Genomic DNA, 284,810 nt, shown 5'->3' on the forward strand with positions numbered 1-284,810 from the left:
GGATTGTGTACAGAACATATTTCCGTGGTTCATTTAACCAATGGCGTACCTACTACAAGTTCTCAGCTGATGCTGACTTGGCAGTCTCCCATGTCGGATGCTGACATAGACACTGTTTATCACCGTAACACGGAACACAACTGAATCTCTTGAACACATCTTAAAAAAAAAAAAAAAAAAAAAAAAGGAACGAATATGTATTGCCGATTCCCTGTTAAGGGGTCAGACCTTGAGCATTGTTTGGGAAACTCTGAGATTGTCGATACACCTGTATTCGTTTTGTTTCATAAACGGTAGCATAACACATATACAGAAATATAAAACTCAAAGGTTTACCTGTGGAGAGTCTGTCACACAAGTAAACAAAATTGTAGACAATGTAAAAAGACATGTACAAAGAAAAAATGAATGTAAAATCTTATTAAAACTATAACTCCATTAAGCCTTGTTTCCATGATTATGAAAAACTAAATATGCTGACCAAGGCAGTAATTTATTTTATTAAAAACATAAACTAACGTAACGTTTCAACCTTCTAGCAAGGTCTTCTTCAGACTCTGTATCAAGTACAAAAGTTTTTGTACTTGATACAGAGTCTGAAGAAGACCTTGCTAGAAGGTTGAAACGTTACGTTAGTTTTACTTATTAAAACGTTTTACAAGTCTATCTAAGCCATGAAACTGCGAAGGCATCTTGAAACTTAACACAAAGAACACATCACAAAGAGCATTTACTTTTTTTTAGAAGTAAGGAGCAGAAGTTTCAAAAAGGTAAAAAAAAAAATTGATATGTTTTAAAGTATGGCATGAGGGACGAAATATATTTTTTTCACAATTTTTGGTGATGACATGTTTTGAGATATTCAAGATCAAAGGTCAAGGCCATGTGACAAAATTATATTTTTATCCAAAGGTAGGCTTGTTATATAATCACTGGAAAGCTTGTTCAATTCCCTGTACAATAAGCTTTATGTGAGCTTCCTAGGCAAAATAGGGCCGTAGTTACAGCAGATTTAGTATAGCTAAGCTGGCTCAAAAAGGGCAATTTTGCTAACTTTGGCCTTGAATAATATAGCAATTACAATTCATAGTTACTAAGTTCGATTCATAGTTTCAACTCCCCAAATTTCGTGAATATCGTAGTTGGTCAGGTTGTGGGCTATGTTGATTTCATATGGAATGATTCCTATATACTATATAGACAAAAGTCACTGGACACCAAAGTGAACGTGGTGGTAGTGTCACGGTGTGGGGCTGTTTTTCCTGGTTTTGGCTGGGGCCATTAGTTTTGGTCAATGGCAACATGAACAGTGGTGTTTATGAGGAAATTTTAGATAATAGCATGCTGCTCATACTGTGGCAACAGTTTGGAATTGGCCCTTTCCTCTATCAGTATGATAATGCCCCTGCCCATATAGCAGGGTCCATTGTATCATGGTTTGAGGACAATCAGGTGGATGTGCTTAGCTGGCCTCCTCAAAGCCCCAACTGGAACCCCATAGAACATCTTTGGGATGAACTAGAGCGTCGGTTGCATGCCAGACCCACTCAACTAAAAACCACTTATGAACTATTCACGAGGCTACAGAATGAATGGAAATAAAATCCACCAGCAATATTCCATAAGTTAGTGGAAAGCCTGCCCTGAAGAGAATGCTGTAATAATAGTGACGGTAGGTCCGACGTCTTATTAGTTACCTGGCTGGTATCTTTGGAATGAACAGCACTGGGTGTCTGATGACTTTTGGTTATAGTGTACACTCACAGATATTAAAAAAGGTACTATTTTAGGGAATTGTTTAAAGCATAGTAAACACTCATTTTTTGGACTTTGAGGTGGGTTGGAATCCAGCCCAAGATTCAGTAGTGTGTGGCTCACTTTCGCCTACTAATACTATAGTCCAGGAAACAATTACAAAAAATATGGTGTTGTCGGTGCCCCCTGAACATTCAATATGTAGTGTTTCAGGATATCATGCATATCTCTGAAATTAGTGGACATATTGTGACATTCTTTTTTTAATTTCAGTGCTAACATTACTCTCTACAAATTTAGTCTTCTTCATGATTTAAATATTCCCAATGGTTTTTGAGTAATTTTAAGACAAAGTGAAAAAAAATGTAAATTTTTATACTTACTTTTTTTTTGGCACAATATTTCCGTTACGAATGATAATATTGGAAAATTATCCAAACAAAAGTTGTAGAGCATTAAATTATCTGTAGTATTATATGGATGTGAAACTTGGTCCCTTACATTGAAAGAGGAACATAAATTGAGAGTATTTGAAAATAAGATCCTTAGGAAAATCTTTGGACCTAAAAGAAATGAGGAGACAGGTGAGTGGCGAAGGTTACATAATTTAGAACTACATAATTTGTATTCATGTCCAGATATTATTAGAATAATTAAATCAAGAAGACTTAGGTGGGCAGGCCATGTGGCACGAATGGGAGAGGAAAGAGGAGTTTACAGGATTCTTGTTGGGAAACCTGATGGTAAGAGACCTGTAGGAAGGCCAAGATGAAGATGGAGGGACAACGTTGAGATGGACCTAAGGGAAATCGGTAGGGATGGAAAAGAGTACATAGAACTTGCTCAAGATAGGGACAGATGGAAGGCCTGTGTTGCTGCAGCCATGAACCTTCGGGTTTAAGAAGGCTAGGGAGTTAGTTAGTTAGTATTAAATTATCTTTCATTTGATACAAATAACGACAACCTTGCTACTAAAATTTGCGTTGTAGCGAATAAAGTTTGAATGTGCACTCGAGAGCTTTCACTCACTATGTGCGTTCCCTTACTCTCGCTGCCCCCTGCAAAAATTGAGTTACTTAGTGTACTGAATGGGCATTTTTGATGTTTTTTTGTTCATGTGTGCTACATTTAATCAATATTTTTAATATTTTGTAACATTTCAAAGTAGCCCATGTGCTGTAGATAGATAGAATATACAATTTTAATTGTCTTATTTTGAAAATATTAAAAATTGCATGTATGCAAATATTTGTATTACTTATCCCAGAAAAATTACATTCTTGTCTGTCATTCTCAAATTGTTGAACTTGACACATGGTTGTTTCAAGTACTTTTTCGTAGCCTAGTTACACTCTGTACCGGGAATCTGTGGAGCAGCAGCGTGCACAATGGTGGAAAAGGGAAGGGACAGAAGGGATAGGTTTGTTTCACCTACGCTACAAACTGTTGCATTGTGGCTTTAAGCAGCCATGATTGCAGCCAGTTCTTGTAAGCGTACAGAATTCAAGTGGGTGGGTGGAAGAAACTAACACAGATATTCATGATTTAAAACAAATGTGCAGTTGGTGCAGATGTAACGAACGCTATGTAATGGATATTTCCTTGCAAACGACAAATAAAATTGGCCACAAACATGGCGGCTGTGCACATCATGACGTCACATGAAACCCACCTATAGAACGGTTGTGGATTGTATTGGTCACTGTTGATAATAATAATCAAAGTTATCCAATAGATGGTCCATATATTAATTCACTTTACTAGAATCAATAAGGTTTGTAGGAGATGGACTAGAGCCTGAAACTCTTAAAGCCTTTACGAAGATAGCAAAGAAGAAAATTGGTTATGACTCTGTACAGATTAATCTAGGGAAAGGATTTTAAGGTCCAAAATTATGGTAGGGAAAGGAAGAAAAGGTTCTGAAAATGTTTTTGAAAAGTTGCTGATAAAATGCCTCTATTAGGTGTAAACAGTTACCTAGATGTAGCTGGCATACTTGGACATTGTAGAAATTTTATGTACTTACTCTTCTCCGCTGAATCCGATGAAAAGGAAACCTAGCATTCAAGAAATGTGGCTAATAAAAAGAACAGTAGGTTGTGCATCCCACACCATCTTCATTGTCATTGAAGCAGTGTGTGTTATTGTTCACATTGTTATTGTTCACACATGTGTTATTGTATAATGTGGGATGTAGAAATATAGTTTTATTGTTTATGAAATGGGAACGTATTATGTGCAGACAAAAATACTTGGAAATGTTATGCTTTATTTTATTTTTTTTTCAAATATGGAAGATATAATGATAAAATAACAAATATTTGCTCACTCGCTCTCTCTCGCTCGTCTAAGTAGTGTTTTATTTAAATAAATAAAAAAAACGGGTAAGCTAAACGGTCATAAATACGAATGTATTTATTTGGGCCAAAGAACGTGCGTTCTTATTGTTGTTGGTTTGGTTTATTTTACTTCGATTTTTTGCCACATTTGGTTATCGCGAAGATGAAGAAGATTGATGATGTGATAAAATTGATGAAGGAACTTCACAAAGAACGCCCAGGCCAGGATTCGAATCCGTGAAGAATGCGCATTCCTGTTCGATGTGCTGTACTCTGCAGTCGTGCAATGAAAAATGAAATAATTTGGAATGAATTATGTATCCCAGAGCTCAAAGAGCCAAATAAATAGTATTGATCAGTGGCGTATGCTGAGACCAAGATCAGGGCTATCTCCAAATATAGTAGTGTTTCAATTTTAAATGAAAATGTATCCGGCAAAAAAGAGGGGGGGGGGGCTCTTCCTCATTCATTTTGGATTTTTTTTGTTTACATCGATATCTTGCCATTAAAAACAACAATAGTAGGCAATGGACATAAACTATTTCATGCTTATTTATAAAGAGGAGCGGTCTATAACATGCAATATGTAGGACCTACATGCGAGTATGAAATAATAATTAACTTCTTACCTTACTTGAAGATAAACTCCATTCTTCTCTCCTTTTCCGTGAATTTTTTTTTGTCACTTTATCGAAGAATGTGTCCTCACATGAATTTCTGATGTTGATTAGAACCTCTATCTCAATAGACATTATAGCTAAATTGCTAAGCCGCGCTTGTCCCTGTGTTGCTCATTGTGGCCCCTAAATGCACATTCTTGCTTCCCCAGAAATGCTATTGCATCAATTAATCTTCTTATAATAATTCTGTTTTCCTTCACTTTTTCATTATGCAAACTGTCAGCAATCTTCTTTTGCAAATTCAAGGAATGATCAATTCTTTGAGAACCGAATGTCTGTAAGTTACTGAACGCATGTATATGACTAAGTGATTTTTGGTGTTTATCGCAAGCAGTTACCAAATAGTTTAAATTACTAAATCCTGTTGTATTCTAAGGACTTTTGTCGGTAGAAAAAAGCAAACATGCCCAGCAATACAACTTATTAAGTGCACTCGACCCAGTCAACCAAAGATATTTTTGGCAGCTGGTCTCGTGAAAACGCCTAATATATACCTTATTTTTGTCTTTCTGCACGACTGTAAGGTCAGGAAGAGGTGGAAGAGGCCTACCTGTCTATTATTTGCATCCTATCCTCGTAAGGAAGCCGTGAGAATGGCGTCTTTGAGACAAGTTCGGTGATTAAATCCATTTTCACACGCCCACGGAACAAAAACACAGAACAATACACACAACAAAAGGGCCTCGATCACTGATTTTTTTTTTAAAAAAGGATTCCCATCCATGAACACGATACGCGGGCGACACAAAGAACTCGGATCTCGGACACAACAAGTTTGACCATATATCCCTTCCTTTTGCGGAAACTACCACCGACCCGCGTGGTTGAAAACACGTGCGTGAATGGTTGCTATGACAACATGGATTGTTTATGTTGCCAAACGTATTTCATTGGGATGACTCGGGCCGAAACCCCCACCGCCGCGAGGGCGAAGGTTTTGACATTTTGACAGCGGGGGGAGGTGGGAGGTGGGAGGGGGTTGCTTGAAACAGAAGTAAACAGGATGGCAACATGGCTGACGTCATCAGAATGTCCCATATAGCTGCGACCGGCTGCGACCACAGTCGAATTTCATGGAGAAGCAAAGTGCCACCTTCAGGGGAAAATCACTAAATTTGGCGGATTTATAATGCTTGTATGTGACGAAATTCATGGAACTGGAAGAGAGACGGGCAATGCTCGAAGGGATGGAGGGGGGGGGGAGGTGATGTAATTTTCATGAGGCATCCCCTAGCTTGAATAATTTGCATTGACACACCCGCCTATAATTTCTTTTCCAGCGATCTAGCGAATTTCGTATTTCCATTGTTGGCAACACTACAATATCGCCAGGATGCAGCGAAGTCTTCACTCTCCAGCGCTTGGGGTTGGAAGCCAGCACCAGGGACCACCAAGGTTGTCCCTGCCAGCACAAATACGTCATAGGTTGAAAGCACCGCCTGCTGGTTCAAAGACTTTATCCTCAGAAGAAGAAGCCTGGCGATAAATAAAGACGACCTTACACTAGCGCTTTCCCCCTTGGTCGTAACTTGAGAGTGAAGCATCGGTTAAATTTGCTACTCGATTATTTCCTGTATTTTAATATGGGCTTCGGCGATAGCCTAGGTAGCCTAGAATATACGCGCCTGGTATTGATTGATTGATTTGGTGTTTTAATTCCGCTTTATGCACAGTAAGGTTAATCCGGACTGGACCTACAGTTTAAAGTACGGATCCGAACTGCTATATGCCTCCACTGGGTATCGAACCCGCGACATCTTCATTACAAGGCGACGACGCTACCACTGCGCCATCGGGGAGGCCCTGAATATTATTGAAGAAAGTACACAAAGTGTCTATAATTACCAGTTCATCCGCCTTTTACTATGTTGAATGTTTGCCACCTTCCATCACTTTTTCTAGCTGTATAGATTAAATTGCCATAATAAGTAGCTAATGAGCTTTTGGAAGTCATGAGGGACATTCATAAATAGAGAGCTCTTGACTCCTGATTTCGTAGTGCCTTGCAAATGCACTGGAAGGAAATAATTTGTATTTTTGTTATTTAGCGTTGCTCTTTCATCACCTAATCTTTGCTATGACGATGAACGTTGATTAAATTAAACGGGTGAAGAGTGGTTACAAGAAACACTGATGCACAGGCCAGGCTTCGAGCCTGGATCTTTCAGTAACGAGATCTTGCGATTGTGAAATTAGGGAAATCAAGAAATAAACATTATTTCAAAAAACACGAATCATATGCAAAAATTGTGTTTAAAAAATCCATTTGAAAAATACAACAGCGGAAAAGTGCAGTTTGCTTTTCCGATACAACCGTATCCGATTAGTTAGAGCTTTCCTCCCGTTTCTTTTGTTTGGCCAACCTCCCTGGGGAAGTGGTTATCACAGCGCACTACGACACCAGGGGTCCTGGTTTCAAACCCCGACCTGGGTATGCGTGTTCTTTGTGAGTATCCCTTCATCAATGTCATCATACCATCGCCCATCCTCTACCCCGAGATTAATCAAATGTGGCAAAAAGCTACGCCAAACAACAAAAATCAAATCGTTCATTGATTGCTTGATATGCTTTATTCTATTTCACTTGTCTGCCACTTTTGGGTAATCGCGAAGATGATACGATAAAATTGATGAAGGGACACACACAAAGAACACCAATGCCCGGGCCGGGATTCGAACCCGTATGTCTATCTTCGTAGTCAAATCAAATCGTCTTTGTTGTCATCTGTAATAGGTTCGGTTCCTAATGGGGACCCCAAAGTGTGTGAGAGCTACTTAAGAATACGTATTGGATCCGGTTTCAGAAAAATGCGCGATGGGATTCGATGCGTTGTCTACGCGATGCCCCCCCCTCTCTCCTCGCACTTTTTTCTTTATTTTTTAAAAAAAGGCCCTTGGTTGGCATTAGGTCTCAAAGGACCCTTGTTTTCCTAGCTGCATAGACACCGAAGCGCTAGCAACCACTCCCCTCCCCTTCTCCTCGTTTCCTGCCAAGAAACAAGTGTCCCTCGGAGATATCACTGGACAAGAGAGGCGAGAGATGCCGCAGTTTACAAGTATCATAAAAAAAAGGTTGCCAACTATTAGACTTTTTGCAAAACTACAGAATTTATGGAATCACCCTCCGGATAGTGTATAAACTTGCATAATACAATTCTGCGCAATGCATCTAGCAATCCAGTAAAATAAACGTATGTTATTCGAAAATTTTATTGCGCCAATACTTGAATTGGATTTTAAAACTAATTAATATTTCTCTCGTGTTTCAGTGGGATAGAAGAACTGAAATCAGACAACGATGGCAACGATGTCTCGTGACCCTTGGTGAAAATAGGGTACGGGGGTTAGTTAAAATAGTTGCTTCCGTTCCGAGCTGTGAGTGTAGACGTGAGTGCTATTGCGATTCGCGAAGGTTTTCACAGTGCGTTTTTAAGCAAAGAAAAGTTCGTTGTGTGGTTGTGCGTGTGTAGTGTGTGTGCCTGCGTGTGCGTTTGTGTGTAACAAATCAAATGTCCGAAGAAAATCAAGATCTTGTGGCCAACATTCTTCAGAGACCATTTGCTTGCAGGACATTTGAAGAAAAGGCGGCACTGATCAAGAAAGGTCGACCAACTCCACCTCTTCAAAGATCGCAACAGAAGAAGAATTACACGCGCCATTTCTTACCGTCTAATTACGATAAGACTTACTGGTTGACAGGTAGTACAACAAATAAGAATCTGTATTGCTGGAATTGCCTACTTTTCAGCACGGACAGAAATTCGTCTTGGACGAAATTAGGTTTCTGTAATTTAGGGGGGTTACCAAGGCTGTAAAAGTTCACGAAACATCCCTAACACATATTAAAGCGTCTCTTGCCTTATCTACGTTTGGCAATGTGAGAATCGAGACTCAACTTAGTGAGCAGGTTAGAAAGGAGAGGTTGCTGCATAATGAAACCGTAAAAACAAACAGGGAACTTTTGAAACGCCTGATAAACGCAGCTTGCTTTTTAGGCCAACAAGAACTCGCATTTCGTGGTGACGATGAAACAGAAAATTCAGTGAATCGGGGCAACTATGTAGAACTTCTTAATTACACCGCCCAATATGACAGTTTACTAAAAAATCATCTTCAAAGTGCAACAGTTTTCAAGGGTGTTTCGAACAGAATCCAAAACGACTTGATTGAATCTATTGGATGTGCTCTTTACAGCAAAATTCAGAATGAAATTACATCATCGAAATTTGTTGCAATCATGGCTGATGAGACAACTGATGTCACGAATAAATCTCAGTTGTCAATGGTATATCGGTACATTAAAGATGGCCACGTGGTTGAGAGATTTGTTGGTCTTTGTGACGTTAGTGCTAACAAAAGAGCCCAAGCTGTTGCTGAAGTCATTGTCGCAAATGTAGTAAATATGGGCTGTTGCGACAAAGTTATAGCACAAACTTACGATGGAGCTGCTGTAATGGCTTCGGGCCTGAATGGAGTGCAAGCAATCGTCAAGGAATCCTTTCCTGGAGCGGTTTTTGTTCATTGCTACGCACACGTTTTAAATCTAGTACTGTCACAAAGTGCGTCAAATATTTCAGAATGTCGTATTTTTTTTTTGCCACCTTAGGTGGATTGGCAGAATTTTTTTCTCGGTCGCCAAAACGTGCAAAATATTTAGAAGAGTTCCTGAAACGCCGTCTCCCAAGTGTCTGTCCAACCAGGTGGAACTATTCATCGCGTCTGGTAAACACTGTGCAAGAAAAGAAAGAAAGCCTACGCGAAGTGTTTTGTGTCATGATCGACCACAACAATGAACTTGAAAGAGATGTTTTGGAATCTGTAGAGGGTCACTTAGCAAACATGGAAAATTTTCAATTTTGTTTCCTTCTTGCTGTTTTCCACCGAATATTCATGCACACAGATGTTCTCTTTTCCTATCTTCAGAAGCAAGCTTTGGACATTGTGTACTGCAGACATAAGGTGTCGGAAACTTTAATGGCGATTCAGTCTCAAAGAAATTCTTTTGATGAAATTTATGATGAAATTGTCACTGATGTGGGGCCACCACGTAGAAGACCACGTAGTTCCGATGCTTCGTTAGATCCGAAGTTAAATTTCAAGCGTTTGTTCATTGAAATATTAGATAATATACAGCAACAGATTCAGACCAGATTTCAGGACTACAATAGCATTTCATTTTTGAGTCTTTTGGACACATCCAAATTTCAGACATATAAACATCAATTTCCTTCGGAACACTTCAAGAACCTAATTGCAAGTTACGGTCGTTTCTTTGATGAAGTTCTGTTGAAAAATGAGTTGGTCGTAGCCTATTCTTCTGCTGAATTTGCAGACAAATCTCCTCACCAGCTGCTACTTTATCTGAGCGCAACGCCTGTTGGGAAGGCAATGCCACAGCTTCTCATACTAGCCTCCTTGATCTCTACAATACCGGTAACGACAGCCACCGTGGAACGATCGTTTTCAGCAATGAAAAAGATTAAGAACTACGCGAGAAACAGATGCGGACAAATTCGTCTTTCTAATCTTGCGCTTATATCAATTGAATCAAGACTGCTGAGTGAACTAAAGGAACAAGATACATTTTGAGTCTGTAATTGACCAGTTCGCTACAGCTGAGCGTCGAATGGACTTCACATACAAATAGGTAAGTCTTTGGATTTGTCTTGCATTCTATGTTGTACAGTCACAGACACTTCTGGGCTGTAAGAACCCCATTAACTCTCAATGTAATCGTTACATTCCAGAAGTGTCCGTGACTGGATGTTTTGAATGGATTTGATGTTGTTATATCTATTTTATTTTTCGTTGTTTATTTGAGACGAAGAACATAATTACGGGCGCATCCAGAGAGGACAACGAGGAGCATTAGCACCCTCTCCCCAAAAATTGCCCAAAATTTTGTGATGGCAAACGTTTTAATATTGGTTCAGCGATATTGCTCAAACATTAAAATTGTAGTTGTTCATCTGCCTGAATAAAATATACATTTTCAAATTTGTAAATATTAAAAAATATCTTAATGTTGTTTTCCCCCGCGGGAGAAAGTTTGTTTCCCTGGAAAAATCTCTGGGTACGTCCATGAACATACTAGAAAGTACAGATCGATGTAGTCTGACAATATAATTTGATTTGTCGCTTGTATTATCGTCTTCGTGCTATACACATATCGACTAACCAAATTGTTTGACTACAATGTGAGATTTTCAGGATACCTAAGCATATACCTAAAGTTTGTGTATTCTCATATCTCGCTTTATCCATAATTTTGATGATGAGGTTGTGACGATTATGATCAATCTTCAATACTACATATTGTTGCAAGTCAAGCTCTTCATATTTAGCTATACTTGTCCTAAAGGAAAGGGGGGGGGGTTGACACCACCAACCCTGCTTTGGCACTCCACTGATTGCTACCCCAAGTGTCGATGTCACCGCACGTCACTGGTCTCGACGTAATAAATATTCAGCAAAACAAACTCCTAGAATAAATAGATGAAAACAGGAAAAGGTTACTTACTACCTATGAAAACTGTCATACTGCTTGGACGTCAGAGGTTCACAGGGATGACGGAAAACTCTCCGAATATGAAACTAAAGGTGTACTTTGCAATGAAGGCAATTTCCGTGAATTTTTTGCGATTTCGTACTGATCTTCTAGCTTCTGTATCTGCCCCGATATAATCAGGTAGAATACATATTTTATTCTTGTTAAAATAATTTTAACTCTAAACGTATGTTTTGATATATTATAATTATTAGTAGCATGGAGGAAGTGTATTTGATATTTACATTTTAAGTTATGAAGTAGTTCTGTCTCACTGCATTGTAGTCCGAAAGAATATCGTAGTCTGCCAAGGTAACAATATTTCCTCAGGAAGATGGTTAAAGCATCCTGTATGCTTCAGGTGCATGTAATGAGTGACAGCAATGTTTGTCATCAGTTTATTTACAGATATACGATGCATATTTTTTATGTGTGTGTCGCGAAGTTGGCATTAATTACGATAATTATTAAAAAAAAAAAAAAAAAAAAAAAAAAAAAAACTGGTCTAGAATTGGAATTCTCAAACTCTTGTTTCGAACGCTACCGACGAGACTTCAGGCGACAACTCAGCTTCTCTTTGAAGCAGCATTGTTTACATAACCATTGAAAACGCAGACCCGTACCCCCTGTAAAAAATACAGAATACATTTCTACCTGGACCGGACCCTGTGGCCGAGTGGTTAGCACATCGCGCTGCGACGCCAAGGGTCCCGGGTTCGAATCCCGATCGGGCTTGGTTGTTTGTGAATGTCCATTCATCTATTTCATCAATCATCCCCATCTTCGCAAATTAGCCAAGAGGCACAAAACGCGAAGTAAAATAAACTAAATCAATCAATCAATCAATCGACATTTCTACCTGGAATTCTCACTAATCTTTACATTATATCCTGTATTAATCTAGCAACATAACAAAGACATTTATTGATTTTGTGATTTATGAAGGTGTGGGGGATTCCGTATAATGTGGGATCAGGATTGGGGGAAAAAATTCTCTACCAGATTCAAACTTCGGGAAATGATTTCGCAATTTTCAGTATCTAGAACAGTTGTGACATTTGAGTAGTCTTGTATTAAAGGTGCCTAATGTACTCGTATTTGGATGTTTTTCTTGGATGTGTTGCTATGAAGTTTGGAAGGCATTTTCTTTGTTTCCCAAGTCTACCTTTTGGTAATAGCGATTCATGTGATAGAGAGAGGGAGTGGATATTTGATTTTTGTAACTTAGCGTTGCTTTTCTGCCACATCGTGAAAATGAGTGATGACGTGAAATTGATGAAAAGACACTCACAAACAGTGCTGCAACCAAAGGGGGCAGGGGCATTATCCCCCCAACCTTTGACGGAAAACCAATCTAGGGGGGGGGCAAACATTGAAGTAAAGAAACATGACTAGCAGAATCTAAGAATAGTAGGACAGTGGATACTCAAGGTGGAATTAGTTTTCAAGTGTTTCTTGCATTTTTCTTCCAGACGGCTAAGGGCACTTGCAGGGGGCACAGAGGGGCAATTGCACCCTCGATTTCAAATTTTATACAAATAAAAGTACATTTCGTAAAATTTTCTTGCTCGCTTCGCTCGCAAGCGCAATATATGCTATTCTTACAGTCCAAATTCAGAGCCACAGCTAGGCGGCGAAGGGAGTCAGCCCTGGGAGCCAAAACGATCTAAATGAAAAAAAAAAAAAAAAAAAAAAAAAAATTAAAGAGAATGCCATGGCGCCCCTTGATTTTTTTTTGCACCCTATTAAATCAATATTGTTTTCAGTTTGCAAATATTTTGTTCTAAAGATTTTTCTGCTCGCTTCGATCTCAATATCATTATTTTCTGTAATGCATTCTAAATTACCCCAGAGAGAGGTAAGGCCAGATATATACTTCAGAACTCATATCTTGCGTGTGTGCGAATTACTCACTTAGTAGAATATTAGGTATTTAAAAAGAAATATTTAAAAATACCAAAAAATAGTTTACTTACAGTTTGTAAGTATGTACAGTATGCCAAACTACGTTTCGGGAGTCAACTTCAGTTGAATGCAGTATTTTTAAATACTTAATATTATATACTTCAGATTGTTGCTGCTTAAATGCATGTACAATTCTTTTGAGGAAAATGAGCGTGCACATTTGAGAGACAATTTGGGGGATGAATTGATCATGTAATATATTTAAATAATATATATATATATATATATATATATATATTAAAGAAACTTTGAATACGTACACAATTTAGCGTTAACATGTTGCATATGTATTTTCTTATTTTATGTCGCTCCATGTTGCATATGTTTAAAATTTATGTTGTATACATGAAAGTTATATGTGTCATATGTACAAAAAAAATGTTCGTCATGCATATTCTGTCTTTGAAAAATACACTTTGTGTGATTGTTTTCCATTATTAGCTAATATGAAATTGAACGTGTTGCAAAACTATTTCAAATCATTTGTTCAAACACAAATGCTTTAGCACCGACTTCTAGCCCCTTTTGCATGATTTACGACGATAATAACGTCTTGTAATGCTATTATTACTACCACTACCACCACTATATTACTATTATTATTATTGGCACGTTTGTCCTGGTACTTGACCCCCTCTCCAGATAAAAATTTGTGGTTTCGCCTCTGCTCACAAAGAACACTCATGCCCAGGCTTGAACCTGGGACCCCTAGCTTCATAGTGTGTTATGTAACCATCCCACCATGGAGGTCGGCTAGTGAAAGATGTAGGACAGCTTACTGGCTCAAATTATTATCAAACGCGATGAAAATGTGATAGTGTTTCACATTTATTATTTCGGTTAGAAAGCGATAAAATTTGTAGTTTGATACGGGTTACACTAAGCATCTTATGGAGTGTAAATATCAATTTCAAATCTTATGAATCATTTCTCTATGCAAACGCATCAAATATGATAAGCAACATAGGTGTGTGTTATGATATCCATTTTATAAAGGAAAAGTTAAGTTTTAACCCTGACTGTTTGCATGATATAGTTTCCATAGCATGTTATATATTGCTCTCAGAATTTTAAACGGCCGTAAAAATAAATGACATTTCTAACTGTGAAGCTTACAATTAAGGACAGAAGATGCCATATTTTGATTGCTTGTAACATCGAAAGAAGAATTAGACGAGCAAATAGTGACTGAGAAAAGTTGCTTGCCTTGATGTCCTGTACACACTGTGAAAGTTATCGGTGTTATCAGGCGGCACCTTATGAATATAGGTTCAAGAAAATGACAAGTAGAAAAAAGCTGCAGTGAAATAAATACGATTGAAAATCTCGCAAATTATTGTCACGGTATCTAGTGACATGTGAAACGCAGTTCGATATAAATTATTTTTGTTTATTGATTCATTTTATGTTCAAATATAAAAGTGTGAGGTTCTTTATTTTGTGGATAAATTTGTATCCGAGGCAGACGTCTGGAGTTGGGAGACGGGTTTTTCTTGAGTGACAGCCGAACTGTCATTTCGGCTTAGAACATGACATATTTGCACCAACACCGAGAAAAGGAAAGATTATTTTCGTCGAGACCGGGCTTCAAGTCGCGGCGGGCGGTCGAACCCATGTTCACGGATGACCAGGAAAACCAGCTGGAGCCCAAGCCTGCAAGGATCGAAGACGCGCTGCCGACCGCGTTTCAAGACAATGGACACAGGTCATTCGCATCTCCTCCGAAAGCGAAGCCAAGCTACTTGAGCGTGCTTTTCAACGGACGAATTTGAATCGCTTATAAATATGCGGTACTACCATTCCAGACACAGTTTTTACCCGGAGTTCATAGAGAGAGCATCTCCGCGCTACACTCTCGCGTGATTATTGTTTTGTGTCCGTGAACTTTGTTTCCTTACGTACCGTGAGCGAATTGCAGATAGAGAGTTACCAGTGTGCGCCTTATTTTGGTGAAGATTACGCGGTGATTTGTTTTTGCCAAGCGTGGACTACATAATGATGGAGGGCTAAAGAAGATAGAGAAGGGGGCCGTCGCTTCCCCTGACGCCTGCAACGATGCAGAAGCCAGCCAGACGACGCCAAAACCAACCACTGCTCAAAGCCCGAAGGACGTTTCCAGATCGACGTTCCAACCAAAGCGCGAAGGACGTTTCCAGATCGACGTTCCAACTGAAGCCCGTTACCAGAGAGAGAGAGAGAGAAGGACGACTCCAGAACGACGCCCAATCGAAGCCCGTTACCAGAGAGAGATGATTGCAGATCGACGCCCAATTGATGCCCGACACTAGAGAGATTCCGGACCGGCGCGTGACCACGTGCACCCGACGCTAGTGACAAGAGGAACGCCCGAAGTACTGAGGAGTTGCAAGTACACCATATCGTCGCAATTATTCTTCGTCGCGATCGACCTCGGAGAACAATTTCGCCACAAAGGAACCGTGTGCAAGTCCCGCGTCCAGGAGAGATGAATGACCACGCAATGTAGCAGAGTCCTGTAGAGTATACTTCTGAGGGTCTATGTCCATGTAAACGTGCATTGTTAGTATCAACACCGTACTGTTAACGCCGAAGTCTCACTTATTTGCAAAGTTACTCAGGAAACCCCAAACCTAACTTCCGTGTCTGATAATTTTTGGTATTGTTGTAAAAAAGGGTTATTTCATGTTCAGATGTTCTAATTTAATTGTCTGCATTCAGCGTTAGAAGCTCCATTTCATTTCTTTAATATTTAGTGTAAATTGTCAAAGTGTGCTCCATTTTTTGTGTAACCGACCGCCCCGTCGCGCCATTTAACTTGTCAATAGTTGACTGATGAGTCCTTTTTAATTGTGGAAAGCGTAATTTTTATTGCAAGGTCGTGCGCATGAAGGAGTATTATTTGTTGCATAGTGGTTTTTGATGTAATTTTTGCTCGCGCCGACGATTGATTTGTGTATTTCCGGCAGCTGGAGCCAATTAAGTTTTTGCATCCCTATGTAATTGTGTAGTTGTTCTCATTGGACGAGAGAGGCTTATGTGTATTACCCCCGTCCGAGAAACTTGTATAATGTGGTGCTTACGACTGGATGCATACGTTCATTCGAACGAAAGATTTAACCACGCCGACCCAATTGTCTTAGTTAACCGCTTTCCGAGGGCTGGCACTTAAGTTAATTTAAACGAGCACAGAAGCTGGCAGACAAATGCCCTAAATTCACATAAAGGTTTAAAAATTAAAAGGAATGATATGTTAATGAGATCCATGATTTGTATCTATACTTCACATGTAAAAATACCTCAGAGGTGTGAAAGAGAGAAAGAGTGAATGAGTGAGCGTTTGAGGAGGCTTTGTAAAGAGTTGTTGATTGCAATATTTTTTGTTGTTGTTACAATATATATTCACTTTTTACCGTTCGTCAGTGTTGTTATTTGACGTTTTTCAGGTACCGGATATTATGCTATTAGTGTTTTATGATTGTTCGAATCTACATATCAAAGATAAACAAAACAGTGTAACATTTCAAGGTATTAATCTCCGCCTCGCAATAGTAGGACAATAAACGACCGTCTCAGTACCGAACTTGAAAACCTGAACCGTGAGAGTCACGACCGGTTTCCCGTACACATAACGACGTTTGGCCCCGTGCCGGGGTATGATTGACACGTCATTTCGGGGACCGTGAGCTACTCGTTACATTATATTCTATTTATTTTCTTATATTTATAATATTACACTGTCTCTAGCAGACGTTGTCTGTTAAAGTACTTCAGATCACAACCTATTTTTTTTTTTGGCAAATAATTAATTATGTCGACTCTTCTGCTATGGGGTGGATTCTCCTAATTTTATTCATATATCTTAAGCCATTGTGTGAATGGCAGAAATCAGTATCAGCATAAAAAAAACCTGATATTTGGGGTTTGTACGCTTCTGCTCAAAAAGTGGTAGATAAGCGGCCCAGAGACCTCGTGCCGCGGAAATAGGGTAAGGCGAAGGAGGCCTATAGGGGCTATCCACAAGTAAACAAAAACATATCCAACGGCACAATCGATTGCACAACAACTTCCGGTTCACGGCGACCGGGTAATTCAAGCGCGTACTTGTGTCCTTTCTTCTCGTTTTGTATATCGGATGAAATGGATCATATAAAAGCACTTGACGACGAGGAGAATAAGAGATATCAGGGCAAAGTAGAGGTCTTTGCATATCAATTGGATGAGCAACTAGGAAGTAATACGGCATTATTGCAGGATGAGATCCATTTGCTGATCGTAAGTAATTTTTCCTACAGAGCGAGAGCGCTTAAAGCATGTAAATCTTTGGATGAATTCATTTATGTTTTAAGTGAAAAAGTGCGAGATATACGGACATATAAAAAAAGGGAAAAGGAGCTTCTTTTCTTCTTTCTTCAGTCAGGGCTAGTCAGAGGGATGCGGTAATGCACACTTGCTGGTTTCGTTCCCGTTTGAACGCAGAAATACAAAACGCTCATTGTTATTTTAAGTTAATTTTCTGCTATTTGTGTTAAACATGACGATGAAGATGAATAATAAACTGGAAAAATTAATGATGGGACAAACACAATGACACACCATTGCCTGACCATGTTGTTCAAACCTAGGACCTTTTCTCTATCAATGTTCAAAAGATTTCCATTGCAAAGACGAAAATTAATAATAGTACCCGCACTTAATTTTCTGGTTACACAAAAAAATATTTCCTCTGGTTGCACAAAAATGTATTTCCTCTGGTTGGAAAAAAAATTATTTCCTCTGGTTACACACACACAAAAGAAAATCTGGTTACACAAAAATTTAATACAGTTCGTGTGTACTTCAAGAACGTAACGTGTAACCTATCTGACTGTGACCGAGCATCTTTCGAAAGAAAAAGTAATATTTTTGCTCATGTCACTAGAACAGAGAGAAAAATCGAAATTTGAATGATTTCTCTTCTACCTTTAATGAAGTGCAAGGGGTGCGGGTCGCAAAATTTTTGGTTGGGAAGGAAACAGGACGGGGTATTTTTGAAGTCCTGACGTTCAAAACGGGAAAAATAATGTTATTTCCCGACTAAATTGGGAGATTATAGGAGCGGAAAATATTCAACATTACCCGATACTAAAATAAATGTTAATTATACACACAATTTCACCCTCGGGTAATGATTTATTTTGCATTTCTGGAATAAAAACTGCTAATTTCAATAAATTTCGGACATTTAGTACAAAAATAAAATATGTAGGGAATAAACTACTTTTAAACTCTATCATTTTTTCCTAAGTCTGGATCGGAACGGGATTTTTTTTCAGGTCCCGACTTTTTAGGTTCCTGCACATCCGTTGTCATTACTGCGGAGTGTACTCCTGCTAATGGGCTTCCAAATTTCACGCCTGACAGCTTGAATGCAATAATTTTGACGCCTAGATCTCGACGAAATGGATGAAGAAAGATCCGTGAAAGATTATTTAGCCCTGATCGTAGTTTACATCCTCCTCGTACACACCCATTCGTTCCTTTCATACATGACACAATCTCAGCTCCCTTTAGCGCATAGACATACTCGTGCTCGTTTTGCAATATTTATATAAATGTCTGCATATGTCCATAAAAATAAGCGGGCATTTCAGGCCGCAAATGTCGGCATCTCCGTCAGCGCCGCCCGCCACGCTTCTCCCGATCTCTCGGCTGCAGATCGAAATGGACGCACGTTACTACAAGATGTTACAGCTGCGGGTTAAAAATGGTTGACAGTATGGCTACAGCGCCTAGAATAACGTAGTGTGGAAAACGGCATGGTTTTGCTCTCTCTCGCTGGTTCCACTCGAAAATGAAATCCGCTACAGGCGCTGGTGTTCACACCGGGGTACAGCGCTCGACTGCTTATAATGGAAGTAAATGGGGTTTTTGCTGCAACGTCTGATTCTTTGTAACATTTCTTTGCATCAGAAAATTGTTATGATATTTGGTACAGTAGTCGCGAAAATATTAAAGAATATTATGAACCGTCTATCATGACCTGTCCTTGAGTTTTTTATTAACAATACGGAAGAAAACATAGGTATGGATTGTAACACGTAACATGACAATTGCTGCGAGAATTAGTATTGTGTATGCATTATCCTGAAAGGTTCATTAATATTGTCATTGTCACAAATATTATTTTTATGGAAATTCACACAGACAATACTCGTTTATTTTAATTAATTAATTAATTTTATTATTAATTAATTTGCGGTTTATTTTCATCAAGTACAAGGTAGACATTTTACAGCCAAGTCACGAGTAAAAATGCACAGTCCTTAACACCAAAGTTCTACTTACCAATCGACACGAATGTAAAGCAATTTGTTGATAGAGATGACAAGGTACATCGTAATCGGCTATTTCAACTCCATGGAATATGAAATTAAATTCTTTCGAATATCTGCATTTCGGGAAAATGACTTCATAATATGTACGCCACGAAACATTTTTTCCCCTTCATGACACTATTTCAATTTTATTAGTATACAAAAATAAACTTGTGTACACAATCCAACGTTTGACGTCCAGCCTCACATGCGATATGTTGATGCTCGTGTTGCGTTGCACATAAAACGTATTTATGTTACTTTTCTGTGTAAATTAATACCATTTCGTGACTGCAAATCACTCCACAAATATAACTGTTTCCATCAATTCACTTACCGCCTTTCTAGAGAAACAAATCTACACAATATATTCCAAAAACTAACTAAGCCGCATTACTTTCATAACAAAATTAGCCGCTGTGTCGATCGCACTGCCATCTACTTGTCACGCTGGTCTAGTGAACGTCACTTCCGGCGCTGTTGCCATAGCAACAGTATACCTGGCAATATACAACGCGTTGTCCGTACTTTCCCCATGCAGTTATAATTGGAAACGGACCGCAAGGGATATCTTTTGGTCTTAGTGACAGGGTTTTTCAACGAACATGGTAATATGTATCTTACACCATTGTAAAGATGAGATTCAGAAGAATACGTACATAAAATGCAGGTTGCTTACAGGTGACAAGTTAAAGAAAAAATGGAAGAACAAAAGCAGGCACTTTCCATGAAAGTGACCGGCAACTTACGATTTCTTCGGTTTCCGCTACACAGGCTTGTTGATGGGAAAATAAACGTAAGTCGCATGGTTCTTTGTCTGTGGTCAGATATGTCTTATTGCTATGCGTATGATTACAATCATTGTGCACATTAGGCATATTTCGTGCCTTTGCACTAATGGGTATTCAAAAAGTACAATGCATTTTCTCGATCGGAAGAATACATATGTGTAGTACATAGTCATGGACGTCGAAAGGAATTCTTGTAGGGGTAGTCAGGCCATTGACATATTCTAATAGTAGTAGTAGTAATATTTAGAGTGTCTAAAGCGATTTCAGTCAATAGCCGGAACAGCAACCACAAATGAATAGGGACGAGTATTGCTACTACTAATATCAACAACAATAATACTTGCATATGAAGATAACAATGGTTTATTATTATTATTATTGATTGGTTGATTTGGTGTTTAAGTCCAGTTTATGCACAGCAAGGCTAATCGGGACTGGACCTACAGTTTACATTGTAATCCGAACCACTATGTGCCTCCACCGTATTATTATTATTATTGCATCCAAAGTAAATGTGTAAACTCAAGGTGTATCACGTCTGTTATTTTAGGAAATTAGGTTCGCATTTACATCTTAAACGAATGTCACTTTCCAAAATATATTATGTTCTTGAATTTCCAGAAATTCTGAATAATCGTAACTCCTAAATAAGCGATTTCTAACCGAAAATATTTTACTCCCAATTATAGATTATGAGGAATTGAGATAATACGAAAGAAATCTTTCCCGCTTCTTGGAAATTCAAACCTTTTTCGAGTTATGCATATCGCTGTGTGCATTAAGGACTATTGAACGAAAGATTGAACATGTGATAAATGCAGTGGCGTAAATAACACCCCCGCGGTGCGCGGGTGGGGTCGCAGTAAGAATGATAAACTAAGAAAGACCGATAGTTCACTTTCGGCGTTAAAATATATTTTCAACCGAACATATTATATTTTATGCCCCTAACTGCAAACAGAAAATGTTAATCACAAGTAGAAAGTGGATTACCAGATTAGAAAACAAAACTTTATTAGCTGAATGGTTTACGTAGCCGAAAGGTAGACGACAGGCAAGAGTACACACTGGCAACGCTAAGCAACGTCAAGCAGACGACTTGACCAGCGTATTCAAGGCGCTGTAGCCCTGCTTTAGCGGCATGTTGTGACCCTACGAACCGGAAGTTGTTGTGCTACAAGTATGGCGTCCGAGCGAAGACACTTCCTTCCAGTGGATAGCCCCTATATCTTCCTCGACGAAATGATTTTCCAAGTTAAAATTCATCAAAAATTACTTGAGAAGCACAATGTCAGGAGTGAGAGCGATCGAGCTCGAAAACTAGCAAACAAGAATTTGCTTCCATGAAAAAATGCAGAGGACTGCTTATGATCATTTGATAATATCGTAATTTTTGTAATAACAGTCTGTTTTCATATATAATTATCATATATAATTTTTTACAGCTTCTCTGTTGTCTTAACCTTTCGTATCAGTTTTTACATTGATTCAAATTACATGTATGCATTTTCATGTTCTTATATACCTAATATAAATGTGAGCGTGAATTAATATTTTAGAAAAGAAATATATTTGTATATTTTTAGACGAGTATGGGGGCACAACTGAAAGTTGCACGGGGAGGGGGGGGGGGGCGCAGAGCATGTTAGTTACGCTACTGGATACATTCCTGGCGCCTGGAGCCTACTGATCGACCTGAAGGTGTTTTCAGCTTGGCAGCCCATTATTAATTACAACAAATTGTTTTCATTCTAATATTTTTGCATAAAAGAACATGATAAAGTGATAAGTTGAAAGAATAACAAGATAATGATGGACAGAGGAAAGGGCACATGTTGTGTTCAACTCTTTTGTCCACGTAATAGGCTCGTAACAAAGAAATATAGAGGCTACATTGGTTATGTAAAATATTTAATCTGGTTTACGTAAATATAAAGAAAGCAGCGGCGGCGATTGGGTTCCAAAACCGGGGGGGGGGGGGGGCAAGGTGTCATAACTGGGAGGCAAAAACAGTATATTTCCCTTTGTAGATAAGATTTAACATAGAGAGGGGGCAGAAGTGGGCGATAAAGTGGGGGAATTGCCCCCTCGCTCCCCCTAATTGCCGCCACTGAAAGAAAGATAATAAACATCTCTTCGCACATACACAAAGCTATTGCAAAATTTTCGAAGAAGTGCTAGTCACAACACGTGCGACATCTAAGTATCGCTTTTCTTAACATCATATTCTTTCCTTCATGCTTGCTTTCACCCTTACTTTGACGACTCCTTCTTATCTTGTGTATCTGAAACTACGAAAGTGGTTCTCCTTACATGCTAACCCTCCCTCCTTCATTGTTTCCGGCTCATCTTTCCAAAACCTCAGCAAAGCTCTATAGCCAACTCCATGTTACCGACCTTAGCAACGACCGTAGCAACCGGTTGTTTATTGCCAATATGGCCGCACCCATGCGCGGGACCAGCAGACGACTTGACCAGCGTATTCAAGGCGCTGTAGCCCTGCTTTAGCGGCATGTTGTGACCCTACGAACCGGAAGTTGTTGTGCTACAAGTATGGCGTCCGAGCGAAGACACTTCCTTCCAGTGGATAGCCCCTATATCGTTCCGTTTCGTACCATAGTCATTAAGGAAGGTATTTTTCATAATGTAAAGAGGATACAGCATTTCCCTCTATAAAACTTGATATGAAATATTAATGATGACACTGTAATCCAAGAAGTAGTTGATCAATCAAGGGATTCCTATTTGTTTGTCGGGTGGCAAAAACATGTATTTCAACAATACAATATTTTGCAAAATGGTTAACGTAAGCAGTAGGCAAAGATTGTCTGAAGTGATGCAAGAGTATTTCATTTGAAGCAAATAGAATCCGTGGTGGAGTAAGGGGGACTCATGTTTTAATGTTTTAGCAAGTAGGCCTACAAAAAATATATTACAATTTTTTACACAATTCATCAAAGTGTAGATAATATGTAACCATTATTATTTAATTAATTCGATTTTCCTTGCATAACACAACACAATGGTGTTCTTGGATCCTCGTTAGATTCCTTTGTGCGTAAAAATCTTGCATACTGGAAACTAGAGGGAATCATTATGAAGCATGATTTATAAAGGTCTTCCTTAATCAGTTCTGCAGAGAAGGCCAAAGCTGTTGGTCAGTGGCGGAGCGTGAGCTTTCCAACAGTGTAAGCCTAGCATGATGAAGGCTATTTCCCGTTGTGCTTATTTTGGGGCTGGCATATTGACCCCCCCCCCCCTTTTCCATTTTTCAGTTCCCTAGAATTGTTCAGAAAAGCCTAATTTTTGCACCAAATTTAACCTTACACCCCTTAAAAACAAAGTGACGCTACACCAGATTAAAAGTTCTGGAAACATCCATGAGCGTGGTGTTTTCATTGCTAGGCTGCGTTCTTCTACATTGAGAGGAATGGTTGGTTGATTTGGTGTTTTAAGTCAACTTTATGCACATTAAGGCTAATCGGGATTGGACCTACAGTTTAAAGTGGGATCCGAACCACTATGTGCCTCCACCAGGTATCGAATACATTGAGAGGAGAACTAATAATTACGTCAGTCTTATTCCTATCACTATGAGTAACCTAACAATAAAAAAAAACGCAAAGTTAGATAAAATATAGAACGAAAATAGTTCGATTCAGAACCTCTTATCTAAATGAATTTTAAAATAAACATACCTCTTACATGGTACTGTTCCATTACAACTTGTAGTTCAAATCCAGGCGGCGATTTTTTTCGGCAAAGATGTCAATCACAGCATCATGGAAGGTAGGGCTCTTCTTTAAATCCTTCAAGAGAGTTCTCTCTATTGCCATCAGCGATAGCTTAGTAAGTCTCTCCTGGGTCTGTGTGCTGCGCAGGTAGGTGTGTATCCTCTTCAAGGCAGAGAATGTTCTTTCAACAGATGCACTAGTTGCAGGTATGGTTAAAATTAAGGCAGAAAGCTTTGTTGTTTCAGGAAGAGCATTGCACAGGTTTGTTGAAATTAAATATTTATGGAGGTCTAACACTGAAGGTTTCAAAAACTCCTGCGACGAATAAATAGCAGTAAGTTCGGTTTTCAAAATTAGAGGATCAAAATATCGTCCATATGATTTCAATAATGATTCGTAAGCATTTATTGGAAATTTCAGAGAATAATTTTGAAAATTATCAAAATCTAGCAAGGAGAGCAATTCTAGTTTCTGGATATCGGAGAATCTGTTGGCTAATTGGACTTTCATTGTGTCGATAATTTCATAGTAAAGTCTTCGATAAGCTTTCCTCTCATTACTGATGAGAACAATTATCTGTCTTTTGCTTGGCACCTTTAAGTGTTCTTCTCCCAACCTGGCACTGTCTCTTTCGGACCACACTTTTTCAAAATCTTCCCTCTTAGTACTCAAGAAACTTTGATATTCTTGTACTTTTCGAGTACAGTAGCCGATGTCATTCACTCTGGTTTGCAAAATTTCGAAAAGTATTTTAGCTGGTGGAAGAATGGCCGAAAATACAATTAACATAAAATTGAAATCAAAATCATGGAGAGTAGCAAAATATCCACGAGAAGAGAGACGCGTTTCTCCATCCCACTGCTCTTGGTTCTGTATCACTGATTCAAAGAAATTAATTAGATCTGTTTTCAACTGGGAAACAACTTCAACCAATCTCTCTGCATAGAGCCATCGAGTAGGAGCAACTGATGGCAGACGTCTGCTTACCATTTTGTCCAGCGCTGCTTTCCTCTTTGAAGATTTAGAAAAGAATGCTGCAAAAGCCGACAAAGTTTCAAAAAATACTTTACATTCTTTGATGCCCTCCACAGATTGTTTGAGAACTAAGTTTAACTTGTGAGCATAGCAATGGACAAACAGCGCTGTCTTATACCTGTCTCTTATCAACTTTTGCAAACCATTGTGTTCTCCAGCCATGACAGCTGCTGCATCATAGGTTTGAGCGACTAATTTCTCGCCACACTGGAAGTCATTTATTACACCAAAAACATGGTCTGCCAGGGCAGCAGCCGTGCGATCCCCACTGACATCCTTAAAACCTATGAACCGCTCCTCTACGTTACCATTTGAAGTTACATAACGTAGCACCGATGAAAGTTGGGATTTCTGAGAGGCGTCTACTGTTTCATCTTCGATGACAGACACAAATAATGCTTCTTTCACTTCACTTTTTATTTTGTTCATCATCAAAGCTGCAATTGCATCAATCAACTCATTTTGGATATCGTGAGAAGTGCCAGCAAAAACTGTAGATGATTCCAAATGATGACGTAGTTTTTCATCATAGCTTGCCCTATAATTAAGCATTTCTACGTAATTACCTCTATTGTTTGAATCTGAACCCTCCAAATGACCTCTGAAAGGGAGTTCTTGTTCCGCCAAAAAACAAGCAGTGTCGATTAAACAACCAACGATGTATCTGTTTGCTTTGACTTTTTCGTTGTGTTTCTCTCGGTTTAATTTGAAGGCAAGGTTTAAACAATCTTCAATTCGCGTAGTTCCAAATTTCAACAACGCAATCTTTGAATTTACGTGTGCTACGGAGATCTCATGTCTTTTCTTTAATAAATGATAATTATTAGCGTCGCCGACACCTTTTGTTGTCCAAGCAGTTTTTTCTGTTGAAAAGAGAAGGCAGGGCCAACAGAAAAGTGCTGAATACTTTTTACAACCACATAACCAAGTATCAGCTTCGTACCATGAGTCACAAAACCGGCGCACTTTATTTTTTGTTTCCGTTACCATGCCTGCTAGAGAAGGAGTGGACCTACCTACATCCACAAGTTTCTTCTTTGCAGCAAAATCCTTGCTGGAAAACGGCGTCTTCAACAAGTTCTCCACCACACAATCACACTCATTTTCTTCCATAATGCACTTCGTATCACACCACAGTACAGGGACAACTGCACCACACCGCCCACTTTTCAATAGATGGAATTCGCAAAAAAAAAAAAAAAAAAAGCACGAGAAGTTAACGATGCACACAACAAGAAAGGGGAGAAAGGGGAAACAAACCAAACCCAAAAGCAGCCACTGCCCAAAGCAGTGATATTCCGGAGTCAGAGTGAAATATCCCTTTTGGAAATAAATAAATTCCCTCTCTGGCCTTAAAATTCCCTATAATTCGTAAAGTGAGAAAGAAAAAATAAATTCAAAAATAAAATATAAAATAAATGCTCACTAATTGTAGAAGTTTATCCAGAAATTTCTATCAAAGGAGATGTAAGTGATTTCTAAGGGGAGTGTAAAAGAGAGACAGACCATAAATAAGCTTTCCGTGCATTTTCGGAGAGTGTTTAAATTACGGACTATGTAATTAATGAATGATATTTCGTTCACATTTGATATGATAATTTGTAAAACTGGTTCAATCTTAAGTTTTCATCAAACATTTAACTTAAAGAAAAACAACTTTTTGCACTATTTAGCTCAATTACTACAAGCAGAATTCAAATTAAAATCAGAGATCTTAATATTTCCCATGTATATACTAATCCTACAAGCAAAAACAAGCGTTAAGCACATTAATGTATATATCATTATATTTTATCATTTTCTCGTTTTTTGCTCATTTTAGGTGTTTCTCTTTTTCCCATTCCTGTTAATTTCTTTGCTTCAAAATTCCCTTTTCCTGTAAAAAAAACCTCCTTGAAACACCACCGTCTCAAATTTCCTTTGCAACCACCTCTTCATACATAGTTGCCAGATGCTGCAGATGCTGCAGTTACGATAGAGACTTAGAAAGTCGTCTGCTACACTTTGACTGAGTGCACTGCATACAGTTCTTGAAGTGAGGAGAGGAGGTGGTGCGGTGTTGCTAGCTTTCTGATCTTTCCTTCAGGGGGATGTGCTTATTGGTCTTTGTCAAGTGTGGTCTTGAACAATGTAAGTTGCTAAAACGCCATCAATATCAAGATCGCCTTACTACAGAATGCACATCTGGCCAGTTTCCACTGTTTCCTGGCTAAAACCCGACAACGCTGTGGCTCCCTCCTCTTGCGGGGCAATCGGTGTCTCGCTGGACCGTATTCACGGTTAGCCAGTGATGCCACCCAAGCATAATGGTGCTAAATCTCGCACAAGTTTAAGAAGTCGTTGGACAGTCGGAGATATAATAAAACAAGAGGGCCGCTGTTCGTGGGGGTTGAATTTTCTCAATCTTTTCACGTTAACGTCGAACCCATCCCGTTGGTTGAACCATTCTAATTTATATTATACGGAAGAAATTCCATATTTTACTTAACTATAGTATGTAGCTAATTAATAATGCAATTTTAAAACTCTAAAATAGATGCATAAATTGAACTTGAAACTAGTCTTAGGAAAATAATAAATTATTGTTTTCTATATAAATTAATATAAATAATATATAGAGCCTAGAACAATATAGTAGCATGTAGCATAATTTCAGAGTACAAACGTCACAATCGATGTTCGGTAAGGGTAAGGAGGGGAGGCCCTTCCTGGAATTAACAAATTATGTTAATTATTGTAAGGGCATTGCAGAAAAATGTTAAACTTCAAATTGAATTAGTATATTTTAAGGAGGCATCTCTATTAAGGGGGAAAATGCCTAGTTTACTCCCACCCCCTGGAACAAATACGGGTGGAAAGAAATACTGCGGACGTCCCTGAACAACATTTTTTCTAAACATGAGGTTTGCAACGCTGCTGTAAGCCTCTGACCGAAGGTTTACAGACCTAGGGTTCTGGCCCGCTCTTCTCCACGCAGATAGGGTAGGCAGAGAGAAGGAGGGTAGGCACTGCTCGCTCGCGGTCAGCAACTTGTAAGGCAAAATTCAGAAGGCTTACAGCTTCCCACCGGCAAAAGGCGGGAGTTCCCATGTGCTGTGCCTCCTAGTGCTGAAGTGTTGCAATCTCTAACAAACAGGATCTTGAACACTGGTGTCGACCCAAGTTGAACTTACGAATTTTGCCACATAATTACATACATTTTACTGGATGTATTAAACTGTAAGCCCGGCTTACATGGCTTACATGGACGCTCCGCGCCTGCTGTTGGTACATATTAATCGTCTATTAACATTAGACTATTGACATGTAAATATAAAGTAGATACAGTCTCGATTAGCCTATTTATGTTAAACTTTATCTTTGTATTCTTTGGTAGTCCGGAAAAGTCATTATCGAAATTGTTATTAGATGTTGCTCGAACTTTTTTTTTGTTCGTTGGAGTTTCAAGATACCATCCCTTTCCTGATACTTATCACTTTTGGAGGAGGGGGGCAAGTGCCCTCTGTACCCTGCTATATCTGCCAATGCAACACAATATATTAAAAATTTTCCCCTTCTAGGATTGACTTCGCCCCCCCTACTAAGAATTCCTGGCTACGGGCCTGGTTTGAAGTCCAAACTAATTGCTTATCTTTCCTCGAAAAATTTTAATGGGGAAAAATTTTAATAGAACAAGATTGTTGGTGGGAAGTTGGGAGATCCCCCTTCCGCCATGGGAATTCGTACCCTGAATGTGAGCACCAAACGCTATGGAATTATCCTTATAATGAAGAACATGTCTGAATGTGAATTAACCACAAAAAGAGGACATTTTCTCATCAAGACTGCAGTTCGAAAACAGTCAAAACAGGGAGTAAATATGGTGAACTGTCCCGACCAAACTGGAACATTTAGTAGCTTAGGATAAATGGTTATAAAACTAAAATTACTAAATATAGTAGACTGCAGACTTCTGGAGTCTGTATCTTTCCAGAGACAACCCTTTCATTTATACAAAAAGAAAATCTAAATTCTTGCAAAATCTTAAAAATTATCCATGTTATTTTTGTAGGTTTGCATTTAAATTATTAATGATCCCCCTGGGTACGGGCCTGCCTTAGAACATAGGTCATTAAATCTTATTTAATACATTTATGACGTAATTTAGAAACAGTGTATTTACATTCTAAGATAACGCAACCTCGTACACAAAAGATCTATCGAACTAATAACAACGAAAACTTATCCAAATTTCCAATGCCAGGTTCAAAATGAATGTCCGTTTAATAACCTACAAGTTTCTTGCGAACACTTGAATACATATTCGGTGAGGTTGGTCAGTTGCAGAATGGTGTTCTTCTTTAATCCACAAGCCTGCATACTTTTCGGCATGGAAATCTTTGATGAGTATATAATTTGAGGACACGAATGATTTTTCTGTTGTGCTAGTTACAGTTAAGAAAAGATATACTTTCAAGGGAGGATTAAGGGAGGGCGGAGGGGGCGTCGTGGGGGACTTCCACCAAGGACCTATTTTATTTTTTCACATATTGATAAATAATATACACAGTTGGAATGAAATGTATGACACGTAGTGTCAATTAAGAAACATACAAGAGTGGAAAAAGGGGGACGGAGGGGCGACAGACCCTTAAGGATCTCATTTTATTTCTTCAATATGGCAAATATTGTGGTATTTTACGAACAATTACCAAGCTTAACGGCGAGTGTAACGAGTAGCTAAAATAGGGGTGACGAATGATAAGGGGCGAACAAAGATAAGAGTGACGAAAGATAGGGGTGACGAATGATAAGGGGGCAAGGTGAGACAGGGGGCGAACAAAGATAAGAACGACGAAGGATGGGGCGGTAAGAGATAGGGGGCCGGGGCGAACAAAGATATGAATGAACAAAGATAGGGGCGACGAGAGACAGGAGGCGAACAAAGATAGGGGCGACGAATTATAAAGGAGCAACGAGAGACAGGGGACGAACAAAGATAAGAATTGAGAAGGATGGGTGTGATGAAAGATGGCAGCCGACAAAAGATTAGAGGGAGATGACAGATAGGAGGCGAAGAGGGGGAATAAAGGTAAGGATGACGAAGGAAGGGGGAGGGACGACGAAAGATAAGGACGAAATGAACTTAAAATGAAGAAGGTACTAGGGTTGATCAAATGAGTCGTGAGGTGACCAGTCCTTCACAGAGGATCTAGAAAATATTCCCGGTACCTTTGCCTCTTCACTCATATTTCCATGCAGTCACTGTGGAAAAGCCATAGCCAGGGAGAGAGAACAGCTGACATATACCAGCGCTACTAGGGTGACAAGGAAACAATTTAGGCGAACTACAACTATCAATCTTCTTGCTGCAAGGGCGAATTAAAGGCTTGAGGGGGCGATCACTCTTCTACTGCGCCTCTCACAAGAGTTTTATTTATTCATTTATTGATTGAAAAATTCACAAAGTTGGAACGAAATGTATCAAACATTATGGCATTTTATGAGATACCCAAGAGGTAAGAATGAGCAACCATGGAAGGTGACACAGCAGTGCTCTTCTTGTCTTTTTGGGGCAAGACATTGGTTAAACTGCTCCACTGTTCCCGACAGTTACATGGAATCAAAAATCAATGTATTTTGATTTTTGAGAAATCTAATTAGTCTTTATTTTATTCAAGTTAAACAACTTAGAATGATTGGCGTGCTACACAGTGGCGTAACCACAGGGGAGGCAGAGGGCATTGCTCCTTTCCCCAACCTTGGACCGGGGGGTGGCAAACATTGACGGCCAAGGGCACCCGAAGGGGGATTTACCCCCACCCCCGGGTTTCAAATTTTATGGAAATGGAAATACATTTCTTAAAATGTTCTTGCTCGCTTCGCTTGCAATACCTAGTTTTCTTAGTCTCGTCAAGTTCAGAACCGTAGCTAGGGGTCGGCGGGAGTCAGCCCTGGGTGCCGAACAATCTAAATGAAAAAAAATTGTAAAATAGAGAATGCCATAGCGCCCCGTGAAATTATTTGCGCCTTATGAAATCAATTTTGTTTTCAGTTTGCAAGAAAATGCATCTAAAAATGTTCTTCCTCGCTTCACTCGCAATGTATTTTGTTTTCTGTAACGCACTGTAATTTACTGGTCGAAAATGTCGGCATCTCCGCTAGCGTCGCCCTCAACACTTCGCCGTAATGCATGCCCGCCCCCTCGGAGAGAACCTCTTTAATCCGCCACTGTATACTTTATGCATTAAATTCTGCTTTCCTTGAGGGGGATAAAAACATCCCTGGCAGGGAAAAAAAATATTTTCTATTGCCGGGGATGAAATGTTTTGTGTGGTGGAAATCACCGGCAACCCCCCCCCCCCCCGTTAAATCGCACACACATGCAAAGTTGCCGGCCTCCTCTGCCTGAGCTAACTCTGGCTCCAACATTCTTCTTTAATTGAATTTTTACACATGGGTGACATTGTGTGTTTAATTTATCTGATTATACAAAATTTGGAGCACGTAGAAAACATTGCAGGGCCCCTACACACGAAACCCGTGTGCGGGAGCCGCTGCTACGCCACTGCAATCACTTCAAAATGCCTCCAGTAGAAGGCAGTACCCATCGTGCTTGATTAGTGGTGTCCTCAAGTGGACGTTTCAGTCTCCAATTTTGACGCGATGTAAGATGGCAGCATCTGTCGTTTATAGCCCGTTCGTAGTCAGCTGGAGGTCAGTGGTCTTACAGCTGATGTGGTGTAATTAATGTCATCGTTGTGTACAAGTCGAATTTTTATAATTTGTGTGTAAACACTGTGTACATATCGAAACCAGTGCGAACTTTTGAGCTGCTGTAGTGAATAATTGTAGCAACGTGAACTAAAAGGTAGGAATACATTTGGAAAGGTTACTTAAGTGCTTTTTTGCACATCGGACATGACATTTATTACTGTTATGGATCAAATAGTGTATTTGTGCTTTAATATTAGAGTGTAATGTTAAGACTTCAGTAGGGGAAATTTATAAACGAATTGTTGGTAAGACGATAAAATTTGATAGCTATACCTGCAAGCCCTACTTTTTAATGGCCGCAGGACTTTTATGAGCGAAGTTTTATTTAAATATTGTTGGTATTTGTAGAACGGATCACAAATGTTAATAATTATGTCGTATGAAAAAAAAGATAAATTTCCTTTTCTGTTTTATAAACATATTTTACAAGTGAAAATAATATCAGTACATTATATGTTCCGCACCTCCCTTCTGCAGGTGGGTAATTTAAAAACCAGTTCTAAAATTGTTGAATGAATTTCCTTACTGCCAGCCAGAAGTATAGGGGAGTTTATTCAGTAGCACATTTGTTTTTTAAAAAAATCGTCTTAAAACTACACACACACACACACACACAATTCCGCGATAGACAAGATTTGAGAATTGAAAATAAGATACAGAATCAGTGCATTTGAAATATTCGTTCAACCGAAGGGTAGTGGATTTAGGGGGAGATGCATTTTCCCTTATTAATCAAGCAACTATAAGATACACTTCTATAAAATGTATACTTGTCTCAGGAAACAAAGGGACTTTTGAATTTCGTCTAACATCGCGTATAGCCAAAACACGCAGGCTTAGGATTTTACAGAAAATGCAATGCAATAATGTATGAATATATATATATATATATATTCCTAGTATAATAGATGGTTCAGACTTAAATTTTCAAGTGAGTTTTCAATTATACTGTTGTGTGCAGAGATTATACAAGGTGACCTGTAATTAGACAGTGATCGGAACGCTACATTTTAAAAGTAGCTTCGCTACAACTACAGCTACTCTTCCAAAATGTAGCTTCGCTACAGCTACAGCTACATTTACCAAAAAGTAGCTCGCTACGCTACTCCTGTTCGCTACTTCGCTACTTTTTGCGCTACTTCTGCATAAAAAAAACAACTTAAAAACAACGATATGGGTATTAAAAAAATCCCCTACTACTGGTAAATAGATTCTGTTACTCATTATAATGATTCCAGTCATTTGATAATTTTGATAGCAATGTTACTTCAGTTACTTATTTTTACTATAGTTTTTGAGAATACCATACCTATGCAAGTGGCATATCAATTCAAATTTGATATATGAATATTGCAATTAGGGTGTTACCCAAATTACATAATTATTACAATTATACACAAATAAAATTTGGTAGAATTAAGTATTTATGTTCACATCAACATATTTTTCTTGAGAATAAATATTTCATTATCATTCTTCCTCGTTCTCACAATTAGCCGAAAGTGGCAGAAAGCAACTATAGATAAGAGAATAATTAAATAAACCATTTATCCTCATTGTCATGATTGAGAGAAGTGGAAGAATAGATGAGGAGGTAAACAAAGGAGGACAAATGAATGGTGGTGGACTATATCAAAGCGTTCGAAGATTAATATGGAATAGGGATGTACCTATGAAATGCAAGAAGGTAATATGTAACACATACTATGTGCCAATAATTACGTATGGAGCAGAGACTTGGACAATGACATAGAGAGACAAAGAAAAGATGCAGGCAGTGGAGATTAATTTTTTAAGGAGTCTTGAGGAAGACTAGAAGGGATAGAATGAGAAATGAGGAGATTTGACAGACAGTGGGTGTAGTGAAGCTTCAGGACAGAATAGATCAGGCACAGATGAGATGGTTCGGACACATGAAGAGGATGGATGCAGAAAGACTACCAGTAAGAGCTTACAATGCACAAGGAGTGGGAATAAGGCCAAGGGGGAGACCAAGATGTCGGTGGAAAGAGCGGTTAGTGGAGAGTGTTAGGAGACAAGATTGGAACACCTTGGAAAGAGAGGAGTTGTGAAAGACCAGGAAAAAAATGGAGAGGCTTGACTTCTATGCCGACCCAGCCAGAGGCAGGAAACAGCAAAGGATGATGATGATGATGTCATGATTAGCAAAAGTTACAGAAAAGTGACGCAAAAGTAGGAGAAATACATAAATTTGAAAACTATGTATATTAACTAAAGAAAATTGTCGTTTCTGCAGGAAAGTCAATAACTTGTACATACTTTTTGCAATATGATAAAATTATTGAGGAAACTGTCGTGTAAACCTGAGTGTTCTAAACATATTGTAATTTTAAAATTTGTGAACAAATACTATCTCGAAAAAGTGCGTACAACCAAATTACTTGCAAAAAATATATGACTTGAAAGTTAGTTGCTTTGCATGTTATCAAATGTTGTAAAGTAAGATATAAATATATATATATTGCTAATCATAACCAGTTTACCGAGGTCTCCCAAGTGCAATTCAAGCCTTTGACAGGGTTTCCACACACCTGGAAATCTCAGGGAATTTTTAAAACAATAAAAATCTCAGGGAAAATCATCGAAGTGATCAATGAGTAGAGGCATGCATATTTCGTTTTTGACGAAAATGCGATATGTGAAATAACACATTCTAATGTTAATTTTTCATGTTTCTGAAAGGTGTGAGGTGCATTTTCCCAGCCTGTTTTGTCACGAAATGATGCGAAATGAATTGCAAAATGCGAAATAGACTCTTAAAGACGAAATTTACCATTTATACACAGACATGACACTTTCTGAAGTCTGAAGTATCCTCTGAGTTATGCAATTCACGGAAAATTGATTAATTCTGCTGTAAATATTTGAGAAGCAAAAATGGACTCCATTATGCAGGAATAAATTTAATATTCTGATAATGATTTAATGTGCTAATAGAAGGGTTATGTTTATTTTGTGTAATAGTGCAGTTTTTAAATCAGATTTTGGATTATATTCACATCTTTTGAAACCAAAATGTCATTTTATATGGTGCTTTTTCACCGCTATAACAGCGAAATTTTATTTTATTTACCATTTTTGAACCCGAATTTGACTCGGTTTTCGTACCAAAATTTTGCTTTTTTATTTACCAAAAATATGTGCCTCTATCAATGAGTCCCAATAAAGTACATCTGAAGGACTAGAATTTGATCTGCCTGTTGATAATGTTAATTACAACTCCACTAACTTGCTTTGTACAAACACACTACTCTGAAAATATGCTAGGTTTGAGTTATATATTGTTTTGCATTATAGATTAATTAATATTGTGTCAATTTGTAAACTTCTGTATACCAATAAACTACAGATACAAAATGTAGTGATACTGATAACCAATATTCTACTATTACAATATAAAAATTGGAAATGTTGCTTGAAGAACATGAATAGTTCATTTGTGTACTTAATTCATGCATATAACTAATTTGATGGGAAAGCTATACCTCCTCTTTGGAGGAGGCCATTGCAAATTTAATTAAAATAGTCATGTACTGTGTATTGAGTACTCTGGGAAAATAACTTTAGGGTTCATGTGAGAACCCTGTTTGAGGTTGACTTTGCTTCACACCCCTGGCATCTTGAATTTTATCCTGCACTTTAGGCTTTTCATATTATACAAATCAGCTGCAAAATTTGTAGTTCGGAGAACATTGTTAATGCCCAAGTTCCTTTTGTTTTATTGACATTTCATCAAGCTACGAATGCAATTTTTACATGGTCCGATTTCGATTTAAGAGGGACGTTCATTAAAGATTTCCCCTGACCCAGTTCTAGTTAATGTAGAATACTGAAATTTTATATGTGTAATGATACGTATGTGCATAGGTCATGAGGTAATTTGAAATTCTGAACTACTCTTAGTTTTTGTCTTACAAGTACTAAATTGGGACAAGGTGTAGTGATGGGTCCAGTGGAATACCAAGGAGTCATCAAGTTTCTTTGCTTGGGTGGAAGCACACCAAAGGGAACTTTTGATGAGATGAAAGTGGCCTATGAAGAGGATGCCCCATCATATGACGTATTGAGGCACTGGCATCATCAGTTCAAGTGTGGTCGGACTTCAGTAGAAACTGCCCCCTTTTTTGGGCGACCCCAGTCAGCCATTGACGAACACACCATGTGGGGTCTGTCGAAAAAATCATCCATGACCATTTGCACATGCGGAAGGTGTCTGCCCGATGGGTTCCTCGGCTACTCATACCTTTCCAAATGCAGGAATGAGTCATGTGCTCCCAGGCTAATTTGACCATGTGCCAGGAAAACCAGGAGGAATTTTTTGACAGACTAATCACCCAGGGGTAAACGTAGGTCCATCACTATGACCCAGAGACCAAGGTCCACTCAAGGTAATGGAAGCATCCTGACTCACCACCACCAAAGAAGGCCCGTATCCAACCCTCAGTGGGCAAAGTGATGTTCATGGTTTTTTGGGACCAGCATGGAGTAGTTATGATGGATTTCCTGGCGAAGGGTACCACAATTACCAGGACATACTACACTTCACTGCTGCAGAAATTGCGGAAGGCCATCAAAACCAAGAGGCATGGCATTCTGACCAAAGGTGTCTGCATCCTGCAAGACATTGCTCCAGTTCTCAACTCACATGTTGCCCAGACAGAAGCACGGTCCTGCAGATATGAAATCCTTCCTTATCCCCCATACTCTCCAGACCTTGCACCATCAGACTTTCACTCTTCCCAACCATGAAGTCATTTCTGAAGGGAACGCATTTCCACGACGATGAAACGTTGATTTCTGAGGTCAAGCCATGGCTTCTGGAGCAACCTTCAGACTTCTACAAACAAGGTCTCCCTTCACGGGTACATAGAACGATGGGAAAAGTGTGTGGCCATTGGTGGTTCCTATGTAGAGAAGGACTAATGTCTGTACCAATTTTCGTTTATCTCCGTCCATGGGAACTGGTTCAGGGGAAATCTTTAATGAACGTCCCTCGTACATCTGTTAAAACACATACTGCAGAGTTTTAGCGATTACATAAGATTTTGTTCAATATATGCTTTCGTGGTTGGGTTAGGCAGGTCAGGTTTGCTTCTCTTAGCATTAAAATAAATGCATTCTACTAAGGTTCTGATTTACTTCTACATTCATTCCCACTAGTCTAAGATATTTACTGTCGTTTGTCAATGGAGAATACCTTGTCCATGGAAAATGTGCATGCTTGCGTAAGGTAATTTTTAAGTTGTTTTTTTAATCCAAACAGTGCTCATTACTTCAAGGAAGGTTCAAATTTCGTGTGACATAGGAGAATTTGAAAAAAAATCATAAAACAATCTGAACTGTTACCCATTGTTAACCCTGTAAGTAGAAAAGATTTTTTTTTAAATGTAATTCAGCAGTTGAACAATATTATGGTACTACTGATTTGGAGGTTGTGTTTATGACTGCAACCTTTTTCGACACATTGTTTAGGGAAGTGTGCAAAACCCACAACCGTATTTGCATTTATTTTCTGTGCAGAACCACTAAATACTCTTGGCTTGAATTGTCGCAAAATGTGTGATTTTGATAATTTTTTTCAACACATTGTTAACTGTAAATTGCAATATTTCGGCAATTAGTGCCCTATAGAAATGATTCAGATGACATTGAAAAGGTCTTGAAGAACTCTTTCGCACAAGATATTACGTGCCTATGTCAGTGTAAAAACAATTGAAGGTGATATAACCAAAATTTAGGTAGCAATTTTCTTCAAAAGGTATCATCTCGTTCATCTCAATAACTATAAAATTTTAAAATGAGGTACCATGTTATCCGGAGATATGTTAGATTAGGGAATGCATGATATATATTTGGTAGATAAATTATTATACCAGGTGTTTCATAAATAATTGAGGGGTTGCAAAAATTTATTGCAAGTAAACTATTGAACTTACTTCATGATGAATGCGGTAAACGTGGTTTAAGAATCAATAATATTGAAATTATGTTAATGAAATCAGTCCAGAACAATCGAGGAATGCAAACAGTTTGTGCATGTATATTTTGTTAAGCTGAGAGTTCATATCTCTGCCGCTAGGTGAGACTCAAACCACTCACATCATTCACAGTGTTTTTGGCAATGTTTTGGTCCCAAAGATCACCGGACCTTACACCGTGTGGCTTCTTTCTGTGGGGTTTCATCAAAGACAGAGTATTGTTCTCACCCATGCCGTGTGATATCACAGCCCTAAGGTAGTGTGTCACCACAGCGATATACACTATAGACAGGTCCATGTTGATGCAAGTGTGGCAAAAAGTGACACCCATGGTGCACATTGAATATTTGTAGGTGTACAAAATAACTGTTTTGAGTTCCTTGTTCATTCTGAACTGGTTTCTTTAATGTAAGTTCAATATACTTTACTTGCAATATTTTTTTGTAACCCCTCAATTATTTATGAAACACCCGGTATTTCAAAAGTATAACAGAAATGAAAACACAATATTGTTTGAATTAACGCACATGAAGCTGACATTTACATTGCCAGTTCTTAGAAATACAGGGTAATTCAAAGGTCCAGTGTCATAGGTAACTCTATTAGTGCGCATAGTGAAAAATGGAAAGAGGGGAAAGTTGTTGGAAATATGTAAGTTTCAATCTAATGTGCTTGAATTTTTAACATAGTATGCACCATTGAAGCTGTACACTGGAACGAGCCTCAATGGTAGCCAGAAATGCCATGTAGCCAGTAGCCACATGCTTCTCCCTGCGTCACAATACCATCATAGAGTACTGGAAAAATGATGAAACTTACAATGATAATTACAGACAGCAGATTAAAAAACGTATATATGTGACATGTGTATCCCTCACTTCCAGACCACTAGAAAAGGATCTAATGGAGCTCCAGGTTGTTTACGTTGAGAGTACCAAACATTTATAAGACAAGATCCATGAAAAAACTTATTTCCATTTTTCACTATGTGCACTAATAACTGAGTTGCCTGTGACACCAGACCTTCGAATTACCCTGTATTTCTAAGAACTGGAATGTAAATGTCATCTCTATTGTTGTAAAGTATCGGACTAATTATCCATGTAGCGTCGATGAGTGTCAGAATCCAAAAGAGAGCGAGCTCCGGGACGGAGCTTGCTTTTATCATTCTAGGCGTCGAAAGGTTGTTAAACCTTTCAAACGCGGTAGATCCTGTTTAGACCCACGTGTTTGCCTTTCCAGTTCCTTGTTTTACGGAAGTTACAAGTTAGCGCATTCTTGGGATCACTCGCTGGTCGGACAAGTTCAGGAAATAAACAAGTGTGAATATTAACATGACGAGGTTTTCTCGGCTTAATGGTCTCCATATCTCTACACTATGTATGTTAAATTCAAATAATATTGTGTTTATATCCACTCCACTGGATCCATCACTACACCTTGTCTCAAATCAGTACTTGTAAGAGAAAAAACTAAGAGGAGTTCAGAATTGCAAATTACCTCATGACAGTGATTTATCCACACACCCCTAACGCCCCCCCAACACCCTCCCAAATTTTGACCAACACCCCCCAAGCAGAAAAGTGGAACACCCCCCTATAGGGAGGTGTAAGTGTGGATTTTTATATCAACAATAGAATAACAATACTTCAACATAAAGGAACCATTTGCAGCTCTACAAGAAGCGTAGTCCAATGGACCTTTGTGTCAAAGAAGGAGGGTGGAATTTTCAGCATGGTTATTTCCTGGAAACACCAGCTTCCTTGACAAGGCTTTGGAAGGAACACTGCCATCTGGAAAATGTCAAACTGACCTCTCGCCCTCCTTCCAGGGAGCACACAGTGTTGACAGTTCAGTGTTTGAATACCTAAATAAATATTTCTTAAATACGTTACAGATTTGTAAATTGAACCCCTGAGTCAATGAAATTTATATTGCGTTGCATTTTCCTTTCGATTCTTTCATATGAAAAATGTACGATAAAAGTAAGGGAAGATATTCAAAGATACAGGTTTGAGTGAATTGTGGTACTATGGTTAGCAACACTATTTTCTATAACTTGGGCGAGATGGATGATTTTGGAGTGGTAGAGAAGAGAATGGTCAAATGCCTTAGGCCTTAGGTCAGAATCTTAGTGTAGCATCTCAGTTTGTGTGTTGTCGTTCTGCTTAGTGTAACAATGCCTGAAACTTTATTGCAAAAGTGGTTAAAGAAGATACAGAATTTTGAAAAAGAGAATGGAATCAGACAGAAAGAAACTGAAAGGGGTGAGTAGAGAAGCAGTGACACTATGTGTAGGTATAATTTTTCCCAACGGATTCATACAGTACCAATATAAAATTTACTGACTGAGTATTCGCTATAAAACTGCAAGTAATTCATGAAGAACCGAAGTGTTTCATTCACGTCTATAGTTGATGTATGTGACCATTTTTGTGGCTCTAAGATTTTTTACCTTTGTAAATGAAATTATATATTAGAAAGAGAGTTGTAAAAGGGAGGGGGGGGTTCGCAGGAGGTGGTTGCCTTGGAGCTAAGGACAAATGGGGTGTCGAACAAGCAAGAAGGATAAACATAGAAAAGCGTTAATGTCCTGGTGTCCTGTGAAATTACTGGCATTCTATTAAATTAAAGTTATTGTCAGTTTGCAAAGATATAGATTTAGTAAAAATTGTCTTCCTCTTTTTATGTAGTCGGTTCCCTGACATAATGACATATTTAATTTTTTGCAACATTTAAGAATAAGCAAGGGAAGTATGAGGAATTAAACATAAAAATAAATTTAATTTACATTAAGTCCCAAATTTATATCTGACCATAGGCGCACCAGTGGGGGCACGATGGCGCTTGCCACTCACTGCCTGCTGGAAAACGTGGAGATAAAAAATTTGTTTGGTTCATTGTGTTCCTTGTGCTGGAAAGTGAAATAAATGCTATTCAATTTTTAAATAATTGAAAATAAAACATTACCTCAATTTAGAAGTGAAAATTCCTTGCCTTCCCTTTGCAGCTAACATGCCATATGTTTATTTGCACATGTTTTTTTCATTTTCTTTTAAGGCAAAGATACACATGACTCCTAAGTCCATAGTGTCTCTCGTCCAGTATTTGAAAGATAAACTCTCAACAGCGTGAATAGTATTTTCCAAAGTTTTGTAAGGGTATAGGACTTCAATATGAAATTCCTTGACCGATTTCGTTCAAAAGCAATACCAGGCATCTATCAACTTGCATCCCAACTTCCCACTAATTTTAAAGTCTTCATAACCATGCTCTAAATATATAGTTTCATTTCTTTATTTCAGTTTGTGAATCATTGTTTAAATAGAGATTTGAAAACAACAGCAGTATTTGTAACTCACTCGCAACATAGAACTATTAAAATTATGCATATTTTCTAACTGAAGCTAGAACAGGAGGGGGCAGGGTGCATGTGCTTAGGTAAAGAGGACACCGAACGAGCAAAGCAAGATTGTAAAGAGTAAACATCGTGGGATACTGTGAAATAAAAGTATTGACGCTATGTTTAATTAATAATATGCATTATCAGTTTGCAAAGAAATGGTTCTAAAAATTATCTTGATCGCTTCGCTCGCAGTGTATTAATTTATTTAGGTCATATTATATCTGTATTCAAATATGCAAGCCGGCGCACACCCAATGCATTCTCACTGATATTTCATCAATGAAGTGGCCACCCTCTAAGATGAACTCCGACTTACACCTATGACAAGAACCATACAAATACAGTTTGAGAATATTGCGCAAGTGTTCCTAATTTCTTTATAACTAGCTTAAGAATTGCATGAAATGATTTCTGGTAATAATGTGTTTAAATTTTGTGTTTTTCAATGTCATCTCGTGTCTTTTGTCTAACGATTGATTAAATCAAGTAGTGAACATTATCGGAAAGTAATACTCGAAATGTTAGACTGAAATGTTAACATTATCACAAAAATCTATTTCCCATCTTTTCCTGCATTTGACATATCTTTTTTACTGAAATGTTACGTGAAGGGAAGGGGGGTAGGGGGTTAATCTCTGGAAACATCTATGAACAAATTGAATTAGAAACTGTCCAAAATATTCACTTAACATCTCCATACTTACACCCCCCAAAAGTTTCCAACACCCCCCCAAGAGAAAAATCCTGGATAAACCCCTGCCTCATGACCTATGCACATATGTATCATTACACATATAAAATTTCAGTATTCTACATTAACTAGAACTGGGTCAGGGGAAATCTTTAACGAACGTCCCTCGTATGTTGCATGAGCTATTATTTGGTAGGTCTATCAATCTATCAAATTATGTTTTAATGAATCGTGCAGTTTCGGAGATACTAATAGTTGAAACTGACAGACGAACGGACACGATTAGTATCTTAAGCAAAGTAGGATACAGTCTGTGTAAAATTTGCAAAGTGATATCCTCCGCTATTTAGACCCACTCCGTTGCCGGATATACATGTGTGTTTTTTTCTATAGGTACTAAAGGAATTTGAGCCCCAGTCTAAAGGTGTAGCACACGAAAATGCAAGGTGAGCTTGTGACTTCACAACGGGCTAATATTTTCAGTGGAAAAAAAAGAACACTTTCAAGGGTTAGGTGGCAGAGCAGCCCTTGGCGAACCTCGCCCGCTTAATAAAGAAAATTTACCTCGATAATTATAAATAGGAAAGAATGGTAGTCGAGTTGCTCGATTTGCGCTCGACTATATTTATCATGCGTCATTTTCTTGTACCCCCGGATATCTCCCTAGGCGATGAGAGCACCATTTGCCTCACCCAATGAGTTTTTATGAAGTGTTGTTGAATGCGTAATTTGTTCTCTTTTATGAAATTATCAGACTGTTGGAGACTCACCCTGTATATGACGTCCAAAATGTCCATGGTGACGATGTATTTATTTCCTGAAAATAAATCATCGTAATGAGTTTGCCATTTTCAATCCTCTTGTCTGGTTAGATTACATTTATGGATGAAACAGGAATTGTAGGGGATATCACTTGGTCTATAATTTAATAAGATAATTCATTTGAATAAAGCGCGTATTTAAGGAAGGTCAGGTGGGGTCCAAAGTGTCAGCTTGCAATTTCCGATCACAATAAATATCGTAAATTTAGAGCTTTTTAGATTTTATATATATATAGCTGCTACCTACCTTGAATGGCTTGTGGGGTATTGTATCGAAATCAGTGATGGCGTTTTAGCATAACTTTAAGTGCTCGTATTGGTAAATACCCTTGGCAGTGTTGATGCATGGAAGATGTAGTTTAGTGTGCAGTGAGCATCGCCATTGCAATGTTGTTGCTGTGTTTCATTGCTGATGTACTTGTTAGGTCTCATAATTGGGCGGTAGTTCTTCTAAGGTCAGCGGGGGTGATCCTGGTCAACAAAGCAGAGAAGGTTGTTTCTGGAAACCGAACGTGTTTCCCGATGCATTGCACAAAGGAATGGAAATGCGTTGACGTTAACGAGCCACCGTTGACACAGATCTTCGTGCTTGAGAAGCAATGTGGATCGTGTGACGAGGAAAAATGGAGCGAGAGTTCCAGTCTTGAATAATTACGTTGCTTAAAGAGCGGAAATGACTGACTCGGATTGCCGTTTATGTCTCTTGTTTCGTGTTGTATTCGAAATTCATTAACCCACACAGCTCTGCCGATCGTTGCTGCCTAATGGTGTCGTCGCTTCCGCGGGCACGTATATGTTCTATCCGCAGAGAATTTCTTGCGTGGGAACTGCCCCGAGGCTTGTAATTGATTGTTGCGACTTTCTTCGTCGAGATTCTCACCCAGAAATTTCGGAAGAGAATCCTTCGAAATGTACATAGACACAGGTGTCTGGAACCCCCTCGCTGTAGTTTTGTACAGTCTCGGACAGTTCTGCATTGTAACGTCCTTATTGAAAGAGTACTGAAGCAAGCCCTCGATGTCTGACCACAAAGCGCCTTATGTATGGACAACCCAACCAACATCGAAGTTCTGCGGCTTGTATACCAATCACGGATATACAGGGTGAGCACAAAAACACTCCCTGGTTTTGAAAGGATATAACTTTAATACCAAAAGTAGTATTCTACAGAAATGTTCACAGTAGTTGTAAAAACTCATAAAGTTTTCGTGGTGTTCATTGGAATTACAAATGCGCTCCAACCACACCTTCTCAAGCGTATCAGGTGTGATGAAGTTGACAGCTGTACTGATGCGTTCCTGAAGATGATTCAAGGTTGTGGGTAGTGGAGGTACATAGACCTGGTCCTTCACGAACCTCCAAAGGAAAAAAATCACAAACTTTCATGTCCGGTGATCGTGGGGGCCACTTGCATAGATTTTGACCATTGGGTCCAGCTCGTCCTATCCAACGGTGTGGTAGGTTTTCATTCAGAAAGCTGCGTACAGATTGATGCCAGTGTGGGGGCGCACCATCTTGTTGTAGAATGTAGTCAACTCTCTCTGCAGCAAGTTGAGGAATTACCAGTCACGTAGCATTGTTAAGTAGCTTTCACCTGTGATTGTTGGCCCCTCAAAGAAGAACGGACCGTACACGCGACGCTCTGACACTGCACAAAAAACATTCACCCTGGGTGAGTCACGTTCCACATCAAGAGTGGCATGCGGATGCTCGCTCCCCCAGATCCTAACATTATGCCTGTTCACTTTTCCACTCAAGTGGAAGGTCGCCTCATCACTAAAAATGATCTTTGTCAGAAAGGTTTCATCGTCCTCCATTAAAGTGTGGATAGTCTCGCAAAACTCACGTCGCTTTACCTTGTCTTTTGGATACAACTTTTGAACCAATTGCAGCCGGTACGGGTGCAAACGCTTCCGTAAAATCTTGCTTACGGTAGTTTGTGGCACCTGCAACTGCCTGCTGGCTTGACATGTTGATTTTCTGGGACTGCGTACAAAGGCTTCTCGCACACGCTCCACAATTTCCTCAGAGATGGACGGTCGGCCAGAATGTTCTTTTCTTTGATCACAAATGCATCCTCTCTCAACAAATGTTGTATGCCACTGCAGAATGGATTTGTGTGTAGGTGGATCAACATTAAACTTCCGTTTAAATGCACTCTCACAACACTGCTTGTTTTGGCAAATTCTAAAACGCACCAGCTTCTTTGCTGCGGAGTGAACGCCATTTTCGATGTTACTGCCCTCTAGCTACCGAATTCACAACTAGCGATTCTGAAAAGAAAGATGTTAAAATATTTTGAGTTAACTGAGCTTTGGATATCAATTTTATCAAAATATTCAAGTAACTATTAATTTTATGACATCTTGAAACCAGGGAGTGTTTTTGTGCTCACGCTGTACATCTCAGTAAATTGAGCAGATGCCAAAGAGAAATACGATATGAACATTGCGGACGTAATATCTCACGTTCTCGAGATGGAATAATAGCTCTGTCCAGGTTTCGTCAGCGAGACCTAGATTCGATCCCGAAAATTTTTCTTCTTTCCTTTTTTTTTTTTATTTAATGATGATGCATGAGAACGAACCTGACGGTCTTGATCTATATTTTCGCACCCTGCATTATTGCAGATTCTAAGTTTCACAATTATGTTAATGCATTCAACGAAAATCCAACACACGTACACACCCCTTTCCTCTCACAAACGCACGTGAAAACAAACACACAAAGCTAAGTTTTCACTTCCAAGTGAATGTCCAAATAACATTAAATGGAAAAGCACAGAAAGAATGCATCTATTTTTCTCGCTTTCGTCAGCGAGACCTAGATTCGATCCCGAAAATTTTTCTTCTTTCCTATCAGTAAAGAAGTGTGTAATATTGATTTACAGGCATTTTGACGAAAGGACACACATCAGATTTGATCTTTTAATCTTTAATTTCTTCTAATAGGTCCTCTATCACAAGAGGTTATACGGGTTCTCTATCGAAGTGAGGGATATCATCTCAGTGGTTCCGTAGCCACAATTCTCCTCTCCCTTCCACTTGTCTGATTGATTTACTTTGTCTGTTCAAACTAACTCACGAAATACCATGCATCTAACAAGAACACACAGATATAGTATGAACAAGAAACACACCTAGCACCGAAGGCTCCAGGCTCGGGTTCTGCCTTTTTTGCGAGGGTGTTTATTTTTGTGTGTGTATTCATCATCTTCATCTATACCCTGTCCCAGTTAACTCTGGAGCAAGGACGCGCATAGCGTCAGAGAAGGGGAGGAAATCGAGTGCGCAGACCGAAGCAGTACACGCTGCTCGAAGGCTGGTAGTGGTAACTGCAGTCGCTCCTCCCCCCCCCCTCTACCCATGGTGGAGCCGTCTCGCGTCACTACTTGCACAGAGACTTCTTTTCGTTCGCCTGCTTCAGAGATAATTGAGACAGGGTATAAACAACATCCCTCATCATTGTCGTGATTAACCTAGGGACCAAAGTGACTCAAATAACAAATAAAGACGGCCTGTGTGATCCGGATGTTGGCCCAAATGCCTCCTTCCCCACCCCCGGTGATCAGATTCGTATGCTTGCAGTACAGGCGTAATTGCGGACGCCTAGACACAGCGTTACTTATTATACAGTTACTATTATTATTTGCGCTGTGACGCAACTATAACGTCGTTGTGTTTATTGTCCACCGAAGATTTCAAGCATCAGGCCCAATTTCGTCTTAATCCAGCCCTGCCTATTACATCAATTTTGTTTTCAATTGCAATAATTGGATCTAAAAATGTTAATGCTCGCTTCGCTCGCATTACAATTGTTCTCTGTAATGTAATGTATTTAAATAATATGTGGTGTATATATGTATTGAATAAACTTTGAATACTTACACAATTAATGTTGCATATGTATTTTCTTATTTTATGTCGCTCCATGTTGCATATGTGTAAAACATATGTTGTAAATGTAAGTTATACATGTTATATGTACAAAAATAATTATCTTCGGAGTGCATTTATCGTTCATTTTTTGCCATTCAAAAATACAGTTTGTGTCCTTGTTTTCCATTATTAGCAAATGTGAAATTGACGGGGTTGAAAAAATATTTCAAATAGTTTGTTCCAAACAAATGCTTTAGTACAGACTTTAGTAATTTATGATGATGATAACGTTTCTGATACTATTACTACTACCACTAGTAGTATGTTATGATTGTTTATTATTATTATTGTTGTTGTTGGTACGTTTATCCCCCCCCAGACAAATATTCGTGGTTGCGCCTCTAAAGAACGATCACCCTCTTGACGTCATATTTATAATCTTCTGCATGCATTTGTTTAAAATGCAGCCGTTAATGTTATTGAAGTATTTAATTTTAGGCCTTTTATTATTCAACTTATATGCTTTTTTTTTTAATGTGTGCCTTTCTTCCACATTTTTGATACCTTTTCTGCCTACATATTTAGGCAGTTTTTAGTGCCTGGAAACTTGGGCTCCAGTGATAATTCACCCTTTTAATACTTTAATTAGTGTTAAATACCCAAGTGACCACAATGGATTTGCTATGAAAACCAAACTGCGTTTTTAGACATGATTTTAATCAAGACATAGGATTTGTATCTAAAAAGAATATTATAATACTCACAAAATGAAGGGATTTTGTATAGAGTTGCAGGCTATTTATGGATATATGCGATCGGTTATCGACAATTTTACAGGCACATCAATATCCGTATGTCGGCCGATACACAGTGCCTCTCGGTTAATTTCTACTATCTTGTTTAGGGGTATTTAGACTACCGTAAGAGATCCTTCTCAGCAATAGCCCATTTTATTACATTGGATGTGGGTCCTATGTGAACACTCAGGGTGTCTACCAGTCTGGAAATCCTGAAAAGTCGACATTTTTGTACTAGTAGTAAGTTTTTGAACAAAGAAAGAGGACAAGATAGAAATTTTAAATTTGTTGTGGACCAAATATACTTCAGTTTGCTATAGTGAGTATATCTGATACTGATAGTTACAGTAGAAATTGCATTTTAACCTATTTTCAAGTAAGAATCTACTACAGAATATGGCTATTTACCAGTTTCTTGTTGCAATATTTGGGTTATCGTTGGTTGATATGAGTATTAGAGTATTAATACATATATTACTAAATTTTACTATGATTTTGTTTTATTAGTGCTATAGAATGTTGTCTTTGTAAAAAAAAAAGAATTCTTTGTTTATCATTAAGTCAATACGTGGCATCTATTATGTAAAAAGCTCATTCCTGATGTCCAACAGTTATTTTTTATTCAGTTTCCCTTCATGCTATTACTTTTAACTTAGTTAAGTGGGATTCTAAGGGTGATGTTTCCCTAAAATGTAGTGACTTTCTTACATACATGTAAATACATGAATTGCCCCAATGCCTTGGTCTGGTAATGTTATTTTTACGAAACCCGTTCTAACGATTCCATCGACTTTCTTTGACATCGTTACAACCCAGGAGTGTCCATGACTGTACATTCTTTATAGCGAGTGATTTATTTGGGATTTGTTATTTGTGAAGTCGTTCATTTCCAACAAAAAGCCAATTCTCCTTAGGTTTGGAGGAAACAGACATCCAACCGTTAATTAAACAAGTTTTACCACAAATGTGTATATTACACGTGAAAATACAGGAGACGGGAAACTGTTCTACGTCCGTCGGCGACGTTACTTTGTTGATCGGGTATTTTCCTAATGTGGATTCCAGGAACCTGATTGTAGAAGGAAGTTCTTGGGTTTCGATTGTTCCGCAGTCGTTTTCAAAGTGAAGGTGAATGCAAACAAAAGACCTTGTTTCGTATTGCATTGCTCACATTCACAGTCACTGACGTCAACGCGTTGCTGCCAACGATCATGCATGTTTGGTCAAGGAATATAGAGGATGTTTGGTAACCGTTGTATTCTCGAATGTGATAATGCTGCATGGAAACTACTAGTTTGCATCGTGCCGTTTTTGAGAAGCGAAGCACGACTACTTATATTCCGTTCTGCCGTGTATCAAATGGTCGTAAAACATACATAATGCGCGTTCCGAATTATGCGAAATTACTCTCCCGTTCCTCCTTTCACGTAAGGGTATGGCGTTGCAATACCTTCCTTCCCTTCTATTAACTGCTCAAGGCCACTCTAGCAATAAAGTGTGCTCTTGCATTTCTTGTCTTCATGATTCCCGTGAACTATACTTGCCTCGTGGAGAAAGTTATCCGAGTTAACTACGTAGATGGAAGTTGTATATCCTAGAAGGGAGATGGAATGGAATGTCTATGAGATTCTCGAGCTAAGGAGATAGTTGGGAATGCTTTACTACACAACTTAGCTGTCTGCAATTTTTTTTTTATTTGAGGAAACCATAATACAAGTATAATATATGTCATTAGCAGTTGAAGATATGAGGTTGTTAGAGAAGGATTGCAGATTCTGTCCACAGTCAAATCAAACTATTGTTTCGGATGACCAACGTTCATGTAAAGATGAATGAGGTTTACATGCAGATTCTAACGTCTATTTTTCCATGTTAACTGTTAACATGTTATTTCGTGGCCAGTTTTTGGACATTAGAAACTTACTTCCTTTATCGTCATTGCCTATATGTAAGCCCTAATTTATATATGTGAGGTTCCCCATATGTTTAATTTCAGCTGAAAAATTTTAGGAGAAGTTTCGTCAGATGGTTAGCACATAGGTAAGGTAAAGTTCCCTGTGCATATAGCACCGTTCCATGAAGGCACATTTAGGGGACGTACGGTGTAGGATTCCACACGTTCCCGATCTCTGCCATTTTGGAGGTGATCTCCACGCTCCGGTCGTCTTTAACCTCCCCCCAGGATTGCCCTCAGGTACACCCATTGATTTGAGGTTGGGTGACCCCCAGAGCCGCTTTATGCGGGGCAAGGATGGAAAATTCGAGACCATCGAACCTGGGTCTCCCACGTAGCAGTCAGACGCTCTACAGATTAGGCAAACCTTCGTTATTCAGATGGTTAATACAAATATTTTTTATCGCATTTCAAATATCTCTGCTCTTTTCAAAGAATTTTTTTGCATTGGAGACTCCTTCGTAGACGAAGAGTCGGGGCGGAGCCCCCACTCATAAATCCTGGCCTACCCTAGAATAATGTTATCTTTACTACCACCACTGACATTGCAACGATCTTGAAAATCACGTGGGTATTCTCGTTATTACTTTGTTGTTGTTTTGCGGAACCTGAATCTAACATCATAATGTACAATACGCGTTAGTATCTTCAACTATGGTCGTAAACTGTTTTCCATGAAACCGCCGAATAGTGTGTGTGTGGGGAGAAACCTTTGCTAATTCAATGCTAGATCGCAGCCTCCAGAAATCTTGTGTTGCTTCGAAACGTGAAACGAGGCCTTGATCTGATCTAAAGGATTTGTATTCGAGTCAGGATGGCATTGTTTTCTTATCAGCGTAAACCGTGTTCTTTGCTTTTCTAGCGATAATAGCTGATATCCAAAATCGCCTTGAGATTACACCGAGTCATCCGCAGCTAAGCCTCGTGTTCGTACTGGGTACTGAGTAAGTACACTGTATTGTATACGCACCCGTGATAGAAAGTTCTAGATTGCCTCAGTAGACAGCGACGTGAGTATTCCAGTTCTCTGTGTTGTTTCCCGATTTGATGTGTCAGAGACTTGGAAACTGTAAGATAAAACACTATTACAGTAAAACCTCGTTAATCCGGACTAATGGAGGGATAAGTTGACCGGTTTAAATAAAGTCCGGATTAACTGAAATATAAAGTGCATTAAAACTCCGTTTATAGCAACAAAACACGTTTATTATGGTGTATTTAAGGAGCCTAGGCCTAAATACACTATACAGTACAGTAAAATGTAAAGCAATACTGTACATACAATGCAGTACGTACGACGAATGCGATTGTTGACTTCTAGCGACATTTAAAACTTTGCATTCTGTTTTTTTTTTTGCCTTTTGTCTGTCCGGATTAAGCGAAGTCCGGCTTATCGTCAGGGTCTAGATTAACGAGGTTTTACTGTACTTGGCGTATTTAATCTAGTCTTACGATATCAAATAGGGTGTTCACAAGTTGCTATGCATAAATTCTCATATTTTCATTGTATATTTTTTTATTACATTTGTTTGATGTTTGATAAGTGTTTTAATCTTTTTTGCAGTTAATCTTTCTCCCAGATAGAAACACATAGTTTGGCGGGATGAAACCCCGTTCACGTCTGTAACGTAACAAACTAATGGAATAACTTGTGCCATAACTGCACCACCCTCTCATGTATAGATATCGCTTACTGGTTCACGCAAGTTTTATGATTAACTTCAGGTATCTCGACGAGACTGATAGCTTAATTCCAGATTTCACAGGAAGGGACGTCGGTTTTTATAGAAGTCAAAGGTGCGATTGCCATATCTCAATGTAAATTTGCAGATCGGTTATTTTTATACACCGGAGACGTGCATCGCATTTTTTTTATAGAAGTCAAAGGTGCGATTGCCATATCTCAATGTAAATTTGCAGATCGGTTATTTTTATACACCAGAGACGTGCATCGCATTTTTACAGCCACAAGGAGTGGGCGATCACCATTTGCTCTTGTATGAATTGATTATTTATTGTTACTTTTAGATATGTCAAGGAGAGTCTGTTATGTCAATTGTCGATTTAATGTTGCTTTCAGATGTCTTGGTGTGTTCACTTAATTTTAAGCATGAGGGGCACATTCACCGTTTTAAACTGCGATTGCCATTTACCATTATTTTAATTTATGGATTATTGTTAGTTTTAGATATCTCCACCCCACCCTCTTCTAACCGCTTGTGTTTTTACTAACATAGAAACCGCACTTACGGCGCAGTGGTAACGTTGTCGCCTTATAATCAAGGGGTTCCGGGATCGATATACGGTTGAGGCACATTCGGTTCGGGCCCTACTTTAAGTTGTAGGCCCAGTTCCGATTAGCCTATCGGTCGATAAAGTGCACTTAAAACAAAATTTTAAAGAAACCACATTTACGAAATAGCTCGCCAATGCATCGATTTACTCGATACCTCGCTTTTGGCGCTGCACAGTCGCACTACGTTGTTTCATATCCAATCTGCAAGCGTTCAAGTGAGGCAGCTTTCCATGCTTGCGGTGATTTTTTGAATAAAGAAAATGAAGATTCTTGGAAGTGCAACGCTCCTTATTCAAGGTTTTCGTCGAAGCATAACACAACTGTTGTACTCCAACTCAATATTATCCTGGTTTGGCACCTGCAGGTTTCTTTGTTTCCGAGAGGATGAAATTTACGAGAAAGGACGCCGTCTTCAGACAATAGAAGAGATTAAAGGAAAATTCGCTACGGCTCTCAGGCATTTCCAAAAAACGCTCACCAGAACATATTCCACCAGTGGAGAAAGTTCTGGGACCCGTGTATTAACAGTGAATGGAATATTTTGAAAGATGTCGGTTTATTTTTGGACAGACCTTGTATATGCTCACATTATTCTAACCTAGTTGCTACTTATCCTATTCAACTACGAGTTCGTATTCATGAAGCCGCAGACTCAAATCCTGCAATAGATCATTCGTTATTTCGTGTGTTTTCCTCTGTGTCTCAAGCCAATAGTTGGATGATACATGTAACGAAGGCCACAGGCATTTCTTCCCACTCTCTCTCCCTCGCTCGCCAAACTTTCTTTCGTTTCAAGTAGCATTTTGTATGTCAATAAATCAATCTAGCAGTCAAATGCAGATACGGAACAGGTATAGTAGTCAGTTTGCATACGACAGCTGAATCGAACCATTATACGTCCATAGCACGCCTTTCCATGAAATACATACGAGGTGCATTCAAATTCTAAGGTTCTGAAAAATATACTCACTTCAGAAAGCTGAAACTGTCGTCAATTTTCAACATAATCTCCCTCTAGACGTACACATCTTTCACAATGCTGGCGACACGATAGCATGTCCTTTGCGAACGCTTCTTTAGGAGTCTGTTTTGTATTCTTAAAAATCGCTGATTGTAAGAGCGGAACGGCTTGAAAATGTGTGACCATGGAGACTGTCCTTGTGTGCAGGAAAGACCCAAAATCGCTAGGTGCGAGGTCAGGTGAGTATGGACGGAGCATGTGGAATCACTTAAATTTGTTTTCCGTGAAAAACGTGTGAACAATGGCCGCCCGATGAGGAGGTGCGTTGTCCTGATGAAAGAACACAGCTGCAGCCTTTTCCGGCCGTTTCTCTCGAAGTGCTGGAAGCAACTTGGTTCTCAAAAAAGCTTCATAGCCTGTACCCATCACTGTGCTATCCTTAGCATAACGATGTGTGAGTATAAAGACTTTCCTGTCCTCAAACATCATTTTCTCAGCAATGGCGGTAACTGGTTGCTGGTTTGTGGCCTAGGCTCTTGTTTTGTTTTCGCATGGAGTTCGGCCTTCTTTGAAATGTAGCACCTACAAACACACATTTTTAACATTCCCATGACACCACCACAGCATGTCTTGGTCAATTGAAGATGAATATCGATGGGTGCTTCTTCATGCAGGTGAAGAAAATGGATAACAACATGCTGTTCTTCCAATGTAAACGGTGCCATTTTCAGTATCAAAAAAACACCTGTCGCTAGACAGCGCCACTAGCTTCCTATGAGGTAGACAGAAGATGCTGCCATCTGGCCTCATCAATCTTCAAGAAAGGATGTTTCATCTCAAACAACTCTCCCGTTTTCATGAAAAAAAATAAGAGAACTTAGAACTTGAATGCACCTCGTATATTGAAGAAATTCTATATCAAAGTGAGTATTTTTTTTTATTCATAAATGTTAGTCTTGCTGGTGTATCCCCTCCGGAGCATTGTGGGTTGCATAATTGAGTTTGCATGCTTCCTTGAAATCATGGTTGCCAACTCTAGGGAATCCTAATTATTTTTGTCGCACCCATTTAGACAGGTGTAATCTTCCGTGCGCACATGAAGCATTGCACGATGCGAGGTAATGTGCTTAATCTGTGCTCACGGTGACAAGTGCATCGGTCGGTCATCTTTCACCATTCTCTCCATTTTGACTGTCGAGTGTGACAGTTTCTTCTCTCTCATTTCGGTATGACGGAGTACTCAAATGAGAATTATAGAATCAGTCGAGGGTAATGTTAGATTCTTTGTGGTGAGTATTGAGCACCTCCGTTGAGTAAATAAGGCAAGGTGAAATTGCATGATGTTTTCAGGCAAGTAAGAAGGTAAAGTAAGAAGGGAGGGGGGAGAGTAGCAGAAGGGGACGCTACACAAAGTTCACAATTTCGAAATTCAATCTAGAATATTTTAAATAGTGATAATTGTCATTATACATATATTGATAGGAGAAATGTATTTTCCAAAAACTGAACGGACTACTGACTGCACTATCCTCTCTGTCGCATCGCCTCTGGAATCGAGGGAGTTCCAAAATGTTGATTCGGACAATCGTGGAGCTACTTGAAGGCATTAGTAGTGAATTCTGATCTCGTAACAGCGGCGATGGGTCTCGATGTCCTGACCACCTGTTACCCAGTGAAAAGCCGCTTGGCAGGGCGGCTGTTGCCCCCAGGAGTTCAGTTCCTATTCTTGAGTCTTTCTCATTCTCCCGTTCGTGCCTTTCTTACAGCTACAGGTGTTGTAGCTGAGGGCGTGAGATGTTCATTAGTGCTTGAAGATCAACAGCATGCGTGACCACATGTGCCAACTGGGCACGATCTCGCCGTGGACATTCCTGGCCTATAAAATCCGGTCCGACTGGGTGCACATGTGGATGCATAGCACTGGTTCATTCGACCTTGCTTCGGGCAGTGTTGGCAGGTTGTACTATAATTCATTGAGAGCACGATAATTGCGATTTGCCTAGGCATGTTGATTGGCTTGTACGTACAGGTAACCAGAAATGTTCTTTTCGCGGAGTCGTATTTTTGTACAATCGGCCGATGAGATAAGGGTATGCAAGTTGCCAGTCTCTATTTGGTTCTCTTGTTATTCTACATCCTACGGTTTATGGAATTGGACTGGTGGAGGTATTTCCGATTCCATGCTGACGTAGTTATTTGAATTCATGAGTTGTACACTGCGGAAAACAGTGAATTAACACGGTGTTTCATAGTTCACCTTTGCTGTTCGCTGTATGATGTTTCACCACAGTGCTGATCGCGGTTGTAGACAGAAGTGGTGAGATCAGCACAGTCTCAGAGTTTCCTGTCGAGAGACTGATTTACCCACAAAATCACAACTTGGGAGTTGAACCTTTTGTCGACTCTTTGCTAGTCTGAATTTCTTGCAGCTTGGAACACACTTATACCGTGCGTTCATTTCGATCTGCAGCCGAGAAATCGGGAGAAGCGTGGCGGGCGGCGCTGACGGAGATGCCGTCATTTGCGGCCTGTAATGCCCGCTTATTTTTATAGACATATGCAGACATTTATATAAATATTGCAAAACGATCACTAACCTGTGTTATAACACGCAAAAGTTCTTCTGTAATTCATTCAAGTTCTGCTCTTATATACACAAAAAATACGCTTTAGAAACGATGTTAAGAGCCACAGATAATAAAACATTTTAATCATAGTTTTGACCAGTAACGTCCTGCTTAAGTTTATATCCTTGAAAGAGTTTTGTGCCGATGGGTATCGTTTGGAGGTTTTGAATGTGCAATACTGTATCAAGATTACGCTGTAGAAGAAACCGTAAAGTCAATAGTGTCCGTGAGCTTCCTTGCAATCCGAAATCTCCCAGCTCGAGTTTTTTGTTCCTTCGCGACTAGATAAAGACAGAGTTGTAAATATAGTGGCGAGCAATGTAAACCAAGAGCGTGTTAATTTCGTACTGTGCGCAAGAGTGTTATTCTTGGTTACTTGCAGTTACTTGTTTGTGTTATTGTAGTGTGTATGTGTGACGTGTCAGTAAGACGATTGGAATGCCAGCCGCAAGATTCACGTTAGAACAAAGATTTTTTTATGTATGACACGTACCTACGTGAAAACAAACTCGTGTCGAGACGTGTGTAGGTAATTTGTATAGAAATTCCCATGCGTTTCAACTCCACACAGAGATACGGTTAGACATCTTGTCCTTAAATTACGAGAAACTGGATCGTTAAATTTTAAAACACCTAAGCAAAAACGACGGATTCTAACCGAAGCAAAACTCGATGATATTGGTGCAGCGTTAGAACGTTCTCCAAACAAACCTCTACGCCGTGTTTCACAAGAGGTGGGCGTGTCAAAATCATCGGCACATACAGTCACTAAGCTACTAAAATTAAATCCATACTCTTATAACACAGGTTAGTGCTCGTTTTGCAATATTTATATAAATGTCTGCATATGTCCATAAAAATAAGCGGGCATTTCAGGCCGCAAATGTCGGCATCTCCGTCAGTGCCGCCCGCCACGCTTCTCCCGATCTCTCGGCTGCAGATCGAAATGGACGCACGGTAGTTTCAGGTTTGAGCTGAACATTTTTACATCATTAACGGAATGATCCAGTGTAGAGCAGAGACGCGTCGAGTATCTGAGCGCTCAGCGAGCAACGTGATCAACTGCTTGGCGACCAAATAAGCGGTGCTCACTTGCTCGCTGATCGAACTTGAACCTTGCTCGCCACAGAATAGTTTTTGTGTTTCGAGTATTTGTGATTGACTACTTGTGATATGGTGTAATTACAGAGGAAGTACAAGTAACAACAGAAGGTAACACTTGTGTTAAAATGAAAGTGTTGTTTATTCCAAATGTACACCGTAGTTTTGGAAAGTTGTGCAAGTGTGTGAAGAAGAAAATTTCGAATAACGTTTCGTTTTCGTGAAAAATGTTTGGTTTTGTTCTCATTCATAAGCAGCCGGTTATTGTTTTGAGAAGCTATAATTATAATATTAGTTTTGCACTAAATTAGAACTATTGTCTTGTCTTGTGCGCAACTATATTTTGACGTCGACGATTGATATTTTGATCAGTGAGCCCATACCGTCAAGTAAATATTCTGTGTGCTCAACGAGCGAAAATCTTGCTCACCGAGCATCGCTCAAATACTCGGCGCGCCCCCAGTGATCATCATAGCTGAGTAGGTGATCTGATCATGCGTCAATTTGAAACTCCAGCCCTGTTCATTCTTTACATACATTTGTCTCGTTTGACGATTCATATTCGCCTTTATGTTAGGCATCGAAACACGAAGCGTATTTAAGAAACAACACTTTTAAATAATTTATTTCAAAGAACGAAATTCTAACAAAAATTAACAAATTCGCTAGATTGATATGTGGATGGCTCGTTTGGGGGCACGCTGTGAGAAATAAAAGTATCCATGTTCGACCGTAGTACCCGTCCGTGTCAACAATTGGCGCCTACCTCCATGGTAAAGTGGTTAACACAACGCTCTACGGCGCCAGGGTTGAGAATCTTGTCTACAACATTTTTCCGGCCTGGGCATGTGTGAATGTTCCTTCATCATATCATCACTCAACCTCATCTTCGCGATTAGGCAAAAGTGGCGAAAAGCGAAGTAAAGTAAACCAAATCCATCAATTAACAATTGTTATCTTTGAAAGTTATACCAGAGATACAACCACATGGAAACTGGAACTGTTCAAAACTATTCGTCAGTTCATTTTTCATGGATAATCCATGACTCTTGACAATGGTATATATCCCAAATATCAATATTTATCTATAGGTTTATCGGTTTCGTGGAAGAATCTATTTTATTCTCGTCCTAGTGATTGAAAAAAATATATGATTTGTCCTATACGCCAGTACACTCCGTCGTGTATAAAACAAAATAAGAATGCCTATTACGAATATGCTATTGCTGCCTACTATTTTGTGCTGTGAAGTGCAGAGAGTTGTGGAACATCTTGCTTATGACTGTGTGTTTCTGCTGAATGCTGTAAATACATTCTATAGAGAGTTAACTACGTTTAATTTATGTAAATGAGAATTGGTTTCAATATATTTTTATTAGTTTTCTATGTTTATTGAAATATTGAAACCATAATTATGTTTTCATTTCTATATTTTCCATTTTTAATCTACTTCCCCCCATTTCAATTGAATCGTCTTTTCATTTAAAATTACTGTAACCTGGACAACATATTTTTGCATTAGACCTGTCAACACTGTTGGAAAGTATTGCGATTGTATGTCAGCAATGTCAAGTCATTGTTTTCGTGTTTGAACTTCCGTGCTTTACAACAGATGTCGCGGTTTTCTGGTCCGCCTGAATAAGCGCTTGCGAATGAAAATGGATTTCGAGCATGGGTACCCAGAGAGGTTGTGTAACATTTTTGGCGGGAGTGCCACAGAAATAGACTCGTAACCTTTCGCCCAGCTTTTAGTACAGTAAAACCTCGTTAATTCGGACTAATGGGGGGGATAAGTTGACCGGTTTAACGAAAGTCCGGATTAACTGAAATAGAAAGTGCAGTAAAACTCCGTTTATAGCAACAAAACTCATTTATTATGGTGTATTTAAAGGGCGTAGGCCTAAATACATTACACAGTACAGTAAAATGTAAAGCAATACTGTGCATACAATGCAGTACGCACGTACGCGAAACCAATATTATGATGATGTGCCCGACGGACCTGGCTCTGCATCACACTTTCTTTTTTGTCCTTTGCCTGTCCGGATTATCGGGGTCCGGATTAACGAGGCTTTAATGTAATCTGAATCCAGACGCATGTGGTACGAATTATTCAGTTTTTTTTAACTCACTCTTTTATTTTCTCCGCTCACAATGTAGCGAGAAATGTGAAATGAGATTCGTAAACTAACTTTAAAACATGAAAATCTCGCATGGAGAAAGAAAAGTGCAAAGACTGATCTCGGACTACTCAAGAAGCTCGCTAAGTGAAGCGGCAGTAAAGAATTTGGAAACGGTCACCGAGTGATTCCTCTCCAATGTTGCAAAGGTTTCCTACTTTTATTGAGCATCATTTGTTGTCTTCATTGACTGCAATGAAATCCGTACGGGTACATCAGGTCTTGGGTTATCTTCCAGATTGTGTGTGTGTGTAGTAAATTAGTTATTGGGGTGCCTGTCTCTTCTCGTGTGTGAGAAAATCTGTCTCTCTTTTCGAATCTTGAAATACATAATATAAGCAACATATGTAGCATGTAACAGCACAAACGTTTGCAGCCTATAGATTTGATTGTGGTAATCAACTTTTGACTATGAAACCTCGTAGAGCAGCATTTAATCCTGAATGTATGCAACCACAGTTGCCACTAATGATTTCGCTTTGCAGTTGCTACGAGCAAAATGATGATCTATATAGTACAGATAATGATGTCGTTATCCTTCCGGCGTGTCTGAATAAGTCGCATCGTAAATTAATTTTGATTTTCAAATTTCATACATTATAGTTTACCAGTGTCTCGAAGATGGTAGCGTCGTCGCCTTGTAATCAAGGGGTCCCGGGTTCGATACACGGTGGAGGCACTTAGCTCTTTTAAGCTGTAGGTCCAGTCCAGATTAGCCTTGCTGTGCATAAAGTAGACTTAAAAGACATCAAATCAATCAGACTGTCGAACACTCGATTTTGGAGAGGCCTGTGGCATTCTCCGTTTCACCTCGAGAAGTCTCGATAGATCTAGTCTCGATTTTTGAAAGGCGTTCTCGGTCTCGAATGGAGATTTTGTTTTTAGTAATTTGAAAGAAATGTACATTACTTGTATTTGCTAAAACAGCAAAATTGTGGGCAAACAGAATTGATTGCAGCGTTTAATGTGCTGTCTAGAAGGTGACCGTGCACGTGTGGCAAAGAACTCAGACATCGCTTTATATCATAACTGTATGCATTTTCCCAACTTTTGTTGATCTTTAGTATCGCACTTGTCCGTGCAAAATAGCAATGACTGGACGAACCTTTTGCTATTTGCGTAAGGTGATTGTTCCTCGTTCCTTAGGTAATGGCGTGATGCTGTTTCATCCTGCCTAAACGTGTTTACCCTGACCCACATTTATGGTCCGTGGCCTTCAGTGCTTGAGCGAGACCTAATCGCCGCAAAGGAGGACTGGGCATGAATGGCACTTGCATTGTGCGGAATAATCTACTGTGGATGACTCGGATTTTTCTCCTAGTTAATATTTATTATATTTGTGAGGAACAGCTGCAAGAGTTGTTCCAGTAATATTAAACCGAATGTTTTAGCAGAGTTAATGCCCGTAGATTGCTATCGAAGCATGCTAGTTTCAGTGGCGTTCTCTGGAATGTCGAGTGTTGGCATCAGGGTTGGCAAGGTAATTTACTCGTTACGTTTTTTACGTAAATGAAGCGTAATTTACTAGTAATTTACTTCGCGTAGAAAACCAGTTTTTTACGCAGATGTAAAAAACTAATTTTCTTTCATAAATTAGTAATATAAAAACTATTTTTAATTACATTCCAAACTTAATTTTCTTACGTATTTCAGCACAAAATCATTATTTTCTGAATATTTTTTTTATTCAGCCACCTCACGCCCTCATTATCACTAATTTCAAAGTTTTAGTAACAGCTTCAAATTCTTTTTTCATACGTATTATACACTTGCATAGGCTAATTATGATGTGAATGTGAATTTGTCAGTTCGTAAAATTCCTCGTAAGAGCACATTCAAATTCGGAAGGAAAGTTTGCAAAGCCAACTGCGATGCTACGTTTTGTACGTATTTTATGAGTTTTATACGCGTAATTTACGTGTGGTAATTGCACAACCCTGGTTGGCATAAAATTCTAAGATGTGTTGTGGTATATTTTTTATATTTCCGATTTTCTGTTGTTTTAGGAAATCCAGGTCATAGAAGGTGTTATAACTTTATGTAATTACATTTTTTGTGGTGTCATTAAAACCTAAAATATCAACTAATTTTAGTAATCAGAAACACTTACGCGTATAAAGTTTTGTTTTTCTTGTTTTAATAAATTCTTCATATTTGTTCCAATTGTACAAGCAAATACATATTTTGCTTTTTTTTCAAACGAAAGTAGTGTATTTCATCAATAACTTGCGTGAGATAAGCCTGAGACTCAAGGAACATGTGACGTAGAAATTAGTGCAATGTCAGCTTAATTTGGAGTAAAAAGTAAAATGCATAAATGTTAAAGGAGAGAAGAGGCCGAATGAAGCGTGCATGCCGTAACCATGACACCCCTGAGACTGAATACTAATTGAAAATAAAACTGTTTTCAGCAATAACGAAAGCAAACCTCTTTGTTCGTTTCATCCTTTCTGGAATGGTATGGATGGAACCAGTAGGCCTGAAAGTAAAGCACTTGTTGTTCGCATTTATGTGTTCTGAGAATTGGCACGTTTACCTACGTATGTCGATTTCTATTTTGTTAGCAGTTCTCATGTTTTCTGGCTCGTTGCATTATATTCTCAGTCTGTTCAGCATTTTCAATTCGCTCTCAGAGTTTTCTTGTGAGCAATTCGGCACTTTTCGGATTTCTATATTTAATGCAACTTCATGCATGAGAAATCATTGCATTTATTTATTTATTTATTCCTTGTTTTGGATGGCGAAGTTAAGGCACAAGCCTTTCTTCCAGTTAACCATAAAGTTACCTCTTTTGTAGGGAGATTATTTTTCATTGATCCATCCTGAGTTAGGCATGGTTGATGTAAGTGTTCATATATGCTCCCCACTAATAACAGTAACCGTTGTTTTTGCGGAAGTTACGACATTGGGAAGTAGAAAAAGAAATGGCCAATTTCTTGGTTATTGAGGACTTGCACGTAACATTGTGCAGGACTTTCGCATTTCTTGTTGACTTCCTGGTCGGCATTGGCTCGATTTATGTATCATGGACGGTTTCTTGGAACGGTGCCTCATGAGGTGAAATGTGGAATATGCAGGTGGGTGCAAGGAATGCAAAGTGTACTTCGGATTTTATACACCCTTGAATGGTTACTCACCAAGCGACTTCCTTTCCCCACTTCTACACCATGTTATTAATTTAGGTGTAAAAACTAATGCGTCGTACTTTTACCTTAATCATCGTTGCGCCGGGACTTTCTCTTCTGACACAATGCTTACATTCAAGTTTTGTGCACTTTGTGAACGTACCGGTATTTTGTCGGAGTCGTTAACGGCGACGACACCGAGACCGCACGAATTTTGCACGTGCACCGATAAAATCGGACTTCTCGCCCATACCTTGGTGGGGCGCAAGAAGTTGTGGACAAAGTCTGAGCGAAGATGGCTTCTGCCTGAAATAGAGTATTTTATCTTTGTGTTTGTTGCATGTTGGACGTAAATACAGTCGCGATAGAAATAAAAGAAGTTACTGGGTGCATTCCAGAATGCGAGAACATTGAAATAATCGCAGCAAGATCCCTGGAAGGCAGTTGCTCTTTTCTCTTCATTTGGTGGTGAAAAGTAGGTTCCAAGAAAGCAAGAGCTCAATTCCAGTCGTCTTGCTTTTTTCATGCGACCGACCTTCCAAAGAATCACTAGCTTTGTCCCGAAGAGGTGGAGGTGGGGGGTATATTAACAACACAACTTCTTCCTTGACACAGCTGAAATTTATGACTGGGGGTCTTTGTCGTTGCAAATTGTCGTCTTTTCGGTCTGACTGCCGATTTGTCGAGGGGACCTCCGGCTGCATACCGACACTTGAGTGGTCGTCGGGAAAATACAAGGTGCCCGACCATGTGTGCATCTGTGCCATTAACCCCCGTTGATTTCTAGTGCTGGCCATGTCGATTTCAGAGACTATACCGATTTAATCGGTGCGTGTGCAAACGCTCTCTCTCGAGGTTGCCCCTCCTGGTAAATTATGTATCATGTCTATATCCATTACACTTCTTTTCCTGACATGCCCAGTGAAGACATAGGAGTTCTGATCCCAATTTCAACTGTAGGTCCAATCTCCCAATTAGCCACTAGGTGCATAAAAGTACACTTAAACCAAACTCAAATTTCTTTTCCTATCAGAACACCATACATAATGACTTTGCAGAAACGACAAACTGGTGCGTCGTCACTGATGCTATATTCACAATTCTTATAATACCCCTTAATAAAAACAAAACTAATTTAAGTCAGTTACAAGAACAAACACTGGAACTAGAACAAATATTATGCAGCTTAACTCTGTCAGCATCTCTCAACTAATATCACTCCACTCTGAAGTGGCACGCAGAAGCACAAGACAATACACAATGCAGAGGATTATGCTGGCTACTGGTTCACGCCAGAGCCTCGCTTGCCTGTAGGAATGCAGTTTCCAGGGTGCATACATTAAAGATAATTGGCATTTAAATGCGTTCCGAGAAGGTCCTCCTCTTATATTTTCCCCATGAAACATGAGGTTTGGTAGCCTCCTCTTACTACAATAACAGGGATTTAGTGTGTATGTGTGTGTGTGTGTGTGAGAGAGAGAGAGAGAGAGAAAGAAAGAAAGAGTCAGCGAGAGTACCTTGCATATCACTGTTTGATATCCCATGTCTTTCTGTGTTTGCGTCCTCGTGAATTAAGCTATTTAGTATCAAAACTAGCAACAGGCAGAAGTTCTCAGCACCGTAGGCGAACTGGGACTAACGTTTGTTTTTGCCAACTTCCTTTTAAACCATCATTGAGAAATGTAGAAATCATGCCAGAAACATTTGACAGAAATTGATAAAAATAATCACAAGTTTGCTTCTTCGATGTCTCGAAAAAAGAAAAAAAGAAATAAAAAAAATAGACACATTTTTTTGCAGCATATTCCAGTCTCTTTTTGTGTGTGCGGGCGACACTTCAAAATGAAAAACATTCACGCTATGTAGATGGGTATTGAATTTAGAAAGTTTGAAATAGTGAAATAAACTCCCCACGGTAATTATTTCTTTTTATGTGGGTCTTCGGGATGCTGAAGAACCCTTGAAATCAAAGATTGGTCCTTTGTGTAGAATACGGGGAAATTCCAGTTTCCTTCTCGCTTAAAAAGATGTACCATTTTTGACTGGAGAGCACACCAGGGGTTGTATTGTGATGCGGGGGCTTTTTGTATCTTGTCAGCGCCAAACGACGGTGGATCAATAGCAACAAGATGTGGAAACGTTCGTCAGCCCCGTCACGCGCATCGTTTGGTTTCGTCCTTCCAGAAAGATATTGCCCCGGATTTTCACCCTGCAAAACGCTGACAGCTGGATTTTTTTTTCCCGAGCGTGCATGACTAGGTGTTATTCGAGTTTCATATGTCGGACAAACGCAATTAATGTTTTTTTAAAGAAAGAAAAAAATGGAAAGAAGGAATGGTGCTTATGAATCCCGCAAACAACTAGCTTAGTAGTCTAGTGAAGTTATGGAATCTTTTTGGCCATCTGAAGAACCATTTGCAACAAAAATGAGTGTAGGTTTGGCGTCACCTTGGGGATAACCAAAGGACTCACAAAATGACCTTGAAAAAGAAAAAACTAATATCTAGAAAAACGCAACAATATATATATATATATATATATATATATATAAATTATGTACTTTACGCCATACCACAGAGAACTTACAGCTCATGATTTTCTCTACAGAATAGTTTTTGTTTTTGTAATTGTCTGTAGTTGTGATCGGTTCAGGAGATAGGTAATTTTAAACCTAAAATATTCCCTTGAAATTTCCGTTGTAGTAGAATCTGTTAGTGAAAAATTCGTTACACACAGAATTAAAGCACCAAACTTTGCACATTGGATATTCATCACTCATGTGCGCCTAAGGCAGTGACGCGACTGCGACAGTGTGTTGTTTTATTGCTTGGGAATCGGACTATTTAATCGGTTGTTAACATATCCAGCAATTGTCTGATAAAATAATGAACTAACTTTCCACACAGTTCAACAGTTATATGTCGGATGTACAGTACTACAACTTTCCCATATCAAAAGAAGAAATGTATTTTTGGAATTTCATAATTTTCATATTCATAAATATTGAATGTGTTTAGTTCTTTTTATTTACCGCAGGTAATCCTGTAAATGAAAATCTGGGGTAATTTTTTTCCCCTTGCCGAATGCACACGTATCACCAACACGATGAACACGCGTAGTCCGCCAGACTTTTCTGTCGTCGTCCCCAGTTCCCTTCCCCAAGCGCGAGGCAAGATAGTCCCTACAAGAGAAAGTGATTTTTAAGTGCAAATATCAAGGTCACGTTACTCCACGTGTAACAAAACAATATGAAAGAAAGTAGAAAGCTGTTCTCTTTCGCAACGTTTTACAGCGTTTATCTCTTCTTCTATTTTGCAGTTGACCGTGTCACATGAAACATTAGGTACATGTTGCAACGGAAAGCGTGATAAGTACCTTTACAAATGATGAAAAAGATGGATGCTGCACACTATTTGATGATGGTGTTTCCTCAGTTATAGCCTGATGAAGGATTTTGGCGAAAATGGAAGGAAAACTTATGAACTTGAGCATTGTGAAATTTCAACAATTAAAAGGATGTCATACAGCAAATCAGGACTACGGGAGTCCAGTCTACTGCCACACGGTAGACCCGGGTTCGATTCACAGGTGGAAAATGTTCATTTAAGGGGATGAATGCATAAGGAACACGTTTATTTCCATTCTTACAAAATATGCGCGAGCATTAGAGAAAATATTATGTTATTCTTATTATTATTACAGAGTATTATAAAAAGAGCGTGGAATACCGAGATTTATGTGTATGTGTGCGTGTATATATATATATATATATATATATATATATATATATATTAGTGTAAGTATATGTATGCTAATATACACAAAATATAGAATGTGAAACACGACAATAACATATTACGAAATAATATAATTTATAATTATAATACTTTAATATAGATTATTTAGGAGCCTTATTAGTGATCCTTTAGAAGTAGTTATTTTTAAAAGCAGTAGTTGTGCACCGTGTAATTCCGTCTGGATCTACAGTTTGGACATCCCCATCCAAAATCGAAGAACATCTCTTTATCACACACCCTTTACTATTTTGTGATTAAAAAATTATGAAAATGTATCGTTAAAAGAACAATAGTAAGGAAAGGATTTATTTCTTTTAATGACTCCATGCTTCTTATAGCATTGGCACAATATCCAGACGTTCCATTTTCTCAGGTGTCTTTATGCATGTTAATCGGCCATTTGTAGCACTTGGCTCACGACAGTCGCAGCCCTGCATTTTGGGAAAAAAATTCGGATGATTTCAAATCAATAGGTGATTCTGGAAGTATTTTGAATGCTGATCTCGGAAATGACATCCATTTTTTCCCACCATGTCAGGATTTTTTCACAATTTCACCATCAAAATTCTCATATTCTCCATTACATTACATCTATTACCTAATGCATCAAAAGAAATTTATGCAAGACAAATTTAGCTTGTTTCCAAATCAATAAGTGATTCTGAAAGCATTTTGAGTGCTGATCACAGAAATGACATCCATTTTTTCCCACCATAACAGGGTTTATTCACAATTTGACAATCAAAATTCTCATATTCGACATTCCATTAAACCTATTGCTGAACACAACAAAATAAATTTAAGTCTAGGGAAATTTCGGTTGTTTACAAGCCAATAGGTGATTCTGGAAATATTTTGAATGCTGATCACGCACATGACATCCATTTCCCCCCATCACATCAGGATTTTTTCACAATCAAAATTCACAAATTCACCATTCTATTCCACCTATTACAGAAAGCAACAAAATAAATTTAAAGAAGGTAAATTTCGGTTGTTTTCAAACCAATGGGTGACTCTGGAAGTATTTTGAATGCTGATGACGCACATGACACCCAGTTTCCCCCATCACTTCACTATATTTCACAATCAAAATTCTCATATTCACCATTCTATTCCACCTATTACAGAAAGCAACAAAATAAATTTAAACAAGGTAAATTTCGGTTGTTTACAAACCAATAGGTGATTCTGGAACTATTTTGAATGCTGATGACGTATATGACAAATTTCTTCCCATCACATCAAGATTTTCCCCTAGATCAGGATTTTTCTCCACGTCATTAAGTTCAATCAACCCACTACATTATAACATTGAGTTTTGGACATTTTGTGAAGGGAGAGATTTCCAAAATGAAACTTTACGTAATCAAAGTTTACTATGTTCATGTCAATGTGTCTTGAGAAGATATAAGGTGGATTAAATGGTTACTATTCTATGTGCATTTATAGTTCAAAATTGGAGGATTTGTATTGTAGAAAACTAATATTTTACCATCTAAACAGAGCCATCTATTAAGGAAATGATGGAACTACACATTTTTTTGTGAAGTTAAGGCAGTTAATATATATTTCTATTTTCTGAAGAAACGACGTGATGGGTAAATTTGGATTTCATCTTTGGAATCGGCATACTGAAATTATTAAGAGACAACAGTCATCTGCGAGTCATCTGAACCCATGCAGGCCGATGGATTCTTTTTTTTTATTATTTAATTTGGACCTAAAAGAGATGAAAGAAGAACTAGAGAGCGGAAAAGGCCACACTATTGTGCGTGAACTGCATAAACTGACATTCACCCCCTGGTATTATTAGAATAATTAAATCAAGAACACTTCGGTGGGCAGGCAATATAGGAGTAGATAGAAGAGCCGAAGCCAGACCAAGACCATGATGAAATGGCAGTAGATAAATGGACCTGATGAACATTTATAGGGCTAGTCAAAAATTGGTTTATCTTGCCCGTAATATGGATAAAATGAAGAATTATGTTGATGTGAAAATCAACCTTCGAATTTTAAAATGGCAGAGAGCTGATGATATTGGTTTAAATTTCAAGACAAAATCATGCCTCAATATAACAATAATAAAACACTGCGTTAGCTTATGTACTGCAGTGTAAATGTTATCGTTTGGACAGAAATCCACATCAAGTGAAATTATAAATATAAAATAAATGTAGTATTTCATTCATAGATTCAAGGATTTTTGAACACCACATCAACTTATCCTATTGGGCTGAAATTGTACAGGCTTTCATCATTCTGGATTGCTTTTCAAGAGATCCAGATCCCGACTTGAAAAAATAAATCCTAAATATTCTCCCGCCGAGTTCGATTTTTATGTCAATTTTTCGTTTTTATTGCTACAAGACGAAAATGCCACTATTTTGTACCTGAAAGGTTGCACAACATGCATCTGTGCTTTATTACTGAAGTAGGTATAGTTGCGTAATCGTGTACGTACACTAGTTGCAAAAACGTAAAGTGCTCCATGGAGGTCGAATACCAATGCTAAGGATGGTTTTATTGCCTCGTTAGGAATCTACACTTTTCTTGTCATTGCAGTTATGTAATTGTTGAGACTTCAAGTGTTGTTCGGTGCTTAATCTTTTTTATCGCAGCGTCAGAAGACCGGTTCCATATCCAATGCCCACATGCTATCTTGTTTTCAAGGTAAGCTCCTTGTGCAGGAGTTTTCCGGATCCTGTTCTCTTACTGTGTACTCATTCATCCGAAGTGTGGTTGCAGAAAGAGCATTTCGCCCTCCAAACACTCCTTCAATTAGTAGATAGCTATCGTTTGATTGTTTGAATTGTTGTTTTAAGTCCACTTTATGCACAGAGAGACTAATCGGGACTGGACCTACAGTTTAAAGTGGGATCCGAACCACTGTGCCATGTGCCTCCAACGGGTATCGAACCCGGGACATAGAAGCTATAGTGTTTCTGCAACGATCTCTACCAGTCTTAATGTAATTATCAGTCCTTTATAATAATTGACATAAATTACTATGACGAACGAAATTATATGCGTGAAACATGTCATTTTAGACTGACATTCACCCCACTGGGCGCTCATGGTCGAGGAGTTTCTAAATTGTGAGTTCTTATTTATTAACATAAATTTGTCTATAATAAGCCACATATTTAAATCTTACTCGCTTCGTATTTTACAGCATACGTGAGAAATTCACGTATCGTTGCTTCCAGCATTTGACGCCTTGAGATTGTGTCCGTGTTTTACCTTGTCATTTTTATCTCAATCTCATATTTCTCTCTTCTTGCGTGGAATGTCGCGTGTCCTTGACTGTCGGCCTTGGCGTATGAACAAGAAGAAAGCTAACTAAACGAACCGTTATTTGTTTCGGCGTCCACTGCACAGTTTTTAAACACTTGGCCAACGACCTATAAATGAAGCAACTGTACGTTCTTTCCGTAACTTGCTGGTCGTTTTCGAAAATTCACTTCTTTTGTAGGGGACAGGTAAAAACACATTTCAGCACCAGGACCAGGCCCCCTCATCTTTAGTTTTAGTATATTTCAATGAATTGTTTAATTTAGAAACGTTTGGTTATTTTCCCCTGCTTCTACAAATTATACACTGTGCGTTAATTTTGAGCCTCGTCCTCTCGGTTCGCTCAGAGGTCCTGGCCACTGGAAACCGACAGGATGACCAATCGTTGTGATTCTTCTTCGTTCTTGCCCTTGACTGTGCGCAACTTATTCATGCAATTTATAAGTGTTTCAATATATATTTTCTTGTGACTTGAGTAAATGTCCCAAACCGTGTTTAGTGTACTCCAGCGGTTTTTTAACCTGTGGTCGGCGGACCACCAGCCATACCCTTCTAGAGATCCGCGAAGGTTTGATGAAACTTTACGAACTTTACTTGCTGCAAGTTTTTATTACTATCAGATTGCTTATGTAATACGAAGCTTCATAATATAAAATATTACACCATTATTTACTGTTCCGTATTATTATTACAATAAAATGAGTATTATAGCAAGTTGTATAATTGCAATAACACATTGATGAGTAAGCCCGACCCTGTGGCCCGAGTGGTTAGCACATCGCGCTGCGACGCCAAGGGTCCCGGGTTCGAATCCAGGTCGGGGTTGGTTGTTTGTGAATGTCCATTCATCAATTTCATCATTTCATCACTCATCCCCATCTTCGCAAATTAGCCAAGAGGCACAAAACGCGAAGTAAAATAAACTAAATCAAATCAAATCAACATTGATGAGTAAGCTGAAATAAACGCTTGCTGCATGTTAAGACTTCCAACATTAGTCATGTGTGTCCACAACAAAATGTATTTAAACGGCGAATGGGAGGTCCGTGGTCTAACGTATTATCTTTCCCGCGGTTGCCGAATGTTACCTTTTTTGCGGAAACCACATGAGGCTGTCGCTACAGACTGAATCAACCCGACGTTGGAGAAGAAAAGAGCTGCGAATAAGCTACGCAGGAAGGCACGTCCCAAGTTTTTCTATGGCGTTTTTTTCCCTTCCATGCGCCGTTCATCTACTATCTCAATTCCGTAATAAATACTGTAGGATAAACGACCCGCTTCAAGTCTGTTGTTCGAAATTTGCCTTTCACGCTAACTGCAGCTAATCTAGGAAATACCAGAAGATCTGAACGAAAATAGTCAACTAAGTGTGTGAGATACACACCATGCCGTTCATTTCCCTAAATTTGAAACCGCATCGTGTTGCATGTGTAAAAGAACTGAAAGAATTATCGTATTGGACCACATAGTCGTCGCACCCTGTTTTTTTTAGTTCAAAAATTGATTTATAACTTTTCATCGCGTAATCGTCGCATCAGATAACGAAACCAATGATAGCGGGGCAGAATCTTCAGACACAGATTATATGTGTGTAATTTTGTACTTCGCAACACTGTAGTAAATTTTCTCAAGTGGAATATTTCGACTACAATGCACAAATCAATAACAAGCAATGTATTAACTTTTTTATTATTCTGACCGGGAAAATGTTGTTTAAACTGTCACTAAGAAATTATGTGAATTATTCATTTTAACATACATTCATGAGTAGTCCGTGCATCTTAATCTTGGCATCAAAGGTAGTTTAGTCAAATTGATTTTTAAGTACAGGTAACACCAGCATATATTTTTTTTAAGGAAAAATCTTCACATGATGGTCACACCGCACATTAAGAATAATGAACGATGATTAGATCAAGTTGATGTAGGAGCACTGAACGCTGCCCATATCTGGAATCCGGAACCTTCTCTGGCGAAATCATGAGTCGATCGGTAAACGCGCTCGGCCACCGGGTCGACGTGTACAGTCACGGACACTTCTGGATTGTAACATTCCCATCGAAAGTCCATGATGTTACAACCCAGAAATGTATCTGACTGTACGCGCGCGTGTGTGTGTGTTTATACACATGGCAGCTGTATGATGTTTTTTTTTTTTTTGAAGTTTCAGAGCGATGCAGGATGCGCGTGTATCATCGAAGAGGAAAACATAAACTAGAACTTTTGAATAAACACGCAGGAAATACTTGCGTGCGACTCTCGCATGTTAATTCAGCGATCACCAATAGATGGCTGAGGATGCGGGACTCGAGAGGAAATTAACAAGTGAGACGTCGTGATAAGATTGCACGCAATTTCCCACGAGAGAAATAAACAGGTTATGCTTAAATAGGTTTATTCCTTCTATTAACTTTGCCATTCTCGTTATCACGTGCTTTAGATTTGTTATATTTTTTTTGTTGCGTGTTGTCATTTTAAACTTTCCATATGTACACCCATAGGCGAATCTAGATTTTTTTTCTTGGAGGGACACATAACATACACACACATACACACTAACTATTCAGAAGACAATGACCAGGGTTCGTTTTATGTTCATTTGCGATCAGATAATCTGATCGAGACTAGACCTTCAAAGTAAAATTCGAATCGCTTCAAATTTTACCTGAACCCTTTGATTATAAGCATTAGTACCTTTTTGTGAAATTGAAGTAGTTCTACTTTATTTGTATTAACAGTGGTTACAGAAAGGAATAAGCTTGAGAATTCATTTCCTCTGGAAATATTTGATCTAGAATACTCTCGCTTTCTGCTCATTAGTTAATGGCCCGACCCTGTGACCGAGTGGTTAGCACATCGCGCTGCGACGCCAAGGGTCCCGGGTTCGAATCCCGGTCGGGTATGGTTGTTTGTGAATGTCCATTCATCAATTTCATCATTTCATCACTCATCCCAATCTTCGCAAATTAGCCAAGAGGCACAAAACGCGAAGTAAAATAAACTAAATCAATAAACAATAATCATTAGTTAATGTTATTGCCTTGTAACCATCAAGTCCCGGATTCTATTTCCGGTATCAACTTATTTAAGTGTCTAGAAAATCTAGTCCCGATTAATATATTTGTGCTAATCATTGTTTTATTATTTTACTCTGGAAAATGATTGCTAGAACATTTGTTGTTCGTTGTAAGAAAAATCTATCAATACTTTTTATAACACTTATACCTCCCTTTTGGGAGGGGTACGTGCCCACCGTGCCTCTCCCCTAAATCCGCCAATGTATACACCTTATACTCTAAATTGTTGTTCTGAATAAAATTGCCGCAGAACATTCACGATAATCTAAATACTGACCGCTTATGTTATTACTCAGTTTTCTGTACAAACATATTTCTATACAAGTGTCTAAATAACAGAATACAAAGTTTTTTTTCGACTCAAGAATTTAGAGACAGGTACGACATCCAGTAGAACCTTAAAACTTTAAGCAATTGGCTTCTAAACTCAATAAATTGAAAGTTTTGTTGTTTTGCTTGCGTAGATTTGCTTATTTCGAGAATTTATTGTTGTGGAAAGATAAGATCCCACTACCTACATTGTATCCTAGGGTAAAAAAAGTGTGTCTTGTATCATCCAAAATTCTCTTGTATTCAAATAAATGAAGAGATGGAGGCCAGATGGACATATCCGTTATTATATGTGTGTGTATATGAACACACGCACATAATTTACACTCATATAGTCAGTGACGTGCAGTCTAGCAGAGATAAATCAATCGATCTCACATCTCTAATTATTTTCAAATAACAATATTTATTGTCTTGTTGAAGCCACGCGCTTCTCGCGATCTGCGGGCAAGGCTGGAAGGAGCTACTCTAAACCCTGTACCAGCTAACTGTAGAGCAAGGCGAACGAGATGAAGTCTTTGCGCAAGTAGTGACGCGAGACGGCTTCGCCAATGAACAGCGAGAGGAACGGAATTGCGTAATAGGCGACTGGAGTTACCCGCTTTCCCTGCTTCCCTATGGCAGCGTTGCAAACTTTTCAAAACGATAAAATCGTACGCACATGGCAAACGGACTGTATTTTTGTATCCAGGTCCGTACGCGAATTTCTTAGGGAAATATTTATCCCTCTCTCCCTTCACACGCACTTATATATATATACCGTGCGTCCATTTCGATCTTCAGCCGAGAGATCGGGAGAAGCGTGGCGGGCGGCGCTGGCGGAGATGCCGACATTTGCGGCCTGTAATGCCCGCTTATTTTTATGGACATATGCAGACATTTATATAAATAATGCAAAACGAGCACTAACCTGTGTTATGAGAGTTGTTCAAACTGATATCCACCAAGTGCCAAGTGTGTAGACTTTCGGGGAGAATACGTTGAATAGCCTGAAACTTTCGTGCCTGTAGCTAAAGTCCTTCTGGATCGGGCCGAGAACTTATCAGCCCCCCTCGTAACGTGAACCTTGCGGCTGGCATTCCAATCCTCTCACTGACACAACACACATATGCAATAACACAAACAAGTAACGGCAAGTAACCAAGAATAACACTCTTGCGCACAGTATGAAATTAACACGCTCTTGGTCTACATCTGCTCGCCACTATATTCACAGCTCTGTCGCGAAGAAACAAAAAACTCGAGCTCTGAGATTTCGGATTGCAAAGAAGCTCACGAACACCATTGACTTTTAACGGTTTCGTCTGCAGCGTAATCTTGATACAGTGTTGCACATTCGAAACCTCCAAACGATCCCCATCGGCACAAAACTCTTTCAAGGATATAAACTTAAGCTGGACGTTACTGGTCAAAACTATGATTAAAATGTTTTATTATCTGTGGCTCTTAACATTTTTCTAAAGCGTATTTTTTTGTGTATATAAGGGCAGAATTTGGATGAATTACAGATGATAAATTATAACACAGGTTAGTGCTCGTTTTGCAATATTTATATAAATGTCTGCATATGTCCATAAAAATAAGCGGGCATTACAGGCCGCAAATGTCGGCATCTCCGCCAGCGCCGCCCGCCACGCTTCTCCCGATCTCTCGGCTGAAGATCGAAATGGACGCACTGTATATATATATATATATATATATATATACACACACACACACACGCGCGCGCCTATTTTTCAAGGTTCATTATTTCTTTTATAATTAAATTAATGGCTTGCTTGGCTAGCTTTTATATGCTAGAGCTAGATAATCTCGAAGGAAAAATGATTCAGAAATGTTGACAAACTGCATCCAAATAAAGTAACAGACTAGTGGCGTATTTTAGATGGGAGTAATCGAAGTTGAGATCACCTAAATGTCCTCGAATCGGGTAATTTGTGGTTGTATGACTTAGAATTTTTAATTTGGCGCATGCTGATCTTAGATAATGAATGAGGCACGTCTGCGAACAATCGTATCTGAACATTTTTTTAAAAAAATACAAGAAATTAGCACTCAGAGTGAAATGGTAAATATAGCTAAGCTACCTGTACGGTGGCTTGTCTGCCAAAGTAAACTCTCCTTGCGATCCCAGTTTTGGCACCAAACATAGCCGCTACTGCCTCTGTAAACAACAACACAAAAGGAAAAAGATCGAGACACCAAGCATTAGCAATCAAATCTGATGGCAGTTCTCTTGATTTGTAGAGGTAACGTCGTCACCTTGTAATCAAGGGGTCCCCGTTTCGATACCCGGTGGAGGTACATGGCACCCTTTCTGTGTATAACATGAACTTAAAACAACAAATTAAAGTCATGCATGTACAATCACTGTTGATAAACTGAGTAGCAGCATACATGGTCGATGTAGATAGAAGGTTCCTGTTCTTCAACTTTATCAGATTTGTTGTACTGTAAATACGTTCACAGTCAACATTTGAATGTAGGAGGGAAAAAAAAGCAGGAAGTGCAAATTTTGACAAGCCGAATATTTAGCGTACGGACCAAGGTCTGGACCGTACGTCCTTACATGCCATGAAATTTCCGTACATGTAAGGTCAGAACCGTACGGTTGGCAACGCTGCGCTTTCACTACTCGATTTCCCTCCTCCTTCTCTACCGCTATGCGCGGACCTGCTCCGCAGTTAGCTGATACCGGGTATAGCTGGCTTTACCTCCGCCTCACCAGTTCCAGGAACAGCCGCCGGAAGGGAAAGATTTCTGCCTCTACCTCCCTGGCCCGCTCGCCCCCCGCTGCAATGGTTGAAAGGTCGTTGTTTCAAGTGCTCCAGTCTATCTCCTATAGGAACAGATAGGGGATTGGATTCCCCATGATTCTATTGTAAATGCTGTAAAGAACTCGGGGTAAAAAATTCTGCAGTACTTATGTTCTCTGTATTTACACCACAACTGTTTACACGTTTTACAATATGTATGTATAGTATGGGATGTAGTTTTATTATTTATGAAATGGGAACGTATTATGTGCTAACAAAAAAGTTAGTTTTTTTACAAATATGGAATATAGGGTATAATGATTAAATAACAAATTACTTGCTCACGCTCTCTCTCTCTCTCTCTCTCTCTCTCGTTTTAGTAGTGTTTTATTTAAATATACTATATGTATATGTATTTATTTGGGCAAGAGAATGCGTGTTCTTATTGTTGGTGTTGGTTTGGTTTATTTTACTTCCCTTTTCTGGCACATTTGGTTATCGCGAAAATGCGGATGACTGATGATATAATGAAATTGATGAAGGGACCTTACAAAGAATAATCCAGACCGGGATTCGAACCCGTGACGAGCGAACTTTCTGTGTTGTACTCTCCAGTGAATAATGAAATAATTTGGAATGAAAAAATTATTACAGAAGTCAAAATACCAAATATAGTATTATTGAAGAAACTACAAAAAAGTGTGTTTTGTAATCTGTTTATTCCCTTTAATATATTGGATTTCTGCCACCTCCCATCGCTTTTTCTAACTGTATAGATTTAATCGCGATAAGTAGCTAATGAGCTTATGGAAGTCATGAGGGTCAATCATAAACATAGAACTCTGGACTCCTGATATCACAGTGCCCTGCAGATGCACTGGGAGGATTTTTTTCCCCGTTCCTCTTCCATCACTTTACCTAACTTCTGCCATGACGATGAACGTTGATTAAAATAGACGAGTGACGCGTGGTTACAAAGAGACACTCATGCACAGGTCAGGGCTCGAGCCCGAATCCTTCAGTAATGAGATCGTGAGATGGAGAAATTTGGGAAATCAAGCAATGCAAAATTTTTGAAAAAACGTTTATCATATACAGAGATGTTTTCAAAAATCCAATTTAAAAATTACCACTGAGAAAAAATGCAGTTTGCTTTACCGATACACACGTATCCGAATGGTTAGCGCTTTCCTCTCGTCCTTGTTGTCGGCTGACCTCCGTGGGGGAGTTCAAGTGGTCCCGGATCGGTACCCGGTGAAGGCACATACTGGTTCGGATCCCACGTTAAACTGTAGGTCCAGTCCCGATTAGCCTTTCTGTGCAGAATGTGGACTTAAAACGCCAAATCAACCAACCGTGGGGAGTGGTTATGACAGCTCGTTCCTGGTTCGAACCCCGACCTGGGCATGGGTGTTCTTTGTGTTTGTCCCTTCATTAATTTTATCGTATCATTTTCGCGATTAACCAAATGTGACAAAAGCGACGCTAAGTAACAAGAATCAAATCAAATCATTGATTGTTTGATTTGGTTTATTTTACTTCGCTTTTCCGCCACTTTTGGCTAATCGCGAAGATGATACGATAAAATTGAAGGTACACACAAAGAACACCCATGACCAAGCCGGGATTTGAACCCTTGGATCTCTGGCTTAGTAGTCAAATCAAATCGTTCTTGATTTTCGAAAGGGTTTGGGAGTTACGTGTACTTTTTTTAGTAGTCATTTCTCATTTTGCAATCTTTTCCTGTCTTTGATGTTCTTTTGTAGAAATACTGAGTGCTAAAGCAGGATTGATTGCTACCCCAAATGTCGACGTCACCGCACGTCACTGCATATATTTCTACAATATTTGTGGGATTATCGGCGGGAGGACAGAAAGTGCCTTTGCAGCTCACTTCCCAAAGTCTGCGCACACGCTAACAAGTGGCTCCTCTATAGCGTAGTGACTAATACTATCGTATTGTAATCTATGGGTCCCGAGTTCGATCGCCTTTGGGGACAGGCACTTCGCACAGTGGTTCAGATTCCACTTCAAACTGTCCAGTCCCGATGTCCCATCTCTCTTTTGGGAGATGGGAGCAAAACTCATAGTATACCCTGACAACTGCTTAATTTTAGGCTAACATGATTGTGGCGACATTAGGCACAAGTTAGCCACGTGGCACGTGGGTACAGCAGAGGCTATTGGAAAGGCCATGGGAAATTTTCACGTGAATACGAAATAACATCGCTATCGCCATTGGCGCACATGTAGAGGATACCTGGTACTGGCATGTGACTCATGCAAGTTGAATTTCCAAGTGTTTTCCTCCTGCTTGTCTCTCTTTTTTTAACTCTTTCCTTTTTTTTCTGTTCCAGGTGCTCTGCTCAGTCGCGGCAGTGACGTCACGTGGACGTCATCCTTCTCGCCGAGATTTGCCGAAGAACGTGCAGACTGCCAGGCGAAGCTAGTCGGCCTGGAACGAACATGCTGGAAGGTGCAGCTGACGTTAGGCATATAGCGTTTTCCGTCCCGAATTCAAGTGTCATTTTTTGCTAACACGTAAGTACAGTTATGGCTTGAGCTTCTGTTTTTAAGTCCACTTTATGCACAGTAAGGCTAATCGGGACTGGACCTACAGTTTAAAGTGGGATCCGAACCACTTGTGCCTCCACCGGGTATCGAACGTAAGTACAGTTATGGTCGTGTTTTCGTACCGCTGCGACTAACAGTTCTCTTTTGTGACGGTGTTTTTTTTTTCATGACGTTCGTTTTGTTCTTGTTATGTATATGTACTACTGAAGAAGTAAGAGCGTGCTCTCAGTGGGGCGATAGTTGTTAGCAGTTATGTTGTATGTGTGTTGTGCTTTGAAGCAAAGAACTCTACTGTGTACCTGCTAGTGCACAGTGTAATGTGTACAATCTACGTAGGCAACTCGTTCTACATAAATAAAGTGACGTCCCTAGTAGGGGGCCTGGAAAGTGTAGTTTAGCATCAGCAAGGATTTATCCATATTTCCCATCTGGAGGACAGGTGTATGGTCTTTTTAGGTGTGTGTGTGGCGGGGGGGAGGGTGGAGGGAGAATATGTCACTGAGTGTTGGTGTACTAATCATCTAATGCGATATAGAAGGAAGAAACATTCCACCATCAGAAACAAATTACTTTTGATATGATGATAGGAGGATGGATGGGAAATGGAAAAAATAACAATAGAACCGGCGTTAAGTTATACACAACTAAAATAAGATGTTTCTACGTCATTGCACTGTACATTGAAGACGGTTACCCACACATACTCTTATTTCAACCACGGTGAAGGTGATGATCAGCATCCACTCACTTCGCCTACAGGTGATGGACACTCGCAGAATTTTTTTTTCTGGAAGAGGGCAAGCAAGAAATTTCCTCCCCAAAACACTGCTTCAGTTTGAAGTCATGTTCCTGAAAAGAACTTAACCACTTGACTGAAACGGACATTATGCGTGTGAAATGTATACTTACGGCCGACGTCACTTTTCAGGGATGTAACGCCCCCTCGTGTTAGAATTATGTATACTCGTAGTTTAGTAGCAATCATTATTTTGGATGTAATTTTTTTGGAATGGTTTCCCGGTACGATTTTTCTATCTGAATCTGAATTTCCGAATTCGGTTATCATCCCATAGAATACATTTTCGTTTTTTGATTTAGTACTCTTCTAAAAAGATGATTTTTCATGTCGCAATCTACGCTATTTGAAAGATAAGAAAATTCTCCTTTAAACATCCTCTGATATCATCAAGAGAAACATGTATTTATGCACTGCTTCGTAGCTAGTGTAGCGACGTTGGCAGTATTTCGAAACTTACTTTGTATTACAAAAAATCCAGACAAAAATTCCAATGTAACCACACCAAGATTCCCGGGATGATCTGGAAATATTTCTTGAGATCCATTTTTCCAAATTTTGACCATCTGTACAGTTCATTTTAACTTACTTTTTTGTATTGATATTTTGGGTTTCATTTGTTTATCTAGGTTCTGAAGTGTTTTGCACTCGGCGGGAAATTTGATTTAGATCCCAGGGTAGGGATTTTTTATGTGATTCTCCGGTCCAATCCGTGCAGTTTAGCACATTTACTAAATTGCACTTTTCGCTTAGACTGTCCAGTAGTGTTGACGTAAGGCAAAAAAGAGTACAACGATCATCAGTCGTATGTAGGCATGCATGGGACGTAGACCTCAAGACACTGATATCGTCAATAGAGATGATGTGATAGCACCGTAATTATTACATAAATTCAGAATTCTTGAGTGCTACAATACAACTTTTAATGTTGCGTGGAGCAATCGTCCTTTCCTAGTTGCCTGTCGGATCTTTCCTCATGACAAATTACTTGCATTTCAAGTCTGAGGATGTCAGGGCTTGTTTGACAGTGTAAGAAAAAATTCTGTAGAATTTTGTGAACCAAAATGGAGGGGCGATAGCTCACAAATTTGCTCTATCGATTTGCTATATTTTACTTCGCCTTTTGTGCCACATTTGGCTAATTTGCGAAGATGGGATGTGTGATATGATGAAATTGATGAATGGACATTCACAAAAATCCATGCCCAGGCCGGGATTCGAACCCGGGACCCCTGGCGTCGTACCGCGATGTGCTAACCACTCTTTTTTTTTTTTTTTTTTTGTAATAAGGAAATATTCCCTACACGGAGGTATCTCCCACCATTCACACTTTTTTGTCATTTTTACACTTTCTCAGTTTCTTATCATCTGGACAAACACAAAGACCCATGCCTTACCCGGGACTCGAACCCGGAACCCCTGGCGTTGTAGCGCTCTCTGCTAACCACTCCGCCACGGAGGTCGACGTTAATTGATTTGGTGTTTTAAGTCCACTTTATGCACATTAAGGCCAATCCGGACTGGACATAGAGTTTAAAGTGGGATCCGAACCACTACGTGCCTTCACCGGGAATCGAACCTGGGGCCCCTTGATTACAAGGCGACGACGCTACCACTACATCATCACTCCGCCACGGGGGCTGGCACAAATTTGCTCTACTAGTAATGCGAGTTTAAATGATGAATTTCGTATAACAGCCAACGTGATAAGAAATGTATACGTTCGTGTTTACCGAATATCATGCTTTACACGTTTGCACATATTATAATAAATTAATAATTATTTAACAGTAATGCGAAGAAGATGGAAGAAGAAATAGAATTCTAACAGATTTAGTCGTTTAACAGAGTGGAAAATTCAGAAGGGATATTAATATTTACACAACTTGATAAGCACAATGACAAATATTTACGTGCATTGATCGTGAAAATTTCTAGTAGAAAAGTTACACACAAAAAGTTTTCTGTCCAACATGACTAATTGATATGTGAAATAGGGCATCAAAATAAATATCTCACTGATAAGGTGATATCAGAGGCTGTAAAGTATAAAAACTTCAAACTTACCAGAAATCTTCAGACATGCTTGTAACTGAAATTCATCCTTCTGTCCTTCAACGCGAAATTTGCGAGTGAACTCACGACCTCCCTTCTTTGACACTTGTTCTACGTAGATTCAAATTCGGCCTAGGTTTTTTATGTTTATTTTTTCATCCAGACTTCTTGGTAGAAAAACTTCGCACCAACAATTTCTCCACACTGTTCATCGCGACAAATTCACAACTACAGCACACAACTACCGAAAAAGCTTCACTTTTCCATGGAAAACGAAGGAACCAAAGAACAACAAGTGTCAATACTATCGTCTTCCCATCCGGTCGTTTTATTGCTTCGGGGTTGCCAGACAATTTTGCCATATTTTCAGAAATTTGTAGTTCACAGGTTCCTGTAGCAACTCTTGGTGAATTTAGATCACGAGTTTCTAATTTATTTAACATCCGCCTTGAAAATAAATTGGACAAGTTTGTCACATTATCAGGATTTTTTTCAAACGTGCTAATCAAAACATGTAATTAAATCTAAATGATGTACTCCACATCGTTGTAATCCAAATATACTTTTCACTAAACTCAGAAAAAATACAACGCATCTATACGATAATTTTGCGTGTAACAAGAATCGATAGCCGACTTCCGTGACGAGGATACCGCATTACAAAGCCAGGGCTCCTGGGTTCGAATCCCGGCATGGGTATGTGTGTTCTTTGTGAGTGTCCCTCCATCAATTTCATTATATCATCACTCATCCTTATATTCGTGATTACCGAAAAGTACCAGAAAGTGACGTTAAATAACAAAAATCAAGCAAGAGTCTGTACATTTTCAGTTCCCGATATTTTCTTTCCTCATTGGAAATTGCGTTATTTATTGCTCTACTCTTATGTCATAAGTGAATAAGATTATGGAATACAGAATATTTTTTTCAACGGTTGGTAATTTTCTATCTTATGTTGACTTCATTGCTTCATTGCAACTCTTCATTGTTTACCGTTCTTCGGAGAGAGGGCCAGTTTCGCCTAGGGGGTGGGTTTCGGACGACAAACCCTCCGTCCTCCCAGCCAGAGATCCCGCGCACGTTATTCCCCCAGTTCCCTCGCCTCTTTCCCCTCGCGGCCGCGCCTGATAATGCTCTACGTCTCGTAAAGTGGGAGGACGGCGCCCCGCCAGATTTCTCTCAAAGTTTCGTATTCCCCCGCATGGTGGCGTGCAAAACTTCGCAATTGTCGCGGAAGAATGAATACAGAACCTACTAACCAACGATCTATAAGCAATGGAATATTTGCAATTCAGACAATGTAAAAGCTAATATATAAATGTTAATGTAATGTTTGTTCACCTGTGGTTAAACACGGCAGTGCGGCGTCCGTATCGTCCTTATGAGCGGCCGCCCCTGCTGTAGAGTACCACTACTTGTAACATTATGAATGGAGTGAAAGAACCATGTGTTGCCTGCCTTCATTTTACGACACGACCCTGTAAGTAAAACCGAAAGAAGCATGACACCCGGGGTGTGACTGCGACTTTCAGAACACGTGGTTCCGTTACCAAGTTTCAATAATCTGAAACAGAAAACTGTTAATCAATCTCAGATAATAGTGGACATTCTGTGTTAATGTAATGCATTTTCATGTTGCTACTTTCAAGAAACGTGTTGAAGGGTGTAGTGGCACGTGATTTCACTCATCGTGTCAGAAGATCGTCATCGACCATTCTCATTCCAACCGGAGTGAAAGTTCTGGTCGGAAAATGAAGATTACCTGTTATCATTCAGTTCCATACCGCTGTGATGTAAATGGATCGCAAGCTGCTAACGTGAGAAATCTTCCACTCTAGTGATTTACTGCGTGTCCACTTGGTGGGGTTCCCAGCGTTTTCAAAACGGACGTATACGGTTTACGTATACTTTTTTAGTAGTTGGCCAGTCCTCATTTTTCCCTTTTTTTTACTGTATTTTAAATAATCATTCTGGGCCAAAGGGGAGAGATTATCCCACCTCTTTGGTCCCGGTACTGTGTCCACTTTATGCCTGCTTTCTGAATACCCACGTAAGGTATTCAAGAAGGGAAAGAGTAGATTCAACCATTAGAGGATGTATGGATACACCTGGACAAGGGACTTCAATATGAAATAACAGTTTACCTACTTCTGTTTTTCAGCAAGGCGCTTATTTACGTAGACCATGCCTGTCACTGTTTATCTCCACATTTTTACATCCATCTTGTTAGTTACTCGGTACGAGTTATACTATGCTTACTACACATGTAACCGTAAGCATTGTTTTGATATCTGACGTTGACCTCAATAACAATGGTATCGTCAAACTTCCTTCTTGAATGCGTCTCTAATCTTGTGGCAAATAATTTCTGGCACATCTAAGTACTTACATCTAGATGGATATCTTGAAGGACGAATCGTGTCTGAAGATAACAATGGATGCAGTAGCAGACACTACACGAATTCATTTTTTTAGTTACTAAGTCAGCTTTATTTGTCAGTATCTCCTGTGTGATCGTGCAGATGTGAGCCTCGAGGACAGTGTGGACACTTGTAATGAAATACTGCAGGTAAGCAGTTATTCCTGTAACTTTTATTGCATTTGAGCAACCTGTCAACCTCTGCGAATTTTGATCATCCTGTCGTTTGCTAGAGACAATTAAAGAATCCCCTTCCACTCTCTCGACCTCCGTGGGCGAAGTGGTAATCCCAGTGCGCTATGATGCCAGCCTTGGCATGGATGGTGTTTGTGTGTCTCCCTTTACCAATTTCATCACTCATCCTCATCGTCGCGATTAGCCAAAAGTGACAGGAAAGCGACGTAAAATCAAGCAAGCAATCAATCGATCGATTTAGAACTGTGAAATCTGATTTTGTAATATTTATTTACGAAACATGTTTGGAAATCTCAACTGGGTGTGGTCAGTGGGAATAGCCAAACAGTGCTTCAGTTCTTATGTGACGCAACGATCCAAAATCGGATTACTTGATGTAACCTGCCAAGCGCTGGGATAGAAAGTTTTGTATCTCCCCGCTCCATGAGGACCCTTGCTCTTATGCCGTTCGTAATTTTACGTTTCTGTTAGGAATGGTAGGTGTGATGCTGGCAGTAACCGTCGTTTGAGTTTGTGAAGCCCACTTGGAATTTCCATATACCTTTTTGTAAATGCGCTGGCCTTTAGGTCATATTGGCAGATACATGGAAACCCCTAAGTTGCTACTAATGGGAAGTAACTGGATGGAAGTATATATGAAACCTCCAACTGCGCGTAAAATTGTCCCCTCTTTTTCTGTGCTCATTCAACATGTGATGGGCATGTTCATCATTAGTACTCTTTGCGAGGATCATTTTGATGTTAACCGCCTATACTGGAACCTTGCCTGTCGGAAATTACAATCGATACTCTGTAACAAACAAGTCATGCTCGCTTTGATGCGTTGCAACATTTGAACGCGATACGTACGCACCTCAGGTCCTCAAGCTCTTGGAGAAAGAAGGTTAGCGTTTCTATGTGGGCAACGAACTCGTTTTAGCACTTCCAAAAACTTGAACTGTATCTCACCGTATTCCCTTAGCACGATACGCACTTCCCTCGCCCCCATTGTTCGTTTTTTTTTTTTTTTTTTTTTTTTTTTTTTTTTTTTTTTTTCCAAATTTTGTGATGCCGTCGATTTCTCTAGGGGTGAGCAATAAGTCCGTGTGACCAGATACATGGATTTCAACTTATCGGGTATCCGTTTTGAAGCCAGGGAAATACGAAAAATCAGGATGGGATGGGAATAATAAATATCATTATTTGTTCATCCCTGGTGGACGAACTTATCTTGAACCCCTTGGAAATATTATCTCTGTTGCCTTGTAAGGCTTTTTTAATTTATCAAATTGTGATCATGCCAAAGCCTTCGATACAAAATTGTTTCATCGAAAACTGAAGTGGTTGGTTTTATAAGTGTATTCTACAAGTGTCTCCTTTCTTTTATCACAATGCTATTCATGAAGTTGCATAACACTTCAAGTACAGTTAGCAGTGAAAACACTTGTTGTATTAATAATTATTAATGTTTGAGAACATGCTCCAACAGGGACAGGTAGGTCATGTTAAATAACGACGTGAAATATCAGTTCTAACTAAGTCTGACAACTCGGAAAGCAAACCAGATGAACAGAAATGAATGCTGCATGTACTACATATACCGTTGCATTTCGGATTTAAGGTGCAAATGACGCAAGTTGTTAAATATACATGAAGTGAACTTTATTGCGAGTGATACTTTAAACGAATGTTTGCAACCTTTACCATAGGATTGAAGGTTGCGAATATCCGTGAAAGCGTGAGAAATTTTGTGTAAATAATTCTTGAAATAAGTTATTTTTACGCACAAATTCCTTCATAGATGTGCCAGCCTGATATAGATTGGAATATTCCTGGTGGCAAATCGATCTTATCATTTCGCTACTTCCGGGCTCCAGAAAGTTGGGCGAACTCGTTGTTGGTTCACAGACGATTGATGACATACTAAACTCGCACCATCTAAGGGAGGGCTTGCGTTGGAACCATTGCATTATAATTTGCATAGTTTTTATTTTAATTTTATAATTTTATTGTTTATTATTGTAATTTTGCATTATTCCTGCTTATTTTTTGACCTGCTAGATTGCAAGAACGGACTTAGAGAGGCCGAAAAACACCTGGGATTCTACGTAATAACTTCTTTCAAAGCATTGGAATATTTTTTTCTGAAGGTTAAAAAATGCATCCAGAATGAGGGATGCATGGTGCGGAGAGGGGAATTCCCCTTTCTTACAAATACCATGCGCACTAGCACTTTAGTGTATTCCAGGCAATTCATGCACCTGCCACTTGTTAAGAAATTTGAGGTATTTGGCAAGCGTGAAGGCGAAAAAAAGGAAATAAGCGAACATTCAACGGAAACCGTATCGACATGTTAGTGCGTGGCTATGCATCAGCGCACTTACACAGTCACGAATGTAAATTATCTTTTTCCGATCTAACGTTTTCCTTGATGGGTGAAGTGTGTCGTCCTTTAAGGTTGCGTAACCAGCTGACTGTGCCATATTTTTCAGGGTGAATTGAGCAAAAGCAGATTTCCAAAAACTTCTTTACCATTTACGCAAGGATTTCATATTATTCAGTAATTAGGTCCGTTAATTGCAGCCTTCTATCCACTCGACCAGGCATAAAACAACACCTTTGTTGAACATTGAACGAGTCGGAAGCATTAGCAAACCAAGCGCGCTATGACGCCAGGGGTCCCGGGTTCGAATCCCGGCCTGGACATGGGTGTTGTTCTTTGCGAATATCCCTTCAATTTCATCATATCATCACTCGTCTTCATCGACGCGATTAGCCATCTTCCTTATGAACATAAACATTAGCCTTGTCACTGTGAAGGACTTTTCATTCAATGGAAGTGCCACAATGTAATTGTTCGCGATGGCATGCGAACTTCTCTCCCTAGACGTCATTTTGATCTCGATGCGTTACCGACGCGCTAAACAAATTTTAAGGAATTTTTCTAACACCTCGAAAAGGAGCAAATTTGTTCAAGAATTTAGTCATAATTTTTTACTGGTTAAAGATAGTCGAAAAAACCTTCACCATTGCATTTTTGGTGAAATTCTAGCCTGATTTGATATATCATATCACCCCCTTCCCATTTAAAATTCTGAAGTGGAATTCAAGAGGACGGGTTTCAAGATGGCGGCCGTCATCGTCATATGCCCTATAACATTTTGTCCCACCCCTATTACAAACCTACAATGTTACTTTTGCAGAGTAGTATGCCATTCATCTTTTATTCAGGTGCCTCCACACTTATGAACCACCACGTGATCTTCCCCCTCTCTCTCCCTCGCATTATCTACAAGCACCATTTTGACGCTACATTTACCTTGATGTTTCCTCTCGTTAAATGTCCTCACACTCTGGAAGTTGATAAAACTCCTGCAAATATGCATCGAGAAGAGGCCTCCAAGATAAGAGGCAAACTAGAACTTTGTGAAAGCGAAGGTTAAGAAAAGCATGGGTATGTCTCAATTCATTGTTTCTGCCACTTCACCTTTATCGTGTTCGTTTTCTTTGTAATACCTTCATCATTATTTTCTGATAGTACTAGCTTATTCAGAACGTGATGAAACACTGAAGGAGCCTGCAAAGGAGCAGGGATATCGAAACTTATTTTTGGAGTTTGGGAGTAGGTTTTTAAATCCACGAACTGATTTTTACAATCCCCCGTCCTCACACACACATTATGACAATAAAATATACACTCTAATGTTCACAGCACTAAAAACGAATCAGGGAAAAATGCGCCCGGGAAAAATGCGCTCTCGCAATAAAAGTGGGAAAAATGCGCCCTGCCAAGAGTAACTACATTAGAAAGTGGGAAAAATGCGCCCAGCACACATGACCTTCACCAACTAATCCATTTCTAACGACCGCCATGTTAGGCAGATTTCAGTTGTATATTGGCATTTATCTTATTCGTATACTTTCAAGTTAAGAACTTCGATTAAATTATTTATACTTAATTGTTTTCATAATTCATGTATATATTTACGTTTTATCTTATATTATTCGCGTATTTTTGCAATATTTATTCAGAATTTATAGACTAATAATTATCCCAAATAATATATGCAACGTTTTTATTGTTTTTCAAATCCAAAATGGCTAGGATTATTTCTATCTTTCACGCAAATTTTGTTATTTAAACACAAGTTAAATACATTTCTTCTTAATATCGATTTTTGTTCAAGATTGTACAAGATTTAAGTAATTTGTCTTTGTTATAAACTAAATCTCTATTTAATCACTTTTTTATGTGCAAGGGCAAATATGATTTATTTGATAACAATCAGTTTAGTTAATTCTATATAGTTTAACATTGTAATATTAACTATAGCAAAATATTTCTCCCTCGTTTTCAATAAAATATCGTTTTCCTATTGGCTGTTTATGTTAGGAGTGGGGGAACCACGCTTCGGGTTCTTGGCGATGTAAAAACTTCCACGTTGGTATTTTTAATTGTTGCCAACCTGAACTTTAGCTTACTATCGCTAATTAACATTGATGTGTTATATAAATTATCAGCTTTTCTTGTGTTATTTTATGTTATGAGTTTGTATTGTAAGTTAGAACAATCTGTTATGCTGCTCCTCGCGCTTGAGGTAGCAGTTGAGGTCTTGCTATTAACTGTGAAGGCGGTGCGCGGACTCTCGTGTTAAATAAATTGCTTATCATTGCCTGCGAGCGTGCATGATCCAACAAATTATAACTTTTAACTTGTGCGAATCAGTATGTACGGGCGCGATTTGTGATTAAAGATTTTGGACATTTTAATTATAAAGTATTTTGAATTGTATTTACTATCACGTGTCTCAATTCGGTGGTTTCCTTCCTGGAGGAAGGGTGGATCGTCTTAATCCCGATCCCTGGGTGAGAACTGGTGCTCCCAACTGACCAGCCGGAGCAAGGAGCGGTGTGTTGCCAATTCGGATCTCCATACCCTGGAGTTACGAGTGGTGGCACGTTGCACATTGAAGGGTTGGAATTCCCGGTTATCTAACTCTGTGCCGGTGGAGGCACAAGTGGTTCGGATCCTACTTTAAACTGTAGGTCCAGTCCCAATTAGCCTTACTGTGCATAAAGTGGACTTAAAACATCAATCCAATCCAATCTAACTCTGTTCATTTGTTTGCTTCAATCGCACACCTGGTAAGCTTTCCAATGAATCAGTAGTCATTACCAACCCATCTCTGGCATAGGTAGATGAAGGAGGCGAGCAGAGAATCCTCGTTTTTTGTAGCTCTTTTCTCTTTCCTAACAGTCCCAAGCCTGTGTTAAGTGTGAGGGGAAGCTGGGTAAAGGTTGTTATAATCAACATATTATCATATTGGTGAAGGTCGTGTGTGCTGGGCGCATATTTCCCACTTTTCATTGTGGTTACTCTTGGGAGGGCGCATTTTTCCCACTTTCATTGCGAGAGCGCAATTTTCCCGGGCGCATTTTTCCCGACACCCTAAAAACCGAGGGGGCAGAGTAGGGGTGGGGTGTTCCTGAGATGATACTTCAGTCTCTTATCTCTACCTCGTTTTCGATCTTATCTGCACTGTCTCCCCATCCCCACCCCACTTCCGACGTCCATACAAAGGGGGTATTGTGTATGAATAAGGACGAAGTTGAAGATGTCGCAAGATATTCAATTCGCCCTGTATCTATAGGATGTTGTAAATTTTATTTTTCAATAGTTATGAATTTCTTGATTCTGTCTGTATTTGGTTTTGTACCTATTATCATTTGCTCTAGAGACCCTATTCTCACGTATGATTTTCTTATTTGGGCCCCCAATACGAAATGTGTTTGTGTACATGTCGTGCGATTCTATAATATTAACTTCGGGTAGATGAAGCAGAAACGCGGCGACATGCTTGGAATGAATTTCAGATTCACATTTAGAAGTCGGCTCTTGTGCGCTACCAGCTGAACTTGGAATTAGAACGGAGCATGTATGGTATTGTATTGAGGAAGTGACATTGGAAGACGATGATTTAAGGAAGTTGCGTTGGGAGGACTGTTATGCTATTGTTGGGAAAGGTTTGGAATCGGAGCTTTGGCCTTGGCGTGCTTTCGAAATATGTCACGTGCAATAATTTTCTTCCTCATACATACCAGACTGCTGTTTTCGTAATTTTGCAAAGCCTTGTAGTCTATTTTACAATTTAACTTCTTACAGTTCATGTCTGCCTTTCAGTGATGAATAGGGAATCGCTATAATAGGATTTCTTTAAAAGGTAATATTTCTTAAATTATGTCGCTTAAGTTTACGTAGCGTTGATACGAAACACTTGCTATTGCACGAAATGTAAGTCTGTACCACCTGTACTCTTAGAAATTTTGCGGATTATGCACATTAGTAACATCATTGGCAAGAATTTCAGGTAAGGAAAAAGAACCCTGTGAACTGTAAGGTAGAAACTTGTCTCTGCTTAATTACGGATCAGTGTTTCTTTCATATCAATTTTACCTTTTTAAGAGAAGTAACCACCCAGCTTAAAATAAGGGTACTAAAATTCCACCATATAGCATTAGTAGAATGCTCTTGGGCTCATTAATCCTTCTGTTTAACATAATATGGTTGCGAGACTGTTTATCTATAGGGTGGCTAATTTGTGAAATGTAGGCAGGCTATTCGTGGATTCAGCAATTGAAAACAATAGGGAAAGTTCCCACACCGAAACTGCCGGTAATTTATTTTAACAGAGACGAAAAACCAGGGAGAAGAACTTTGTCGACCACAGAAAGGCTTATTTCGTCCATACATGTTTTTTAGGACATAGTACAGAGTTAATGGTGGGGAGCTATAACTTGGATAAGCTAACAGAAAAGTCACACCCGCCGATCGCAGAAGTCGTAGTCACACCACAGAATTGTTTATTTTCAGGCTCCCCCAATCCCACCTTAATATTTTTAAAATTAGTTCGGCCACACACAAATCCTTTTGTAATGCTAATGACACCAGACCTCGATATAATCGGTCTACATTTATTGTTGATAGTATTATCCTATGTTGAAATACTTCATATTTATGACGAAATATTTACAACAATTTTTCTTGTTTTCAGAGTGTTGATTTCACAAATATCGAGTTTAATTTATATACATTTTATAACATAGTGGTGCAAAATGCCCGTTTTAAAGTTATGTTTAAGAGTTGGAAGAAACTTGGTCAGCGTTTGAAGAAGTCATATTGGTACCTGAGATTATTGCTTGAGATGATACGGCACACATACGTATATGTGCATCTTGCTGATGCAACCATTCAAGTTCTTGCCTCACCATGAACACAAGAGGTTTCTGGTTACTTCAGACAGTGCTTGGATTTTGCTGATTCTAAGGTTCTTGTGTACGATCATCGTTGTATAATGCAGCTTTTGGGCAAGGTTAACCACAAAGTTGATTGTGACGTGCACAGAAATTTAAGATGTAGACCCACTCCAGAGAAATTTATTACATAAACATATACTCTCTATAAAGCACGTCCACTGTTGACAGCTCCTGGATTTATGAAGGATAACCAGCAGTCTTGAAATAAGGTTTTTAAAAGGTCATAAATCTTTGTAGTTAATAACAGTGTTAGTGCTCTTGTTTGTCGTCTTGTTAATAAACAAATCTTAAGGACAGTTTGCGCACTTTGTCGAAGCAAGGTGCCGTTTATTCTTCAAATCTCCAAATTGATGGCACATCTTTAGAGTATATATAAAAAAAGATTCTAAGGAAAAAGGTATGAAGAACTCTGCTTTTATCTTGCAGTCTCCAACCATTTTTCGTAGCGGAGGAAAATTTAGTGCTCGCACAGGTAACGCATCTAAGTCGGACAATAATGTCAAAACTACTTTTTGAAAAGTACTGGAATTCTCTATTTTTATTCTGATTAGAGCTCCCAAGAGTTCCTACAGAGACTCTCATCTTGGCACCCGAGGAAGGGTTAATGTGTGTGTGTGTGTGTTTGAAAGAAAGAAGGCGGAGGGGCAATATATATATATATGTGTGTGTGTGTGTGTGTGTGTTGAGGATTGTGTATATTGTATCTTTCTCTCTAAATTATCAGAATTTCCAGATGCAATTCTGTCTATTCCTCTTGTACAGTAAAATGGAATCCCTTTTAGACATCCAAACTTTCAGTTATTTTATGTCGCTTTCCTACCTCTTTGGTTGATCGCGACAGTGAGGATGAATGAGGAACAGATGAAACAGATAAAACAAGAAGAAGAATGATATACCTTAGCATTATCCAGGATTCAACCATGGGACCTTTGACTTTGTAGCACATTGCACTGACAACGGAGGCCGGCGGACATCCAAACTTATACAGTGTTTGTTACATTTGTGACGTCTTGGGTAGTAATAAATGCTTGATGATATTTTTGTATGTGCCCGTTTGTTGAGATTATCTGTAGTAACACCTTTCGATGTTGAAGGTCCTCTGTTAGTATCCTCTCTTATAAAGAGTTTCTCTTGTTTATTTCCATCGTAGACAAGTAGGAGAGAGACGTAAGATAACCAGCAATTTGTATCGCGGTCGATAAAGTTCATCGTGGTGTCACTAGGGAAATGAGTTGGAAATGTCAAACGGTCTCTGGCGTCGTAGTAGCCCACATGCTGGGAGGAGTTTGAGACTGCTTATCTTCTTGTGCTGGATCGATGACCAGGAAACGGGGCCGCGTACATTAACAATGCAGATGAAAAGTGACGTTGTAGTCACTTGATTCGAGCCATTAAGCACAATTCGCATTTAGAAGTAGGCCAACTCCCAGACAAATTAAAGGTTCATAAGAACATCGAAAGTGCCAGCGAGATCCGTGCGGTATGTCGTTTTCTTATGGCCAGTAAGAATGTTGATTGCACCCTCGTGGATTTGGTCACGAAATTTCGTCTCCGGGTGCAACGAAACTCTCACACCAGAAGACGTAAGAAAAATATCGGCCGAAATGAGCATATTTGAGTCGAAAACTAGAAAATCTATATTTATTCCGAATTTCCACGCACGTGAGATATGTTGTGATTTTTTGCTACCCGAGACTGTTAGCCATAACAGGGTGTGTGTTGACCGGGAGTTCTTGCAATGTGCGAAAATTTTGATTTGAGGGGTTGAACGTGGATTCTGTATGGATTTGGTTCACTTTTGCCTAATCGTAAAGATAAGAATGAGTGGTGAGTGAGTGGTGAAGGGACTCTCACAAAGAACACTCATACCAAGGCTGGGATTCGAACCCGGGACCTCGGGCGTTGTAACGCGCTGGGCGGGATTCTGTATGAACGAGTGGTGCCAAGCCGTCTTACAAAACACCTGAAACGAAACATTGTCATATTCGTCATAGTTGTTTTACTGTGGAGATATCAATATTTACCAGCCATAAAACCTCTCATTGTGTTGATCTTTCGAGTATCTCAGAAAGTCGCTAAGGTAGTGGTGTTACAGTTTTGGTCTCGTGTATAATTCTGGGTCATCTACTTGGATCCTAAATTGTACGTATAGTCTATTTTTGGAGAAGAAAACTATGTTGTGGATATACTTCCCAGAGATTAGATATTCCCGAGATGATTTTGTATTTAAAAAATAGAAAAATTGTGTATACATACCATAATTTTTTTAGATGTTCCTGGAATATAAGGAATTAACTTGATAATGTAATTTTGGGTGAAATTCATGTTGGATCTACAATTGCTGGTCCACAGTGTGAAATAGTAATTCAATACGAAACTTAAATGTAGAAATATTACAAATCCAACTAAGAACATGCGTATGTTCAGTCGGAGCTAAAAGCAGTAGAAACTGGAACTCGTTATTACACTTCGTCAGCTCATTTCTTGTTCATGGAGGTACGTATATAATTTTGACAACTTGTGCACTCTGCTTGTCCATTGTGCATGCAACATTGCCAAAGTCCCCAAGACCTTTGCGCAAATTGACGAAGAAGCGTTCTAGTTGAGCGAGTTCCCAGCGATAGATTCGTGCTCACCGTAATAGTCTAGCAAGGCAGACTGCCGGAAGCAGCTCGAAAGTTGTCCCTGCGGAAGCGCTTTCTAATCATCTTTTCTGCAGATAAAACGCTCATTTTAAATTATTTGACCGAATTCCAACTCGAATGTATATAAGAAAAGATGAAGGTTCCTGCCGCATTTGATATAAGGGTACGGCGTGTTAAGCAAACTAACATAACTTACCCAATTATTCTTACAGATTTCTCACATATCATTTTAATAGGATCATGTTCTGTTGCTTCACGTAGCGTGTAAGCAAGTAACAAACCCTGCCTACCTCTTCGTTTTCGCCTTTGTTTCCAGCCTTCGTTGTTTAGCAATGATTATATCTCGGAGGTCTAGGCTCCCGATTTAGAATCTTGTTAAATCGTTTATATTCCTTTGTGGGAATTCTTTCTCACAGTATCGCCAGCTCATTGTTTCAAAACACGACGGTAAATATTTAAGTTTGGATTTTTAGGTAATACCACAAGCATATTCTACAAATGTATGAGTGATATTTGTGTTTCTTTCCTGGAGTTAGCCACCTCGCTTTACACATTAACAAACGCAATGCTACTAAATCCATTTTGCTTCTTTGATTGTTCGTAATTCCCAGGACGCATGATGGAAAAAGTATGAGAGTTTGCTTCTTTATGCTCAGATAAGGTATCAAGAATGGACCTACAGTTTAATGTGGGATCGAACTCCGGTCTCTTGATTACAAAGCGGCGATATCATTATCACTACGCCATCGGAAAGGATCAGGATGAATAATTGTTGGATGCAGTTGATGAAGGGCAAAGAAACAATTATACCCAGTCCAGGTTTCGAATCCGGAACCTTTGCTAGCGAAATCGTGAGTCTGCCACCGAGGCGAGGACACATCTTGATTCTGCGAATATATATATATGCACCCGTATTTGCCCTATACAAGTCAAGTTTACCGTGATTATATTGATTATAATCATTGCATGTAAAAACCCACAATAGAGCCCTTCGTGGTCAAATAAATTGGTAAGCGTTATGTGGAACTTGTTACTATTAGGCCCGTCTAGCTTTTTGACACTTAGGTGTATCCCGGTGTCAGGTTGGTGCAAGGAAATAACGTTCAACCAAGTAGACGAAAAACTGTGTTCAAGTTCAGAAGCTTCAACAAATAACTGTCTGCTGCTTTAAACGTTCATTTGAACATATTAGCCCCGTATAGTTGGTTACATGGTGCAACACTGACTCGTCTACTTCGTCGATTTCGTGTGAAGTAGTGTATTTGGTGTTTGCACTACGTTCTGGAGCGGTGTAGCATGTGCTGTATGGTCACGTGGTGCGTGCTAACTAATCAAATAAACGTTTAAAACAGCAGACAGACTTTTGTTGAATCATCTGAACTTGAACACGGCTATTAGTCTAGTTGGTCGAAGGTCATTTTCTTGCACCAGCCTGACACCGGGGTACACCTGCACTACACTGAGTGTCAAAAAGTGCAGTGAACTAGACGGGGCTATTATTTCATGCAGTGTCACTGTGAATAGAATTGAGAACTATTTGCCGCCTCTCCCTCTAGTTGCTTTGACGAGCGTGCGCTTGCTTACAGCGTGCCTTGTGAATATTTATTGAGACCAATGAGAGGTTTGTCTTGCTTGCGTGTTCGCGAATGCACAATACCTTTATTTCCCGCCAGGTAACGAGGTACTGTTTTGTATTGTGATTGGGCGTGGGAATGGATACACGTGTTAGTTCTACTTGTTTGTTCCCAGCCATTCCGAGAAATATATTCCTGAGAGCAATTGGTGTTTGTTTCCAGCGCACACTGCGAGGTCGGAGTAGCACCTGCACCGCACGCTCCTTTAGAGCTGCACCTCAGATCTAGGCTGCATGCAAATTCGTTGTTTCATTTGTGAATTCTCATGCCATGCAAATCGGTACGTATTGCATATGCATGCTTTATTATCCAGCCTCCATTGCCGAGTGGTTAGTGTGGCGCGATGCGGTGCCAGGGCTGGGCAAGGCATTCACGTTTCGTCGTTGTGCTAGTATCTCTCCCCTCCCAATCCATTTCATCAATTAACATAGAGGTAGAAAGCTACTCAAACAACAAATGCGTACCTACCTGCATATATATATATATTGAAGTGCGACTCTATTTCGGCTCTACATCACTCTTCAATATATACGTGTGTGTGTGTGTGTGTGTATTTTTCCGTCGCTTTTCTGCATTTTCTTTAGGTTAATCGTAACGATGAGAACTAATGATGATTAAATAGAGGGGCCACTGGCTTAAGAATACCCAGATCCATGCCCAGGGCCGGATTAAGGTGGGTGCTATTGATGCTGCAGCATTAGGCCCATTCCTGAAATAGGCCCAGATGAAAACACGAGAATTTTCCGAAATCTGAACAGTTTTCTTTTGCTATATTAACCTGAAAATAAATCTTAGAATGAAATTTGGAGCCCCAATTTCGGATTTCTAGACACAGGTAGTAAAATTTTCACCTTAAAAGTTAGTTTTATATATAAAAAAAATAAAAAAAAAATAAAATTCAACGGTATGCAGCATCAGGCCCAATTTCGTCTTAATCCGGCCCTGTCCATGCCAAACTCGAATATGAAACCATCGGTGGCGAGGTGGTTTGACAAACACACACAGAGAGAGAGAGACTGAGAGAAAACGAACCAAAACCGTGGCAAATGACACACATATTTTGACTCCACTAACACATTAAACTGTATAAACTGCTAATGATGAACTTTTGGTGCATGAAAATCTGCTGCTGTTTCATGTGATGCACTGAAACTGCATCAATTGAAATCAGACACGATCATTTCAAAGAAGCCAAAATTACACTTTTAACTGTGTCAATTGATGCACCAAAAGCCGGCCCCCTTGACGGAGTGGTTATCACATCGCGCTACGACGCCAGGGGTCCCGGGTTCGAATTTCGGCCTTTGCATGGATGTTTGTGAGTGCCCATTCATCAATTCCATCATGTCATCACTCATCCCCATCTTCGCAAATTAGCCAAATGTGGCACAGAAAGCGAAGTAAAATAAAACAAAACAATCAATCAATCAATGATGCACGAAAAGTCCGCCAACATTGATTTGATGCATTTCACGTTCTGTGTGGGCTGAGAGTTCGAATCACAATCTCGCCATCGAAGGTTCCGGATTCTAGTTATGCACAGGGGAGCACTTTATTTTTTAGTCGTGGTCAGAGTTCTCTTTCGATTTTCCATTAATTTCATCAAATCATCCTTCATCGTTACCGTCGCGATTAACCAAAAAAAGGCAGAAAAGCTACGTAAAATAATAAAAAAAGAAATTGATTTTCAATTTTTTCATTTAAAAATAGGATTGATTGATATATTTGGTTTATTTTAGTTCCGCATTTCTGCCATATTTAGCTACTACTGTTGCAGAATTATTGCGAAGACGTGATATGTAAGTACAGAGAACAGTTACAAATGTATAAGAGGTACTCGAAAATGTGTTTCCAAGACGCAGCCTTGTAATATATTAAACAGAAGATGATAGCAACCTGTTCTTCCGTTCATTGTTTTCAACCACTTCCACTCTGCATTTTAAAAAAACATTTACCCTCCGCTGAGGATTATCTATTGTTGGATAATTTTGGCGGTTTCACTGAAGCTTTCTGTCATAATATTTCCAACCTGAAGTAGTTTTCTCTCGTGAACAGCTGCTAGCAGATCGAGCCTCATCTATCAGGAATCTCGGGTGCTTTGTAAATTCTTTCAGCTGTGGACAAGACCCTGTGGTCTCAAGTGAATCATATTGAAAGTTAACGAAGTCCAATTAGGATGCAGCTGAAAACTTTCGTCCTATTCCCTTGCATCTGTAAGAAGATGTCGACAGCAGGAAATTAGGATTGACAATTGTAGTTGGAGAAAAAAACATAACAGTATTAATTTCGGACGTTAACCGAGAAAACCTCAAGATACAGACTTGAACGCTTGTGAAGTATGTTGAAATCTACGCATGAAGCTAATACGTGCAAAGCTAATAACTGAAACTACAACATAATTAGTAAAAATGTTTTAAAGGTAAAAACTTCCTCTCGGGAGAACAGAATGCGTTCATATATATAAAAGTGCCCTAATAACATACTCTTTTGGACATCCAATTTTTGTTCGTGAAGTTTTGGATTAAGAAAAACTTTCTATCTTCAAGAAATTAGGGTAAGATGCATCCAACTAGTTTTTTGCTCCAAAAACACACTAAATGTGCTTGCAACACTCGCATAAAGTATCTGTCAGAAGGAGGGCAAAATGTTTGCTAGATGTCGTGGTCATTGCCCCTTGGATCGCTCCCAAAGCCTACTTGAGTATTGGCGACTGATGCTGAACTTCGATAAGCTGCCAAAATATGGCTACAGTAGTGCAACATATCATATATTGGTTTTAACTTGTTCCTATTTTTGCGGTGCCCAGTGACAATTCTGCAGACAGCATCGGACCTAATTTTGGAGGTGACATCTCCTGATTGGCTAGTTCCAGTGCTTATTGACTTTACATATCTGTTATCACATTTGTTTTTCCATAGAAGTAGACCTGACCATATTTCTTTATCGAATTTTTGTTGTAAACAGTTAACTTCTAAGAAGTGGAGCAACATTGCGTTGCAATAGCCAGCGACAGATTTTCCACGTTCAAAATCCAGTAAGCAACATCTAGGGTAAACTTTACTCGTTAATTGAGGTGGAACTATAAATTTCAACACTAGGCTGTTTGCCTATATGTATTTTATGTTGGAAGGTAAGTGCATAGTTGTCATGTCACTAGAAAGCACGGAAGAAATGCAAGCTAGGTGCAGTAATCACGTTTTGCAACTTCCAATATTTGTATCCTGGCGCGTGCGTGAATGAAGGTCACGAGACAAATAATAGACGCAACTCAAATTAATACGTAACATTACAGGAAACTTTGATTTCCCATTGTTTCCGGTTTCGTCATTGTCGGTTCGTGGGGATAAATGCTGAGAGAATCGGCCCTAAAATCCCTGTGTGCATTTTCTAACTAGATTGCATTTCCTTTGCAACATAATCTGGCGCAGTGGTTATCAAAAAACGATTGCGAAGCTTGGCGTACTTGATTCGGTACTTGGGTAAGCGTGGATGAATGTGTGTGTGTGTGTGTGTTTTAATAGATTGTTCTCTGATACATGGAAACCAGGTCAGCATTAATTCTCATTTGCCTCAATGGCCGAGCTGCTTCCAGGCCAGGTTCGAGTCATGATATAGGTGAATATTCACCATTTCATCTAATTATACATTTCATCGTCGCGATCAGCCAGAAGTGACAGAACTACACCTCATCGCAACTTAACCATAGTAACTGCCATTCCAGAATGCACAATACACCAGAATACAAACTGTTTACAACTAACTTTGGCTTTTTTTAAAAGACCCTTTATGTAAAGCAAGTGTAGGTTTTTTATTCCCTTTGTTGAGTTCAGCCTACAGTACCGTCCGGCGTTATCGACGACGTGTCCCTTGCAAACAGTCACTCGCCTTCACTGATGAAGGTTCTTTTTTATTACAATCTAAGAGCCCATTTCTTTATCTTATTGCCCAATTACTTCTTTTAGACACTTACGAAGTGTCGTTTTGCACCTTAATGTGGTGCACATCTCCTCCCAATGGCATGCATGTCTTCCTCCATATAAAGGTTGATGAGAGTTGCCATCTCTGGACCTTGATGGGGCCAGTTGGCAGTGGTGCGAGAGTGCTCCTTGACCTGACTAACTGACGTGAAATAATTCTAAATGCTGACATCTTCATAACCTTTGGCATACCTTTTGTAATTGAGGACTGCGAACCTCAGAACTTACTGCTTATTGCTCCTATGTTCCCCACCCCAAGCCATGACAATCCTTCTCAGTTATAACTAGAGAAAGGATTTTAAGGTGCAAAACTATGGTCGGGAAAGGCAAAAAAAAGAAGAAGAAGAAAGAAAAGTTCTGAAAATGTTTCCAAAAAGGTGCATGAAAAAAGGTGCTGATAAATAGCCATTATTCGATGTTCTCTTTTTCTCCACCTTCTGTATGGAATGCTCGCGGACCGCATACAGCACTGTGATTCTACCGAGGAGGTTTTATTGAAGTTTGTGTTTTCTCTCGCGGGTTTTGCTACATTATCTTGGGAACTATTAGGGCTGCAATTATTACCATTTAATAGCTCTCGTTCTGCTCTACAAAATTAGACTATAAGGTTTTATATAGGTTAGCTGCTCAATTTTTTTTAACAAAACACGAAAGAAAAGGAAGGAAAACATTGCTGAAGCATCAAAGAAAGGTAAAGGGGATAAATGTGTTAAGCTCACGAAAAGGTGCAACAAAGGGTTCATTTTACTTGATTTCATGTCCTAAAGTACATATCTCAAACAATCTGTATGAAAACAGCTATATTTTTGTAAAGGTGCTGCACCTTAAAATCCGTTCCCTATTTATAACTGTCAACAACACGTTGTGGTTGGTTAATGTCTAATAATATTAATTTTCTCAATTACCAAGTATCATGGAGCATTAGTCGAGAAGTAATTTATGCTAGCATCGTTGAGAAACAGATTTTGCGTTGCAAGGGGTTCCAGAAGGGGAAGTGTATCGGTTTCTTTACTATTTATTCCCTTTGGAAATGTTTACTGCTGTTCGCAGCGGTATTTAAATACCCTTTAAGTTTATTCGTTAATTTTGAAACACTCGAACCCGGATCTCGTTATCGATTCTCATTTGTTTTGTTGGTAGATACAGTTTCGAGGTATAACATACGAAACACTTATCAGTTGTTTTATAATTAGCGTTTTTCTATAAGGTTGGGGTTTTATTTATGTGCTCTCTTCCTTCATTCCATTTTGTTATTTTTATACCTTTCACATGTCTTCCGACTGGAATCACAGTCAGGGTAGGCTCTCCTCTGGCGTTTTCTTAATTTTTCTTTTGAATATGCGCTGAGGCCACTCAACAGTCACAGCCAACATGGCAAACCATTATTTTTTTGGTTCTTGGATGTTACATTACACGTATCACTTGAAGACACGACCTCTGCAGCGTGTCAAGCGGCACGATGTGAAAGGTTGCAATTGTCTTGTTCGTTCTCAATCTACACTTCGATGTGAATTTTTTTCGAAGTCACCGCTCTTGCTGATTTGCTACATGTATGTTAGATCTTGCGCAGGGACGTCCGCAGTATTTTTTCCAGGGAGGGGCAGGCAATGTATTTATTCCGGGGGGGTCAAACAAGGCACATTTCCCTCCCCCCCGTAATAGTGTGTCCTCTCAAAAACATTGCTTCAATTTTAATTTATCATGTTCATGCAAAAATTAACACATATTATTGTGCCTGAAATGAAATTGTATGTGTGAAATATATAAGTTTTGGTTGACTTGCTCCCTCTTCCGGACGTCCATGATCTTGTGATAGTTAATTTACTTGCTTCCCATTATTGTCACGTGCAAATAGCCACACCCACAATTTTTCTAATGGGCGCCAAAAGAAAGCTAACTGGTGTGATTGACACAAGCTTCTCCCAGTAGAAAACTGGCGAGGAAGTGCCAGTCTTGTGTTGTTTTTGGTCTCAGCAGTCAAAATCCAAAGTAGAAAATACGCATTCGTTAGGCACTGGATGCCGTCTCGTCGTTTGCTAACGAGGATGTTTTCCAAGCGGTATTGTTTTCAACGCAGCGCCAAAGCTGTTTTCCTTTAATTTGCTAACTTTCTCTGCTCCGCTTTGGGATGGAAACATGGAGCTTGAGCATTCCTTTGAAATATTGAAGGTCAGTGTCCGCCGCAGGAAGAAAAAAAGAGAAGCTTTGTTGGTGTAATTTCATGCGCTCTTGCTCCTTTGGCAACAATTTGGGGAAGGGGAAAGTTGGAACAAGACAGCTCGCGGTGTTTTTTTTTCTTTCTTCAAAGATGATGGATGGTCCTTTTTTCTTCCTGGAGACAATTCTTAGTTCCTGTTTGCCTATCAGGCTTCAGAAGTGCAAGGCTAACAACTATAGGGCTTAATTGTGTTATTAAGAAAGCTAGCCATGATGGATGCGCACTGAAATCTTATTTTCCATAGTGATTTCTTTAGGGTACTCATTCTTTAATTATTTTTCCTGAGTCGATTTTGTTAGCACTGTAATTCATAATCTTCGTGCTGTAAGCAGTCGTTCTTGGTGTTATCGAATTTCGTGAATTATGCAAGAATAGTTAGAAGGGGATTCTATGAGCAGTTTTATCGCAAACTTTCTATAATTGCTATGCAGACACGTCATGCAAAACATCAAGCTATATTTACAATTCAGATATATATTTTTAGATGGCAGCATTCATTTAATCTTGTTTTGAAACTATTGTATAGATCATAATTAGATTACTGTAGATATAGATTATACAAGTCTATTTAACTACTTCATAACCTTCAAGCAGCATATAATTATACTAATTATATATTGTGTTCGTCATAAGTTACCACTTGCGTTGCTAGAGTTGGGTCAGGTTTTTTTAGTCTTTAAGTTTATAGAGAATCGTATCTTTTTCCCGATATTTACGAGTGTGCGAACGCGCGCAGGCTTGAAATACCATGCTGTGAATTCGAGGGTAACAGAGCTAAAGTCCTTATGCAGAATCACATGTTTTTGTTCTGAAGTGGAATCCAAGCCTTTTTTATGGTACAATTATCAGCATTTTCTTCGTCACAAGTGTGTCATGCGTTTGGGACTTCTCTTCGAGTTCTAGAGTACGTCCACAATTCAAACATTGGGCGATTTTCCAACCTTAACCACAAGCCATTGAACTGTTTGAAAGTGGAATGACGTAACAAGATGAATATAGAACCGACCACGTTGTGGCAGCGAAATAATACGTTGCGCTACGGCTTGCAAGTTCACAGGATTCATACCATCATCTGTGCAATATTTCTGGAAAGGGGTGGTGTTCCTAAGTTCGGGCTACGGCACCAACAATGGTCGTAAATTTAACCGGTGCACGCAGAAGACCGTCGCGTGTGTGTACTCTATACCCACGATACCCGTGTTGCCCGAAGCCTGTCGAGTAGACGACGGACAGATTATAGAACGGCAATTGTTTGGAACCCATGACCCCCCCCCCCCCCCCAAGGGAAACAATATACCCCCTAAAGGATTCAATAGCTCATTGATATTATTTACTTGTCCTTTCGAAGGCCTGATACAAGAGTACGGTCAGTCACCATGTTTGCACCATAGACACATTAGGAAACAACCACCCCCGGACGACAGGGCACTTGGCGGCGGGAATTGTTCCTAGATAAACTATCTGGCGTATAGCTGAAACTACACTCATGTGCATAAGTTAGGGATAATTCGGTTGAAGGTATTTATCACAGGGGGAAAATGTAGAACCACCCATATATGGATTGCAGGTTGAATTGCAAATGACATCAGACTGAAAACAGTGTGAGAAATGGTACAGAGTGGGCAACAGGGACGAAAATGCAAAGGGGTGTGAAAATCAGGAAATGTACCTATGTGTAAGTCCAGGAAACAGGGTGCGGCACAGGGATCACAGTGTGCGGGATCTCCCCGCACTGCAAGACATGCACAACAACGCGAGTGCATGCTGACAATGAGGTTATCAAGAAGTGGCTGGGGTATGACTTGTCATTCTTGAACCAGTGCCTCCCTGAGCTCGGGAAAGGACCTTGGAGCCATTTGACGACGCGCAATTCGCCTGCCAAGCATGTCCCATGCATGCATGCTCTATTGGGTTCAAGTCTGGTGAGCGACTGGGCCAGTCGAACCGTGTGATGTCTTGAGTCTCAAGGTACACATCCACTATGCAAGCTCGATGAGGACGAGCATTATCATCCATCAGAATGAATTCAGGGCCCAATGCACCCCGAAACAGACGAACATACTGGTCCAGGATGTCATCCCGATACACCGCACCTGTGATGGTACCCCATGGAAAGACATGCAGGGGCGTGCGAGACCCCAGGATGATCCCACCGCTCACCATGATTCCGCCACCCCTGTAATGGTCCAGTTCAGTAAGGTTAGCTGGACGGAACCGTGTTCCGGGTTTTCTTCAGATGAAGACATGTCGTGAATCAAAACCTGGATTCATGTGCGAAAAAGACGTGACTCCATTGCTCCTGGGTCCATGTGTGATGTTCCCTGGACCAATTCAAACGGGTTCTTCTTTGCCAAGGTTCAATGGAACACACCTTGCTGGTCTTCTGGCATACAGGTGTCCCTCAGCTAACCATCCGTACACTGTAAACCTTGAAATGGTGGTCCCTGTAACAGCTGCAAGATCTCGACCGAGATCCGAGGACGTGCTGTGTCTATTGCGCCTGGCTGTTAGTCGTAATAAACGGTCCTCTTGGACGGTGGTACTCCTTGGACGGCCTCCGCCAAACCTCCGAGTGATGTTTTCATCCTGTTGGAATCGTCGCCAGACCCTTGAGATGACACTCTGGAGGACATCCAGTTCACGCGACACTTCCATCTGCATCTCACCCCTCTCCAGTCGTCCGACGATTCTTCCACGCATGAAATCATCCATATGGTGTCTCTCGCCATTCTCCTACACGTGCACTGACAATGTCGCCAACAACACTGTTGTGTGTACGCTGTCTGTGATGTATCGAGAACAACTACTGGCATATTGAAACAGCGCTCGGCACATGCCCGACTGCAACGGGTGTATACAGTGCCACCAAGCACTAACTTCGGGAATCACGTGTGGCGCACAGTCAAGGACTCGTACTCGGAAACACCACATGTATTTACCACTGTTTCTCAACATGTTTTCTATGTAATTTCACATTATTATTAACTTTTGCACATGAGTGTATGTAGATTTTCCACCTAGATCCAAGAATCTCTGCTGTCTAATTTCAGTTGCAACACATTCTAGTGAAATATTAGATATGCAGTGTATGTAAACATCTGTTACGTGTTGTTTGGGCATTGCATGCGCCTTTGTGCCAATGTAAGTATGGCATGTTTCGCAGCAAGAAGCACGCTCTTCCATCACTCACACCTGGATTTGGGTTTGGTTTGTGTTCTGACCGTGTTCCCAAGCAAGAGTTGACGCAACGCAAATACAATACACGTCGCTACTGCGGTTATGAAACTGGGACTATAATACCGATTTCCATCCTGAGCCAGGATTCATAACGCCTCAGTGGGTGAACCATTTGGCCTTGCTCCTTTCTGCGTTATTTGGCCACTCTTAAATTCCGCATCAACATTCCTTCACTTCAGGACGAGGTTGTTAGTACAGAACTTGATCGCCATGAGTTTCTTTATTGGTCTGTGCGTCTTGTGCCTTTTTTATTTCCCTCAGTTCCCATTGTTATCCTGCATATTATTTATTCACGTACGTGATCGGCCACTAGTGTTGATTTAGGCAAGAGACCCTGAATGAACTAGCCTCAGGTTTCCTTCGTTTTCATCTCGAAGCCGTGGCGCCACGGATCAGCAGTACCATCTGATTTTTCAGACTACAAATTTGCAGATCAGATTCGTACAACGTCGAATAAACGATAAAATAATACCCATGAAAACTAAAATATGTTCTCAAATGCGATATCCCACGATGTACTTAATCATTATTATTTTACACTCCAAAATATGTAACTACAGAATGTCTTGTCCAGCTCATAAATTTTAAAACGCTTGTATTACTTCGTTGCAATACTTGTACTGTTGTGCAATAGATAAGTAAAATATCCTATTGTGCACTAATAGTTGGTGTTTTTAACTCATAATTGCAACATCAGTTTCCTGTTGCATCTGACATGAATCATAAAAGGAAAATGAATCGTTTATAGCGAATTGTCGTTTGTTTTACAACGGGAAATTATTACAAAGAATAACAAATAGAATGGCAACTTTCATCGTGAAATTGTGGTCACCGCAGCCCTCTGTAAAACCTGGTGGTATAGATGTATTCGCGAATTTCGATTAATAGTCCAGGGGCATGTCAATATTTCTATAGTCCGTGGGTTTTTGAATGAACAAATACCATCGTAATTTGCCGAAATATTTTATTTTGGTGTCATGCAAAATCCTGTCATCATATTCGGGGTTTAAGAGACGCCCAAATATCAACCTCACTTCCACGAAGTACACCCTTGACTGCATTTTGCAGGCTAAAATTGCTCTGACGTTAAGGGCCTCCTCGATTGAACAGTGGTACCGTCGTCGCCTTGTAATCAAGGGGTCCCGAGTTCTTTACCCGGTGGAGGCACTTATAGCGGTTCATATCCCACTCTATATTGTAGGTCCAGTCCCAATTAGCCTTACAGTGCATAAGTGGAGTTAAAAAAAACACTAACTCAATCAATCAATCAATGCTCTGGTGTCTGGACCCATGGGATTGAGTTGTATGCTGCCCATGTGTGTTTGTGATTGTTCTTTAATCTATTCCATCTTATAATTCATTTTCATCTTTGAAATTAGCCAAAAGTAGCAGAAACGAGAAGTAAAGTAAATCAATTCATTCTTTCTTTCTGTCATCTTGTTCATCGAATCCAGGACTACTAAGATTTGCAAGAGATTCAAGCACATCATCTTCTGCGTCGTCATCACATGCTTTCAACAACTACTTTTTTACCTTCTTTGCAAGTACAAACACAAACTGGAATACCATTAATAGATAGTGTGAACGCTGCTGCCAAAGTGACCCTCACACCTTTCACCAGGAGGAGTTACTTCCAAGTATTGGAGTGAAATAAAAGCAGAAAAGAAATATCTAAATCTATCCAGCCCAATAGGCTGTTGAATGGAGAAAGAAGAAAATGAGAATGACTAAAAGATCATTCGTGTCATATTCACACTACCTAGAATTTCAGAGAAGATTACAGTTGACATGTGGTTGAGGAAAGAGGAAATATCCATGCATAGGCCGGAATCAGTCCCTGCGAAGTACTGAACTGTGTCTTTGTAGTGCAGATGAAGAAAAGTGTGAAAACAATGACTTACAGGACAGAGACTCAGATCAGAGTGACGAGAAATTTGAATAAAGTGACTGTATTGACCGCATATTTCCCAAATTATTACAACCACTCTCAATATTAATGACAGTTGAGCTGCTTAAATTTCAAAAAACAATGCGATATTCACAGGCGATGTTATTACTCCTTTACTGTAATATTTATAATAATAGTAATGATAATGATAATAATAATAATATTTTTCACTTGTTATTTATTAACAGAAAATACCTCTGGAAAAATCTGATAAACGAACTCTAATTCAGATTATGGACAATATTTCATGTGCAGAACCTCCAAGGCGACCATTTTGGATTTGGGAAGTCATGTATGGTCTCTGACACATTTTCCAGCAAATCGCCTGTAGTAATACATGATTGCATGCCTCCAAATGAAAGCATCCTCCATACACATGTCTTCCGTTCGTGTAAAAACCCAACAAACTTACAAATGGTCAAAATTACTTCTAAAGGTGTTAAGGAGATGTGGTCGTTTTCGTCTGTTCTTGTTATTGTCTGCAGAGGCAGCCATCTTGGATGTATGATGTCACACAGGCATTACGCCACAATAGTAGGCATCAACAAAATATCACAGGCAGTAATTTTCCCCCTTTATATGCCAGAATGTCAAGTAAAGTGTAAACTATGCATAGAATCCTTGCAGAAAAGGGCACGAAATGGTTTCACTGTAACAGTGCGAGATATGAAAAAAAAACTGTAAGAATAAATTTTGTTCCTTGTTCAATTCTGTTTTCCAAAACCACTATTAAAGGAGTTATGATGGATTTTCTAAGTTAGTGCATGAAGCGGTAGCCATCTTGGATTTATGACGTCACACGGGCCTTCTGCCACAATTGCGGGCAAAACACCTGGTAGTACGTTGTTCTGTACCACACTAAAAGTCGTTTTCACGTTCAGAAGACACAATGGGCTCTTATGGGCAATGCTTTTCTTATGGGAAATACGAGCGCGCTGTTGTGAAATTTCTGGATTTACAAATTTAGCTTAAGTAAAATCGGTACCTGCAGTTTTGCAGGAAATTTTGTAGAGAATACGATGGTGAACACAAAAAACTGGTAATTTGCTTACATAATTTTAGATAAATTAAAAACGCAAATTTTCCGTGAAAACACAATTTTTACATTGTTTTCATTCCTAACGTTGAAACATGCCGTAAAATTGAAGCATTCATTATTAAAAAAAATGACACTGTTTTTTAATTGTCATAGGTGATGGTGGTACTCAGAATTTATGAATACTTTAAAGCATATTCGCATTAAAAAATATTCAAATAAAGTATGTGGATATTTTTTATATTCGTGCAGTAGAAAATGTCGTCGCTGGCCATTTTTTGTTTTGTAATTCCAAGTAACAACTTCCAGCGACAAAGTTGTGGAGAAAATAATGAAATTATTTTTTATAACCACTCAAAGGTTCCCAGAAATATTACTTCCATGCATTTGGAGTTTCTTTTTAACCCGAACCGCGCGCGAAGTAAGGAGACGTTGTCTGGCCATCTTGAGCAGACTCACCGCAGCATTCCGGCTATCACCACAAAGTTTTCGAGTTGTTATTTTATTTCCATTCAGTAAAAATATGAACTTCATGCAGTTTGTTACAATAGAATTGAAATTACTTAAATTTAATAATTGACAATTATTTCCAATGCTGCTGTTGTGAGCAACATTAGTGCTGTCGCAAATACACGTTGTTTTCGTTTACATTACTGTCGACATTAATACTGAAATGAAGATCACCTTTCAGTTTCCAACGTACACATAAATTCATAGACACCATATTAACCTTTGAAAGGCTTTCCAACACGTGACAAAATATGGGGCTTCAAGATAGAAATATGACGTGCCTTGCTTGAGTCATTCACGTCTTATCAGTTCACGTGGGCCATAACTCATTTGTTTGTTTGGGTTGCAACTTGAATTTAACCCATGTGCCAGGTTCCCCTTACTTAAGTGAGAGATCTACTTTGGTCTGTTTAGACTTTTTCCCTCTCCCGAAAAAGTGTTTTCAGTTGTGTGAGCTCCCAGTGATTTTTACTTTTTTAAGTGATTTCTGAAGTGTCATATTCGTGCATTGCACTCGCGTGTGTAGTGATCGCAATGGATCATAGTAAAAAGGGTAACTGTAACGTTCACAGTATAATATTAATATTAATAATTACATATAATTATCATTATATATACAAAATATGTAACACCTTCACTGTGAAGGAAGGTCATCATTTCCCGGCGACAGGAGCTAGCGCTGTATTGGCAACACTGTGCGGTTTCTCCATAAGCGCAGTTGTGTCTTCTGAACGTGAAAACGACTCTAGCTACGTATTACCGGTAGTCATATATTCCCTTCATTCAAAAACCCATGGAATTACAAATGCCCCTGGGCTATAAAGGAATATTCTCACAGTTTTCAAAATGGAACGTTGGCTTGTGCGGCCTGTTATGCCGCTACGGTGTGATGGACTCGTTCTCAAGCGATACGTGTCGCCTGTCGTTCGGTGTGAATTCTCCCTAAGACAGGGATATTTATAATTTGCAGTCCGTCGACTTTATCCTAATTCATTCCATTGTCCGGGCTATACCGAATGGCATAGATATGAGAAGTGAATACTGGATACAGCTTGAAGTGCTAGTGCCTGATTACTTCTTTCAGGTGGGCCTGTATGTATAGAAATGGCCACATCCTTAACCATATTCTTATGAAAATGCTTCGTCTTCCTATCTATTGCAGTTCTAGAGAAGTCGTACGCTTTACCTCTACGATTAGGGTAGCACGGGAAGCATGTCTATAACCAATTTTCTCCTTTACTCTTAACAGGAATGTGGTCTTTATCAGCGAAAGTCAAGTAGGCCTATCAGCAGCCAACACGTTACTTGGAAACAAATCCTTGCAGTCGTAGTTATTATAGTTTATATTTGCTTGCGCGTAAACAGAGAGCATTTACACTTTCCATATAGTACGCTCTTCACACGAACATAGGTCGTAACTTTGGTATTAAACTTTACTTCTGATAGTTACGCTTCAGGAATCGTGTGCTTAAAGAGAAAGCAGTATTGAATTCTTGCAATGCAACTCTCTTGTAGTGCTGAAGCAGTAATATTTCCATTTATGACATACACGTTTGCAACGAAATAACGCAACACGATATTTAGCTATGGTAAAAAAGGCTTACTTTTATGGAAAAAAAAGATCGGATATTTAAAAAATATATATTTCGAAACCGGTGTTGTTGAAAACTGGAAAAAAAAGGTAACAATTTGAATAGCATGTATCCTTAAATGGCACACATGATCGGCGTGGTTGTTAGTGAATCGTGTGTTTGGTACTACCAGATCTGTATCATCTCCTAAACTATTACCATGTAAGTGTCTCATTATTCCATGTCACGAAAGTTAAAAATTGATATAAATCGAATATTAGTAAAATGTAGTAGATAAAATTAAGTGTGATTAGTAGGGCTAGGACATGACTTAGCATATTTTTTGGGGGTAAGGTAATGTGTTCCCTAAACATATAGAAATTCATATTATGAAGAAACTAATTAAATGAAGGTGCTTTTTAAGGGCATATTTTGGCGCATTTGGCCATTTCTGCGTGATAGAGCATGTTTTGATTGATTTTCGGTCATATTCAGCATATTTTTGGTTGTTCAAGAAATATACAGTCATTTTCGAAGTGGATTCGTTCTTATTCCCATGTATACTCGTTACTGCAGCAAAATCTTTTTCATTTTTGTTTGAAAATTTAGAGAAAGTATTCATTGTGCATTGCAACTCAGGGCCCATAAAGTGAACTAAAAATAGTACGTATGTGAAAATATTTCAGCATATGTTAGATATTGATGTTTGAAACAGTCCAGTTATAAGGGCATAATTTTCGAATTATAGTGCATATTTTGTAACATTTTAGATCATAAGAGCATATTTTATTTTGCATATTTTGGTGATTTTTAAGTCATATAAATCCTAGCCCTAGTGATTAGATTATCACAATGGAAATAAACCAAATTAGGCTCAATTGTCAGTTCATGTCTGTAAAAAAAATGCATTAAACCGAGCATGTTGAGTGTTTGACTCGCGATTCCGCTTTCGAAGGTTCAAGTTTCGAGTCTTGGAGCACTTCTTTGTTATTTTCGTCTATTTCATCTTATAATTATTTCTCTTCGTCGTTGCGGTTAGCCTAACAGTGTTGAAAAGCCCACCGTAAGACACGAAAATACAAATACACATTTTTCTGGTGACTTGTTCTTACCGCCGTTCTCTCCCCCCTCCCCAAACTTGGCACTTTTCAAAAATCGGCTTCATCTCTCTGCCTGTTTGAAAGAAGGTGAGATTGAAGGTTGGTTGAAAATCGACAATTCCCCATCTCTCTCTCCCACATGAATGTTGTCTTTTTCGCGAAATAACCAACCACATCGTATTGATTGACAAGAAATTCCATGCATGCACAGCAGCGAATGCACATTAAATTAGCGCGATAATGCGAAGGTTGAAAGCGTGATTGAATTTGCATAATTCAGAAGATTTTTACCGTGCAAAAACGGGTTAGTTAATCTGAAATAAACTACAAGAGACTGGATTACTCTCTGACGCAAGTTTACCCTAATCAGCAATTTCAGCATAGGAATTTACATCATTTGCAGTCCTTTCTACGAACACGAGAGCACGTGTGTGTAGTTACATGTGTACAGCAAGCAACCTTGTTTCTGTTTATGCTGCGTCCACCTTTTGTCATTGTATCTTATTATCCTATTGTTTCAGACTTGGTAGTAAGAGAATTGCCATGTGAAGACTTACCTTTTCCCCCTTGAATTACAATAGATTCGAAAAGTAACGCGTTACAAGTTCACATAATTTAGACCAATAACGAATTTCAACTGATCCATATATACAATTAGCCATGCGCTTCACCTCCAACAAACGCAAAAAAGGTAATTGCATTTGTTCAGAAGTTTTGTCTTAAATAATTTTTTGGATAAAAGTTGGCAACACTGGCTATACTTTCGTTTCACGGTTACGTTACCTACGTGGCAGTTCGTCCGGTGTCAGGCGTGAACGATGTCGTGTTGCAAGTCGAGTCTGGAACTGAAATCCGCGCTGTAACAATTTTTTTGCGGTCAAAAAATGTAGCATCGCAGATTACGTGAAGTGTACGGTGGTAAAGCAATTGCGCGCCAGGCGATTATAGATTGGTGCACATGGCGCGTGGTAATCTATACGCTTCACGAAGGCCTTCTGTAAAAAAAATATATGTGGAAGCCGTGGGAACATCCTCCTTACAGTCCCGGCCTTTCTGTGTGTTCAGTTTCACGAAAGACGATCTTGCTAATCGGCGAGGTCGCCTCGATGAAAAGTCCAAAATGCTCTTTCAGAATGTTCCTGACACATCGGACGGAAAATTTTCGAATAAGGTCTAACAAAACTTGTGTCACGCTAAAAGTGCTTAAATAAATTTATTGATTGTGAAGGGAAATAGTTCTCGCATTGTACTTTCAAATAAATACAATTTTAGCCCCAAATGCCCCATGTATTGTTGGTTTGTTGATTCTACTGCAACTAACTTTCTGTCTCGGATGTGTTTTGTCTTCTTTTGTCACATCATTGTGTGTCATTGTTAGTATAGGGTTTTCCAATAAGAACGATATGATTTTACTTTGAAATAAAATAAAAACTATTTCAGATACAACCAAACTTTTTATATTATTTTGAAGCATAGTATATTACATTATGTTTTGAATAACACATCATGTGATTGTCCACCTCGACTTCGTGCACACGAGTGAATTCGATGAACTCAATTTTGGATGATTTTGTGCAATAACTCTGGCCTAATGTCACGAATGCAGCGTTCGAAGTTCAATCTAAATGCATCAAGGGTTCGTGGTTTGTTTGCATAGACTATAGATTTCAAATAACCCCACAAAAAGCAATCTAAAGGAGTTAAATCACAACTTCTTGGAGGCAAAGTAACAGTTGCATTTCTTGAGATTATTCTTTCACCAAACTGTTCTTGCAATAGGCTACGTCGATAGTGGCATTAGCAGTGTGACATGTGGCACCGTCTTGTTGGAACCACATGTCCTCCAAATCAATTTCATCTAAATTTGGCCATAAAAAATCTGTTAACATCAATCGGTACCGCTCACCAGGCATCTCCTACCTCGTTTTTGAAAAAAAAAAATTGTCCCATGATGCCACCTTGCCATAAACCACACCATACAGTGACCTTTTGCGGATGCAAGGGCTTCTTGTGAATCTCTTGTGGATTGTTTTCACACCAAAAACGACAATTTTGTTTGTTAACATATCCACTTAACCAGAAATTAGCTTCGTCTGAGAAGATAAGTTTTTGCCCAAAATTATGATCCGTTTCAAGTTGCTCCAAAGCCCATTTTTTGGATAATAACCAAACGTTCTTGAAGCGTGTATTTAGCCATGATGAATTGTCACAGTATACTAAACACAAATAACAACTAGTGACTTATAATATTTGAAGCATAGTTGCCAGTTTATTTCAAAATCATATCATTCTTATTGGAAAACCCTTTAGTTTCTGGGGGGGAAAGTAAGGCAATGATTTCTAGTTTGTAAGAAATCAGGCCATGCTCTAACAAATAAATATACTTTTTTTTCAATTTGGCAAGTTAACGCATTTAAAAGAACGAACGTTACTTTAAAAAATGATATACTTTTGGAGCCCGAAACTTTTTTTTTTTTTAAAAAAAAAGTAACGCGATGCTCTCCGTAATTGTTCTCGTAAAACCTGACAGTTGTGTAACAGAAACTTGAAATGAGCCCCGCTGGATGGTTATCAACAGGTTTATTTCCTTCTTCCATGTTTGGTTTGTGTATCCTGTCGTTGTGTACGACCAGATAAAAGAATTGCGTAAGCGAACCTTGAGTTATTCTTTCATCCCGCTCTCGTTCATGGCAGAATATTACTGGATGTGGACTTTTTTTTTAATGTTGCGCATCAGAATTGGGAAAACTGAGATATGGCTTTATCTCGCTACAAAAGAAAGATTGAGCGATTCTTTAAACTGACCAAGTAAAAGAGGTTGGGGTACGCAGAATGACGCTCTAACAAACTGTGGGGATAACAGCTCCATGTGCATACACGTGTCAGATTGCATTACAAGATAGCAAGTTTCCTTATTTATACACTAGGTAACATTACATTATTTAGAAATATTTGTTTTGTAGTACTAAATGTGTCGTGTGTATGGAATAGTGATATAACTCGAGCGGGCTTCTGACTGCTACGCAGGGTACCCAAGTTCAATTCCCGGGGTGGGTGATCTAAGGTCGGAATTTTTTCCGGCCTTGTCCCCGTATAGAGCGGCTCTGGGACTCACCCAGTCTCAAATCAGTGGGTTCCTGGGTCAACCCTGGGGAAAAAAAGTCGACCGGAGCGAGGTGCTAATCACATCACATCCAAAATGGCCGAGATCATGAATGTGTGGGGCCCAAATGTGCCTTCATGGCACGGTGCTATATGCACGGGGAACTTTACTTTACCTTTACCTAACATACTTATAAAATAGCGTGTTATTGTATTATTTAGCATTTGTTTTGCTTTGTCTCTAACGAATGGGATTAATTGAACTCTATTACAGATTATTTCGCTGCGTTGGTTGTTTAAGGCGAGGAGATACAGGTACGCACCATGTGTGCATTTATTTGAATATCGTCGGAATGGGCAATGCCACTGAAGAAAAACGTGGGGGTACAAGAGAGTATGAATTTCTCCACATGTGGCAGGTCGAAGCGTCTTTCAAAGTTGATTATTAAGCGAGATCCGCCCTGTAAAAAATATGACGAATAAGAATTTTCGGAATCCCATGCATTCCTTATGGGGAATTAACTTCAACATCAAGTTACGGCTAATCAAATGTGAGTTTCGACTTTTCTGCTGGGCAATCACTTCTTCAAACTGCTCTCTTCCCGTTGATATCATTTTCTATTCCATCGAAAGTTTGATATTCCCAAGATAACAAATTTAAAAAATACTCCCATATGTCCAATGTATTTCTCCTTGCCTCCTGGCAGTGTTGCCAAACCTGATGCGCATGAAAGAGCCAAATTTCATCTTAAATGGAGTTAAAGCTGACTTTCAAGGAGCTAGATTTACGAAGTGCTTCCTAGAGTAATGTTAGTTGTCAAAGGGGTGGGGCGCTGCTATTACCGTTAACTCTTAGTTTTCACCATCTAGATCCGGCGGCATCACCCATCTCATTGTCGTACAAAATCGAAAATAAAGGATTCCCTGATAACAATATTATACCAATTTCACGCCAACACGGCGCTATAAAAAAAAAGTAGCTGGGGATATAAGAGGGGATGGGGCGACGCAGCCAATATAACAATATCACGTCACGTGCAAAATGTATAATCATGGCAAAAGTTGGTCTATGTGGGCCGGAACCAGTGATGGTATCAAAGTGAGGCACGGGGGCGGGCGCCCCAGTTCACAGGCAAACTAGTGCACGAAAGAGCCAGATCTGGCTCCAAGATAGCTAAGTTGGCAACACTGACGCGGAGGGAAAAGCCAGGCGGAGACTGTCTCGCATGACCTTAAACCAAACTAAAATAATGTTCTCAAAAGTATCAGTAGTGATCATCTACCAGTGTTTTAAAGATATATATGATCACTTCCTCTCCCTTTATACTGTAGGTATTTTCGTATTTTTTCGTTGTTCATGATTAGCTGAATCGTGCCAAGGAGGATGGATGAATGTACCGACCGAGAGAGATGATAGCAGAATAAGCACGAAAAAGAACATATGTATCCTGTCTGGATTTCGAACTACAGAACTCCCGGCATCTTATCATAAACACGAACCACTAAGACTTGCAGTTTTTTCTAGTTGATCGGACGTGCTGTTGTAACGGCGTAATAATTCGATCCTAGATCCTTAGAAGCTCTGCAACCCTTAGTACGCAGCAGTTAGTTGGGTTGCATATTATCAGCTATATGTCTAGGTTTCTTTCATCAGTTCAAACGTAGAGTGTATCCAAATAAATAGAGAAGTGTTTTTCTCAATATTTTTCCAAAACCTTGTAATCTATCATCTCGATTATAGTCTATTCTTACACACACGCCGTGTTCAAATAAGGTAACAAACTTGTAGAAAACTAAGCACGCATGCGTATATGGACAATTTTAAGGTAGAGGAAACCTGATTGATTCGCTGCATCTTCTGTAATGAAAATCTGTTCTGTGTTCTATGTTCTAATCTCGCTTGCATAGATTTTCATAGATAGCGAATAGTGTTTAAATATTCCAGAAATACATTTTTTTCGGTCTTGTCAATATCGATACTTCGATATTTTGAAATGCCTCTCTCATTAACCATACTTCCAGCCAGAGACGTAGCTGGACTTTACATGGCCACACAATATTAGGATTAACTTAATATGGTGCAACGTCCGCGCGCCGGAGCACTGCACACTACACTACGGAGCGGTGCAAAAGTGTACCCATATATGCTAGCTTGTAGCCAGCCGAGGACATGGACTCAAAGTATCTCAGGGCTTGCGGGGTTTAGTATGGACAGGTCAAAGGTCAACTTGTAAAAGTTTATTTATATTTATACACGCATGTAAATAACAGTTTAGCACATACGCTCTTAATTCCTCCTCAGTGAGGTACCTGGGCAGTATTAGTATTCTTATCTAATTTAGGGGGGGAACCCACTAATACAGGTAACCAATAGGAACCTGGGTAGTCGTCACGTGCCACGCCGTCTGGGGACAACATGCGAAAGCGTCAATAGCGAGGGACGGGCCAAGGAGCCCGCGGTTTCACAAAGGTGTTGGTGTGAAAGGACGCCGCAAAGTCAATCCAGCTACGACAAGGGAACGGTTCGGTCCCTTGGCATGTCCAGTCAGTAGCAAGAGACGGCAAGGTACAAAGGGTAGGTCTGGAAGCACCCAGGAGACTTGGGCTTGGGCCGCCACGACCCAAGGGTAGCACATCAAGCTCTTATGGGGCAGACCAGGTAGGTAGGAAAACTGCTTTTCTTTTCTCCTCCTTCCTTCTCAAGGAAGCTATTGGATCCTGGTAGGGGAAACTTCCAGACTAGATCTGGGAACCAGGTCTTTCGCAGTCGGCATCTGGCAGTCGACTGAGCTCCGGGCCTCGCTGCTTTGTTTATATACTGTTTGGTGGCAGCACTGAGGCGGGTGGAGAAGATCGGAACTAAGCCGGCTGCAGCGTTGCAAACTCCTTTCAATTCACGAGATGCAACTCGTGCGTTATAAAATATCAAGTTTAGCATTGTAAAAACCACTAGCATGTGGCGATATAAACTTAACACTTGTGTGCTAAACTGAACACGTTACATTAAAGAAATTACAAGATAAAGAGATTCAACAATGCAAGTTACAAATTAAACAACAATTACTGCACAAAAGATAACTGAATGCGTAAACCACGCAGGGTATTTAGCATGCTTTCTTTAACCAAAACGTGTGTGCCATAACAATATATGCTTCATGCTTAACAACAATGCACTCAAAATTAGATAAAAGATAAATCAAAAGCGTAAGCCTCGCAGGGCATTTCTCAAGCATTAATAATTATATATTAAAGAATATGGCTATCACGCAGGATAGCTAAATGTGATGACCACGCAGGGTCGTTACATATGCCCCTCTCTCGGGCAAAAATTTTGAGGAAAATTAAAAAGTTTAAATTTTCAGAAAAATTTTTGGTAAACCAGAGTCTATATCTCTTTTACTCTTCAATCACTAAGTCTTTTCTTCATTCACTATTTGTCTTCTCCGTTCGGGGGAACACCTGAAGAGACGAAGGTTGTCAAAATTCACTCGGTCGACTGGGTTCTTGGTCGTCGGGTTCAACAGCAGGGCAGTGTTGCTTCGAACATCCGAGGCGACATAGGGGCCAATGTATACCTCAAACAATTTGGCGATAGTCCTATTCTTTCGGGAACTTAACTTGTGATTCCTGACAAGAACCAAGTCACCTTCTTTTAATTGAAGAGCGTTTCTTTTTACTTTCATTCTTCTGTATCAACAATTGTTGAGCCTTTCTAGAGGGTTTAGATATGGCTTCGTCGTAGAGATGGTGAAGTAGTCCAGAACTTCATTAGACAGGGATACACGGAATAGCAACCCAAGAGGAAAAACACTTTGAAATATCTGAGACAGGGTGCATGGCAAGTTAATCAGCGAACTCAAAACCAATAAATTCATAATGAGACAGAATATTAGCTGGACGAAGTTCCAAATCTTCCAATCTTCATTCTCCAGTAAAGCCATCAGGAAAAGCGGTAAAGAATGAGACTCGTAAAGAACTGTCTCGGCACACTGCTTATATTCAACATTCTTCAATGGTACGAGCTTCTCAAGAATAATCTCCAAACTGCGTCTCAGCACATTTACGAACTCCTGCTTATTGGAATCAGTCAAAATATCTAATACCTCTACCTTCCTTGAGAGGTCAGCGGATTTATACATCTCAGCCTTCTCTACTTGGGCTACGTGGATGTACCGCACAGCTTCAATATCCAGAGGATTCCCTTCCTCATGTTCAGGAGTCTTAACGAAAAACAACTCTGCTGAGTGCTGCCTGAAGCATGACATGACTTCAAGAAGATTCGCAACATATTTGTTCAACATAAAAACTGCAGTACTAAAAGATATTCCGCCGAATTCTAGCTCTACTCGCCTACTTCCAAAAACTCGCTTTCTGTGGGTACCAGAAAAATCAACTAATCTTATTTCTGGAACCTTTTGTACCTGAATTCCTTGTATTTGGTCCCTTATTTTAGTCCAGACCTTATGACTTTGAATTGAACATTCGCTTTTGGTATCAATTATACAGTTTATCGGTATTTCCATTAATTTTGCAGACACTGCTGGTGATTTGTAACTGGTCTTAGATGCTCGTGCAGATTTCAGATCACTTTGCTAATTTTTTTCCTCTGTTTCGGACAATTGAAAATTTACTTTTAGTTCCTGGATAGATCTTAGTGGTCGCTCCTCCGAGGCCCCTTGCCTAAATGGGAACGAAGCACCTAGACAAGGCTCTAGTTTGTTTGACTAGACTGTGACCTTTGGTTATGCAGGAAGTCCCGGGTTGTCTCTAGGGCTTCCTCTTGCTCAGAGGTCAAGTCTTCTCTGGTTGGTGACTGCCTTCTAGTCTGTTCTGCACCCCGAGGTATCGTCTAGGGGAACTCCCATCCTGATAATTCCTTATATCAGGGAAGCTTCGACCTCTTTCTGGATAAGGTCGATTAAAGTTCCTCTGACCATCCTGTTGGCTGCGGTCCGCTCCTCTCCAGCCTTGTCTTCTATAAAACTTTGGAGTCCTCGCAGCATTCCTTTCTCTACCGCTGGTTCTGGTCTCGATGTTGCGGACTTTGAAGCTCTTATTATTTATTCCAGACTCTTTACTCTTGGGGTCTTCCTTATTTCTCCAGGCATCGGGATCGTCATAGATGTCGAAGTCCTTGAGAAAACTGGTCAATTCATCAACTGATCTTGGAGCATGCGCAAGGCAGAGGTTCCGGATACGATTCGGCAGCTGTCCTATTATTAGATTCAGCACTTCACTTTCGCTGAAATTGTCACTCAAGTTTCGATAGGCAGCGTAGATGCTCCAAGCGAAGCTCTCCATATTCTCGTGGACTGGGCGAAAATATCGTCGATTTCTTACGGCAGTTAACTGTCTCTGTTTGGCTTTCTCAGAGGCAAACTCCTCCTTAAATCTTAGGCAAAAGTCGGCATAGTTGACAAAACTATCTATGTTTCCCGCCAGCCAATGTTCCGCCTTGCCTGCAAATACTCTAGGAAGTAACTCAAGTCTATAGTGCTCAGGTATCTGCATAAGCTCGAAACTGACATTGAGCTCTCTAAGGTACTTCTCTGCCGATTGGGCCTCGATATCGCCTTTGAATTTTGGTATGTGGGCGATATCAGCCATCCTAGGCATCTTGAAATCGGCTCTACGTCGAGGAGGAGATCCATCAGAACTGTCTCCCTCTCTAGGCCGCTTGCCTCTACCTGTTCGAACTGTTCTTTCGACGGAGTAGGGACTTTGCACTATCTAGGAGGTTCAAAGGTGACCGCTTCCGGGTTTAAGCTTCCACCCCGTTCAATAGAATCCGGGAGTACATCTGAAGTGGCTTCGGTTTGCAACTGCAGTCTTTGAAACTTATCCTGCAGCTCACCTACTCTTCTAATTATAGTTCCAGTTTGTTCATGGATCTCTTTTCGAAGGGACACTTCCAGTCTCTTGGTCTCTTCACGGAGAGAGCTCACTTTTTCTCCAGCAGTTGTTACAACTTCTTCCCGGAGATTCCGCGTCAATGCGTCGGCAGCCTCCTTCTGCTCTCGTACAGTTTTTTCCATCTGCTCGGTCCTTTCACCAAGGGTTTTTACCACAGAACTCATTGCTTCAACAGAGACCTCTATCTGTTTAAACCTCTCGGGATCGTCACTTTCAGTTTCTTTCCTAGTAACTTCCCCTCTAGACTGGACCAGTTCTAAGCAGGTATCTAGATTCCTCTTCATCTGTTCATGCTCTCTTTCTATCTCTCCACGCCACTCAGCTAAGGGCTCTAGTTGTTCTTCTACTACCCTTACTACCTCCTGTTGGCAAGAGATCCGGATTTTCTCCAACTCTTCTCTAACACTTTCTCGTTGGTCAACCTTAAGCTGAGAGAAAAACGTTCGCAACTCCTCCCTACTTTTCTCGGCTTCTAGCTGCCTTCTTTCATTCTCTGCCTCTTTTTCTTTGTTTCTCTTTTCTTCCTCTTCTTCCTTTTCTTTCTTTCTCTTGTCTTCCTGACTTTCTACCAGGACACGGAGAACTTCTAACTCCCTTTCTCTTTTCTCTTCAGCTTCTCTCTTCTCCATCTCCCTTTTCTCTTCAGCTTCTCGCTTCTCCACCTCTCTTTTCTCTTCAAGAGACTTTATCAGAGTCCTAAACTGATGTACCTCTTTTCTGCCCTTTTAGCTTCTTCTTCTGCTTTTTCTCTTGCCCTTTTAGCTTCTTCTTCTGCTTTCTCCTCTTTAATACGGGCTGTCTCCTCTTCCTTCTCAAGGAGTCTCCTCTCCTCCATGGATTCGACCACCTGTCTCAGCTCTAACAACTCTTTCTTTCGAGTTTTCTCTAATTGAGCAGTTTCCCTTTTTCTTTGTTTTTCATCAGCTTGTCTACGCTCTTCTTCCTCTTTCTTTTCTTTACGTCTCAGTTCTTCCTCATCTTTCTTACGCTCCTCTTTATCTTTCCTTAACCACTCCAGCAGCCAATGGTCTGATTGGGTCTTACTTGGAAGACTTGGTTCAAGCAGGGACGCTACCAAGGGTGCTGAAAAGCATGTTTTACACCTAGCCTCTTCATCAGTCTCTGAGGTCTCTTCTTGCCCCTCACATCTTAAATGGAAATTCTTGAGACACTGGAAACACTGGAAGGACTCCATCTCGGCTCCAGGATCATCACAGCATGCGAACCCAGTCTCACCTTCCATGGTTTTTCTCCCTCTGCTCCGTAGACTCATTCCGGACGTTTCTTTTTCCATTTTGTCACAATCGTATATGTCACAACACTTTACCTTCGTGAATTCTGTATGGTTTCTCCGAAAACACTTCACTACCTTCGTGAATTCAATGGACGAACACTGTCACTAACTCTTGCACTACAACCAGTGAGCCACTTCTAGTCCATATACGGCTTCACCACGTAACTAATCTGACCCCACGTTTTACAAGTCGAGCCCTGTGTTTTTGCAAATCGGGCCCCACGTTGGGCGCCAAAAACTTTTGCAACGTCCGCGCGCCGGAGCACTGCACACTACACTACGGAGCGGTGCAAAAGTGTACCCATATATGCTAGCTTGTAGCCAGCCGAGGACATGGACTCAAAGTATCTCAGGGCTTGCTGGGTTTAGTATGGACAGGTCAAAGGTCAACTTGTAAAAGTTTATTTATATTTATACACGCATGTAAATAACAGTTTAGCACATACGCTCTTAATTCCTCCTCAGTGAGGTACCTGGGCAGTATTAGTATTCTTATCTAATTTAGGGGGGGAACCCACTAATACAGGTAACCAATAGGAACCTGGGTAGTCGTCACGTGCCACGCCGTCTGGGGACAACATGCGAAAGCGTCAATAGCGAGGGACGGGCCAAGGAGCCCGCGGTTTCACAAAGGTGTTGGTGTGAAAGGACGCCGCAAAGTCAATCCAGCTACGACAAGGGAACGGTTCGGTCCCTTGGCATGTCCAGTCAGTAGCAAGAGACGGCAAGGTACAAAGGGTAGGTCTGGAAGCACCCAGGAGACTTGGGCTTGGGCCGCCACGACCCAAGGGTAGCACATCAAGCTCTTATGGGGCAGACCAGGTAGGTAGGAAAACTGCTTTTCTTTTCTCCTCCTTCCTTCTCAAGGAAGCTATTGGATCCTGGTAGGGGAAACTTCCAGACTAGATCTGGGAACCAGGTCTTTCGCAGTCGGCATCTGGCAGTCGACTGAGCTCCGGGCATAGACAAACTACTAGGAGAGACTTGTTAACTCAATGTTAAAATCTGTGGCCTTAATACGTCACGGGCGAAACTAGCGACACCTATTGGCAGTGCACCCAACTACGTTCAAATTTGCTTCTCTGTGGGCACGCTAGATGGCAGGCTGTGTAGAGGAGAGGGAGGGGAGGGGGTTGTACCAACAAATATATTTCAAATATTTTTCTAAGTTTCTCCTTTTTACCTTTTAAATATCCTACTGTTAATATCATCTTCTCTTCAATGAAAGCATGAGCGAAATAACTAATTTTGCAGCTATAGGTTACAATAACAGTGCATTAAACTGCATCCACCCACTGCCGTTGCTAACGAGTCCAAAACAAAGCATCCTCCATACATCACGCTGCACCTTCGACCCTTGTCTATCCACGTCTATTGTCCAACTGGCGGTGACAGCCGTTTCAAATTCAAAGCTGAGCTCGCGGGGGCTGGCGAACGTTGAATGAGTGTTGCTAACTCTACCAGCAGAAAATAAGCTAAGCACTGGATGACAGAAAAAAATGTTTTGTGGAAATAAATATCAATGTGAAGCGCTGTGTAATATAAGCTTCATATTACAAGCAGCAAATATCAAGGATTAGATATAATTCATAATTAATACTAATTAATAAATAATTAATTCTAAGATGTCTACAGTATTCTTTGGGAACTCAGGGCCAGATTTCGAGTTTCTTATTCAAGGAAAGAAGTTCAACACTGTATTACATAATGCACGATGCATAAGACCATGTCGCATCCCGGATGGCGTAATGGTAACTTCGTTGCCATGTAATCAAGGTGTGTCGGGTTCGATATCACACTGATGGAGACTGGAGAGTGTGTTCGAAATGGAAGTTTTTAGATGAGGGAATGCTAGCTGGAGCCGTGAGTTCAGTTGTTGAATGCTCCTATATTTTCAAATAATAAATTATAAAATAGGACAGATTGGGATGCTTTGCGTAGATATTTCTACCTTGGAGATACCCCGCACATCGTTGTCCATTTCAAGCATTTAATGGTGTGATCCCATTTTAACCTGCTGGGCCAGTCCCAACTAGCCTATCTGTGCATAAAACAAACTTAAAATTCAAGACTTCTTCTGGAGATATTCCTGCGAGAACTTTCAAGTAGATGTCCTAAAAACGTTCAATGTAACTAGGATCAGCAAATATATATTGTGTTTGGTTTCACTGTTAGTTGGCGATGGAGTGACATCTAGCGTTGAACTATGAAATACTTCGCGACTGAGAAGCGCATAACTTGGGTGCACTGCCAATAGATGTCGCTAACATCGCTGACGTCACGAAGACCACAACTCGTGGCATTAGAGTTTCAACCCCCTGGCTCCGGGCCTCGCTGCTTTGTTTATATACTGTTTGGTGGCAGCACTGAGGCGGGTGGAGAAGATCGGAACTAAGCCGGCTGCAGCGTTGCAAACTCCTTTCAATTCACGAGATGCAACTCGTGCGTTATAAAATATCAAGTTTAGCATTGTAAAAACCACTAGCATGTGGCGATATAAACTTAACACTTGTGTGCTAAACTGAACACGTTACATTAAAGAAATTACAAGATAAAGAGATTCAACAATGCAAGTTACAAATTAAACAACAATTACTGCACAAAAGATAACTGAATGCGTAAACCACGCAGGGTATTTAGCATGCTTTCTTTAACCAAAACGTGTGTGCCATAACAATATATGCTTCATGCTTAACAACAATGCACTCAAAATTAGATAAAAGATAAATCAAAAGCGTAAGCCTCGCAGGGCATTTCTCTAGCATTAATAATTATATATTAAAGAATATGGCTATCACGCAGGATAGCTAAATGTGATGACCACGCAGGGTCGTTACAATGGCTTATACATGAAGGGTTCGGCAGTAAAACATGGTGACATTTTGGTCATTATTGAGTTTCTTGAGCAGAAACTTTATTAAAAGCTATACTGTAGATAAATTGTTTTCGTGTTGTGTTGACCAATTTCAGAAGGGACCAATGAATCCAATGTAAATTGAATGACATGGCAATTACGCAAAAATTGAAATATTTTTTTTCTTTGTAATTCAACAATTACCAAAATGTCACTTGCCATGTATATCTACCGAGCCCTTCATATCATATATGCCTTTCTCTGTTAATATTAATTGTACATAAAATACACATGCACTTATAATTTATGTATGATAGTAAGTTTTGTGAATATGCAACACACCAGAACTTAAATGAAAAATTATTTCAAGTCATACATTTGAAAACTCGTGCAATATGAAATTTCAGAAGGGGCGTTGCAGTTCTTGAATTTTGATATTATGCCGACCTTCTGGCCAGTGTGGTTAATACAGGTCGCTACGACGCTATCGGTCCCGGGTTCGAATCCTGGCCTGGCCATGGGTGTTCTTTGCAAGTGTCCCTTCATCAATTTCATCGCTTATCTTCATCTTTGCTATTAGCGAAAAGTGGAAGAAAAGAGAAGTAAAATAAATCAAATCAATCAATCAATTGACTAAATGCCATTGTTAAAAATACGAAGAAATGTGCAAAGTTCAACTTAATTGCGCAATGTGTAGTAGATCTAGAAGTATTTGTGTTTTTGGCTTATCGTTTGTTTCAGCCTGTTATACTTCATCCTGATTATTGGGATTAACGTAAGAGAGTAGACAGATTACTTGGTGGTATGTTTGAGAGGCATATCCAGCCTGTTCCTTACCCAGAAGTCCCTAAAAAAGAGAAAAAAACATTTAAAAAAAACTTTATTGAATTTTTCATGAATTAAAATGGTACAATATGCACTACAAATTCAGGTTTTCTCCGAATTCTTACGTTAGTTTGGTTTTGATTATTTATATATCAGTAAGATAGTTAAAATTTTCAAGCTCCAGATTTCGTCAGTCCTGCTAAACTTTACATGCTTCCTGATAAAAAAATAAGCAATATCCTATCAGGTTTGAAACTTGCTCGATTTTCAATATACATATTTTAATTATCAACTTCCGACACTTCGTCGCTGCAGGCTTACGCTCATCGCAATTAAACAATAAGATAATGATAAATCTGACAAGGTGAACTTCCTTTTATTATATGTGCAAACCTTTTCTTTTATATTCGTTATTATACACACAAAAATATAAAATAGGCCCTAACCCCTCGTAAATGAAATTTTAAAACAGATAGGCACTTGGCCCGAAAATGACAGGCCATTAAAATGAATAGAAATTCATCCCTCCAAACAGCTTTGGGTTCAGCTGTCCCAAGGGAATATGATCATTTGTTGCAATATTTTGAATCTGGAGGGAAATTCATGTAAAAAGGTTTTGTAAGGGACAGTATAACCGCAACGACATCTGTCACTCTTGCCATATGTTTTCAGTTTTAATAAGTAAAGTGCAAACAGAAGTTACAGTCTAGCGATCTCAAAACATAGTTTTCAAAAAAAAAAAAAAAAAAAAAAAAAAAAAAAAAAAAAAAAAAAAAACTGAAGTTCTTCTTTTTAAATATTAAAGTTAATTTTCCTATAAGCCGTAGAAAATTTGCGGGGCCCCTTGGAAGTTTGCTGGGGCAAGCACCGTCCGTGCTTTAGGTAGTTTTTTGTTTGTGCATATAGTGCTAATTTTTTATATCTTCGAAGTGTATTTCCTCAGTAGCCTCGAGAAGATCTTTGCCATCCATAGTTTCTGCAACAGCGAACTATAGCGAACCGTTTTTTTCCCACGAAAACAATGGAGCTCGCACAGACATCCGTATTCAGTACATTGAACCAAGGTAAAACGCGAGCGTGTCTTTGTATAGTGAGATAACATGCACTTTTGTTTATCCCCCCCCCCTTGTGTTTGCGCACTCGGAACTCCCCCCCCCCCATCCTCGGTTAACTCCTGCGGTCAATTTGCCTCTGGGTCGGAATAGTTTTATTGGGAGGATACGTACACGGTACACGTATAACTATAAAAATCGTTTAGTCGTGTCTTGGCACAGGTTATATACTATTTTATTTGTTTCTTGCATTGTTTACTTCTCTCTTAAATGTGCATACGTATATTAGCGTCGGGATAGAACCATATAACAGGCCGTGAAGTAATGATCCGTAGGTTATTCCAGTGTGTAAAATTGTTCACAAGTAAATTCTTCCATATCTACGATGTTTTTACCCTGTTTTTGTTACTTTGCGTCCCGTTTGCAATTGCAACGATGATTGCGATTAAAAAACTGACCACAGATGATTTGACACACATCCATGGCTTGTTCGGGATTCTAACCTAAGGATCTCTGCATTCTTAGCGTGTTACACTAACCACTCCGTCACATAGGCTGGCTGTATGCAACTTTCAGCACGTCATTGGTCTATTTGATCAACGAGCGCGTTGAGTGGTCGCGTCAAGAATTGTCCTAAGGTTTCGGGTTCCAACCTGGGCCCATTGATATGGCTGTTTCTTTTGAGTGTTTCTTCATCATTTCATCATTAATATACATTGTTACGATTATCCTAGGGAGGCAGAAAAACAACATAAGTAATATCCGTAAAACAAGAGTTTCTTACGCTTCCATTTCAGCCAAGAGAACAGGATTTTAGTAGCTGATGCGTGATGCTACTCTTTTGGCACGTTTATCGATCCTGGTTTATAACAACACTGGTCTACAAAAATGAACTTATTTTCTTTAACCAGAACAAAATTAACTTAATCTAGAAGTATTTTTCATGCTGAATGCAAATAGATTTTTAGATCCCCCCCCCCCCCAATCAGGCTGGGTTTTTGTGTGACAGACGTATGAAATCAGTAATTAACGCAAATCTATATAATAAAGAAATATGTAATTTTGGCTTACCTAAAACGTTGAAGAAAATTAATTGCTGGCATATTTTGCATTTGAGATATCTCTCTTCATGGTCCAGCAGTAGTCAGCCAGCATACGGGGAGACTCCATTTGTCTTGGTACCTTTCTTCCATTGTAGATATCTGCTGATGGAATCGCTCGCCATGCTCATCGCTGACAGCCCCAATATTTTCTGGGAAGAAGTGTAGGTGGAAGTCTACGAAGTGAATTTTTTAAGACATGTTGCATCCTATAGCTTTGTATGAATTCACAAGATCAGTCACTATATCACGATAGTTTTCTGCTTCATGATTTACAAGAAAATTGCAACATTTTTTTTTAAAGACTGCTAGGCTGCTTTTTCAAGTGGATTTAACAGTTCCTCAAAATATTCGTCAGCCATTAGTGATCTTATCTGTGCCACTATAAAAAATTCCTTCTTTCAGTTTCGCATCACTGACGTTGGGAAATTTAGATTTCAAGTACATAAATGCAGCAGTTTTTTTAACCATTGCTTTCACAAAAATTTTCCTGACTCCCAATTTGATATGCAATGGAGATAAATGCACTTTTCTAGGATTCAGTAAGGGGGTATTTGACATTTTTCTGCCCAGGAATAAAAGAATCACGTTTAGGCCACAATTTTCTAATGTAGAAAATTAGAGAAAAAATCCCCTTCCTTCTCAACTACTGAACACGCCAGAACATGCATAAACCTAGACAGACTTGACTTCCTGATTTCAGCATAACACAACACTTATACATCTTGAAAAGAAACAGTACATATATGTTAAATACAGGTTAAAGCATCCCATGCCAGGCCATAAAAAACGCTACAATTCAATTAAAAAAAGGTATCTGTCACAGAAAAACTCTGCCTGATGGAAAAATTCTAATTACATATTTGAATTCAGGGCAAAAAAATACACGACTCGCCATTTAGTTTTCTTGTGAAAAAAAAATATGTTGACCAGTGTAATAAACAATGCATGAACAAAGAAAATAAACGATTTTTAAAGATGATTTCAGGAATGCTGCGACTGGATAAATTCAACAACTTTTGCACGAGGCACTTTCTTCCTCGGTCAGATGTCATGTGCCTTGGTGGAAAACATAAGCCGGAGCAAAGGTCTACGTTAATCAGATTTGAAGGTCACTTGGCTCTATTATAATTGCACATCAAAGAAGATCACCGTTGATTTTCTCCGCACCTCAGTAGCCAATACGCGATTCGGTCAAGGGTCGAATGCAGAGGATTGAAAACTTGCTACTCAAGCGCGTTTAGAGTTAGATGATGTTAATTTTTCGTTAAAGGGGACGAATTTAGTATCTTCTAACTATATTTAAAGTTTGTTCTATAATGAAATGTTGGAGGAATAATGTCGATAATTTAAAATGGTTTGATCTAGCCTGTAATCATGGGTGTCGGCACGAATTTTTCTGTGGAGAAACGAGGTCAGGCTATTGAGAAGTTAATAATAAAATAATAGGCTATATCTTTGAGGAGAATATTTTACTCGAACCATCAGATAACGATCCCCTTATCGCAGCCAATGTTTGGCACATTATTGGTTTTTTTTTAAGATTCAAAACATCAATACACTGAAATACATGGTTGTATGTGACCTTTTACATTGAAATCTTTTTTTTTTTAATTTCCAATACTCTCTCTCATGGAACCATTTTTTGTATTGAGTGATGGAATATGAGAGCCTATAGTTCTGGCCAAATTATTCATTTTAAGACTACTTTTTGAGTTATAATTTTTACTTACATTGGGTTATTCTGCTGGAAGTACTAATTATCCATTTTTTTTATCTGCGACCATGAATGTAAGGTTTTCTATTTTTATTGACAGATAAACTATATGAATTTCCAGAGGAGGGGGGGGGGTCGACTAGTACTGTAAAATAGATTAGGCTCACTTCATGTCTTCCCAGAAACTGTATAACTTCCATTGCGGCTTTCTGTGTTGACCAGAAACTCCTGATTCTTTTTCTACCTTGTTGCAGCACTTTTCCACGGCTGTAACTCATTAATGGTAGTTTTCCGATGCTATCCCCATAGAACATAACTTCCATTCATGTTGCCCCTTACTTATAACCATACTACAAGATTGATGGGAGTTGATACATTAAATGCAAAACTTCAGTATTGGAAAGGAAAGTACATCAACTTTCCTGTTTGTGCCGAGTGACTCAGGGTTCCGATGCATCCATTAAATGTGAAGCAGGTTCAGAGGGGAATGAATCGGTTTCTGGTGAAGGCCATTCGCCACTCAAAATCCCGGTACCTCCTCCGTAAGCGGATTGATTGCCCAGGTTCTGTTCCAGGAAGGAAGTGCCTCTTATCGCTGTGCATTTTCTAGGAAAGCAGAAAGGCTTGGAAAACCGTGAACAAAGGATATAGTACACCTGTCGTTCCTTATCTCTGTACTTATCAAATTACAGGGACGTCGTTTGGCGAAGTTAGGTGCGGCTCCGGAATTTTTTTCTTTAGGTTGCTGGGAATCTTACTTATGACAAATATTGCAAAATAGTTCTTCAATAAATGTTGCTTACAGTTGGAAACACTGCTCTTAATTTTTCTGTGGCATAAACCCCCAAGGCAAGACGTTTTTTTCTGCACCTTATTTTGCTACTTCTTGCCTGTCCAAAACAGACATATGCAACGGTAAACCATAAATGTGTATAAAATTTCTCATCCAACGCCATTATTCTTCAAGTGCAGAATCAGGTGCTAAAAGAGACTCGAGTCTTCCCGAAGAGTAGTGGCTAACACGTTCACCTTGCAATAAAGGTAAAGGTAAAATTCCCCGTGCATACAGCACCGTGCCATGAAAGCACATTTAGGGTATATGGGGGTACACATTCTCAATCTCGGCTATTTTGGAGGTGATGTGATCAGCACCACGCCCCCCCCCCCCCCAGGGTTGCCCCCAGGTACCCATATGGGGCTGGGCTACTCCTAGAGCAGCTTTATGCGGGGACAAGGCCGGAAAAATTCCGACCTTAGATCACCCACCCCTGGAATCAAACCCGGGTCTCACGCGTGGCAGTCACACGCCCTACCGACTACACCACCGTGGCTTTTTACAATAAAGGTACCAGCTTCGATCCTGGTATAAAGTATACACATAAGAATGCTTAGCAGAAGTTTATTGGGAGTTGTATTCCTGTAGTACCTCGCTCAGGGCCGCCGTTAGGGAAGGCGGGGCCCTCCACGAACTATATCCGGGAGGCTCTTTTATTATGAAAAGTGAAATATAAACACCAGTTTCTCGTAAAATTCTACGCTAAAACCAATATGGTTATTAGTATTATGTAATTATTACTTGTTGTTATAGTAATACTGCGCTTGCTTTATCACCTTGAACCACCAATAACATTAAAATTTTGCAGCGTGTAAATGAAGAGGGCACGGAGGTAAACAACCTTTTTTTGGAGTTTTATAGTTGAAGCCTTGTTTTGGCGCTAGGGGCCCTCGGGAAAATATTATTTTTCCTGTGTGTATAGCCGTGAACTACAGATTTACCCGTGTCGTTGACATCATATTTTTTCTGTCGTATAACATACTAAAGACGTTGGTACTCTATGGAAATGGTAACAGAAGCCGACAGGATGAAACCCCCGAGAATATCCCTTTCGCTCAATTCGTGCAATTTTGCTTATCGTATTTGATACTTTTGAATTTAAAAATTGATTTGTTTTATTTAGCGAGCCCACAACTCCTAGGTGGTTAATCCTAATATTTTTATCACGTTTCAAATATCTCGCTTTTTAACATTTTGTAGCCCTTTTAAAGGCTTTCGAGGCTAAAACCCTGACCGATCCCCTTAAATCTGGACCTGGACATTAATTATTTGGTTCAGATCTCGGACCATAGACCCCTTTGGCCAACCGTCCACGGTCGGAGAACTTAGATGATAGACTGGCTTGTTATTCGTGCTCTTTTGCGTTAACCTTCCCTTAGAAATATGACAGAAATGCTAAGGTGATGTGTTATAGTCGAGGATTTGTGCTGGTACGTATACACATAATTGCACAATCTTGGAAGTACGTTTCGATTACCATCAGGGGCGTGCCCAAGAGGGGGTTGGTGGGGGTCATAACCCCCTCCCTCCTTTGGCACCGTATTCCTAAAGAAAATGCCAAAGGCAGGAAAAGGTGGCAAAATTAGGGCTGACTACTAATAAACGTCTATGTAACTCCCCCCTCTCTTTTGAAAATCCTGGGCACGCCACTGATTACCATCTCGTACTGTTTTAATGTTTCTTCAATATCGAAACATGTCTACTTTTCTTTCGGCATGTGTTTGTGTGGTTCGTAATATTTTCAAGGCGATGTTTCACGTAAGGTCATTCCAAAGGAGAAGGCCGGAGAGAGAAAAATTGCGGCGCTCGTTGAAAGGTCGCCAAACGACACGTGACCTTAGCGACGAGGAAGCATTCGTCTGAGTGTGACGTCATCCACCTGACGTCACTATCGGAGGAGCGTAGCCGAGTAGTATTGTTCTTAGCATTTTTTCAGCCGAACAGTCAGATTCAGAATTCGCAGAAGTCGCAGTTTTCGGCGTACACGCATTTTTTTTCTTTACACGTTGCTCTGAAAGTTTGTATTTGCATTCTTGTTATTTAACGCGTTCCAACTCGAGGATGACGAGTGATGATTAGATGAAATTGATGAAGGGACACTCACAAAGAAACACCGATGTCTGGGCCGGTACTTGAACCCGGAACCTTCTGTTGGAAAATCCCGAGTCTTCACTTAATGAGCTCTGGCACAGAACCTGCTTAAAATTTATTTTGAAGAAGTCTATTTTGTGTACACCCAACGGCAATAGCGGTAGTGGGCGAATTATCCATCACAATTATCATTCATCTGTTTTCCGTGGAAAACGGATGACCTCAGGGTTCCGGATTCGAATCCCGCCGGCCTAGGCATGGATGTTCTTTGTGAGTGCCCTTTCATCAATTCCATCACATCATCAATCATCCTTATTCTCGCGATTAGCCAGAAGTGGCAGAAAAGCGAAGTAGAATAAACCAAATCAATGAATCAAAGTGACAATCTACAAAAGTTTATTGTATGTTATTTAGCGTCACTTTTCTTCCAATTTTGGCTAATCACAACGATGAGAATGGGTGATGATTATATGAAATTGATGAAAAAACTCCAACAATGAAGAGCATGCCCAGGCCGGGACTGAACCCGGAAAATTAAGTGACGAGATCGAAAGTCGAACACATGACGCGTTCGGATACAGAGTCGACGACAATCTACAAGTGGCACGCGACACACACACGCTATTGGAATAAAATGCCCAGTTCGAGCGATATGAGCAACTTGTTGTGCGAGTCCGGTACGAAAGGTTGCATTTATTTCTGAATGTTTGTTCCTAAGTAAAAAGTGTCGCTTCGGTCTGAAAGCTCTCTTAGTTGTTGTTTTTTTTTGTCTGGAATTATACACGAAAGTTTGCAAACAAGGACGGAACAAATGATTGTGTACGTGCGAACCTGGTAGACAAACAAAGGATTTTCCGGAGAAGACAGGCGACGAAGGCCGTTCCATTTACCGTTGTCCACAGTCACGTAGTTCGACAGCTGCGAATCACCTGGGCCTGGCCAATTCCACGGAGAAAGCTCGTTTCTGTCCGCCTAGGAGCATGCGGCGAATATTTCAGCGGGCGTTGAGCAAGTTCCCTGGCACGAGAAATTGATTTCCCGAGAGTCGGTGACCGGTGTAACTTCCCGCCATGGTTGCTTGAGTTCTCGGGGCGGAAAATCGTTATCGTTGCGAGCCGTGTGCAGCTGTGTGGCGTGCCGTGCTCTACGACTAGTAAGTGACGTAACTCGGTTGCACGCGGCACGGTGTACGCTCCAGGGAGATGGGAAGGTGGCTCGTCGTTTGCCCCCGAGTTGGACGTGGTTAGACGGCTGGCTGCTTTCTTGCCTCGCAAGTCTCGAGAGATTTTTCAAGTGTCGGTGCCTTTCGGAAGCACTTGGAGCCAGCTGACTGGGATGAGCTTTTATACCTGTATCCTCTTCGCAAGGACAAGATATTGCGTAAGTATGCGAGTTCTATATTTGGATGCAGGAGGAGATACTATAGGAAGGTGTCACGACTGTTACCGCAACCTTGCACGAGTTGATGTTTTTTACTTATCGTGGCTTCATGTTGTAATTAATACCTTTGACATTTAAGAGAGTGTGTGGTAGAGTAGTCAGCGTTACGCACTACGAAACCAGAGGTTCGTGCATCTTTGTGTTTGTTCCATCATCGTTCCGTCGCGATTAACCCAAGATGTAGGAAAGCGACGAAAAACAAATGAGAGAGTTGTACCGGAATAGGCTCGTGAGAGGTATTTCCACAACCAGACTGGTTGGAATGGAAGGGTACGAATTCCCTGACGAAGGTAGGGGGAAGTTCCCCCCACGATCAGTTGATGCAATTAATATTCCCCCTTCCCAGAAAATGGATACATGGGTTTAGGTTTATCAGTGCTCTCGTGACTATATTCTCAGCACACCAAGGGATATGATGACAGTGCACCTTGAGATAAACCGTTGTAATACAAATTACGGATTTTTTTTATCCAGTTACAAAAAAAAATAAAGAAATGACAACCCTGCAAAATATGTCTTCATTGCTTGTAGGTCAACAAAGGCTATATGTTGTATCAGGTGTACATTATGTCGCTTTTCGACTTCTAGATTAATTGTAATGTTGTTGTTTTTTTTTTAATTGGCGAAATGGATGAGCGACGAAATGCCAAGATTCCAACGTAGAGATTCATGGCTTCCCGCTCCAGCCGTCTTTTGTTATTATTGTTGTTGTTTTCCTGCTGTTACTCTGTGTAAAATGGTCATTCAGTACTGTATCTGAAACTTTGTTAAAATAAATAAATAAATATTCATTTTTTTTTAATGAGACAGTAGTTTTCATCGCCGCATGCAGGGCCAGTCCTAGAGTGCGCTGCCCAGCCACTGTCTACAGCGAAATTAGACAAGCTGAGAATTTTTGGATGAATCTGAACTGTCCGAATCCGCAATTGTATAGGAGTTTAAGTATATAATAACCATGGGCGTCCGGAAGGGGGCCACGGCCCCCCTGGAAAATTAATGTGTACCTGAAAATTATATATTACACACATAGTTTCATTTCAATCACAGTAATTTATGTTAATTATTATAAATTCGTTGAAGAAACATAATTTCAGACTGAAAGTGTTTTTTGAGAGGATATCACTAATTTGGAGGAAAATGTGTCCTTTGCCCCCCCTGGAAAAAAAATTCATTGCTTGGAAAAAAATCCTGCGGACGTCCATGATAATAACAGTACTTTCCGTACAGCATTAGGTTGATTTAGCACGTCGTGGAAAAGTGCTCATACTCATTTAACACAGTTCCCTTCAAAGGAAAACGCTTTGCTTTCAGGATCAGATATGAATTTGCTGACCGGACGGTTTCCATTTTTATCCCGGTTCACGTGAATATCGGGCAAGGTCAGACAACTGGGATGTTCCAATATCAAAATTCGCGCGGTGGGTGGAGAGGAACGAAATCGGAATTCTTTCCACGCGCAGCAGGAGTAATAGGGGGATTTGTAAAAGAGGGAAAGCAATTTATAACCCTCTGACAATATTCTCCGTGTATATGTGTATAGTAACTTCGAAAAGAAAAGGATTATGAATGAGAATTTAAATTCATCCCGAAACAAATATTACAATCATAGTTCCGTCTTTTTTACTTTGTTCTTTTCTACATACAACGTTATTCGTGACAATGCAAGTGGAATGTGACAAGGGAGCGTGTCTTCGAAACACGTTCTTCTAATCGCTATGTGGAGGCTGGCACTAAACGTTGATGTGCCTCGTGATAAAGTCTCCCGGATCCGTCCCCAGGCTCGGCTGAACTTTAGATTTCAGGAACAAATTTCTCAGAGATATATTTTGTTTCGTTGGGTGTTCTAAATTGTGGAAGGTCCTTGCTGTGTGTGGACAGGCACGTATCTAGAAATATATTTCGCGGGTGGGGGGTGGGTCTGAACCAAGTGGCTCAAAATACTACTACAGGGAGGTTATTTCAGTCGTTCACCGTCAGACCGTCGGCCGTCGAGCGCCTCCTTCATGCAACAGTTCCCGGCAAATTGACTTATAGGAAGTCCGTAACAGAAACCGCTTGCTTTGTAATGTTTCCACTTTTCACAATTACAGTTACAATTACAATTGAAATAAGCACGTACCTTGTCGCAAGGATGCTGGAAAAGGTGTCCTCCCAAATACAAATATTTCTGGCACCTTATTTCTGACATCTAATCCTAGATTAGACATCGCTACTTTATCCTCAGTTGTCGCGACAGCGCCGGCAGCTTATCGGGGGTCGGGGGAGTTGTCAGCCGCGAGAAGGCGCTTCATACTGAACAAACGCGACACCTGTCGCCAGTGATGCCAACCGTAGGGACATGTCCCTACGCATAGGGACTTTCACTATATTTCGCCCGCGTAGGGACAGATTTTACCAAATAAGGGAAAACGTAGGGACTTTTTTCAATCTTGGAAAACAACATTTTATTGTGCAAAGCTTACTCGCCAGTCAGTTGCACTTTCTTCGTGCTCGGTTTGGAATGAATGGATTAGTTTATCTGGATACTTTAGCGAGGAGGAGAAAAAAGAACTAACCAACAAATCTCCATCAGAATTTTGAAACATGTTATCGGTTACCAAGAACTTTCAAGGCAAGTTATTTTTTGAAAACATTTTCACTCTCGCGAAAATAGTGCTAACATTGCCACATTCTAACGCGGAAACGGAAAGAATATTTTCAATGTTAAGTGATACAAAAACAAATAAAAAGATAAATAAAATGGGACCAGAATTGTTTAAGACTGAAGGAAATACAGCATCACCAACCAACATCACTCTCTTGGCAGCAGCAGCATGTATGACTTCAAATAACATAATCAACAGTAAACGACTCAACGTTATTCATTAGGGGTGTGCGGGATCCCGAAAAGTCAGGACCGGGATCGGGAAAAAGAATTCCCGTCCCGATACCGACTTCGGGAAATGACTTCCCGACTTTTCGGGATCCCAAACAGTCGGGAAATAGCTACCGAATGGTCACTTTAAGAAGTCGTTAATTTTCGACGTTTTCTGCATTGTAAGTTTCTGTAACTTATCGGAAATTGTAAGTTTTTATTCTAGAAATGCCAAAACAATCACTTTAAGTGAAAAGCAAATTTTTTCGTCCCGACCCAAAAAATTCTGTCCCGCACACTCTTATTATTCATTAAGGCAAGAATTTACAATACCGGACCATTCTGTAATTTCTATGCTACGTCTTATACTCACGAAATAATTAGTCGTGATGATTTATCTCAAGTTAACATGTTGGGGTGAGGTAAAAAAAATTGGGTCATTAACGTGTATAAGTTGTAAAATAAGCTTTTTCATTCTCGCAATGATTCTCAGTATACAAGTATGGTAGCCATATTTGTTGATATGAACAATTGACGACGTTCGCAATTAGTTACGATGTCTACAGCGTTGCCACACTGTTGATTTCATACTTGGAGAGCATGGATCGTGTAAGAATGGCGGAAGAGAACAGTAAAAATGTTGTTAATGTTGTACAGATTGTTAGGTGGAGTGTGCAGGAGGATGGCCGTGGGCTAATTAATAAACTTATGGATTTCGGTATATTGCCGAAAGAAGGTGCTTACATGTGACAGCGACAATCACGATGTAGAAGAACATGTGGAGTGTGGACTGATTTGATTACAGGTAAGTTTGGTAATAGTGCATCGATCGTAAAAGTTCAGAATACGAAAATGGCATCTTCGATGATGAACGTTTGCCGTTAAAGTGCTACGAAAATAAGATTTTTTTTATCGGTTCGTAATCACAATTAACCCAAAACTATTCACGTATAGCCCCACTGACCATTCTCGGTAAGTTTAGGTTAAGTTAGGTTAGGCAAGGCAAACATAGTTAAAAATTTGGGGTCGAAAAACCATGCACAGGTAGCCCCACAAACGTTTGACGAATAGCCCCACGAACCATTCAGGTAAGGTTAGGTTAGGATAGGATAGGCAAACATAGTTAAAATTTGGGGTCGTAGTAATATCAGGAATGTATATTTAGTTTTTAAGTATTGGAAACACAAAATCTTCCAGTAAACAATGAGCAATCGTGCCGATCGCGGACCACTCAATTTCACTTATTTTGCAATTTCTACACGTGACCCCAAATTTTAACTTCAAATTCGTGATTAGGAGGCCTCAATTAGTGAGTATGCGAAATATTACAAAAATCAGGGAGGGGTCCTGTATTGTAAATTCGCTCCTTCATTAATTGTGGAAGCACCGAGCAGAAAGATTTGGTAAGTAAATGTGTATATTTTATCTTCTGTTTTGCATGCTCATGAGGTGGTTTTTTTTTAGTCGCTTTACTTGGCGTAGGGACATTTGGTCAGTTGTAGGGACATTGCCGAAAAATGGTTAGCAACACTGTCGGCTACCAGACGTAGTGAGTGTACCGTACCCTCATGCACACTTCTGTTTGCGTTTACGCGTACGCGTGTTTTTTATACTGTTTTATTCATTTATTCAGTGCTAGTGCTTTATTGTGTGTTAATTGTTATTCATTCATTAGTTATGCCGCTAAACAAATATAGTCTTGAACAAAGAGTTTTTATGTACGATAATTACGTGAAAACGAATTCTTGCAGAAAAGTGGTCAGGCAATTACGAGAGACAGGATCTCTTGAACCTAAGAAACGTGTTGTATTGCTGTTGAAACATCTCTTATAACACAGGAGGTTAGTGATCATCATTATTATTACTTTTAAATATCATTTTACGCTTTCGGTTTGCTTTATTTGCCGGGATGCTCTCTTCCATTTCTGTCAAACTGAGGATAAAATAGCGATGTCTAATCCAAGATTAGATGTCAGAAATAAGGTGCCAGGAATATTTGTATTTGGGAATACACCTTTTCCAGCATCCTTGCGACAAGGTACGTGCTTATTTCAATTGTAATTGTAACTGTAATTGTGAAAAGTGGAAACATTACAAAGCAAGCGGTTTCTGTTACGGACTTCCTGTAAGTCAATTTGCCGGGAACTGTTGCATGAAGGAGGCGCTCGACGGCCGACGGTCTGACGGTGAACGACTGAAATAACCTCCCTGTACTACTACTAATAATAATAATAATAAAATAATTACAATTATATTACATGAAGAGGTAAAAAGACGATAGTCATTATCTAGCTTACGTATAGTTGAGATCGGCAAAATTTGTAAAAACAACAACAACAAATGTCATGGCAAGGAAATTAATGTAAAATTGATAAATAATTGAATATTTATTGAACATCAAAAAGGATGTTAGATCCATTTGACGAAAAGTGAAGTTCCTGGTAATATTTTATGCATATTATTATAAGTAGTATTAAATCTTGCATAAATCATATTTGGTACTGTCGCATGATCCCAATACAATCCTTGCTTTTCAATAAGTTCGGCGGAAATAAGTAACCTTGATTAAACAAGAAGTATATATTCATTATTTTAGTTACTTTATTATATCAATATTTTCATCATTTAATTTTAGTACCTAGTAAGTTTTCCTGGGGGGGGGGGAGAGTTGGGACCCCCTGGACCCCTCCTAAATACGTCCTTGGCTGTGGACAATCCACTTTAAACTCCACATCGATTAGTTGTTTTATTTCTTGGATATTTGTAATAGAGGATATAATCTTGTCACTAGGGCTGAGATTTAAATTCATTTTCATCTCTGTTACATTGCTCGGTTAGATACAGGTGTGTTCATCATAACAAAGTACTCTTGTTTGGACATTTTTTGTTGACATATTTTACAGATTTTAGGATACGGCGTTTGGAGGAGTTATGGTATTTTAATGTATTTTAAACATTTTTTTAAAAACTCTTGTTTTTATGTTTTCACAAGAGAAAGGGCATTTCTTAGTTTCTTGCCAGTTAAGCGAGTTTCCAAATGACAACTTCGGTTCCAAGAATTCTACTGGAGAACTATCATGGGACTTGCACACCATAGTTTACTTTAAGTATGCTCCTCTAGGGTCGGTAAGGGTTAACGACAATCAATAATTACTTTAACAATCTACATATTGTTTGTTGGTAGTGCATTGGAGTGCATGACTGGTAAAATTAACACTAAAGTGTCAATAAAGGGCACTTTTTTTGTGTATTGCTGCATTGTTTAAAGCATTTTCTTGTATTTATTGTGCATCCCTAATTATCACAAATAAACAGCTAAGCCAACACACTATATAGCTTTCCTGAACATTGCTGGTCTTCTTGGAGAGGATGTTCTGCATGAAGAATTTATAGACTGATTAGATTTGTAGGAAGCAGGGGAACTACTATGAAAGCTGAACAGAGATGATGACAAAAGATAGGAAGGGGCAAAAATAGGGGGCAATGAAAGATAGGTGCAAAATGAACTTTATGGATGCATAATTATAATATCGTCCTCATAGCACTAAAAACACACTCTGGGATAATTACATGGGGGGGATGGGGGCAAAATCAAATCATGATACATACTTGGGCCTCCAACGTTTTAGTTATATGAGTGATTCTATATAACATGTATGAGCATTGTACCTACATAATCAGCATCTTGATTTCATCTATCAGTATCGAAACATTCAACTTCATTTTTAACATATTTAATTGAAAGTAGAAACATATAAATATTTTTGAACCTTAAAATGTAGAGTAAATTTTCTTTCCATTATGATAACAAACATAGGCTAACTGTTGCATTCTTCTTTCTTCTATTGCACATCAGGCTTCTGAAAGTTGAAAATACTTAACACCAGTTAATCAAAAATGGAGTCTTAACTCATTAAGACCGAAACACCATTTCAAGTATTTTTTTTTAGCTATATAGATATATATATCCCGAAGATCACAATCTATTCCGATGAAGGAACCCCATAATTGTGTGTGTGTGTACTTGACATACATGGGATGGACAAAAATGTGGAAACACCTGCTAAAAGACTGAATGCTATATATAGCTAATAAGGTATAGGTCTGCCTTTAGCATCCAAAACACCCTGCAGTCTCCGAGGAATGGACAAATACAAGTCCTGGATGGTGAATAAGGGGATCCTCGACCATTCTTAATGCAAAACATGTTCCAGTTACTGCAGGGATGCTGGCAGCAGATAACGGGACTGAACCCTATTCTCCAAAACCGACCATAGAGGCTCCATGATATTGATGTCTGGCGATTGTGGCGGCCAGGGAAGATGTGAAACCTCACCTGCATGCTCATCAAACCATGATTGGACAACAACAGCTGTATGAATCGGGGCATTATGATCTTGGTAAATGGCATTCCCTTGAGGAAACAACATCTGCACCATTGGATAGACCTGACCAATCAAAATGTATGTAGTCCTTGGCAGTGTCTTGACCGTGCAAGGTGAAAATGGGGCCTGTTCAATACCAAGGTATGGCTGCTAAAACCATGACTGAACCACCACCATGCTTCACCGTTGGAATGAGAGTCCTGGTCGTACGCTTCGGTTGGTGTTCTCCACACGTACACACGTCCTGTGGTGGGAAACAGGGTGAAGGACAATGCATCAGACCAGATGACAGTCTTCCATTGATCGGCAGTCTACATTTATGGATGTTGCAGCTCGCCCATGAATGTTTTCCTTCCCTCTGCACTGTTTTTGTAGACACGGGGTTTAGCAGACTGGAATTCAGCTCTGATGTCACTTTCACAGCACTTGTCTTCTTATTCCTGGTCATAATCCTTCTCAATGTCCTTCTGTCTATGTCACTCAGTGTACATTTTCGTCCACACAGGTGTTTTTCTGATGATGTCTTTCCAGACACATTATATGCCGTCATGACCCTCTCGATACGTCAAATAACATGGCTACTTTGGTCACAGAGGCATCTCCAAGGCAGGAACCAACAATTTGCCCTCTTTGAAACACGGTCAGCTCGGACATGATTCGGTATCAACTGCATTGCACGCTGTCTACAGCGCAACTGTCTACTCCTACCGGTCCGACAGGGTCCTATTTCATGGTGCAAAACAAACGAATGTTGCACTGCATCCAATTTCAAGTTCAAAAATTGGGTCGATTTCACCCATTTCGATGTCGTGGTTTTTACATATTTTTGTTTATCCCCTATATATATATATATATATATATATATATATATATATATATATATATATACATACATACATACATACTCATGTGCCCATGAATGAATGCAAAAACGTCTACTGCAGTCCAATGTAACTCCACATGACCTCACCAATGTAGAAATACACTATCCTTGAGTGGTGGCACCAAAGGTAGACTGATGACGTCGACTGTTGTCCTGAACAATAATATAGATGTAGAAGAAAATAGAATAAATGCCAACTTTTCATGGATATTGATGGTGACTTTATGTACACAGCGTATGTTCTCAGATATCATCACAGATAAATTGTAAACTGTGAAAGTTGGGTATTTGTGGAATTATTGAAGTCTTGCCAAATGTAAAAAACAAAAAAAAGATGGCAAATCTATGTGAAATTAAGTGTCATCTGTACCTTATTTCTGGCATTATCTTTTCATGCCCACGAATAAATTCACTGTTGATTTTTTCTTGAACATTGTTTATCTTGTCACTGAAATGTTTCGTCACACGCAACTTTTGGTACCAAATTGAATCCTGCATTTGACTTTTGAGTGAATTTGTTGTTAAATGTCTGTTATAAGATTTCCTTTCACTTCTGTTCCATGTATATTTATTGCTCTCTTAGTCTCCTCCTGAAGAAAAATTGAAATTTTGCTGCTTTACATTTGCTTGATCCAATGCTACTCCATTACTCAGTGTAGTCATCCGAGCTTGTGTGTTTAAATTGTATTGTTTTTTTTAACATGGCAACCTGCTGGAAGTAATATTTACTCTACCATTGTACTTTTTATCTTTCAGATTTTCTAACTTCTACTGGTAGTTACTAAGATGGGTCGCTATACAGGGAAAAAATGTCGCTTGATATGCATGTTCTGGCTGACCACATTCTTCTTCCTTGTGGAGATTATTGTCGGCTACATTACAAACTCCATGGCACTGGTAGCTGACAGTTTCCATATGCTTAGCGATGTGGCGGCATTGGTTGTGGCATTCCTTTCAGTCAAGGTAATAATTATTACATTGTTCATTGTATACATTAATTAAATTTAATGATTATTTTAAACTAGTGACTAACTTGCAGACTCCCTACTGTAGCTTTAGCAGCACTTCATTTTTTATACACATACATGTTTTAGAGACCATAGTTGGAACTGTAGTCTCACTTCAAAATTTATTTAGTTTCTTTATATTAAACTACATTTATATATTAGAAGCAATGCATACACTCCTTGTAGCACATATTTACATGGTAACTATAAAGTCTGTGAAACATTTTTAAAAATTGGTGTGTGATTTATTACATGTAACTGAACTGTTAAATTCTACTGATTTTGAAAAATCTATTATGGACTTCATAATTACCCTGCAGTATTTTCTAGTCATTTATTTTATTACAATATAATGCACTTGACTCCAATTTAATGCATACTTAAAATTAAAGGAGAGACTAGTTGAGTAATTTGAGAGCCTCGTAACAAATAATATAATAATAATAATAACCTGTGGTACAACAGCCGGCGAGGGCAAGGGCCTACCTATCAACTACCAACCTCACTCCCACATGCCTCAGCAGAGGTGTGAGATCATTCAACCAGTTATGGGGTAACGTGTGGTCAGTATGATGAAGCCCAGTCGTCGTAGATTTTCATGACTGGATTATGCTATAACTTGACAAGTTTAAAAACAAGACGCTGCAATCCATTGTTTGCGCACCTCACATCACATTTCCCCACTCCATTGTCTGCAGCGACGTTCATTCGCAGTGTTACAAACTGGAGGGAGCTGAATCCTCTGAGAATTTTCAACGAAATTTGAATGTGAAAGGCATGAATTAGTATCCCGTCACCTACGCTACCTATTGATTGCGCTAAATTCTAAATACATTTTGATATTTTCCCTTTAAACCTTAAATAAATTAACTTATATTAGGGATATTTCTTACCAGCATAAGAAATGTATGAAATAAAACGATAGATAAATGAAAAATATATAAACGATAGAACTGAGCTTACCTTCTAAATGTTTTCCAGCTCTCCTTCATCAGTTTCACTCTCCCACTCATCCGAGTCTGTGTCTACCGATGAATCTGTGTCCGTGTCTGAATCGGCTTCACCAAGTCTAATTATCAGTTCATCTACACGCTCGTCCATAAGTCCATCTCTCTCAAAGTAAGAATCTTGCAGTCAAGAGTAAAGAGCATGAACATTTCAATGCTTTAGAAAAGAACACAGGCAAAAGCGTGTTATCAGATTGCCTTCTCGTGGTCATTGTTGTACGATAAACAAACGAACCACCACCCCACTCGGTTTAAAAAAATATATAACAAAAAAAAAAAAAAAGTGGACACTGCTCGATGTCGCATTCAGAAAATGAAGTCATTCGCCCTGTAGTTTCTCTTCGTTATAAACCTTAACGCACGTGCGTAATACTACAGTTTACGATCGGCGCACCGCACGCATTCTCAAAGGCCGGATTAAATAAAATGAACCAACTGATAGGAGCCTGCATGCACCGTCACGCTAAACAGTGAAAATTGTTTGTCATATTTGTTTTAGCTTAATTTTGCTGAGTTGGCACCACTGGTACTCTCAACGCCAGACCAGTGAGTAGAAGAGTGGTGGGGAGGATGACGTAAGACGAAGTGCTCCGCAGTGATCTGCGCATATCGGGACTTAACTTGTCAGGCTATACTCATTCATAGCTTCCCGATTTGCTCACGATGGTGGGTGGCCACCGGTCCCATACATTGGCTGAAATCTCAGGGGAAAGTTATTAAGCCCCCCCCCCCCCCCCAGGAGATTCGAACCAACTTGTGTTCCGTACATGGAGCAAAAAGCCTGATGCCTAGATTGCATGGCCATGGTGCAGGACTCTTGTAACAAATAATTAAAATTAAAATATCAATTGTAGATTTGGAAGAATGGCCATTTTGTTCCCAGAAGAATGTTATTTGTAACCCTAACATCTATTGTAAGCTGGTTGTTATTATTCAAATTGATTACAATATTGACAGAAGATTATTATAATGTATTGTATTATACTAATTTTGAAATGTCCTAAGTAGAGCCACATTTTATGGTGAATAAAAGTTAAAGATTTTGGTATAAAAACTGCACACTTGAGATCAAAAGCGATGTATAAAATGGCATTATAGTGTTAAAATGGTGAATAAAATCCCAAATTTCACTTGAAAACTACTTATTTCACAATATAAAAATTTTCTTTCTAATACACATTTATGTAGTTATCAGTGTCAAGTTTATTCCTGTGTAAAGGAGTCCATTTTTGCTTCTCAAATATTTACAGCAGATTTAATTGATTTTCCATGATTTTGCATAACTCGCAGGATAATTCAGACTTCAAAAAGTGTTGTGGCTGTAAGTAAACTCAAAATTTCGTGTGTAAGAGATTGTTTCACATTTTGCAGTTGGTTTTGCATCATTTCGTGACAAAACATGGTAGGAGAATGTACCTCACACCTTTCAAAACCATACAAATGAACATTACAACATCTTATTTCACATTTCGTATTTCCGTCAAAATGAAATAAGCGGGCCTCTACTTATTGCTAACTCTATAATTACAAAGATATGATAGTTGACCCAAGAATAAACTATAATGGATGTAGTACTCGTCTAGCTTTTAGTCTAAATTGTCATTTGGTTGCCAGCTGAGATCTCTGCTTGTTAGAGAAATATTTATTCAACAGCTTGATGTGTTAGAAGAATGTGATTAGTTCTAAACCATATAAATTCTACATCAAAATGTTTGTAAGCTGTCACATAATAATTATTCTTCAGATTATTGAAAAATTAGTAAAGTGGTTTGTATCATTGGTTCTTGAGAAACTAATTTTCTTCTACGTATAGTTTTTTACTAATTTAATTATTCATTATGATACTGTAATCTAAACTTCTTATCTTTTCAGATGTCGCCCAAAAAATGGTCAAAGAACACATTTGGCTGGGCTAGGGCAGAAGTGTTGGGTGCTCTTGTTAATGCAGTTTTCCTAGTAGCTTTGTGTTTTTCAATCACTGTAGAAGCTTGTAAAAGGTAAGTTTAACATATAGTGGAATAAAATGTACGGTTGATAAAATTATGAATATACATTTAACTGCTGTCCATGTACTCGTAACTTCTTGGTAATAATTTGCCTTTTTGAGAAGTGCAACATTTACATTTATGTTTACTCACATATTCAATTTATTTATTTTGATTACAATACTGGACATATGAATTATTGTTCTTATTTTACATGGGAATGCTCTGCAACATTTGCTCTTTTAGGTTTACTGAAAGTTATCAAATATCAATGAAGATAGCTTGTAGGATATATGTAAAGATAATAGAGGTTATTCATTGTAAAAAAATAATTAAATTGTTACTTAAAATTACACACCTTACAAGATAATTCCATTTATAATTAAAACCACAAACTTCTTTATGTTTTTCTTTGCTAGCTTTTGAGATTAAAAAAATATGCACACATTTGAATTAGATTTGAAAAATGCACACTACCACTGCTTTCTTTGTGTTCTAGGTTTATAGAAATAGAGGACATTGAGAAACCCAGGTTACTTGTAATTGTTGGATCATTGGGCCTTCTTGTGAACATTATTGGGTTGTTCTTATTTCATGGTAAGTGTAAATGGTACAGTTGTTTGACATTGATAATTTTTACCCAATGTATAATATATTGCACTGCAGACTGTCACTTTCAAACATATGTTACATTGTAAATATAAAATTACTGAAAACATTGTAATATCTACTGATATAATAATCAGAAAAATCATGTGTTACTCATTTATGAGAAGATATTGATATTTTGTAATAAGTCAAGTGGCGCAACCACAGGGGGGGCATTGCCCACCCCAACCTTGGACGAAAGTCAATTCTAGGGGTCATAAGTGGGGACAAACATTGACTTCCAAGGGATCTTGAGGAGGACAGAGAGGGGCAATCCCCATAGATTTCCAATTTTATGCAAATGAAAATACATTTCGTAAAATTTTCTTGCTTCGCTCACAATGCCTGCTTTTCTTAGTCTCATCAAGTTCAGAGCTGTATCGACCCTGGACACCTAACGATCTACATTAAAAAGTTTTAAGAGAGAATGTCATGGCACCCCGTGAAATTATTTGCACCCTATTAAATCAATATTGTTTTCAGTTTACAAAGAAATGGATCTTAAAAATTTTCTGTAATGCATTGTAAATTATCAAAGAGGGAAGTAAAGGTTCTCTTCATTGAGTTTGTCTTAAATCCATGAACAATTGTTTTGAGGAAGAGAAGCATGCACATTTTGGGTGACAAGATATATAATTTTTGTTATTGGTTTATTATGAGGTGGATGATTGATTATGTAATGTTATTTAAATAATATATGTTGTATACATATGTATTTTCTTATTTTACGTCACTCCATGTTGTGTATGTGTACAACATACATGAAAGTTATACACGTTATATGTTCAAAAAGTATTATATTCGGAATGCATTTATCAAGCAATTTCTGCCATTTAAAAATACAGTTTGTGTGCTTGTTTTCCATTATTAGTTAATGTGAAATTGAATGTTTTGAAAAAAAATATTTCATATCGTTTGTTTTAACACAAATGTTTTAGCACTGGCTTCTACCGCTTTCTTATCGTAATTTACAAGGATAATAATGTTATTGATACTACTACTACTACTACTAATAATAATAATAACTTAATTATTATTATTATTATTATTATTATTATTATTGGTGCGTTTATCCTTTTACTTGCCCCCCCCCAAACCAAAATTCATGGTTGTGCCTCTGAATGAGTCTATTGGACTCTCATCCATGATAAGGAATTGAAGCAGGAAACTCAACAATTTGGATATACTGACAACTCTTTACACCTTTCATGAAATTAGAGTATGAGTGCTCAGTCAAAGAATAAAATTGTTATTAATACTGAATCATTTTGAAAGCAAAGCATTAATTATTTGCAGTCATTTAATGCTATTCATGTCAAACTCAAGCCATTTTTGAACAAAGCAAATATCACCATATTGTTACTACCAGTTTATCTATGTAATATTTTAATCTCTCTCCAGAGCATGGCAGCTCTCATGGTCATTCGCATGGTGGAATCTCAAGGAGTCGTACGAGGCTATCGCATTTGGTGGCAACGGATGACAATGAAAACGATGAAACATTTACCCCTCCTACAAGTCCAATACAAACAAAGCTTGAAAAGGAGCCTGGGTCATCACAAATGAACATGCGAGGAGTGTTTCTCCACGTTTTAGCTGATGCATTTGGTTCGGTTATTGTCATCATATCTGCAACCATCGTGTGGCTCACAGATTGGGAGTACAAACACTACATTGATCCAGCATTGAGTGTCCTCATGGTTATGCTTATTTTACGCTCAGTTTGGCCTCTCTGTAAGTAAATCCATCATTGCATGCTGTTTGGAATGTTCTTGGTGCATGATTAGTTACAGTATAAATAATGTGTAAATGAACTTTTGAATTAGAGATGAGAAATATTCCTTGTAACATATTCCATGTGCATGTGACTTACAAAATTGTGCAAATAATCTTTAGTCAACATCAGAGATTCTGTGGAATATTCAAAAATGAGATTTAGTGAAATGATTTTGTAGTCAGTCCAAGCATGTTAGTGTCAGGCTTAGGCTTTTGTGCAGTATATTTTTTGTGTGCCATGTTATGTGGGCAGGGCAGATCAAGGTCAAGCTTCTAACCTCCCAACCTGGACCAATAAACTCCTTTAATTTTTTTTATTTTTTTTTTTACACACCTCTCGTCTGATCACGATCAAAGTGGCCTTACTGCAGTGTTGCTAGTAACATAGTAGTGATTCTCACTAGATGTGTGTGTCCATTTTCTGTGTAAATTGTATGTACACAATCATATGATGAATTTTATAATACACTGGAATATTCAATACTTAATTCTAAAGAAAAAATAATGTAACTGTAGAGTTTCATGTGACTGCCATGTCTACAAATGTTTATTTTTTTGATCAGTTACTCATTCTTGTACCTATGTTCTCTTGCATAGGCAGTTCTAAGACCTCGCAATTAGAGGTGTAATATGTATATAGAGTATAAAGATACTTATTCTTTTCATAACATTTATTATGTACCATATCCTGTGTATGAAATAGATTTAGTACAAGAAGAATCCCAGTTGTGAGATTCTGAGGAAGTGAGAAAAAGGAGATGGTGGCCTTCTCCCATGTATTAAAAATAAATAACCTTTCATTAATGTAGATACATCAAACATTCTTCAGCATAGCAGCTTTATGCAGAAATGTTGATTAAACCACTATTACAATTAATAATCAAACTCTTGTGGTGTACTCACTTTGTCTTCTTCCTCTTCCTCAATGATGTTATTTTGAACTGCCCTGTTAAATTTACAAACTGTGTTAATGTCTTTTACAGTGCAGGAATCAGCTTTGATTTTGCTCCAAACTGTTCCAACACATATCCAAGTAGATGCAATCCAGAAAAGGCTCCTGGACAATGTTGATGGGGTCTTGGCTGTGCACGAGTTTCATGTCTGGCAGCTGGCTGGGGACAGGATAATTGCATCTGCTCACATAAGGTATGCTCATAATAACATGTATAACCATATGCAGCACCATGTTACCTGGAAAAATGTTCTGGTAGTTTTCATATGGCATATTGCTATGGTGATTTAATCGTCATGAGACAACATTCTGAGTTTAATCATACATAATCATGCTTTTTGTACATTCATATATCTATGTTATATTTTGAAAAAAACAAGAACTATTAACTTTATTCCCAGATATGAAGGAATAAAAGGTACCAGTATGACATGCCATTGTCCACAATTTTTTACAGACAAGAAAAAAGTTCTGCCTCAATGTATTGTAAAGAATAAAGCACATAGGTTCTTTTTTTTTTTTTTTTTTTTTTTTTTTTTTTTTTTTTTTTTTTTGTAACTGTTCATCTTCCCATTCAGTGTGGCCATGTAGCCAGTGTTCTTGTACTGCCTGCTGTCAAAATGAAGGCAGTACTCTTACCACATAGTTTAGTTCTTACGGGTGCTCAAAAATTTAAAAAAGTATGCTACTTGGATATTTTTAAGTGCCCGTATCTAAAAGAGGTTGACCAGTCCCCACTCCAAGAAACAAGAAAAACTATGAATATAACTATTATAGTCAAAATGCATTTTTGTATGGCATTAAGGTGTGTACATTTTTGATAAACAATGACAATAAGTATATGCTTGTTCCTATTTTTTCAGGTGTAGAAACCTTTCTGAGTATATGAAGATTGCAGAGAAAGTTAAGGAATTTTTCCACAATGAGGGTATTCATTCAACTACAATTCAGCCAGAATTCATAGAAGTGAGTATCTGAGATTTATGTGCTTGTTATTATCAAAAGTATGGTATTGTTGCCCTTTTTTCTGTTAGTAGAATGCTCACGAATCAATTTGGTAATAGGAATATATTATTTAAAGATCTTGCATGGGTCAGGTATGCAGTATTCATTTTTTTGGTATGATAAAATAGTTGAACTTTTATTTTAGAAATTTATCTAAAAAAATCTTTCTTTGAGACTACAATAGGTGCAAATATTTAGAGAATGTGCTTACTCCATTGAAAAACCAAATTATACATTAAGATTGCATAATTATGTAAACAAGCACTATAGTCCTTCTTCTGATACTTCATGATATTTTTGTCAAGCCATGTAATTGATATTTGCTACACATAACTGGGTATACATTTTACATGTGTGGACAATATGCCCTACTAAAAAAGATTGTAACAGTTTCTCATATTCAGCTTCATGATTGTATTAGTCAGAATGAGGTGGGGATTATTAATAATCCTGTCCTGCTCAGAACTATCAGTGAAATTAATGAAACCATAAGGAAAACAGTGTTAAAAGTAATTAAAGTAGACAAAATAAAATGCAAGCCTACTATCAAAACAAGACATTCATCAGCAAATTGTACTAAATCATTGACAAGGAAAGTTGGCAACATATTAGGTAAAAGCAAACTTACGTCCTCTTTCTGTGCACCAAATGCAGTGGAACAATACTTCAGTAGGCACAAAAAACAAGTAAAAGTTAACAATGAACAATGTTTTGTGTGCAAATTGCAAACATAAACATGTGGGCACAACAGGAAGAATTGTGAGAATAAAATAAACATAGTATGGAGATATAATAGAGTAAAAGTGATTGAAAATTGAGAGCATTATACACGGGTGAAAACAATTAAAGGGACAAATGGTATTTGTTAAAAGAAAAGAAAAATATGGAACGGTGAGAAGCAAAGAAGGGAGCAGACGATAGCTACGTGTGTTGCGCACAAACCGTGCCACGCAGTTGTCGATGACGTCGTACGGCGGTGTGTAGAGATACCCAGTTGCTCGGCATGGATCGGAGCCGCAGTACGTTGTGAAACACCGTAGCATTGGGCAATCCGTGTGTTTTGAATTTCTGTGTTTACCCATCGTTAGTATGGCGAGTCGGCATCGTTTAGATGATGCCACAAGATGGAGGATAGTTGGAAGACTCGAGGCAGGCCAATCACAGGCAACCTGTTGTAGGGACCTCGGGGTTCCGAGAAATGTGGTGTCCACGCTGTGGAAACAGTTCACAGAGACAGGAACAGTGGTCCGCCGACGTGGTCAAGGCCGCAAAAGGGCAACAACGCCGGCTGAAGACCGTTATTTGCTACTTCTCGCCAAGAGGGATAGGTCTGCGACAGCAACACAGCTGTCTCGAAACCTGTATAATGCAACAGGGACATCAATTTCACGCATAACAGTCGCCCAGAGACTGCATGAAGGTGGGTTGTATGCGAGGTGCCCTGTAGTGTGCAGCACAAAAGGGCCCGGTTATCATGGAGCAGAGAACACCTGTATTGGACGGATAATGATTGGGGGCGCATTCTCTTCAGTGATGAGTCGCAATTCAGTCTGGACAGCGACTCAAGACGTGTTCTCATCTGGCGAGAAACGGGGAGTCGATATCGGCCCTCAAACATTGTCGAAAAGGACCACTATGGCGGAGGGGGTGTGATGGTGTGGCCGGGCATCATGGCAGACGGGCGTACGGACCTTCATGTGTTCGATAGAGGTTCTCTGACAGGTCAGCGATACAGGGACGAGATCCTTGCACCCTACATGCGACTTTTCCACGGAGCATATAGGCCGCAGTTCATGCTTATGGACGACAACGCCCGTCCACATAGGATGCAGTTGGTGGATGAATACCTTCAATCAGAGGATATTCAACGATTGCCGTGGCCTGCGATGTCCCCTGACCTTAATCCCATAGAACACGTATGGGACACCCTTGGATGCTCAATTGCAACCCTCCAACCAGCTCCAACAACCATCGCTGAGCTCAAGTGTGCCTTAGTGCAAGAGTGGGTGCGGTTGCCACAGGAATTGCTAAGGACCCTCGTACACAGTATGCATCGCCGATGCCAGAGTTGTATTGCTGTACGGGGCAATCATACGCCCTATTAGACATGTTTTTTTGGCCTCACAGACAGAGTGTCGGTCAGCTGCTGTGCTGGACATTTGGCATTTTTGGTTTTCATGGGTGGCGGTTGTACCCATGTTTGTTTTCTCATCTATTGTTTTGTTCTGGGATGATATTGTGGCCACGTTTGGCGTTATTTCGTTGTTATCTTTTGTTTTTGCATTAAAAACCATTTGTCCCTTTAATTGTTTTCACCAGTGTATTTGAAAGAAAAAACTGAAGCTAGATGAATTCATGAAAATAAAAACAATTCTAAAATGCAACACTTTTTAATTGTTGCCAATGACTATTATATTGTTAGCATTTCTAAAAGATAAGCATTGCTACTTGCAGCAGATACTAGTTACAACTTGGCAAATATGCTTTGGGAGTATGGAGACATTGCTGATAGTGCTTGTTACCATAATATGCGATTTTAATGTTTTCAAGTGTAAGTACCAGCACTGCACACAATTAAGGATAAACCAAATTGAAGTTCAAATTAAAGGTCACAATTAGTAAAAATACAAACTATGTACAAACGTTTTGTTACAGTGATTTTATACTAATGTCTAATTTCCTCAATTTGTGTTCTTTCAAAGTAATAATTGGCATATAAATATATTATGTACGTGTATCTATTTGTACTTACATTACTTAGTAGGTTAGCAGGTATACTCTTCCACTTTAAAAATTATATGAATTAGATCATTATTACATGAGTGAGTATTTTCATATCAGGCATTTTTTTTTTCATAAAACAACAAAATAACAGTTTCTTGACCATGTGCATTAATTGCAAAGTTTAGGACAGCAGCACAATTATTTTCCAGCTACAAAAAGTGGTTATGCGAACCTTTAAGAAGAACATAGCACAATTTTGTTTGTATGTTGGTTTCTTGGCTGTCCTGTTTATGTTAAGAAATGCTAGTATTTGATTATGACGTGCAACAGTGTTTATCCCCTCCACAGTACCCTGAAGATACCACCACACAGACACAGGAAACAGAAGATTGTGTCCTGGATTGTCCAAAGACAACTGAGAAAACATGTGCTCTGTCTACTTGCTGTGGACCTTCCAAACAAGTAAGTTGTATTCTTTATAGGTGACCATTGATAGTTGATTCATACATACTGTGTGGAATTGGATATCAGTTGATTCATACATACTGTATGGAATTGGGTCTCTTGATCACTGCTGTAGTTTTAGTTTAGTGCTATTTTGATACCAAATAGTGAAAATGTTAAGATATTGGAGACGTATGTGAACAAAAGAAATAGGCATATTAAAAAATACAAACATGTAATATTTTTTTGGAGTAAGATTAATGATGATGATGATGAAAGATTGTCATATTAGTTTCTGGGACCCATAACAAATTCTGACTGTTTTACTTGAGGATTTTCTAAACTTTCAGCCAATGTATGATTAAGTTTTGTCTCTTTTACTGGTGGTTGTTTACAAGATGCTATAATTCAAAGAGTGTGCATGAGAAGTACATTTGACACTTACGCTCATTGTCAGATAAGTTGCAAGGTTTTCCAGTCATAGGGTTGATAATGAATAGGTATTCTACCTGGAAATAATTCATTTTGGTTTTTTGATTCATCATTCCTTCATTCTGAATAAATTTTACTAATTTAACTTTTGATATTGCCTCCTTTTGGAATGTTTTTTTAATCATTTTGAAAAGCCACAAAATTTATTTTAATAATATGTTCAAAGTTTCACTAATTGTAAACAGAGTCCCCACTACACACACACAAATGGTTCTTCGTATACTTACATAGGTTCCTAAGAGAAAACTTTCTTGTTATGCCAAGATGCTGGAGTTACCAATATGATAACAACACCACATTTTGTCAGAAAACATGTGAAAGTTTAGTGAATTCATATGTGAAATACTTGATTAAAATTTTGTCCATTGCATTGACACTTTGCACTTGCATCACCATTTTCATTAACTTTGATGATTACTCATTAAGAGATGGCAAAAACACCAACTACAAGAGATAGGTAACATGTGAGAAATGAAAAACAACTATGCATTTTAGAATCATTTGTTTTTAAATGTATATACGTATATTCTTACTTTTGTACTTATTCTTTCAAGTAACCTTTTCAAATTTTGCTTTTATTTGGAGAACTGCAGTTTACATATGATGGCAAACTTAAAATGCATTGCTTTGTCCTTATGCAATATTCTCTTGTATGGGAAACCTAAATTCTTACTATGATAAGGTTCTTTATTTCTCATCACCTTTTGTTTTAAGTTAGGTTTGGTTTTTTACATGTAAAATGTATGCACACATTTCAAACAGTTAACAATGGCACCTACTTCTAGCAACAGATCGTTCGAGTATAAAAAGATACTCTCATACTTGCACAGGAATTGTGAGTGAATAAAATTGCAAATGCCATTGGTGGGGAATACCTTGTTGGCAACAATTCACAAACATCACATTTGTGCCCACAGACCAACTGAGGAAGAGCAAGGAACAGAGAAGTTCCCACGCAAGATAATATTTGCTGGAAGAAGTGCATTGAAGACTAGCCAAGAGTGGTGTAGATCAGTGATGGTGTCAGAAAAAATGAGTGGGGAGGCATAGGGGAATATTTTCTAAGGGGAGGGGCCAGTCACATTTTACATGCCATAGTTTGCTGGTATGGCTGCAAGGGGAGGGAACAGATGGATCAGGCCATCCCCTCCCCTCTGGTGCCATGATTCCTGCATTGCCATATTTTCCCTCTGGACTACTACTTCAAAGGCCTGTAAGTTTGTGCAGTCTTTATGTGTATTTTTGCCACTTTAAATCTATTTTTGGCCTGTTAGGCTAAATGCAACAATTGGATTAAATTTGTCATGACACTTGCATCAGGACTCAGAACTTAGAGCTCTGCCAGTCCTCTATTTACATGTGTCTGGGGTTATCATCATGGTGAGGTACCTGTATGCAATTTTAGTTGTAACTTTTAGGCAGAGCTCTTGTCAGATTAGTAAATTTTTATCGCATTTCAATATCTCATTCTTTTCATTTTGTGACCCTTTTCAAAGCAATTTTGTCCAATAGACAATAGCAAGCAGCCTTCTCTTAAATCTAGGTGTGGCTTTGGCACCGCAGGTAACTGGACAGTCTTCAGGCTGATTAATTGATTTGGTTTATTTTACTTTGCTTTTCTGCCACTTTTGGTTAATCGTAAAGATGAGGATGAGTGATGATATGATGAGATCGATGAAGGAACACTCACAAAGGACACCCATGCTCTGGCTGGGATTCAAATCCGGGACCTTTGGTGTCGTAGCATGCTGTGCTAACCACCCCACCACGTAGGTCGGCAGTCTTCAGTCTGAGATAGTAACTTAAACTATTCCTTGAGCTGGTGATTTGAGCATTATGTTTCTAAGATGTCATCAATTATTTTATTCAGTTACAGCACCTGCACATGCAAGAGAATGTACTCTGAGAACATACATCCTTTTTTCTGCTTAATTTTTGCCTTTTGTTCATGCACTTCTGTCCACAGCATTTACTTTTGAATATTTGTTACATATTACATCCACCATTTCTGAAGTGATATACTATTTTTAAACTTATTTACTTGTGTGAGTTATCATTTAAAAGTTACAATATAGAGCCCATTGGTGTCTTTTGTAACAGGAAATGAAAAGTACAGATGTTGACTGAAGATTCCTGCTGGGGGTAAGATAGTTGCAAAATTCATTGCTTACATAGTGTGGCCATTTACTCTTTTTAATACGATGCAGAATTTGGTAAAAATAACGAATGCATGTTGGTACTTAAAACAGATTATAGCTAGAAAGTTTGAAGGTTTTTGTGAGTGTGTGTGCAACTTTGAAGTGAGTGTCATAGATACTTCAAAGGAATGTGGATGGGACATAAAGAGTATCTGTGAATTTGTTTTTTCTTGGGTGTAAATCGTTTTGTATGTTGTAAACTAAGATTTAGGTGCTAATTCCATGAACCAAGTCTGAGCAACTGCTCACCCCCTCACTCCCCCCTCCCCCCCAGCCAAAGCAAAGCATAATTTGAATTAGATTATCAGCCAGCAGACATTACTGTATGTACCCCATTGTAAAACATAAAATCAGTCCCCAAATAAAAATTCGTTATTAAAGTATAATAAGGAGAAATAACTCAAACAAAGATAAAAATAATATAAAAATTAAAGATAAATAGTAAGGATGTAATTACTTAAAACAGGAAGTGTTTGTTTCCTAGTAAATAACTTTGTACCGTCAACACAAGGCTGAAAAATTCCACAAATCTTATTAAGACCCTTAGTTTCCTTTGGATAAGGTTGTAATGGTAGAAGTGTGTCATATTATCATCTTACCTGAAGTAATCAAGTTTTTAAACATTAACACCTTGGACCTGGAGAAAGGGTGCCAAATCAAGTATTAAAATTATGCATAAAGGCTTTTAAAATAGATTGTGATTCTTCACAGTACGAATGTGTTAATCAGAAATTTGTTTCTACTGAAGTTGTGTCCTTGAATCACAGTTGGTTACTCATCTGCAATGCGGGAGGCCGAGGTTCATTTCCAGGGTGTATTATTATCTCTGTTGGGGAACGTACCTGGATAAAGTGGCTCTGGCACTCACCGAGCCTCTAATCAGGGGTACACTGGGCCTATAGATGGTTAGAGCATGGTGCTGATCACATCTCTTACTATGACTGACTGAGATCAAAAATATGTGGAATCCTACATCCACACCCCATGTACATCTTGTGGCATCCAGATAAAATCAACAGATGCAGCAGTAACTTCCCAGTCTTTTCAGAGCAAAGCTGAGACTCGAGAACATTTTTTCACAGTGATGGCAAAGTTGTACAAGAATGAAACATTTGTTTCTTCATAGATCATTGTGAAAACAGACTTGTAGGTCAATAAAACACAAGTCTGGCTCTACTTCAACTCTTTCAAAACTATGAAAATTGAATAAAGAGGAGCCATTTCATTATCTTTCACACTGATTCGTTGTTGCCTTGTAATGAAGGGAGCCCAAGTTTCAAGTTTGTTACCTGGTGGAAGCATGTAGTGGTTCAGATCCAACTTTAAACTGCAGGTCCTGTCCCGTAAAGTGAACTTGAAACAAAACTCAAACTCTTTCACTGATTTTACCCAGTAATGAAAACTAACAGGACAATTAAAAATCCTCTTACAAGATCCACTTATACTTTCCCTGTCTTACACAAACAAGCCCATTGTAATTTCATGGGTCATTCCATGCCAAATTAACCGATAAAAATTATTTTTGAACCTTTAGGATTCAGATTTTTTTGTTCATACATTTGTACCTATCAAGAGCACAAAAACTGCCAAATTTCAATTTTTTTTAGTTTTTTTGTTTTTGATTTATTTACTTTCAAAGAAGCAAAAATTCCAAAATTTGATGACAGTTCAAAATCTTTTAACAGCTGTAGATCAAAAACCAATTGACATAGAGCTCTCAAATTGGTGTAATTCTCTTCTGCTTTTAACAAGCTTTAATTTGAAATGCAACATGTCTGTGGTATTTGAATTTTGTAATTTTTGAGAAACCCGAAAAAAGTTTTTTTGAAAGTCTCAAAAACACAAATTTTAATTTGTTTGAAAAAAATATGTTTTGGAGACATCAATGGACTATTTGTGTGCCAAATTTCATACTGGGATAGCAATGGGTTCCTATAAGATGTTCTTTTTTTTTTTTGTATTGTAATGTGTGCAAAATTTGCTAAATTTGTTGACTTCCATGTTAAAACCATAACTTAAGTTGAGTGGTTGATGTTGAAGTCTTCGTATTAGTGTATTTTATAATGGACTACAAATAACATGAAAATCTGTAATATTTATAACTTTTAATATCTGGAAATCGAATTGAAAAATATATATTTGTGTTTACATTTTAGAATAGAATACAAATACAAGGTCTTAATATCGAAAAATATACATACGTAATATTCATAATACACTAAACAACCAATTTTATCAACCACAGACCACACATTAGTTTAATAACAATTAATTTCAATTAATTCACATTAAAAGCATCGCTTTGAGAGTATAAAACACAGCTATTTCACTGAGCATTTCACAAAAGACAACTGACTGAAGATTGCAGTAAACAATTTGTGATTCAATTAGATATACAAAGTCTAGCAGTGATAGATCAGTTGCTCTCGCATCTCTAATCGGAGAACTTATTGTCTTGTTGAAGGCACATTTCATAAGCGACAATCTTTTTCATGTGCTTGTCACCCTCCGCTACGATAAGCTGGCAGATTGGAAGGAGCTACTCCCAGCATCCTTTTCGACAACGTGAAGGGCTTTAGGCAGAGACTGCCACCGAAGGAAAACAGACGATTTCTACTTCTACCTCCCCACCGTCAATCCACTGTCTGCTGCAAACGTTGCAATATTAATGTCACAAATTTTTATGAAACGATACAAACTATTCATTTGTATGTGTGTGTGTGTGTGTTTGCACGTATGCAGAATACGAGAACGATGCATTAAAGATTACCCACTATCATTTGCTTCCCAAGTTGCAAGGTCACCACATATCACTAAACAATCATGAAATACAGCTAGTTAAACCTCTTGAGACTTGTTCCTTTTCTGTTATGACTCGTAAAACTGACTGGAATACTTCACATATCTTATCTCTCATCAATCATTATGTTGTGTTAAGAGGCATGATATAAATAGTTTATTCTTCAAATACCTGTAATGGGGATCTCAGACCAAAACAACAAGTGACAGGTGACAAGCAACAGCAACGATTCACACCAAAGTGACAAACAACAAGCGACACGGGTCCCTTTAGTCTATAAAGAAGCACTTTACTGAAAAAGGACCCAGTACGAGCAACATGAAAAGAACAAGCGAACTGTGTCACTTGTTGCATGTCACTGTCACTGTTGTGCCCTCCCAAGCTTTGTTTACAGAATGGTCGAAGGCCGACATTAACCCATGTCATACATTTAATAAAGATTTTTCTTTCATAGCAATCCGTTATCACTTCATTGGCGCAGATATTGGTGGAGCCAAGCAACAATGTCGTCTACGAAGGTTTCCTTATCTCAGTACAAACCCAGGTCCTACAAAATACACCTCATTGTTGATGTACTTATGGATCAGGATCTCAATCAATTGTGGCAGCCACTTTTCCCACTGTCGGAAATTTTGTTTTCCCATTGCCCCTAAACGTTTTTGTGACAAGTGAAATCGGCGTTTCATCACAGGTACGTCTCAAATACGAATACGGTTACACATCACCCACCCATATGACTATTCAAAGCCCTTTACAATGCGATTTAAAGTAACACTCAACCAAAACAATTCCCCGGATCTCACTCGCTGAGGACTCACTTCGACCTGCAACCCTTCTCCGAGATTCAGGTCAACCAATACACATATATATTTTTTTAAGCTTTGACTTGCAGCAAAACAATTGTACCAGATACTCTTCATTTCAACAGGTTTTTCACAATCTAACATCTGTAATACATTTCTGTGTACTGCATACGATGCAACGTGCTTCAAGTAAGGAACTATATTTTTTTGCTCAAGTCTCGCCAACTTGCCGTTCGAAGGCACGTTGCCATCCCTCATTCATTATCTGAATCCAAATCAGTTTCCTACAGTTTATTATGTTTAGGTATCATGCTCATTTTAATGGTTATTTATTATACATTATTATATTCTGCAAGAATCCTCGCATTGTGACAGTTTGAAATTCCTTCCCTTGTATCTTAATCTATTGAATTTCATTCCCTTGTTTTTCTTTTTTCCGAGTGCAGACAGTGAAAGTATGAACGCTGTAAGTTTGCAATGCTGTTACGACGTCACTGTCAAGTTAGGTTGCAGCTGAGTGTAGATATTACGTAGCTGCCTTCTGGGAGGAGACGAGATACAGTATAAAATATTTCGTAAATATCATATTTTACCTTCGTTTTAAAAGTTGTTTGAACAAAAATGGTAATTGAGAGTCGTTTTAAGGGGAGTTTGCATTTATCATTTTGCCTCCCCCCCCCCTTCCCGAGTTCTTTACTGGATTTCATTTGAAAAATGTGATTTTCTAAAATTTTAGGAGCTGCAGAATCATTAGCTCCCCCCTCCCCAAACCCTGTATATGCCAGTGGGGCACCAAATATTTGTACTGCTGCTGGTTTGTTGATTCAATTATTGCTTTATACACACAGCCATAGATAGTGAAAATATGCAAAATTCACTTCCTGCGACAAGTCAGAAATGCACATTTTACATTATTTATTTCTCTGTAGTATCGGGCTATTTACAATGCATTACTGTGTAGTATATTTAGTACAATTATCAATTATTACAGAACAGGGAATATATAATACAGTAGTATTTCTAATAGAACAACATGAGTATCATTAAAATGCTGCACCTGCAGGAAGAAATCATACGGGCCAAGTCCCGTAAATAGGCTCGGTGGGGAATAAATTCGAAGCAAAATTCATGCAATTTAACCATTGCAGGGCTCGATTTATAGCACAGCCCGTTTACCTGTTGAAGAAACACTTTTTGGGCTGTTGGTAAAATGATCTATTCACCTAATGAACCGCGGCATCATCTCCTGAAAATTTATTAAAATATTCAAACAACCCTCGTATAGTAGTATGCAAACACTAAGGACAATATTTTTAAAACTGATGTTATTAATCAACACCAAAAATATTGATTGTGTGTGGTAATGCAGCAGCCTACTTTCGTGGTGGAGTGGTTAGCACAGCATGCTACGATGTCTGGCATCACGGGTTCGAATTCCAAGCTGGACATGAGTGTTCTTTGTGCCTGTCCCTTATCACATAAGAAAAGAGACGCTAAATAAGAAAACTGAAATCAAATCAAATCATAATGCAGCTACAGTACAATCCTTCACAATCATCTTATGAAGACGTCAAACACTGATAATTGGGAGCGAAGCGAGCATGAAAATTTGCATACCTACTTGTTTGCAAACTTACAAGATATTAATTCAATTTAATTTGGCGTCAATACTTTCAGTGATATTTACTTTTTCCCAACTTATTCTCCATTTGTTCATGGGTGCCAACAACGAAAAGGGTGCATCATTAAGAAATGGGTGTGGTACAATATCAAGTAAATGGTAAGACAATCAAAAGGTCCAATAACTTTTTCGTATATAATATTATCCCCAAGTGCAAACCGCGAAAATTGTATAGGTTTTCCTTAGAGGTCACTTCCAGCACACTATGCCTCCTTCCTTCAATTCACCCTAGTACAGTGGGATACATGAGTATTACCGTGCAAATTGTCCATCGCCATGTTCATACACTTTATTTGACCCAATAAGAGCTTCAAGAATTAAAACAAAACAAAACAAGCTGTTGACAACTGCACCAGCATACATAAAAATCCATCACTTAAAAACACACAGGATGTAAGAGAAAAATTAATGAAAATAGTCATGGACAATTTGCATGGTAATACTCATAGATCCCATTGTACATCCTTTCCAGCATTGCGAGCAAAGCGAACAAGAACATTTTTAGGGTGTTTATTTATTACGAAACTAACAATAATACAATTTAATAAGGAGTAAATATTTTCACAAGGTGCCGTAACCTTTACTCCTTCAAAGTTTTTTTTTTCTTTTTTGCTCCCTCAGCACCCACTTTGCCTCTGGGCTTGTGGCACCCCTTTGCCTTCCCCCGTTGCTAATGTTGTGTCCAACCATCATTCATCCTCATTATCCTAAAGTGGCAGGAAAGTAGATTCTATATTTTACTTCACTACATTTTCATGTTCCGATGTCAAGTTTTAGGAAGAAGGAACAAAGGCAGATGGTTATGACCAGGGAGCGGATTTATATGTAAATACATATTTATGTATGAAGCTGAAATCAGTTATATTTTGTATTATCTTTGCGCATCATGGCATGTAGACTCGAAAGATTCAGTTTTTATTTTCCATATTTGTACATATAGGTACAATTGTACAATTAGCTTTTGGCAAATATTTTAGATATTATTTCCATATTTCAGAACATTTTTCAACATATACTCCATATTCGCGCAACACATGTCTCCGTGTGACCGAAACAGTTGGTTGAATCTCTTGCGAATAACTGACCAAGTCCGAAGCAACATTAAACAAACGAAAGTTTAGGACCTTTTCTATACCCTCCAATTGCGTTATTTACAAGTTTTTTGTCATTCGAACAATACTGTGTGTTTTCTCAAATTTTAGACCTCCCAACCGTTTGCTTTTGCTATTGTAAAAAGAGAAACTTGAAATTCCTGTTTATTTACAATTGTTGTCAACAATAGAGAATGAGGGCTCAAGCATAGACTCTTGGTTGTTACAAACGTTATTTGGAGGAGAGTCCCAAGTCGAGCAACCCATTGCTAGCCCCACTGTTGCTACTAGTTGCGTGCCCGACACCAGCACCAGAAGCAATGATTTTGTGGCAAACTTGCAGGATTCGCTTCTGTTCTCTTCAAGACAGTCAAGATAATAGTTACAATGCCGAGATTGTATGTTATGTAGCTCGTGTAGTGTCTTATATTATTAAAAGGTCTTTTTTTTTCAATTTTAAGTCCTAATTTTGGTGAAAATAACTAAATATGTATTTACATATTTTTACTACATATAAATCCGTTCCCTGGTTACAGGGGCAGTGCCAGAAATTTTCTACCGGGTGGGCAGGTATAAATGTAAGACCATATGTATATACGTACATATAACAGGGTGGCTCAAAAAGTTATCTAACACCTTCGGTACAAGGCCACTGGAAATGGTGATGACCAACCATTATCAGGCCAAGGGGGAACCACATTGACGCCACCCACGTGGTCGGCGGCCATCTTGATATCTGCCATCTTGAAATCAACTTCAGAATTTTAAATGGGAAGGGGGTAATATGATATATCAAATCAGGCTAGAATTTCATGAGAAATGCAATGGTGAAGGTTCTTTCGACGTACCTTTAACCAGTAAAAAGTTATATCTGAATTCTTGTATCAATTTGCTCCTTTTCGAGGAGTTAGAAAAATGCCTTAAAATTTGTTTAGCGCATCGGTAACGCATCGAGATAAAAATGACGTCTAGAGAGAGAAGTTTGCATGCCATTGCACACGATTTTAATCGGATACATCCACGAAGAGCTGCGCATTATGAATGGTTGTCGCGAACAATTTACAGTGTGACGCTTCCATTGAATTAAAAGTCATTCACAGTGACAAGGCTAATGTTTATGTTCATAAGGAAGTTCATAAACAGAATATGCGACCCTTGTCATCTGATAACTAACTTTGAACAGAAACTGCTTCACAACGTTCCCATAGTGTTCCTGTGTTCCTCCCTATTGAAAAAAAAAAAACTCTGTAAAGAGTACCTTCTTCCATAAGCAAGGATGAAAGAAAGTGTTTATTTAACAAATCCAAGTAGCCCTAAGCATTTAAGGTTCCGTTGATGGAAAATTGACTAACCAATCGTGTTCCACACAGCACGCCACACCATTAACTTACCAGCACTAACCATTCAGCTTTGATCTGTCGAAAATGGGTTACCAGATAAAAAGCATCCAATATTCTGTTGATGAACTTCCTTATGAACATAAACATTAGCCTTGTCACTGTGAAGGACTTTTCATTTAATGGAAACGTCACACTGTAATTGTTTGCAACAACCATTCATAATGCGCAGCTCTTCGTGGATGTATCCGATTAAAATCGTGTGCAATGGCATGCGAACTTCTCTCTCTGGACGTCACTTTGATCTCGATGCGTTACTGATGCGCTAAACATATTTTAAGGCATTTTTCTAACACCTCAAAAAGGACCAAATTGGTACAAGAATTCAGTCATAACTTTTTAGTGGTTAAAGATACATAAAAAAACCTTCACCATTGCATTTCTCGTAAAATTCTAGCCCCTCCCCATTTAAAATTCTGAAGTTGAATTCAAGATGGCGGACATCAAGATGGCCACCAACCGTGTGGGTGGCGTCAATGTGGTTCCCCCTTAGCCTGGCAACGATTGGTCATCACCATTTCCACGTTGCGTGCTGCAGTGGCCTTGTACCGAGAGTGTTAAGAGACTTTTTGAGCCACCCTGTATATTTACGACATACATGTATATACATGCCCTTCTCTATTACACTCTTGATTTTCCTCCACTTCTTTTCATCTTTTGTTTTTTACTCTTTAATGCCTTCTTATATCCTTCTTTCTCAGCTTGTTACTTTTTTCTCCCTTTCATTCGTCCCATTCTTCAAATCTTTCTCTTAACTGGCGCACACACTCACTCACACACACACAATCAATTTACATGTGTGTGTCTCTCTGTGTGTGTTTGTATTTGGTGTATTTCCTCTTTCTTTACTAATCTATTCTCGCATCTTGTTGCACTTCCTTTTGTTTTGTCTCCGATGGAAACAGTTATTTCAAGGAAGTGTTTGTGTATGCGCAGCCATAAATCCTAATCACATTCTTTCATTCATGTCAATGTAGTGAAATAAATGTGAATTGGTTGCATCACATTTTGTCCTTCAAGTGCAAAAAATACAATGCACACACTCACTCGATTTTATGTATTTGTAGACAGTGATAGAAAGTGTGATTGATGGTATACAATGGTGAAGAATTAAATTATTTTTTCGTAATTTAAATGCATGTTCCTGATCATAGTATTTTCATCATATGAGTTTTTGACTGAAACTTGGGGGATTTGACTGAAACAAGGTTATTACAGCTGACAACTGTGTGTGAATGTTTGCAGTAACGGAGATCGAGTGCCAAAACTTGGGAGCAAGGACAAGGTTTTTAGCATTAAGAGGCCATAGTGCAAGTGCAACAAGTGGCACAATGTATACCGCGTTTGGTAGAACCTGTCCCGCTTCCCGCGCTAGGGAGCGCTCGACAGTTTCGGTGCCAATGAGAAACGAGGAAAAAAATCGTCTGCTGCACGTGAGGAGCGAATGGAAGCCAGAAGAGAGGCGCTTACGTAGACGCTGTTGCGACGTTGCGTATTTTAATTGGCTGCCTGGGTTTGACTTTCCCCAGCACCGAGAAAAGCCAGGGAGCATCTAGCGCGGGAAGCGGGACAGGTTCTACCAAACGCGGTATAGCGAGGGGAACTTCCCCCCTCGCTCCGCCTAATCACAGGCACTGAATATTTGGATTAAAATTAATGTCTTATTGGGAATGTGAACACGCACACACGGAAAAACCAATTCTTTGTTCACTCTGCATGAAGTATCCCCAGACTTATGAAACGCCATTTTGACAAAATATCACCCAAAAGCAATCATCAAGTAACATTGAAAAATCTGTTAAGATTTGAAGATGTCAACCTCTATCCTGTTCAGTATACCCTGTAAACTATCTTGCAGGCAAACGAGCCTCTGGCGCCTGGAACCACAGTCAAAATAATTATTTTTGGTGGTTTGTACTTTCAGTGTGTGCGTGTATTTGCTTTTGCCCTTCCTCACTTTCATCTCATCACCATTGAACCTCATCGCCGCCATTAGTCAAAATTAGGAGAAAAGTGACTTAACATAGAACAAATCAGTCGAGTCAACACCAACTTACTCTTCCAAAAATGAAGTTTCATTAGTTCATACCACTTCGAAAGTTGAGGTGGTAGTTTCCATTTCACAGTGTTTCATTGTTGGATCAAAGCGGCCAACTCCGTGAACAATGAAGTTGTTTTCCGAAAGTCTCAAATATTGTTTCTGGCAAAACATCCTCTTTAATGAACGCATATTATGTGGTGATAAAAAGACACGAATCGTGTGAATTCTTTCTGTACATATTTTTTTCTCCAATGGTATAACGCTGTCGCCTCATAATAAAGAGATTCTGAGTTCTACTGACCCCTCCCCTGATGGAAGCACGATGCACACTACTTCAGACTCCATATTAAACTGTAGGTTTAGTCCCGATTAGCCTATCTGAGCATAAAAGTGGACTTAAAAACAACAGCAATTTCTTATGGATACTTCGTGACACACCTTTTTTTTCTTTACTTCATCTGCATCTACAGATTCTGTTGACCTTTTTTTTCTGAACCTCTGATGCTTGTAAAGTTTAAACCATTCTCATTGTGATTGATTGGTTCTCTGATGCCCAAGAAAGAAAGATTTCCTTCCCACACCTTCTTTTAATTCTACGTAAGATAATCACAAGAAAAATCGCATGATTATGTAACTGAGGCAAAACGTATAATAGGATTGCCATCAATTATCAATTCAACAATTCTATAGCTTTTCCAAACCCACATAACTGTTACATCACAATTTATACACCTCGGTATTTTAGTGATTATTTTGATTGCTTCTTATTAGTATTTATTAGTAGAACAAATACAAAGTTGTTACTTTGTATACCATGTACATATTTGAAGATGAAAAAATTTTAATGAATTAAAGAAAGAGACACTTCTGCAATTTCAATGTAGACCTAATTCAAAAGTAGAAATATTTTATTGCGTTGCTGGAGGAAGCAAAGCTAAGATGAGGGTTTTATTTATTTATTTAGAGATTTTCTTTAGCCATACGCAGGCTGGGATTTACACATGTGAAGGCCCGGAGCTTACAACATGAAGACCCCACCTCAATCCCCTCTACACAGTTTCAGTTATAATGTTTCGCCAAGTTAGATGAGGTTCTTAGTTATACGTATTTCTATCTTTTTTCATCACATCCGAAGTACCTATTTTTTTTTCATTATGTGGTACTTTTCAAAGCAATTTTATCCCAGTGAAGACCCGGAGCTGCTGTCCTCTAATTTCCCCTAAATTCTGATCTAATATTGATCATAATAATAATAACAATAACAACCCATGGCGCGACAGCCCTCGAAGAGCCTTGGCCTGTCTCCCTCCCACAATACTACCATACCCTGCATAATTTTGTGCCTCCTAAGCCTACTATCTGCTTCTAATCATAGAAGTATTCAGTTGATCAGTTTTTTGTTTCAAGAGCTCTAGTAATTCCTTTTGCTTTCTAATGACAAAGTCAGCTTTCTTTATGGTATCATGAATAAATTGATTGATTGAGTTGATGTTTTAAGTGCACTTCATGCACAGTAAGGCTAATCGGGACTGGATCTACATTCCAATCCGAACCACTATGTGCCTCCGCTGGGAATCAAACCTGGGACCCCTTGATTACAAGGTGTTGACGCTACCACTCCATCATCGCGTAGGCCCTGGATGACTATTAAAGAACATTTCTAGTATAGATAATATTCAGGAGCAAAATATACATGTAATGAACACCAGAATACAGTTATTTATTGAAGCATTCACATATCCCCAAGTATATGTACTTAGTGAATTTGATTGGGTGGGCAATCGGGTGGGCACAGGTTTTTTTGGGTGGGTGCTTGCCCACCCGTGCCCACCCCTGTCGCCGTCCCTGCCTGGTTATAACACTCACCACCACCCCACTTAGCGAATAATCCAGAGTAAAATCCAGTTTATACCATACAACCTCCTAATGATACAGAAAAATGACAGCTTAAATTATTATCTTCATACGAATTTTATACCATGGTGCTAAATATTGCCCTCCCCCAAAACTTCAAAGTTTGATCCCCCTTACTATGAAAATTCTTTGCCAATTTATGACCTAATATTGATATCCACATCTGGATATTTCACCCTCGAGAATCCCCCCCAATGTAATGCTCAATCTCTCCCGCTAGTAGAATTCCATTGCTAATCGAAGACTGAATGTTGACAGTCAAGAGTTTTATTGTGCCCCCCCCCACAAAAAAAAAAAGAAATAATGTTTATTCTCCCCACAAGAATTCACCTGACAATTAGGCTTAATAAGAACTGGCCTTTTACCTCGTATAATACTTATTACTCGTCCCGTAGCAGTATACGAAGTGTTACAACTTCTGTCCAATGCCGAAATTTTTATTCAGTCAAATTTCCATCACAAAAAAGGAAATGAAAAATCCCCCCAAAAATTTGGGTGGATGCAACCTGCGTCCCCAAACCTGCCCGTGAGCACCCCTGTTAATCATAGTAGGCTCATGTAAAGTGTTAAAAAATAAAACCATTTTGTTTAGGGCTGAGCTGGTACCACTTTGAACCAATACCGATGCCGATACTCTTACCGATTCCCACCGATACTGATACTTGAAAATTGCAATAATTAAAATTTGTTCAAATATTGATCATTATTGGTGTGTAATTTGTATGCATCAATTTTCCAAGAAATTTGCTTTAGAATATTCAAGGATTGCATCAGGATACTAAAATAGATGTTATGTAATCACAAAATATAGCTTTTCGTGCAAAATTGTTACAAAATAAAAACTAAGTTTGAATTTTGCATAATTGCCAGGATAAACTCCGCGAAAGTGGTGTGCGGCATTTTTGCGGACCCCGTGAAAAACTAAAATGCCGGAAAAGTATCGGCTGGTATCGGTAAATGAATTCCAACCAATACTTTCTGATACCGATATATCTGCATCGGTATCGGCTCAGCCCTAATTTTGTTGTTTGGAACAATACATGGTGGCAAGTGCAGACATATTAACCAGTATGCTACTATGCTACATTATGGATTGAATTTTAAAGTCTATTGCAGTTGTAATCACTTAAAAGTTATAAATTACAAATTATGGGCAGGCACACCCAAATTATGGTAATTAAAACAGAGATAGTTTTATATCTTAAGATTCTACTTGGACTAAAATAGTGCCTCTTTCTTTATCATGCACAGAGTATGGCAAATAATGTTATTTTGTCTTGAGTAAATGAGAAATGATGAGAAGATCATAACTATTGCACAGTGTAATAAATAAATTACACTTTCTTTTCTCTTGAAGAAAGTGAAATGATTTGACAGCAAATAAGAGCAAAGGAAGTTGACAAAGCAAAATTCTACCTGTTAACACTGCCAGAGGTATAGGACAGTCACTAACAAATAATGTGCCTGTAAATAATTATAGTTTTTTTGTGCATGATAAACTGCGTGTTACATAAACCTTTAACATTGTGTTATGCTTTGAAGTATTTCTCATTTCCATATTAATTAATCCAATTGAATGAAAAGAATTAAATTATTTTGCAGACAGTACAATCTATATTAGACCATTCTTGGTAAAGAAGCAGATGATATTTATGGTGTCAGTTGAGCTATATATCCACTTATACTTAAATAAATTTTGATATTAGCTTTGCGTTATTTATTCCTCTGTAGTAAAAGATCAACAGCTGATCATATTGATCAGGTTATGCCTGCAAATTCATAGAAAATTTTAAGATATGAAATTAAAATGTATTGATTAGCTGGTAGAAAATCCAAAATATGTAATTACAAATGTACTTGCAGTTCATGAGATTATGAAAATTTTCTGTTCATGCACTATGAGATATAAAAATTAAGCATATGTAAGATAACTTTTCTCCTGAATTTTCACATCTGCAATAGGTTAGTATTTGGTAGGCTACAGTCCACCATGTTGTTTCATGTCCTGGTAGTTCCTGAAGTATAAACGGTTTGTAATATTATGTTATATCTAGACCTCAGATTTCAGGTTTTTAACCTATTTTTCCTTTACAGGTATGTAAGAAATAATAAGTTATGTCAGCGTTTTGTTAAAAACGCATCAACTGAGGAAGTTTTATAGTGCCTAAAAAAACTATTTTTTTCTTGTTAGAATCTATTTTAGGTTTATGTGCCTAAATCAAGCCTTTTTTTAGGTTTTTATATATTTTTAAAGGTTTTAGTGATTTTTATGTCACACAGAGGCATTTGCTTTGTTTGGTCACGAAAAAATTCAATGACGAACGTGTTTGAAACATACTCTCTGTCGATTTCCCTTCCTCCAAGTGGATGGTGATTTTTCAAAGCTCTAAACAAAGAAAAATATTTGGTGCCACTGTTACCTTTACAATCCAAAGTGGTCTGATCTGTGTGGTCTTACTCACTTTCGCGTCACATTGGTGCTTTGTGGCATTCACACCTTGCAAACTAACATTTCAGCATTGAAGTTTGCACCACTGACTATGTTTTTGTTAAACTATTATTTTCAGCATATAAGATAATCCTTACAGGCAAAATTGCAGAGTTTGACTGTGGATAACATGAAAAAGATTGTTGCCTATTGATTGATTGAGTTGGTGTTTAAGTCCACTTTATGCACAGTAAGGCTAATTGGGACTGGACCTACAGTTTAAAGTGAGATCCGAACCAGCATGTGCCTCCACCAGGTATCGAACCTGGGACCCCTTGATTGCAAGGTGATGACGCTACCACTGCGCCGTCGGGGAGGCTACATTGTTGCTTAACTATACGGTGAAGAGTGGATTTCAATAGCAAATTTCCAATGGTAAGTTCTGCCATCACCGTAGGTAACACAACATTATGCACGATAGTGCGTATTTCAGGATATAGGTGTCCCATTTTCATTGCCGGTGACTATACCTAATCGGTATTTTTCAGGAATTTTGAACAATTTAAAATTTTTTTTAACCTACTTCAGGATTTTTCGAGCCTAACTTTAGATTTTTAGGATTTTTAGAACCTATTTTTGGATTTTTAGAGCCTATTTTAGGGACCTAAAGCACACTTTTTAGAACCTAAAAATCTTGAGGTCTAGTTATACCAGTTTGAACTTTATTGATAAGTTAAAGGAAAAAAAAAAGAAAAAGACAATTAGCCACCAGTTAAGATTTTTTTCCTATCTACATTATCATTCAACAGATATGATTTTGGAACCATATTTTTTGTTCAAGTGATGGTAGATCAGTATTAAGAAAATAATGTCCAGAACTGTGTAGTGGATTGTGTTTCGGATACCTCTGTACCATCTAACTACTACATGAGTGAATAGTTGCAGACAATGTTACATTAAAGATAATTATGAATAGTAAACATAGGGAGGTAGCAAGGGAGTGACCACAGGCTGCTCTGGTTTGGACAAATGATATCATCATCACTTCATGCCATGTTATTTTAAAATTGAAATACTGATCTGAAAAAGTTGTCTTATAATTATATATTTATAAATCGTATATCTTACATCCATCATGTTTTGCCCATTGAATTGCATCAGACAAAAAAAAATATTGTAATTTTGTTTTTCTCATTGCAGGGCAGAGATACTCCATCACCGGGTGACACACCATATCTATGCAGGCAACGCAATAGCAGTTCAAGCTTCACAAACCGCGTTCAAGAAATGTCGGAGATGGAACGAGGGCATCTCTTGGCAAATGGAAACTGCACCGGCACCCCTCCAGTGTCCAAAGAGTCGTGTGTTTGACAATGGATGAACAGCCCGGAGGCTTCATGATGCGAACATTTGCAGTTACCTGCTTGCGGGGAGGAATCATCTGGGCTTAAAATCAGCTAGCATCAGCCAAATGAAAAGTGCTCCCATCAGTGTGGAAAGGCAGCTGATTGATTATGCTGATCTAGTCAGGGCACACACATTTTGAACAATTGACCATTTATTATCAGTCATGCCTTTTAAAAAGAAAACAGGGACTCAGCGTTGTTATATTATGAGAGACTCCTGATATTTGATTCAGAACTACATAACTGGAGGGAACGTTGGAGACCAGTCTCCATTGTGACACTGATGTGACTGTTGAGTCTAAGAAGAGTAATGCCACAAACAGTGTTAGCTGTAGATAGCAGTTGAAACAATAAAAATATTTTATAGTAATATATTTCTCAGTTGACTGTTGGATATGATTGAACATATAGTATATTATGTAAAGGTTCAAATATTCACATCAGTGATAGCATAATAAAATAGTGTTTTCCATTTAATACAAAACACTACACGTGCACTATAAGGTCGTCTTCAAAAATCTGTTAAAATCTTACTGTGGTAAGTTTTTCACTTTTATCCATTAACTAGAATAGTTGAATGAAATTAAAAGAGTGATGTTTTCTATGTTTTATTACTTGTGATTTGTTTCTTTGTTGTGATAGCAAAAGCATAATAAAAGCCAAAAAATAAATCTTGCACATCTTTGGTAGGTAGTTGCTGTTGCACAGTGTAATAGTGATGCTACGATTGTGAAGTATAGTATAAAATAATAACTTCCAAGTCACGGCATTCGTGTATGTACATTTGTTTCAGACTTAAATTTATTTATTATTTTCCTCCAAGAACAATTAACACAAAAGCAGATGATGGTTGTGGATTTTGTATATGTGTGTGGTCTCCAATTTTATAGGAAGCATAGAGAACTGAATACTTACATTTTGATTGTTATTTAGTATTTTTTTTTCTACTACAGAATGTAGTATTGTTGGACATTCTACTGTGGAACTTGACAGAACCTGGGAGTGCGAAGTAGGCACAATTTGGTAACCATTACAAAGAATGATGATATGATGATTGACGACATGAGTGAAATTGTAGGACATTGCTTGCACTTTATAACTTTTACATGTTATCTATGAAAGTTTGTATAGGCAGAATTATATGGTGACCAAACAATTTTTTTTTTTTTGTAAAAGTATGAAATATGGCAACACTGGACTAATTTTAGTTCTGCTCTTGTCTGGGAGAACATGAGAAAAGCATTTTGAAAGGACAACAACATAGTGTTGACACAGGAAAGGCGTGTACTTAATAAATGTTTTTATTCAAGAAAATTATCAACAAATGTCTTTCTGATAATGTACATACAATTGTAATTAACTTATTTTAAAAGGTGAGTATCTGATACTCTTTATAAGTGGGCTTAGAAAATGTAAGTAACATAATATTAAACCCCACTTGTACTTCAAAATATGTAAAAAAAAAAAGAAAAGAAGGAAGCAGCAATAAAACATTTGAATGAAATTGTTTCATTTAATTTTTATTCTTGTCAAAATGAGGGAAAATATATATTGTTCTGTGAAGAGTATTGGAGTATATTTTTTAGCTATCTATCACCTTGTAACTTCATTTAAGGTTTATATTAGTACTTTGAGACATAGTCTAAAAGGGACAATCATTTTTTTTTAGATAACAAAAAGGAAGGTGCTGATGGCTATTCCAACAATGAACAATTTATTATTACTTCGATGTCTTGAGGGTGGTTGGTTAATTTCTAGACTGCAAGTGATAAGGTAGTAGCACCTTTATAACTTTAAAATTTGGTGATCAACATCAACACTTTCGTTGACTTTTTATAGACTTTTCTGATGTTAATTGTTAGTTTTCGACATCAGGCTAAGGTCCATCAATTATCCATAAATCTAAAAAGATTTATAAGAATTATTCGTAAAGTGTTAATACAAATTAAGTTTTCTCATGACACTTTTTTATTTGATTCATATCTGTGTCAATAGCCACCCTGAAATTCTTTTCATGTCTACAAGTGCTTACTCTACAAATATTGTTATATTAAACACTATAACTATGGAAAAAAATTGACCACCCTAGATTTACGGCAAGCAGTCACTTTGACCATCATGTATTTTAAATGAGAAAAATTAATATAATGAGTAAAAAAATTGGTAATCTCTGAAGGATTTATGTACTTTTTACATTTTTTTGTGCACACACACACGTTTACTTTCAGCACAGACTTGAAGCACAGAACCTTTGAAGTTTTAATTTTATTACATATATATGTGCCTGATATTGCCATTTCTTATTAGCATATCATTCCTATATTTTAGTATCAATATATGATATAATAATGTAAAGATTTTTTTTTGTCTTTGTCATTGTTTCCTTCTCTTAGTAGGATAGGAGTGTCATATTTCAATACTTTTTGGTGATATAACAATACACAATGGATTCTGTTAGTGTCACGTCACAGCAGACGACGTGCTTCGGAGAAATCTTCCTTGCAGCTCCTCTTCCAACTTCAAATGCAAGTTTTCTTTTCTATGGGAACCCCATTGTCCTAGGTGTAAAGAATGCGTGCATCGATGGCTGCTTTTATAATATCCAGAATATTATAAAAGATATGCATTGTCATCCATGGCAAGCAGCTTTAGCAGTGTATTTCCTTGACATTTGATCAAGGACGTCCACACCAAACTTTGTAAAATTGGATTGTCTGGTTTCTTCTTCCCTTCTTCCTCCTCTGCAACATTTCGATGAAGAGCTGATAATGATAACAATGCCATTTTTGATCCTGCATTCCATGGCAAACAGCCATTGTGACATTACATTCAGGCCTCCCCGATGGCACAGTGGTAAAGTTGTCATCTTGTAATCAAGGTATCCCAGGCACATTGCACACTGGTTCGAATCCCACTTTAAACTGTAGGTCCAGTCCCGATTAGCCTATCTATGCATAAAGTGGACTCAAAACAAGACATTACATTCATTGCGGATGACGACATTGGAGTTAAGCTTTTACTTGGGCTGTTTGGTTTGTTTGGGCACCTTCCTCTGAGCCCTGTTCATTGTGCTGAAGATTGTTGTATTCTTTTGTAACAGCTTTCTTGCTAGGATGATGGAGTAGATGAACCAGGTGCTCTCCTAGGGACATTCCTTCAGTAAATTTTCATCTTTTTCTAGGTAAGGAAAGACATTACAGGCATATTCTCTTGCAATATGAGTTGCAACCCAGAACTTGAGGTCGTACTTATCTGGTTGGTTTCCAAGATGACAATGTGCCTTGCTGGAGATCAGTCGTTCTTCTATGAGTTTCGCCAGGTCAGAAGTAGCTCTTGCAGTATTCTCTACCCCAACTTCACAATTCATATACCAGAGTAAACTTGTCCCATCTTCAGCAAAAATCTCAGGATCTCCAGAATTGGTATCTCGGGAAGGTGATCCCATAAAAAAATGTACTTCAGAGAATCTGCAAAATTATATATGGTACCCTGTTTGACCGAAGAGGGTTGGAGAATATACAACTTATCAGGGGCTACTGAGTTATTGGTAAGGTGAGTCCCTATTTTTGTGTCTGTCCAATTTCTTTAACATAAAACTGGGAGCCAAAATGGTCCTTTTTGTTGAGTTGAGTTTGTATTTTAAGTCCACTTTATGCACAGTAAGGTTAATTGGGACTGGACCTACAGTTTAAAGTGGGATCTGAACCACTATGTGCTTCCACCGGGAATCGAACCCAGGACCCCTTGATTACAAGGAGACAACGCTACCAGTGCACCATCGGGGAGGCCCTGATCATTTTTGTGACAATGACTATAGAATTTCTGCAACAATACACCTTCTCTGCTATTATAGAGCAACCACAAACAAAAGAACCTTTGACGAAAAGTCTCAATGCAACTTTCCCTTCTTCCCTTCAGCTTGGGCCATAAGGAAGCATGCTCCACTCTCCCCCTCCCCTCCATGTGAGTCTGCGCAGCCTTTTTTGCTTGTGCTTGTGGTTCCACTATACTATTACATTTTGGTGTCATGTTTGCCCCCCCCCCCTTTTTTTCAGGAAAACATGAATAATGGCCAGTTTTGTTTAAGTGTGTAACTGTTAAAAGAAAAATCAACTACTTTCTTACAGTAGCTAAAAATCTAGAATAATGTGTAACAACAGGTGTGAACAATGTGAGAAATTTATCTCTGCTCTTATTTGAATTTGAAAAAATGTTGGGGCTCCCTTGATAATATTTGGGGTGATGTTACAATTTAAACACTACTTGAAATGAGTACAAGTGGTAAAGTTCAAGAATTACCAAGTCTGATGGTTTATTGTGTAGCACTAAGTGAGATTGGCTGAGCAATTATACAACCTTGTGCAAATTAATTGAAACAAAGCATGTTTTCTACATTACTCGTAATCATGTACTCAAAACAAACATGAAAAGTCAGTTAGATCATTTATTTTGTTGGCTGATGCAATCATTACGTCAGGTTACTGTATTGCGTCAGATTTGAGAATGCTGTCCGATCGCCGTAGTGTTCATTGACTGATGCAATCATAACGTAAGCAGCTGCAGTATTGCATCAGATTTTAGAAACCTCACCAGATGTGATTCTACACAGGTCAAGATGGATGTGACACCTAGGAAATGCACGAAGATCGTAACTTTGCACGAACATACAGCTAAAACGTATAGAGAGATCGTGTCAGTGGTTGGTGTGAGTTTGGCAACTGTCAGTCGTGTCATCAAGTTGCAGGAGGAAACCTGATCGGTTTCTCCTAAACGTAAAGGAAAGTGTGGGCATAAGAAGAAAACAACCCCTAGAGATGATGCTTACTTGCTTCGACAAAGCAAAAAGGATCCCCGCAAAACGAGTGATGCACTGAAAATGGATTTGCAGGAGAAAGAATCAAAATTAGTTCCTCTACAGTTCGCAGACACCTTAATGCGGTCAGACGAAAAGCCAGAAGACCTGTCAAGAAACAGCTTTTAATGACAACAATGAAACAAAATCGGTATAAATGGGCGAAAAAGTATAAGAAATGGATGAAAGACCAGTGGCAAAAAGTCCTATTCACAGACAAAAGCCATTTCTTTGTACAGGGTCAGCGAAGTCAGCATGTTCGAAGGTCACAGGGAGAGAAGCTTCGTGATTGCCACATTGATCAGTCTGTCAAACACCCATAAAAGAAGATGTTTTGGGGATGTTTCAGTTATTATGGTGTTGGAAGCCTGCATCCAATAGAAGGAATGATGTGCTCGCAACAATATATTGAGCTTCTACGAAAGTGTGCTATTCCAGAGCTGAAAACGAGGTATCCTGATGGTACTGGGATATTGCAGCAGGACCTAGCCCCTTGTCACAAATCGAAAGTGGTGAAGAAATTCATGACAGAGCAGCAAATACAGGTACTTGATTGGCCAGGGAATTCTCCGGACGTAAATCCCATTGAGAATTTGTGGGCTATATGCAAAAGTCGCCTCCGTGCTGTGGACTGTACGAGTATGGAGAAGCTCATTCAGGCGCTCATTCAATTGTGGTACAGGGATCTGAAAATCAACAGTGACTGTACAAAACTAGTAGACTCCATGCCAAACTGTGTTCAAATGCTGCTTAAAAATAGAAGAGGTCGTATCCGTTAATAATGTACGTGTAGGTGAGTTTTGTACAATTATATGTGAGTTTTGTACAATAAACTACTAAATTCATGCTTTGTTTCAATTAATTTGCACAAGGGTGTACCTTCCTACTGGATTAATAACTGAACTGCAGACAATTTATGCTCTACAAGTTTTCTACAAATGGTGTATAAAGGTATGATACAAATATTTTTTTCCTTTTGATAGCCATCTGCAAACAAGTAAGCTAATTCAACGTTTTAGATGCGATTTGCATGTCAAGTTGCCTGGGGCCCTCTGGCTGAGTCAGTACGCCCCTGCTTATTATCACGGACATTGTCATATGATAGTTACTTGGAATAATAAACACTGAGTTATGAAGTTATTTGTGGTGCCTTAACTTGTACACTTCTGTTCACAGAAATTGGCACACACGTTTGAGTTAAGGATCAGATTCTGAGCCGATCGAGTGTGGCACTACAGCCGAAGTAAAGATTCAGGAAAACAGTACTCTGCAGTGTTACTTACCACTAAAGTTTTTCACCGGATGCAGGGAATTTTCTCATTTGCCGAGTGAATAGAAATGGTCACAGGAAAGCCTTGCATTTTAATTATTAATGCAATCCAGTGTCCAATTTTAAAAGAGAGTGGCAGGAAAAAATTCGAGAAGATATGTTCGAGATACTCAGTATCCCATAACTAATCTAAAAAAAAAACTTACCTCAATCCCTTCGCTTGGGGGAAAAGCTCATATTCATTTGAAAGCAAGAGGGGAGTGGATGGTGGTTCCATTACCTCTTTTCCTAGCTTAATAGCAACGTTGACGTTCACCAAGAGGGTCGGCGCAATGTTTCTTTCAGAAAATTTGCTCCGAGCGCCATTCCAGAGAATCGGGAGGGTGTTGTGAATCTCATCTGTGAAATACAGCACATGTGCGTTTAACATTGAGAATTACCAGTGGTTGTTCATGGTTTGACAATGAACTTGATGCTGAGTGTTATATGTGGGAAATGACAAATGACAACAAAAATAAAGTAGGATGCGGTGACCTAAGTATACTTAGTAATTCAATGTGGAAAGACATAGATTTTTCTTTTTATTTGTCTCTGTTTCTTTTTATTAGTCTGTTGTCTAACATTTACAAATATTATCTTGTGCAATTAGCATTACAATAGTAAATTACAATACATCACCTACTTTTGTATTTTATCATCCAGAACCAATTCCACAATGGTGAACCAGAAAAAATATTACAATTGAAGACTAAAATTGGTAAACGATGTAAGTGCCACAATAATTCAAACACAGTTTTCCACGTTAAACTGTGAAATGTGCCATGCTTTATAATGTAAACGTGAAAAGTGGCTGGTAGCCCTCTAAGTAGTTCAAAGGGTGTGTAAAGAGGTCACTAGTATGAACGTTCTTATGGGCTGATGTGCCCAACGCTTTCGCTTTTAGCACTTACATTTACCACTTTTAGTCCTCAATTATTAAACTCAATAGAACACATCATGCAAAGCTTAAGATGGCATGAAGAATTTACAGCAATCTTATCCTGTGAGCTTCTTCGTGGCATATAAATCTACTATTTTCTCCAGAAAATCATCAGTTGGAATCTTAGCAAGATGCCTTCTGCCAGTGATGCAAGATCTGCCCCTTCATTGTGGATATGTTCACAAGCCATTAAAATTGACTTCAAGCTTCTGGAAACAGCGTCGACTATTCTGTAGTGCGACAACCATCTAACTTCAATACATTGTGGAATCTTGATAACTGGGTCATTGATTATTACCTGAATATCGTGGAAAATATTTTCCTTTTTAGGCGACTTGCTAAACAGCTTGTAAATGTCTTTCAAAACATGAAAAATCTTTTTACCTTTGGGTTTTTATTCCTGCAGGAAGCCCCTGCAATTTACAAAATGTGTGCTCTGCAGTGCATATACAGAATCTCTTTGTGAGCCTTTTCCAAAAGCTTTTTTCTCACACCTCCAACATTCCCAGCCATATTTGAGGCACCATCAAAGCCGAAAGCAACAATATCATTGTACGTTAAATCAAGAGCAGCAAGCTCGTCAATAGTATTTGCAATAGTTTCTGCCCTTCCATTAGGAATTGTGACTTGACACAAACTTTTCCACTGGGACCTACCTTGTCCTCAACAATTCTGAACATAATACTTAACTCCGTTTCATTTCTCAAAGAGACACTTTCATCTGCCAAAATGGAGAACTTCTCGTTTTTCAACGTTTTCTTCAGTTCCTCCCTCAATACTTCGCCCAAATACACCAGCAATTCACATGCTGTGTCCTTGCTACTGTAATTAGATCTATCACTCAGAGCTTCTCTCCACACCTTACATTCATCACTCATTTGATCCAGAATACTTTCAATGATGCTTTCATATTTAGTAGTGAAAGCTGCTTCTTCCTTCACCAAAAAGTACAAGCCCCTGCAATGTATCTTATCAACATGCCAAAGTCATTTTTCATGCATGAGCACCATGTCCTACAATTTACTTATTAGAAGGATTTTTTATTTATTTACGTATTTTCAAGATGACACTTGTGTAGGGGTAGAATAACCCCCTTGTCTTGAAAATACCATCCATTTAACTTAGCATAAATATGCATAAAAACACCAAAAATCGATGTTTTTTTTGGTAAAAGCATTCGCGAGCTTAAAAAGCTCACATCCTGGTCTGACACTTGGTAGTCAGACGTGGAACTACTTGATCCAAGCAGGACCTCAGTCAGTCAATGGGAAGCATCCCAGACCATGACGTCATGAGGAAAGGTAAAGGCCGTCCAGCGAAAAGAATAAACTGTTGCTTCAAATGGGCTTTTACTTTCCCTACCTCCTCCCTGTTTTTAATTTTGTTTTCACTACTGAGCGCAAAGGTGAACACATTTGCTTTTGTTTTGAATGTAAAACGCTATTCTGGAACTGGTTAAGCTTTCAGACCAGCAAAATTTCCTTCCAGCAGCGCTTGTTTTCACATTTATTTTTTGTATAGGCACGTGCACGGAGGGGAACGGTGAGCCCAGCGTTGTCGGTTGCTTTCCACCCCGCCCCCTCAGCCCGTAGACAAAATTTCTCGGAAGGAGAGGGACCGTTGGTTTGACGAGGATTGACTGTGGCGGATCTGTGCGTTGGGTTGTGTGTTGTGCTGTAAAAAACCGTTGGTTTTAATAGTGAAATATGAGCGAAGTAGTGTAAAGAAGTGAAGTCGTGGTGAGGTTCTCAAAAGTAAAGAAAGGCAAATAGTAATGAATATTTTTGTTTATTTAAAACAGAAAAATCCGGATCGCGGTGTAAGCGAAAGTAGTGTAAAGAAGTGAAGTCGTGGTGAGGTTCTCAAACGTAAAGAAAGGCAAATAGTAATGAATATTTTTGTTTATTTAAAACAGAAAAATCCGGATCGCGGTGTAAGCGAAAGCAACGGGAGTTTCACGGGCTACTGTGTTTAATTCGGGGTGAGGTTTTTCAAGGTCCTCTTGAAACATCAGATAAGAACGCCAATTACAAGTGGAAAAGTTAAATATAATGATTTTGTCAGAAGTGCTGTGCGACGTAAAGTTCACGAATTCTTTTTTTTTTTTTTAAAAAAAACAACTTAATTCGGTTCTTGCTGCTGTTAATGGACATTTCCCCTACTTTTTTAAATTCTACACAATCGACAAATAACCCCTGCAATTTCCCACGTTCATGTGCGTTCGTTTTTAGGTAAAAAATCAAGTTTCTAATTTTCGAGCCGAACTTTGCACTCAAAACACACCTGCGCATGTTGTGACGTCGTCGTTCGGCTCGTTCTGTCGTCTGCACTTTGCGTTGGGTGCATTTGGTGTTAGGACGTGTCCATGGGGGTCCGGAAGGGGGCAAGGTGGGCCGTGCCCCCCTCCCTGGGAAAATGAAAGTCAATCAAAAATTATATATTTTTCACATATAATTTCATTTCAGCCACAGTTAATTATTGCATGAATTTGAAAAATTCAAATTTAAGCAATGCTTGTTGAGGGAACAACGCTATTATTGGGGAAAATGTGCCTTGTTTTCCCCCTCTGGAAAAAAAATACATTCCTTGTCCCTCCCTGGAAAAATCTTGCGGACGTCCATGGACGTGTCTGTATTTGCTATGAGATAATGGATTTGAAAAGATACGTAACCACCAGAACAGGAAATGGTCGTTACCACTAAGCAAGCACCAAGTCAGTGCTTTACCACACTTTTCTCTGCTGAGTTAATATTACAAGTAAGATTTTTTGTTGCCTTGTGCCGAAACAAGTTTCCATCTTGTGAGTTACAAGAGCAGAGCAGCCCGAATTTAATAGCTGGTCAGTGTTGTGGATATCACGGTGGAAAATAAAGATTTCACCATTATGCACAAATACGAGTACCAGATGCTTCAATATGATATTTCTCAATGTACCCACGAATGAAAAAAAATGAAAAAAACAAAACAGACAACTTGTTTGTGTGCGATTTACATGGCGAGGCCGCATGAATGATAAGCTACAAGAAAAATGAAATTGGGTCTGTGAAAGCTATGTAAAAGTTCAAGTTACTAAAAATACTGTTCTATTTGATTACATTGTAGTGCATTACCATGGGTGTAGCTAGAAATTTTTGTATGGAGGAGGGGGTTCAGGCTCTGATAGAAGTTGAAACATTAAAAAATAATAATAATGTTATGATTGTTATTGCACAACAGTAACTATTATAAAGTAATAGAATAAAGTTTTTATTTCTATAATAATTTTATTACATCCTTCCTTGGGCAGGCTGTTCTATTCCACCAGATGAGCGAATATGCAGCGCAACTATTCATTTATTTTACATTTCAAATACAGTTAGTGAACTGAAATGCAATATTTTGTTATTTACATTCACACGCCTTGTTCAAGAAAAAAATAAGTTAGGAGTAAATTTTGGTCATATAGTGCGACCTCTCACATAAGAAATCTAATTTTTGGAATTTTGAAAACTTGAACCACCTATTCCTTGGATTAAATAATAAAAATATGGATCCTGCATTTTACACCCAACTTTTCGATCTCGCGCATTTTAATACCTTGATTATTCTGTTGGAATCATGGGCGTCGAAAGGAGGGGAGTCGGGCGCCCCTGCCCCTCTTTGGAAAGTTGCATCGATCATTTCAAGTAAAAAAAAGAAGAAAGCTTGTTATTTTATTGTTAATAGGAGAAATAAAGATCATTTAGTTAGTATTTGAACAGAATATAGCGACAGTAGAAAGTGTGTTAGATCAAAAATAATTAAAGGAAAATATAGGAACGAAGTTGTATCTCCATGTTCTGCCATTTAATCCAAGAAATACTGTAAATGGTTCCCCAGTTTTCAACATTCCAAAAAATATAGTTTTATGGGAGAGGTCACAACATAAACCTTATGAGTAAAATTTTCCCCTACTTTTTACAGCCTTTTCGCGAATGATGTATGCAAAAGTTAATAACATATACAATAACTGTGAATTTTAGTACACTGAGTGAAATGTGAACAAGAAATTTATGAAATAACTTTCTACTAGATATTCACTTATCTGTTTATTTTTATTAGTATATAATATTTATCATTGTAAAATAACAATTTAATTATTATCAATTTTTATTATTGTTATTATTTCTACTATTCAAGTTTTATCATTTCCCGAGCTCCAGCAAAAAATTCTGGCAACGCCCGTGGTTGGAATAATATCTAAGTGAAATTTATTTCTGTTATTATTGATTACAATAAAAATAATACACTTTATGTTTTTTGTAACTTTAAATGAACAATGCCAACTTCTAGGAGCTGGTCAACGGATCGTTTCGAACCCACGGCCTTCCTTACGCTCATTTGCATTACATAAATTTATTTTCAGCTATGCAAGAAAAAAGAAAAAAACGCTGCTTTATACCGTCGTGCAAAAATACACTGACATTTTTCTTCAGGTAAACTTATTGCACTGGAGTAATACCAGCACTACTAATAATAACTGGAAATCAGGAATGGTTGCTACTGAGAAAAATCGTTCAACAGAATAATATTAAATTATCTTGAATAAGCTGTCGATGAAAATAAACACCATGTCAAATTTCCCTTGTAAAACTTAAGTCGCTGCTTTCGCTCCTCTTATCTCTGCTCCATCCAATATCAGTTGTGCAAAATATGGAGCTACCGTGAAGGCAGGCATCAGGACATGTTAGATTGCCGGAATTGGCTTTCGTACATCTCTTGCATGTCATAATCGAAACGTTACTTTTGGAAATCACAGAGAATCCTCTTCAATATTCAGCGTTACAAACACGAGGAACAACAAACGCCTTCGTGCATGGATTTCTAGAGCGCTAAGCAGACGACCGAAATCACTGCCGAACTACAACGTCATAACTGGAATATCCAATCAGAGACCGTTCGGTTTTCGTGAAGTACAACATCAATTTGGCACAACTTCTAAGGCCAATTTCTCGCAAACTATTTCGAATTAACACAAACTATTTTACACAACGTTAATATAAAATGAATGGCATGCAGTGATACAGTTAAAATCATATTGTAGGTTAGAGTGGAAATGTCCATTCTGACTCCACATTACCGAATTTTAGAAGATCAAGGTTTCATGTCTTTCTCAAATAACTTGGCTTCTCGTATGAGAAAAGGGGCAACAAATCCATGTTAATGGAAAGAGAAGATTTAACTTCTCTTCGTCATAAATATTTAAGAGAAATTAAGAAGATTAGGCGAGTTTAATAATAGGTAACCGTGAACTTATTTCTTCAATTTGTACGTACTCGCGATTCAAGCGCCACGCACGTTTGTTTGGTCTTGTACTTTCACTGCCAGCAGGTCCGTTACTCGCCCCTGCGGCAAGCGGCAACGCTGTTCTCATATTCCCAACAGTCTATTCTTTTCGCTGGACGACCAATGTCAAATTCCTTTATTATGTGTGAGGTAAACTCTCATCTCATCTTCAACTAAAAAGATGGTTACTTTTTCTCCTTGAAGACTTATGAATAGCTTCCTAGTTTTGGTAAAAGCATTCGCGAGCTTAAAAAGCTCACATCCTGGTCTGACACTTGGTAGTCAGACGTGGAACTACTTGATCCAAGCAGGACCTCAGTCAGTCAATGGGAAGCATCCCAGACCATGACGTCATGAGGAAAGGTAAAGGCCGTCCAGCGAAAAGAATAAACTGTTGCTTCAAATGGGCTTTTACTTTCCCTACCTCCTCCCTGTTTTTAATTTTGTTTTCACTACTGAGCGCAAAGGTGAACACATTTGCTTTTGTTTTGAATGTAAAACGCTATTCTGGAACTGGTTAAGCTTTCAGACCAGCAAAATTTCCTTCCAGCAGCGCTTGTTTTCACATTTATTTTTTGTATAGGCACGTGCACGGAGGGGAACGGTGAGCCCAGCGTTGTCGGTTGCTTTCCACCCCGCCCCCTCAGCCCGTAGACAAAATTTCTCGGAAGGAGAGGGACCGTTGGTTTGACGAGGATTGACTGTGGCGGATCTGTGCGTTGGGTTGTGTGTTGTGCTGTAAAAAACCGTTGGTTTTAATAGTGAAATATGAGCGAAGTAGTGTAAAGAAGTGAAGTCGTGGTGAGGTTCTCAAAAGTAAAGAAAGGCAAATAGTAATGAATATTTTTGTTTATTTAAAACAGAAAAATCCGGATCGCGGTGTAAGCGAAAGTAGTGTAAAGAAGTGAAGTCGTGGTGAGGTTCTCAAACGTAAAGAAAGGCAAATAGTAATGAATATTTTTGTTTATTTAAAACAGAAAAATCCGGATCGCGGTGTAAGCGAAAGCAACGGGAGTTTCACGGGCTACTGTGTTTAATTCGGGGTGAGGTTTTTCAAGGTCCTCTTGAAACATCAGATAAGAACGCCAATTACAAGTGGAAAAGTTAAATATAATGATTTTGTCAGAAGTGCTGTGCGACGTAAAGTTCACGAATTCTTTTTTTTTTTTTTAAAAAAAACAACTTAATTCGGTTCTTGCTGCTGTTAATGGACATTTCCCCTACTTTTTTAAATTCTACACAATCGACAAATAACCCCTGCAATTTCCCACGTTCATGTGCGTTCGTTTTTAGGTAAAAAATCAAGTTTCTAATTTTCGAGCCGAACTTTGCACTCAAAACACACCTGCGCATGTTGTGACGTCGTCGTTCGGCTCGTTCTGTCGTCTGCACTTTGCGTTGGGTGCATTTGGTGTTAGGACGTGTCCATGGGGGTCCGGAAGGGGGCAAGGTGGGCCGTGCCCCCCTCCCTGGGAAAATGAAAGTCAATCAAAAATTATATATTTTTCACATATAATTTCATTTCAGCCACAGTTAATTATTGCATGAATTTGAAAAATTCAAATTTAAGCAATGCTTGTTGAGGGAACAACGCTATTATTGGGGAAAATGTGCCTTGTTTTCCCCCTCTGGAAAAAAAATACATTCCTTGTCCCTCCCTGGAAAAATCTTGCGGACGTCCATGGACGTGTCTGTATTTGCTATGAGATAATGGATTTGAAAAGATACGTAACCACCAGAACAGGAAATGGTCGTTACCACTAAGCAAGCACCAAGTCAGTGCTTTACCACACTTTTCTCTGCTGAGTTAATATTACAAGTAAGATTTTTTGTTGCCTTGTGCCGAAACAAGTTTCCATCTTGTGAGTTACAAGAGCAGAGCAGCCCGAATTTAATAGCTGGTCAGTGTTGTGGATATCACGGTGGAAAATAAAGATTTCACCATTATGCACAAATACGAGTACCAGATGCTTCAATATGATATTTCTCAATGTACCCACGAATGAAAAAAAATGAAAAAAACAAAACAGACAACTTGTTTGTGTGCGATTTACATGGCGAGGCCGCATGAATGATAAGCTACAAGAAAAATGAAATTGGGTCTGTGAAAGCTATGTAAAAGTTCAAGTTACTAAAAATACTGTTCTATTTGATTACATTGTAGTGCATTACCATGGGTGTAGCTAGAAATTTTTGTATGGAGGAGGGGGTTCAGGCTCTGATAGAAGTTGAAACATTAAAAAATAATAATAATGTTATGATTGTTATTGCACAACAGTAACTATTATAAAGTAATAGAATAAAGTTTTTATTTCTATAATAATTTTATTACATCCTTCCTTGGGCAGGCTGTTCTATTCCACCAGATGAGCGAATATGCAGCGCAACTATTCATTTATTTTACATTTCAAATACAGTTAGTGAACTGAAATGCAATATTTTGTTATTTACATTCACACGCCTTGTTCAAGAAAAAAATAAGTTAGGAGTAAATTTTGGTCATATAGTGCGACCTCTCACATAAGAAATCTAATTTTTGGAATTTTGAAAACTTGAACCACCTATTCCTTGGATTAAATAATAAAAATATGGATCCTGCATTTTACACCCAACTTTTCGATCTCGCGCATTTTAATACCTTGATTATTCTGTTGGAATCATGGGCGTCGAAAGGAGGGGAGTCGGGCGCCCCTGCCCCTCTTTGGAAAGTTGCATCGATCATTTCAAGTAAAAAAAAGAAGAAAGCTTGTTATTTTATTGTTAATAGGAGAAATAAAGATCATTTAGTTAGTATTTGAACAGAATATAGCGACAGTAGAAAGTGTGTTAGATCAAAAATAATTAAAGGAAAATATAGGAACGAAGTTGTATCTCCATGTTCTGCCATTTAATCCAAGAAATACTGTAAATGGTTCCCCAGTTTTCAACATTCCAAAAAATATAGTTTTATGGGAGAGGTCACAACATAAACCTTATGAGTAAAATTTTCCCCTACTTTTTACAGCCTTTTCGCGAATGATGTATGCAAAAGTTAATAACATATACAATAACTGTGAATTTTAGTACACTGAGTGAAATGTGAACAAGAAATTTATGAAATAACTTTCTACTAGATATTCACTTATCTGTTTATTTTTATTAGTATATAATATTTATCATTGTAAAATAACAATTTAATTATTATCAATTTTTATTATTGTTATTATTTCTACTATTCAAGTTTTATCATTTCCCGAGCTCCAGCAAAAAATTCTGGCAACGCCCGTGGTTGGAATAATATCTAAGTGAAATTTATTTCTGTTATTATTGATTACAATAAAAATAATACACTTTATGTTTTTTGTAACTTTAAATGAACAATGCCAACTTCTAGGAGCTGGTCAACGGATCGTTTCGAACCCACGGCCTTCCTTACGCTCATTTGCATTACATAAATTTATTTTCAGCTATGCAAGAAAAAAGAAAAAAACGCTGCTTTATACCGTCGTGCAAAAATACACTGACATTTTTCTTCAGGTAAACTTATTGCACTGGAGTAATACCAGCACTACTAATAATAACTGGAAATCAGGAATGGTTGCTACTGAGAAAAATCGTTCAACAGAATAATATTAAATTATCTTGAATAAGCTGTCGATGAAAATAAACACCATGTCAAATTTCCCTTGTAAAACTTAAGTCGCTGCTTTCGCTCCTCTTATCTCTGCTCCATCCAATATCAGTTGTGCAAAATATGGAGCTACCGTGAAGGCAGGCATCAGGACATGTTAGATTGCCGGAATTGGCTTTCGTACATCTCTTGCATGTCATAATCGAAACGTTACTTTTGGAAATCACAGAGAATCCTCTTCAATATTCAGCGTTACAAACACGAGGAACAACAAACGCCTTCGTGCATGGATTTCTAGAGCGCTAAGCAGACGACCGAAATCACTGCCGAACTACAACGTCATAACTGGAATATCCAATCAGAGACCGTTCGGTTTTCGTGAAGTACAACATCAATTTGGCACAACTTCTAAGGCCAATTTCTCGCAAACTATTTCGAATTAACACAAACTATTTTACACAACGTTAATATAAAATGAATGGCATGCAGTGATACAGTTAAAATCATATTGTAGGTTAGAGTGGAAATGTCCATTCTGACTCCACATTACCGAATTTTAGAAGATCAAGGTTTCATGTCTTTCTCAAATAACTTGGCTTCTCGTATGAGAAAAGGGGCAACAAATCCATGTTAATGGAAAGAGAAGATTTAACTTCTCTTCGTCATAAATATTTAAGAGAAATTAAGAAGATTAGGCGAGTTTAATAATAGGTAACCGTGAACTTATTTCTTCAATTTGTACGTACTCGCGATTCAAGCGCCACGCACGTTTGTTTGGTCTTGTACTTTCACTGCCAGCAGGTCCGTTACTCGCCCCTGCGGCAAGCGGCAACGCTGTTCTCATATTCCCAACAGTCTATTCTTTTCGCTGGACGACCAATGTCAAATTCCTTTATTATGTGTGAGGTAAACTCTCATCTCATCTTCAACTAAAAAGATGGTTACTTTTTCTCCTTGAAGACTTATGAATAGCTTCCTAGTTCCTGGGTGTGTGGTTTCGCGTATGTCAGTTCACTCTGGTGCAAATTAAACATATATGTAGATTAACGTATACTTTAATAACATGAAGCACGTAAATAACACGATATATAATGAAGGTTTCCACACAAATGTACACGAATATGACGAGGCGTACAACACACGTACGTTGTCTCACGACTCAACTCGGACTCACACTGCGCATGCGCACACTGCATGGCAACAAGCTTAATAAGAATGACAATTCGTCTGAACATCACGGCCCCTCTTGGAAGATCAGCTTCCAAAATTAGAATACACAATAATTATTACCTTTTACAATATAACATATTACACTTGAATACATAGATTACAATAAACACAAATTTCCTTTCTGGTTACATATTTACACTTTCTCAATTGGTAGAGGTGCAAGCTTCATATAGGCCTCTTTAGATAACAGTTCAGTAAATGGATTATTTTTGGGTAACACTATAGGATGTTTCTTATCTGAAGACACATCAGCATTATGTAAACGCCCACCTACTCGTAACACACAATTATTGTCAATGAATGGACTCAACGAAAGAAGTTTACTGGATGAGGGGAGCTCCTGTTCTGTTTGTAAACAGTTAACCTCGCTCTCATACGCTTCACGTTGGGTGACCTTGACCCAAAACTCAGTCGCAGCTGATAACTCTTCGGTTGTCAACGTCTGCTCTTTTCGCTGCATGGATGGCGCTCTACAGTTGCTTATGAATCTAAACATCCAAGCAGTAACACGTATTAATCTCAAGAATGATGAGAATCTCTGCAATAACTCCTTAGTGTCAAAGGTTGTAGTCAACAGCACCCGAATCCTTGTTTTTCTTTCCTCCCTTTTTATTTCTTCACTTTCCACTGTAGATGATTCATGCATAGGCAACTCAGGCAAATAAAGAAATGATGGACCATTCCACCATAAATGAGCTTCACACAACTGTGTAGGGAAAGCACCACGAGAACCAATGTCTGCAGGGTTTTCTTTGGAACGTACATGAAACCACTGTTGAGGATTCGTCAGTTCATGAATGAGTGAAACTCGGTTCGAAACAAATGTACTCCATCTGGATGGATCTGATTTAATCCAACATAGGGTGATCTGGGAATCAGACCAAAGGAAAATATCGTCTATATGCAATGACAATGATGACTGCACAACACTAATCAATTTGGCTAACAACACAGCAGCACATAACTCTAAACGTGGCAATGTTACAGGTTTTATGGGTGCAAGCTTTGTTTTCGAAACTAACAATCTGACTGTAACAGCGTTGTCATCATATACTGTTCGTAGATACACAATAGCACATGTACCTTTCTCACTGGCATCACAAAAACTAATCAATTGACACAAAGTTGGTTCTCTACATTTTAAGCATCGTGGCAACTGTATGCTCTGTAACACATGTAATTCAGCACAATGTCTTTCCCATATTTCTCTTATGTCACTAGGAATAGGTTCATCCCAATTTAACTGTTCCTTCCACAGTGATTGAATTAATATTTTAGCTAACATAGTGACTGGGGCTAGTAATCCGAGTGGATCAAATATGCGAACTACCTCAGACAACAACAACCTTTTGGTTAATACAGGGTGTTCACTAGGTGGGTTAATGATGAAACTCAAATGATCAGTATCCGGGTGCCACACAAGGCCAAGAGTTCTTATGAATTCGCTGTTATGGATGGAAGATATTGTAGGTTTCTCTCGCAAATGCTCGGGAATACTGTTCAACACGTCCGCATGATTTGACGTCCACTTATACAACTCAAATCCACCCTTTCTCAACAATTGTATCAATTGTTGCTGTATCTCTATTGCTTCTGGAACACTGTCAGCTCCACTGCACAAATCGTCCATATAAAACTGTTGCTTTAAGACTTCTGCTGCAATCGGGTAACTTTCACCTTCATCGTCTGCTAACTGACGTAACACTCTCGTAGCAAGAAAAGCAGCTGGTGCCGTGCCATACGTGAGCGTATTTAAACGATAAACAATCACAGGTTGATTGGGGGATTCTCTCCACAAAATTAATTGGTAGTCTCTGTCCTGAAGATTCACCTTTATCTGGCGATACATCATACGAACATCACTCGTCAATGCAATAAGATGCCCACGAAAACGTAACAAAATGGATAGTAACTCCGGCTGTTGTTTACCTCCATTCATTAACACGTCATTCAAGGACACGCCTGTCCTAGTTTTACTCGATCCATTAAAAACTACTCTCAGTTTCGTACTTGTGCTTGTCTCCTTTGTTATAGAATGATGCGGAATGAAATAAGAACTAGCGGGGGCCTTGGAAGGTTCACAGTCCGCCACTGGTGTCATATGATTCAACGCAATGTACTCTTGCATGAATAACTTGTATTGTTCTAGTCTCTGGCTATCAACTCGAAGCCTACGCTCTTGACTACGCAAACATTTCATCGCCTTATCTTTTGAATAACCTAACTCGTCGCGGTTGACCTTAAATGGTAAGCGTACGACGTACCGACTATCATCCTCGCGATAATGTGTTCGTACGAAATGTTCCTCGCACAATTGCTCTTCTTGACTCGGCACTCGTAATTTAGGAATCTCCTCAGATTCAAAAAACTTATTCAGAGTTTCGTTCAGATCATTTTCTTGGACAACAATGTGATAAGAAGACAGAGATTGTTGAGGTCTTTGTTGAGGAGTTTTGCCACAAACAACCCATCCCAAGCGGGTTTGAATAGCCACGGGTTCATTCATTCTCCCCTCTCTTCTTCCACTCATTAGTAACAATGGGAAAAGATCAGCCCCGATAAGCAACTGAATAGTGTCAGGTTTGTGATATGAAGGATCGGCAAGTTCAAGGTTTCGTAAATGTTTAAAACTCAGAGTGTTTGGTACACACGCTTGTGGCACTGTGTTGGATATTTTCTTCACAATTAAGGGCGAGCAATGATAGGATCTGTCCCCGTTTTTAGAGAGTATGTTCAAATCAACAGTAGAGTGCGAATTGCCGGCATTTACACCCGAAATTCCAGTAACCGACACGAACACTTTTTTACGTTTCAAGCCTAATAATTGGGCTGCGTTCTCGCTCAAAAATGACTTTTCACTAGCACTATCCAAAAGTGCTCGCAGGGAGTGAAGCTGATTTTGTTTATCCTTTACTCTCACAACAGCAGTCTGTAACAAGACACGCGTTGCGTCACACTGCGTATCAGCTGTTATGTGCGACACCACTTGCGGCGTTGCCAAGTTTCCACTTACCTTAGCTCTTTGGGAAGTTTCACGATGGATAGACGTGTGGTGAGACTTACCACAAGACCTACACGATCCTGATTTACACCTATCCACAAAATGGGAATTATCAAGGCAGTTGAAACACAAGCCTTTCGATTTCACAAACACTTCCCTCTCTGGCACAGATAGGCTCATATATTCTTCACATTTACTCAAAAAATGCGATTCTCGACACATAGGGCAAGAGGACGACACGTGAAATGAATTAGCACTTCTTCTAGCACTGGGTTCACTGTGGGGGGTGGGGGGTTTCCTTTGGGATCCTGGTTTCGGGTCCTTGGAAGATGCAGATGCTGCGAGCGCTCTCGCTCTGTTGTCCAGGAAGCCGCTCAGCTGTTCGAAAGTAGGAAGTTGCTCGGACGACACGCTCAGCTCCCATTGTTGCCTCGAAGTACTGTCCAATTTCTCCACGGTATGAAACACTAGGATAGCGTCCCAATGCTGCACTGGAATGTCCAACACACGTAAAACTCGAACACATTCTGTCGTCACGTCAACAAGCTTGCGTAAGCCGACAGCAGACTCAGTTTGAGTAGTTGTATTTACGGTGGGATAAACCCGAGAAAGGAAGAGCTCCCCTCCAGCAGATTTGCTATACTTAAAACTTGCTCAACATGAGCATATGAGCTTTTTGCTCTAGTGTGGAATTCTGCCTAATCTAAGATTTTTGTGAAAATGCCCTCAAATATTTTTCAGAAAGGAAGAGCTCTCTGAGAAAGGAAGAGCTCCCCTGAGATTTGTATACCTACACCCACCCACACCCACCCACACATATTTACTTCCGGTTCACTTCCGGTCCACTTCCGGTTCACTTCCGGTGCACTTCCGGTCCACTTCCGGTCCACTTCCGGTTCACTTCCGGTTTGCCTACTTCCGGTCCACTTGTGGCCAAGTTGTGGCCTATTTCTGCTTTTTTTATCCAGCATAGAATTTTGATTTGAATCCCAAGAAATTGTATATAAATACCAAAGCCAAAAATATTAAGTGTATATACACATACACACACACACACATACAAAGTACAGTGTTGAACCCAACTGATATTTTTATCCAGCATAGAATTTTGATTTGAATCCCAAGAAATTGTATATAAATACCAAAGCCAAAAATATTAAGTGTATACACACATACACACATACACACACATACAAAGCACAGTGCTGAACCCAACTGATATTTTTTATTCAGTATAAAGTTTTGAATTGAAACCCAGGAAATTTTATATAATAAACAACAGCAAAAATGCCGAATCAAAAATATTGCAATCAGTGCAATAAGAATATATCCAGCTCTAATTGGGCCAGACACCAAAAGATTTGTAACCCAGACAAATACAGAACTCCCACAAAAATTTGCCCCAAATGCAATAGAAAATATAACATGGAATATTTCACATATACACATAAAAATACTTGCTCTGCACAATCATCAACACAACCATCCACATCTGGTCTGAAAAGAAAGCACGAAGCACCTCTTAATGCCAGAGCAGCAAAGCAGCCACGCTATGAACCCATCCGTAGCAGTTTTAATGCCCAACTTAGGGATCACCGTTTTGTATCAGAGCCAAGATGTGGCATTGAGAATTTCTTGAACAATATAAATCCTGATCTCCAGGCAATTCTTAATGCACAAAATGGCTCTTATAAGCTGTCTCTCAAATTGTTTGTACAATATAAGAAACCAAATGGCACCAAATTTACACAGCCCCACATAACAGAAACTGTACCTGTATACTCAAATACAAATTCAGACACAATAATAGGCAGGTTGATGGATCAACTGAACATCAAACACTCTGAATTTGCAGCAAAAGAGTCTGGATGGAGCCTATGCGGCTCTTCACACAAGTTATATGTTCATATTTCTGAATTCAGCCCATTACAAGGATCTACATATCTGCCATTACCTGATAATATTAAAAACAGAAGAGCCGTGGTTAATATAGAAAATACCGACCAGAAATGCTTTTTGTGGTGTATATTAGCTGCTTTGTATCCAGTTTCAAGCCATCCTGAGAGAATAACTTATTATAAACAACATGAGCACGATTTTGACGATGCAATGGAGGGTTTAGAATATCCAATGTCTGTTCAGAATATTGATAAATTTGAAAAAAAGGCCAGGCACATCAACGGTAAACAATTATCTATTAATGTATTTATTTGTTCCACTGGCAATTGCTTGATAGCACCTCTCAGAATCAGTACAATTGATGATGAATCTGCTATTCCAATTGATCTGCTCTTAATTGAAGGGGATGATACATACCATTACACTCTGATACATAATCTTCAAGCTTTAGTGAGAACACAACTAGACAAATATAAAAAAATATTTAAGTTGTGCAGAAGATGTTTAACTGTATTTGATGGTCAAAAAATGGTGAAAGGGGTTCGGGAAGAGAATGCAGAAATTGCCAAAAACAAGTTAATTGAGCATCTGAAATACTGTGGCAATCATAAACCTGTTCATATGGTGATGCCCAATCCAAGTGAAAATTGCAAATTCAAAAAGTTTGAAGCCTTGTTGGAACACCCAGCATTTATTGTCTATGATTTTGAATCGAATCTCAAATCTCTTGCATTCTGCAATCCAGATCCTGAAGAATCCTCAATTACACCATACCAGCTACATGAACCTTCCAGTTTCTGTTATGTAGTTGTACGGGATGGTGTAGCTAGTGAGCCATACTTATACATGGGACCAAATGCCATCAAAGAATTTGCACAAAGAATAGAAAATGAGTGCCGTGACATAGCATCTAACATTTTATTAAAATCAAAACCCATGTTGCCTTTAACAGAGGAACAGATTGAAGATTTCAACAATGCAGAAAAATGCCCGGTATGTGATTCTGAATTTTCAGATACAAATATCAAGGTTCATCACCATTCTCATACAGATGGTAAATTCTTAATGGCCCTGTGTAATAGCTGTAATATTCAGATCAAGAGACCAAGATTTGTCCCCATATTTTGCCATGGAGCATCCAATTATGATTTCCATCATCTGATCAGGTACGAGGGGTTTGACAAGCAGAATTTAAATATTTTAGCTGAAAATGATGAAAAATATATATCTATTAGCAAGATAATTAAAGTTAATGGTATTCCTATTCACATAAGATTTCTTGATTCTTACAGATTTTTATCTGCTAGCCTGGCCACACTGACCACTCAATTACCTGATGATCAATTGAAAATCACACGTGCTTCGTTTCCAAATCAGGACCTGAAATTAATTAGGCGGAAGGGTGTATATCCATATGACTATGTTACAGATTTTTCTAAATTTGATGAGTGTTCTTTGCCACCACAAGAAGAGTTTTACAGCAAAATCAGAGGATCTGGAATCACTGATGATGATTATCACCATGCCCAGTTGATGTGGAACAATTTAAAATGCAAGACATTTGGTGATTATCACAAGGCATATTTGAAACTTGATACGACCCTCTTAGCTGATACAATACAGGCATTCAGAAAATCTTCCATGCAAAATTATAAACTGGATCCAATATATTTTTACAGTGCTCCGGGCCTAGCATGGGCTACAACGTTTTTGAACACTAAAATGCAATTGGATCTGATCCACGATCAAGATATGTATCTGTTTATGGAGAAATGTATAAGAGGAGGGATGGTGCAATGTTTCCAAAGATATGCCAGAGCAAATAACAAGCATATTATGCTGCCTGATTATGATCCAGCACGGCCATCAAATTATATAACGTATGTAGATGCAAACAGCCTCTATGGTTACGCCATGATGGATAAACTGCCATATGCAGAGCTTGAATGGGTTGAAAATTACAATATTGAAGATCTTAAGGATTTTGATGACAGTGATTATGGTCTCATCTTAGAGGTTGATCTGATAATTCCAGATCATTTGCACAACAAATTTTCTGATCTGCCCCCAATTTCCGAGGTTCAGTGTTCACCTGGCTCTAAACAGAAGAAGCTCATGATGACTCTGGAGCCGAAACAGGGATATGTCACATATTACAAAAACCTCCAGTTCCTGATGAAACATGGTGTCCAAGTAACCAAAGTTGGCAAAGTCTTAAGGTTCAGGCACTCAAGATGGTTGAAACCATATATTGATACAAACACAGAGCTTCGAACATCTGCAAAGAGCCAATTTGATAAGGGCTTGTTTAAATTGATGGTGAATTCTGTGTATGGCAAAACTATTGAAAATGTCAGAAAACATACCGATGTTAAAATAATTACTGACCCCAGCCTGAGCAAAAAATTGGTTGCAAAGCCCAACTTCAATTACAGAAGAATTTATGATGAGCACATGGCACTTTTCAACATGAAAAAAACAAAGATCAAATTTGATAAACCTATTTATGTAGGGGCTGTGATATTGGAATTGTCCAAATTACATATGTTAATATTGTATTATGATGTGCTGAAACCTTTTTATGGTGATCGTGTAAAATTATTGTACATGGACACGGATAGTTTTATTCTTGATATTCAAACAGAAGATGTTTATCAAGATATGTTACAGCCTGAATTGTTTCAATACTTTGATACCAGTGAACATACAAAGATTCAACACCACCACAACAAAAAGGTGCCTGGCAAGTTAAAAGATGAGACACTTGGTGATGTTATTGTGGAATTTGCTGGGTTAAGTGCCAAGATGTACAGTTTTAAAACATGTAGTGGTGTTGCTGCCAAAAAGGCCAAGGGCATTGGCAAAGTAACTGTGGAAAAAGAGCTTGTATTTGAAGATTATAAAAATTGCATCAAATCACAGAATTCAATCAAAACATCAGAAAATAGAATTCAGAGTGAGGATCACTTGTTGACTTCAAATGTTGTAAGAAAAGTGGCCCTGGACTCACATGATGATAAGAGATGCATTTTATCATGTGGCATACATACTCTACCATGGGGGCATTGTGATTTGAAAAATGGAAATCAATGCCCAATTACAGAGCATGATTTGAAATAAATAAACATGCCTATGAACTTATTTGGGTTCAAAAAACAGGCTATTATGGAGCTGCCAACACCACAACCCTCTTCTGATATGCTGTCTAAACTGAGTGGCTTGTTAATTATTCATCTGAACAGCATACTTACAGATGTTGATGATGAAACAGGCAAAATATTGTACATATTTAACAATAATTTAAATCATTACCAATTACCTGTAGGTGGTCAATTGCAATTTATTACAACCCCTGAGGGTGATGTCAAGATTTCAATAGGGAGAAATATTTACAGAATTAAGCACTCAAACATGATTTCTGGCACTGTATATACTGTTTCTGCTGGTGACTGCTTATATATTGAGGTCCCTGGATCATATGACAAGCTTATACCCTTTTTTATAGAATTAAGAATCAGATACTCTATAATAAATAACCATTAAAACAAAATGCCTAATGATATATTTGGCCATACAAGGCATGAAGATCACAGTGATGAGATTCTGATGCTTGATGTCAGAGTCAAGAAATTAAGAAGTGATTTACAAGCTTTACAAACCACACTCAATGCCAGTCTTCAATTAGAAATTACAAATTTGCAATCACAATGCATGGACCCTCTTCTTAAAATTGATTCCGAACTCAAAGTGCTGCTTCAGAAATATACTGATCTGGCAACATTAGATAATTTTCAAAGTTTAGAAGAAGCTGTAGCAGCTCTTCAAGCCAAATTTAAGACCCAGGCCACCAACTCTGAGCAATTGAAACAACAATTGGAAGAGCAAATAAATAATGTCCAGGCACAGCTCCAAACAATTGTCAAAAGCATTAAATCACAAGAAGATTTTGATCTAGTCATTTCCACTCTAAAAGAACAGATTCAATCACTCCAAATACCTAATCTGGACCCTCTGAACAATGCCATAGCCGAGGTTAAAGAAAAAATTGAGACACTTGAAAATTTTATGAACAACTTGCCATCTTCTGATGCTTTGAGTGCAATAACTCGGAGTGTTGCCAACATTAAGCTGCAACTTGAAACATATGAAGATTTTGGAAAAATTCAAAGTACCATAACCCATCTTGAGGGTACAATAGCAGCAGTGCAAAGTGATTTGGCAAATGTACTAGAATCCCGCCTGCCCGGTATTGTAGACACTCTTGTCAGTGTCCAGCAACAGATCACAAAGCTTGAAAACCTCAACACTGAATCTGAACTATCTCATTTTCATCACTTGATAGATGATATCCAAACAAAGCTTGAAATTTTACAACACTCCACACCCTCTCAGGCAGATATAGCCCTGCTCCAAAATGCTATGCAAAATGTGGCTGATGCTTCTGAATTAAACAATGTAAAATTGGCACTTGAATTTTTACAAAATACAGTATCAAATCTGCCTACATCACAGGAACTTAAAAATATTAAGAGAGCAGTGAATAGGATATTGAAATCAGAAGATATCAAGAATATCCAGACAGAGATCAAACATCTCACTCAGACAGTGGCCACTCTACCAACTAATCAACATATTAATGAACTGCATGCCCTGTTTGAGGATATCAGAAGACAGGTCCATGATCTTACTGCTCAAAATTCAAAATTGGCAGTTGTTGAAAATTTGCAACAAATTGTAGCTAATATCAAGCAACAGCTAGGGACCATGGAATCCAATCAAGCAAATGCTCTGTCTGTTTTTGCCACCCAGCTTCAAGAAATTGTGCAACAATACAAGAAACTTATTGTGGACATAAAAATCAAGCCAGGCCATGATGATGTTGTTAGGACCATCAATGAGCACCTTGAATCTGTAACAAGCAGATTGCTCACAGCAGAAAAGGAAATAACAGGCATAATCGAGAATCCAAAACATACAGTAATTCTTGAATTGTACAGCATCCCCAACAAAGAATATGATTCACCATTTACACCAGGTGGCAAAATATATATGCTGTCCCCTGTACAATTTTATTACCAGTTTTTTGTTGGGGGCACACTGAGACCAATCAAGATCAAATATTGGCATCAACCACAGGCACACCACTACCCTACCTTATCAATAACAAATGCTGACAACAAACCAAAAATCACCAGTGTAGAGTTAGAGGATTTTACAGATCCCAATACATTAGAAACATCTTATGCTGAAGATGATGGCTCTCAGGAATTTCATATACAAATAGGAGACAAATTATATTTAGAAAATCCTGTAGTATCAGCTGCTGAACACCCCATAGTTGCAATATTCTTGTTTACATATTATGTCTAGACAAATTATTGTTGATGAATTACACAGACAGGCCAGACATAATTATAAGAGACTCCCAGTAGTCACAAAGGGCATAGATGATTTATGGCAGAGCGACTTGATTGAAATGGCAACTGGACAGTTGAAAAACTTAGACAAAATCAATAAGGGCTACAAGTATCTACTTACTGTGATAGATACATTTTCAAAATTTGCCTGGGCTCTGCCACTCAAATCCAAGACTGGAAAATGTGTTACAGAAGCCTTCAGGACAATCATCAATCAGAGTGGAAGATCACCGCGCTATTTGCAAACAGATAATGGCAAAGAATTTTATAATTCTGTGTTTCAACAATTTATTAAAAGCCAGGCAATAAAACATTACTCGAGTTACAGTGATCTCAAAGCCTCAATTGTAGAGAGATTCAACAAAACCTTAAAAAATCTTATGTATAAACAATTTACTCTTCAAGGTAATTATAAATGGGTTAATATTCTTCCAGAACTTCTACATAAATATAACAACTCGGTCCATTCCACAATCAACATGAAACCCTCTGAAGTAACTTCATCTGATGAGCAAAAATTGATCAGGACTGTTTATTATCCTAGATACCAGCCAACAACAAGAAAGGCCAAATACAGGGTGGGTGATCAAGTAAGAATCAGCAAATATAAGCACTTATTCAAAAGAGGCTTTACAAGAAACTGGAGCACTGAATTATTTACAGTGGTTCAAGTTAAACCCGGGACCCTTAACACATATATAATAAAAGATCACCGAGGAGAAATTCTCAAAGGCAGGTTTTATGAACAAGAACTCAGCAAAACTAAACAGCCTGACACATATCTCATAGAAAAAATCATCCGCAGAAAAGGCAACAAGTTATTTGTCAAATGGCTAGGACTTCCAGAACACAGCTGGATCGATGCAGACAAAATAATAATATGAGCACCTGGGATGTTATAAAAAGGCTGCCAGAACCTGAACAACAGAATAAGAGAAATGGCAACTTGCTGCCTGATAATATTAGGTGTCTTATTGTTGGGCCATCTGCTTGTGGTAAAACTACACTAATGGTTGATAATTTTTTATTGGCACCCAACTGGTTAGACTGGAAAAACAGGCACTTGTATATCTTCTCTAAGAGCTTGGAACAATTAAAATATCAGCAGCTGATGAAGCTATATGATGGACTGGATATTGCCACTTTTGAATCAGATGTTACGCCACTTCATGAATGTCTCGATAATTCTGTTGTTGTGTTTGATGACATTATACTGGATAATCAAAACAAGGTTAGAAATTTCTTTACACAGGGGAGGCACAAAAACATTGATTGCTTCTACCTGGCACAGACTTTTTCTAAAATACCGAAGCAGCTGATCCGAGACAACAGCAATTTTATATGTGTATTTCATCAGGATCATACCAACCTCAAACACATACATGATGAATATGTAGGTGGGGACTTGAGCTACAATGATTTTTCCAAGTTTTGCAGTAGGTGCTGGAACCAGGACAGTTATGGCTTTGTCACAATTGATATGACAAGAACACCCAGTAGTGGCAAATACAGAAATAAAATCAACGATTTTCTAGACGTTGAAACATATATAAATAACCATGAAAAGGCCAATTATTGATGATCTTAAGTTAAGAGATTATCTTGTAAAAAGATTTAAGGGATGGAAATCAGAGAACCGGGGAATTTATGAAAAACACAAACAAACAGAACAGCCTGTAATTGATGCTATTAATAATTTAGGTAAGAATATCAAAACTGTTACAGAGCAAAATCAAGATTTGATCACAGAGCTTGTACCTGTAGCTGCAAGGAACATATTAGATTATCCATTCACCCCACTTTCCAGTATTCATACACCTAGTCCTGTTGCTCCTAGAAGAATTGAAGCTACTCAGGATCCTATTGAATTGGGTCTTCTTGCTCAAAAATATTTAACAACACCTAAAGACAATAAAGATGAGGTCTTTGGCTTATATGCTGACACAGAGCTTGATGGCAGCATCATACATAGAATTGGCAATTTCAGAGTAACATTTATGGGGGATGATCTGATTGTTTATTCAGAATCTCGTCTCGGAGAAAAAGGTGCTTTTGTTAAGTACCCCGGCACACCTGGATTGTGGGAATTGATGACTAGGAAAAGGCCTGGCAGCTATACAGATCAAGATTATGAATATTACAAAGAAATATTAATAAAATCAGATGCTCTATACCAGAACAATGATCCCGCACAAAAAAGAGTCAAGTCGAGCAGTGGGGCAAAATATAACAACTTAATCAAGCCCATATGGTCACAAATTAAGACTGGCAGTGGAATCAAACAATACAACACCCTGCCTAAAGAATTTGTGTGGGTTGATGATGTCAGGAAACTTGTAGATAGGTTTTTGGTGATAGCTGGGGAGGAAAATGCTGGCAACCACAATTTTTACAATGAAAAGGTTGGAATTATGGACATGATAAGCACCAAATTATCTAATTTTATAGTGAATGACCCTAAGGGGATTGGATATCTCATAAAAATTATTAATACTCTACCCCCCAAATTTTGGAATATTTCTGAGGGTCGGGGGTTGGTTAATGACATTATAAACAAGCTGCCATTTGAACTACACATTCCAGGCTATCAGTATTGTGGTCCAGGCACAAAATTGGACCATAGATTAAACAGAGGCGATCCTGGTGTTAATCCCCTAGATGCTGCTTGTAGAGACCATGACATAGCATACAACACACATTCCGATCTTGACAAGAGACATGTTGCAGACAAGAAATTAGAAGAGGCTGCATTTGGTAGATTTGTAAGCAAAGATGCTTCTTTGAGTGAAAAAATAGCAGCATTGGGAACCACCATAGCTATGAGCACCAAACAAAAACTGGGGTGGGGTTTGTGAACATGTATATAATAAACCTACGATGAAGGCCAAGGGTGTTATGTATCAAATACTTATGCAGGTCTCAAATCTCTTAAAACTATTGATAGTCTCTTGACCAAAAAGCAGCGCAAGAAAAAAAGCTCTTGTCTTGCAAAGGGCCATGGTATGAAATTGTTGCTTAGTACCCCCCAATTAAAAAAATTACAACAATCCAGGAATAAATCACATGTGGGGGGTTTCATATTTACTATCCCTGCCATCTTAGCAGCTCTCGGGGCTGTGGGGAGCTTGGCCGGGGGATCAGCTGCCATAGCAAAAACAGTAATAGATGCCAAGAAGAATAGGGCAGAATTAGATGAGCAGAGGCGCCATAACCTCGCCATGGAGAAAAAAGGCAAAGGTGTTAAGAGAGCCATGAATAAGTTTAAAAAAAACAAGAGCCGCTTACAAACCAAGATATTGAAGCTTTAATCAAGCCACTGGGCATCAAACATTTTAGGGGTGTGTACATGTCTGATTCTTTACCAGAACAACCACTCAACAAAGAGTGTGGCATTGTTAATTTGGATAAGTACAAAAATCAGGGCACTCACTGGATTTGTTATCTTAAATATTTAAACAATGAGGCATTTGTGTTTGATTCATTTGGAGGTGTTCCACCTGAAAATTTAGTAAAATATCTAAAATCAGCTAATCTTTATTACAATAATGCCCGTGTTCAAAATTTCAAAGATGTTAATTGCGGACATTTGTGTTTATCTGTTCTCAGATATATGTCTCAAATAAATAAACCATCAATTGAAAATTTTCAAAAAGCCTTGTGGTATCTGAAACATCATGGGGGTATTCCATCTCACCAGCCAAAATTCAATATTGAAACTCAAATTACATGATGATATAGTGTATCCCAAAACAATAGCTCTCAGAGCATTTTACGGCATGTACTTGATCCCTAATATTACGCACCACAACAACAAAATTGCAGTAGGGGATCAAAAAATTGTCATCACTCCAGGGCAATATAATCTGTCCACTCTAAATGCTCAATTACCCAGAGGTGTAGTGTTAAGTCAAAATTCTGTCACTCACAGAGTAGAGATTGTATCTGCTACAGAAACAGTGGATCTGGGTACTATAGGAGAGCTGTTGGGATTTGAGAACAACACAAAACTTGAACCGGCCATCAAACACACTGCTATGAATATACCTAAATTCTTGGCCATAGAGACTCTGAATATTCACTGTAATGTGGCCGAGGGTATGATCACCAAATCAAATGGCATAGGCACTCACAAACAAACTGGCATCATTGCAACATTCAAACCTAATTCTGAATTTATGGAGCCAATCATCTACAATCCATCCCCAACATTATATTTTCCTGTGTGCCATAATAGAATAGATTACATTGAATTGATGGTCACTAATGAAAAAGAAGAATTAGTTGATTTTGCTGGAGCCACAACAACTGCTATCATAGAGATTAACATTTAAATAAAAATACATACAATGGAAAATATTGAGAGTTATGAGCTACAATCATTCCCCCCAAACAGGAGGACATTTGCAAATTTAAATCAACCCAACACAGAGATTGAGGTTGATCTTGATGTAGGGGATGGCTTTATACACCCCCACAGAGCAGATCTATACATCAAATTTGATGTTGTAAAGCTGGATGGAACAGATTATCCGGCAAATTCAAATATAAGATTGGTGGATAATTTTGTGCCGCATCTGTTCTCTGAAATTGAAATCAGAAAGCATGGCGTTGTTATAAACAGAGTGGATTATCCCGGCATTACCTCCACAGCTTTGGCCACACTAAAATTATCCAAAACCGAAGCTTCTTACTACCAAATAGGTGGATTTGAGGCTGGTGATAAAATTTTATCCAAGAGCCACACAGTGCTGTTCCCGATGCGCCTGTTGCCAGGATTCTTCTCAGATTACAAAGATATTATGTGGAAGGGTGGTTTAAGAATTACATTTAGAAGAGCTGCCAATGATAATAATGCTTTGATGAGGTACAGCACATTAAACCCTACAGGAGAAGCTCTGCCCAATACCCTACCTGATGAAGGCAAATGCATTATTCAGACTATTGAGCTAAGAATCCCAGTTGTTGAATATGAGGCCAGTTATGCTCTTAAATACAAAGCAGATATAATAAAAAATCCACAGATTCCTCTGCAATTTTATACATATCAATGTGTACAGAAGCCCGCAACTGGTTCTTATTATGAGTTTGATGCTACAAATTCATTCTCCAGCATACAATACGACATGCCTGATTTTGTAGTGGTACTGTTTCAGACTGGAAGACACAACAATCAGGAAAAAAATTCAAGTAAATTTGATAGCTGCAACATCAAGAACATATATCTTAAAAATGGCAGAAATGAGGTATTTCCTAGAGAAAATTATAATTTAGACATTTCCAAGGATGATTTCCTCAAATTATATGAGGCATTTTCGGCTTTCAAGCGTGTCACTACAGGCAATACTGATATGTATTACACTCCAGATGAATTCAAAGCACAGAGACCCATGTTTGTCATCAACACTTCAAAAAGGAAACAGGTTGTGGTGAATGACAGAACAAACATTAAAATTATCTGTGAATTCCATGAGGCATTACCCGATGACACCATATGTAGCGTTATTCTCATAGGGGAAAAATCATATGTTTATGATGTAAGAAATGAGAGAGTCACGGAGCAATTCTAGAGGGTCTCTGCATATTGCATTGTCTTAGTACTAGATATGCAATATGGGCCTGGTGTCCAATTGAACTTAAACCGGAAGTGGACCGGAAGTGCACCGGAAGTGGACCGGAAGTGGACCGGAAGTGCACCGGAAGTGAACCGGAAGTGGACCGGAAGTGAACCGGAAGTGAACCGGAAGTAAATATGTGTGGGTGGGTGTGGGTGGGTGTAGGTATACAAATCTCAGGGGAGCTCTTCCTTTCTCAGAGAGCTCTTCCTTTCTGAAAAATATTTGAGGGCATTTTCACAAAAATCTTAGATTAGGCAGAATTCCACACTAGAGCAAAAAGCTCATATGCTCATGTTGAGCAAGTTTTAAGTATAGCAAATCTGCTGGAGGGGAGCTCTTCCTTTCTCGGGTTTATCCCACCGTAAATACAACTACTAGTTTGTAATGAGCGCTTAATTGTGTCGTTCACTAGCGCGTGTTTCTGTTCATATCTGTTAGTCAGAATGTCCCATGCTTCTTTGTAATTCGAATCGGTTATCGCTATAGACTGTAACAATAACGCGGGTTCACCACGGACGCTCGATTTCAAATACTGAAGTTTTTGAGCGGGCGAAAGTGACGCGTTGTTGTGTACGGACGCCACGAACAAGTCTCTAAAAGAAAGCCACTGCTGCAGATTTCCTGTAAAAGTAGGCAAATCTAACCTCGGTAGACGCACATCACTCACTGTCTTTGTCTCGGTCACGGTCACGGTAGTTTGCGGTTTTTTCGCGATGTATAACTTGGCCAATGCTTCGTCGAGCCTGTCCTGCACTGAACCAATTTCCTCATTATACTGCTCAAACTGTTCGTCGGTGCACTTTTCTGAGATTTCACGGATCAGTTTTTGAGTGTCTTCTGTCAGTTGTAATGCTTTGTCTATATACACTAAAACATTACCTTCTGTGAGATCATCTGCCGCCAATTTCTTCTCCAAACGTGTGACGTCACGTTTGAGAAGACGTTTGTTTGAAAGTTGATGATAATCACTGTCCATTTCTTTGCAGAGCTGCTCAAAAAGTCTTGATTTCAGTGACTTGCTTTTGATGAAATTGACAATTTTCACATTCATTTAACGTCTGTTGAAGCTCTTCTGGTATCTTCTTGGCCCTGTGTAATAGGGTGTATCGATTTTTTTTTCGAAATTCAAAAACATATAGTGCGCAAAAGTTGCATTATTGTATCAATACATCACACAAAAAAATCAGCTAAATTGAAAGATTTCTAGCCGCGCCTCTTTGGGCTTGAACTTTTACTTCTTCAATGATATCATTGAGAGTGCACTTGGTGGATTTACAATGTATTGTGTAATTAAATTCACGGGAGAAGGTGAATAAATTAGGTTTGTGTTTATCTACACAGTACAATGAACCAGCGCGAATAGAAAATTTTTGGGTATATAGGGTTGGGAATGGGAAGGGGAAGTTGGAGCAGAGGCCAGAGACCGTCGTCACCACATGCTACTGCATGGGCGAAGGGTTGCTGCCAAAGTGGTTCACGCGGTTGTGCTAAAAGTTTTGACGTACACTTAATTTCAGCTCTGCATTGTAGTTTCGACATCGAAGTTTCAGAATTCAGTAGTGTTTGTGCTGAGAACAGATTTGGATGTGTGTGTTTGTGGTGACCATGGCTACCGCTAAATCATCTGTTCGTACAAGAAGCAATATAAGTACGAGTTATGAATCTCTATTTGGAACTCCTTGAGCTTTCAGTTCCAGAACGTTTCCTTCATACAGTGATGTGATGATATGCTATAGACTTACTCGTCTAGAATTGAAAGAGGAAGGGAGCAAAAAAACAGCGATTCGTTCCATTTGTGAAGAATGCGATCCTGAGTTCACACTTTTTCCTTTTATAGGATTACTAGTATGATAGATGAATATCACAAAAGTGTCAGGGTTATTTGAAAAATGTGAAAAAAATAAGGAATTAGAAAAAAACTTGAGAAGATTCCTAAAAACTTTTTGATATTGCTAGTTGCAAATGTGTGAATTTCAGTTCGTGCGGATGTGAAAAATCTAAGAAAATACCTGAAAAGGGGAGACAGTTTCTTATAGATCAGAGAACAGACAGAAAAATGGCAATAGGTACCGTCGATGTACTGGAAACTAAAACTCTTCTGAAAAGGGAAGAAAGGAGAGTAAGTAAACGTGCTGCCATAGAAGATGATTTGCAAGAACCGTCGACCAGTGGGATGCGAGCGACAGCATGTGATTCAGGCAGTTCGTCAGAATTGGAAACCGTAAGTGACAGTGACTTTAAGTGGTCTTATTCCTTCGAGTCTCGACCAAAGAGGCGAAAAAGACAATATTTAACACAGACGAGGGCACCACTTCCAACTTTAGCTAAAGTAAAGGATAAAACTGGAGTGACTTTAAGAAAGGTCGCTCCTATCGCTTCTGCCGTTTTAGAAGATTTGAACATAATTTCACACAAAGATGAACAGAAAGTGATAGACAAAAGTAAGGTTCAAAGAGAGGTTGCAAAAAACCGTAGTTTTGTGCAAAATAATAACTTAATGAAGGCATTAAACCTCAAAGTTTATATTTTGACGGTAAGAAGGATTAGACTGTAATGTTAAAGAAGATTGGCAATCAAAAACACAAAAGAACTGCAAATGAGGAACACTACGTGTTAGTTGAAGAACCAAACAGTCGATACCTTGGCCATGCATCGGTGTCAGAATCATCCACTGTTATTAACTTTGGAAGTTTGATAATTCAGAAGCTGAAAGATAATAATGTGGACTTGATAGATCTGAGGGCAGTTGGTTGCGATGGAACTAATATTAACGTCGGAGTTCGGGTAGGACTCAAAATTTCTCGACAACCACGTTCAAACACCTTTGCAGTGGTTAATTTGCCTCCTGCATTTCAATGAATTACCACTTCGACACGTGCTGAAGACAATTGATGGACACACAACAGGACCTTATACATTTTCGGGCCCTGTAGGAAAAATGCTCCATAATTGTGAGGACAGGCCAGTTACGAACTTCGAGGCTATACCAGCCGAAATGCCAGCCTTAGATATACAAGATTTGAACTCAGATCAGCAGTACCTTCTGCAAATATGTCAAGCTGAAGCTGTCATCAGTGGCAAGTGCGACACACGTTTAGGAAACCAGAAGCCCGGAAAATGATCTCATGCTAGATGGCTTATTACTGCCTGTGGCTTGCTTCGCCTTTACATTTCCGCAGAAAACCCAACAGAAGAACTGAAGATTCTTGCTAAGTTCGTTGTGTATGTTATGCCCCTGTTTGGTTCTCTGTGAAATCAAACCCGACATGCAAAGATCTATCTGTATCTTGTATCTGGCAATTAAGCTCTCAAGGTCCCTTGAGGAACCTTTGAAAACTGTAGTGAATAAGGTGATCGCCAGGAATTCATTTTTTGCTCATCCAGAGAATTTGTTGCTCAGTATGCTGACAGATGATAAGCGTGAAGTCAGAGAAATATCTGTGAGAAGGATTTTAGATACTCGGGCAAGGAAAACATCCGGTAAAGGGACAATACGTAAGTTCAAAGTCATGGCAGAGGACTACATCAACATCATAGACTGTGATGTGTGCCTTGTAACAGAGCCTCCCTTAGTTGCCCATTTGAATTCCGTGAAAACTGACAAGATGGTGGATGACCAGAATATTGCAGAAACAGCAATTGCATCCTTCCCGTGTCACACTCAAGCAGTTGAGAGACTGGTTAGAATAGTGAGTGAGGCTTCAGCATCTGTTTGTGGTGAAAGAGAAAGATATGCTTATATCAGATCTAAACTTGATGCAAGAACGTAATTACCAACATATGAGAATAAATCTGATTATTTTGAGCAAAGAAAGAAGTAAAACTGAAATTAAAGTAACAGTTTAGGAGAGGGAAAGTGGATGGAGTGAGGGTGCGATGGAACTCGCTGGCAGCCACCTCCACGCGGTGAGTTATGGGTTGGTGCAACCTGCAGCATTATACTACACTAGACCACACGTGCGCGCAGGTAGTAGGAGAAGCCGCCAACTTCTGTTGCTGTTTAATATTCATAAATTGTTTGCATGTACTTAGATTTTTTTGCATATTATTAAGAACTAATTTGCATAATTTAGAATAAATTTGCATATCATTAGAATAATTTACATTTATGTATTAGCATATTTATAACTTTTATGAATATATAATTATTTATGTTATGAAAAATATGTAAATAGAAGGTAATTAGTGTTACTAAATGTTATGCATATGATTTTATATTCATTACTGTAAAGTATGTAATGTATGAACCAATAATAGTAATGTTTATAATATTGAAAATAAGAGTTTATGGTTTATGAAATGCTATGAAGGGTGATAAAGGTCTGATTACGATATAAGTTATGGTCCCGGTACTCGCACCCACGATATGTAACGATAATAAATGGTTATACAGGGTGTCCCACGAACGACGCAACTGGGAATTAAGAGTGACGTTACTTTGTAACCGAAACCTGTACATACATAAGTCATACACCAAATGTTAGCCCTGTCCAAGTAGATATTTTTAAACATAGAAACAACAAACGGGGTGCAGTGTTGTTCATGCAGTGTTGCCAAATGTAAGTGAAAGTGTAAATTTATTTTTCCACAAAGCATGGAAAATTGCATGTCAAACATTCGTACGGAAATTTGGACGTCAATTTCCACCTTGGGTAGGTGGACTATTTCGCCATCTATAGTTCAGAGAAGAAAGCCGATCGTTTTCGCGTATAGCCAATCCTGAAATGCCTCGTAAAGGCGTACCGGTCCAAATGGGTGTTTCAAAAAAATTATGAGGTACAGTGGCAACACTGTTGATGTTTGAAGGCAACAAAAGGTGTGTTTAGTGATGGTCTATGACATGGAAATACTGGAAACAGGAAAAAAATAATATTTTCATTTTCTTTTTTTTCCTGTTTCCAGTATTTCCATGTCATAGACCATCACTAAATTTTCATTTTCTTTTTTTCCTGTTTCCAGTATTTCCATGTCATAGACCATCACTAAATTTTCATTTTCTTTTTTCCTGTTTCCAGTATTTCCATGTCATAGACCATCACTAAATTTTCATTTTCTTTTTTTCCTGTTTCCAGTATTTCCATGTCATAGTCCATCACTAAACACACCTTTTGTTGCCTTCAAACATCAACAGTGTTGCCACTGTACCTCATAATTTTTTTAAAACACCCATTTGGACCGGTACGCCTTTACGAGGCATTTCAGGATTGGCTATACGCGAAAACGATCGGCTTTCTTCTCTGAACTAAAGATGGCGAAATAGTCCACCTACCCAAGGTGGAAATTGACGTCCAAATTTCCGTACGAATGTTTGACATGCAATTTTCCATGCTTTGTGGAAAAATAAATTTACACATTCACTTACATTTGGCAACACTGCATGAACAACACTGCACCACGTTTGTTGTTTCTATGTTTAAAAATATCTACTTGGACAGGGCTAACATTTGGTGTATGACTTATGTATGTACAGGTTTCGGTTACAAAGTAACGTCACTCTTAATTCCCAGTTGCGCCGTTCGTGGGACACCCTGTAGTATAGTATAGTATAGTATACTATGTAATAATAATATGGTATGAAAGACGGTGGTCCGAGACGCTAGACAGAATACTGTCTCCGAACCTGAACTCCGCGCAGATAGACGAGAAAGGAATTTGTGGGATGTGCGGTCAAGGTCAAATGACGTCAGAACGCCAGAACAAACAAAGAACCCGATTGATTAATCAGAACCGGTTTTTCCAAGGTCAACTAGAACGCAAGAATAGGAGAAAGGTATGCAACGCCGTAGGGCAGGCGAGGGATTGAACAGACAAACAAGGCCAAACTCTGAAGCTATGCGTCGCTTTCTAGAACCGGTTTCCGCTCAGGGTTGACCCCAGGGCACGGAATGCTGTAGCTCGGGTTTTAGGGTAGAACGCTAGCATGTTAGGACAGGTTTCTGTCAAAGTAGCCCAAGGTTACTGCGAACACAAGAAAAAAGAATTTTGGGATACCCAATTAGATTGGAGTGAGAGCTTTACTTTGAACAAGGAGAACGAAGCGTAAGGGGTTTTTATGTGTACTAGGAAGAAGGGAAAGCTATCTGGGACTAGACCTAAAGTTTTCACTATTTGCTTTTATCACGGGGTAACGAACCTTGGACCCATTGATTATTGATTTAGCTAGTAAATTTATGTTACTGCGTGTTTTAACATAATATTGAGTTTATTTTTTACCAAGCTTTGACTTTATGTCAAATATTTTTTAACTTTTTATGTATTTTTACTCAAATAGCACAATTCCATCTGTTCAGGAAAGACTTTTAGTTATGTTTTCGACACACAAAGTGTGAGTTTTCAATTTTTGTCTGTATATTTCACAAGTTTATCCTAATATTTACTCAAATAACACAATTTGAGGAAACATTTTTTATTGCAATTTGGTCTGGCAAAGATACTTTTACAACTTTTAACTTATTATTTTAGAAGTTTATACCTATTTTTACTCAAATAACACATTTAGGCAAGATTTTTTCGACACACAAAGTATGTTTTGTCGAGTTTTGTCTGTTTATTTTACAACTTTAGGCTTATTATTACTCAAATAACACAATTTAATTTATTCAGGAAGGATTTTTTATTATATTTTGGATGCACAAAGAGATGTTATCAACTTTTTACTGATTCTTTTGCAGGGTTTGTATTATTTTTTTATTTATTTTGCTTTGTATCCGACATTCACTAATTTTTAACTTAGAGTTTAGTATTTATTTAAATCTTTTCAAAAACACTAAAGAAATAGTATTTTTGGCTAAAAGTTATTTTATAGTTTACGGTTTTCAGATATTTACTATGCTATTCTTAGTTTTGTATTTCTATATGTATTTATTTAGGTCAGGTTATGCCTGCTACGTAGGAAAGTTTGTTTATTTTAGAGTATGCTGAGTATTTTGTTACTTTTATACTAGGTAAACTTTTTCTAAATATATGCAGTAGGACTCTATATATTTTGGAGATGATGCGATCAGCACCACTCTCCATCTACTTTTTTTTCAGGTACCCAATATTATTGAGGGTTAGTGAATTCTAGAGCCTATTTATACAGGAGAGAGAGCTTGAAAATTTCGATCTCAGATAACCCATAACTATCTGTCGGAGTATTTTAAGGATATTTTATATTTATTATGTGCCACTAGAATATCAAAGCTTGCTTAATTTTTATGTCTGTAACGCTGTTATTGTATTTTTAACTAAGGCTTACTGGATAAAGTACAGGAAATGTTTAACATTTCGACTATTTGCCCTTATACGAGGCCAAACTTTTACTGTAACGAAAATTATTATGTGTCTATGAGGACTGAAACCCCTTTACCGAGGGGTCCATATCTGGACGCTTACTAATATTGTTTTTTTTTTCATTTTAAATATAACAATTGAACAATATAACAATACGAAGTTAACAGACGGCTTGGGGGGCCTAGGTCCACTTTCCAAACCTTTTTTACTATTCTAGAAGAATTATTTAGCCTTATATTTATTTTCAGGGTACTTTTGAAGTATTACTGGCTTTTTGAGTGACTGAAGAATTATTTTTGGTACGTCAATATCTGGGTTATTTGCATTTGTTATATTATACGAGGTTTGTTTTTTACTCTAAGATCACTATATGTCTGCGAAGACTAAAATACACTTACTGAAGCTAAAAGCTTAGGCTGTAACTAGGGACTTAGTATGTATATCGACAATTTATAGGACAACACGAACCTTACAGAGGATTATAGGTGACGTAGGACCACACGCCAGAGCTTTGTTAACCTGCAAGAAGCACTTACAGCTAATTCTACGGGGAAATGAGGTTCATCTTTTTTACTGTTTCACAAGAATGCTATCTTTTAAACACCCAATATTTGCTTTTTCAAGTGACTACATGTACCAGAAGCACTTACAGGCCAATTCTAACTAGACTTCGACTTATTCTATATCAGATGCTAAATTTATAAAGAACTATGATTGTATATATTTCTGAGAAAGTAAGGAAAGCAGATTACCCGATTAAAGTATCTGAGAAACAGATATTTCTATGTAAGTACATTTTTATTGACTGGATTATTTAACAGATCAAACAGGAAGACTGCAAAATTCATTAAAAATAGTTCTATAGTATAACTAGGTAGTTTCAGAAATATAAAAAGAACAAATATAAGATTTCGCTTTTTTTGCTTCTGAGGCTAATCGCGACGCTAAGGGTAAATGGCGAGGAAATGTAACGGAAGAGAAACAGTCCCAACAGTTATGGGCTGCATGTAAGTAAATACTAGGGATGGCCAGATCCGGATCCTGGCGGATCCGAAATCCGGATCCGATTGGTTCCGGATCCTAAGGATCCGGATCCTAACATTTTTCGGATCCGGATCCGCTACTTTCGGATCCGGATCCGCTACTTTCGGATCCGGATCCGTTTTGCCATCCCACATGCGCTTCTTTGGAAGGTAAGAATGTCTTTATAACATATTGTTACCTGCTAATATACATATATATATATATAATATACATACATACACATATATAGCGTGTGTGCGCGCGCGTGCGCGATTTGTAATATAGTGTATAGTGGAGCCCAATGGAAGAAATAAGTGTTTGATTGTTTCAGCTAAAAAAACTGTTTTATGGGGCAAAACCCCCTCAAATGTCAAGATGAGGACAAATTGAAGTGAGGATCTGACCCCTGTGTCCCCCTCCGATTTCCATGAAACTTGGCAGATTTATAGAGGGGCCCAAAGGAAGAAATACGTGTTTTTTTGTTTCGGCTAAAAATCTGTTCTAAGGGGGCAACCTCCCCTCAAATGTCAAGATGATGACAAATTGAAGCGGGGATCTGACCTCTGTGTTCCCCTCCGATTTCCATGAAACGAGGCAGGTGTATAGAGGGGCCCAAAGGAGGAAATACGTGTTTTTTTGTTTCAGCTAAAAAACTGTTTTAGGGGTCAAAACCCCCTTAAATGTCAAGATGAGGACAAATTGAAGTGGGGATCTGGCCCCGAAACTACGTAAATATGGCAAAGGAAGAAACAAGGGGCATAGGGCCTCTCTATACACCAGCCAAATTTCATGGAAATCGGAGGGGGACACAGGGGTCAGATGATCCCCACGTCAATTTGTCCTCATCTTGACATTTGAGGCGGGTTTTGCCCCCTAAAACAGTTTTTTAGCCGAAACAAAAAAAAAAACACGTATTTCTTCCTTTGGGCCCCTCTATACACCTGCCAAGTTTCATGAAAATCGGAGGGGGACACAGGGGTCAGATCCTTACTTCAATTTGTCCTCATCTTGACATTTGAGTGGATTTTGCCCCCTAAAACAGTTTTTAGCTGAAACAAAAAAACACGTATTTCCTCCTTTGGGCCCCTCTATACACCTGCTTCGTTTCATGGAAATCGGAGGGGAACACAGGGGTCAGATCCCCGCTTCAATTTGTCATCATTTGACATTTGAGGGGAGGTTGCCCCCTTAGAACAGATTTTTAGCCGAAACAAAAAAAACAACACGTATTTCTTCCTTTGGGCCCCTCTATAAATCTGTCAAGTTTCATGGAAATCGGAGGGGGACACAGGGGTCAGATCCTCACTTCAATTTGTCCTCATCTGGACATTTGAGGGGGTTTTGCCCCATAAAACAGTTTTTTAGCTGAAACAACCAAACACGAATTTCTTCCATTGGGCCCCACTATACACCTGCCAAGTTTCATGGAAATCGGAGGGAGACACTTAGATAACCTCCCTTGTTAGTCTTACACTTTGTAATTATATAACACTGCATATATTATAATGTTTTATTTTAATTTGTAAAACTGTAACTGTAGAAAAATTGTATAATTTTTGTATAACATTTCTATCTTGTTATATGTGTTAAAGGTTTCATCCTGGAATGGAATGTCTCACATTTATGTTTGTTTCCATTTCCAATACATTCGAATGAATACATATTCGTTTCAATGGCATTTACAAAATCCCCTCTGACATTTTATGTTAAACAAGTAAGATTATTTTTGTGCACGAGTGTGTTAGCCGATGCGTAGCAAAGTATTTTAGGAACAACACTTGAAAAAAATTCTTGTAGGACTAACTAATGAAAAATTTCTTTGTAATCGAAGATCATAATACCTTTTAAGGTGTCATAATATTATAATGGGATTGAGATACGAAAATCTCGGATCCGGATCCGGAACTTTCGGATCCGGATTCAGACCAGGAACTTTCGGATCCAGATCCGTAATTTTTGGATCCGGATCCGGATCCGTTTGGCCATCCCTAGTTAATACCACAGAGATATTACAGTAGGTGTAGGTTCTACCACCAGAACATTTCTATCATAAAAATACTGGTTATGTTGTACTGTTAGCTAAATATGTTGATATTTGAGAAACTTAAAAGCTTATTTGCGAAATTTGAATATAAATAATAATCTGTTAGACTGTAGACATATTTTATATCCATTCTGCACAAAATCCGATGACAAATTTAAAAATTGACTCGAACCCTGGAGAGATAGGTTAAAAGCCTAACGCTATACCAACTAAGCTATCTGGGCACAAGGTATTCTTTTCTTGAAAAGTTAGTTATGTTAAGAAATATATTGAAACACTTGAGAACACTCTTGGTCTGGTTCGACAGAGAAGGAGACAACATTTCCAAATATTATATATATACTACATATAAAATATTAGTCTCTGATTCAAGTAATTTACCTACCTGTAAATATTACCTTTTGGTGTAAAATATAATTGTTAGTTGCACTAATAGGTACAAATATTAACTTTATACACCTTCATACACACTAAATAACAAAACTTTGATATAAAAATTAGTAACAATTTGTTAAAAATTAAGTTAAACTAAAAATAATGAGCTTTGTTTTCTTAAATAACTATATAAAGTAGTAAACATACTAAACAAATATTCCTTCTTTTGCTATTTAAAGGATGCCAAACAGTGCAAACAAGTTGTTATTTTTTTAAAAAATACTGTTTTTTTACCTAACTTTGTGAATTAAATACTAGTACATTTTGTCAAATTATAAATAAAATATATCTATTTCTTTGGTATTTGTACTATAGTGAAGGAAAATGATACTAAAACTTGGCTAGTACAGTAAATCTGAGAGCTTTAGCTTTATTTGTTCGTAACTGGCAGGGCCGGATTAACCTATGGACAACTGGGGCAATTTCCCCAGGGCCCCCACCAAAAGGAAGCTGCGAAGGGCCTCCACCAAAAAAATCTTTTAACCAGCTGGCTTTGCTTGTGAAAAATTACATAAGAAGTTGTATTTTAAAAATAAAAAAAAACTTCAATATTGTCGTATCTCTACACTCTTCTGGATCAAATTGTTGCACAGCTCTCAGTCGATCTGTTTGTAGATACCTGAAGCTCAGCATACTTTATACCATGGATTGATTTGGATGTAGTGTGGAAATAAGGCACACTTATTTCAAACAATCAATTCTCAGATACGATTAAGATAATAAATAATCCTACGAGAGTACATAACTTTCTTTCGTTAATATCATCGTTTTAGAACTGTGCTTTTTCTAGTGAAAAACATTGTGGAGATACTAGCGCTCTCTCTCGGTGCATAAGTGAACTACGGGACACCTAACTTTATGCAGCGCTTTTGTGAACCGCGCTAACATAAGCTAACGGACGGCGAAATGAGTTGACTGTTTCCTTTCGGCTAAATAAACTAGCAGAATAAACTAAATAAACTATATGTTTTTGAATTTCTTGCACCCTACTGTGTAAGCAGCAATGGATCCATGTTGCCGACGGGACGATTTCTTTTATTCGTGCTGCAAGTCCAGTAAGCCTTCCCGACATTGCTCGTGCTCCATCTAACGCATTTCAACCAGTCCATATTATGAGATATTATAAACTCGTTTTAGCTGGCAAATTCATCTTCGGCTGTAGTGTGCGTCAAATAGGAAATGGAGAGTAAGTCCTCCAAAACACTTTTGAGACGATCATACCAAACGCGAAGCAATCCGAGCTAAACAATCAAGCGTCCCTCTCACAAGCACCATCCCAGGCAGTTCTCAGCCAAAACATGCGTGCTTTTGGTTGGATTGATTTGTTGTTTTAAGTCCACTTTATGCACAGTAAGGCTAATCGGGACTGGACCTACAGTTTAAAGTGGGATCCGAACCACTTGTGCCTCCACCGGGTATCGAACCCGGGACCCCTTGATTACAAGGCGATGACGCTACCACTGCGCCATCGGGGAGGCCCGTGTGCTTTTGGTGTGGGCACTGGTGATGTTTAGTCATGTCTACCTCTTCAGCTTATCTACTTAAATTTATTTTACCTCAGTAAATAGACACCGTAAATTTGTATAATTTTCGTTCTCTCATAATCCATTCTTAGCATTAAAGAATAAATGCTCTTGTCTTAGTATTTTTCCGAATCTTTGTGGAACACTGGGAGGGTTTCACAAACCCCCTGAGAGGGGTTGAAGAACCGCTGGTCTACGCCGTTTTTTTATTTTTTATTTTTTTTTTTATTTTTTAGTAAGATAAGTCGTAAATCTGTGCGGAACTGAATCCCCCTAAGTTTTCTTTCTCCCACACCAAGGCACCTTTTAGTAAACTCCCCCGCCCCGTTGAGCAATTCTGGTTATGTCATTTGATCGCATTAATCTACTTGGAACTGGCAACCTCGGTCAATGACGTCGTGGAAGATGACATGGAGGAAAGACTTAAACATATTTATGTTGCTAATTACATATTTTCTTTGGAGAGGTGAGTGAAAAGTGTAGTAATTATGCAGACACCTTTCAGTCAAATATTACTAAAATAAAAGCAAAAAGAAGCCTTTAACCTGGTGTTTTTTCACTTACTTTATGACATGTAACGCAATTTGCAGCAGTTGGATTGATTCATAGATCGCTTCAAAAATAATGCAAGCTACGACATTTGTGTGCCAAACAAGGGGAGCTCTGGGGCCGGCAAGGACAGATTATTTTCTCTTGGTAACCAAGGCTTAGCATTAAGACGCCATAGTGCAGGGGCAAAAAAGAAATAAAAGAAGCTACTGCTCTGGGGGCTCGTGCTGACCACGCGTCACCCTGTAACTGGTTGCATGGTCCCCCCACCTGTCGTGGGAGTGAGGTCGGCATTCCGTAGGTATGCACGGGTTGTTACAAAACAGAAATTCATGTATTCACCGTTAAAAAAAAAAAAATCGAAACTTCTCTTTCTAATTACAAGATAATATTGTATAAAGTGAGGCATTGAGAGATACAGTGGCTCCGGAAAGTATTCGTCTGAGCACAATCAGACTGTCAAACCACGTAGCTATAACACTTTGCAAAAGAAGAAAAGCATGAGAAAAATGTAATACCGACACACGTTCACATTCGTTCTGCGAAAATCAAGAGAAAAAGCAAAAATATTTCCTGCTGTGTTCGAACACAACACAAATATCGAAAATCATGTCATATTACGCACCAAACTAGTATTCGTCTGCTACATAGTTCCATGAAATCACGCCCCCTAGGTACTCACTTTTGAGACGCAAGGTGAATCTCATGTAGTGCAAGTACGAGCTGTCTTCCGTTGCAACAGGGAATGTGCATGCTGGAGGCCAGGGTTGGACGTGTGCGGAAAAATGGGGTGCAAATCGAAGGAAAGTACCGAAGAGGAAAGGCGTATTGTGGTGAGTTTGTTTCGTAGTGGTAACTCTTTCACAGACATAAGCAAACTCAATAGGCCAATCACCACAATTAAAAGTATTGTGTGGGTTTTTAAGAACACAAGAACATACAAAAATGCCCCAAGAAATGGCCGACCTCCAAAGCTAACACAGAAAGAAAAATGCGTGATAATGCGGAAAGTTGGGAAAAATCTGAAAGTCAGTGCCCCAAAGTTGGCTGCTGAGGTTGCAAATGAAACTGGAAAAACAGTCTCAGCAAATACAGTAAGAAGTGTTCTCCACCAAGCTGGGTATCAGGGAAGAACTGCCCGTAGAAAACAGTACATCAACAAACTCGACAGGAAGAAAAGGACTGACTACGCCAAAGCACATGACTACTGGAAGAAAGTCATATTCACAGATGAGAGCAAATTTAATATTTTCAAGTCAGTTGGACGGGTCATGGTGTAGCGGAAGAAGAACACAGAACTGGCTGAGAAGAATCTAACACCGACTGTGAAACATGGTGGAGGTTCAATACTTGTATGGGGGTACATGAGTGCCAGTGGTGTTGGAGATCTGTGCTTTGTGGAAGGCATCATGGATCATAAAGCATACATCAACATCCTGAAGTCCCACCTTCCCAAAAGTGTGCATGATATGGGTCTATCCGATGGATACATCTTCACCCAAGATGATAACCCTAAGCATACAGGTCACAACACCAAGTTGTGGTTACTCTATAATACACCACTCTGGATGGAAACACCTCCACAGTCTCCAGATGTTAATCCCATAGAGCATGTGTGGAATATGCTGGAGGAAAACATACGCAAACACAACATTTCTAATAAAAATGATCTGAAGAAAGTTCTAATGACTGAATGGCGTAATATTTCACAGGAAACGACAAGTAATTTGGTTCGATCAATGCCACGAAGGATGGAAGCCATCCTTAAAAGCAAAGGTGGTCCCACCAAGTATTAACCATTTGTAAAGATGACACACTTTTATTTTTATGTATTGCAAACGAATATTTATTTGGCATCGGATGATGCGTGTTAATGTATTTTTTGTTGTAATTCACTTTGTATGACAAATACGACATTTCCTTTTGTATATTTTTTTGTGTGCAAACGAATAAGTAATCAAGTGCAATTTGTGTTCTTTTTTATTGTAAATTAATGCCAGTCTGTACATCCAATAACCCATTCCTCTATACAGACGAATATTTTCTGGAGCCACTGTAGCTTGTAGAATTTTAGAAATGAATATATTTGTTGTTGAAACTTAGGAAGTACTAAGGCAATATAACTGGCCTTGCCTAACCTAGCTACATATGGTAAGCATGATAGGGGAATTATATTTTCACACAAGAACTAGTATGGTATATGTAAAGCAAGTTAAATCAAATTCTGCAAAATAATCACCCGAATTACACCTGATGGCAGCGCCTGTGTATATCTAGGCAACACTCAGTTAATCACTACTTGGTGTGAAACACTTATATAGGAGAGAAGAATTATTTTGTGGAAAAAAAAAGATAAAAGAGTAAATATTCACTGTGCCTCTTTAGTAGGGTGTACATATATGTTAACATAGAGCGAATAACATTGTTGCCTTGTAATGAAGGGGTCCCGGGTTCGATACCTGGTGGAGGCACAAAGTGGTTCGGATTCCACTTTAAACTGTAGGTCCAGTCCCGATTAGCCTAACTGTACACAAAGTGGACTTTAAAAATAAACTCAAACCAAACCAAATATACCAAATAATGCAGAGATTAGCACCTAGTAATTTGATGTTTGGCCAGCATTACAATTCTTCTAGTTTTGTATAGTGGTATTTTTTTGTAAGAAACAAGTTTGTTATATCCACAGTAACAGAAGATGCAGTACCACAGGAGGAAGCGCTTGATTTGTGCAATAATCTTGAGGATATTGCGCTGGACTGTGCTGGTAGCCATAGGATATGCAACTGATACAATCACACTGTATTTTGACATGCAAGATTTTACTGATATTCTTGCACTTGCCATAGCACTGTTTGCAGTAGAGGTAATGTATTTCGTTGTAGTGTTTTTGCATTTGTGTTAAGTACGAGGGATAGCCGGAAAAAAAGTTTCCCTAGTCTGACATCTGGAGAAAGAACTTGAAGCAGAAAGAGGCATCATTACATTATTTTTCCACATAGTCCCCAGCGACATTCAGGCACTTTTTGTACCGCTTCACAGTTTTCAAGGTTCTTTTGTTTTATTGCAATTTCATCATGCTACGATTTCAATTTTTACATGGTTTGATTTTGATTTACGTCTGTTGACACATACTGCGGAGTTTTAGCAATTAAGATTTTGTTCACTATATGCTTTCCAGGTTAGGTTAGGTAAGGCAGGTCAAGTTTGGTTCTCTTAGCATTTAAATGAAAGGGTACCAGTTTTGTATGGACAAAACACCTCTCATTTGTCATTTTTAACATTTGTACAGACATATTGTGCATTGCGAAAGATTCTTCAAGGTGGAATTATGCTTTTTTCATGAAAATAATTTCAATTTTTCACATAGAAAGTAATTTTTGTTCTTCCTTTTTTTTTCTTGCGTAACACACAATGTGGCGGGCACAACTTGACTAGCGTTGTGGGTATGTAGTGTTTCCAACCTTCTTAATCGAAAAATACCTGCCATTGCACTGGTACCTGTTTATTTTCTATCCTTTATTCTCTTACGATTTCCTGGTTACTTCTGTGCCTCTTTGGATAGCAAGTTTGTATTTTTTGAATTGATATTAGCAGATGTTGAATCAATAATGTGTACATTACGACTTTCGTCAGAAGCATCAAGAGATCAATTGCAGGTGTGTACTATTATCTTCAGTCACAAGCATATAATAAAATAGCGATATTATACATAGTATTCCCCAATAGTAGATCGAAAGAAACTGACTTCAGATCTGAGTTCATTGACTTTTATTTATTAGAATATACCTATTTCATATGGCGACTGAAAGCAACATTTTTTCATTTGCATAGCTTTCTTCATTTCACAATTCACGCTAGCGTGAATATTACAAGTGTTGTGCATTTTAGGTAGCAAAATTAATCTCGAGTTATAATGACAATCGTGATCGCATTCTAAGAATCTAAAATGCAATCTTCATTAGTATACACTTCTATGACGTTCCTTCATTTCATAAATCATTGAAATACCAAAGTTAATGAAAAACCCACTGGGTTTTAAAATGGTTTTTGAAGTGGGCCAGGTTTTTTTCGAGTTGGGCCCACCTTGGCGAACCGTGCCATGATTGCAACACACCTGTGTTATCCATACTGGCTGGGCACACACTTCTCAACTTGATCTGTCTTCCACACAGCAATACTCTGGCGCCCTCTGCAAGAAAAAGTTCGTGTGGCACACAACAAAAGAAGGATGATGCCTTTATAACCACAACATATTTCCTACTCAAAATGTCCATGCTTTCCCGAAATACACATGCGGCAAACTTTTTTCCAAATTGTCCCTCGTAATTCTTAAATATGCGGCAACAGACAATACCAGTCATGATCATGAAATCCTGAATATATAGACTGTTCTATGGTGCTGGACCGCTGGTGGTGGTAGTACAGTGGAACCCTTATTTTATGATTCTGGATTTTACATTTTCCCTCATTATACATTCAACTTTATGGTCCCAACATAGCAAAATGTTACGTAATTTTCCTCGATTTTACATTATCCTGTATTTTTAGATTTTTCAGCTTGGTCCCTTGAGGAACATAAAATCGAGTTTCCACTGTATTATCTTTATCTCTCAAGATCACTTGATACAATATTTTGCTCATTTACATTGAAACAAACGTTGGTACTATAAATTCATTGTACTATATTCAGTGCTCGAAAAATCTTCTTCGGAGCTCTGAAAATCAGGCACCAGGAAACCACCTACTAGCAATTGTGCATACTAGAGCATTCCCTGACATTCGCTAGGAGACTCGGCAGCAAGCGGCCCGGCATCAGTGCTTGTCTTTCCCGGTGAATGGGGTCCACAACAGTCGCTAGAGTCTGCTTTTAAAATTACAGTTTTCATATTGTGTACTAACCTTGACTAAGGAAGGTGTTGAAAATGATGTCCCTCTGCTGCAACACATTCCTGGCATCTCCGAAGGAAATTGGCATTTACACATGCAAGTTTCGTCTACTGTAATTCTCCCGATTTCTCGTACAATACTCTCTTTTAACTCGCGGATGGTGTGTGGATTGTCTTTGTATACTTTATTTTTTTAGATTTCCCCATTTTTCTTTCCACTTTTATTCATAACTGACCCTGTTACTCTTAACTTTTTTTTTTACGAGGTTTAATATAGTGGTCCTATGTGGAACGGGAACACCAGGAAATTTTGTTGCAAAACGTCGTTGCACTTCTCCACAATTCCTCTTTCTGAAGTAACACACTACAAGATAAATCCTTTGTTGTAATGTAAGCTTTTGTGGTGCCATATTAAGCCACAATCTTCAACACACAGACACAACACAACACAACTTCCGAGGGAGGATTATACTGGCATCAGTCTGCAACGTCAACAGAAAGGGAAAGAGAGCGAAGGCAGGGAGAGTGAAAAAAACAGACTGTAGCGTGCGACTGTTCACCGGTAAAGACAAGCTCTGATGCCGGGCCGCTTGCCGCCGAGTCTCATAGGGAATGATCTGTATAAGACGCTGAGCTGGCCCCTGTGGCAGAGTGGTTAGCATATCACGGCACTATGCGAAGGGTCCTGATTTCGAATTCTGGCCTGGGCATGGATGTTTGTGAGTGTTCATTCATCAATTTCATCATATCTCACCATCTTTGCAAATTAGCCAAAAGTGGCAAAAAAAAGTGAAGTAAAATAAAGCAAATCAATCAATCTATAAGCAACTGAGCATCACTATATTCAAAACATCGCTAAATCATGTGAGAAAGTGGAAAATGGGGGGGGGGGGGGTTGAGAAACAAAGAGAAAGCAATTGTTACTAATTCTATGGAATGTTCACAACGTTGATAAAATAATAATTTGCTAACTTACGCTGTACTGCAATTTGAATATAGAATTTTCAAAATTTCGTACATGCAATATTACAGCAAGGGATCACAGTCACCAGGCTGAAATGTTTAGGCGACCTGGTGACCAGGATTTTTCAAGCTCTGACTATATTGTTGGTGTAGTTTTGTTAGTTGAAGTATTTATTTCAAGTACCTATTTATGTTAAATTTATTTCAATTTATTATTCATGTGAGTTTTCCTCTGCATGTCATTTAAAACTATTTCACTTTGATTGTGGATATGTAAATTGTTTTGGTGGTGAAGACTGCTAAGAAATTTCTTCCATGTTTGTCTAGTTGAGCCGCGGTGGTCTTTTTGATAGGCCATCTGACTGTCTCATGGGAAATTCTCAGGGTGGGTGATCTAAGGTCGTAATTTTTCCAGCCTTTTCACAGCCTCAAATCAATGCCAGGGCATGGTGCTGATCACATCACCTCCAAAATGGCAGAGATCAAGAATGTGTGGAGACCCTATCCCCACATCCCCTAAATGGACTTTTATTGCATGGAGAACTTGACTGATTGGCTTCTGGAAATTGTTTTCCTTTTCTTTTTGATTGTAAGAAGTGCCTTCTACCACGTCTTTGAACCTATCTTTAATATTAGGTGCTTAATAACCAATCTTTAAATAACAGATATATTCATTTCGGCAGTACTTTTTGTGATTGTTATAGTAGTTGAAGTGCCTTGAGAAGATGTTTATGAGCTTCACTTGATGGTCATGAAGTCCATAGGAGCATTTGTTTAGAAAAAGAATTCAATACATATTTTAAGAGATGTGAGATATCAGTATGTAATGAATTAATATTTTTTCTAGTGCTAGAAACTGATATGGTATTTAGAGATAAAATTGCATTGCATGTTTGAACAGTTTTGAATTTTCTTTCCAGTATTCAACCAGAAGGGGGCCAAAGAACACATTTGGTTATGCCAGAGCCGAAGTGATAGGTGCTCACATTAATGCAGTGTTTCTAGCATCACTCTGCTTCTCAATATTGGCTAATTCTGTGCAGAGGTGAGCGTACTGCAATTTAGTTTGTAAAAAATTACTTAAGCTTCAAGGAATTGGGGCCCGAGAAGACATCCATCAATAACATACCTTTGGAAGGCTTCCAAAGGAAAATAAATAGTAGGTTTATAGTGTGAGTGAATTCATTGGGGCTGTCAGCTTCACTGCATACTAGGGATGTGACGAAGCTGAAAATTTACCGATGCCGATGTACTCACCCATAATTTTTGGAACTGATACCGATGCCGATATTTAACCGATTCCGATACATAAGATTATTAAACAGAAATGGGATGTTATTTTCTGCATGACAAAAATAAATTTGCTGTGTACATTCCTATTGCATATCATATGTATATACATATATATTCTCAAGAGATGTGAATGTACATTTGCATCTACAAAATATTGTGTGAACCTTTAAGAAGAACATGGATTCTCAAGAGATTAAACATTAGTACACAAGCAGTTCTTTGAAATGCAAAATGAATTCCTGTTCTGCCAGATTCAACTTCAGAAACACGAGATTTGGAAGCACTTCAGGAAGTAACCTACTTCTTCTCTTATCGCAAATCTGTTCAGCAACACTGAACACTCAATCACTGAATACTGATGCAGCAGGTATGCCCAAGTATTTTCTCAGAACTTGCTTCAGGTTTGAATATTCATTTTTGAATTTCCAATACAACAGCAGATCCTGGTTCAGCAATGTACTGTTTTATTTCCGATTTATAGTTAGGTTGATCCTCTGAATGAGTTTGCAATAATTTTATTACAAAAACTCTACAATAATGACGAATCATAACCAAATTTTCAATAAATCTTACAAAACTAGAATATAAAACTTATTAGAAGGTAAAAACTCTAGTATATTCTGTACCGGTTTAAATATCAGATTTTTGCCGATTCCGATACCGATGCCGATGTGTCAATTTGGGCCGATTTTCATACATCTGTAATCGGCTTCGGCACATCCCTACTGCATACTGATGCAGGTGCTACAAGTGTTTACTTTCAAATAAAAAATGCATGCTACATTATTACAGTGAGCAGGACTATTTCTTCCATACTGTATTGCCAGATCTCCAGGACAACGGAGGGTGACCAGCTGGATGGAGTCAACTATGACTGCATTTAAAACAGCAAATGTAAACTGTGCTGTCCATGCTTGGACGCTCCTCGTTTGGAGCTGCACTTAAAATGCGAAGAACGTTTTGTGCTGCTTGAATTCATTTCTATCATAATCTCGAATATTACACCTGTCGATATTTTATTTTTGTTGTACCTCAAGCAAGTTCTATATTTTACACTGTTTGTAGGGTATCTATATTTAATAGTAGTATACCAACATGGGTGATTAATTGTATTCAATACCTTCTTTTAGATATCATTGATACCAGATTGTACATTGAACTTTGTATGGGCTTTGTGCTCTTATATGAGGCAGTTTCATTCAGAATGGCTCACATTATTAACCTTAATGTTAAAATCAGAGGTATTATTGATTGATTTGATGTTAAAAGTCCACTTTGTGCACAGTAAGGCTAATCAGGACTGGGCCTACAGTTTAATGTGGAATCTGAACCACTATGTGCCTCCACTGGGTATTGAACCCGGGACCCCTTAATTACAAGGCAACATCGCTACCACTGCGCCATTGGGGAGGCCCAATCAGAGTGATTAATTATGAAATTTATGTTGGTGGACATCAAATGTACAGCAGTTTGAGAAAATCAAATAGGATCAGGTCTATATTGGAGCATGTTCTTTCAAAGTCCTGTTATATCTAAAATATAACCGATTCTAACACCATAACAAACAAAATTAAATGTAGGGGCCAGTTAGAGTCTAGCACAGATATTTCTGCCGTGCGATGCGCGACAGAACTAAAGAAGCAGTGTTGCTAATGGAGCAGATAGAAAAATCGCTGCAGTGCGCCGATGCACAGCTGTTACGTACAACAAGGAAATTAGAGAATTCAGGTCTATCTAACGTTGAGTTCTAAATGTCATGCATTATACCAGGACTAGGATTAATATGTACTAACAAGTGGCTTTGTATGTAGCTACATACATATGGGCTAAAAATTCGCAAAATATGAACTAACACATACGTAAAATTACCAAAAATGCTGCAAAGAAGACTTCTTCATACGATTCCTTATTTGAGTGATTTCAAACAAAATAAAAAAAAAAAATATTATTTTTCATTGCATTAATGCACTGTTCTAACTGTTCACTCCCAAAACCCGTATACACTGGTACGGAACTGCAACGGCAGATAACAACATGCCAACGTGTTAAACCACGACAATTGGACCACAACACTCCTCCTCAAGCAGTATTATTATTTCCTCTCTGTGATCGGCGACAGTCGGTTTCCTTTGTTGTACATTTGCAAAGGATGCCGGCTTCCACAACAATAACAAGTACATATACTGCCACTAGACGATAAGCTGCGCGGCTTTTTCTTTTGCTGTGAACCAGGGCTGGCGCTAGTCATTTTGCCTCCCTGGGCGGTGGTGGCAGATGCCGCTCCATTTCGACCCCCCCCCCCCCGTCATTACGCAGCAACGGGAAATTGAAAATCAATATATTCCTAAGTAAAACATCAAAATATAAAATAAATAATGAGACTTCTTATGCTATTTCAATACTATTAAGCGCAAAAGAATTTCTAGCTCGACCACAGTTTTCAATAGGCTTATTTTTTTCTTCTCTTCAAATTTTGCCGCCCTGGCCGGTGCCACGGTTCGCCCTCTCCTTCCGCCGGCCCTGCTATGAACTTGGTCACTCATCAAAGCATGGCAATTTTAACACAGAAAACAATATGCATCGCATTAAGCAGCAAAAATGACATCCTCCTTTTCCTCCACCTAAATCCCATCTTTCGCAGCAAACATCGCAAACTCTCTTGACTTCCCACAAAATTTATGTCCGCCTGTAATTTGACATGCAATTTTTTCAATGTCGGCACTTCATTTTCACGCAGAGCGTAGTCGTATATGTGCCTACAGATAACGTTTTCATCGAAAGCGTCCACTGACAATTTGGTCGCTGGTCTTTGTCGTTCTTTCCCGGGAGTGTGGAATGACGTGGAGGGGCCTTCTGACATCTCAAGAGATTGTCTTTCGTTCATGATAGCCCTGATTGTTCGTTCAGGAACTCCAGTCGCAGCCGCTGCTCTCTTGCCAAAATGCTGTATTGGGATGCTAACACCTTGACTGGCTTCCTCCTTCATGAACTCGTGCACGTTGCTTAGAATTTCCCGAGCTTGGCTATGCAAGGTTTTTGATTTCAACTTTGACAGAACTGGAGGCATTATGGAATTTAACGTTCATTAACAAACAGACACTTTCACATACACACACGCAATACACGCACACAACGTCAAACTGGTAAAATACTTAGTATAAAATAAAAATATGGTGCTGCCAATCCAACAAAACTCACCGTCATTTTACCTGCCTTTCCCCTTCCGTGACAGAAATAGTGCTTTATTATTACAGTTGGCAACACTAGTTACTACCTAGCCAATGAACATGCACTGCATGAAAGAAGCAACCACTACGCCGTGCTATATTGCCACATTACCGTCCCTGCCGAACGGTGTGAACCGTGAGCTGGAGCGCTATTCAATTGTTTTCAATGATGTTTGCGCGAGTGTGTCCAGGAATGGAATGACAATATGGCAACAATAGCGAAGGTTTTCAAGCAGGGTAGAACACGTGATAATAAGAGAGAGGGAGATGAAATGAAAATTGGTATCTACGCAACGGCAAATTTATGTGTGTTGTACTCTACTTCCTAGTAGCTGGTCATATGTTTGCATAGAGTCCCTAAGTAGTTAGGTAATACAGTGTAACAATAGGACCATAAAAATGTCATAAGGTATACAATGGTCATAATTTTGAATTTTCTATTTACAAGTGGAGAAAAATCTTTGTCCTTTTAACTTATGCTAATAGTTTTGTCCCAGGTTCAGTTTGTGGTGTCTGCTGGAAGTGCATTACACAATGGTTTGTGTCCTTCTTTAAAATGTAGTCTAATTAGCATGGCTGAGCATACAGTGGACTTCAAACAAACTTTGACAACTCACAGTTTTCTTGTATTATCTTGTGTACTCATATGTGATTATCATGTTCAAGCACATTGACTCTATTTTTACTTCGCAGGTTTGTTGAATTTCAAGGTGTTATGAAACCAGGGATAGTTGTGGTAGCTTCATCAATAGCAATTGCTATAAACGTTGTACAGTTGACTCTACTTTGTGGTATGTGCATATTGAATACTTCATTATTTATCACATGGCCTTGATTTTTTAATCTAGACAAAAAAAAACATATGCAATGAAATGTGAATAAATTACTAAATGTAATAGAGTGCAACCCTCTGATAGAGTGGTAGTGTGTGGGTATAGTGGAGGGTGGCTACTTACTACTCATTTCTTGTGAAATTCAAGCCTGTTTTAACATATCACATCACCCCCTTTCCATTGAAAATGTTTTAGTTGATTTCAATACGGCGGACCTCTGCTTGACACACACAACTATAGTTCCCCCTGGGCCTAACATCTTTCTATCACAAGTAATTATAGCCAACATAACTCCTTTACATTGTATAGAGGGTGTTAAGGGACCTTTGACTCACCTTAGTACATTGTAATGAGGCCTTTATCAGTCACATAGCTATACATATTATTTTGTATCTTCTGATCCCATTGCAGTCCCAGTTTGATTTTTTCATGTTTCAGATTATAGCATGGTTTGCCAAATATATTTTTTTTCACTGTTTTTGGCGATGACATGTTTTTTTGAGATATTCAAGGTCAAGGTCACATGACAAAATTTTATTTTTATCCAAATGTTGGCTTGTGACATATCATTGGAAAGCTTGTTCAATTTCCTGTACAATAAACTTTATTTGAGTTTCCTAGGCCAAATAGAGGCGGAGTTACAGCACATTTAGTATAGCTAAACGGGCTCAGAAAGGGCAATTTCTGCAAACTTTGACCTTGAATAATTTGGTAATTACAAGATGCACGGGACTCAAACTTTTTACAGTTACTAAATTCCATGGATAGTATCAACTCCCCAAATGTCATGAAAATGGGAGATGGTCAGGTTGTAGGCTGTGTTGATTTCGCATGGCATGACTTAAAAGAATCAACTTCTTTATTAAGCATCTTAAAAATTTTTCACTAATTTATTTTGCTTTGTCATTCGAGTATGTCATACCTTCATATGTATATAAATTAACAAAAATTCAGAACTGAAAGATCATCTGAAGTTTTTGAGAAATGACATGTTAAATACCATATGTGGTGCTGGTCCAATGTTTGGGGCACTTGCATCTGCCACCTTAACATGGTGGCCCAATGTTTGGACCAGCAAAATTATCTAAAGGTTATAAATAAGGCTCGGAAGTTGAGGAAAATTCCTTTTTTTTTCCTAGTGTCCGAAGACGAGGCCCAACATAATATATGTTCATTTTGAATCATTGTAGGCCAGAAAAAGGTGGTTTTTAATTGTCCTTTTTTGCCTTTTTCGGCGTTTTTGACTTATTGGTCCTTTTTTTAGCCTTTTTTTAGGTCTTAACGGCTTTTTATTTGCAACTTCACCTTCTTCCGACTACGTTTTTACTGCCCATTCTCTATTTGAATCATCATCAGTTCATCACCTCTTAAACATCCTTTCTGTAGTAAAGAAATAAAAAGGAAGAAAGAAATATATTTAAACCATCCCTGAAACGAGATAAAAACATTTTTGGACTAAAAGAAGATGCGTTTCATTCATATAGTTTTTTCGCACTGTTTGTTCCATACCACCAGAATTTTGTATTTTTTTATTCATTAAATATGTAATTAAAACTAAAGTTAATAATTAATTTGGATCACATTTATACGTCCTTTTTTCCGGATTTAGGTCCTTTTTTTATATTTTTAGGTCTTTTTATAGGTCTTTTTTTGGCAATTTAAGGTCTTCAACTTCCGAGCCCTAGTTATAAATAATATTTTAATTACACCTGAATGTTTTTGTGAACCAAGAAATTATTCTTGTGTGGTAGTATAATAAATACACGTAAACAAATTGCTAACTTTATCCGCGTGACTTAACTTGTAATAGTTCTATTAATTTTGGCAGCCTCTGCCACCATCCACTTGGAAACTTGTTGTTTCAGTACTAGGTGGACTTCCAGTTCATGTCATTTCTGTGTTATACTAAGAGTGTTTGTGTAGTCAGTTCATTTGTTGCATACACTGGGTTTCAGTTATTGCAGTAGTGGGGGCCAAGTGTGATGTACCTGACTGCTATCAATGTTTAGCTCATGCGGAAAGTGCTTAATTGCATGCATCTTTTTGATCTTGATGTAGTAAAACTGGATGCAGATCCAATATTCCAACCACCAGCAGCAAACAAGCTGCAATAAAAAATGGATTTGCTTCACTTACCACCATACCACACCCAACCGCCTTGCCAAGACCCTGAGGCAGTTTGACCTCAAACTGGCACATGAACCTATGACCATAATAGCCAGTGCACTCAACAAACACAAATGATATTTCCTCTACTCCCTGGACAAACTGGGAGTAATGTGAGTGCAATTTGCATTACCTTTGCAAATCCATTAGAGCCATCAGTGGATGTATACGGTAATATTTGAGAGATGCCAAAAAATTCCAGCCAACCCAGGTTAGCCAATCACCTCACATTCAACAGGCACACTGTCAAAATAGTTTCAGCCAGCCATACATCACACATGCTAATTGACACCAAGATCAAGGCCAGTCAACAAGGTGGTTCAATAAGGACAAAAATCCAGGAAAGCTGGAAAAAAAATTATTATCTTCGTAAAAGTGTTCTTAACAACATATTAATTTTGCACCCCTCTACTACTCTGGCTTTGGCCGCCATCTTTGAAAAATGGCGCCCTAAATCAGTTTTTTCCAAATAGCTCTTTATTAATTAATTAACCTTTATAAAATTCTCTACAAAAAATGTTCTGTGCATTTTTCTTCTAGGATGTGCCGTTTGGGTGCTAGAGGAGCGAGAAATTTCACCTTTTTTCCCCACCCCATTTTGCAAACTCAAGATAATATACTTTTGAACGATAATTTGAGGTCCTCATTTCCTGTTAAAATAGAGGTGTACCTATTCTAAATATTCCAATGACGTTTCTTGCAAAATGTATTTTCAAGTTGTAATATCTGTATATAATTAAACAATAGTTAGTAATATTTCACGTAAAACAAATGTACATAATGACTGTATTTCTACTACTGTTATTAACCAAAACTATTTTCTTATACTTTTATCCCCTGATTTGTACCAGCAAAAATTCTTCTAAGTGCATAAAATCACAGTTGTCGGGAGCTTTCAGACTGAAGTGACAGGCCACAATCGACATTGAGATATCACACTGAAGCGGCAAGCGATATGGGCCACTTTAGTCTAAAGCAAGACATTCAATGTGTATGCATGAAGAAAGGCGAGGCAAGGGCCTCTCCGATGATTTAGTGGTAACGTCGTCACCTCGTAATCAAGGGATCCCAGGTTTGATACCTGGTAGAGGCACATAGTAGAACACTGTAAGATTTTGAGCACACCATTGCGGTGTTCACAGATCACTGAACACACTGGAGAAGCTCTGGAGGTGCATCATCTTTGTTGTGATAGAAAGTCACCACAAATTGTTAAGCTAACCATATTGCTTTGGAGGCAAGTCATGTCCATCCATTCTGTACTTTGTGATTTGTTCAAAAGGAATGGTATTATGGAGCAAATTCTGTTGGAGACAAGGAAGACAGTTTAATTTTAAATTTACACGGTGACTTGGCAAAAAAAAAAGAAAAAGGAGAACTGTGTCTCAACCCTCGAAGAGATTAACCCTCATCCCCATAGTAGAGTTGAAGGACACATTGTCTTACTACCTCTGAAATCTTCCAATGATCAGCAGCAGCATCTTTAAACATGGAAGCAGCTTCTTACATTCCCGGACTTTTTTTCTCCTAATAACTTAACAAACTTTAGTTTTCCGTGTGTGAAAAATGCTGAATCAGTATCAGCCTCACTGAACGCAATACAAGCAGCATGTTCTGCATGCATTTCATGCAACTAGGCATGTACACTTTGTTTCTACGACCCCTTTTTCCTTGCTTTAAGAAGTACACATACGATTTTGACCCAGCAGTAAGGCATCTTCGCCTACAATTTTCACAGATTGACTCTCAGTGGATGCTTCAATAGCAGTGTTGATTATGTGCGTGCATCTTCTTCAGCCTATTTGATCCTTCAGCATTGTGATGAGCCCATCCTTGTTCCTCTCATTTGAATTAAATGTGCATTGACTTGTTCATCAAATTTGAACTCTAGAAGAGAATATTAGTCGACGAGGATGTTCAGCAGCTTTGGTATTTTTTTCTGTTACATTCCCATAGTATTTATCAAAGATGAGGATGGTATTTTTCTTGCAGGGTTTAATTTCGTACTTAATGCATCTATCTAGGATGGTATCAAATATTTCTCGCTGTTGACAAACAACTGCATGAATCAAGAATTCTCCGTCAATGATGTAAATAGCATCTCCAACTTCTTTACTTTCTGAGAGGGGTAACAAACGATCATAGAGCTAGGACTTCTTGGTTCTCCCCATCTCTATCTCATCACTGAAAACGGCCAGCAGAATTTACTTCCTTATCCCTTGTTACTGCTGTAATTATTGAGAATACCATCAAAATCAGGGAATGGTGGTTATGATGAGAATCACTGACGACAGAACTAGAAGTCTTGCTTATCCATTGATATACACGACTTTCGTGCATCGACATGCTGCTCTTCTATTTTATCTGTGAACTAGTATACATTACAAGAATCCACTTAGTTAGAACTGCCATTCCCCACAACTCTTCAAGGAGTGCATCACGATCTGTTCAGTTGTCATATCTGACCAGATTCCGGACCATAACTTTTTCATCATTTTATTGTGAAATAACCTTTTTGGACAAAATCAACACATTTGGTTATCTTCTCTTTGAGACCAAGTATATCCTATATATAGGTGATACTAAATACAGAGTGTCCGAAAAGTCACGCAACCCGGTGTTTACGACCGTATAACGGAATAGCGAGACGGAATGAGAAGAAACGCTTTCTGCCAAGAGAATGCCCTGTATATTGGGAAAATTTAGAGAGACAAACATATGTAAGAACATGCATGTTTTAATAACAAATAAGCAAAGTGTTGCCAAAGGCGGAAAAAATATATTTGCAAATCGTGTATATTGATGCACAGAACTCATTGAGGTAAATTATTGCAACATTTCACAATACCAACGAACAATTTGGATGGCCATCTAATGAATTTGACAGAAAAAAATCTTTGACGAAGTTTAAAAAACATTGCAGAAAGGAATAAATGGGCTGTTCCAAAAATCGATGTTTTCACAATATTACGAGGGACACTGGCAACACTGTTGGTGTCACGTGTCACTAACAGACGTGTTCCACCTCAGGATATCACACTACGGCACTTTTAACGACAAAGGAGAAAGTTGGATATTCTCGAACATATGCAATAAATTACATACACCTTGCAACCCTGAAATGTGGGTATCACTACAAATTAAAGCTAATGTTCGAAGTGTCCACCATTTTCTTGGATACATAAGTTGGTTCGCTTGATCATGTTCTCAGATAACCTTCCTGAGGGTTGCAACACCGATATTATTAATTTCCTGTGTAATGTTTCGTTTCAGCTCCTCCAATGTTCTGGGTCCGTTTGGTATACTTTCCCCTTTAAGTAACCCCACAGAAAAAAATCTCCAGATGTTAAATCGGGCGAGTGACTGGGCCATAAATCCTTGGATATTAGACGATCACCAAAAAATTATCTCAGCATACGAAGAGATTCATTAGATGTATGGCAAGTTGCTCCATCTTGTTGTAGCCAAACATCACGTTCGTCTTTTTCCAGGAGAAAAACGAATTGCATTATGCAGTATCCACTGTTGTCTCAAAGAATAACGGTCCTACAATACGACGTCGCGATATTCCACACCATACACCGATTTTCGGAGAGTGCAAGGGTAGTTCATGCAACTGATGTGGGTTTTCTGTCGACCAATGCCTGGAATTTTGGCTGTTGACATACCTATCCAATTGAAACCACATTTCAGGGTTGCAAGGTGTGTATAATTTATTGCATATGTTCGAGAATATCCAACTTTCTCCTTTGTCGTTAAAAGTGCCGTAGTGTGATAGCCTGAGGTGAAACACGTCTGTTAGTGACACGTGACACCAACAGTGTTGCCAGTGTCCCTCGTAATATTGTGAAAACATCGATTTTTGGAACAGCCCATTTATTCCCTTCTGCAATGTTTTTGAAACTTCGTCAAAGTTCTTTTTCTGTCAAATTCATTAGATGGCCATCCAAATTGTTCGTTGGTATTGTGAAATGTTGCAATAATTTACCTCAATGAGTTCTGTGCATCAATATACACGATTTGCAAATATATTTTTTCCGCCTTTGGCAACACTTTGCTTATTTGTTATTAAAACATGCATGTTCTTACATATGTTTGTCTCTCTAAATTTTCCCAATATACAGGGCATTCTCTTGGCAGAAAGCGTTTCTTCTCATTCCGTTTCGCTATTCCGTTATACGATCGTAAACACCGGGTTGCGTGACTTTTCGGACACTCTGTATTTCTTATAAACTACTGAGTGCAATGATAAAACCAGTTGAACCCATAAATGGCATTCTGTAAGAAAGAACATATGTAGTAATTCCAGTTTTATAGAAGAAAAATGCTACAAGCCCATCATGCAAAAGAGGTTTCCCTGAGTTTCGCTCTTGCAAAAAATAGAGTTGGGGAAAAAAGGTGAAATTTCTAGCACCTAAACTGCACATCCTAGAAGAAAAATACACATTTTTTGTGAAGAATTATATGTAGATTAATTTTTGTCATAACCTATTTTGCTGTAAAATGCTTTTCAAGCGAGCTATTTGCAAGATACTGATTTTGTGTGCCATTTTTCAATGATGGCGACCAAAGCTGGGGTGGTAGAGGGGCGCAAAATTAACCTTTTGCTGCCCAAGCGTCTCGATCGAGATACCCAAAAGTAACCCTCACGGGACCAAGCATCTCGATCGAGATGCTGTGTCAAGGTCGTAGTTTTTACGTTATAACTTTTCTATTTTTGACTAGAATTTCGATTTTATTTTTTTATATTGTTCCTAACACATGTATTTAACAGAAATGGTTTTTTACATTTTTTTTGTCTTCATGAAAATGGAGGGGGAAAGGTGGGAAAAGGGACTTCTCTTTTGCGTCTCTTTTCAAGGTCAATTTTTTGCCGACACAGGAAGACAATTTTTTAAAATAATTTTTGGGGGCTTTCTCCCTTCCCCCTCCATATATACACCAAATTTGCATAAATTTTGCATTTTGTGCATTTTGACATTTTTGTTGGTGCGGGGCAGGGGGAAACACCATTTTTTTTAAGAAAAGTATTTTTGAGGAGATTTCCCCCCTTTTCCCCTCCATATGTACGCCGAATGTGCATAAATTATATATCGTCTGAATCTGTGATTCATTCTGCGTACAACGGCATATCTTTCATATCTCTAGGGCATTTAGTTTCTGAGCTATAGTCATTTCAAGGTACCGCTGCATTTTGAAGCTTGAATCAGTGGCATCCCGACCATTCCTTTTGGGGGTACAACTCAAGTTACATTGGTCATATGACAATGATGCAAATATTTTTCTGTTTCTTACATGCCAGCCATAATTTCTATGTGCATTTTGAACTTTTCATATCCTTGGGGGGGGGGGGGGGCGAGACCCCATTTTTTAAAAAAAAAGTATTTTCAGGGGATTTCCCCCTTTCCCCCTCCATATATACGCCGAATGTGCATAAATTATATATCGTCTAAATCTGTGATTCATTCTGCGTACAACGGTATATCATTCATATCTCTAGGGCATTTAGTTTCTGAGCTATAGTCATTTCAAGGTACCGTTTCATTTTGAAGCTTGAATTAGTGGCGTCCCGACCATTCCTTTTTTAGGGTATAACTCAAGTTACATTGGTCATATGATAATAATGCAAATATTTTTGTGTTCCTTACATGTTAGCGATCATTTCCATGTGCATGTCGACACTGTCATGTACTTTTTGCTTGAGGGGAGGGGGGGGACAAATTTTTTTCACCGAAATTTTGGAATTTTGAGAGTTAGCCCCCTCCCCCCCGCCACATATACGCCGAATTTGCAAAAAAATCATATAGTATGAATCTCTGGTTCATTCCACGCACAACGGTATATCACTTATATCTCTAGGGCAATTAGCTTCCGATCGACACTCATTTAATTGAAACTCTGCATTTTGCTCAAAATTGGCTTGGGCAACCGAGGCTTACTTCTGAAAAAGGCCCATGGCGGCAAAAGGTTAATATGTTAAGAACACTTTTACAAAGATAATAAAGTTTGTTCCAGGGTTCCCGGATTTTTTTCCTTATTGGAACCCAAAAGCATGCCTTGCTGACTGGCCTATATGCAATTCTGCATGAGCTGAACATTGACAGTGGTCAGGAGCATCACATTGGCTCCCGCTACTGCAGCAACTGACTACCCCCAGAGCTCCTAGTGTCATGCAGAGAAACTACATGACTCAGAAGCTCATCCGGCAGTCAAACTAGTTCACAGGTGGATGGTAGCAGGGATTGCTGAAATTAATAGAACCAAGTAAGTCTAGTGCATAAAGTTAGTAATTTGCTTATGTGTATTTATTACAAGAAATCATAAAATCAACTCTCCCTGGCTCCCAATGCATTTTTACATCTGCATTGCTTGGTGAGTTTGACGATATCTATTCTAAATGTTATCAATTTTAATCTGTTGAAATAAGCAAATATCAATTGGCATGAATATGTACTTAAGTGAATAATGTAAAATCTGGATTTGTTAGGTGACATTTTTAATTTCAGAACCTTTCTATGGACCTTGCAACACTGTACAAGTATACATCACCCACACAGCAAATACTTGCAGAAGATACGAAGGAGTTCCAAGTAGAAGTCTGGCTGAAGATCCTCCACTTCCTGTGCAGAAACACAGGACGTTTGTGTCCTCAGCTCAACTGAACATGCAAGGAGTTTTTCTGCACATTATGGAAAACACTCTTCTTATGATATCTCATCTTATAGCTGCAGTCAGCATGTGGACTATAGAGGAAGAGGAAAAATACTACATAGAGCCTACTATAGATATTCTCACAGTGTGCTCTGTTTCATATTTCATTTGCCGACTTTGTAAGTGGAATCGTGCTTAATATGCATAATTTTCAATTTGTAAACAACTTGTTACAGATATACACAGTCGAATCACATTATGACCACCACCTATATTGATGTCGCCAGTGCATAGCCCATGAAGTACGTTACATGGCATGGTGGGTATTAAAGATGAGCGATAGGCTGTCTGCACACATATCACTTGTTGCTGTCATGGGTAAAAGGGGTGATTTATCAGTTTTGCAAAAATGGTTGATTAACAGCTTTCGGGTCAAGGGTGGTAGTATTTCTGAAGCAACGCAATTTGTGGACTGTTCACATGCTGCTGTGGTGAAAGTGTATCATGAGTGGACAAATGGCACCATTGTAAATAACCAACAGGGAAACTGTGGAGTACCACATACCATTGATGTGAGAGGTGAACGTCAGCTACAAAGGTGCATGAGGGCTGACTGACATGCTACCGTCGAGCAGCTCACTATTGAAATGAATCAGGGTGCTACCAGACTTGTGTGTAAAACGACAGTTTGGCAAACCCTGCTATGTATGGAGTTCCGAAGCAAACGGATGTTTTTTTAGGGTCACTGCACCCTATGCTAATGAAGATCCATCGATGGAAAAGCTTAACTTTGCATGGAAGTATCTGAATTGGACCATTGCTGATTGGCGAAGAGTTGCCTTCTCTGAGTCCAGTTTCTGCTTGATCGAACGGATGGACATTGGCATGTCAGGCAAGAAACAGCGCAGAACATGCACCCTGCAACCATTGCTGGAAGAACATAAGCTGGTGGCGGTAGGGTTATGGACTGCGGATTGTTTTCGTGGCATTCTCTGGTACCACTAATTATGTGGAAGGTACTCTTAACCGATTTGGTTGTGAATTCATCCTTGCATATTATGTACAGCCACACATGCTGTAGCAGAACAGCGTAGTAAAATAACCAAAATCAATCAACCAACCATACATGCTGATTATCTTCCCTAGGGCGGATGGGATCTTCAAGGAAGATAAAGCATGTCACATGGCTAGAAATGTCCATCAGGTTTGAAGAAAACAACCAAGATTTCCAAGTACTTCCCAGACTTGAACCCAATAGAGCATCTGCAGGACAACCTTGATCGTCCTGTTTGCTCATGGCATCCTCCAGCAGCTGTGGGATGCACTGCAGGCAGGATGACTCCAGATATCTGTGACAACCTACCAGCATCTTCTTGAGTCACTCCCACCCCATGTAGCTGCTGTCCATGCTGCACATGACATTTACTCTGGATATTAGCTGGTGGTCATAATAATGTGACTCGACTGTGTATATAATTTAACCATGAAATCTATTTGGCTTACTCTAAACACCTCCCAGAGTACAAGAAGCTATTTCAGTTGCAGTTAATAGATCCAGAAACTCCTGCATTTAGTTGCAAATGGTAATGTAAATAACTTACATTATTACTCAGGCTTATTACTTATATGACTTTCCCACTGACCACAAAAAAAACATAACTTCATAAAATAAAATGTAAATCCCTTCGCCTTACACACACACCCACACACCCACACCCACACCCACACACACACACACACACACAAAATAAATTGTAATTGTCATCGTGACTCCAAAAATACAATCCCAAGATTTATAAGTCCCAGGAAGGTAAATAATCCCAAGATAATGATATGAGGATACTCAATGACTTTCTACATCATTATGCATTTGGGCAGTTACAAAAGGACACACACTTCTGGTAAGAGAGAATGTATTAATATTATTGTAAATTTTTATGCATGTTTCTTGGTTTTTAAGTTGTTTTGCATGTGAAATTAACAAGAAATATATTTTTAAAAAGTGAATATTAAGGATGGTGTTAATTAAGAAGCATTGGGGAGGAAGACACCAAATAGTCATATTCAAAACTTTGTGGAATGTATTTTTCCCCATGGTATTAAACTTTTCTCAAATGGGTAGATTAGAAAGACAAATCTATTGATCCAATGCAACAGTATCACAGATATCAGCTGTTTATTTATAGACACACTTTCTTTACATGCTATGATGCATTTCTGTAGCTGATACAGTTCCTGAGATATTTGCTCCTTGTTATAGCCTGTTTTCATGTAGACAGCTAAATTCATTTTGACATTACAGTTGCCCTTATATATATGCACCATATCTCTTAAGTATTAACAGGTCACGAAAAGTTATTGTGGATAGATAGTTTTTTTTCCTGCTTTCCTGAATATTCTTTAAAAATAGATTATTGCATTGTTTTTGCCACATGCCATGGCATATTTCATGGCATTACTCAAGGATAGAACTGGCGCTATTTCCGTAGCATTTTTCGTAGCATAACCAATCAGAAGCGACCTCTAGGTCATGAGTGCAGATGTAATGGCGGCTGCATAAGATGTAAACAATGCATCACTTCACCTTTTTTAAAGCACTATAACTATTCAACTGAGAGGAATAACGTTTCCTATTAAATAGTTTTAGCTACAAATCAATGGTGCTGCTTAAATACATGCTTTATAGCACTTATTGTACATGTATGGAAGAATATTTTAGTTGTTTCAATCGTAAACAATGTGAACTCACCATAGATGGTGTAATTTGTGCTTTTCGTGCTGTATATATTATACATTGTAATCACAAAAGCTTACCGAAATTTTACATGAAATGCTTCCGTGTAAAGTACTGTCTGCTATAAGATTTTTGGAAGCATTTTCGTAGCATTTATGCTAGCAAAATAATAAAATAAATGCTTTTGTCTAAAGTGGGCCTTAGGAGAAGGTGACGGCACTTGCTGCCAAGGACTCCCATGATCCTGCATGACAATGCCAGATGTCGCACTGCTAACACTGTGACGAGTCTCCTGCATAACTGGCGATGGGAGGTACTCTAACACCCACTGATTCACCCAATATGAGTCCATGTGATTATGATCTCTTCACAAAAATGAAAGAACCACTTTGCGTGAAGGATTGCAACACAAGAGAAGCCATCATCAGTGCCATAGGGTGGTCACTGCGGGACATTAACGAATATGGACGCACTGACTGTGTACGATGCCTTCCATAAATGTGGCAGAAGGGGTCGACTTGGGGGACGACTACATTGAAGCAATGTAACTGGTTTTACCTATGCCAATAAAGCGTGGTACAAGTTATAGCAGTGTTGCCACTACTTTTAATCCAATCCTTGTAATTTGCATGGTGACCTTGTAACTATATTAGTTCTGTGCTTTCACAAAGTTTATACTATTCGCTGAGGGAGTGACGAGAGTGTAGGGCTGTCAATGAGCATGTGCTATTTTTGAAAGCAGGTAAATAGGAGGTCTATTGACACCTGAACCAATCACTGTAGGTGCATCATCATGGAGATGATTCTTTGTATTGACAATGGAGATGAGCAACTTTTCTGGGATGCCTTTGTTCTTTCTGACCTTCTTGGTTCAACTGCAAGGGGAGAATGAATGTTGACTGGCCAAAGGGTGGTTTATGACTGAGGGTAAAGAATGACAACACTGTACCCTGCCAACCTCTCAGTGGAGTGGTCAGCTAGAGATCCCAGTTTTGAATCCTCATCAGGCATGTATGTATCATTATTTTGTTTATCCCATCACCCATTTCATTGTCCATCCTTATTGTCACAATTAACCGAAGTGGTAGGAAACTGACGTCAATTAAACGCCAATGATGCAGTGGTAACGTCGTTGCCTTGTAATCAAGGGGTCATGGGCTTGATACATGATGGAGGCACATGGCACAGTGATTCGAATCCCACTTTAAACTGTAGGTCCAGTCCCGATTTACCTTTCTGTGCATAAAGTGGACTTAAAACAACACTTCAATCCATTCGAAGGCAAAAAGTCGAGCTCTCTTTTCCTCATGTGGACTGTATATTATGGCATTTTGAATAGCATTATATTTTTTTAAAACTTAAACATATACTCCATCAATATGTTCCTGAAGAACTTACTTTTCTTTACAGTGAAGGAAACCATATTAGTTCTTCTGCAGACTGTTCCACCATTCATTGACGTAGATACAGTCAGACAGAAAATTATGACAACTACAGGAGTAATTTCTATACATGAGTTCCATGTATGGCAACTCTCTGAAGATATCGTAATTGCATCAGTGCATATATGGTATGTGAACATTTCGGACTTTGTAATACTGTTGTAGGTGATGTCTGTACAATGCATAAGTGTTTTTAGATTTCATTATTCTAGTGAAATGCAATAAATTACAAAAAAAGAAATGTATAATGGACTTAGTTTCTTGTGCTTTGTATTTTAATGGTAGCAATTGAATTTTTTTTAATGATAAAGTGGCAAAGTTGTGCAACAACTTATTTCTGAACTTGAATATTATCAAGCTTAAGTTCAGGGAACAGTTATCCCCGACACAGCCATATAGTGACACTCTCACCTTTGATGTGAGTGGTCCCTGGTTCCATCCCCAGTGAGAGCCCTAAATTCACTGTTGACCAGCATCATGAGGATGCTTGGGAAGCTACATAAAAGAAGTACAGTAGTAATGGACTCTGATCTAGAAATCTAGATAATAGTGGCAATGAGACTTGATGCACTGACCACAGGTCATCCAGTGAAAGGCGATGGGCTGTTGTGCCACACAGTTTATGTTGATTTCTAGTAAAAAGTAGTTGTATAATGCAGTCATGGAGCAAATTACCGCCAGAACATTTTTTGTTGTATACCTCAGGCACGTATCCAATACCTATATGTATTGCTTTCTTGTGGTGTGAAATAAAATAATGTGACGATAATTTATGGAGAGAAATAATTGTCGAAGTAAAACTGAGAATGTTCTATAACCCTGTTGTTGATAAAATTGCACATAAACTTTTCTTGCACTTTCAGTGTTGTCGCAGCAAACTTGAGCACAACGTAAAGACTTGTCAGCATTTGGAAGCTGCACAACAAAGGTAGCACCACAAGTAGGATGATTCGTTGTAATTTTTAATCTGTGGAAAGTGCGAGAGGGAATGTTCTTGAATAAGAGTAGGAGTCGAAAAACTGGCAATATTAACAAATTGTTTTATCTGTGGAATGTTCTAGAATATAATGACGATATAAAATACACGGCTTCAATTTCCTGGTTGATCTGTTCAAAGAATCGGTTAATGAAACTTCAGGGGTAAGTGTGAGAGTTCATACAGTCTATTAGTGATCAGTCAGTGTCCATTGGTAGCTTTATAAGATTGGTCAAATGGGGTTATGACCACACCAACCCTCTCTTGGGCACGTCACTGGAGATAAATGAAAAGGACTAAATACCATAAAGCAACGAAGACTACTAGTAGTTCCAGTTCGGGTCCAAAGCTGAAGACATTGACGACAGTGGAAGTTACGGAACCTCAGTGTAGTGCAAGTTTGGGTTGAGGGCCGAAGAGATCGAAGGTCTCTCTCTCTAAAGTGAATATTTCAGCAATACCGTTTATGGAGCGATTTATTAAAAAAGAAATAAGCAGCACAGATCAAATCAAAGTTTTGAGTGATGATTTAGTTGTGCTCGGACCAAATTTCATGTATGCAGTTCGAGAATTTCATGGCATAAGAAAATACTTTTTCCTTAGCCTGCTGAATTTGACACACACTCGAACACTTAAATACCATAAATGGACAACCGAAAATGTTATGAATGTCGAGAAGAAAAAGTAAGATGATGTTGCATATGTAGGCATTTTGGCAGAAATTGCAGGCTCTACCAGGACCCAAATCAGGGCTCTACCAACTGAGCAACCGAGCATCCTTGACTTCGACTGATTTTTTGCTAAAATGTATACATAGTACAAGTATGTCAAATCGAAAGATGTTGCCTGTATAATGAACAATAAAGGAGAAAGAATAAAACTGAGGGGCATTCCCACCAGTTGAGAAGACATTTTACTTCTGTAGTCAACATGAACTGCCGCTTCGAGGTGAAGATGACAGTGGCCTAGTAAGGGAGATTTCACACCTTGTCACAAGTCGAAAGTAGGTTTGTGTGGCCTTTTGTGTCGCTACAGTGTGAAACGTTGCTGGTGATTGGCTCATTCCAAACAACATGTATCGCGTGTCCCTTCAGTCTGAAATCTTCCTAAGTCTTGAAGGTACAAGTCACAGGGGTGGAAAATTAGGGCTTTGTTAAGGTTAGGTGCGAAGGCAGGTGACAGCATCCTAAAGGATAATACCCAAACCTGCAGGAAGAACTCATCTTTCTTCAGTCTCCAATATCAAATGATAAAAACTTCTGGTGAGTTGATTTAAAAAATGTGTCCGAGATAAAGAGTGGCATGCCCAGGATTTTCTGAAAGGAGAGAAGATTACGCATAGTATGTATTTTTGGTGGTCAGTCCTCATTTTACCATCTATTACTGTCTTTGATGTTCTTTTTTTTTAAGGAATACTTGGTCAAATGGGGTTATGACCACACCAACCCTCCCTTGGGCATGTCACTGGAGATATTAAATGAGTAAGCATTTGATCACATTGGGAGACGAAACATTAGATGTGTTGGGAATGGAAGGGTTTTCACTGCATTAATTGTTTTGCAATCCATCTGTATTCCTTTGTTTTATGCCAATACATGACAAGACTGCTGTGACAATTTTCAACACTTGCAAGTTCTTAAGTCTGAATATGAACAATTTGGTGGGTTTCGGCTTTTATAAGAACTGCAAACATGGGAAGACAAGACACATTAGTGGTGTTCAGGCTCACATCAGAGAGAAATATTCGAGAACTGTCTGCATCCAGTTCGCAGCCCACAGTTCGAATCTCGCGTTGTCGAGTGGATTGTCCATCCTGTGCATGTGTAACAGCTTCGTAAAAACACCCGGAGACACCATAGATGTTTTGATACCTGATGATAAGAAATGGATAAACACACATACTCATAGTTCCAGCACACAATGTTAGTGCATGGAAACATAGGAGTTGAGTGGTAAAAAAGTTAAGATTTCATGTTCTGATTCAAATGGCAGCCTTAAACAGTGGCAACGATTTAGGGGATAGTTGCTCCCCATTTTTTTGCATCCACACTATGGCCTCTTAATGATAAGCCTTGTCTACTAAGAGATAGTAAACTTTCCTTGCACCCCCCCCCCCTCTGTTTTGGAACCCAATTGCCACCACTGGCCTTAAACATACAATTGTGAAGTTCTATCTATACCCCTTAAAAAGATGGTGTTCAGCCCCCCACCTCTGAAAGGAATTCCTGGATACGTGCCTGGTATACCTAGCTACTTGAATGTAAAATTCTTCCGTGCAGTGATGCACTATGCTCATGCAACTTCAAGGAGGCATTGGAGCCTGGGCTATACTTCTACATACGTTTTTGTAGCACAAGAGATAGTAGTAATTACAGCTTATAATATACCTGATATGGTTAAAGTTTCTTGGTATTGTTATTATAAGAAAACAATTTTAATTTGCTGAAGTACTGTTTAGGGATAGCTGTGTCATAATTATGAATCAAATGGTCCTTTTTCGCTGTTCCTTCTGATGCCAGCAAAAAAGACAGCAATGTTTTCTTTTACTGTGGTGCGTGTTTTAAACTGTACACCACACATTGCAAATCAAGATAACACATCATTGGAAATCATAACATGGTCCGAACCTAAATTGCAATGCATGTATGAATGTGTTTTGTGCAAGATAATAGTAGTAGTATGATTGCAATTCTGTACAAAGCAATGTTTTAGTTTCAGAGATCGAGGGGAATACATCAGACAAGCGGACAAACTTAAGGAGATTTTCCACTATGAAGGTATTCATTCAACCACAATTCAACCTGAATTTGTAGAGGTGAGAATCGGACTTTGTTATATGCACATCAGGCGCGGCTCGTGCATTATTTACCCGGGGGTTCACTGAAGTGATGTGACATATATTCACTTTCCGCAAAATATACTTCCTTCGCCCAACAAAAGGATGGGGGAGGGTTTAAAAGCTTTGTCAAGAATTCTTTTTATCTGGGAGTATAAGGTTTTGTTGTAGGGGTGTGCGAATAAATTTAGGGCTGAAACTACAATAAATTGTGCCTTTATGAAAAAAGTTGAGTTTTGTTGGAATATCATGGACATCCTCAAGTAGGGGCAAGTAATATATTTTTTCCTCAGGAGGAGCAAAAAACACTCCTTCAGTCTAAAGTTACTGCAACGCTTTTATAATAATTACCAAAAATTACTGTGACTGAAATTAAATTATATGCGTGTAATATATAATTTTTGGTTTACATTCAATTTCCATGGGGGGGCGGCCCCCTTTTCCCCTTCCGGACGTCCATGCTGACTAATCAGAACTGGTCCTACATTTGTTAAAGGGAAATGGCAACTAATGGCATGCGCATACTAGAAATCGAACCTGAGACCCTTTCATTTATACGCGACAGGTTTGTTCAAATTTGGGGCTGGTCGACCAGCACACGCTTTTTTTCAGTGGACAAGGAAGTTTGTTTACGTTAATTATGTGCATTTCTATCGGTCATTTCTTACCTGCGCGGACAGCAACGCCTACACTGCATCAAATGACATAACCTAGGTAAAGTCCATCCCTCGTTTCACTCGCAGCATCACTTAATACTTTCCAACAAGTATCCAAGCACTTCAAAAACTAAAAAACTTGAGACTTTGACACCGAGCGACAGCGAGTCACGTCTTCGCGCCATTCTTTCTCTTTCGCGAACCCGAAGTGTTTCCACCTTTAAGGAAAAACCTCTGAATGCATGCACAAGGTATTTTGGTAATGTATCTCCTTTATTTTAATTCATCGCATCTAATTCCAGCTTCTATTTGTTTCCACTCATCCATCTCTGACACAATCTTGCATTTATTCCAAGAAGTTCGGTGCAAAAATGATACAAGAGAAGATTGAATATGTAATGTGTGCGCTTCAAACTTGAACCGCACGCAGCAACACTGGAAGGGAGGAAGCAGCGAGAAAGGAGCCTTGTCCCGCGCCTTCTGCGAGAGAACGAACTGCGCATGACCGTTGGGTTGAACATAGGTTCTGCAAATCTCATCCCCCATGTATTTTGTCCTATACCCTCCTCGCGCTTCTGCTCCCGCACGAAGCTTTCACAATGGCACGAGCTGTCCTGTGGGGGTTCAACTGAGGGTCTGTATCAGGGCGGCCGATTCGCGGTTTCTTCTTCTCAGCAAGAGAGTTCGCCGTGTTACGGGCACAAATACATGACTTATTGTGTAGAATTTTTAGCGAAATAATGTGAAAATTTAAAGACATTGTTCATTGTTCATTCTCGAGGTGATTATCGTATATTACTGGGGGTTCACTGATCCTGTGCGCTATAGGGCCAACCGCGCCTGATGCACATCCATATCCTTGCTTTTTTTACTCTAATTCCTATTTAAAAAATAAACTTAGTAGGAAATGTCTTGCCATATTATGATTAAAGGTAATGTTATAGACATCAATTCAGAGAATATTATTGAAGTGTATATATCCATAAAAAAAATAGAAGTGGATTAGGAAATTTAACAATATTGGGTGGTTTATATTAACATTGAAAGTTAGGAAGTGTAGAGTTAGGTGCATATATGTTGGTCAGCATAGTATTTATTGGAATATGCTAGGATTTCACTGCCTTACAACACAATGTTCAATGAATTTTAAAGAGCAGTAACAGCTGGTTTTTTTTTATTCATATTGTACCTGTGAATGTAATGTGAAATTAGTGTCTTTATAACAGTAATTAGTCCCACCGTGTGGTCTAAGGTGCCATGCTTTGGGGTCTGGCCATGGGAGTCAGGTTCAAGTCTCCTGGGGAAAGTGTAACAACTTTTCTCCCGAGATTTTGGCCTGTGAATGGGACCGGTGGCTACCCACCATTGTGAGGAAATTGGGGAGCTACGAATGAGTTGCATAACCTGGGTATGGAAACCTATGAGGACGAGTGGGGGTTTGTCGTGCTGACCACATATCAATCCATAACTGTTTGCATGATCTGTCACCTCAGCAGATAGGAGTGAGGCCGGCATTGGTAAATACGCCCTCACAGGTTAATATTATTATTATAGCAGTGATTAACGAAATGCACCTACTCTTTTATTACTTTAGTTTAATTTATATTAAAATTAATAAAAATACATGCTGTGAATACTGATTGTGCAGATTGTATTAATTAGTTTGACACATACTAATGGTATATTTCTGTGTGTCCAGTGTCTAGAGGGTGAAGGTAGCCAGCAAGAGCTTGCAGAGAAATGTCTTCTGAACTGCCCACTTGTATCATGTGATACATTTGCATGTTGCCCAAAGGATGTAAGTAAAATAATCGTTATCACTCAACTAAATGCCTGTAATAGAAATTAAGACTAAATTGACAGTCTTAGCTTTTTTTCTCTGATACCAATATTGATAGTCTTTCTGATTCTTTCCAATTCCAATTATTGAACATTTCAGCAGTTCATTATGTAGTGTAAAAAGCATGGTTAGCATACCTGATGGAAGAGTGTTCATTTCCCATGTTGCTTTCTTCTTAGAAACTTATTTGTAGGACCACATATTTATGGTGAATGGAAGATCAAGATTTCGGTACAAAAACCAGGCACATTTCAGAATCAAAAGTGGTATATATAGATGCATTTCGGTGCTAAAATAGACCTTTGAAGGCAACTATTAAACAAAATTACACAATAAAAAACCTGTCAGGTACTTAGTGGTTTTTTTTTTAAAAGCAACAAGCATTGCTTTTAATTAAGGATATGAATATTTACAAATTAAATAGTTAATCACTGATTGAAAAGTTGGATGAATATTGTTTATTCAGGATTGTTACTGGGAACTCATTACAAACCAGTGCTTGAAGTTATAAATCCACTTCTAAATTCACATCTTATGTGAACTGAACATTGCAAGATCTTAGATTCAACACTGGTCAAACCTCACACTTCCATCAATTTTTAATTTTTCAATCTTATCATCTGCTATTTTGCCTAAATAAAATTTCTTGACTTGTTAAAGTGTAGTTCTAAATACACCTTTAATTTTCAGTGAATCTGAGATCATGCTTCAATTCAAGTGAAGGGTCTAAATTTCAGTGTTACGATGTCTGGATATTTTTTTTTTCAATGTAAGTAATATTTTTCTCTAATGTCCTTTTTATATCATTTGTGGTTTGTTGGTAATAAATCAATAAATATCTTTCTTAGAAAGGTAATATATTGGTTCATAAAAAAAATCTAGCTTAAATGTAGAGATGATAATATTGTCCTATCAAGAATGTAAGATCATCAACAATTATTTTCATAAGAGTTTTGTAACATGGGCAACTTCTAGTTGTTACTGTTATTGCATTTTCATGTTGATAAGTAGACAATGCAGACATATTTTAAACCTTATGAGAGCTTTGTATTTCTTGGTGTTAGTACAGTGTGTATCATTTTGTTTATGTTCATACACTAGCATAAATAGTATTTTTTTCAAATGTCATTAATGATAGACAAGAGTTGTAACTACAGTAACATGGATTTTACATTTTTCGAGGACCAAGCTGAATAAACTTAAAATGTGGGAAAATGTAAAATTGAGGAAAATTTTGTAATAATTTGCAATGTTGTGACCATCAAGATTGAATGTATAATGCAGGAAAATGTGAAATCTGGGAATGTAAAATTAGGGTTCCACTGTATAAACATAGCCAACATCCATGTTTTACAAAGTTGCCACTGTAATTCATTGTAAAGCTCCATTTAGAGACTGCCAATGTAGCAGGCACAGATTGCAGGCTCTGTTGTCAGCATAATTTGAGGATACTCATTGGAAAGTGGATTAAGTGAGGATGGTGTTAAAACTGAAAACTAGTCTCTGTGAATAAAACATTAAACTGCTGACCAAGGCAAACTTTTATTATTTTATAAAAGAAATATACACTAAAAGCGTAATGTTTCCACCCTCTAACAGGGTCGTCTTCAGACAAAGATTCACATCATTTTTTAGTAGAAAGAAGCAGAACTTGGATATATATATTAAGATATTTTCAACATTGTAAGTGCAAAGATTTTATGACTTTTTTTTTCTCTTTGCAGGATATTTTTTGATTAGTGACTGGTATGATGCATTGCCACTTCGAAAGAGAAGACCGTTTGATTATCATGCTTTGGATTTCAGCTGGATGCTTTTTCATGGAGATCATAGTTGGTTATATTACTAGGTCCATGGCACTTGTTGCAGACAGTTTTCATGTCTTCAGTGATGTTGGATCGCTCATTATAGCACTTATTTCTATAAGGGTAATTAGTACTTCTGTGATATTGTAATTTTTTTGTGTGTTATTTACATCAAATTATTGCCATGTGACTAACTTCATATGCTGGTTGATGACAAATATTAATGTTATCTCATTGTCCACTGGGGATGTAATGAAACCACTTTCTGATATTTGAAAATCAACAGAGAATGGCATATTGGAATCCATTAAAACCTGGTATTTAAAGTGATCAAGTCCTCAAATTCTCACTTTGAAAAGTGGACAAATTATTATAATTTAATACAATACAGATTGCAACATGCTGTCATGAGGAAAGCATAACAAATATGGTTTAGAACTTTTTTTTTTTTTGTAATGATTCTTTTCTTCCATATACATATAAATAACTGCCTTTGTATCAGGGTAAAATCTCTAAGTACTGTGGAACCTTGATTTTACATTTTTCAGGAGAACAAGCTGAAAATACTTAAAATGTGGGAAAATGTAAAATCGAGGACAATGTCATAACTTGTGCTATGTTGGGACCATCAAGATTGAATCTTTAGTGTTTGAAAATGTAAATTCTGGGAACGTAAAATCAGGGTTTGACTGTGTATGTATTAGGGATGCGCAGATATGAAATTTTGATAATATTAAAAAAAGTACAGATATAAAATTTACCAATAACCATAGCCAATACTCTACTTATCAGAGCCGGGCCCTGTGGCCGAGTGGTTAGCACATCGTGCTGCAACGCCAAGGGTCCCGGGTTCAAATTCTGCTTGGGCTTGGTTGTTTGTGAATGTCCATTCATCACTTTCATCATTTCATCACTCATCCCCATTAGGGTGGACCGATTTTTTTTTGAAATTCAACTATGGCTATATTGGAAAAGTTGTGACTATTATCACTTACATTCCTCACCAAATAAGAAGATTTTTAAACAAAAATTAGCCGGGCCCCTGGGAAGTTGAAATTTGAAAATTTCAATTTTTCCAAACATTCACCGGGATAGTAAAGAAAGGCTAGTAAACTAGCCCAGTAATATTTAAAAATATTTTTTCACTATTCTAAAACATTCAACCTAACCCTGTTAACAAAATATAATTTTATTATATTGCCTGTAATACTAACAGAATTTACATACAAGCTGGCAACAGCGCACACAGTCAAGTTAAGACACGTTTACTTCTATGAATGCATTACCTTTAAATATTCACGAATCAGTTGATGTTTGTCAGCACTGCTGTTCGGATGTGTTGTGTATTAAGTTGTGTTCTAACTAGTGTGCGTTCATTCATACTGCATAATAAGTAAGTTTGTGTGTTTAATTGAAATGTCATTACTTTGAACTAATTAACAATGTCAAAGAAAACACGTGCAAATGTTAGTATGTACTTATTCGGAACCGAAAAATACATTTTTCCAGAAAAATCTAATGTGTTGCCAACTTTTGAAGACATGATACGATGTTTTTAAAGTGTTCGTTTGGAGCTAAAAGGCGAAGGAAGCAAGCAGCCAGAAACAAGATCGGTTGTCGACATTGTTGCCACAAAACTTGAAGATATTTGGAATAGAGCATCCCTTCCAATTGTTTCCCATAAAAGAAAAGTGGACATGATTGTACAGTACAATAATACATATCAAACAGTTATTAAGCCACTCAAAAGTAGAAAGACGACATTTTTAAATAAAAAGTTACAAATATTCATAGATGATGCCAAACAATTATTTGATATTTGTTCTTGTAAATGTTTGAACAGATTAACCTGCAAATGCGAGAAGACAAAGAAGATACCTGAATTAGAATTGAGATTCATAGATCAGAGAAGTGAAAGAAAGATGGCAATTGGAAACATAGACAGACAGGTAATGGCTAGAGGCACGTATTTTTGGTAAATAAAAAAGCAAAATTTCGGTACAAAAACAGAGTCAATTTCGGGTTCAAAAGCGATAAATAAAATAAAATATCGGTGTTATAGCAGTGAAAAAATGGATGAAAAGTGGTATATAAAAAGACATACTGGTTTTAAAATTGTGAAAATAATCCTAAATTTGATTTAAGAACTACACTTATTCCACAGAATTAACATTTCACTTCTAATAGCACATTATCAGAGTATTAAGTTTATTTCTGTGTAAAGGAGTCCATTTTTGCTTCTCCAATATTAACAGCAGAATTAATCAATTTTCCGGGAATTGCATAACTCTCAGGATAATTCAGACCTCAGAAGGTGTTGCGTCGGTGAATAAACCCTGAATTTCGTGTTTAAGAGTTAATTTCGCTTTTTACAGTTCATTTCGCATTATTTCGTGACAAAATATGGTCACAAAATGCACCTCACACCTTTCAAAAACATGAAAACACTACAATGTGTTTTTTCAAATTTCGTTTTTTCGTCAAAAACAAAATATGCATGCCCCTAGTAATGGCTAAGCTGAAAAAGAAAATGGACAGAAAATTTAAAGTGTGTCAGCCAAAATTTGAGAACGTGATTAACGAACCTGTAGCAGGTCCCAGTGAATTCTGTGATGACAAAGTCTCTAATATAACTTTGGTATCTAGTGACAATGACAGTGACAGTTCTTTGAGTACAGTTTCAAATGATAAAGATTTCATGTGGTCTTATTCCCTTGAAAAGCGACCAAAACTGACAGATAATAATTCTCAAAAAAGATTTTCCCTGGCCCATACAGTAAAAGCCACCTATTTGACAGGTGTGTGTAGTTGCGCTGCAGCTAAAATAGCAAATGCCGTCTTGGAAGATGTAAATCTTATTTCAGCCTTAGTCGTGGATAAAAATAAAATTCGAAGAGAAGTGAATAAAAATAGACATCAATTTCAAGAAGTTAAAAAGAATGGGATAGCTTCTATTAAAGGCCTCTACTTTGACGGGAGAAAAGATCAAACCATGTTCCTGGAAAATGGTAGCCAGAGTATTAAAACTGAAGAACACGTAGCGTTAATTGAAGAACCAGGAAGTTTGTTTTTCGGACATATAGCTCTCACATGGTCACACCCGAGTGATATTGCTGAAGGAATTATGAGCTACATTAATACTCATAATGTGGACTTATCACAACTAATGGTTATCGGGTGTGATGGGACTAATGTCAATACCGGTTGGAAAGATGGGGTGATCCGGTTGATGGAAACTCATCTAAATAGACCATCACAGTGGAGTGTTTGCCTTTTACACGCTAATGAGCTACCATTGCAACATATCTTAAAAAAAAAATAGATGGCCACACAAAGAGTCTTTATACTTACTCAGGACCAATCGGTTCTCGCCTTGCTGACTGTGAGAAAATGGCCACTGTTAATTTCGAATCAATCGAAATTAATTTGCCTTGTGTAGATGAAAATGATCTAAGCACCAACCAACAATATTTGTTCAAGATGTGTCAGGTGATCGGAAAGGCAACTTGTCCCAAAATTCTACAAGAAAGGAATCCCGGAAAACTTTCACACTCAAGGTGGTTGACGACAGCAAACGTATTCTGAGATTATATGTGGCAACAGAAAATCCCTCAGAGAATCTACAAATACTCACAGAATTGGTAGTGAAAGTTTACTCGCGTATGTGGTTTGAAATAAAGGCTCAGCCAGGACTAGAAAATGGGGCAAGACATTTATGGAATACAATTAAAATTTCAAGGGAACTTCCTAATTCCGTGAAGGTTATTATTGATAAAGTATTACAAGACTATGGTTATTTCGGAAAATCTTCTTATAGCAATGTTAAGAGATTCACATCAACACATTAGGGAGTTAGCTGTCAAAAAGATCCTTAATGCCAAAAAAAATGTAAATAATAGACTTTTCAAAATACCCAAAATTAATTTTGACACTGAAGATTATGTCGACCTCATAGACTGGTTTAATTGTACAGTGACAGAACCCCCCCCTTACAAAACATTTGTCTGAGGAACAACTGTTGGACGTAGTAACAAAAGGTCCAATATTGTTGGACCACTTTCCTTGCCACACTCAAGCAGTCGAAAGGTGTGTAGCCACCTCCCCGTGGTGAGTTCTGGGTTGATTCAATATTCAGTGCATTTGAATAAGTCAGTGATTTCTTGTTTCTTTTTTTTTTTTAAATATTGATTCAAGCGAAGAGTTGCACAAAATTCTAAATTTCAAAAGTGCATACACATTATAAGCCAACAAATGATCATCTAATGACTAGCCTGCGACAATTCAAAAAATTCTGCCCCCCAGGGGCCTGGCTAATTATTTGTTTTTTATCAACTATATTTTCACCCAAGCATAAGCAGCCATTGACACAACTTTTCCATACTAGCCCCACTTGAATATCAAAAAAATATATATTTTCGGCCCACCCTAAACCCCTTTGCAAATTAGCCAAGAGGCACAAAACGCGAAGTAAAATAAACTAAATCAATCAATCAATCAATCAATCTACTTATCAGATACAAAATTGTAAAAGTTCCTTCAAGATCCTGAATGATTCAGCCCATTAATGTTAATGACGGTAGTATAATCATAGAGCTGAAATATTAAATCAGACTTTTCAAGATAACTTTGTGTTTAATCACGTAGCTATTAAATCTATCTTTTCTCTCTCTCTCTCTCTCTCTCTCTCTCTCTCTCTCTCTCTCTCTCTCTCTCTCTCTCTCTCTCTCTCTCCCCTCCCTCCCCCCCTCCCTACCACCACCACCACCACCACCTCCACACAATCAGATGAAGTCTTACACTTCCTTCCCATTGAGAATTTGGACCAGACAATATTCCTACATTTTCTTCAAAAAGCAGCTCAGTCACTAGCTATTTCTCTTGCTTCTGTAAGGTTACTTTTCCACTCAGTGGAATAAGACATATGTAATTATTTTATAACACAATTAAGACTTGTTTCCATGATATGGAAAACTCATATGCTGACCAAGGCAGAACATTTATTTTATTTTAAAACATAAACTAAACGTATAGTTTTAACCTTCTAGCAAGGTCTCTGTGTACAGAGTCTGATGAAGACCTTGCTAGAAGGTTGAAACATTATGTTTAGTTTGTTTTAAAATAAAATAAATTTTCTGCCTTGGTCAGCATATTGAGTTTTTCATGTAATTCTTATTTTCAAATCTGTCAATGCTAACTACACTACATGCTGCAGGCTCATTTCTCTCTTACCCACAGTAATCTTTATTGGAGAAAATTGTGAAAAATGTATTTCTGAAATTTACATCCCCGTACATAAACACAATACAACACACTTTTCCCCTAATCCCTCATGCCATACCAATCTCTTTAGTATGCAATCTTATGCTATAAATACTATTACTAATCACAATCAGTTGGATGACATGTAGTTTGATCTGTCCAGAGCTTCTAATTCAATGCATCGCCATTACTTACTACATACATTAGCTAATAAATTTAACATTACCAGAAACTATAATGGCTAAGAAACATTCAACAAGGTGTTATACTTCCTGGAACTTACTCGAACTGACTTCCCTGTTATTTCCGGTGTGCCATAAGGAAGTGTTCTTGGCCCTCTATTTATTTGTCTTATATGTGGACGATCTTACAGACCTCTTCTATTGCTCCATCTCCGTCACACTGTTCCCTGATGATGATTGCAAGATTTATAAGAGAAATAAAGCAGTAATCATACATACATACCTTCTCCAAAATTACATCAGTAGATTCTCTGACTCATGCAAATGCCGGAAACTGTCCATTAACCCTTCAAAATGTTCTTACATTACAATTTCTCTCAAGCAAAACATTCTTGAAGTTAATTATATAATGACATCCCTCGAACAAAAGCAGCACAACACCAAGAGCTTTGTAACCTTATTGATTCAAAACTCACTTTTGAAAATCACATCTCAATCGTCACAAAAAAGACAATGCATTTTAGGTTGGTTGGAAAATGGCACTTTTAAAGTTTTTGAAAAACAGCCTAGTGCAGAAAAGTTTTGTACAGATGTATGTAGTAAACATACACAGTTTTGTTTGAATTGGACACCTTGAGGTGCCACTGATAATAACACTAGGTAATGCATTTTTGTGGTTTTCAAAGGTATTTGTTCATAATTTTATTAAATGAAGCGTTACAACCATAAATAATATGCAAAATTATTCGTCTTTGCATTTCTACAATGAAGAACACTTGACATTTTCAAAAATGTTGCCATCTTAACTGTTAATTTCCATCGAAACAATTTTTTAACTGAACATATTTAATTAAAGGAGTTCTTATGAGATTTTAACTTGATTTTCATTTATGATAAAAATCTGTGTGATTTTTGATTATGAAGGTCTTCACTTGTTTCTGAAGAGAGAAAACCCAGACCTCATCACATGGAGGTGGTTGTGTGTTGAGTTCCACCCATGCCTAACCCAGCCACCGAACCATTTGCCACAACTTTTAATTTCTGCTTTCCAATGTAGCAATGAAGTCCTCCTTTGTTACTCAGCCTTGCACAATTTCATCTTTCCTTCAGTTCTTGCTCTGATGAAACTATCTCAATTTGCTGCTCCGCTTCTGTTGCTGGCATAATACATCTTTCAGTTCCGTAACATGGCAGTTTCAGGATATTCAGTTCTCCTGTTCCTGGTAATTCTCTTCTCACCATGAGAAGAGACTTAGGCCCTCAATAGGCTGATATGCAGTATAAGTAGTTAACTTTGCAAAATATGGAAGAGCCTTCTTTAACAGGAACTGGGTGTAATTTAAATGCAAAATGATGGCATGTGCGGTGTCAGTTATGCACCTTTTCAAGTTGTTTTCATTCCAAATTATTGTTACATGTGTTTGGCATTAAGGCACCTTGGTGACACCTCAGACAAAGAAGGCAGTGGACCTTCGAAATTAATAGATTCAGACCAAATACATCAAGCAACGCAAGTATTTGGGTTATCGTATAAAATGTGACCTATTTCATCTTACGTTAGAAGTTATGGCATTTTGTGTAACCCTTAGAATGCATTTTTTTTTTCCTTTTTAGTTGTCACCCAGGAAATGGCAAAGAGGGACATACGGCTGGGCCAGAGCAGAAGTGATGGGAGCAAATATTAACATGATTTTCCTAATGACATTATGCTGCTCATTAATAGTCAGTTCCTTTCACAGGTAAGTAGTCGAAGAATTTTACTTGCATATTTATTTATGTGATTTACATATGGGAACTAGAACTAAGCATTTGGAAAATTCTGCTAATTGAGCACTTTGTTTCAGTATGAGTATGAGTTTCCTATTTTCATCTTATTTATCACACAGAAGTCTAGCAGTTTTGGGCCATTTTTATTTTTGATCTCTTCTTCATATGGTCCAAGTGCTCCCTGCCCATTTCTCCAGTCATTGCCTACTCTTCCGTTTAAGTCTCCCATGATGATAATGTCTCTTTCTTCTTACTCAATCTTTTCCACTTTTCTCTGATGTTGATCATAGAAGAACTCAATGTCTGCTGCATTAGCATCCTCTGGGTATTATTATTATTGTCTTTTCTAGGACAATGTCTATAGTCATGATTCTTGAGCTGATGGTTTCCCAGCAGGTCACTTTCTGATCTATTTCAGCAGCTACCACTACTCCAACTCCTTCCTTTGCTCTATTCCCTATTGGGACCCCAGAGTGTCTAAGTACATAGTTCTTATCCATAATGTTTTCTCCACTTCCTTTCTTTTTCACTTCACTCAACCCTAGTATTTTGATTTTGTATTTCCCCATCTCCTCCATTAGTTCCACCTCCTTCCCATTTATTGATCTTATATTCCAAGTTCCTGTTCTCAGTTCCTTATCCCTGCGTATTAGTCTTCTTAAATTCTGTCCGTCACTTCCAAGGCCTTTCTGTTAATCTGTTGATAACCTTGTGTGGATGATTGGCCCAGCGACAAGGTGTCCGAAACCAAGGCTGGTTTTTCTGTTGGGTGTGTCTCTCTTGAAAATCCCTCTTCACCACAAGGCAGTGGTTCTCTCTTCATTACTCCCAAGAGAGCGGGTTGCTTCTTCCGCCATCTGCACCGTACTGAAGGACTCCTCTGCCGCATCTGCCACTGAGGTTTCACCGTAACCTTGGCAAGGGACCCTTACATGGTATTATATGTACATGATACATGTGAAAGGCCTGATCTTGGTGCTTCTTTTCTGTCATCACTGAGTGCTCTCCAATGTGTTGTTGTACTGTATGGATGATCCTGCCAATGTAGTGGCTATGGCATTGACATGAGGTAATAGCTTGAAGTTGGGTAGGGCTCTTCCAATCAGCGATACTGGCTTATGTGCAAGTCTGATGTTCAGTGGTTTGATTGGCTTGGTTAGTTTGCCTGCTGTGGGGTGGTATGGAAATGCACTCATTAGAGTTGGGCCTTGGTTCGGATCATCTTTATGTTGTGAGTGTGGGAACTGGGCTTCAGCTTTTGTGCAACACATTGAAAGCTGATGTTCAGTGTATCCATTTGTCAGCTCTGTCTCTATGGGGTGTCCTATTTCAACCTGAAGGTCATCCTCCATGAAGCTGTGAGTGAATTCTCTTTTGTAGAAACTGATCCCCAATCCGACTTCCTGTTTCGGGATTTAGTTGGATTTAGCATGGATGTACTGGATGCCTGAAACTGATTTCCTGAATACGGAAGTGATGAATTTGTCTTGATGGCATCGGATGATGGTTTAGGTGAATTTTATGTTGAAGGTGTATGCTGTTGAGGGCAGTCAGGAGACAGTTTAGGTCTTTTGATCTCTCCACCAAGTTCCCAGGTTCGAGTCATGACCTGGGCAGGTGTATTCTTATCCATGATTATCCAAAAGTGGCAGAACGTGATGCTAAATAACAAAACATGCAACAAATACTAGACAAAATAACCAAAATACAAGGCTCATTCAATATATAACCAGAAATATGTTGTAACAAATATTTATTACAAGCACCAAAAGAACTACAGTACTATGTTTCAACATAGGCCCCCTGTAGTTCAATGCACCTACGCCAGCACTTGATAAGGGCACTGATTCCTCAGGAAAAAAAATATTTTGGACGCATGCTTAACCACTCATGCACCGCTGACTGGACTTCGTCATCATTCTGGAACCTCGATCCACTTAGTGCATCTTTCAGTGGGCCAAAGGTGTGGAAATCAGAAGGTGTGAGATTGGGCAAATATGGAGGGTGGGGTAAGCACTCAAACTTTAGGTCCTTGATGGTAGACATTGTGACATGTGTGTGCTCTTGCAGTGGACACCAGACCACGTCGTCTCTGCAGAATGGCTGGTTTCAGTTTTTCACGCAAAAGGTTGGAGTAGGTGGTACTGTTTACATTATGACCTCTGGGCATATAATGTTCAAGAATTGGCCCCTTGTGGTCCCAAAACAAAGTTAACATGAAATAATTCTTGAAGCTTTCCTGGCTCCATCACCATCAGCGACACAGAGCACCTTCAAGATGAAATAAGACACCTGCACACAGCTTTCAGACAGAATGGATACAGTGAAGGCATTATCAACAAGACACTAAAAAGAGTAACACACAAGAACAACCAACGGCAAGAAGACAAGAAGATAGCCATACACTAGTAACCTCTCTGCAGTCATCAGCTGCCTTTCAAAACACAACATCAAGATGATTCACAAACCGCCATCGAAAGTCACAAGCTGCTTTCGAAATCCTAAAGATGACCCACGACGGAAGACATCTGGGGTTTACCAAATCATCTGTACCTGCGGTAAAGCCTACATCGGACAAACAGGGAGGACAATCGAACAACGTTACAAAGAACATGCCAGCTACATCAAGAATTTTCATCCCGAAAAATCAGGGTTAGCAGAACATTCCATTCAGGAGGGCCATAGAATTGACTTCAAAACCACCAAGATCATCAATAAATCATCAAATTACTGGGACCGTCTCATCAAAGAAGCAATAGCCTTTCACAGGGAAAAGGAAAACCTCAACAGGGACACGGGACTCTAGCTGGACCCAGCCTGGTTAGTGATAGTCGACTGGGAGCGCGGATGTCGGAGAAACGCCACCTGATTGGCCCACCTACAGCGGACCCCTCCTACACCAAATACATATAACTTCACCCTGATTTATCTCTGCACTTCAATCCCTGAAGATGAGAGTGACGTTAGCTCTTGAAAGCACGGTATCCTATCCGGAAATCACCTGGCTGATTGCTCGAGAAAACCTCTTCAAAGTTAACATGACCTTTCCGGTACTCCGTTGAGCATGCACCTTTTTTGGTCTGGGAGATGAAGGATGTCGCCATTCCATCGTTGTCCTTATGTTGTTGTTCATAGAAATGAACCCAACTTTCATTTCCAGTGACAATACAATGAAGAAATGCCTCACCATAAGCTTCACAACAGCTCAAAAGCTCCCTGCACACATCCCTGCTTCCTTCATTTCCGGTGTCAAACGTTTTGGAACCCACTTCACACACACACTTTCCTGAACCTCAGTATGTCATGACTGATATGGTGGACAGTTCCTACACTTATTTCCATTTGGGAAGCAATTTCACTGACAGTAATATGCCGGTTCTCTCGTATCAAGTACTCCACGTGAACAACGTTGCTTTCCGTGACTGCAGTGACAAGAGTGATTTGGATGCGGAGAATCTTCAACACTGGTTATGCCCTGTTTGAACTTCTTAACCCACTTGTACACTTATCGACTCATACAGTTGTCATCGTACTGAACTGTCACGCGTTGATGAATTTCTATCGATTTCACGCCTTCACTCAAGAAATTCTCACGACACTTCGGTGGTCCAGCTTGGAACACTCCTGTAAGGGTGCCACCATCTTGTGTAACTGTTTCCCAATGTCCCGTACGCAAGGCAGGCATACCAGCCCCAGCTATGAATAGCTTGCAGATGCCTTCACAAAATAACAAGCATATAACAATCACGGTCGTATTTTAGATTTTTTATACTACTTTTCCAGTTATTTATTGAATGCACCTTGTAACAAACATTTCCACTAGTAGACTTCTCTGTGCTATTTAAACATTAACTCATCCTATATAGAAAACAGTCTGAAGTATGATCCATCTGGCCTTATCACACATTGCTAGTTTTAGCATTTAAAATATTTTCAGTGGATGTAGGACTTGAACATAATGAATACTATTTTCTTTTATAGGTTCATGTATCCAAAAGAGGTAGAAAGACCTGTGCTACTCATAAGTGTTGGATTTGCTGGACTTCTGTTAAACATTGTTGGACTACTTGTGCTTCATGGTATGTACTTGCTTAGCGATATTTGCTCAGATAACTGTTGGTGTTCGTTTGGTTTTTGTGATGTTAAATACATTTTTATCATGAGGTATTTTTTAATCTTCTCTAGCTCTCGAACATCTGATCATTAGTGCATTCAGTTTTTTCAGTGTAATATCTATTAACAAATAGATTAATTCTTTCTGGATATGTTACTGTGCCTTGCCTTTCTTTCTATTTCTGTTATTTTTAGGGCTGAGCCAATACTGATACAACCACTGATACTTTACCTATTCTTGAAAATTGTAACAATTTAAAAGAGTTTAGAATATTAAAAACTTTTAATATGTACATTTTAAGTTGGAACTATATCATAGTGGGAGCAATGGTGGTCTAGTTAGTATGGCATCTAACTACCGTGAGGGAGGCCTGAGTTTGATTCCCAAGGTGATCTAAGATCAGAATTTTCAGCCAAGTACCCACACAAAAGCAGCTGTTGGATTCACCCGGTCTCAAATAAATAGGGTCCCTCGGGAGTAAAGGTGGATGGAGCATGGTGCTGATCACATCACAGAGAATGAACATATGTGGGCAATGTGCACAGGGAACTTTACTTCTACTATATCACCAGAGTTTTACCTTAAAATAGTCATATTTGTATATAATAACTAGATATAATACCTTCTCTAGAAACCATCATTAAAAAAAATAATTCAAATACTAAGTAAAATCAAAGAAGGGTAATCATTTAGTTATAAAATCAGTTTTTTTCCTACAAGGTTGTAAAAAATCAAAATTATGCATTTTTAATAGTTTCCTGGATATTTAGACTGCACATGTAAAATTAGGGTTCCACTGTACTTGTTATTGTTGTACTTTCTAGTTGCAAGTACAAATATAATTATAGGTATTTTTTTTTCTCGGAACCCGAAGAGAAAACACATACACCTAACATAGCACAAGCAAAAGATAATGATGAACCATTGGAATTGATAGAAGTAGATGGTGAAACCAGTCAAGCGGCACTAAGCAAAAATGCACCAACAGGAGGCACCAAAGAAGATGAACCTTCCTATGCTGAAACATCTACAGAGGGTGCAAAGCCTGTAAAATCCCATGAGCACTTCCAATCCTCAAGCCAAATGAACATGACAGGTGCCTTTCTTCATGTCCTAGCAGATACTTTCGGCTCGGTGGTCGTCGTGATTGCTGCTTTAGCTGTGTGGCACTCTGAATGGGAATACAAAAGCTACATTGATCCAGCTCTTACCCTTATTTCGATTGCATTTATTCTTCCTACTGCATGGCCTCTTTGTAAGTATGCATTTAGAATTAACTAGGTATATGAAATGTAATAATGGGCTTCCATGTTTGCTTCGTAGTGAGGGCACATTGTATAATTTTCCAGATTCAATTTAAACTGTAGGTCCAGCCTTAAGTATTAACCTATCTGAGGATAATTTGGACTTACAAACCAACAACTTTGAGAGTTGACTAGGGATGTGAATGAAGTGGTAGTGATTATTGGAAATATGTTTCTTGATAAAACTGCCATTAATTTTATCACTCTCATATTTATATCAATGATCTCCATAGACCTCTCATTGTGTTGTTTTTAGGGATACCTAAATGTACAAATGTCATCACTTACTGGTTACGCACAGTGATTATATCATTTGTCACACTTTGCAAATTGTTACTATTTTATGCCCGACCCTGTGGCCGAGTGGTTAGCACATCGCGCTGCGATGCCAAGGGTCCCGGGTTCGAATCCCGGTCGGGCTTGGTTGTTTGTGAATGTCCATTCATCCCCATCTTCGCAAATTAGCCAAGAGGCACAAAACGCGAAGTAAAATAAACTAACTCAATCAATTAATGTTACTATTTTATACGGATATACACTGTTTTTCACATTTTTAGTAGCTGTAAATCTGCACCTTAGTAATTGATGTATTTTTTCTTGCTTTTGCAAAAGTTGTTTCCTGTGCTTAGCACTGTTTTGAATGCAAGATGATGTGTGGAAGCAAGGCATATTTTTTTTCTATCTCAGATTTTGCTGCAATAGAATAAACATGGCTACTACAAAGGATTCATCGAATTTCAAAATGCTGTATTTTCAACAATATTACACATACAATAATGATTGATACATGAAAAGAATCCTAAACTCACCAAGTTTTCATGTCACACACATCAGGTGGCAGCACAAAAGTTTACATCATGATGCACCACGTGACAGGATGAGTGCAGTGCCGTTACAAAATGGGGACAATGTAGGAAAGTTATTTTTTTTTGTTGGAATATGCAAGATGTTCATCTGTTAATGCAGTGCAGAGTGCACTTAGAAGAGAGTACCGAAAAGAACTGCCAGGTCACCAGAGCATTCTGCGGTGGTATCGACAGTTTAACAACACTGGTTGTCTGTGTGTCTGATGAAATAGTGGAGAGAGTGAGGAAGAGGTCACTGCAAGCTGCGAACTTGGAAATCTGCAACAAATTCAAATCTTTCTGTGTACAGCTCTTGCAACAATTGAAGATGGCCATCAATTGGAACTTTGTATCAGAATGCAGGAAGCATTGGGAAAGGAAGATATACCAATACTTCCAAATTTAAAATAAGAAAAATTATAATTATAATTCTTGCATGCAAAAAAATATATGAAAAAGACTGATTTATCTTTGAGAAGATTGCCTAAGACATATTTTCTTTATTTAAATTTCATTTATATGTTATAAATGATTGTTTTCCAATGTATAATTTGTGTTTTAACTTGGTTTTTGCTTGGTTATAATAATATATTTTACATAAAAAATACTCATAATAGTTTCAGCAAAAAAATCTATTTTTTAGTAAACGTAAAACAGTAATTCCTTTTAAGCATGTAACCGTAGCTTCCTACTGTACTACACATTTATTTGAATTCTGATTATATGCTATTACATATCAGGCAGATATGATGGTGTGTTGATCAGAACTTCAGATATAGCCGAGAGCATTTACCAGTCACATTGATTGTGGTGTAAAAAGTAATTGGCGAGACATGATTTAACAGAATTGGTTGACCACGCTGTCTTCTCCATTCTCTGTCTTTGTTCTATTAATATTGATAACAATGATAATGATGATGATAATAATAGTGAAAAGTGTCCTTAAAATGCATTTATGCAAAATAAATGTTTAATGCCAGAAAAACAAAAAACTTCCTCTAAAATCACTTTCAAGATCAATTAATGTCTTTTAAGGCTTTACATACTATTTATTCCATAGTTCCGATGCCATTCCTTCTCCTTCCTCCTTTAAATGTACTTTGGTTGTGAATGTGAGTTCCTGGGAAGCATTTTCTCAGTGAAGTTCAGCTTATAGCTTTTTACTTCTCTTGTTACTTCTTCAAAACTGACACTGCTTTTCAGAGTGCATAGAGTAGAAGAAAGAGGAACTACAGACACATTATTTTCAAACCAACCGAAATTATTTTTAAAGAAACTTATCTTCTATTGGGCAACAATTCCATATCTTTAAAATACTTAGCTGCAGAACTGCGACACATCAACACTAATCTTCTTAACACAATCTTCAGAGATATTGTCAATATTTATAGAATCTAACACGAATGAAATAAATGCTTAATTTGATCATTCCTATCTGTGTTCCCCTGTGCTTAGCACCATGCCATGAAGGCGTATAGGGGGTGTGGGGGTAACGCCCCACACTTTCTTGATCCGGTCGTGAGTGGGGGTGATGTGATGATCAGCACCACGCCACTGACTGCCTTTACCCCCCAGGTTTCCCCAGGTACCCATGTTATTCGATGCTGGGTGGGCGCCGGGGCCGCTTCCATCGTTAGAAAAGTTCCCCGATTTGAACCGGCTGGGGATCGAACCCGGGACCTTTAGCATGGTAGTCAGACGCGTTACCGACTGAGCCACCGCGGCATGAAGGACGTACCACCAGTTACCCTTAAGAACATGCATATGGTTAAAACTTAACCAGGTGATTTTGAAATATACTTTTTAATATTTTCCCATGAGTGTCTGAGGTCATCCTTCCAGTGAACCTTTCGGAACCTTAAATCAGCTGTGAGACTTCGTTTGTTCCACTCACAGGGCCTTAGAAACACTGCCTGGGTGCATTTTGTCCATATTCACGCTTAAATGTTTCAGTTTGGTATTTCAATTTATTCTTTTTTCTCATTTTTATCAATTGTTTAATACAACAAAGATGTTCAAAAATTGATAAAGTTAGTTTTTTCAATAAAAGTACTGTTATTCAGATGCTTTAAAACAATTATAATTTAGGCTTACAAAGCAATTTTGCTTATGGGTAATATTTACACAGTGCGTGTCCTTGCAGAGAATGGGCATCCTGCTGGGTGTTATGCACACCAAAAATTCAATCTCATTACACTGAGGGAGGGAGTGTAAGTTCATATTTAAGAGGGTGTAAGTGTCCATTTAGAGCCAAAATGACCATAAATTGGGTCTTCGTAAAAAATTTTAGGGAGTGTTATAGATGAAATTGGGGAGGGGGGCTGGTATGTGGATGAACCACTGTTACACTGCACTGCTGCTATATGTATTGAGCATCAGCTGATAGCAAAATCGGGGAACTCCCATTTCATAGTGCCCAAACATGTTCATGTTTGGTACAGGGGAGCACACTTTTACAAATAAGCTAAATTGACCAAAAGTAGCAAAACCTCTCTCCTGTTCTGGTTTCACAATACTTTAAAGTATCCTTTGCTTCAGAAATCATGGAGGGAAATAGCAGAGTAAATTATGCTAACTCCAGACTACTTTTGTGTTTTCAAGTACAAAATAAAGACATTTTATTTTAATTCAAATGTGTGTGCTTTTTCTGTGCATTAGTTGCAAGTTGCGAGTCTATCTAGTACAATTATAGTGCTTGATGAAAAAAAAATGCTGCAACAAGTCTTAAAAATAATTTTAAAAAATATAGAATGATAGTTCCATTTTTTACAAGCAGTCATTTTGCAGCCCAAAAGAAGAACAAATAATGAATTTAGAGAGGAATCTCTTTGGCAGTTTCCTGCCCTATTTGGTTGTTTAGAAAAATGTTCATGTTTTATACCCTGACAGAAAAGTAAAAATGTATATTTTTGCAGACTTTTTTGGCGTTCTGGATCACTGTGAAATGGGATATTCAGCAAGGAAGTATACCATTTATTGGGAAAAGTTAATCATCAAAATGTGAGTTTGTGTGCGACACTGAACTGCCTAATGCAATTGTGCAGCTTGAATAGGATTTGTTGAAAGTGAATGTTTTCTGTACAATGTCACAGACAAAGTTGTATATGCTGTTTTTCTTCAGTGAGAAGACTTGGATGGATATGTTGTGGTTGTTTCTACAACTGAATGCTTACTCCAGGAATTTCGTTTTCCAAGAAGATGTGTCAAACCCCCCCATTGCATCAATATTTGTTGCTACCTAGAGGATGAATCTCTGTATTGCTGGATTGGGCATGTTGGTGAGGATGACTAAGCTCTGTTCGCATGGTCCCCAGATCTCCTGATCTAATGCCGTGCGACTTCTTCCTTAAGGGTACATTAAGGATCATGTTTACGTACCCCCACTGCTAACAATACTAGTAGAACTCGGGGAGCACATCAGTGCTGCTGTGATGACCATTGACAGGGGAATGCTACAAAAGGTATGGACCGGACTCTACTACCGATTGGACGTGTGTCGTGTGACCAAACATTTGTAGTGTGTGAGGTTTCTGGTTATTTTCATGTATCAATCATTTTTGTATGTGTAATACTTTTGAAAATGTTTCTTAGGAGGAAGAGGTGCAAAATATATACAGTATATAATATACTAGCATCATTCATACATATGAGAAGTCATGGGAGAATGTTAGTTTTCAACATTTGGAGCAAATGTGGCAAATGCAGCACAGTGAGGTTACGTTAAAAGGCATTCAAAAAAGAAAAAAATGTGCACCTTCAATGAGAATGAAGCTCATAGATATACAGTTTTGTGCTCTACATTTGAACCTTCAAATGCAGAATTAGTCAGTGTACATCGTCTATACATATTGCGGGTGTATACTAAGTGTTGTAGATCTTGCATGAAAAGTAAAACTAATTAGAAGGTAATTCTGTATTAAGACCACTGCACATATGTATGGATGTTAATAGGAGTATGTCATAAAATCATATGTTTATTAATGAACAAAAAACAGAACTGAAATATCATTTTATGTTTTTCAGGGTTCCATAAAAATTGAAAAGCAGGGAAATGAAAATTCTGGGAAAGTTGCTTCATTGGGACCATGAAGTTTGAATATATGATGTGGGGGAAAATGTAAAATTGAGGAAGATAAAAGTGGATTTCCACTAATCATTCAACAATCTCTGTAGCACCAATAGAGCAAAATGTTACAAGTTTTGGTAGATTTTAACATTTTCATACATTTTTAATTTTTTCAGTTTGGTCCTTGAGAAACATAAAACAGGTTCCATTGAACATATTCTTACATACATACAACATACACTATATTGATAATATACATTTTTTTGTATCTAATTAATCATAAAGTAACTGTGAACAAATGTTCTGACAAAATTGTCGTGTATAATAAATTCCATGGCATTTTGGGTCTTGTAGTTTAAAAACAATATTCTTATTGAACTTCTTTTTCATGATTCTGTATCTTCATGCACCCTTTATATTGTTCCTTGCAGTTAAGCAATCTTGCTCAATCTTGATACAGACAGCCCCACCATACGTGGATGTAGATGAACTGAAGAAGCAGCTTGTGGCGAGTGTTGATGGAATCCTTGGTATTCATGAGTTGCACATATGGCAGCTGGCTGGAGACAAGATTATAGCATCTGCACACATAAGGTAATTGCTGAATACAGTGGAACCCCAATTTTATGTTCCCAGATTTTACAACTTCTCGCATTATACAGTCAATGTTGATGGTTCCAACAGCAAGATGTTATAAATTTTCAAATTAAATGTTTCGTACTATGAGACAGAATCACCATTTCAATTGGTGGGCCAGTGGGATATATCTGATTTCCAAAATTTCTACAAATTTTTGCATTTTTTTGCAAAAAATTCTATTTACAGGCTTCTTTTTTCGAAATTTTGGGGACATGGGTGACATGTCGTCACAGAGTGGTCTTTTGTCGTGACTACCTGCAAATTTCAAGTTGCATTCATACATCCGATTCCAGACTCAGTTTTCAATAACATAGCAGACCTTTCCTTAAATAAATAAAGTTTTTCAAAAAAGCGTTCTTAAAAAAACACTAGAAATAACTGTATTATTTTGTTAATGAAGTATGTCATAAAATCATATGTATATTAATGAACAAAAAACAGAACTGAAATATCATTCGATATTTGGCGAGGATACGAGACAGTGAGGCAAGTAATATCCTTTTCTAGACCAATCCATATCGGTTCAGTCATGGAGAGTACAGAAATTCAATTACTGTACATGTGAATTCTTTTCCCATTCCTTTAAATGTAATAGTTTTCTTGTATGTACGCATTGCATACATACAGTTATAACAACGGTTAGTAATTTTTTAAACAAAGAGAATCCATTATATAATGGATGTTGTCATTGTTACATTGTTGTAATATAGCAACTTAACTGTGAAAAGAAGCAGTGTGTTTTATTTTTATTTCAGATATATATATATTTTTTTTTAAAATTATGAGTCCCAAATATCATCAGGTAATTCAAATTCATCATTGTTTTCACAAAAATCTTTAGTCAAAATGAAAATAAATGTCTGATGAAAGGAGCGTGTGTTCTCCTGAAACGTCACAAAGAAAAACTGTTTTCTTATGCTTGTAATAACCGTAAACTACAGGAAAATAATTCTTTAAATGTAACCTTTCGCATATATCACATTTAGGCCAAGCGAGTGATAACCATCTGAAAGATGAATAATGAATAACTACATCGCCCAATACACTCTAAAGGTCTCTAGTTTGATCCCAATGCAGTATTAACATTGCGTTTCACATTATTAGTTGTGGAGATATGATATGGTAAATACCATCACATGGTGCTGATTTAGTGTCGGCAAGAGGTCAGAGTAGCAATGGGGAGAATTCAGGGGCAGTGCAGAATCCGCTCAGTGGTCAAATTTTGGTGCAAAATTGATTGTTTTTTCATGTAAATGTATGTCCAATTATGATGTCTGTGACTGTTGACAGAATTTCAACCTGTTAATGTTCATTTTACCTATATAATTGCCAGTGCCAAATTCATCACATGTACACACAACCAATTTTGGTAGCAAATGGCAGATTAACATGGTGTCTAATTAAGACCCTCCAATAATTTCTTACATATTTTTCTCACCCAAAGTGGCATTCTGGAAAAATTTTAGTGCTGTCTTCCACCATTAATTAATTTATAGAATTTTCTGTATGGGGTAAACTGATAATGTTAAGCATTGAAAAATGGCTCAATGGACGAGGCTTTATAATGTAGGAAACCCAGTGTAAATATTACTCGCGGTTTTCATGTTATAAGCCATCAAAATTTGGGTTGTGGAACATTTGGAACTCTCTGTATAACTTTGATGCTCAGAAGCATCATGTTTGACATTCCCTATTTTTGGGTACCTTCTGAATGAAGTAATTTATTCTTGAATAGGAGCAATGAATAGACAATTTAAGATGATTTTATTGGTGCTAAGAGACAGCTGTGTAGCAAATGTTTAGCAGTACATCAGGTACATATTCATTTACAAGAGCCAAATTATAAAATTGTACTTATTTCAAATGAAATTTCAAGAAATCAGTAGCTTGTTAAAAGCTATTATACAACATTCGGGTAGGTAAGAGAATATAAACACATGCCTGATGAAGCTACAAAGTGGTGATATCGATTGCGAACAAAAACTGTGCAGAAAAATTAACCATAAACTTATTCGAGTGAATTACCTCTCTCCTCATAACCACCAAATGGATATATTTAGATATAATATAAATACAGTTTACACAAATTAATATATAACTGCAATATTTTTATAAAATATGTACAATACAACAAAATTTGTTTCCAGTAGTATTTTGTAGGTAGATATATTGCAATTTAATTTACATATACAAAAGAAAAAAAGATTGTCCAACAGGGTCCTTAGAGGATCATGGCCTGTTTTGGTAAGTGTTTTAGTGTTAATTACACCATTTTGTATCAAATAAGTAAAATTTTGGAACTGTTACTGGTCACTAAATTAAGCATCAAGTTGTTGTCATGCCCATTATTGTTGTAGAGGGACCACAAACAAAAGAGCCTTTGGCGAAAATCCTTCATGCCCCTTCCCCTTCATCCGTTCCACTTGGACCATGAGAAAGCATGCTCCACTCTGCCTCTCCCCTCCATGCAGAAGTACGATGCACAGCAGTAGCGGGTCTGCACAGGTTCTTTTGCATGTGGTTCCACTATATTAATACAGAGGAAAGAAGTACTAAAAAACAACAATGCCAAAAGTTTTAAAATACTCAAAAATGGAAGTGTGGACATCAAGGGCTTATTATCTTATCATGAGCACTGGGGAAGCATTGTATATGTATTCCATGCAAGTGGCTTTACAAAACATAATGTTTCCAAAATAGATATCTGAACCTTGTTTTATTACACAGGTGTAAAGAACCATCGGAATACATGCATGTTGCTAAGGCAGTTAAGGATTTTTTTCATAATGAAGGCATCCACTCAACTACAGTCCAGCCGGAGTTTTTAAGAGTGAGTACCTAGTAAAATCTTATACCAATAATCTCTTTAAATATATATTTTGCATCACTGCAGTTTATTATTTGTTATATGCGAATCAAAAGTGTTTGCATGTAATCCATCATGTAAGAAGCTACTAAAAATCCTTTGAAACACACTTTCAGGTTTAGAGGGATTTCTATGAATGTAAAGTTTGTTTTATGTATAGATAGGCTAGTCAGGACTACTACAGGACCTACAGTTTAAAGTGCACCATGCCATGAAGAGACCATGGGTTGTGGAGGTAGGGAGGGCTCACACATTCTCGATGAAAACCATGCTGGTAGTGATGTGATCAGCATTCTGCTCCAGGTGCCTTTATGCCCCAGGTATTTACTGATTAGAGCAAAGATTCTTAACGTTTTGGATTGCTACATGCTGTTTTGCCATGCAGAACATTGCAGCATATCCATACAGCAGATTGCTTTGTTTAAAAAAATTTAAATAAACTTATGTAACACTAGTCCACAGGTAAATATGCTATTGCACAATTAAACACTTATATCGGCACAAAAAAGCACCAATAAAAATGGACACAACTGTAGTCAAGCATGGTTAGATTGGGTTGAGTATGTGATTCTTCCATCCAGCTGTTTCCCCAGCAAGACACGTTGGATTACAACCCTGCCTGCTTTAGCATTTTCAACACTTGGGAATGGTGTTGATAGATCAAGAACTAGCAGAAACCACTGGAATATACCCGAGAGACCTCTTATCACTCCTGAACTCTCATGGAACATATATAAACCAATCAACACTTTATGTGCTAAACTAGAAACAATGGGTGGCAAGTTGACCATACTCTTTCCTTTTTGTTGATTAAGTTAATATTTTTAGTGTCCATGCTTTTTCTTTAATATGGATAAGTTTGTAATTATATACCAAGGATTAAGTAGCTTAAGTGAACATCATTGTGAAAATAAAAGTGATTCATCTGTATCAACTGTCAGTGTCACGGTATGGTACTGTGTGCAGATAACAAGATTCTTACATAAGTTATGGATTTATATACACTGAATGTGAAAATCATAAACTTCCTGTGTGTGTTGTATGCAGTGAAAAAATTGAGCAATGAATGTACATTTTTACATGAAGCTAAAGTGTCGCTTGAAGATGAAACATGGTCATTTAATAGATAAATCCTGTTTTAGTTGTTTGCTCTCCTCTCAAGTAAAGCAAGTCAAGATAATGGGGAAAATAACAACAATTGCAGAAAGAGCACAAGTAGCAGAAATAATTGCTAGGAAAATGCAGACACATACAGCAGCAGAAACTTTGATTTAACCCGCTTGTAAAGAATTAGTAAAATCTGTCTTGGAGGTTACCGAGAGTGAAATATCAAAAGTACCTTTGATCAATGATACTATGTCATTCAGATACAGTTACCACGAAAATTACATGATGGTAAAAAAATTGCACTTCAATTTGAGGAATCGACGAACATAGCCAAAAAATATAAATTTTGGGCTACATAAGATTTCTTGACAGAGATTTTCTTGTTGAGCAGTTGCTGTCGAGCAAAGAATTACCTTGGATTACATTAGAATTATACCGTGCGTTCATTTCGATCTGCAGCCGAGAGATTGGGAGAAGCGTGGCGGGCGGCGCTGACGGAGATGCCGACATTTGCGGCCTGTAATGCCCGCTTATTTTTATAGACATATGCAGACATTTATATAAATATTGCAAAACGATCACTAACCTGTGTTATAACACGCAAAAGTTCTTCTGTAATTCATCCAAGTTCTGCTCTTATATACACAAAAAAATACGCTTTAGAAACGATGTTAAGAGCCACAGATAATAAAACATTTTAATCATAGTTTTGACCAGTAACGTCCTGCTTAAGTTTATATCCTTGAAAGAGTTTTGTGCCGATGGGGATCGTTTGGAGGTTTTGAATGTGCAACAGTGTATCAAGATTACGCTGTAGAAGAAACCGTTAAAAGTCAATAGTGTTCGTGAGCTTCCTTGCAATCCGAAATCTCCGAGCTCGAGTTTTTTGTTCCTTCGCGACTAGATGAAGACAGAGTTGTAAATATAGTGGCGAGCAATGTAAACCAAGAGCGTGTTAATTTCGTACTGTGCGCAAGAGTGTTATTCATGGTTACTTGCAGTTACTTGTTTGTGTTATTGTAGTGTGTATGTGTGACGTGTCAGTGAGACGATTGTAATGCCAGCCACAAGATTCACGTTAGAACAAAGATTTTTTTATGTATGACACGTACCTACGTGAAAACAAACTCGTGTCGAGACGTGTGTAGGTAATTTGTACAGAAATTCCCATGCGTTTCAACTCCACACAGAGATACGGTTAGACATCTTGTCCTTCAATTACGAGAAACTGTATCGTTAAATTTTAAAATACCTAAGCAAAAACGACGGATTCTAACCGAAGCAAAACTCGATGATATTGGTGCAGCGTTAGAACGTTCTCCAAACAAACCTCTACGCCGTGTTTCACAAGAGGTGGGCGTGTCAAAATCATCGGCACATACAGTCACTAAGCTACTAAAATTAAAACCATACTCTTATAACACAGGTTAGTGCTCGTTTGCAATATTTATATAAATGTCTGCATATGTCCATAAAAATAAGCGGGCATTTCAGGCTGCAAATGTCGGCATCTCCGTCAGTGCCGCCCGCCACGCTTCTCCCGATCTCTCGGCTGCAGATCGAAATGGACGCACGGTACATGTACAATTCTTGATGCCTGCATTTAAAGAAAATTTGCATTTCAGTGTGTGCTGATGGAGCATCAGCAATGCTTAGTCGAATGAAAGTCTTTACTTTAAGATTAAAGCAAGATTTTCCAAACATTGGATGCACCCACTTTTTAAGATTAGAAGCTTTGGTAGCATAAGCTATGCATCCATCCCTAAGGAGCATTGTGATGGTTAACTACATTAAAGGTAGACCAGTAAGAACTAAACTGAAAGTTTTTTTTTGCCAGGAAGCAGGTGCTCTTCATGAAACTGGTCCTACACATCAACATTCGCTGGGTCAAAATGAAATTTACTCTGGTACTCTCCAAAACTGAAGATTGAATTATTACCAATTTTTGCCATAGAAATCCGATCTTGCCCTCCTCATTAATGATGAAACATGGTGTTCAAAAGTTGCATACCTAGCTGATGATTTTGGACATTGGAATACTCTTAATGCTAGTATGCAGGTGATAGAAGAAAATATCCTTACATCAGGTGGTAAGCTGATTTCATTCTTTAAAAATCAAAATAAGAAAGTACACTAGTTCTGCATTTTGACAAGAGAAAGTTCTCACTGTTATCAGAACATGCCTCATTTACACTACTACAGTTTTAATACAATTTACTTGCTCAAACTGGGATTTTCCACATTGACCAACATAAAAATAATAAACAAAAGTGACTTTTTTTTTTGTGTATCAAGAATCACAGATGTGTGTTAGTGATTCCTCCCCACATTGAACAATTGTGCAAAAGTAAACAAGCCCATATTGCATGCTGAATTATAAGGTTAATACATACATAACATTAAAATATGTAATATGTATGCCTGTTTCGAATGTGTTCCCATTGTCACAAAGCAGTATTTCTTTTAAATTTATTAAATAACATTATTAAAAAAAATCATTCATATCCCTGTTTTGCATGTGCTCATGTTTTCCCATTTTAATAAAATGTCTTTTTGAGGATTTTCGTGACACACCCTTTGAGAACTAAAAGTCACAAAAAGGTTACAACAAATGAAAAAACCACAGTATGACCTGGTATGAATTGATGATGTATTCTAAGAAGGCTGCACACATATCAATTTTCCATGTAATTGTTAAGGCGATTGAGGCATTTATCAGACCGCTGGACCAACTTGATGATGCCATCTTGGTAGAAATCATGTCCCTGCTCATTGAACCACTTCATGCCAGCTGCCTGGATGTCATCATCAGACGAGAACTGTGTTCCAGACAAGTGTGCTATCAGCTGGGGAAAAGGAAAAAGTCACTGGGGACCAAGTCAGGGGAGTATGGGGGTAGTTCAACACTACCCACCTGAAACGTTGCAGCAATTGTGTGCAATATGGCCAGTCAAGTAACCTACATCATTCGCAACATGTTGTCTACTGATAACAGTCTCACCATACACTTCCACGAGTTGACGATGAATATCCACTGCCAGAACATTCCTCGCCCACAAGAAGCTTATGCCACTTCACACTTCCATGGCAGACTAATTCTGCAACCGTCTCGCCATTGCATCGGCTATTACACCACTGACGGTAAACGTAAAGTTGTCGAAACTTGCCACGTGTATATGTCGCCATCTGTTTCACCTCCAGGTAAACCAATTAATTACTTCCTATTTTATGCATTCACAGAATGCTTGTTGTAACATTTTTTTCTGATCCATCCACATACTAATTCCGAATTTTTGACTCGACCTTGATTTTTCTTCAGGGATGTGAGATATGTGTTAAAAAGTGTAAAAAGTTGATCATATGTTCATGTCAGTGGAATGACTTTTTTCCATGCCATGTTATCTTCCATCCCTGAAAAAGGATCAAGAGTCTATTCGAACATTTCGAATTTCAACAAAACAAGTCCTACATGACTTTGCCTTGGTTGTTTTTAATATGGTGATGACACCTGGACATTAAATATTATAATTGAATCTAGACTTGTATGAAATTGATTTATCCAAGATATTTCCTTTTGTGATATAAACTCCTTTTTTCAACAGGGAACAGAAAATGAGGACATTAGGAAACATCCTTCATTATGCATCGTGAATTGTCCTTTTCTAGTGGATGGGAAGTCTTGTGTCAACAGTATGTGTTGTAGACATGTGAGTCTTGATTGACTTACAAAAGAAAAGAAATTCCGGGTGTAATAAGAGAAGAAATTGTCCTTTTTTTTCCTCTCAGGTATCAACTTTGTGCTGTTTTCCATGAAAAATTAACATTAACAGAATTTAATTTTACCCCTACAAGTTAACATTTGAAATTCACAATCTGAATGCATCAAATTTTATTGTACAAGATAAAAAATGCTTATGTAACCTGTAGTTTTGCCATGCAAAAACAAATGTGTGTTGCATTTTTTAAACATTGAAATATTTAGAATTTTGTTTTCACATACAGAATCTATTTTCCCCTGCTGAGGCAAAAGCTTTTTAATATCACTTCATGTGATTTCAAAAAAATATTTTCTCTTTAGCTGTACCTTCAATTAAAATTTAGGATTCATATAAGATGTTTGGCTTCACGGGTGAGTTTAAACATGAATAGAGCTGTAATGATCAAGAAAAGTCTAATTACAGATAAAATATTAACTGATCTTTTGTAATCAAGAGTTTTCATGTATTTCAGTGATAAACCTTGCCCATTTGAAGACTTAAGAGAGAAATCAAAATTTCATGGCATCAAGTCTCCAAGAAAATCTTAATTTGGAAGAAGATTATAGTCGTGGCTAAGCTTTGTAAACTCGTGGAAATAAAATATTTGCTTATCATATTAAAGTTTTTTTTTAGTAAGTTGAATGTAAGCAGTGGGTGATGTGTTGCAACTTCTTTGTGTCAAAATGAAAATACTAAATATATTTTCTGCCACTTGGCTAATTGCGATAAGAGTGAGTGAATAAATGAAATTGAGAAAGGGATATGCACAAAAACCTAAGAACTTCAATAAGACATCAAATGCCTGCTACTTAATTGACTCGGGCACCAAACAGGTTGTAAAGCTTTTATCAATGTGTTGACATGCCTAAAACAAAAAAGAGAACCCTTCTTCAGAGTGAGATCTAATACAACGAAACAGTCCTGAATATTAAGTTCCTTTCGGTTGTTAATTTAAGCAAGAAGGCAAGAAGCACTAATTACAATTGTAATGGACAAGACTTTCTCGTCTTAGGTTATATTTTTTTTAGGTTAAAGATATTCACGTATCATCATTATTTTTTCTAACAATCTGAATATATTTAACATGTTATGTTTATGACATATAATATAACAATTGTTTAAATGCACGACAAAAGTAGCTGGTTCCCATGCACTGTGTCGCAACGTCAACTGAGCTGCGTAGCCTAGTTCAAGAATCAGACTGACCTATCTCGGACTTTTCCAGGATTTCCAGACTGGTAGACACCCTAATAGGTATAAAATTATTTAATTGTGGCTGAATAATGAATATCTAATTTCAACTGTTTATAAAATACCTGAAATTAAGAATGTTTTATGGATTACATAAAATCTTTCAACCGACCCACCCACTCACTCACTCAATCTTGCTTAGTATACTTAGCAAAGTAATTCCCCTCCAGTTTTTACTAGAGTTGCAAAAAAAAAAACTGCTTTTTTTAATGGACTGTATATTTTGGCTTTTTACCAATTGCAGCTAACCAATTTTACTTGCAGTGTTAGTTAAAGGTTCATAATGTCATATTTTGCAAGTAGCTAAATAATTTTACATGGTGTGCCAGCCAAAATACACATATTTGACATTTCTTCTACAGGATGTCCAAAAAATCATGCAACCGAGGCTTTGAACTTGCGTAACTTTTGTACGAAACTTGATCGAGACATGAATCTTCTACTGGTATTAGTAGAAAATCGTGCTGTACATGAATGTTCAGTGTGGGAAAAAGTTACTAAGATGTAAAAAACTTTTTGTACGAAGTGAAAACAAACATGGATATGAGATGCCTGTGGAGTCACTTGCAAAAATGTTTGATATGCATTGAAGTTCTCTGTGGATATTTACCAAATTGATAGAAGAACTATAAATGTTTAGGCATTTTATGCATTACAGACAATTTATGGGGTTAATTTTGGCATATTCATAAGTTTCTTTAAAAAAATTATGTGGTATAGTGGCAATATTGGTTGGGTCAGAGAGCAATTTTCCACGAACATATAAAAATAGTGTAAAATCGGCTACAATTCTCAGCTGCACTATTCGCATCCATAGTGTGTGCAAATAGTGACCACTTAGTTAACCAATCTCTCCAGAGATGGCAGCACCAAGCAAGGTACAAGCCCAGCCACATTCGCCATCTCATGCAACTTGTACTCCGGAATTGCTAGAGACTCAACACAGTTGATTTTGGTAACCCTTACAAGTAGGAGCGGAAGAAACATGTTGCGTGGACGGCCAGTAGTACTGTTTAGTTGACGTGGCCTGAATCAAAAAGGACTTCAACATTGGCGAGGAATATGGAACGTCGATAAAAGTACATTTTCTGGAACTACGACTAGTGGATGTGATTTATGATGAAATCACGAGAACATTAAGATTGGAACGAAGTTCGTGTTGAAGTGGGCACAAGAGTTATGAAAGGGAAGACGTAACTTTGACATTGAATGGAGGATGCAGCCGTACTATTCAATTTCGGTACCGAAACGAGGAATTGTGGAGTCATGAAGCAAACGCTGAGAAAAAAAATGCCGTATTTTCAAGTATGACAAGTGAACTGATAACTGAATTTGAAGCTTGTACCTTTTAAAGAGTTCCCCACCATTTTGATCGTCAGTGATAAAACTAAATGCACATATATTTGACAGTGAATGTATACGACGGTTTAATTGTTGTAGTAGATGCGGATAAGCACAATTCCACGTAAAATTGCCAATGCCACGTGATGTGTGATTATACGTATTTTTTACTTGCTTGCAAACTAAAGTGATACAGAAGTGCTCAACGTGTAAAATTATAGTAATTGTGGCATTCCACAATTGTGTTTAGTATTTGATTATGTGGCAAAATGAACGTGTTTAATAATTATTTTGTAATTTGCATGCAGGTGTGTATTTGTCCAACTCTCTCTATGTACCTTTTTGATCCCCAACCTAAATGAAAAATTCTTAAGAACCTTTTAGTTCCATTTAGAGTATCTAAAAAGAATGCTTGTAGTTGTCTGTTATTTGAATCTAGACTTGCACGACGACTAATAACAAAAAAGCATAATTGGGTTAATGTTGATGTATCTATTGGGAGTTGTTTTGTAATTTGATTTCGCTGGATGGAATTTGTGTCTAATTATGACCTAAATTTTGAATGACGTAGTTTAATTGATAAATCGTAGATGTACTTTTAACACACCCACCAGTTTTCAATGCAATTGTTAATGAATCTTGTAATTGTTTAGAAATGATGTGTTAATGTGAAACCACTAATTAATGAATAAAACATTGTCATTATTGTTGCCACTTAAATTCGAAGAATTGTTATTAACCTCATTATCGTAATCAACAAAAGGTACAACCTAGTCAATTTACACAATTTGGTGTTGGTAAAGTAGAATAGTAGTACCAGTAGATAATGTTGTTATGCATCGTGGAATGGTGCGAAAATATTTTGAAATGTGTCTTGCTTTTCAGGATTGTTGCCATATGTTCCTGTATGATTATTGATGAGGTAATTGTTCATTTACGATTTATTACTAGGGCCTCCCCGATGGCGCAGTGGTAGCGTCGCTGCCTTGTATACAAGGGGTCCCGGGTTCGATACCTGGTGGAGGCACAAGTGGTTCGGATCCCACTTTAAACTGTAGGTCCAGTCCCGATTAGCCATACTGTGCATAAAGTGGACTTAAAACACCAATTCAACGATTTATTACTAAAGTCTTGGGCCCACATTGAAGTTCTTGAAGAACTTTGAGGTGTCACGTAACAATGTGACATTAACCTCAACCAAAGCAATTTGTATGTTCTGCTGTTTACTTAAATTAACATCGCGGCCTCTCTTTATTTTTGATTAGCTTCCCAAACGTGACTTGTAGCAATGAGAATGTTACACCTGGTGTACCCGACATTAGGGTATGTTATTCAATCAGTGTCCAGAAGAAAGTGAAGATTTGAAATTTATTGTACAAAAAGATAGGTAACTTTTTTCCCATACTGAACGTTCATGTTCAAAACTTTGAAAATATCCACATGAACAAAATTAATAGCCAATATAAGATTTGTGTGTGTATCGTTTTTTGTACAAAAGTTACATATGTTCAAAATCTCAGTTGCCTGACTTCTTGGATACCCTGTAGTTATAAAGTGTAAATCTAAAACCCTGAGACCTTCTATAAACAAACAGTCTCACCGATTTGATGTATCACTCCGCGTCAGCTGATTCATGACCGCAATCATCTGCTGTTACACTCATAGTTCGCCGCACTTATTCATTTTATATAAGAGCCTCTGAATGTGAGAACCCACTCTCAAAACATCAGACGAATATGCAGCCGCATACATTGTTACTCTCCCGATCATTCTCTCTTTCATAACCCTTAAAACTGCAGACACTGACACACCACTGCACTGGGATACCAATTTCACCACTTCATTTACTGGTTTCTCAGGATACCACTGACAGAACGTTACATAAATATTGAGTAGAATCTGTTTCTCACCCCTTTTCAAAGGCTGTCCTTGCTGGTGTTTTGAAAACAAGCTCGGAGAACACGGAGACCTTCCCGCACGCATAGAACTCGGCATGTTATTTTTCTAAGGATAAGTCAGGCAATATTACTAAGTTGCACTACTTCCTTGCTGTTCACATGATTATTGTTAGAAAATAACTAATGTTATAAAATATCATTATGTACACAAATCTCTAAGCTCATTGAAAGTTACAATGCATATTACTACAAAATGTTCACACTTATCTTGCCTTGCCATGTCATCAAGTTATTTTACGAAGTGCACTATATTTGGCGGAACAAAAATTGTTATTAGGATGCTTGTCAAAGTTTCCAACCGCAATAAATTTACGAACTTTTTGTCTTGTTTTGATCATCATCATCAATATATTTATTGGACTTACAGCAATGCATATGGCTGTTTATGCCCATTATATATTTTATTTACATAAGATACAATTTACATAAAATCTACAAACAAATTTCAAATACACTCCTATCTATATCATCCTTAGAAATATACATTACCATGTTATATCATTTTGTCTAAAAAAAAATGCAAGTAAAATATATTCAATTCACATGCAAGAAAGACGTCAAATTTATGGGAAATGATTACTGGTGCAAAGAGTTAACCATAAAGGTGAAGCAATAAGTAAAAAAATCAAGAGCATTGGGTTTAAAGTGAGACGTCATTTGCGGCAGCATATCCCATACTACAAATTGGCCATCGTTTTACCTTACGTAATGAATCCTGTAACAACGCTGGATTTTCGTGTGAATTATTTTACTTCTATGAGTTTGCAATGCTTTCTGCATGCACGTGGTTTTGTTTACAGAAGGTCTCAGGGTTTGTGATTCGAACTTTAGTTGCCTACCCAATGGCATAGTGGTAACACCATTGTCTTGTAATCAAGGGGTACCAGTTTTGATCCTGAGTGAAGACATATTGCATGAAGAATCAAATTCCATTTTAAAACTGTAGGCCCAATCCTGATTAGTCTATCTGAGCATAAAATGAACTTAAAGTAAATATTCACACGTTTGCGTCATTCATACCAAAAATATTAAGCAAATGTTTATATTAAACTATTGCGTGTTTCAGAACAATTAAAAACGTTACTATTCATAATATGCATGCAGAACTACATACGTATATACCCCCATTTAATACTTGAGATCAGTATAGTACTAAGGGAGATTTAGATCCCAAAGCAACTTATAATTGCGAGTACTGTTGTTGGAAAATGACCGGATATACGTAAAAGAATGAGTCTCCTTAATGATATAAAATAATGATGTCACCTTGTAATCAAGGGGGATCCAGGTTCAATCCTCAATGATGACAGAATGGATCAGGTCCGATTTTAAGCTGTAATAACAAAATTTTACTGCAAGATATCAAGATTTTTTAATGAACGTTTTTCTTTCCATTTGTGGTCAATCTATTTCAGTTTTACCTCACTTTCAGGGCCACAATGCACTAGGACAGTGTCTATCAACTGCCAGGCTGTGGCTCAGTACCGGACTGCAAGAGTTCATTAGATCCAGTGGTTGCCAACTATTTGAAACCCGATTTTGTATGTCAGCAAGCCTAGACATATACCATATGCCATAATTTATTTATTAATATTTAATTTCAAGGGTGCATATTAATGTATAAAGTTTAAAAAATTAGACAGGGGTAAAATTTTTCAACAGAGCATAGACTTTTATAAAATTAATTTACAGTGCTCTGGTCTCACAATGGTTGAGAACCACTACACAAGGCTTGCTCCGTGACCAGGTTTAGAAGCTATTACATCAATACATGACACACTTTAAAGACACAATACAAATATTTTGTGCTAAATAGAAATGTAAAGGGGTTTGATACTGGATTTTTTATTTTATATATAGTTAAAGAAAAACAGTACTGAGGGTACATAAGATAAGTGTGTTAAAAGATGTAGCAATATTTTCTTCCTTTCTTCTTTTCTTTTTACTTTAAATGCACATTCCTATGCCAAATTCAAGCATTGTCTTATGTTGGTATGCTATTAGATTATATTTACAAAATATATTTGGTCTAGGAATTAATTCGTGCGGTTGTTACGCACACATTGAAGCTGTAGTTCAAACACAAAATACATAAATACCTTAAGAAAAATATTGTCCATCGTGAGCCACCACTTTCGCCCATCTGTCAGGCAAGTTACGGATTCCGTGGCGAAAGAAGTCTTCATCCTTTGAAGCGATCCAGTCAGAGACCCATTTTTCGATATCTTCTGAAGAAGTGAACCGCTGTCCAATTAAATCGTTATTCATGCAATCGAACAAGTAGTAGTCCAAAGGAGCAACGTCTGGTGAATACGGCGGGTGGGGTAAAACTTCCCATCTGACATATTCTAATTAGGTTTTGCGACATGTGGGCGAGCGTTATCATGTTGAAAAATAAGTTTATCATGTCTGTTCTCCCATTCTGGTTGTTTCCTGGCAAGAGCATGCTTCAAACGCATTAATTGTCGTCGATAAAGTTCCCCATTAATAGTTTCACCCGGTTGCAGCAGCTCATAGTACACCACACCTTTCATATCCCACCATATGCACAGCATAACCTTTGCACAGTGAATATCTCATTTCGGTTGTGATGGACCTGGTTCACCTGGCTTCACCCAGGCCTTTTTTTGTTTCGGGTTCTCGTAATGGATCCACTTCTCATCACCAGTAACAATGCGATGCAAAAACCCCTTTCTTTTCTGTCTTTGAAGCAGCAATTCGCAAATGGTTTTTCGTCTTTCAACGTCTCTGTCTTTCAATTCATGTGGAACCCAATGTGACATCTTTTGAATCATTCCCATGGCTTTGAGGCGTTTGGAAACTGTTGTTTGATCAACGCCTAATGCTTCTGCAAGTTCTTCCTGCGTTTGACACGAATCCTGATCGAGCAATGCTCTCAATTCTTCGTCTTCAAATTTTTTTGGCCGTCCAGGTTGCTCTTGGTCTTCCAGGCCGAAATCACCACTTCTAAACCGTGCAAACCACTTCTGACACGTTCGCTCAGCTAGCGCATGGTCACCATACACTTCCACCAAAATACGATGACTTTCGGTAGCACTTTTCTGCATGTTAAAGTAATGAAGCAGAACACCCCGCAAAAACATGTTATCTGGCACGAACTGCGCCATGTTCAGTTGACTACAAAATGCTGCCCTATACTACGAACGATGCGCGCTGACAGGAGTTTTCAACGCATGTGTGGATACACGGAACTGTGGGACGATACACTCGTTATGCCATCTCTTGTCAAGGCGCACAAATTAATTCCTAGACCAAATATACAAAGCTATTGTAAGTTATGTGGGTGTGTGTATATGTACTATGTAGACATATTTAATACGCCTACTGAAATATGAAGATTACACTTCAATTAAACCAGCATTTCAAAAAACTGGCATTTTTGCAACTACTGCTTATGTCTAGCTATGAATTCCATGTCGAAAGTTGTATTTAAATTTAGATATTACTGTCTTTTTACAGTAAATAGATTAATGAAAGCTGTGGAACAAGAAAAATGAAGTCATGTAATGTATTTTCATTGATTTGAAACACTTTGGGGAAACGAGCCCAACCAAAAAAGCCACAGAAAAAACTCATTTTCCCCCAAAAGAAGCAGTTCCCCCCCCCCCCAATCACTTCCAACTCTAGTTTTTACAGTTAGTTGTATCTCCCTTTTTTGGCAGCTTTACTATTAAACCTTCTCTCCATTCTAATGGAACTTTTTTCATTATTCCATATTTTCTCTAACAGCGGTTGTAATAGGTCAATGGAAGTTTGCACATTAGCTTTGATTAGTTCCGGATTAATGTTATCTATTCCAGGAGCCTTGCCATTCTTAATTTGCTTTATTGCTAGTTTCGCTTCTGCTCTAGTTTAATTTTGGTATCTTTTCTGGTTTCTTCTGTTCTCACTTTGTTACATATTTCTTCTTCTCTTTTCCCATCTCTATTCAATATGTCTGAAAAATGTTCCCTGTGTTTCAATATCTGATTCATTCAAGCTTTCCAAGACAACTTGGAATCTATTATTTATTTCTAATTTAAATTCCTTTTGTTTTTCTTTCTCTGTCAATCTTTGAATGTGAATTTTCTTTTTCTTCCTTCGATCTTCTTGGATGACGACATTATTTTTAGCTTAAAATTGGCTAGCACAAGATGGTGGTCACTGGCTGCATCCACTCCTCTTTTATCCTTACATCCATTAGCAATCTCCTAAACTTCCTGCTTATTGTTATTATGGTCTATTTGGTTTTCTGTAGTGCTATCTGGTGAAACCAAAGTTACTTTGTGACAGTTTTTATGAGGGAAGATTGTTCCTCCAATGATCAATTCATGATATGCACATAGGTTTACCAATCTTTCTCCATTGTCGTTTATGTCTGCCAAACCATATTTCCCCTTTATATGTTCCAATCCTTCATTTTGCGAACCTACCTTGGCATTCATGCCACCCGTGAGGATCAAAATATCTCTTCTTCACATTTTTATTGTGTCATTTAATTGTTGGTAAAATTCATCTTTCCTCTCAAGTTCTGTTGTCTCTGTGGGAGCATAACATTGTATTATAGTTATATTTTTGAAGCGGGTTCTAAACGTAGCTGTAATAATTCTATTGGAGATGGTCTTCCATTCTATTAGGCTCTTCTTTGCCAGTCTGTTTAGGAGTATCCCTTTGTCATTCCTGTGTTCTGCATTATCTCCTATTTGTCCTGAATACAGAATTGTATTTCCTTCTCATGTTGGTATTTCACCAAAGTCTACCCATCTCACCTCACTCAACCCAAGAATTTCCAGTTTGTATTTTTTTCATTTCTCTTCCCACTTGTTTTAGTTTTGAGCTTTGTTTCAGAGTTCTGATATTCCAACATCCTATCTTCGTTTTCCGTTTAACATCAAAGGTGGTCATCAAAACATCTGCCCGGCAATCTAAGGTGTGCAGGTTATTGGCGTACAGTACCTGAGCTTGATGGTGGCGCTGCCACCTAAAGCATCGAAGCATACGGTTTTCTGTCGGGATTGTCTCCCTTAGCCTTGAAAGATCCCTCTTCACCACAAGGCAGTGATTCCCTTTTTATTTAACCCCAAGAGGGAGGGTTGCCTCTTCCACCTTCTATGCCATACCAAAGGACTTCTTCACCACCGCATCAGCCATTGAGGTCTTCGCCGTAACCCTGGCAAGGGGCCCTTACAAGGTGCTACATCCGGAGCCAGATGGACCAAGGTTTTTTAAAGAGATAACTCCTCTTGGTTTTCCGCCTCCACTGTTGAGATGATCATTCATTCATCTTCCTCTGCCTTTGGAGCTGTTTACCATTTGGTTGCTTCTTAGTCTGGCTGTTCCTTGCCAGCCTTCCTGACATGGGTAACGCTACCAGTAACAATGCTACTGCCGGTTTAGCCTGACAAATCATTAGAGCATGCAAGCCTTACCACCAACTAGAAGGTTATGCAACAACTAGGTGGAGTTTCGATAATTGCTTTCCATAAATTTGTACTATGCTTGTTGGAAATTTCTGAGAGAATAAATAATTGAATATGCTTTACATTTGCTGTCGAACACATAGACGTACCACTGTCAAGAAAAACTTGGATGCTTTGGTGCATCAATTACAAATCAAATGTACATTGTAAATTACTGGAACTT

General features: G+C 38.4%; 5 protein-coding genes across 14 annotated transcripts; 3 read left to right on the plus strand and 2 right to left on the minus strand.

The window, feature by feature from the left end:
• Window positions 1-24,128: 24,128 nt before the first annotated feature.
• Window positions 24,129-25,730, minus strand: LOC145987592 (zinc finger MYM-type protein 1-like). The gene has a single exon (XM_083121954.1). It carries the CDS (start codon window positions 25,728-25,730, stop codon window positions 24,129-24,131), a length of 1,602 nt encoding a protein of 533 aa, XP_082978080.1.
• A 6,095-nt stretch (window positions 25,731-31,825) lies between these two features.
• ZnT63C (solute carrier family 30 member 1) lies at window positions 31,826-171,623 on the plus strand. 4 transcript variants are annotated; one of them, XM_083143911.1, is made up of 10 exons: window positions 31,826-32,028; window positions 77,385-77,568; window positions 141,337-141,543; window positions 144,467-144,591; window positions 145,079-145,176; window positions 146,629-146,961; window positions 147,987-148,149; window positions 148,819-148,921; window positions 152,015-152,146; window positions 170,174-171,623. In XM_083143911.1, exons 3-10 carry the CDS (start codon window positions 141,367-141,369, stop codon window positions 170,342-170,344), a joined length of 1,302 nt encoding a protein of 433 aa, XP_083000037.1. In that variant the 5' UTR covers window positions 31,826-32,028; window positions 77,385-77,568; window positions 141,337-141,366; the 3' UTR covers window positions 170,345-171,623. The 4 variants fall into 4 exon arrangements, with proteins under 4 accessions (XP_083000037.1, XP_083000049.1, XP_083000041.1 ...); XM_083143923.1 differs by having other exon boundaries at window positions 152,033-152,146; XM_083143915.1 differs by lacking the exon at window positions 31,826-32,028 and adding an exon at window positions 50,470-50,490.
• Window positions 171,624-187,757: 16,134 nt separating this feature from the next.
• LOC145987601 (uncharacterized) lies at window positions 187,758-204,532 on the minus strand. The gene is made up of 2 exons (XM_083121967.1): window positions 204,224-204,532; window positions 187,758-191,171 (listed from the first exon to the last, which is right to left on the minus strand). The coding sequence occupies exons 1-2, from the start codon at window positions 204,530-204,532 to the stop codon at window positions 187,758-187,760; spliced, it is 3,723 nt and encodes a 1,240-aa protein (XP_082978093.1).
• Window positions 204,533-216,250: 11,718 nt separating this feature from the next.
• LOC145990480 (proton-coupled zinc antiporter SLC30A1-like) lies at window positions 216,251-247,668 on the plus strand. 4 transcript variants are annotated; one of them, XM_083126177.1, is made up of 9 exons: window positions 216,251-216,319; window positions 219,089-219,265; window positions 223,172-223,296; window positions 227,465-227,562; window positions 236,277-236,600; window positions 240,566-240,725; window positions 244,286-244,388; window positions 246,765-246,863; window positions 247,596-247,668. In XM_083126177.1, exons 2-9 carry the CDS (start codon window positions 219,098-219,100, stop codon window positions 247,596-247,598), a joined length of 1,080 nt encoding a protein of 359 aa, XP_082982303.1. In that variant the 5' UTR covers window positions 216,251-216,319; window positions 219,089-219,097; the 3' UTR covers window positions 247,599-247,668. The 4 variants fall into 4 exon arrangements, with proteins under 4 accessions (XP_082982303.1, XP_082982316.1, XP_082982308.1 ...); XM_083126182.1 differs by lacking the exon at window positions 216,251-216,319 and adding an exon at window positions 217,165-217,235; XM_083126186.1 differs by lacking the exons at window positions 216,251-216,319; window positions 219,089-219,265 and adding an exon at window positions 217,168-217,235.
• A 210-nt stretch (window positions 247,669-247,878) lies between these two features.
• On the plus strand, window positions 247,879-275,203 carry LOC145990498 (proton-coupled zinc antiporter SLC30A1-like). 4 transcript variants are annotated; one of them, XR_014441982.1, is made up of 9 exons: window positions 247,879-247,973; window positions 248,630-248,833; window positions 255,766-255,890; window positions 259,900-259,997; window positions 260,907-261,287; window positions 266,679-266,841; window positions 269,614-269,716; window positions 272,697-272,949; window positions 275,090-275,203. XR_014441982.1 is itself a non-coding variant. In XM_083126202.1 (8 exons), the coding sequence occupies exons 3-8, from the start codon at window positions 255,858-255,860 to the stop codon at window positions 274,579-274,581; spliced, it is 924 nt and encodes a 307-aa protein (XP_082982328.1). In that variant the 5' UTR covers window positions 247,879-247,973; window positions 248,630-248,833; window positions 255,766-255,857; the 3' UTR covers window positions 274,582-274,633. The 4 variants fall into 4 exon arrangements, 2 of the variants coding, with proteins under 2 accessions (XP_082982328.1, XP_082982320.1); XR_014441981.1 differs by lacking the exon at window positions 275,090-275,203 and adding an exon at window positions 274,462-274,596; XM_083126202.1 differs by lacking the exons at window positions 272,697-272,949; window positions 275,090-275,203 and adding an exon at window positions 274,462-274,633 and having other exon boundaries at window positions 260,881-261,287.
• The last annotated feature ends 9,607 nt before the right edge of the window (window positions 275,204-284,810 follow it).

The sequence above is a fragment of the Lepisma saccharinum genome, chromosome 1 (assembly GCF_977018435.1).
Source record: "Lepisma saccharinum chromosome 1, izLepSacc3.1, whole genome shotgun sequence".
NCBI classification, from domain to species: domain Eukaryota; kingdom Metazoa; phylum Arthropoda; class Insecta; order Zygentoma; family Lepismatidae; genus Lepisma; species Lepisma saccharinum.

What these genes read in the sequence shown, in the direction of transcription:
- LOC145990498 (XM_083126194.1), top strand. Translation starts at nt 248,654, where the DNA reads ATGATGCATTGCCACTTCGAAAGAGAAGACCGTTTGATTATCATGCTT. An exon ending in TGGACTACTTGTGCTTCATG is followed by an intron (nt 259,998 to 260,906) that starts GTATGTACTTGC and finishes CGGAACCCGAAG; the next exon opens with AGAAAACACATACACCTAAC. An exon ending in TCCTACTGCATGGCCTCTTT is followed by an intron (nt 261,288 to 266,678) that starts GTAAGTATGCAT and finishes TGTTCCTTGCAG; the next exon opens with TTAAGCAATCTTGCTCAATC.
- LOC145987592 (XM_083121954.1), bottom strand. Translation starts at nt 25,730, where the DNA reads ATGCTTAATTATAGGGCAAGCTATGATGAAAAACTACGTCATCATTTG.
- ZnT63C (XM_083143911.1), top strand. Translation starts at nt 141,367, where the DNA reads ATGGGTCGCTATACAGGGAAAAAATGTCGCTTGATATGCATGTTCTGG. An exon ending in ACTGTAGAAGCTTGTAAAAG is followed by an intron (nt 144,592 to 145,078) that starts GTAAGTTTAACA and finishes TTTGTGTTCTAG; the next exon opens with GTTTATAGAAATAGAGGACA. An exon ending in ATTGCATCTGCTCACATAAG is followed by an intron (nt 148,150 to 148,818) that starts GTATGCTCATAA and finishes CTATTTTTTCAG; the next exon opens with GTGTAGAAACCTTTCTGAGT.
- LOC145987601 (XM_083121967.1), bottom strand. Translation starts at nt 204,532, where the DNA reads ATGGACAGTGATTATCATCAACTTTCAAACAAACGTCTTCTCAAACGT. An exon ending in CCGTGACCGAGACAAAGACA is followed by an intron (nt 191,172 to 204,223) that starts GTGAGTGATGTG and finishes GGCTTACGCAAG; the next exon opens with CTTGTTGACGTGACGACAGA.
- LOC145990480 (XM_083126177.1), top strand. Translation starts at nt 219,098, where the DNA reads ATGCAGTACCACAGGAGGAAGCGCTTGATTTGTGCAATAATCTTGAGG. An exon ending in TAGCACTGTTTGCAGTAGAG is followed by an intron (nt 219,266 to 223,171) that starts GTAATGTATTTC and finishes TTTTCTTTCCAG; the next exon opens with TATTCAACCAGAAGGGGGCC. An exon ending in TTCAACCTGAATTTGTAGAG is followed by an intron (nt 244,389 to 246,764) that starts GTGAGAATCGGA and finishes CTGTGTGTCCAG; the next exon opens with TGTCTAGAGGGTGAAGGTAG.